The sequence below is a fragment of the Cydia strobilella genome, chromosome 10, assembly GCF_947568885.1.
Source record: "Cydia strobilella chromosome 10, ilCydStro3.1, whole genome shotgun sequence".
Taxonomy (NCBI): Eukaryota; Metazoa; Arthropoda; class Insecta; order Lepidoptera; family Tortricidae; genus Cydia; species Cydia strobilella.
Window position 1 is genome coordinate 3,903,538 of NC_086050.1, and position 251,215 is coordinate 4,154,752.

The window sequence follows — 251,215 nt, forward strand, 5'->3', positions numbered from 1 at the left end:
TACCTATCTATTTAGTCCTACCTTCATTGGTTTGACCAGCGCCTTTTCTCTCAGTATCTCAGTACTCAGTCAGTAGTCGCATCGTAATCAATGCTCTTTTCACATCCCAACCTATATGAAGCACGGATGTAATATTTAGGTAATATAGCAATAGCTACATACATGCTGACCACAATCACATGCATGCGACATGCCGTCATATATTATGCCGTAGAAACCTAGATCGCCTTCTAAACTACATTATAAAACAAATGAAGAGCGATCCGTTCCACGGATTTTCGGGTTCAACTCTTCAAGCCCCGGCTCGTACCAATGAGTTTTTCTCAAATGATGTACCATATAATTTGATTTTATTATTATTCACAACGACGGGACTTAATTGCCTAAAATAAGTTTTAAATTTACCTCCGACGAACTTATATTACGCGATTAAGTCCCGTCGTTGTAAATAACAATGAGTAGAAATCGTGAAAGTTTAAATCAGTGTTTTGTATAATTTGATTTTTACCAGTCGCTTTAACGATGAAGGATAACGTCGTGAGGAAACCGGACCAATCCCAATAAGGTCTAGTTTCTTCTCCGCGTTAGAAGGTCAGAGGGCAGTCGCTTTCGTTAAAAAAAAACTAGTGCGTCTGTCCACTGGAGCAGAGCGAGGCAAAAATCCACCAATATCGCAAAGAGGATCAGAGATTTTAATTATGCAATTAGATTGGTGGATTTTTAGGGTTCCGTACCTCAAAAGGAAAAAACGGAACCCTTATAGGATCACTCGTGCGTCTGTCTGTCTGTCCGTCTGTCACAGTCTATTTTCTCCGAAACTACTGGACCAATTAAGTTGAAATTTGGTATACATATGTAAGTTTGTGACCCAAACAAATGAACGTAAACAAATGAATTTTAAACACGGGGGGCACTTTTGGGGGGGGGGGTAAATGAGAAAAGTATTTAAAACTATATCGTGTTACATATCGAATGAAAGAGCTCATTGTGAGAATTTCAAATATATTTTTCTTATAATTTTAGGATAAACAATTTAGAAGTTATTCAAGAAAATAGGCAAAAAATGACCATTCCCCCCCCCCCCTTTATCTCCGAAAATGGATCTTTACTTAAAGATTACAGGAAAACCTATTAGAAATTGCAGTCAAGCGTGAGTCGGACTTAATTACTTAGTTTTTGATCCGACCCCTACGGGTTTTTTAAAGACATTTCACTCACGTTTCACATAAAAAATACATTGTTTAAATTTTGTAATGTACGGAACCCTTGGAACGCGAGTCCGACTCGCACTTGGCCGGTTTTATCCCGCTTCCCGCTCCGCTGCTTCGCTCCGCTCCAGGGGACGGCAGCCCAATTCTTAGGAATATTTGCAGTAGCAAGCAGACCCTTGGAAACATGAGCCGTGCAAAAAAAAGTCGGGACCGGGACAACGCAAGGCAGACTGAAGTTATATCACGATTCTAATAATCTACCCTTATTTACTAAATTTTTTTAATTTACCACCTGAAACGAATAGAGAGAAACGAGAAACAGAACCTAACGCAATAATTTTCCAGACATCCAGGAAAACACTTTACCCAAAGCGGCTGCTATATTCCAAAACGAATGTATAGTAAAACATTTCCGAGATAAGCTTATTTCTCCTACGTTAGGTAATGTCGACACAGAACAAGCTTATTTTTCTGTTCACAAAACATTGTGTCCATTATAGGCTCAACTGGTATAACTTGAACTCCCTTTCTGTACAAACTATGTATATAATCAAAGCTGAAACGTCCTGGTTTTCAGTGGTCGGCAGAACCTTGAAGAGGATTTAGATGTCAGTTTACGAGTGGATTTTGAAAGAGTATAAAATAAAGGCCCGTCTGTCTGATTTACGGGAAAAAGGTAGCATCAGCCTAGATTTAGGTAATGTGGTTACGTAAGAATCAGTGTTTTGTTACCAAAAACAAAGTTTAGTGTGGGGTAAACTGTGGAATTAGGAATCGGCGTAAAACTTTGCCACTATTATGTACAAATATGACGACTGCAGCAGTAATGCTGCAATATAAAGGTACCATGCGGCAGTAATGCAGCTGGCAGAATTAATGCTGCAGTATTGCAGCACAATATTACTGCCTACAATCCGGGTAGTGACATCGAGTTTGATATTTACCGTTTGTTCATTGCCGTTCGAATTACAAACACAGTCAGTCTCTCAAATACTCTGCACATGTAAACGAGGCATCGATACTGTTCAGGATGCTAAGTAGTTTAAGCGAAACTCATCCATTGGTCTTGCATACGTTACGCCAAACTACGTTTACTTATCTGATCTCATTTACATCCGAGCACTACACCGCTCGACCTAGCACTCGTTACACGTAAACAAAGCATGAATTTTGTAGTTTCTGTTAAGGATGGCACATAATTTAAAATCAAACTGTCATTGATTATTATTTGTATCTCGTATAAACTCACGGGTATAAACATCCCGGTCATTTGATAGGCGTGCGTGGGGATACAGATCCAACACGTAGAGGCCCTTTGGAGAAGTTTGCTGTTATGTAATACACCTGCTAGAACCCATTCACGGGTACAAATAGATACCCGTAAATCGGTCCCAACAGGCGTAGGGGCTATTATAAATACAGTGGAAAAGAGTGCCGGTTATGGTATTGAAGTTTGGCTGGTCAAAAAATTGGGCTATTGTTGAGAGGTCCGGACACCTGCCATAACAATGTCTGTACACGTTATCGAGGCAGGTGGTGACTCGCCGCCGACTAGATGGGCCCCTGAAACTGCCGTCGTGAAGACGACCAGGAGCAACACCGGTGTGAGCGGCTCAGGGGTGTCGAGAGGTGTGCGCCGCTTTCTACCCAGTGGCTGTTTCCAGCCACTGTGCCAACTCGCGTCTTATGCATCTTTCACTTCCACCCCTGGAGCATATAGCTCTAGCGACTCCTCTCTGGACGGCCAATGAAGGCAAGCCAGAGCTGAGAGTCCTGCAGGTCCCCTTGGGGTCCACTCCGACCGATGAAGACACGCCGGAGACGGAGACCCTGACCGACTCTCGGGAGCACTCGGGTCCGTGGGGTCGTTACTCCCCAACAGCTCGCCACAAGCTGCCCTGCGAGGATTATTATTATTATTGTATTATTATTGATGGGCAAGCTTCGTAAATCATCGGAAGCGATGAACAACTCCCAAAATTGCTACGAACAAGCATTCATTGAAAATGGCTGATGTTTTAGGACTTAGGACCCATATGCCTCGCACGATAACAATACGTTGTCAATACACGATGTTACGAGCAACCTGTTACAAGTTACAAAAGTCGCACCAAAAACATAATATTATATTAAATTTATGTCATTATCGGGTCGAACGCGATTAAATTTCATTATTTTACCTTTTTTCCGACGTTTCAACTAGGTTGCACTAGCTGTGGTCACGGAAGACTGAAAAAAGGTAAAATAATGAAATTTAATCGCGTTAGACCCGGTAATGATATTATTTAAGTGTATAAAACGCGAGAGTTTAAAGTGTTATGTAATATTATTACATATATTACTTTCGGCACAGTACCTTTAACTGCACCACTACTCAACCTAGCACTTGCCACAATAAAAAACAATTAATACTGTTTTTTTATTATTAAGGATGCCACATAGTTTAGAAAATGTCTATTGATCGCCTATACCTAAACAAAGACTGTAAACAATTCATCGTCTCCGATATAATGATTTATTTATCATATAATGATATGATAGTGATAACGTTGAAATTTCAACGAAACAGCGTTAATAGAAAATTATGGATGCTTTAGTATATAAATAATATACTCGTGTTTCTCATGTGATAATAATAATTAACCTAGTATTATTAAATTTAACATTTTGTACAAATAAAATGACATAGGTAACTTTTGGATATTGGGCAAATGAGCTTGGTGTTTATAACACAACGTGCCACAAATGTTGCACCACTCTACCGCTACTTGATCGAGTACTTATTAATATTATACATAAACGAGGCACGAAATGCTGTGTTATCTGTTAAGGTTGCCAAATAATTTTACGCGAAACCGTTGATCGTCAGTTAACAAAGACTGCAAACATTCATCGTCGATGAATAGATAACTCTGTAATTGCAACGAAAGCGCTTTAACAAGTTCGCTGCTTGTAAACTGTCACAATACCTAAAGATCCCATTAAACTTTAGCAATTTCTAACTTTTCCTATTAGGCGTTTGCACACATTTCGCCCTTAGTCTTGGGCTTGTTACGCTTGTTTGGGTATAGGGAATAGAACATCTGGCACGTTTTAAGTTTAAATAATGACGCTGATTATAATAATATTATGGGAGCTAAATACCTATACTCTAATAAGATTTTATTTGGCCTTCGCCATGTTGCGGATTTTCAGTGGTACTAATTTATGCTATTAGCAAGAAAACTCTTTAACATCATTACAAATGTTGAAACGTATCGAATGTCACAAATGTAAACAAGAAGAAAATTTTGCTCAGTTATAAATGATTTTACCACAATAATGCCAAAAAAGATTGTCAAAGATAAAGAGGTAAGTAATAATGGCGGCCTCTCGAAGAAAATGTTTCCGCACCTCAATCACTTTTTTTTACATAGTTTTTATTATTCGTGATCCTTATATTAATGTATTATTGTTAAACTTACCTGTTTAATTTTAAGTTATGTGTGTGTGTGTATTATTATTTATAATAGATATTGTTGTGATCTGTTTTTTTTAATTGTATTTGCATGCATTTTTATGTGCAAATAAATAAATGAAAATGAAATGAAATGAAGTTTATGCACTTCATTGCTACTGGCTAGAGTGGCTAGCTGCGGTTATTCTTCAGCTTAGTGACAGAAAAAATGCCGGACACCTCGCGGACACAATTTGTTTTCGACAGCTTGTCTATACATATGTTAGTGGTCAGATGCAAGAAAAAATATTTTAAATACAATAAAACATTTACATCAATAAAAGGACGCAGGATGGCATAACATTCCAATAAATAATGTTTTGAAATTAGCATTAACTTGACCGATACTGACATTTTAGTTGATAACAAGTACACACATTATTGCCATATATTTACGTATAATGCAATAACTTCCGCATATTTCGTGCAATTTCAAAATAGTTTTCTCATACCATGTTCTGGCTATAGAATGAACCCATCTCTACGCACAATCGGCACAATGCTAGGGTTTTCCCAACGGACTATAGTAACATAGTAACTAACTGTTCTTAAGTTCTTCAACAAAGGAGTGTAACATGTGACATCCCGGGAGTAACAAATGTCTATTGGCTATTTACTAACTTCGTGGTGGGAAAAATGACTAAAAAAATATTTTCACAAAGATTTTTTAAAACTGTTCATATTGTTATCTTATTATTTTAACATATGTTTGCGCTCGTGTATCAACGCTAAAGGGGCCTACTGACTATCAGTCCGCCGGACGATATCGGCCTGTCAGTTGTTCGGAACTGTAAAATTTTTGTTTTGTTTTGATAGTCACAGTGGGCCCCTTAAAGGAAAAAAAATATGTTACAGTCAAACGATTGTAGTTTTCATTTTTAATTACATTTTGTAAAAGACGTAGGTAATTAAGAAAAATATTCTAAAATATGTTTTGTTAACGTATTTTTTTTGCCTACTACCTACCCTGTGCGTCAACGCACAGGGTATATAACCATATCTTCCGTCGCAATTTTCGCGCGGCGCGCCATATCTCTTGTTTCCATTTAATTACCTGGCATAACGCCTCTTCTTAATGCTTAATATTGCTTGCTTGATGTTTAAAATTTCACCACTTTTATGCTACGTCAGTTACAACTGTTACAAGTAAGACGTGCTCTCATATTCTAACGTAATGGCATAATAATGTAAACAGTGATCATAACATAAATCAAAACCGGCCAAGTGCGAGTCAGACTCGCGCACTAAGGGTTCCGTACCATTGCGCAAAAAAAACAACGGCAAAAAAATCACGTTTGTTGTGTGGGAGCCCCACTTAAATATTTATTTTATTCTTTTTTTAGTATAGCGGCAACTGAAATACATCATCTATGAAAATTTTAACTGCCTAGCTATCACGGTTCATGACATACAGCTTGGTGACAGATGGACGGACAGACAGACAGACAGACAGACAGACAGATAGACGGACGGACAGCGGAGTCTTAGTACTAGGGTCCGGTTTTTACCCTTTGGGTACGGAACCCTAAAAATAATAGCCACAACCGAATACAGACGTTCTTAGTATTGATGTTGGTTATAATTGCAAACTGAGAGAATTTCTTCCACGTTACAATTCCAAAATCAAACTTATTACAAACTTTTTTATTTCTGAATCATAATGTAACAAGTAAATTGCGCAGAAAAAGGTCAGATTAACGTCCTTAAATTGTCATTTCATTCCTTGGCCTTATTACTGGCCAACCAGTCATAAAACGCATTTTATTCCCGCTAAAATTTAACTTGCTTTGTTACGCTACATTTTTTAATAATTTTGTCTCCTTGGATATTTTATAAGTATTAAGTACGACAAGCTTACTTCGTAGTAGAGTGACTTATTTGGGTCAAGCCTTAGAGGATCAAAGCTTCAAGTACTGTTCATTTTACCATAAAATTAAGCCTGTAATGCTCGGCGGGACGTAGTCCTAACTCACAACACTTAAAACATTATGTCTGAGCGCCTACAGAAAGCGTAAGAGCAATTAATTCGTTAATCATAGTAACTACTAAAATAAATCTAAGCGTTTATTACTTCTATAACGAAAATATACATAATATCCATACTAATATTATAAATGCGAAAGTCTGTCTGTCTGTCTGTCTGTGTGTTCCCTCTTCACGCTTAAACCGCTGAATCGATTTAGATGAAATTTGGCATAGAGATAGGTTGAGTCCCTGAAAAAGACATAGGATAGTTTTTATCCTGAAAATCATCCCTTAAGAAAGTAAAAAGCGGGGTGGAATTGAGATAATTAATGAAGTGCCTGCTGATTTGTGTGCATAATATGCTCAAATTTAGATTGCTATGAGAATTTTTCCAGGCGCTATTCTTACTCTAGCTGCGGTTACTAAGTCCACGCAGACGAAGTCACGGGCAAAAGCTAATACTTAATAACGATTCTTTGTAATTATATATTTTGTACTTCTATAAACAATTATACTAGAGATGTAAGGGATATTTGAAAGTTATTATATTGAATGCTGTATTTTAGTTATGTTATATTTTCTATCCGCCATGTCATACCAGTGAAACAGTAAAGCTAAAATAAAAGATTTTAATAAATCTTCTAAAGCTTTAATACCATCAATGATTATTTCAAATGAATGTTATCCCTTGATGGCAGTATAACAGCATAATAAATCTAAATTGAACAAGCTATATTTGACATCGGACTATTTATTGGGTGCAGAACTTAGGGCCATGATAATAAATTATTGCGTTCATTCTGGGTTAAGGAGTTTCTAATGGACTTAAGATATTTACTTAGTAAGGATTTCAATTACATTTAATGTTTTGGTTTTAAAATATAAAACGTAACTACGGAGCGGTCTCTAGTCTAGTCGATAGTGATTAGACGGAGGTCCTGAGTTCGATTCCCGCTAAGGGCATGTATATTTGCGTTTATCACATTTCTTCCTGAGTTACCGTTTTTTTCTATTTATTTATATTTAAGTATTTAATTTGAGCGAAGGAGGGTATACCTTGACAGTAAGCGAGATGTTCTAAAGGCCCGACCAACTATAGCCCTAACCTATCACTATGTTGACGGAGTCCTGACATGCCCTCGGTGTGGACGAGCATTGCAGACTTAGATTAGATACTGCAGTCACATGAGGGCGCACGAGCGGGCGGACCAGCTCAGTTCTCGCTCGTAGACATATAATGCAGTCGCTGTGGCCGAAATCGGTCAGGAGTGGAGAGAGAGATCTGTCTGAAAAGGTATATATCTAGTATCTCGTACACACAACGGCCACAACACAAGCCTTATAGAATGTTTACTACTGCAGGACTAGGCTGATTTGTGTAAAGTGGTCCCATTACATTATGGTAATCATATTTCGTTTATATCTCTCATCCCGACACATTTTTACTTTTCGATGATAAACAATAGCCGTCTTGTAAGAACGTATAATGATTTGGGTTATTTAAATATCCTCCATTAACGTGTTTACACCATAGACATATATAGTACTTCGTAAACCGGCCTTACGAGCACTACGAATGGGGCCGATACATTGGAGTCAAAATCGCATTTAGTTACACCAGCGCGCTCAGTCGTGTGGCACACGGTGTGGCGAATTGCGTAGTGGAAAGGCGTCACCATTAGTGTAAACAAAGTATGAGCGTATGCATACAATTCCGACCGAACACCGACGCCTTTCCATTGCGCAATTCGCCAGACGACTAAGCGCGCTGGTGTACTAAATGCGATTTTGACTCCAATGTTTCGGCCCCATTCGTAGTGCTTGTAAGGCCGGTCTTTACGAAGTAATATACATGTCTATGGTTTGCACTGTTCACAAGTTACCTGTGTGGCTGTGCTCGATAAATACTCCGCTCGGCTCGCCTCACAAATCACGTCACATTACCAACCGCTCGCTCTGACCGTATAATAACTGAAATCACTTGGCGAGCTAGTCGAGTTCATTAACAAACTAATTAAACATGACCTACATAGGTTAGTCAAAACTTTCATGCCTTCTACCGGCATCCACTTGGCCGTACAAACCCCCCTATCTGAATCCTCGTTTAATTTGAACCTGGCGTTTTTATTTTTTAGCTCTGTCAGCAATACGCATCTTAAGGCACAGCGTGGCGTTTCGTACGCAGTACGAAGATTCTGGGTGGAACTTTTACCATTTTTATAGCATTTTTGCTCTATATACCTACATAAATATAGGCTTGTGATCCTTGAAGCATAAGTGTTACAGACTCGTGTCTTAAGTATACTGATTCCCTAAGACTCATGTTTTCTAAGCAATGTGAATAATGGGTAACTAACGTCTCCCTAGACGCGCGTATGCGTGTAAACGGTTAATTTTATTTGTTTTTTAATGAGCAGTGAAGTATTTTATAATATGGTCAAGTATTTATTTTACTTGTGTGTCGTAGTATATACCTACCACAAAAATATCGGCTTCGCCATGCACATTTTGATGGTAAAAAGGTATCCTATAATAATTTTCACATCATAGATTGGCTAAGGTGATAGCAGCTGCAGAATTAGGGCCGATGCAGATGGACTGTAACCCGACTGCAATTTGTATGGGAACTGCACGCCAACTGCACGCCAACTGCAACGTCGGAGTGCAGTTCCCATACAAGTTGCAGTCGGGTTGCAGTCCGTCTTTACCGGCTCTTACCTAGGTCAAAATTCTTTTCGTTGTCTTGTTTCTGACCACTCTATCACGCTTCTATTTTTGACTTTTATCAAATCAATTAAAAAAGTTGAGTGCATATGATATTGCATGTCCTTCTAGCTGTATATTATAATTCTCTTGAGAAAAAATTAAAACTAAATTTCACCCCATAAGTACAAAAAGCCCATTAAAAAAAAAACAAGACAACTTAAAATATTTTGACCCACCTATGTATCACGAAGATGTTGTTTTTCGCCGGAAAACAAAGCATAATAATAACATAATATGACAGTAATAGTTTTTGTATGAAACAAAAACATCGTTGCGATTACACAAACATATCATAGCATCATAAGTTTTCTTCAAACGTCGTTCATAATCTCATCTCATTGGAATCGGACATTCGAAATTCGAATGACGGTAATCGCAAGACATTTTTTATACACATTCTATTTGAGGTTCCTGCATATTCAAAACTGAACTCTAATATTTACACAGCAAGGTTTATTTTTCTAGTACACATTTACTGTGACCCGCTCAGCCGTTATTGAATTACTAACCAACCACGTAGAGGCAATAGTCTAGGATTCAACTGGACCGGAACAAAATGTATGCAAATCTAGCTCATTGGTCATGCATCAGGGTGCAAAATAGCTGTATCTCTTACTGACTTCCAGGGTTGGGTTATTCATGTCCCAGTCAGGTCACCGGGTTTTATTACCTTCTGTCTCAATTACTCTGAACATACCTACACTTTTATTTAAAATGTTGCTCGTCTGATCCCTCGGCTATATCAGATGATATTGTATGCTAAAATGATACTGCTAAGGTATGGATTTCGTACAACTGAAAATAAATGAATGTTAGACATATTTCCTTCATTTTTTTCTGTTGAGCCTACTTTGATCTGTTAGGGTCTCCCTATATTTCGACGCGGAATCGGAAAAAGCCGATAGAAAAAACCTTTATGTCTGCGCAATAAGAGCGAAAGCAGCGTCGGCGCGTCAGCAGGCGTCGGACACTGCCCTTGTAAATATGGTACAGATAGGTATATGTAATATATGTATTTGCAATGGCTGAACTATGTAGTTTCCATGTGATTTTTGAGTTTTTTTTTGTGATTTTTCACGGCACGGCCCTTAAGTAAAACGTGTAAAAATTCAATATAAAAACTTAGTGTTAATAAAGTGACACCTCGCTTCACAGACACGAACGAAATAAACAAAATACAAATACAAAAATACAAAATATTTATTGCCATAAAACATTGTTAACAAATTTTTCACAGTGACTCTGACACTAGGCTGAGCCAGTCCTGCCGAGTCCCTTACAGGAATTTAACAGAAAGCAACACGCATGCAATAGGAAAAATAGTTAATAGTATTTTCAAGTATACATATTTATCCAGATGAGGTTTAATATTATATTATATTTGAATAATCGAAAGCAATTCAAAAATTATAGAATAAATTACACTATGTCAAGATATTATGAAGCAAATAAATTACATTATGTCAACATATTGGGTGGATTACAACATTTACAACTAGTTAGTTAATAAATAAATGTAAACTGTACCTATATCGAGTAAAACGACATAAAGTTTACAAATACATATAACAATTGTCAATTAAACGTTTTTATCGTCTTCAGAATCATTGCTTGTAGCTAAATAACTATAATATGTTTATGAAACAGGGTAATACTAAACCTCTTATATTTTAACTCGATCGGGCGCCTTATTGGATTCCTCCGTAAGATTCTCGCTCGCAATAAAGACATTCTTTGGCACGGTGCCATTCCCCGCCAACCCTGATACTAAGGGGAGAATTCTTTCATTTTAGCTATTATCTTTATGGGCAAGTTCTTGGTTTAATTTTAATTGCCAGCCTTAGGGTTGTTACTAAGTTGTATCTAGCTAGTACCTACAACAGTAACACTGTCCCAAAAAAAGTAAAATCCCCATTCATTTTTATCTGCTTTCTGTTACCCAGGTAGCAGTGACGTCAGCGACGTCATAATGACATAACTAATAATGACGTCATAATCACGTATAAATGCTACCTGGGTTAGGTTCTAAATCAATTTTGCCTGTAGCCCCGTCCTGCCCAATGTGATATATAAAGGACATATTCCATTTTGAGCAATTTATGAATGAAAACCCTGGATAGGTTCTGAAACTTCTTTGACACTGAAACTTCTTTGTTTTACTTAAAACGTGAATCAAAGGAAAATGAAGTATTTTTCAAATATGTTGCTTGAAATTTCAATGGCATAAGGGTGATTCTTAAATTGAGCCAGGATTTTTTTTATAAAAGTTTTTATTTTTCACATATTATTACATACTATATCAAAAGAACATACAGAAAGCAAATTGTTAATGCATAATGGTTAGGCTTAATACCCTCAGGAAAGGTAAATAAAATGAATACATAAACACGGCTGTGACAAAGTGTCCCTCAGTTGTGACATTTCAGCATTTTGGCGGCCAACTACACTATTTTGATATATATTATAATTTTCACATAGCCTAAATCACTCCTATGACTACGACAAACCTAATGACGGCTCATACGTTGAAATCCGTCAAACTATAAAGGCTGTAGCGCGTGATAAAGAATTGGATACACATCACACATACATACACGCGAAAATCATTTTTATGCTTTGGCAGTCGGGCAATAATAGCAAATGGTCAATAGCTAATAAAAATCCATTTCTGAAAAGCGCATCATGTTCCTCTAACTTAATTAAACGGATTAATAATATCACGACCATGTGTCTATATATCACGAACGTGGACCCAAAAGTCCGTGGCGGTGACAGATTTTTGAGGCCACGGTCGTGATAATTTGCAACATGTTCGGTATTACCTAAAAATTACCTTCGACTGCAAAATGAGGTATATCTTATGTAACAAATAATAACGTGAAACTGGTACTTAAATACTTTTAAAACTCAAACACGACGCGACGAGAGGTTGTGCATTTATTTAAATTAACACAAAGAAACGATTATCGACAAAACTTCTCCCTTCAGCCATTTGCAAATCTGACTACAACACATTGTTGCTATTCTAAACAAACTTTAAAAAGGCCATGCCAGTAGTAGCTTCTACCGAGTACCGTATATTAATATTACCATTACCACGCGCGCAAAACTGAGCACAAAATGTATGTCATTTTAAATTATGTAAATTCGTTATATATCCATACAATTTTTAAATAGTGTTGTAGAACAGGGATTAGTGTTTTATATTTGATATAAATTATTGCAAAATAACTTCACATTTTTTCAAAAAAAAATATTGTTTGTAATTGCGCTTGTAATTTTTTTAAATATATTTTTAATACTCTTAGGACAATACACTTAGGTTGACCTAAAACTAGAGTTTTCTTTAAAATAATATGCTATTCTTACGTGTAACACAAAATAAAACATAAGAATAAGAATTACCTATAAACTGAGTATGGTGGGCAGGACGAGGCTAGGGCACTAAAGACAGTAGCTGTATAAGTAAGTACCCGCGCGTCAGATTCTGTTATAACAATTTGATATGAAATAAAACTATGAAAACGAACTATGAACTATGAATTTGATATGGTTTAGTCTCATTTTGATAAGCGCCGCTGCACCAATCAACGTGAGTTACTAACGCCTATGGGTCCTCACGAAATGCAATCAGGATTCGTCTTATAAGGCATACTGCTCGCACTAAATTGGGATTTACATTACGAAATTAGTGTCATGCATGTTGAAATCAATTTCACGAAAGGAGTTTCACTAATGCCAAAATAATTTCGTGAAATAATATATGGTGTCGTGAAATTCACAGTATCGCAGTGACCATGGCCCCATCAGCATTGAAGGTACACGTCCGCACAGCGCAGGCAATTTCGCGGCACTAGTTTTTCACGTCGCATTTACACTAGGAAATTAGGTAGTTGCATGACACTAATTTCACCAAAATTTATTTGCTTTCATGTAATTAATGCATGCATTACGAAAATATTAAATTACACGTGAAACTGTTGGTATTAAAACTAATGTCACGAAATCAATTTCACGCCACCAATTTCATAGTGTAATTCCGGCTTATTTGGTGAGCGGGGACTCGCACGAGTGTGGTTTTATAAAACGAGCGAAAGCAAGTTTTATAGAAACATCACACGAATATTTAATTATGGAGCAGTTAAATAAACTACCATAAAAATGTATTTTTGTCTACTTAAACATATACATTTGTTATTTAGTGGAACATGTCCAAAAATGGGGGGGTAAGTGTTTTAAAAGTTGATTCGCCCAAATCAAAATCGGCCTCCGTGTAGCGTTGACTGCGGTTCCGTATGTTAAGCATCCCATCTGCATAATGAAATTGAATTTACATCAAGAGTACTCGGGTGTCGTGGCAAAGTCATTTTCTGCACCTAGTGCGGTAATTAATCTTTTTAAGCCGCGTACACATTTATTTGGGCTTGTAATTGAGAATTCACAGAGAAGAATCACATAAGTGAAAAATGTGGGTTTGTTATCAAGAAGCTAACTTTGCTTAAGCTCTTTCAAATTTAATTTGTTATCAGTTACTATGTTTGTATATTAATATATTTTAGGGGTTCCATAAACGGCCAGAACATTAAAATTATAATATGATTGACCAAAGCTGTCTGGTAATTATTTAAATTAAAATATCTTTTGATTTATTTATTTATTTAAGGATTAATTAAATAATGCCCATCTTCGGGCTAGACCTGAACCTGTGACCTTTTGCAGTATCGCTTGCAGACGCATCGGCTTAGTATAAAAAAATATGCTGCGTTGTCAATGACGATAACAAACGCGTATCAAATTATTGTCTGAAAAAAGGCGCTAAGGCAGTGGTTCCTAACCTATTTCAGTACTGTCACCCCTTTGACTAACTAGGGAACTCGATTTTACCCCTCCTCCATAATCATTAATATTCTTTCTTATAGATAGGTCTTTGTTATCTTTGATTTTGAACCCGTAAAATACCAGTTTTACCCCCGTAAAATGCCAGTTTTACCCCCGTAAAATGCCAGTTTTACCCCCGTAAAATGCCAGTTTTACCCCCGTAAAATGCCAGTTTTACCCCCGTAAAATGCCAGTTTTACCCCCGCGGGGGTAATTACCCCCAGGTTAGGAACCGCTGCGCTAAGGTTAACGCCAGGCTCCCACATTATTATTTTATCCATGTTTGATATTACTAATATTATTGTTTGTAAATTTCGTCAAACACGTGCCTAACTTTATCGCTGTAATACGTACTAGCTGACATCCACGACGCCTCCTAAACTCCTTAATTATGTAATGGTGTCGAGTGTACGTTTAAATATTTTTAATGAGTAATTTCACGGGTGAATAAATAAATGTATTATTTTACGCCCCGGGATGAAAGTAATAATGTAGGACGTCAAATGTCGTCACGTTTTATTTGCTTCGTGCATGGATAAATGTTACGCCTTACGCATGTTTAACGTGTTTGTTATAATTTTCAGTTGAGTTCATAATTAATATACCGTTATTAAAAATATAAATTAAATTAATTTTTAACAAGCAGAAACGTCTGCGATCGATGCTATTAAGCTTAGAATAAATTTAAAAGTGGAAAAATTACTGCCTTGGGTGAGACTTGAACTCACGGCCTCTGGATCGATACTCCAGCGCTCTGCCAACTGAGCCACCAAGACCTCATCCATAGTCAGCAAATCTTCAAGCAAGATTTTGTATTGTTTTCGAGCTCCATCTGACATTAAATGTCAATGCTATAAATTTTATAACATTGACATAGGTACATACTGCAAAGTATATTTTTACAACCAATAATATCAATGTCTGTTAGGAATACTTCAGTCTCAGGCCAATGATGGAGAACTATCTTTAGATCTCGTTCTTTAGAACGTTTGTGGTTCACTGAATCGTATAAATCTAAAAACACACCGATCACAGTAGCAGCACTCGCAGCAGCAGCACTGCTGCTGCAGCAGGCCTATAGAACTCTCCGCGCGGGCTCGGATTTGCCTACGAATCTCGTTCCGCCGGCGGTACAAAAGCCAACTAGTTGGTTGCCATCACGCACGCACGTCACCGCGCGCTACTTATGCCAAAGAAATGTCTTCGTCACGAACAAATAACACAGCTTAAGGATGACTCACGTTAGACCGGGCCGTGTCCGGACCGGAGCTCCCGGCGCTTCGTTTTCTATGGAAAGCATCACGTGATCACCTGTCATGTCATAGAAAAGTTAGCGCCGGAAGCTCTGGCCCGGACACGGCCCGGTCTAACGTGAGTCATACTTTATAGTGTGGAATCGTGGATGGATGCAGAAACAACAAAACACATAAAAAATATCGTCTTTTCCTCTTTCGAAAGATAAGGAAAAGTAAGTTTCCTAGAAACCAATACTAATGCCTCCCACGTTCGAATATTAGGTACCATTTAAAATGAAAAATGAAAATGAAAAATGATTTATTTATGTATCAAAATTTTGACACACATCGATTGATAATTTCACGCAACTATAGCGACTTTTTAAACATCTCTTCGCCCTATTATTCTGATTTCTTTGCAATTTTAGCCGTTTAATATATGAAAACTTTTCGCCTTATCACATCAGGATAAGGTCCAAAAGCGCATCTAACGAAAGAGAAGAGTGCACGTTGACATAATCCGCCTAGAAAATAGCTGGCACGTTAGCGTCCCCTTTGACCGCCCTGCACGTACGGTGCTGAACGTGGAAGGCAAAGACAGTAGCGGTGTTATGTTACTAAACTTTAACACCCGTTAACCACGAACGCTGTAAAGGGTTCGAAACGTCGGGATGTATTATAAATTCAATATACGCGATATAATCCGTTTTCATAGTTTTATTTCATTACTAAACTTTATTCTTTTTTAGGGTTAATCGTGTGTGGTGTAGACAACGTAGGGGTTGCCATATACAAAAATATAAATACAAAAATATACGCTGCTAGTCAGTGCATGACGACTACCTACGTTTTTTGTCTAGAATAAAGCCTCCATCATGTTTAGGGTTCCGTACCCAAAGGGTAAAAACGGGACCCTATTACTAAGATTCCTCTGTCCGTCTGTCCGTCTGTCTGTCACCAGGCTGTATCTCATCAACCGTGATATCTAGACAATTGAAATTTTCACAGATGATGTATTTCTGTAGCCGCTATAACAACAAATACTAAAAAGTACGGAACCCTCGGTGGGCGAGTCCGATTCGCACTTGGCCGGTTTTTTTTTACTATATAATATCTTTAAACCGTACTACCTACCGCCGTGACCGTACCACCTATATGTAACTAAGTACATTAGCAGTTATTTTTGTTTTTGATATTTACATTTATGTAAGTACCTAGGTATGGATTTTACATTAGTATCTTTTTTTTGCTATTTAGGTACCTAGGCTAGACTAATTAACCTAATTTATGTAGCATTACTTATAATTTTATTATGAACCTCCAGGTCTTTTTGATGTTTTCTTTTGTTGCGGTGTTATGTTTGTTAACCTTTTGGTTTCTAAATAAATAAATAAAATTTAATTCTTCATAATGTTCATTGTTTGACAACAATTAAAATTTTGCAAAAGTTTAAAATAAGTTTTGAATACCTAATTTAATCCTTACATCACTTTACGATAAATAATTCCATGTAACTATTCTTTAACATTGTATATGAGCCGAAAACGATACTCCTTCGGGTTGCAATCCAAAGTGCTTGACAAAAATGTCTCGATATAAAATTATCTGCCATGTCTAACCTTAACTAGTTAGGTAATAGGTACAATGCGTTTAAGAGGATAGCGGACGATCGATTCTCCATACAAAACTTATTTCACTTGCTATGCTAATGCTAGACATACTTAATTACATGAATGAAGTCAGTGATGGCCCTCACGCAAGATGGAGAAGGAATCTTAGTAGAAGTAGTAATCACTTTATTGTTCACAACACAGGTTTACATAACAATTACAGAAATAGAAGTACAAAGGCGAACTTATCCCTACAAGGGATCATTTCCATCCTTGCTTCGGCAGGCACCATACTGAGGCGGTACCATTTTTGTCCCTTCTTAATTGCGTGGTGTTGCATGCTATTTTCTTCTTTTTGTCAGTCCATCTATCAGTCCCTGCTTTGTGCCATTCGCCCGCAATTGCTCTAGTCCTTTGTCCGCATCGCGGCATTCCTCATCACCCAGACTCAAAGACAATGCCGTCTTGAGTCGAATTGCGCCGCTTTTTAAAGAACTGCATTGTGAGAAGGATATTGATGTCTGTCGCTGTAATGAAAAATCCTTACATTAGGACCTCAAAATAAGAGGGATATAGGAGGGTACCGTACAGGCAATAGTTCCTTATATTCAATCAAAAAGTACAACTTTGTCGCTTACCATAAAGAAGAACTGTGCTGCTGTCTGTATCATCAACTGTTGTTGTCCTATGGTAAGTTATCTATTTTTATCAATTTCTTCCCATTTTTATATAAGTACAATTAGCATCAAAAGTAGCGAATCAAACAATGCTTAAAAAATATCTACCGTTTTGTAACAACTTGGAAAGTTATGGTTCTACATGTAAAAGATATTATACTTTTGAACGTGAATTTTAGAAATTTATCTATATTTGGAAATCAGATACTTCCGGAATATCAAATATTTTAGGCGCATTGTTTCATCCGCTACTATTGATAATGACTGTAGCTACGTACAGTATAATTATTGACATTTCCTACTCCCTGCTATTCTTTCCACATTACGTTAAAAAAATTAAGTAGAAAAAACCGGCCAAGTGCGAGTCGGACTCGCGCACGAAGGGTTCTGTACCATTACGGAAAAAACAGCAAAAAAATCACGTTTGTTGTATGGGAGCCCCATTTAAATATTTATATTATTCTGTTTTTAGTATTTGTTGTTATAGCGGCAACAGAAATACATCAACTGTCTAGCTGTCACGGTTCATGAGATACAGCCTGGTGACAGACAGACAGACAGACGGACAGATGGACAGACGGACAGACGGACAGCGGAGTCTTAGTAATAGGGTCCCGTTTTTACCCTTTGGGTACGGAACCCTAAAAAGGTGTCGAAAAATATTTGATTTTCACAACGCCCTTAAGACTACACTTTAAGGGGCCCAATGATTATCAGTTCGCCGGACGATATCGGCTTGTCAGTTGTTCGGAACTGTAAAATTTTTGTTTTAAATGTGGAGTTTATCAGACGTCATATTCGATAATTCATTAAAAATAAACTAATGGCAAAATGGTAGCTATTGTTTTATTAATCGATCATTCGATTAATAATTTAATAAATTAAATTGTAAAATGGGTTTAAAATAAAATACATAAGACAAATATAATAAACTTTAAACAGTTTACAGTTTCTTACAATTTGTACTAAGGCTCACAAAAAAAAATATATAAAAAAACTAAACAATCAACAAATTCTAGTAAATTGAATAATTTTCCTACTTTTTAATATTGTATTTATAACTGAAAGAAAAATTGAGAAAAATTAAAGACGGAATAAGGCAATAATCAGTCCTGAAGTTGGTACTTATTTTAAAGGGTTTCCCTCGATCTACCATCTAAAATATAATTATTTATGTGGTTAGGTATCTCACACACTAGAAACATTAATATTTTTGTGAGGTGACGTCTGACCGATACTATACTAAAATTAATATTTTTGTGGTGACGTCTGATATACACTATTCACACTATGGACAAGTACATAATTTTATGAAGTGAGGTATGTCAGACCCAGGACTTATTGCTGTACTCACGTCTGTGGGACACCCTCACTCCACAGCTCATATCTCCCGGTGTGTACACCGCGTCGCCACTCGGGCATCACTGTCCGATGCCGCGAGTCGTTTTAGGAAGGTAATGAGCGAGACAGAGCTATATCGAGCCGTACGCCGACTGTGGTAACTAAACGCTGTCTGCTCCGCCCCTCCCTCTCTTGGGTTAAAGACGTTGAACTAGTAAGATGTGCTCTTATCATTTATTACAATAAATAATAGTTAAACAGTTAGTATTGGTATTAATTAATTACCGGATACAAATAAACCCATTCGAGCATCCCAACATCACACTGGCGACGAGAAGGTTACGAATCGACGTGAAACTGTATGTATTTTAACATCTTGCAATTAGAGGTTATCAACATAATTTCAATCCCCAAAACGTCACCACAGAGCAATTAATTGACAGTAAACTTGAAGGAAATCACAATCAGTCGGTAAAGCAGAGCATATATTCAAGCAATATCAAAACGCAAACGTCAAACGCCACTATACGGCAAGTGTCATAACTCTGTCGGTAAAACAGACATGGCAGCCGCCATCTTATTTGCTACTGCATACAACTGAAGTGAAGATCGACAACAAGGAACAATCGATAATGTCGCTTGAAGAATTTCAAAGTAAAATTGCAAGTGGTCAAACGTCGTGGATACAAGACGTACCAAAAGATACATTATCAGAACTCTTAACACAATTAGGATTAACGACAGGCCCAAATCCAAGTATCGACGACCTACGAAAAGCGCTTCGGGAACACGTAAAAACAAAAAAAATAAAAATGACGCACCAGTCAACGCTCCCTATTACAAGCTTAGAAAATTTCAGTGGTGGCAATTGGAGGAGCTACGAAGAACAACTCAATTGTTACATGTTATTGCATGACATCTCTGGAGACAAAAAGGTTCCGCTCTTGATTACGAAGTTAACAAGTAACGTGTATGACACATTGTCAGGGTTATGCGCCCCAAACATACCAATTAAAAGTACATACGAAGAATTATGTAAAAAGCTGCAAGAATTTTACCATCCCAAAATAAATCTAGCAGTGCACAGAGCGAGATTCATGGACAGAAAGCAAGAAGAAGGTGAAACGATAAAAGAATACCTGTTAGCGGTTCGCAAACTGGCTAAAGACTGCGATTTCAAGGATGTAGATGAACACTTAAAAGAAAGATTGTTGAATGGTGTCCACAACGAGACAATCAGATATGAAGTTTTGAAGATGGCTGATGCGACCCTGGCAAAGCTAACAGCAGTCGCGGAGACAGCAGAGATGGCTTTTAAACTATCAGCAAAGCCAGTTGATGTGTTCAAGCTCTCTACAGATCGTGGGAAGGCGAGTCTACAGCCTCAAAAAAGGCGTCAACAACAACAACAGTCAAAGTGCCTGTGCTGCGGCAAGACAGGACATTGGAAGGATCAGTGCACCTTGCGTTTTAAGTACTGTTCGGAATGTGGCAGGAAGGGACACATATTTAGGCTATGCCCCCTAAAGAAACCAAGCCTAAAAACGGTGGTTTGCTCTGAAGAAAAAGAAGAAGATGTTTGTGAAACGAATAATCTAGAAGACATGTACCAAACACTTAATTTGGGATGTAAGTTATTTAAAAAAGTACCATCTATGTTTTTAAAGCTAAAAATTGAAGGGATTCCATTTGATTTTGAGGTGGACACAGGTTCAGATATAACTACAATAAATAAAAGTGACAAAAATAAATTTTTCCCACAAATCAACATAGAAAACTCTACAATGACTATGATCAGCTTTGACCAGTCCATTTCAAAACCAATTGGATTATTAAAGAATTTGAATGTGATATTTAATGAATCAAAAGTTGAGGATATGACCCTCATAGTTGTAGAAGATGGGTTGCCAAGAGTAATAGGAAAAGATTGGTTAAAAAAATTACAGTTGTGGCCGTTCAAACTACAACAAAATATTAATGTATGTAGTAATGTTCCAACCAAACAGGCCTATCTAGATAAAATAAAAAAAGAGTTCCCTGTTGTATTCGAACCGGGGTGGGGTAATTTTAAAAAGGCAAATATAACCCTAAAATTAAAACCAAATGCTAAGCCAAAATTTTTGCCAGCAAGAAATGTGCCTTTTGCATTAAAATCCAAGGTCGAAACAGAAATAAATAGACTGTTAGCAAATGGTCGTATTGCTCCAATAGAGTTTAGCGAATGGGGTACACCAGTGGTACCAGTTATGAAGGGTGATGGCTCAGTGCGCCTCTGTGGGGACTACAAAGTAACTTTGAACCCTAACCTAGAAATAGACCATTTTCCTCTCCCGACAATAAATGACATACTGTCAAATTTTGAAGGAAATAGTTATTTTTGTGAGCTGGATTTGAAAGAAGCCTACCTTCAAGCACCACTTGATGCAGACTCACAAGAACTAACAACAATAGTGACTGAAAAGGGCATATATAAATACTTATATCTGCCCTATGGTGTCAGCACTGGGCCGGGATCTTTCCAACGCCTGATTGTTCAGTTGTTGTCGGGACTGGAGGGTGTGAAGGTTTATATAGATAATGTTTTCATTGCAGGAAAAACAATAGAAGAAGTAAATTCAAGATTAAAATCTGTATTGCAACGCTTCACAGAGGCAGAGTTAAAATTAAAAATATCAAAGTGCAAGTTTTTTGAAGAACACCTAACAGTATTTGGATATCATGTGTCAGGTGAAGGGATCAGCGTAATTAAAGAAAATATAGAGCCTTTATTGAAAGCACCCCAACCCGAAAATATAAAAATGTTACGTTCCTTTTTAGGAAAAGTAAATTATTATAATAGATTTTTAAAAGATATGGCCACAATACTACAGCCTTTGTATAATTGCCTTAGGAATGAAAACTTTTGTTGGACCCCTGAATGTAATAACGCCTTCTTAAAAATAAAAGGAGCTTTAACAAAAACAGCCACTTTATCTCATTACAGCAATGAACTGCCGATAATTTTAAGCTGTGATGCCTCAGACTGTGGGGTGGCCGCTGTTCTTTCTGTGAAATCTGAGGATGGTGTAGTGAAACCAGTAGCCTATGCCAGTAAAAAATTGAGTGATACTCAAATAAAGTATCCAACTATAGAAAAGGAAGCATATGCTATAATCTTTGGAATAACTAAATTTTATGAATATTTGTTTGGACGGACATTCGAGTTACAAACCGATAATGCGGCTCTAGTTACTATATTTGGCCCTAAAAAAGGTATACCAAAAATGGCATGTAAAAGATTACAGCACTGGGCTATATTCTTGTCAGGGTTTAACTACACTATCCAACATATAAAAACAGATTGCAACCCCGCAGACTATTTGTCTCGCAACCCCACGCCAGACAATAGTACTTTTAGCCATCCAATATTAGACAGTAGTGAATTAAGTGTGTTAAAATTCTTGTCATTATCAAATTTTGAAAATGTAAATTGGAAAATGGTGGAACAAGAAACAAAAAAATGTACTACCCTATCAACTGTAATGAGATATTGTACTGATGGTTGGCCTGATAAAGCAATGTTAAATGAAGAATTAAAATCTTTTTATGAAAAACAAAATGAAATAAGTATTGACCAGGGTTGCTTACTATGGGGCACACGAGTCATAATTCCAAAAAGTCTACAGAATCTAGTAATGAACGAATTACATGCAAGCCATTTTGGAATAAATAGAATGAAACAAATCGCTAGGTCATATTTTTGGTGGATAACTATAGATAAGGATATCACAGATATAACAAATGCATGCATGATTTGTTTAGAAAACAGAAAGGCCCCCGAAAAGGTACCCCTAACGCCCTGGCCACCGGCCCATACAGTTTGGGAGCGTTTACATGCGGATTTTCTTGGACCTTTCTGTGGTAAGATGTTTTTAGTGGTGATAGATAGTTTTTCAAAGTGGCCAGAAGCATATGTGATGTCTAATATAAAGGCTACTAATACACTAAAAGTTTTTAAGTCACTATTTGCTCGGTATGGTTACCCGCTCCATTTGGTGGTGGATAATGGGACAACGTGGACGAGTTCTGAATTTCAAGATTATTGTAAAAGTAAAAATATAAAAATAAGTTACACCCCACCTTATTATCCCGCAACGAATGGAGCCGCCGAACGTTTTGTACAAACCTTTAAAAGCCATGTAAAAAAATTTATAGCCAGTGGCAAGCCACTGGAAGACGCCATAAATTTATTTTTAGTCGATTATCGAACAAGTGTAAATAGAGCCACTGGTGTCAGCCCCTCGAAATTAATGTATCAGCGGGAGTTGAGAACTAGATTTTCTTTACTTAGACCACAGCCAGTAAGTGCTAGGTTGCAAATCAATAATGAAAAATTAGTAGAGTTCAGTAAGGGAAATCGAAACGTGACTTTTGATGTGGGGATGAAAGTCATGGTCAGAGATTATAGAGATAAAAAACGAAAGTGGATTGCGGGAGAGATCAAGGAGTGTCTGACACCAGGGGTTACATATTTGGTAAATGTGGAGGGGAGAGACATAAAACGCCATGTTAACCAAATGTTAGCTATAAGTAATTAGTGTAAGTTAATTTCTCGCTGTTCTTTTATAAATGTGCTGGGGGAGAGTTGTGGTAACTAAACGCTGTCTGCTCCGCCCCTCCCTCTCTTGGGTTAAAGACGTTGAACTAGTAAGATGTGCTCTTATCATTTATTACAATAAATAATAGTTAAACAGTTAGTATTGGTATTAATTAATTACCGGATACAAATAAACCCATTCGAGCATCCCAACATCACACCGACATATAGTTGGTCAAGCAAATCTTGTCAGTAGAAAAAGGCGCGAAATTCAATTTTTCTATGGGAAGATGTCCTTTCGCGCCTACATTTTTTAAATTTTCCGCCTTTTTCTACTGACAAGATTTGCTTGACCAGCTATATCAACAAAAAGTTTATTTGGCGGTGTCTGATATACCGCACATCAGTCGCAGAGGGTTAACTGACAGGCTGATATCGTCCGGCGGACTGAAATGAGTGGGCCTCTTTAGTGTTCTCGCAAAGTTTCTCACGATTTACTGAAAGTATACAATTTGCTGTCCTTGGGGATCAAAAGTGATAATCGTCTTTTGTTGATGACCTTCCATTTAAAATACCTGTTCCATAAAAAAAACTTGGAATAGGTACGCCGGGTGTCATTAAAGGAAACGAGCTGACGGTAGATCCATAGACTACCACTTCTAGATTCCGCTTTGAAGCCTGTATCACAGAATAAGTGATGAACTTCCGCTAAAGAAGAGACGCTATACACATAGATCTTCGAACATTGACCCGTCTGGTGTCAAGCTCGCCCAGTGACATTGACAACCGGCATTATGGGCGGGACAGCTATATAATTATGCACGTGCAATAGAGATAGCAACAGGTGGGCCATTGTACGAATATATATGTGGGAAGCGTCTCTTCTTTACCTAAATGTCATGAAGAGAACGATTTTAAGCTCCAAGACCGCCTGTTGTTTACTTCTACTTGAGTTACTGCATTCATTTTCTTCTATTGTGATGTGCAACCCTACTAACCCTATTTAAGCATAGATTAGATACAACTGAAATTACCTGTCGCGCTCTAAATTGGTGTGGGTGCGCCGTGCACGTGTCATTTGTTTTCAACGTGCCTACGAGAAACCTGTAGGAGTTCCACAGTCTTTCTAATTATAATTTTATTTAGAGCCCGATTGGTTTAGTTTCCATGTTGCCACTATGTCTGTAATTGTGTATCTATCAACAGTAATTTACCTGCTTTATTAAAATTTTGTTTTAAGCAATACGGTCGATACTTACTACAATTATCTTATAGACGAACATAGATTATTTTATCGTCTGTTCTTGAGTCGGGTTTAGCAGTTTAGCTCCGTAACCTCCGAAACACGACAGCCAGAAGTCAAACTACTCTATCTTATAGTTGTGATCTGTGCAGGTCGCAGGTTTATTGTTGAAAATTGAGGAAAATTTTTATTTGCCCGCTTTTTACTCCGCAAGGTTTTTTGGGTCGTTCCCTCTTATGCCTGCATTATTGTTTTAACATTCAGTTTATGCCACAGTAACGTTTGTTTACGGGATAATTCGGGTATTATCTGACGCCATTGTTTGGAATGGGATGTATAAATGCTTGAATGATAAGCAAAACGGTACAATAGTATATTGTGCAACGTGGGGGGTAAGTGAAATATTGTCGACAGCCCTAGGCTGGAGTGAATTAAAGACTCGAGTAACAATATTCTTACCCCCGGAGTTACACACAATGTTTTTCACACACTTGCGAAGAAAGGTCACATACGGTGACATTTCAAACATTCGTCGGCCATTTTGAAATTTTTTGGCAGTTTAGGCATCGGAGGCACATACCTATCGGCATTCAGCCACAATTTAAAAATGTGTAAAAATATTTGAAACGGCTATTAAATTAATCAAATTAAATATTTTAAAGCATAAACAAAAAAAATATTGTAAAAGTTAGTATTTTCAAAGTACTACTTGGTTCGTATGAATTAGTGGCATAATTTAAAAAAAAAGCTATAACACACTCGTGGCTTTTTTCATCAGAATCGATAACTCACGCGGGAACAATATAGGCCTTTGTCCTTCAGTACACCTGCATAAAATAAGATCTTTTATGAGCAAGTGTGATGAAAAAAAACCAACTAAAGACGAGTACTTTGCAATGAAGGTACGTTTATTTATTTAATCGTTGGCATAACATAGAGGTCCTGCGGGTTGCCTTGGAAACATCATCTTAAATAAATAGGTCGGTAATGTTTTCAAATCGGGAGGGATGACTCCCTAGAAAATTCCGGGTCCGAGCCGAGACGTCCGAGTCCGACACTTTATTTTCTATAGAAAGTATCACGTGATCTCCAATCATGCGTCATAAAAAACGAAGTGTAGGACGTAGGACGCCCCGTCCCCGATCCGGAACGTTCGCGTGAGTCATCCTTTAAATGTGACGTTTTCATCCAAAAGGTACCACATTATCGGTTGTCGATAAGGTTGATTTCTAATTGAAGCTATATGGAAATACCGCCTTACTGACAAGCGACAATAAGTACCCTTTTGGTTCAAAATGGCACAAATGCCTACTTTAGTACAACTAATATCAACCCTATTTTTGGTATATATTCTTTATTCAATTTACACTCAAATTACAATTCGACGCTGAAAGAAATGTCAAATTATGAACTCGCATCTAAGACTAATCTAAGACTAACATATATAGGTACTTAATATATTAATAGAACCAGTTAGTTCTCTATCTATAACGTACCTACGTAATATTGTTTTTGTTTTGCTCATCAAGATGTTTATTTCAGCAAAAAAGTTTCGGAACAAGGAAATTTGGTTATTTTATTTCTGGTTATCTTCAAGTTTAGAATAATTAGAATTCACGTGGCAGTTAGAAGGATTCAATAAATGTATCTAACAACTAAACATAACGCGGAATTTCCTATAATAATACCGCTCGATCTTCCATTTTCTTTGTCGTATTTTCTTGGCTGTCTCACTGTTAGTGAGAAATACGTGAAATTCCGATACAAAAATGCGTACAGGATGCACCAACAATGGAGGTCGTTATAGGTAGAGTCGAGAACGGCTGCAATTTGTGAGACTGCTCTAAAAGAAATTCTAAGTTACAGTGGAAACAAAGACAAGTGCGAGTCGGACTCGCGCATGAAGGGTTCCGTACCATTACTGAAAAAAGACCGGCCAAGTGCGAGTCGGACTCGCGCACCGAGGGTTCCGTACATTACATAATTTTAACAATGTATTTTTTATGTGAAACGTGAGTGAAAGGTAAATTGCGGTTTACGATTTATGACGTATTAAAAAAAACTACTTACTAGATCTCGTTCAAATCAATTTTCGGTGGAAGTTTGCATGGTAATGTACATCATATATTTTTTCAGTTTTATCATTCTCTTATTTTAGAAGTTACAGGGAGGGAGGGACACACATTTTACCACTTTGGAAGTGTCTCTCGCGCAAACTATTCACTTTAGAAAAAAATGTTATTAGAAACCTCAATATAATTTTTGAAGACCTATCCATATTTACCCCACACGTATGGGTTTGATGAAAAAAAAAATCCAAGTATTTATTGTTTTTTTTTTTCTATTTTTGTGTGAAAATCTTAATGCGGTTCACAGAATACATCTACTTACCAAGTTTCAACAGTATAGTTCTTATAGTTTCAGAGAAAAGTGGCTGTGACATACGGACGGACAGACAGACAGACAGACATGACGAATCTATAAGGGTTCCGTTTTTTGCCATTTGGCTACGGAACCCTAAAAAGGACAAAAAAATCACGTTTGTTGTACGGGAGCCCAACTTAAAAATTTATTTTATTCTGTTTTTAGTATTTGTTGTTATAGCGGCAACAGAAATACATCATATGTGAAAATTTGAACTGTCTAGCTATCACGGTTCATGAGATACAGCCTGGTGACAGATGGATAGTCAGGTGTCTGACTGTCTGTCCGTCTGTCTAGACGGACGGACAGCGGATTCTTAGTAATAGGAAGAAGAATTGTCAGTAAATAAGAACAAAAAAAACTATACTCATCCTTTTCTTTTGGGTGTTAGTACTAGTGTAAGAAAAAGGATAGTAGTATGATTTTCTCTGTCTATATTTGAAATGAGACTGTGCTTTGACAAACTATAGTAATATCATTATGTCCCGTCTACTGGGTAAATCATCTTTGGAAAATACAAAAGCTGGAGGCAAAATATGTTGACAGTCATCATGTGGAATGGTGTGACCATAATTTAAGACAAGTTTATTTATTGTGCCTTGTTCTGCTTCGCAGGCTAAATGGCTCTGTTTGGTGCTTTACAGTAAATTGTTGTGCGCTCAAACAGTTAAAAATGTCTTCTGTACAACAAGCAATATTTGACTAACCGTTGGTGACTACAGATTTGCACGGATCCATGCCAAATAAAACATCTATCCATCCATGTTGTTTTAAATGTCATGACGAAAGCGTTAACTTGCTGGATTCAAATTTTACATCAATCACGAATCAGTGTGTGTATGTGTGAATTAAGTATTTTAAATTTTAAATTTAGCAGTTAAAAGTAAGTTCACATAATGACTATTATGATGTGATGATTTATATGTTTGTTTGACTTGGAATATGTTGGTATTAGAGATGGAATGTTAAAATACAAACCTTTAAATTACAGATATGTTTTACAATGGCCCTCAAACTCCCGCAAGATGAAATAAAAAACAAATCAATAAAAGAGTATGATAACCCGGATGTATCACGGCAAGACAACACGGCGGAAAAAAGGAAAAAATTGCGGAAGAGAAATAGGTCCCAACAATTTTATGAACTTGACTCAGATTATTAACAATATAACATTGAATAAACCCGAAATGGGGAGCTACTACGATCCTAACTATGTTATACCAAATTACAGTGTCCCTTACACGTATCAATGGGATGTGATAACGCCTCAGATTAATCAGCTGTATACAGTTCCTGTGCCGACGGTACCGCTCGCCTTAATATCTCCTCCATTACCCATAATACCTACCCCTGTTCTGCCGTACACGGATGTCCTATACACACCTACATACCCAGCAGTCGTGCCATATGTAGCTGATAACATTTGCACGGCTTTGGATCACGTTTACGAACAAAACTCAAGTTTTGCGGCCCTAACACCGGTAACGTTAACAGATGAAGACAATAATGAAACAGTCGAAGAGCACGACGCTATTGAATCTTTAGAATACTATCTAACATTACCGAAAGATTTATTCCCGAAATCGAAGATGCTCACTTTAGATCCGAATCCGATAATTGATGAACTGTGCAAAATTAAACATATAAATAAGCATTCGCCTTGGATTTTGGATCTCGAGTTTGGCGTGCCAAGGACTCCTTTATCCAGACCTTTAGCTGTGTATGATATGCAGTTTAATAATATTCATTGTAAGAATACTCCAGGTACTGTCCATCCTTTATTTGAAGCTTGTAGTGAAGAGTTTAAGAGGCCGGTGTCGATTTTAGTCGCAAAAATGTAAAATTTATAGATTTAGTCCGTGAAGTTTTACACCTTTTGTTACCTAATTGAAATAACAATTACTGGTTTCTATTAGCACGTCTTCTTATCTTACCTTTAAACAGATCAGTTTTTTGAAAACAGACTCACTAAATTAGTAATGTTTGCTTTTCTGATGGACGTTTAGGTAAACGCGCGTAAAGCACTGATTTTGTCGCTCTTATTTTTAAATTTCGTAAAGTTTGGACTGCTAAACATGGTAATTTTGTATTACACATATCCTGTACTTGACGTTTATCAGACTACATTTTTATTATTATGACTTTAAAGTAGTGTAAATGAAAGTTAGACGAAATCAATTTTCTCCAGAAATTACTTCAAAACAAATGACAATTTCTCTGAAATCGACTTAATTTCAACGTAATTTTGATACTTAAACATTCTACAACATTTGCTGAAACTATATACATCAATTTGTATAATTTACCACCATGATTTTTTGACGAATTTTTAAAAACTGCCCCTTCTCTTCATGCATTACCGGTGACGCACGCTCGCGACCTCATTATTAAAAGGCAAGATGAGAAGACGTGCTAATAGAAATCAATACTTGCTATTTAGATATTACGTAACAAAACGTGTATAATTTCAACGACTAAATCTATCAATTTTACATTTTTTGCTCCAAAATCAATTACGGCCTCTTAAGAAAATATTCCTGTTTTATTATGTCTGTATTGTGTCTGTGTGGTATAGAGGTTATATTCATCTTACGAATGATGATTCAGTGATAAACTTTCAGAATTGGCTAATAGTGCCTATGCAAGCACTCGGCATGTGCTGGCCGTAGCATAATGCATGTTTTAGATAGGTAAGGAATTATTATTGTACATACATTTTATTATACTGAACTTAATGAATGATTGCTTGAATTAAATATATTTGCATTTTAATATTTTTTTATTTGTTAATTAATAATATTTTTATTGAGCATCTGGGTCGTACGTAGGTACGTAGGTAGAAAACAAAAGTTGTCTCACAATTAAATTAACTTTTGTATTTCCAATTATCATCCATGTTCTTTCAAAAGGAAAGTACGTTAGAAATTATAAATTTTATTAGCTGGATAGAGGTACGAGGGAAATGCCAGACGGTCAAATAGAATTTTTCAATCTCTCTTAATGCTAGTGTTATTTCCCTCCACACTGTTACTGCAATGAATAGAAAATTACAGCGAGTTTATTTTTTCAAATAACCGCTTTTGGGGTGGAGTGGTGTGATGACCTCCCCGAGCGGGAGACAGGGGGAAGTTTGGGTGGGCTTCGGCCCGCCCAAAGGTCCGTCTGTCTCCTCTGGTCCACCCTGGGCAACGTCACTAGCGACTGGCATTCGTGCCTCTTTCTAGTCACGGCTAACATCCACACTGGTGTTGTCAGCAGGAGTGGGTTACTGCTGACAACCTACACACAACCCACCTGTGCTAGGACCTGCACAGTTAAGCGCCGTAAGCAAGGATGACGGGATCCTGGCGATTGAGCCATTGCCAACCCGCGTGGCAACACGTCTGCTTCGGCCCGAATTTCGGGCGAAACGGTGGCCCGGGCTACTAGCCACAGTCCGGGAAATGGTCTAGAAGTGGGAGGGCCGCAGAGGTAGTTTCGGCTGCTGATGTGGTGGTGAAAGGCCATGCTGAGAGATTCGTTTAGGTGATTCTGGCGGAGGGCGTCTGACCTGGGCGACCCTACGTCCCACCTTCACAAATTTCCGATATCGCGCAACTAGCCAAATTCTCACTTCTATACCCGAGTCGGTGTCCTAACAACTTAAAGCACCTTTTATATGTGCCGGTAAGCGTTTCCAATGTTGTGGGCCCTTGTAGGGTGGGAGCCGATGAGGATGAAGTTAAAACGTACGAACTATGGATAACAGGTCGAACGAAAACCCCCAAGCTGATCCAGCAGCGTTCATCGCTAATGGTGAAGCCACACATGCGAGACAAGCTGTCCCAGAGACAGTGCGTCAAGCTAACCACCCGGCTGGTCAGCAACCTAGCTCATCTGGGGAGCAGACTGGCCCAAACACATTCCTAGACTGGTAGGTAGTGGACCGCAGGCCCAAGAAGCGACCCACTAGTGGGAAGCCTCACCCAGCCAGAGCCGGGAATACAGACACATTATTACCTGGTGAGTACACAGCAAAGTTTCACGACACGTATTAGAGAATTCAACGGAAATTCTATTGCGGTTATTACTTTTCTGTCATTATATATGGTATTTTACATCTCAATTTTCAAGCGCCTTGTGAATATACATGTTTTGATAAATTTTGTATACTAAAAATACTAGCCTAGTTTATTTTTTGTAAGTAAGTTAATTATAATCTTTAGTTTTGTGAATGGTTATACTAAACACACTAGATATTGTAATATCAGAACAAAATGACCTTAACAATTACTGCTTTATTACTAGATATTTCAAGCATTTTTGTGTTTGTTTGTAAACAAAATGGCGTAAATGATTATTCACACTTATGTCGTAGTTTATTAGAGCTTTTGGGCCTATTAAGGCTATATTTGATGTGGTATTCAACTTTAAACAACAATGTATCACGATAAACCATTAAAGGTTATAGAGAGAGGTATCTTATACCTGAAATACTTAAAAATAACTTTAAGCTGTAATAATGTTCGCACAAACACTCTTGAAGAGCTACGGTTCCATACTGCTGTTATAGCACTTCTAGCACTAAAAAACTACGTGATTTAACAGGGAAAATTATGTCGGTTGTATCACTATATTACTAAGAGCTATAAGAATTACTGTTGCCACTCTTAAATGGCTTAAGAGTATTTTTATGGCTGTTGTAACACTAAAGGCGGCATTAAGCACTAAAAGGTAAACATAACACGATTATAGAGCTATAGCGCGGGTAAGTTATAATGGGCACCCCAAAAGAACCTTCAGCGTTAAAATTTACTTAAAGTGGTAACCATAATATATAAAGAGGCAGCTAATACCACCTTATTACAGCCTTTATGCAATCATATGTCTATTATATCACCTTACTAGCGCCAGTGTATTAATAAGACCGTTTATTTCCATAGTATCACCTAAAACTATTATTATGGGTCTTATAAAACTACTATGTCACTCAGGACTCTAAATGAGTTGTTGTTATGGCTAATATGTTTGTTGGGTGCTGTTCCGACTGCAGTTTCACCCAAACGACGGCCAGGCAAGTTCGCACGAGCCACTGCTAAAAGGACGCGAGAAGAGTCCTTCTCCCCGCAAGGAGATAACAAAAAGCAGCGACTAGTGAGCCCCAGCCAACCGAATGCGTCGTACGCACAAGCAGCGGCATCTGACCTGACGATCGTCATTACTGACGCAAAGTCGGGTAAGATCTCCGCTGAAACATCCCACGCCATTCTCCGCGGGTTGCACCAAGCAATCGTGGTGGAGGCGAGGAAGAACATCGTGGGAGCCCGGCCACCTAAATTCAACCCTGTAGACCTGTAGGCTTGGATAGAGACGGGGCTGGCCGACATGTTGAAGGAGGGAGGGGAGATGCAAGACGGAGACCCCACCACCGACAGCATGGACACCGGCTAGTGTCCTACAAGCAAACCTCCAGCACAGCGTGGCCGCTACGGCCCAACTGAGACGCTGCCTGGTAGGTTTGCCATCAGCCGTTGCCCTCCTACAAGAACCATGGGTGGGCAACGGACACATACGCGGGCTCTCCGACACGAAAGGTAAGCTCTATTACTCCACGGTACACGCCGTCCCTAGGGCTTGTATCCTAACCACTAACAATATCATTGCACAACCGCTCACTGAGTTCTGTTCCAGAGACCTGTGCGATTAAACTACAAGTTCCACTGCCAACAGACTGTCGCGACCTAGTCCTCGCCTCGGCGTATATTCCCGAAGAGGACGAGCCGCCGCCTGCCGAAATACAACGATTGGTCAGCCACTGCGAGAGAGCGGGCCTCGCAATAATCATCGGGGCCGACTCCAATGCACACCACCCGCTGTGGGGAATGGAGACCAGTAACAACAGAGGTAAGACACTTGTTGAATATCTTGTGACTACTAATCTAAACATTTTAAATGTAGGTGCCGAACCAACATTCGTAAACAAACGATGCAGAACGATTATTGACCTGACTCTGGCTTCGGAGGAGGTCAGTGAACTAGTCATGGGATGGCACGTCTCCCAGGAGGCCTCTTGCTCAGACCATAGATGGATTCGCTTTAATCTACTAGCATCTAGTGACACACCAACCGCCCGAAGGAATCCCAGGAAAACGGACCGAGCCACTTTCAGGAAGGTCCTAGGTGAAAGCCTCGACCTGCTTCCTCCGAGGGACGACTTCAGGGAATCGACTGAGATAGAACAGCAGGTAAACATCTTAACCGATGCCCTCGTAGACAGCTACCACAAGGCGTGTCCCTTAAAACCACCGGCAAGGACTGCCATAACGGGACACAAGTGGTGGGGTCCAGAACTGGAGCGACTCCGACGGAAAACCAGGAGACTCTTCAACAGGGCCATGAACACAACGGCCGAGGTAGACTGGGACAACTACTATGAAGCCAAGGCCAATTACAAAAAAAGACTGCGGTACTGGAGATCCTTATCATGGAGGAACTTCTGCAGCAGCATCGAAACACTAGACCACGCCAACCGTGTAAGGAAAACATTAGCGTACAAGACCACATCACAATTGGGCTCACTCCGGAAACCCGATGGCACGTATACATCATCCCTTGCAGAGACCCAACGCCTTTTCCTGGAAACTCACTTTCCAGGATGCGTAAGTTTTGCCGATGAAGATCAGCACGATGAGGTATACAGTACAGCAGACAACAACTGGCAAATGGCGCACAGAGTCGTCACCGCTGAGAAACTCAGGTGGGCTATAGACAGTTTCCATCCCTTGAAGGCGGCTGGTCCGGATGGGATCTTCCCTGCTCTCCTACAGTGGGGTCTAGAGCTTATCCAGGAAACCCTGACCAACATCATTGCAGCATGCCTAGCCTGGGGGTACTTGCCCAGGAGATGGAGGGATGTGAACGTGATATTCATACCAAAACCAGGTAAGAATGACTACACGGCGGCTAAATCCTTCAGGCCCATCAGTTTCACATCATTCCTGCTGAAAACACTGGAAAAACTGTGCGACAGGGATCTGAGGGATCGAACGCTAAAGAACACACCGATGCACAACAACCAGCACGCGTACAGCTCAGGTAAATCCACAGAATCGGCACTACACATGGTCGTCAGCCGCATTGAGAGAGCCATCCATGCCAAAGAACTGTGCCTCGGCACCTTCATTGACATCGAGGGCGCTTTCGACAAGACCCACTTTACCAGCATAGGGAATGCCTTGGATAGCCACGGCGCGGAACCCGGACTCACAAAGTGGATTATGAACATGCTATACAAAAGAACTATAAGGTATGCAGGTGAACCGCAGGCCGTGGCGGCGGTGCGAGGATGCCCTCAAGGGGGAGTCCTGTCACCTCTGCTGTGGAACCTAGTAGTCAACAACCTTATAACCAAACTGAACGAGGAACACTTCTACACAATAGGCTACGCTGATGATCTGGCAATATTAATATCAGGTAAATTTGCCAGTACAGTCTGCGATCTCACCCAGGCTGCGCTTCGGATTGTAGAACGCTGGTGTAGAGAATTCGACCTATCAGTCAACCCCACCAAAACAGAAATGGTAATGTTCACCAATAAAAGGGCGCTTGGCAACTTTACCAGACCAACACTTTCCCGAACCGAGCTACAGCTGACCGATGAAGTTAAGTACTTAGGGCTAACTCTCGACAGTAAACTCAACTGGAACAATCACATCACCAAACGTATAGACAAGGCGGGAGTTGTCTTCTGGCAATGCAGAAGGATGATTGGTAAGAGGTGGGGACCCAACCCAAAAATTACTCTCTGGCTCTATAAGACAATAATCCGCCCCTTACTCTGTTACGGTGCTCTGGTTTGGTGGCCAAGAACAAACCTAGGCAACGTACGAGACAAGGTACAAAGACTCCAAAGGCTCGCAGCATGCGCGGCCACCACTGGCTGTACGAGGTCCACACCGACTGCAGCCATGGAGGTCATGTTAAGCCTTCCACCGCTGCACCTACACATACAACAAGAGGCCAGAGTCTCAGCGGTAAGGCTGCGAGCCCTTAATATATGGTCCAACATCATAGGAGCTCTTCACACAACTTGCCTGGATAAGGTATATGACGAATTTCCAGTGCTCAATTCGGGCACGGATCGGATTCATAAACAAGCTATCTTCGACAAAAGGTACAAAATACAGTTATACGAGGACGACAATTACGAAGGACTCAATCCTCGGGAGCTCAGAATCTTCACTGATGGGTCCAAAACAGACAGCGGATCGGGCTCTGGAACCTTCTCAGAAGACCTGAACATGTCAATCACCACTCCGCTAGGAGCCCATAACTCGGTATTCCAAGCTGAGTGCATGGGCATCATAAATCATCACTGCAAGGAAGGTAGTAGGATCCTCCATCCGCATACTCTCCGACAGTAGAGCAGTCTTGATGGCTCTAAAAAGCCATATAGTCACATCCAAACTTATACACGAATACCACGAACGACTAATGGAGGTATGTCATAACAATAAGATCACCCTACAATGGATCAAAGGACACAGCGGATCCCGGGGTAACGATGCCGCGGACGAGCTTGCCAGGCAAGGATCGAGTGCGGGAGCGATTGGCCCAGAACCGATCCTCCCGATACCGTTTAGCAAGGTACGCTCAATGCTGCTGGCACGTACAGGGAAACTACACACAGAACATTGGCTAAACCAGACTGGATGCAGACAGGCCAAACAAGCCATGGCTGGCATCAACGGAAAGCTCACAAGGGTGCTCCTTCAATTAGGAAAGACCCGACTGAGCATGGTAATCAGTGTCATAACAGGTCATGGACTATTTAACAAACATCTTTTTATAACAGCTGTCACAGACAGTCCCCTATGCAGAGGATGCATGGAGACAGAAGAAACAGCCTCTCACGTGGTGCTGGAGTGCAGCGGAGTGGCCGCATACAGGGAAAAACATCTCGGATCCCCGAGAGACCTCCCGAGGTCCTACTCAACATCAAAGGTTTCATAGGTTTCCTCGAGGAGCTGGGCTGGCAGGACTAGCCCACCCCCATGTCACGCAAAATAGGCGCCAGTCGTCGAGTTGCGAAAAATCGCCCGAACTACAATACAATATAATATAACCGCTTTTCCGCTAACTAGAAATAGTTGTCAATGCTATTATCACAGATTTAAGTGGCTATTATAATGTGTAGGAAAATAGTTACCCATGTAGCAATTAGTACTATGCACAATTTGTTCCTTCAGATAGAATAGCCTAGTTTGCATATACTTAAATATACTATAGAGTGTTATTGCTTGCGGTGAACCAATGTTGTCAATATAGGAAGTCTGCATAGATTGTAAGTGCTCACAGAAGAGTGCTATTTCTTGTTAAAGTCTCTTAGAGTAATCCAATCTTACTTAAACTTCCCGAATGTGCACTTCAAATGTGGTGATAGCTAGTAAACAAAGACCTACTTTACCTATTCAGTTTTCAAATGAATATAAGACCTTAAAGTATTTCAGCAATAGTAATATTGTTACGGCTGTCAGGCCTGATTTTCATAAGCTCACGAATCAAAATCCTTAATTTAGGTACTTGTATAGATCGCACGGTTACTTCGAGTTGGTAACCCATGCCGCAAGCAGAGCAGAAGGAAACAGGGCCAACCACCAATATAAAAAAGTTATAATCGTTATCTGCCTCTGTATCGCTCTTGCATATTCATGCGACAGAGGCAGATAAGGCTTCGATTTGCCTATGTTGGCGGTAGACCCTAAAGGGGTAAATATGTCACGTGTTAGAGACCAACTCGAAGTGAACCGCTTGTACGGTCGAGTTCACAAATATTTTAGAAGCCAACGTTTCAAAAATATATTTAAACGACCTTACTGTTTTAGAGGCGTGTAAATATATTTTTGGAATGTTGGCTTGTGTACTCGGCTATACATAAATCGATTGAGCGTGGAAAGAGGAGCATTCAAAATCAACGCAGCTGACCTAAGCTGTGCAGCTCGACTAAATTAAGGTCCCTAATGGTCTGCCGGAATTTGTGGGCATTGTGTTCAACTCTACATCCACACCTAATTCATTGACCAAGCAATTCAAACTATATTAATACGAGCTACACCTAAATTGCTATAATTATATGCATAAAGCGCGTTGCTGGAGATTCTGATCAATTCGAACAATATGAAAATATGAAACTTTCATACAATTTCGTAGCGAGCTAATTTTGCACTATCCATATTACAAATGAGAAATACTGATTTAAACTTTCACGATCCAAATGAGAAACAAATGAGAGATTACAAATGAGAAAACCGTGTACTGCATATATCTTTATTTAATGAAATATGCCGTGTAAAAGTTTATGCTCTGAAGATTGATATGGGCTACTTTATTTTGAAAAAATACAATACAAAATCTACTATACAAAATTTTGTGGTATTCAGACTTAAAAAAATACAAGGCGCAATCGATTGAAAAATAAAATAGCATCGTGTATTATTTCAATATTTAATCATTAACAAATTTACTGTGCAAATGAACAATATGAAGTCAACAACATCATAAACTATTTAAACAAAATTAATATAGTATCTTAAAAGGACATCACGTCTTAAGCATTCGTAACCTACTCCTCAAGCGTAGCGTAAAATTGTGTTTTGGTTAACTATTTTCACATTTAAGATCAAGAGAGGTAAACAAGCATGTACTTGTCTTTTATCTGAGAAAAAACAAATGTATTCCTGTTTACCCCACTTGACCTAAGTTTACTCATAAGAAAGACAATCAACTTTTTGCTGCCTCTGGCATTAGACAATCCAGCAAGTAAAATTGAACAAGTTACAACAAAAAGTCGATTAACTCATATTCAACAACATAAGTAAATAAGTTGCGTAAAACTACCTATACAATAAAAAGTACACTAATATTACATGCCAAGTATAAAAGTAAATCATACAAAAGTTTGTGTTCTATTTTTGAGTCATATTTACAAAAAGTAAAAACAATGTATAAAGTAATACTGCATTAAAAACAAAACTTAATGCAAACGAAGGCAAGAGTACAAAATCTTAATTTACGTATTTACATGTGGATAAAATAAATGCTTCTATTATTAGAATTTATTCAGCTTATAAATAAATTAATAAACATATTTACACAAAACTTAACAAAACGCTCGTGGTCCACTTTAGGAAAATTAATATTTTAGCAGAAATCTGGAATAAATCAAGATCAAAATATCTAATTTTGTAACTTTTAAGCTGGTTATAGCTAAGATAATTCAATTAATCTTCCTAATGAAGGCCAGGAATAAATACTAAAGCCTCGAAAACAAGCAGTAATAAGGGCGTTAATTATAGTCCAAAGCTTATTAATTTACTCTTAAGAGCTAAAGACGATGCTCGTCTTAAGTCCTTAGTTAAATATCGTCTGTAAAATATTTTTATTACAATTAACGAACCGACCGACAATTTCCCAATATGTCTTGAAGAAATCAATTTATTAACAAACGATACTAAATCAAAACAATAACGAAATAATATTGAAAGTAAGTACTAAAATAAACATTAAATTAATGCTCGCCTGTCTAGGACGAAATAACTTTGGTACCTAAAATACGAAAGTTCTTCATTTTGAACTTGACTAACATCAAGGTTAAATTAGAATAAGTCTTATTTTAATAAGTTTACTTGTATATAATCTATTAATGTGTTTCCAGACTTTCTAGTGACTTTACAGACTTTTTTTAAGTTTGGACTTAAGCAAGCAGTCTCAAACAGTATCGCAGAAACGATAACCGTCAGCTCTTTCCAATCTCAAGCTTCGAAAATGCAGAAGATCCTTTTACTTATTAAAATCTTGTGTATCTTCAAAAGTCGAGATCGATATATAGAAGACTATAAAACGCCTCACAAAACGTTGAATCAAATCAACATTTTTGAAGGTAACTTAGCACTGCACATTCGCTTTTCGTTTCGTCAATTCCTTTTGTATTTTTGCGTCAGGAAACGCTTTCAGCGTATTTCATCGTCATTTTGAGTAAGTTGTATTTCTTCCATGTTTTATTTCCTAAAATACCTGTTAAACATGAATTCTAGGCGTGTTTTTAATGTCTAATTTTACAATGGATACAATATTCTCATTTTGAAAATTTCTTTCAAAGTATCGTCAAATAACAGCAAAATCTCTTCTAAAGAGTTTTATCTCACTTCTTTCTACCCTGTTTCATTATTCTTCAAAAATTATTCACCTAAGTTCTGTTTCCATATCCGAGATACTTACTAAAGCCAGCTGTAGTTAAATACACGAAATATTTAGTACTGTTTATGAAATACAAGAAACATCAGGCAACACAACGCATCTGGGATATAGAAACAAACTTAACCTTTCGTATTCCGCTGTCAGAATTCGCTATTTAATCAGTGAACCTGGGTTTTCAAATTGAAGTCCAAACAACATACGTACCTAAGGTTTTTCAACAATTCCAATACCTACTATTAGGTAAATTCTTTTTAAAAGTCCGCTTCGCTTCAAACACCGCACCTGGCGAAGTTTTAATTGGTTCTCAAACTAACCCGGTTATCACACCGATACCTTGTGAGTCCCTCTCACAGCACGTGTATAGCGACGTCCCGTTCGCACCGGGCCTAAGAGTTCACGGTCTGAAGGATCCAGGGCACGAACTTGGAGATCCTGGTGCAGACCCCGGGGAGGTTCGCCTCGCCGCACCCGATGCCCCAACTTATTATGCCGGCTAGGAAGTACCGCTGGTCCTTGCCTTTCACCTGGACAAAGGAGTGTTAAATTCAACTTGGAAAAATTGTACAAAAAAATCATAATTTTATAGATTTAATTGTATACCGATGTGAATTTCGTGACATGTAATCATATCTAACGGGCTTATGACGGTCGCGGATAGGTATTAGATAATAAAAAAAATTCTTCTATTTTTATTTCGCTTGATAAAAAGATAAAATATTCTTGCGATACACACGTCCTTTCATACACGTGTTGGAAAAATGAATACCAGTTTGTGACAGGTAAGTAAAGGGACATACAATACGTTGAAATGTAAAATAAATAGACATATCGACCGGGATATAGACCGTGATTACCTTTTGTATTGTTTATGAGCTCCCGATAACACAAAACAATACAAAAGGTAATCACGGTCTATATCCCGTTCAATATAAGTCTAGTGAAACTAACCGTGAATCATTCAAAACTGTTATGTAAAATAACCTTCCCACTACCCCTCCCTTACTATAAATAAAGAAATATTGATACAGACTGTACGTCCGCCCACTAAGCCTGTAATATTTATCATGTACGGAGCGCACACAATCAAATGTCTTTATATACCCTTTATGCATGTGCAACAAGATGGAACATTAAAGGCTTGCATACAAGACAGGAACGTAAGACGAACATGCAATCTAGTCAAATGAAGGACCCGACAACATGTCTCCTGTGTGACTAATTAGTTTCAGAGCCGTATTATTGGTAGCGTACCTCTTCTAACCGCAATTACATGTCTAGTGTACGGGTTTTATGTATGTTTTATTTTATTTTATTGGTTAACCAGTAACTGTAACACTGACGTAAAATAAAATTGAGGTAAACACTGCATGCAAATTAAAATTACCAAACGAAATTTAATTAGGTACGACCTAATTACTAACTACAATTTTGTGAAGCTGACGTTTAGCAAAGAGGGATATAATAAGATAGAGAGGTACTGTCATAGTAAATTTTGTAACTACAGAATATTCACTGCCATCTATCGATACACTTTAAAACTAAAAATGAAGATTTATAAAAATACGATAAAATGTATTTAAATATGGATAAATGTTTTATTTTTATTTTCATTAATTATTTTTATATGATTTGACCCATGTCCTTTAACAGATATGCGTTAAAATTGTTAAATAACAAACGAAACCGTCAACGCCCTCTATACGAGAGTAGGCCAAAGGTAGTGGCGCCATCTGATCGAGAATAAATTTTTTGTGATTTTCGAGGCACGTTTTTTCCTTAGACTGTATCCATCTATTACGGTTTAAGTAAGCTTGTTTAGAGGAGTGCAAAACATATCAATTATGTTATAGTTGTTATGCAACTTACGTATTGTCTTGGGATGGGGGAATTAGAGCCTAGGACAGTTTCTCGGAGGATATCTAAAGGGGCCCACTGACTATCAGTCCGCCGGACTGTATCGGCCTGGCAGTTGTTCGGAACTGTCAAATTGTTGTTCTAACTGACAGGCCGATATCGTCCGGCGGACTGATAGTCAGTGGGCCCCTTAAAACGTACTCTAAATTTAAATTTTGACAAAAGCTCGGGGCAGTTTATAAAACCACAATGTTAAAGGATGTTACATTTAATTTTCGTATTTTTGCCTAAACCTCTGTAGTGACTTACTAATTCTAAGAGTTTGAAGGTTTGAAGGGTTTGAAGGTTTGAAGGAAGGAAGGTTTCAAATCCAGCGGTTGTAGCATGGTCGCATTTTGATCGCCTATCACCATGCCTGTCACGTTCTAACAAGTATGTAAGTGCGAAAGTGACAGGCATAGTAACAGGCAAAAAAAACCTATTGTTTGTGTATTCATTAGGGATTATTATTCTTAAGTCGCGGCAGTTGCTGCGACAAAATGGGTGTATTATTTTATATATTTATTAATACGTAATTGCGTATATTGTCTTCAAAAAGACACAATAGAATCTTCATTAATCGTCCCATAGTATTTATTTCGAAGTGCGCACATGGAAAATCCATGCCAGCAAAAATGCAAACGAGCTTAGATAAAAAAAAGTTGTTAGACGTATATACAAGTGTCCTCTCTTTGATAATATCAGCTTGTGTAATATGAAAACCCTCTAGGCATATACCAAAAATACCCTTCACCTATATATTTTTTAAATTGTGAAACGGTTGAGCGCACCGATATTTTTACAATCGATTGTAAATGCCCAGCCCAGCGTTCGCACATTCATCCGCGCATCCATCACGTCTACATGTTCGGAGCATTCAGTGCGTTTTTGATGACTTTTTCGATTCGCTTGCCAAAAAGCATTTCACGTCTTTTATTTTTAACTTGGAAAATTTCATTGCTGGTCGACACATGAGCTGCGAAATTTATGAAAGTATTTTTAGGTTAAATAGTAATTTTCAAAACACTTTCCACAACTGCTGTTTACTTATTTATTATTATTATTATTTTATTAAAGCCTTTATTATACGAACTGTTGACATTTTATGTAACAATTATTAATATTTATTGTATGTTTCTTCCATATGCATATTCGTAAGGTCTTTTTGACCTAGGCCTCTTCCGAATCGCCTTTTTCTATTATATTTAAGTATTTGTCCAACATTTTTTTCCATTTTTGTCTGTCTGTTGCCATTTCTTTCCAGTTTTTTCCTATTGTTTCTATTAGGTCTTTTTCCCGTCTTGTTTTTGGTTTGCCTTTTTTTCTCTTACCAATCTTTGGATTCCAATTTGTTGCTGTTTTTGTCCATCTGTTATTTTTCATCCTCGCTATGTGCCCTGCCCAATTGTATTTTTGTTTCAGTATATGTATCGCCGCATCTATAAATTTTGTTCTTCTTATAATCTCTGTTTCTAACTCTGTTTGATAACTTAATGTTAAGGACACTTCTCTCCATTGACGTTTTTGATGACTTTTTCGATTCGCTTGCCAAAAAGCATTTCATGTCTTTTATTTTTAACTTGGAAAATTTCATTGCTGGTCGACTCACATGAGCTGCTTATGAAAGTATTTTTAGGTTAAATAGTAATTTTCAAAACACTTTTCACAACTGCTGTTTAGTTAAGCCATAGGAAACAAACTGTTTCTCAAAATCTGAAATGAATTTGAATTTACAAGTCCCCATATTCCTTATGGCTGGTAATGTTTCCTATTTCACGTTTCCTTTGAGGACAAATATTCAGTGTCTATGTGGCTGTAATTTCGTCGCTTGTCTTATTCCTTCCTTTTAAGAGACGATTTGCAAGGGAATCAATTTACAACAAGCATACGCATTCCACTAGTTTACTACCAGCTGTCCCTAGCACAAAACTAACAACAATGCAGCAAAGCTATTAGTCTTGACTTGCTATAGTTATGACTTTTTCGTTTGTTTGTCGGCCTTTGTGTGCCATTGTGTGTCAGCGCGTGCCACGGCGGGTGCGGCGCTCACACACAATGGCACACAATGGCCAACCGGTCGCACAAAAGAGACAATGGCTTTTGTTTAACAGATTACCGTCTTAGACGAAAAAGCCATTTGAGATGACGCAGACTATACGTATCTACGACACTTAATGAGAGCGCTATATGTGTCGTTTTCAAGCAAAAGGTACCACATTGTCGCTTGCCATAAGGACGCTCTGACAGGTTTTTCGTATAAAGATACAAGCAATTTTCGTACTTATAGTAAGCGACAATGTGGTACCTTTTAATTGCAAACGTCACATATACTTTCGCAGGCCTGTCAAAAGAAGTTTGAGAATGGCCTTGACATCATCTTTATTTTTTTACAGCAAGGCTCTTGAATATATTATCAAAATAACTTGTTGAGCGCTGGTGGCCTAGCGGTAAGAGCGTGCGGCTTGCAATGCAGAGATCGCAGGTTCAAACCCCGGCTCGTACCAATGAGTTTTTCGGAACTTATTAACGAAATATCATATTTGATATTTACCAGTCTCTTTTCGGTGAAGGAAAACATCGTGAGGAAACCGGACTAATCCCAACAAGGCCTAGTTTCCCCTCTGGACTGGAAGGTCAGATGGCAGTCGCTTTGCTAAAAACTAGTGCCTACGCCAATTAGGCGTAGGCAAGCGGACCCCAGGCTCCCATGTGCCGTGGCAAAATGCCGGGACAACGCGAGAAAGATGATGATGAACTTGTATTACCACAGGGACAGGTATGAATAATATTATAGTCAGAATGTCACCTGTAGTGGTCCCCCTGAATCCCCCTGGCAGGAGTCGTGTCCCCCTCGCTCGTGACCGGCGCAGAGGAAGATGTCAGGAATAAACTCGTGTCTGCCAGCTCGCAGGAACATGGACTTGCAGCGGTCGTTCGATACTATTGGCACTTGGACCTGGAATTATTGAAGAGTAATATTAATAAATAAAAAATAAATAAAAAAAGTAATTTGTTGTCGCAATAAAAAAACAGTAATAGGTACAATAAGCTTAACTTATAGCAGTATTATACAAGTACATATACAAGTAGGAACTAACTATATATATGTATCTGACATTTAGATTTGTAGTTAACATATTATAAATGCTATTTGCGACAATAGGCTCGGTACTCAGCTTGTGCCGCGAGTCTGGCGCCTGCACAGCGCTGTTCTTCAGCCCGCACCTATCTCTTTGCTTTTTAAGAAAAATAAAAACCTAATAGCTAGCTATAGGGGGAATACATACCTTCATAGCCTGCATTAACATTTAGATTTATTTATTAGTCATTTTCACCAGTCTATATACGTCCCATAGCTATGACAAGGCGTAAGAGGTTATGAGGGTTTTTTTTTTCTACCACGACGGTGGCAAACAAGCATACGGCACGCCTGATGGTAAGCAGTCACCGTAGCCTATGGACGCCTGCAACACCAGAGATATTACATGCGCGTTGCCGACCCTTTAAAAACCTGTACACTCCTTTTTTTGAAGAACCCCATACTGTAGCCCCTCGGGAAAACCTCGGCAGGGAGCTCATTCTACAGCCGAAGCGTACGCGGGAGCAAATTCCTCTTAAACCGCACAGTACGCGACCATTTAGGTGCTAGGGTGTGAGGATGAACGCCCTGCCGATGGCGAGCGGTGCGGTGATAGAAAGCGGCCGTTGGCATCATGTCAAAAAATTCTTCAGAGCACAGCCCATTGTACAGGCGGTAGAACACACACAAGGAGGCAAAGTCTCTCGTTAGACTGAAAGGTTCAATACCGCTTGTGAGTTTGGGATCGTCGACAATTCGTACAGCGCGCCTTTGGACCGAGTCGAAGGGTCCAAGCTGGCATCCAGGTGCTCCTGCCCAAAGGTGACAGCAGTACTCCATATATGGGGTCTGACTTGCGATTTATATAGCAGCAGTCTTTGCCCCGGAGTAAAGTATCGCCTCGCTTTATTGAGCACACCGAGTTTTTCGGATGCCAGTGCAGCCTTCCCTTCCAGGTGGCTACGGAATTTGACGTCACTGGAGATGTCGACACCGAGGATCCCAATACTCTCCGACATGGTAAGGGCTGTGCCTTCGAACTGAGGGACCACAGTAAATGGGGTTTTTTAGCGGTAAACGCGCAAACTTGTGTCTTGGTGGGGTTGAATCGCACTAAATTGTCTCGGCCCCATACCGAAACTCTGGATAGAGTGCTCTCAATATCCGACACAAGCTTTTCACGACTCTCCAGCACCACAGAACAAGGGATGTTGGCACGGCCTGTGTAATAGGCATCCCCAGTACTGTCGTCTGCATAGCAATAAATGTCGTCGATAGACAACATGTCATTGATGTGCAGCAAAAACAGCGTTGGGGATAGCACAGAACCTTGCGGAACGCCAGCGTTAATGTCCATTCTATCGGAGCAGCTTCCGTCTACTACGGCTCGTATGAATCTGCCGGACAAAAAGCTAGCGATCCATTTGCATAGTCCCTCCGGCAATCCATAAGATGGTAACTTTGAGAGGTAACTTAAGAGGGTCTGGACTATAGTCCCAAAGATGTAAATTAAAGTATTAAGTAACTACAAAGTAATTTTTCTAAAGCATACTTAAAACAAAATATAACCGACACATTTGTCTGTTACAAGAATTATCCTAAAATATAAGTCTTATTACTGAAAACGTTTTCCTAATATTGTTTTCTTAACTGGAGTGGGCGAAAAGGATCAAAGGAGGATATTTATAAAAAGCGTACGGACAGGTGGTGGCATTCTGGACAAAAAGGGCAATGGAGTCGCCTAGATAAATTTTATGATTAAAGGAATGATTTCTGTATCTCTAAAACATACAATTTTTCATCGAGTAGTGCCAAAGTTTTAAAATGACAATATTTAATAATTTTTCATATTATTTCTCAATTATCAATTATCACTATAGACTACGAGGTACGAGTATAATAAACACAAAAGTACGTTCTAGATATATTATTATAAACACTAAAAAGTTGTCTAAATTGACAACATCAGATTATGTTGTCGTATCTATGAAGTAAATGAAAATTGTATATGGGTAGAAACTAGAAAATATTATCGATGAAGTGTGAGAATTGTAAACTAAATAAAATGGCATAATATATGTAACATCTCATTACCGATATACATAGCAATTGATTTTATAAAAAAATTATTCATTAAATCATAAAAAGTTTGTAAGATAATAACGACTCTATTTTCTTCTCTGTTCAGTTTGCCACTATAATAATTATTTCCGTACACTATTTATAAATCAAGGGAAGCTTTTATCGGATATACTTATGTAACACCTATTATTGGATCATCTTTTTTCGAAACGTAACGCAAATACCTATAATAAGAAAACATACGTCGGTCATGAAGAAATTAATAAGTATATAGATTTGTGATTTGTATAGTTCCTTTTTAAATATTGTAGTAGTAATTACAACTGCAATATACTGATCGGTAGTGAACTGAAATCCTGTATAACAGTACTCTTTAATTAAAGAGTACCGATCAGTAGATGAACCGAAGTTGTGTGTTGTGTTGATCATCCGGTGATGACCACGACCCTCAGTCTACGAGTCCGAAAGACAAAAAGAAACACCGTATGAAATAAATCAGCTTACCTCTTGCAAAATAGACGGCAGCACTCCACCCTCCGATAACCTTCCCCAGCCCGTCACCGTCGCATTCTCCCCCACCAGCAAATCATCAGTCGCCGGCAAACAAATTGGCGAGATATGCGGCGCGAACACCAACGTTGACTCCAGTTTGACCAGAGCCAGGTCATATTCGTAGGTGAAGAAGTTGTATTTTGGATGGACGGATTTCCGGGCCACGCCTTGCTCCACAAAGGGGAATTGCTCGGATACTGAGGAGAAGTCGTATTCGCCAACTCGTATTCGGATTTGGGACGTTAGGAGGCTGTGGAAAAATAAAAAGTAATATTAAGAAGGCAAAAAACCGGCCAGTGTGGAAAGCACTACAACATAAGGACTTATGGTAGCACAACTTCATATTTCATGTTTCGAAATTAAAGAAGAAACAAAAACTTACTCATCAACGCAATGGCCAGCAGTAGCAATCCAGCCCTCATTGATGATGGCTCCACCACATCTGTGCGTCGATGAGAAGCTGAAGAAGGACGTCCTCCGCACCGAGACCTGCCACGGCCACCGCCCGAAGTTGGAGTCCTTGCCGCCCATTATCCTCATCTCTGGGCGCGGCCACATTGCTGTGACGCCGCATTCTGGAAACACCAAGAGAATGTGGATATGAAATAGACACAAAATGATCTGAATGGTTTTTATGAATAGTAGTCGTATGTACAAGTCACTTTAGGCATACCTTTTTTTACCTGACTAAAAATTAATTCTGATTTACAGTGACTCAACGACCCTATTGGCAGTTAACATTTTTGTCAAATTAAAAAGAAAGGTAGGTACTTAATTTATTAACAGTCTCATGACTCCTCTACAAAATGGCCTAGCGCTGAACCAGCGAGAAGGTCATGCAATGGTTATGGCTCCTCTACACGATGGCCCAGCGATGGCCCAGCGCTGGACCAGCGAGATGGCAATACCTTTGATGTGTGGACGAAAAACCGACACCGTGGCCATCCCAATTATATTATTGGATTCATATGCTGACATTCGCGCGGACGTCTCGCTCGCACTAATACTTGTGCCGACATGTCTGGGCGAAATGAACGCATAAATGACAGCTTACTGCTATATATAAGTTATCTACGAATTCCTATAACATGCCTATAACATTGAATCTACCATCTACTATACACATATCCTATGACACATGACGTCACTTACCGTCCGCGAACGTGTTAAGTTCTTTTTACCTTATCGTAGATAACTTAGATTATTCTACTAGATTATCGATATCAATAGTGAAAACTTTTATTTTCATTCTTAGCCATGGGACATTATTAGACCAAATATAAAATTCCTATATGTTTTAGAAGAACACGGTTGAATTTGCGCTGCACGTTGATTGGATGTTGGTTGTTGGATTGGCAAAATCAGTAAAATGAATATTTAGACAAACATATATTATTATATATGCAGGTATTTATTGAGACAAACAGTATACGTTCCTATGGGAACAAATAAAATTATATTTTATTAAAATATTTTGATTTAAATTATAAATTATAGATGTCATATATTAAATATAAAACATATTTTTAATAAAATAATTTGATTTGTTCCCAAACTTGTTCATAGATGGCAGCACCAGTCTCTCTCGCTATATCGTAATTCCGTAAGGAATTCGTATAGGAGGTGGTAGCGCGCACTGCTTGCCCTTAGAGTTGGTCAAAGACGCCTAGTCTTACTAAGATGGCATATAGTCGAGAAATTGGGACGGGTACCGCCGTGGCGAGGTGGCCTAGGGGTTCATGGCGTTAGCCGCGATAGCTAAAGACGCCGGTTCGAATCCGGCCTTCACCACTGGAGGGCTTCGTCACTTTTTCTTTAATATATGACATCTATTACAGTTTATACATTCCTATAAAAAAATTTTTCATATTACACACTTTAAAAGCCTTCTTCCAGATTGCCAAAATAGTTTCAGCCAACAACAAATTTCTAAACCATTTAGTACATAATGTTCTCGTTCATGTAATAGGGTTCAGGTAATTCCTATTTCCGCCGAGCATGCAATACAGAGATTAGATCTCAAGCTCATTCCGTTAGCCTGCAAATTTTGTACTTAGTACACCAATAGGACTATTAGGAGGCATCAGCGCTCAAAGAGCTAGAACTATTTCCTAAATTAAAGCTTGAGATTCTTTAAACGGGGAGTTCATCCTAATAGGCTACCGTAACCACTTACTATGAGACATGAGACAGGTTGCTCTTTTTTACCAAAAATAGTATAAAGTAACAAAAACCTTTTCTGAAAAGTAGATATTTAATTTCGTTTCAAATTGGCAGCGATAGTACAGTCGAAGGCAAAAATATCGATCCGCATAAATGGCTCAAAAAATATGTGAACACGACTTTCTTGTCTAAGGTGTAAGCGTACACATATTTTTGAAACTTTGGGAATCGATATATATATTTATGCCCTTGACTGTACTTCTGTATTATACCTATATTTCCTGTTGCATGAGCATTCCCGCTAATGAGCTTGCCGAATATTAACGAGCATTGGGTTCCTTCGGGATTTGAGTTTTCATTCCAAAATGGAATGACGCCATCAACGGATTGATGATGTAATATTATTTCTGGTAAATTAATAATGCAGCTGCAGTTTAAAATAATATTTTCACTACTCATGCTCGTAAAGTTCGACTTTAAATCGTGCGTAGACGACATAAAATCGCTTTTAAAGCTCTAGTGCATAAATTAAAATCATCTATTTACGATCCGTATTGACTTACCAATAAAGTCTAAAAACTGCCATACAAACTGCCCGCCCGGCGTGCCCCGCGCCCCCGACCGCCCCAAGTACAATTTTCTTTAGTATAAAATAAATACGGTAAAAATAACCTAAAATATTGGATATTTTGTATATTTTACTCACAATCTAAGTAAATAGCAGTGTATAACTCAGGCATAAATGTCGATTTTTACCCTCGGCTACTTTAACAATGGATCGCGTTATGCCCTTGTTGTACAATCTACTATTTATTATTGGTGGGTTACTTAAGTAAATGGAATTTTGTTTTTAACGACAAAGACTGACCTAAGTATACAGTACCTAAGAGCTCCAAATTAAGTACCCATTTAATCTGTATGTGGATATTTACATCAAGGAATTGGTGCCTTAGAAGATGTTTAGAAAATTACCATTAGGTTAAATTGCTCATAGACCGCGGGCCAGGAACAGATTTCCATGACCAATCGCCTCCCGGGCGAAAACTCGTATAGTGGTTAACGGCTATGTATGATGAACCCTCGTGAACGTCAGCTGCCGCTCCGTTGGTGGGTTAAGGAATGGCAGCAAATAAAGTCTATAAAAAAAATTTAGTCATCGCCTCCCGCTTGATACTTTGTCAGATGATAGTTTAGATGCTATTGTGAGTAAACAAAATCGTCAGCCGATTGTATCGCTGTGGAAAGACCGTCAACTGGTCACATGAACATGTAAAAAAGAAAATTCTTTTCAGTCATCGGCGTCATCGCCTCCCGTTTGATACTTTGTCAGATGATAGTTTAGATGCTATTGTTAATAAAACAAATTGTCAGCCGGTCGTATTTCGGTGGAAAGACCGTGTTACGCGTTTCGGTAGGTGCCATTCCTCACCCCACCAACGGAGCGGCAGCTGACGTTCACGAGGGTTCATCATACATAGCCATTAACCACTATACGAGTTTTCGCCCGGGAGGCGATGACTGACGAAATTTGCGCCTGGCTCGCGGTCCATCAAGAGTGAGATAGGCATTAAAAGCCATTCAAAATCATATTTTTTTTAGATCGATACTCATTTTATTGTTATTTCATTTGTTTTAGTTACCTCGCTTTGTAATAAACAAGAACATTTGTTTCTTAGTTCATTAGGAGGTATGTAGGTATCATAAGTGTCTGCTTACCTACCAGCACTTTTCAAAACTGCGACATTCCAACAGAAAACAACCATGACTTGTGTCAGAAACCGTTCAGTCACAAACCGGACAATTCCAATGTTCAAAAGTACAAGAGAAAAGCATAAGTGCGTACTTACCTACCTGAACAATACTTCAAATTGCGACATTGCAACAGAAAACAACTATGACTTGTGTCAGTAACCGTTCAGTCTCAAACCGGACAATTCCAATGTTCAAATGTACCTACAAGAGAAAAGCAAACAGAACGTTTTATCCATAATTACTTGAGTTCAAATACCTGACTAGATACCTACACGAAATCCTCAAACATTGAAACAATCTGCTCAAAACCAACTGAAAACAAGTGACTACACGTTTGCTCCCCAAATTGTTTAAATTTTGTTCTAAAATGGTTCTTATTACTTCCTGTATAAAGGTCTATTTGGGTTAAATGAGTGTTGTGTGTGCAAAGAGCTAAGTTGGGAACAGCTCTTACAGTACGATGGTGCCATCACCGGGAGCGTTGGAATCGAAAACATATGCAAGCTTTTTGGCAAAGCGGCTACCTATACCTATACTTTTTGGGGTTCCTTGTCAGAAACCATACGGGTTTATACGGAATTGCAATATGTTGTCTATCGAAGAAACTAGCTTTTTAGATTCGGGAAAAGTGTTAAATCATCTTCATGTATACTGCAGTTAATCGCTTCTATACAAACTTAAATGAACTGACCGATGAAAGAATGACATAGAAATTTGACTTATACTTTAGTAAAGAAATTGACAGTGATATCAGTCAGTAGGTATCATCCTTTTTCTGCTGCTTCAACGCTGCAACAACATCACTGCAGTAGTAACTGCAACAACGTTAGTGTAAGGAGTCATGATTCATTACCTAAACGTCAGTAAACCCTGCCACACCTACAACCTACCTACCTGCGCCTGCCTGCCTGCCTGCCTGTAAGCTACAGACGCCAACTCTCACAAGAGGCTTTTTGTTATAGCCCCCACGATAGCCCAAAGCAGATAGTGAACTACCCACGTCTTTACCAAATGTTGTCCCAATGATCATTACCGATTTATTAAAAATATCAAGCAAGCCTTCACATGATTGCTTGATGCTTTCGGAGAATTTATGATTACATTTTTTACACTTATACTTTATTATTTAAGAGGCTTCGGATTATAGCCCCCACGATAGCCTAAAGCAGATAGTGAACTACCCACGTCTTTACCAAATATTGTCCCAATGCTCATTACCGATTGATTTATTGCTTGATACTTTCGGAGAACATAATTTTGTACACTTTTATACTTTATTAAATAACTTTCACGCGTCGATTCAACTGTTCCACCACCTAACAATAAAACAACTTCGGTACCTACACAATCGCCTGGAGTTTTCAAAAGTAACATAGCGCTGTTATGCGTGTTAGGGAACTACGGAACCCCGCATCGCAATCAGCACTGGCTTGCTCAAAGTTCGAGAGGTCTGTATTGCTGTTTCGTTAAAATAGTGTTGTTAGAACGTAGTCTTCTAGTCCTTGATTGTTCACAGAAGAACTGCGCAATTTGCACGAATATAAATTGCTAACTTTACAAAAGTCAAAGTTTTTACGCAAGATATTTTACAGTCTACCTGGGTGGCAAACAATTATTTATCCTTGTCAATCCAGACACCCTTGGATAAGTCCAAGCGCGTTGCCCAATACATACGGACATCTGTTGTAATTCTTACCAATGATCGTCTTTCACCCAATTAGGAATTGAGGCGTTAGGAAGGCAAAATATATGATTCGTTTTCCTTTTCTCTCCACTGTCAAACGTAGATTTTGTAGATATGGTCTCAGTAGCGCCCTGCTGGGTGTCTAGCTTCAAAAGGAACCTAAGACGCCGTAGTTTAAGGCCCCGTAGGTTCGTGTTCATCTCTTACTTTCACTGAGCGTAAGCGTGAGCAAGATGGATGCATGTGCGTGCTCTGGACCGCGGATATCACGTTAGAAGCGCTGCACTGCACGTCTCGGTCATGCGGCTCTCAGTGGTGAGTAACGAGATAGTAACTGGTAATACTAACCAGGGAGTGAGTTCTTGAGAATTCTGTATTAGTATTATCTCACTTAACAACACTATTAGTGGCCGCTGTAGTCGACGGCGCTTGAGTTGTCTCCGGTTTATTCTGGTACTTCTTCTTATGTGGTTTGGTTGTGGTCGTGGACTTCTTGGTCGGTTTCGGCTTGGCCGATTTCTCCCAAGATGGCCGCGGATAAGTCGGTTTTATAAGTATACAGTTTTAGGGGCGAGCGTCTAGCCAAGCGTCTGGCGAGGCGTGCGGCGTGGCGTTAAGCTTCCAAGGGATTTGAGCAGCGTGCACTGAGGCTAGTATACGGTCGAATTGAATTTGTTTAAGGAAGCGCTGCACATCCCGCTTAAGCGGCTCTTAGTGAGAGTGAGTAACGAGGGAGTGAGTGCTTGCTGAGAATTCTATATTATTTTACTTACCAAGACTGTTAGTGGCAGCCGTAGTCGACGGCGCCTGCGTTGTCTCTGGTTTATTCTGGTCCTTCTTCTTATGCGGCTTAGCTGTGGTCGTGAACTTCTTGGTCGGTTTCGGCTTGGCCGGCTTCTCCCAAGATGGCCGCGGTTTCGTCACGAACGAGGGTTGCGTTGTCGCCTGCCAGTGGACGGTGTTCGCGTTGCTTGGGCGCGACATGAATTGGGCTGGAAAATTAGACTTGGGTGACTTTTAAATATATTGACGTCCACTACCATAAGGTTGTCTGAAAGAGATCGCTCCTTAGCGAAAAGACTGCCTGTCTACCATAACTCTACCATAGTTTTAGTCATGTGCTTAATTTCTATGTCATGTTCATTTTCATATTGGTGAGTAATATTTGTATTGTATCTTATGTATCTTTGTCAAGCGTTTAATAAGACTATGAGATTGTCAGGTGACAACCTGACAACCAAAACTCACTAAATACCACCACAAGTACGAACTTAAGTTATGAAACCATAGTGAACAGTATTAGTAACAAAATAAAGTTAATATTTGTTTGTTAACGCCTGATGAGATGTAAAGTGGTTGCAATAGCACAGAATAACTAATAGTACTACCGTGCAATAGCTAAGATCAGCGAACAAGGTCTTAGACTACGAGTAGAGTTGAGAGTGTACTAGGGTATTAACTGTGTAGTGACCGAAAGTCGCTCCAATAAGTGCTCCTACATAATAAGATATTTTCCATCCATTCGAAGTAGGTAGTACCTATGAAATAAAACTATGAAAACGGATTATATCGCGTATATTGAATTTATAATACATCCCGACGTTTCGAACCCTTTACAGCGTTCGTGGTCAACGGGTGACTCCCGTCATGAGTGGGTGGTGTCCGTGATGTCACCCGTTGACCACGAACGCTGTAAAGGGTTCGAAACGTCGGGATGTATTATAAATTCAATATACGCGATATAATCCGTTTTTATATTTTATATTTAATTCGTACTTACATACTAAGAAAATTAATAGTTGCCTTTTTGGTCTGTCGGAACAAAAATTTGACAGTTCCGAACAACTGACAGGCCGATATCGTCCGGTGGACTGATAGTCAGTGGGCCCCTTTAATAAAAAATATTGGATCCTTATTTGGGCTGTATGTAAATTATGAGCATTTGTTTCACTAATTTTCTAGACTATTCAGAAATCAAGACAACTCATTAACTTCTCGTTTTAAGCCCCATTTTATTAACAAATTTTAATTACAACGCCATCTACAAACGAAACATAAAACTAACAAGTGACACTCACCTGCAGAGATGCTGTTCTCATTGTGTTGGTCGGACACGGCCATAGGGCGCGCGCCACTCAGTATATTACTAAGACTAGACGAAATCTTGTTGTGGGGACTAGTTTCCACTTCGCTCGGCCTATTTACATTTTGGTACTTATTTACACTGTTATAATTTATTTTATTAACTATATCACTATTTTGTTCGCTACTTGAATCTAAATTTCCTAATGAAGGGTGGATTTCTGGCGGCCGGTAGCTGTAGGAAGTTGGCGCGCCATCTATCGGTTTTGTCATGAACGACGGGCGCTGGGTCTGCCAGTTAGGCCGAGCCATCGTGTGCGTCGTCTCGGGGGGAAGCGTGGTCGTGCTTCGGCTGCTAGATGGCGTTGAATACGGTTTCTCCGTGACCGTAACTGGGCTCTGTGTATCTGAAAATGCAAGTTGTTTTATTATTTCGCCGGTCTGTTTGGCTAGTAAGTACGTGCCTTGAAATTTAGAGGTCACTAGGCTTCAATTTGCTTTTTGGGTGTTTAATAGACAAACCAAGCGTGACTCGGGGTCATTCATTGCAATGGGGTTCGATCCAGTCATGAATGTCATGCTGATTGAGCTTTTATTCTCGGTTTACTTTTTTATTTAAGTTATACAATAGGAATAATGTGAAGTACAAATTGTTTTAATCGTGTACCTACTAAATTCTTTGTCGCACAGTAAGTTATAAATTGTCCGAAGAAATACTGTAGATGGGTATCTACAGAACCCGGTGGTACGAGCAGCAGCAGTCAAAAGTGCGACGTACCGGTCATCTGCGATGTGGGGTTTAGTATCATACAAGAGATTCACGGTGCATTTGCAAGATCTGGATGGATTAGTGACTTGAGGAAGGTGTACACTTACCGACAACAGGCCGGTCTGGCAGCCTACAGCAGCTCCCGAACATAAAGCCGTCGACACACACACCCCCGCGTGCGAGCCGCCCGCTCTGTTACAACTCGGATTATTAAGGTAGGTGTAGACTCACCGACAACAGGCCTGTCCGGCAGCATACAGCAGCTCCCGAACATAAAGCCATCGACACACACCCCCGCGTGCGTGCCGCCCGCTCTGTTGCACTCCTGCACCCACATGCACGCGCCGCGCGCCCCGCCCGCTGTGCACACCTTGCGCGACATTTGGTAACCTGGGGACAAGATGGCGGCTTGTGAATTGTTAAGATTTTAAGAAAACCTGCACCCACATTCCAAATTCTTAATGTCAAAATTGTCAAATACCTACAGGTTTCTAGTTGAGGAAATTAACAGAGTTGGAAACGCTCGTAGTGAGATGATTAGGTATGGGAAATTATAAATGAGTAGGCAGAAGAACGTTCAATATAAATTATTTATTACCACAACTAGCTCAGATGGTAAAAAACGGGTAAATGTCGTGGTTCGCGCTAATACTTGTCAAAATCGGTTTTTTTTTCAAACGACAACATTTAAAAATATTTGATATTTGATTTCATAGAATACGCCAATCGAAACTCCTGTAACTTAACTACAAATGTGAGCAACTGTGTAAAGCGCGGAAAGTTGACAAAAAGTTGGAAATGATGACAAAAAAAAATGCTGGAAAATTACTCTCCAGTGAATAATTTCACAAAGTTTTGAATAAATTTAATGTTACCAATTTTGACTTCAAAAATGAAAGTTTCATGAGATAAAGCCACGGGAGATAGAAAAGTGAAGTAACAAAGAATAATTACGTGCATTATTGCACGTGCAACCAGCGAAAGAAACGAGAATACTAGAATCGAAGAAATAAGTAGGTAAATAAAAATGTATTATCTGTAAGTGTAGTGCATGCATTATTATAATTACCAATACCAAAATTGACACTAAAATACGATTCTTTTAATTGACAATCTTTGCAAATACAGAAAAATAGAAGTACCTACACACTAAGGTATAATATTTGTGCTAGGTCAGCTAGGTATTAAAACGTAGGAAGTATAAAGTAATATGAAATCAGTCGCTTGCTTTATACGCTTTCGCATTTTTCGCATTAAGAAAGAAAGCTATTAAGAAACTGGTAGTGAAAGAATCAATCACAATTAATCGAAGAAAACATATAATTTTCCAAATGAACGTCAATACCTCAATCAAGTTTCCGTAATGAAATTAACAAGTGCTCCTCAGGAACCAGGCTAATAGGCTATAACAACCACCGGCACAGGATATCCTAGATTATATCAGTTCTGGGCTATTAGGCTAAGTGTTTGCACTAATATCCCCGGGCCATGGCGGTGTTTATCAATAAATATAAGGTAAGGTACGGATCCAATACGCAATGTCGTCCGACTAGTATCGATGGGTTACTGGTTGAATTTCTTTGAAACTCAGTTAACCCTTAATAACCAGGTAGTGTATCAATTAGGTACCACTTAACAAAGTGTTTTTTTACGAGCAGAGTAGGTAAACACAATGACCACAAAATGTCATTGCCGTAAAGTCTATAAAGTGGGTGATTTCCGAAAAAAAATGGTGTCAAAAAAAAATTCTTTGACATTTTAGTGGTCAAGTTCAAATCAACAACAAATAGCAGTTTTTGTACGTTTCTCCCGTACTTGTGCGCCCTGGGACCCCATGGACCTAGTTTCAACTCCAAATAGTACAAAATGGTAGTCTCTACCGAGGCTCTTATATTTATTACGTTTTAAAATTTCGGCGCTTTTCGCCGCTTCGCCCGCTATTACATTAGTCCGTTGGAGGTGGGACGGTGCCAGTGTGTCTACGCAGGTAGCATCCCACAGTCCCACACCAGCATCCGTCACAAGCTCCAAGAAACTATGGACACCCCATCAGGCCTTTTGCCATCATCCCTAATAATGCCAGTCAGCTCAAGGAGAGCAGGCACATTGATTATATCATTAAGCGACGCATGACTTGAAAAACGGCCTGCACTTTTTTGACAAGATCCATGAAACCATGAATTCATGGTGTCCCGGTCGGTCCACGTCCACTTAATGTATCAGGTTTAAAATACCTGTACAAATATGGTATATGTATAAGCCTTTTTGATTACGTGTGTTACTATTTACTATAACAAATATCTACCTAAGTACATAATATTAGCTAAACATAAGCATTCTTTTGGCGTGTGAATCTTCAATCGGAAACTATACAAATGTAAAATAGTCGCAATTACTCAACTCACGGACATTAACTAGGTATATAAAATCTTACTTATATAAAACAAAACTAACCCAAACGCGAAGCTGAACCAAACCAAATGAGCCAGCACAAACACGCTCATTCCACAACTCATAAAAATGACGAAGACAGATGGCGCGCCTAACGGCCTTCGAGAACGTGGGACAGCCATTTTTCTAACAAATGAACCGAGATATATATATATTAGATACGCTAAAATGCCCACCCCATTCATTACACAGCGATATGAAATCGTCTGTTGCAAAACCTAAAATGTGAGGACGTGCTCACTAAGATACAAAAAGAGTAACTTTTTTTTAAATAAAATAAAGTAGTGTTTGACTTGATATTAGTGATGATCTGATGATCCTAACAAAGCAAAAAAGGTTTTACAATTTTGATTACAATTTTATTATGAGCTTTTCTTTAACTTGCCTCCCAAAAAAAAGCTGGGGCAATAGAAAAAAATGTACTTACACTAAAATGATCCCATGAGTATCCTTTTTACCTCGTGAAATTTCGAGACATGACTAAAAGTTACAAAGCTGGAAAAACAATGGCGACAGTTTTATACTTTCTCAAAAGTAGCAGTAAGTACTCGCTACATCTTAAAAAGAGTGAGGTAAGTAGTTACATTTCTTGAAGGAGCCCGGCTTCAAAATTGAGGGATTTTAGAGTTTTGAATGATTCACGGTTAGTTTCACTAGACTTATATTGACAAAAGACAAAACGAATACAAATAATACAAAAGGTTATCACGGTCTATATCCCGGTCAATATAAGTCTATTGAAGGATTTTATTCCCCAGTGAAATATTGCAGACAATCTAATCTACAAGTCACAAGCACGTTTCCACCTATTGTTAGGTATAAATCACAGGAATAAAAGGAGAGGGTAGGCACAATAAATTTCAAGTGGTAGTTTGTGCGCCTGGGGCTAGCTGATGCATCTAGGTAGTCTAGGTAAGTACCGTAAAGCAGCGCTAAAAAGGAGATTCGGATTGAGGCTGTAGAATAACTGCCTTGTACGTGAGATTGATAAACGTTGCCGACACGTGAAAATTGCGATATTAAAATGGATTGTGTTTAGAATAAAGTTCAATGAACTACATTTAGCACAAAAACTGTTCATGTTATGGTTGCATTTTTATTGCTAAGTTTGGTTGTTTTTTTCTCTAATTTAGTATCTCCAATAGATATTTTATCAATTAGGAGGATTGAACTAACAATCAAAGTTAAGTTGCAACTAGTGCTAATAAAAATCATATTTAACACAGTCGCTTAATACTAAGATCACATTAACAAAGATCATCAGAATAACACTGATCAAAATTAATTAAGTTTTAAAATTTGTGCTAAAAGAGTCACGTGCCTCAGTAACATTTATTTCCAATTTGAGAGCATTAGATACTTATGGGATAGGCCACAATTCGGTGTTACTCGTAGACATAAGTACTTAAAGGTTTAGTACTCACTAAATATCGTTAAAATGGTTTCATATTAAGACAAAGTATAATAAAACTGCGTGAACTATTACGCAAGTGCTTGTATAATCTGAATCAGAAACCATAAAATTAAATATTGTAAAACCCAATTACATCAAACTGCAGAGGCGCTTTTAGAACATTCAGTTAATGTGGAATTATGTCAGTAAGTTGTTCGTTGAAATTCGCACTGATTCATATTCGTAAACATGGTTGAAATTTGCGTTTCCCTCGGCTACCATTTAAAATGTATCTATAGAGGTATCAGGTGACTAACGGTTATTTTATGCCACCCATAATTTCGCGAACGCATGCCAAAAGTAATCCGGCAATGCAATGTTCCAATTTGGAACACTGTGGAACTTCCAAATAAATGAAGATCTAGATGACACATAAAGGAGATGTATTGGGTGCGAACGACGAGTTATCAGACAATGCGGAATTTTATGTTCCCTTAGAAATGTATGTCTTTGAGCAGAACCTGGGTCGTTTCTCATGTGTACTGGCATAACATATCTCTGTGAATACAAAGGAATAATAATTTATGTCCAATTAGAGGCATTGGGTATAATATACGTTTATAATGATAATAATGATTGATTTTCTTTTTAAGGAAGTCTATGAGGAAAAGTGTGTTCTTGATGACAGCCATTATGTAAATCACTTTACAGGCCATTAGACTCAGAAATTTAAAACGTAGATAATTTAGTTTCTTCGAGCTTAAAATATTTCCGCAAATATTTCAAGGCAGAAGCAAGCGAAAGTCTGCCCTTAATTCTTGAAGAGGCACTGAACCGCAATCAGCAAATTAAGAAGTTACAGAAATACCCGCCATCTTGATAGCAATAAGTTTAAAACCGACAGAACTCCGACCAATTCAAACCCAACGTTTACTTAGGACTGGAAACTTTTGGAGCGTTCCACAACTTTTGCGGCTTGGAATATTTTATGATTCGCTCACAGCTAGACGATTAGGGACGTGAAACGAAATGGCTTTAACACACAGGGGTGGTTTTAAATCATATACGTTTTGCAGCAATATTAGTACCCGTCCCGAACTCCGTACCACGAGTCACTGACAGTGACAGTCTACGTAATTTATTTTCTATACATCTCGCTCGCACTAATATGTCAGTACGAGCGAGAAGCATATTAGCATGCATAGTACCTATGACAGTGTTGACACTGTTAGTGATTCATGGTAAGGGTACTGTTATTTCGTCTGACCGTTGATAGTTAATACGGTGTTGTTGATTTTTAAATTGATTTAACTACAATGCAGTTTATAAGTTTAAAAATTATAAGATCAGCACTTAAAAAAAAAAACTCATGTCAGATATATGATGAGTACATACTCTAATATTACTTCGCTCAAAAGTTACGTTTCTTTTTTTATTTTTTTCTCTCAGTGCACCCACCTTGACGCTTTTCTGTTTAGCCCTATGGTTGACTGGTAGAGAATGCCTATAACGGCATTAAGTCCGCCTGTTGTACACTTTTTATGTGCAATAAAGTTTAAAATAAATAATAAATAAATAAATATTATTATTACGTATATTTCTAGTGCCTTTTTTGTCTGAGCTTCGACCTGCGAATGTATTTTTAAAGAACTTCGGTATTAAGAGTCCCCGGCAAGCTCGGCCGAATTTCACCTTCCCATACAAACGGAGTTTCGTTCTCATTTTAAAAACTGTGTTGGATTGTAATGAAACTTTGCACATACAATGACATGAGGTATATCTAGGCCTGTAATTAGTTTATATAGCTCTAGTATATAAAACAAACGAAATAAAGCAAAACCAAGTTTTGTATGAAAAACTTAAATTCACTGTATTTTTTTACTATTGTATCTGAAGCTACATACACTAATTACAGATCTAGATATATCATATCCTATTGTTAGTACAACGTTTCAGAGCAATCTAGCTAGTCATTTTAAAATGAGATGGTAACTACTTTTCTATGGAGAACCGAGCTTGCCGGGGACTCTTAAAGACACATTTGTTCTTGTTTCGGAATTATTGAGCAGGAACCACATACCTACTTAGAATAAAGTGTTCCCTATTTATTGAGAACACACTTAGGGCAGGACCAGCTATGTGAGTGAAAAACGCAAATTTTAAATCGTAGGGGAGACCTAGGTGAGTTGTGACAGAGGAGAGTTGTGACATTGTCGACTTTTTAGAACTTCGTAACTGTTAGCGAGCTCGCAACTCGCAACAGTGCGCGTTTGTTAGCTAGTAGCTTGAACTAACAAACGCGCGCTATTCTATTGCTAGCTCGTTATTAGTTAATAGATTCCAATAAATCGACAATGTCACTACTCTCCTCTGTCACAACTCACCTCGGTCTCCCCTACCACATCTTACATAAAAACTGGGACCAGTCACATCCCTATAGAAGATTCGTTAAGTACTTACAAAGTAGGTAAATACGCAAAGTAGCGGTCCATAACGATCCATCGTCTTTACGACTAGCGTCATGGTAAATAAAATCCAACCACCATAATAAATATCTTAGTTATCCTCGGCAATACGCAATCTGATTTGCTACTGATTCGCACTATCAAATACAATAACAATAAATACCAGCCATATCGCACAGTCTGTTTTACAATCTCATTTTCAATGGTAAGATGCACGGACGTCGTATTTTGTTCTGTTGGATTTTCATCGAGAAATTATTTCCAATAGCGATAAATTGTTCAGAATATATTGTGAGCGGGCCCGGCTACCGGTTTAAAAGGCCGCGGCGTAATTCATGAAAATAGTCATAAAATAACAATAAACTAAGAAATGTGAAATTTTATCGCACCTTTTTAGGGTATCGCCAACATTGAGGTCATGGCGGGGAATCTAAATCACTATGGAAATTGTGTTTCATGTTTATAAATTATTTTATGGCTATCTTCTATTTTTAGGCCTAAGGGATGACTAAGGAGAGCGTACATGGATCAAGTAAAGGAAAAACTCAACGTCGGCGTCGTGTCGTATACAGTCGCCATCAGATATATCTGAGCGGTCAAGGCTCTCATAAATATCTGAACACGCCTCTATTGTCAAGGCGTTAGAGTGCGTGTTCAGATATTGTGAACACCTCGGGCGCTCCGATATATCTGATGGTGACTGTACCTGATGGAACTCCTGTCAAGGAAAAGGCAGAGAGGACTGACATACGACGTGGAAATCGCTCCATCGACTAAATTAAAATATATGAAAATGATGATGATGTCAATCTCAACTTGTCAATTTCATTTTTAAATCTAAGTAATACGAGGAAACGTGTCTTCCCTAGTCCCTACCTACATGTTTCAAGTAACATACCCCCTTTATGTTCCAAGAACTACTTATAACAAAATCCAACTGGTTTTCCAGCACATTTGCGCGCTCCAACTAGTACAATTGGCTAATTGTGACCAGCCAAATTAGATAGAAATTTCCAATTAGCCCTCAGCCTGTGGCTTGCGTCCGCGGCTGCGTCGATGCGATCAGCGGTGCGCACGCGACGGGGAAAGTGTGCCCGCGATCATCTGCACTAACTGTTTGGTAAAATATAAGCATTGGCCTGCGTGTCGTTTATGAGAATACTCGGTCTAGCTTGTTCCGAGACGTGGGCATTCCTCCAACATCCTCCCATCACGGAACATGGGCATTGCTAGGGAATAGATTTTCTTTAACAATCTGTCGCCATCTCCCTCTATTCGTTACCGAACGCAAATCATCTTGGACCGATTACGGTCCAACATAACATTAGTTAAGATCTGAGGTAATTTGGACAGTCAAATGCATCAGGCCCATGCATATCCGCGATCAACTTCTGTCCGTGGGACATTACTTACCAAACGAAAATGGAGTTGGGAAGAACATGTTGCCAAGTAGAGTGATGGCAGTTGGACCAAAATATCAAAGGGATTCAGATGAAAGACCGGGACCAGTGGCGAATTCAAAGAACGGCTAATGCTCAGCAAAGGGTATCACCCTAACTAAAAAGCTAGATGCTAAAATGATGATGATGTATAAGAATAGTAGATAAGTGAGAACATATCCCAACGTATGGGATATAAAAGGATTTGTGCAAAAAAGTCTTGAGGTGCCATAATCATTCCTAGGATTGGGCTGGTTCTACCTTGTTTGAAACCTTCTAATACTGCGTCTCAGTTAATTTTAACAACCGAAAAACTGTATTTAAGAAAATGTTATTGAATACGTTACCATATTTATCAAAAGCGTTTTTTGTTTCAGTATCGCGAAGCACATTTCATGTTTAATTAAACGAACCCAAAAAGGAAGGGCTACGACAAAAGGAAAATAAAGGTTAATATAAACAGTGGAACCAACATAATGAATATTTACAATGAAAACATAAATATATGTAAATTTGGGTTTTCATCATGCTTTGTAGGCTATCTGTACATTTTATACGGCTTATGACAAAATGTAATGTTTTTGAATAATATTTTTATATAATTGTGGGTGTTTTCTATGTATTTAAGTATTTATATATCCCACCAAAAACATTTTCATGTAAAATGTTGCCAAGACGCAACCATAAAAGGCTCGCACTGTCAAAAAGTTATCAGATGTCATGTAGAACCAAGCTGCTAACTCTATACTACAAGCCCTAACTTCACAAACTCTACACCTTAGTCAAAATATGTGGCTTGGCCGTTTTTGGTGGGATTTTAGTTATTTTTGTAAGTTGCTTATGACAATCTTCCATCCCCTAAATTAAAGGATGGGAGGTGATTTACAAAAAAAAAATCCTGAAATATATATTTTATTATTAATAACAAGGAGTAACCGAGCTTGCCGGGGACTCTTAAGTATTTGGTATTGCGTGTTTCAGAATTAAGGACAATTAACACCTTTTTAGGGTTCCGTACCCAAAGCGTACAAAAAGGGACCCTATTACTAAGACTCCGCTGTCTGTCTGTCTGTCCGTCTGTCACCAGTTGAAATTTTCACAGATGATACCGCTACCGCTGTACCATCCATGTCCATCCATCATGTTCTGTTACCGCTATAACAACAAATACTAAAAACAGAATAAAATAAATATTTAAGTGGGGCTACCATATAACAAACGTGATTTTTTGCCGTTTTTTGCGTAATGGTACCGAACCCTTCGTGCGCGTCTGACTCGCACTTGGCCGGTTTTTTTATAAAAGAATACTGCGTTATTTGCAATGAAAAGAGGACATCCGATTAACGTGTTCACAATCTCCGGCGTAAATGAAGTTCGTCCTGCTTTCTTTCAGATATGATGGGACAATAGTCGTGATATATCGGCTGATACAGGCATAAAACGGGCGGAAAATAAATAAACTGGTGGTTCTCTGAGCTGTGGTTCTACCATTTGGAAAAAATCCAAAAAATAAATAGCAAAAAGAATAATATAATCGCACCTACTCAATAAATTTAATGTAAGTGTCCGTTGAAAAATGCGACCGTAAGTACCTAAAAGCATAGAGTAACTTATACTAGAGCGGTACTGTCATAGTAAATTTTGTAACCCCAGTAAATTCACTGCCACCTGTCGACACACTTTAAAACTAAAAATAAAGATTTGTAAAAATACGATAGAATGTATTTAAATATAGATAAATAATTTTTTTTATTTGCATTAATTATTTTTATGATTTTGACCCATGTTCTTTCACTGATATGCGTTAAAATTGTTAAATAACAAACGAAACCGTCAACGCCATCTATACGACTGTAGGCCAAAACTAGTAGCGCCCTCTGAACGAGAATCAAATTTTCTTGATTTTCGAGGCACGTTTTTTCCTTAGACTGTATCTATCTATTACGGAGTTATATCTATCTTTGCTAAAAGTAAACAGCGGAGAGAGACAAACAGACATTGCCTAAGTTGAAACAAAGACGCTGCGCTCGCGTATCGCTTTGCTTGGTTAATTATATAAAAAAATGACTGATTGGGACTGATGGGGACTCTTAATAATAATTTCATACCAACTGCCTCCATTAAACGGTAGACTAGAAATAGTCAACCTCCCTTATTTGTCAGTCGAGTAAACAAAACACACAGCATTCAAGCTAACAACTAACTAATATGCTCTGTGCAACTCTCATAAGGAATTATCCGATTATATAACAAATAGGCCTTATCGTTGAACAATAGAATGGTCATTTTCCTACCGACAATAGCTATAGGGAAGTGTTTACATGTTTACTTTGCATTGTTTTGGTCACGGTACCATAAGTTCTAAATTACTAAGAGTAAAGGCGATTATGGCATGGCAAGGGATAAAAGCATGTAATTGCGCTTTTGGATAGATAAGGAAAAGCTGTTATTTAACCAATGTAACCTGAAATAATTATAACGGTGTTTTATGCGGCTATCACATAGCAGCGCCCGGAAGCCGCATCAGTATGACAACCGCCTAACGTGTTACATTAGAATTAGATTCTAACGGCCAGCCGGCCTAGCCAAGGTGACAATCACTATCGCTTCGTTATTCGCCACCGAATCGCTTTGTGTCTCTCTACTCTCTCTATCACCCTTCCATATTAGTATGACAGTGACAGTTTCGTTTAGTTCGCTGCGGAGCGTTAGCGATTGGCATGTTGTCTACGGGGCCAGGCTACGACATTGAGCGACCGGCGCGGCGGCGGCGGCAGCGGTAACCATACGTTCATCAACAGTCTAGCTCTCACGATTCAGACGGACAGAGGAGTACTAGTAATAGGGTCCCGTTTTTACCCTTTGGGTACGGAACCCTAAATACATGGTAACAGAAGCCGCATCAGTATGGCAACTGCCTAACGTTACATTAGGATTAGATTTCTTACGGCATTGCGCGACCGGCGCGTCGGCGGCGGAGGTTCATCAACAGTCTAGCTATCACGGTTCAGACGGACAGAGGAGTATTAGTAATATTGTCCCGTTTTTACTCTTTGGGTCCGGAACCATAAACACATGGTAACGGCTCACACATTTAGTTTATTGTAACATTTGTAACTCGGTAAAACACCTTGTAAAAAAGAACGGCATCCTGACAAAAACCCTTGAATAAAATCAAAAAGGCAAGAAAACTAAGTAACGCTTTATGTTTCTTTTGTGATAAGTGTCAGAGGTTACCAACGTGAGTAAAAGCGGTTGAAGTTAGAGTTGAAATCACGCGACGAGGGTTCTGTAATTTCTGTATACCTAACCTCAATCACAATTAGTTGATATACCTTGATTTCTTCTTGATTGCTACTCGCTTCATCGACTACTTTTTATGATTTATTACGCAAATAATTATAAAATTATGTTGAATTATTAAAACAAAAACAATACCTAAATAACGTTATGATGCAATAAGATAACTGACATTGTACACTACCTAAACTACTTATATGGGCCTGTTTTGACCTGAAATAAATGGATTGAATTGATTGTTTTCATGATATGATATGAAATTCATATCTCATGCTCTGAAAGTGGGTCGTTGTTGTTCTAAAAAGTGCGCAGAAAGTAATACGTTTCTGCTCTAGTGCAGAAAAGTCGTGAACTCCTCTGCGTCCCCGTCGCACGAGCAACTGGGTGGAAACAAAATGGAAAAAATGTGTCTCTATTTCCCCGCCTGGAACAAATTGGTGATTGTTCTAATTTTACTAATCCCGTATTGAGTCACTAGTAGTAACGTGGCTTGCGCAAACAGCCAAATAAGTGTCATTGTGAAGGACGAGGAATTGGAATTGGTTGATAGTACAGTTTTTCTTGGTATAACTTTAGATTCTAAACTCCAATGGGGTCCCCATATTGATACTCTTTCGAATAGACTGAGTTCTGCAGCTTTTGCAGTGAGCAAAATCTGTCAGTTAACTGATGTGAAAACAGCTCGATTAGTATATTTTAGTTACTTCCATAGCGTTATGTCATATGGTATTTTACTGTGCTGTGCTTCAGAGATAAATACCATTTTTGTTCTGCAGAAGAGGGCTATTCGAGCAATATATAAAATGAACCATAGAGACTCACTTAGAGACAAATTTAAGGAAATTGACATAATGACAGTGCACTGTCAATATATTTATGAGAATATTCTGTATGTACATAAAAACATTGCCAGTTTTAAGAAAAACTGTGACATACATAACATTAATACTAGAAATAAGCATAAGCTTGCAGTACCCTTCACTCGGCTCCATAAAATTAAAAAATCATTCATGGGTAACTGAGTAAGATTTTATAATAAACTTCCAAATATCATCACTGAATTATCTGTTAATAAATTTAAAAAATATGTTAAACGTAAACTTATCTCTAAAACCTATTATAGCACACAAGACTACATGAATGATGAAACACCGAGGGATTGTGATTGAAAATAATTAATTATTTATTATTGTGTTAATAATGATGAAATTGATAATTCAATAAATACCTATATTAGGTAATCCGTATTTTTTGACATTTAGATTTTTATTCTAGAAAGTTTCTAGACTAGTATTTTTTATACAATTTTGGTGTTTGACGATCCTTTTGTGAATTCTTATTATTAAGTTTGACATCTATAATAATTCAATGTTTTTAAGAATAATAATAACTGCATCAATAAATTGCTCTGATATTTAGATTAAGGTAATATTTAAAACTTGACAATTTAAAAGTGCTTGTTGCTAGGCTTATTTGAATAAAAAATATATTGAATTGAATTGAATTGAGTCTTTTTTTATCAAAAATCATTTAAGTAAATTGTTAAAATAAATTATTCTTGATTTCTCTTGATTCATTGTATTTTTTATGTCAGACAAACTGTGAATGTTAGGTAAAGAACCCTAAAATCACCGCTGTTTTATGAATTATGAATCAATTCTAACAGGAATAGCGGCGTCTCCCAGTGGACCAAATACTTTCGCTTTCAAGCCACTTACCAAGCCAACGTGACGAGAATACACCGTTCGACTAAACGTTTACCATCGCATTGTTTCTAAGGGAGTTTAATAATGGTAAGTGTCATTACCAGCAATGTATAACGCGTTATGCAATAGTGCATAAATAATTTTTTTTAAAGATTCCAAATTCATGCGTTTGAATGAAACGATGCCTAATTTGTATACGTTTTATTTGAATAGTTGGTGTAATGAGCACAAGGTTTCTTGAAACTTTCTGGGTTTGTATATTATTCGTATTTCAAAATAAAGCTGAAAATAAAGCTGCTAACAGTATATTTTATTCCTTTGACACCCATTAAAAGTTTACGTGTACGTTTACGTGTTGAATTTATTACCTTGATCTTTTAGCCTTTGAACCTCAGCCCTTGAAACAACAGTTCATTTGGCAATTACTATTAAAATAAAACAATATTTTATAGTAGTTTTGACATGGTACCATTATTCTCATTATCATTAGTTAACTCCTAAATTTGGTTAGGCTTGAAATGAATTAATAAACATTATTGACATTTAAATAAACATACTGTAGTTACAACAAAATAAACTGTTAGAGTCAAACCAAGAAAAGTCTGCAGAGATTTTGACAGCACATGTATTGCAGGTGTTATTATAACGTCAATTTTCTATGAAATTATGACGTATAAATAACACTGGCACTGCGTGTGATGTCAAAATCTCTGCAGACTTTTCTTGGTCTAACTCTAGCAAACTCAAAATGTTCACGTATTTCAAAATACCTTTGTCTCAAAATAACACTTAATTAGGTACACGACCACAATGCTAGTACGAAATAAAAAAACCTTCAACGACACAAGAACAAAAACGGTATTTCATCACGTGAACAAAGAAAAGGGTTCGCAAAAACAAACGAAGGTAGTTAAATAAATACTTTCCGGACTGAAAACGCGGGACAAAGCGTTTCGAAATGTCGATCTTTGTGTTACACATTTGATAATGATGTTACGTTTATGTGACGTCAAGGTTACGTGGTTACCTTCGGTATGGTACGCATCCAATTGTTCCTTCTATTTTATTTCAACACTTGTTTGACACATTACGCAAAAAATGGCAAAGAAATCACGTTTGTTGTATGGGAGCCCCTTTATTCTGTTGTTAGTATTTATTGTTATAGTGGCAAGTGACATACATCATCTGTGAAAGTTTTAACTGTCAACAACTGGTGACAGTCAGACGGACAGCGGAGTCTTAGTAATAGGGTCCCTTTTTTACCCTTTGGGTACGGAAACCTAACTAGATGACTAATTTGTCGTATGGTTACCTTTGGCATGATTGCAGCCGATTGTCCCTACAGGTATTAGGTTTTAGGTATTTCAAAACTGATTTATTCAATGATATTTAATTGAGCAATGACTAATCATTGTAGAAAAGAGCTCATTCGAAAACGTAACTTCTCTTCTATTAGTTGTTATTGTTTTAACACAGATCTTAATTTCGAGAAATGTTATTAAATAAGAGAATAGACGTACCGACGAGTATCAATAAAATAACAATAAAAAATTAAAACTAAAAACTAAAACTAAGTCTGAAGATCGTCGCAAATCTTGTTTATCGTGATATTTTTTGCATTGCCACTTTCGACAAGGCTTTTTATCTAAGTACTGAAAACCAGATAGTAATTACTGACAAAACCGATAATCTCTAGAACGGCCATACATATCGAATGACTCAGCATGGGAACGCCCCTCAAGGTACAAGACGATCAGTCACAATAGCGCGATACACGGAAACAACCACGTAGTAAAACGTCGTTAGAACCATCTTGTAGGTTCAACTGATTATCGACTATCTGTGAACTACAGATTACAAGTCAAATAAAACCCCTGGCGTGTACCTGACTTCCTGAGAATGGTTATTTAGGTGTAGGCCCTTATATATACTCCAGTTTCAACTGCAATCATCGCGTAAAAAGCCTTACTACGTGACAGTAATGTTCTATTGCAAGTTTAATAACTAACATACAGTTAACCTAATCATAAGCCGGGTTATTAGGTTATTACCCATTAAACATTAAAGCCCTATAAGTAAATATATTATTTTCCTGTAATTTAAACCTTTCTAGGTTACATGTCAATGCAAAAGACCATATTTAAGGAGCGGTATAAATGTGACTTAATTGTACCAAAGTTGAACCATCCTCTAGGCTAGTAATGCTTCATAAACGTAGTCCAGTCATTTAAGAAGTCCAGTATAATATTGGCCTTTATTAATGTATGGCCTTTATTGATGGGAAGGTCTGGGTTGCTTTCAACGAGGTAGTGACGGGTGGTAGTTTTGTGATTAGTTGTGTTCTGTGTTATGCAGGATTTATGTAGTTTATATGTTAATGGTTACCAAGCGCATTTCCCGGTAGCCCGGTAGTAGCCGGTTATGGGCGTTGCTGGGTACCGATACTGCCTTGTTATGATTTAAAAGCTATGGAGTCTTTAATCTAAATCTAAAGCATATCGTCGGTTTAGCTTTCTTTGGGCCTTCCTTTTACCGCATCATATTTTTTAAAAGTTGTTAAAGAAAAGTTTTATCGTTTGAGGCGTACAATATATTTTTAGGGTTCCGTACCCAAAGGGTAAAAACGGGACCTAGACTCCACTGTCCGTCTGTACGTCTGTCTGTCACCAGGCTGTATCTTATGAACGGTGACAGTTGAAATATTCACTGATGATATATTTCTGTTGCCGCTATAACAAGAAATACTAAAAAGTACGGAACCCTCGATGGGCGAGTCCGACTCGCAGTTGGCCGGTTTTTTTTTAATTATTTGCTAGTGTTTTTGGGCTCACCCCATATGTCATCGCATTTGCTCACTCAGTCAGAAACGCCAGACAGAACTGATTGCCCCGTGTTTGTGTAATTACGCCTCTGTTTACCTCAATTTACGTAACGGGCTCACTCGTGTATTAATTATATCGGTTAGTTCGTTGGATCACATTACTCGCGTGGGTGAGATTGATGACAAGTAACACTTAACAATAGTTTTTTGATGTTAGGAGTAGGACACACAAGCTGGTGGTAATGGTAACTGAGAATCGTGACGCGCGGCGGTCGAACTTTTGGGTTGACGGTGTGGTTGACGGGGTGGTTGAGCCTTGGATTCATTATGGATGGAAACAAATATCTGCGTAAATGATAATATAACTTTTTTCTTACTAATTGCTTTGTGATATATCGGTCAAGACTTGAGAATGCTATTCGAAATTGGCTATTGGGGAGAGTTTACAAAACACTTTATAAGTTTTATGGAAATGTGACGTTCTCAATCAAAAGGTACCACTTTGTCGCTTGCCATAAGCTTGCTCTGACAGGTTATTTGTATATAGATACAAGCAAATTTCGTCTTTATGGTAAGCGGCAAAGTTCCTTTTGATTGAAAACGTCACAAATATTTTCTTAAAACTTTCAAGAGGCAAAAGCTCGGGTTCAAATTAATGCAGTATTGGTAAATTTGCAAACACTTGCAAAGCTCGATGAGTAAGTAAACGCGCGTCTGTATGGAGCGCTGGTAGCCTAGCGGTAACAGAGCCACTGCGTAGTACTACGTAGGCGAACAACACGCGAACGCGAAGCGGCGCGGCGCGGAGCAGGGTGAATCAATCCTTTGATACTTATAGAAGTGTCCTACGTGGGCGATCTCGTTGCGGACGCGAACGCCTTGGGCCCGCCGCACCGCGCCACGCAGCTTCGCTTCGCGTTCGCGAGTGTTTACCTACGTAAGACGCAGCGTTAGCTTACAATGTTAAACTCAGGACTATGGTATAAATTATCGCCTGTTAAACTTATTTATGACTGTAAAAGTGAGATTGATCTAGTATTACGCCCCAGGCACTTTAATGTAGAATTTGCATAACCCTACATTTTGCCTTTGCTTTACACCGCTGTCATAGAAAAGGAATACCATAGTGAATTATGATTTCTTAGTTTCCCCATTTGCTTATTTTGCAATTATTTGAAGCAAACTTATACATTTAATGGGATCTCATTGGTACGACCCATGCAGTATTTGAGCCCCTAATTTGAAAGACACGTACGCGCTTGAATTGCTGTGCTAATTTTGTTTTTATCTTCGGTCCTTCATAACATTTTGGTATTTTATTCACGCTATTTTGTTTTTAATTAGTTAATTACCTATTATTATGCGTTTCGACATGTATTCTTTCTTTTTGTATTTAGTAATTGAAGTTCTATATTTGAGTTTTCTGCGAGCAATGTGGCCCGCTCACTGCCACTTAAGTCTGGCAATCTGAGCTTTGTCGATAACTTTCGTTCTCCTGTGGATCTTCTCATTTCTTATTCGATCACGCAGGAAAACACTGAGCATAGCTCGCTCCATTGCTCTTTGAGTGACCTTGAGCCTTCAGAATAAGGCCCATTGTGAGCGACCACGTTTCTGTGCCGTACGTCATCACTGGCAACACACACTGGTTGAAGACTTTCGTCTTAAAACACTGCGGTATTTTGGACGCGTTGTTACGTAGCAGAACCGATTGCCGATGGGGCAGAAAGGTTCTCGAGTGGCGACCACGTACCGGAAGATGCAGCGTGGGAAGGCCCCAGACTAGATGGACTGACTATCTGGTTAAAGTCGCGGGAAACCGTTGGTTGAGGGCAGCGAATGACTGTTCGTTGTGGAGATCCTTGGGGGAGGCCTCTGTCCAGTGGACGTCTTTCGGCTAAGATGATGATGATGATGATGATTTTAGTTTTGACATAAGAAGGTTTATAATCAGGTAAATACAGTAATGTGCAAATGAGTACAGTTGGTCATCTCTATGCCAGTTATTTTTCAAAAGCACGCCTCGTCCTTGGAATCCAACGGTAATTGTGACCTAATAGCTACTGGTTTGATGCAAAAGCTAGCGGCTCCCGCTTAGATTTAGATTCACTCACTAGTTTATTGAAAGCCTTATTTTATATGGCGTTTCCGTGTACTTTAGGGATGCTTGGATTATTTGTGTTCGTTAAAGGACATCTATAGGCCAATTCGATTTTTTTTATTCGATATGTTTCCGATATGATACTGATCTGTCAGTGTCAAAACAAGAGTGACGTTTTTGGTTGAAGGAATGTCGCTTTTGATTTGACACTGAAAGATCAGTATCGTATTGGAAACAGATCTAATAATTAAAACTCGAATTGGCCTGCTAGTAAATGTTAGTTATATCAAAAGATTAATTGGTTGTTTAGTATGTGACAGCTAATATGGATGGCGTTGTACGGCTCTGTATATATATATATATAAGGTATAATGTATGTGTAGTGTATGTAATGTATATGCCTTGTATGTTTTCTAGAAAAAAACGGTGGATGACAAAACGGGTTCGAATCCTGGTAAGGGAATTTACTCGTATTTGTTTATCACAAATATTTATTTCTTATTTATGGATGTTCTCTATATATATATAACTATTTATATATTATATATATTCCCGCCGAGTTTGTTGCCGGTCCCATATTGGGATACCCTCCTCTAATTGAGGGGGGATTTAATTCTTCTCGAGGCAGAGGTGTAGGGTTAAAGCCGGCGTAGCTTTATTTGATGTTCATAAGCGCATTTGCTTATGCCTACTTAAATAATAAATTATCTTTATTTATACTTTATTGCACATAAAATAATAAGGACTTAATGCCTTAAGGCATTCTCTACCAGTCAGCCACTGGGCAAAAAGAGACGTTTATTACTGGTGTTGCCACAATTTTTCGCCTTTAGTACCATTTTATTTAATTTCTACAATTTCTTGTAGCACCTGTACTCTCTTCGTTACGCAGCGTACTACGTAGGCGAACAACACGAGAACGCAAAGCGAAGCGATGGGGCACGGGGTAAATAAATCCTTTGATACCTATAGAAGTGTCCTACGTGGGCGATCTCGTTGCGAACGCGAACGCCGTGGGCCCGCCGCGCTGCGCCGCTTCGTTTCGCGTTCGCTTACGTAATCGTTAAAAAGCGTTAATCGGTTAAAAATAGACACGCCAGCCAATCAGCGCTAACTGTGATCCAATCCAACTTTGCACAATGGAAGTAACTGGCGGCAGGCAAGAAAAAAAATATCAAAAGGAGTAATGCCAATATCGGCGAACAAAATAATGGGTAACGGCATAACTTGTTCCATTTTCTTTGAGCATCAATTAATTTTGACATAAAAAGTCAAGTGTGAGTTAGCCTGTCGTCTGTTGGGACACCTAGATGTAAAAACCTTGACATATCAATATTTAAGATTAGGTACTTACCTATTAACTTAAAATTTTAAATAATAATTTTGTTTTAGTGTTTAATTACATTTACAAAGAAATTTAATTACATTTGCTTACTTACGAGATTACTGATGGTGTTACCGATATTTTTACCGAAACCAATTTGTTGTGTGTGACTTAAGTGACGCACAGTAACACGGTTATCACACTAATGCAAATCGTGTGTAACGCTGCGTCTTACGTAGGCGAACACTCGCGTACGCGGACGCGAAGCGAAGCGGCGCGGCGCGGCGGGCCCAAGGCGTTCGCGTTCGCAACGAGATCGCCCACGTAGGACACTTTTATAGGTATAAAAGGATTGATTCAACCCGCTCCGCGCCGCGCCGCTTCGCGTTCGCGTGTTGTTCGCCTACGTAGTACGCTACGTAACGAAGAGAGTACAGTGCTACAATAATTCAATAAGATTTAAAACACACATATAACAATTAAAATACGGAACCCTAAAAAGTGATGTAGCATAATCGCAAAAAACTGAGACAGCACTTTCAATTAAACCCAAGTATTGTACAATGAAGGATGATCTCAAACTAAAGCCAACAATTAAGCCAAATCAATCTCCAACTAATTTAGACTTTATTGCTGTACTCGTAAAGGCTAAAGTTGAATGGATTTTTTGAAAGACAATGTAACTAAATTACTAACTGTACGCCATCCTTCTTGCAAATTAAAATAAATGCCGGTAGTGTAGCTTCTGTATTACATGGATGCTCTTAATATTAATAAATGTAATTCATATGCGTCTGAAATACCGTTCTCGAGAAGCGGCACGTTTTTTTCTTAGACCTCCATAATAATCAATAACTCTAGCTTAGAGCTTAGTTTGAGGCCTGTTCAATTATTGCCATCATAACTAAGTTTCCAGCGTTAGAAATAATTACCTAATGTTAGCTTAGACAGACTTAAAGTTCAAGTAAAAGTTTTGGCAAGTCAGGTTTAGATCCTTCTCCTTGCTTCGTTCTCCTCAGTGCTGAGCTGCTGAGGATCGTGACGTGGAGCACACATGACTCCGAATGGCAGATTTCCACTGTACCCAAAGGGTAAAAAAAAACCGGCCAAGTGCGAGTCGGACTTGCGCACTTTTTAGTATTTGTTGTTATAGCGGCAACAGAAATACATCATCTGTGAAATTTTCAACTGTCTAGCTATCACGGTTCACGAGATACAGCCTGATGACAGACAGACGGACAGACGGACAGCGAAGTCTTAGTAATAGGGTCCCGTTTCTACCCTTTGGGTACGGAACCCTAAAAACGGGACCCTATTACTAAGACTCCGCCGTCCGTCCGTCTGTCTGTCCGTCTGTCACCAGGCTATATCTCATTAACTGTGGTAGTTGACATTTTCACACATGATGTATTTCTGTTGCCGCCACAACAACAAATACTAAAAACAGAATAAAATTAATATTTAAGTATGGCTTCGATACAACAAACGTGATTTTTTTGCCGTTTTTTGCGTAATGGTACGGAACCCTTCGTGCGCGAGTCCGACTCTTTTTAATAACACATATTTCTGTAAGAAAAGAATCTCGTGCCTCGTTTACTAATTTAACACGTTCACTGTCCGTGCCCCGTATAAGGGTCACGGGCGTCACGGCAAGCATCTATTACAAAGGCGTAAGGTTAACAATTAAGATTGGGACAGTTAACGTGTTAATCTTTATTATATAATAACGTTTTATGGTATGTAGTTTTAATTTCCGAATGAAGCCGCTTTCATAAATTAACTGTATCAAAATGCATAAAATCAATATCGCATTCATTCAACTTTAAAGAAAACTATTGTTCCCAATATTAGTGAGTTTAAGACAATCTTAATCTAAATTCTGTTGCAAAATGAGCTATACGAATTTGGTAATAAAAGTGCAATTATTTTTATCCGAACACAAAAACAAATTTGTTTTGAAGTGAATTAATTGTAATGACGCTGCGGAAAAACAGAAAATCTGTGTGAGTCGACTGAATGTGTTTTTTTTTCGTTAATCTATGTCTACACTAGCGTGTATAGTGACTTATTATTTTATTAGAAATTGTGCCATACAAAACGTCATAATAACGATATATAATATTTTTTTAAGATAAAATAATGGGCTCAAACCCCTATACAAATGTTTCCTTACGGAAATCTGGCAAACGAATTTGAATGTTGTAATCATAATTTGCAGAAATCGTCAAATGAAACAACTTTTAATTGAAAAACTTGCAACAGGCGAAGCCAACTTTCATGCAAAAGTTCAAAAGCTAAAAATTGTAATCAGAAGATTTTGTTGGTCATACGGTGAAATAGCGTTTATATTTTATTATATCTGAAGAGAAAGGAACATCGAAAACAAATAAAACAATGGCCTAGGTACAACTTAAGCTGTCGGGTTCTATCGGTCATGTAGACACAGCTTTAAACTATGGTCGTCATTGCGGTATAGAAGAGTAACTAGACGAGACCGTTACTCTATGGTTTATAGGTGGTTGACACTATGTCATACGAGATAAAAAGTTTTTATGTCATTTTAGAGAATTGAGTGTGCGTCATGGCGTCATTTTTGCGGTAACGTAATTAAATAGTCATAGTCTAGAGACTACAGGCCAGAGGATTTGTTTTATAAAAGGTATGTATCGTGATTCTTAGGCGAACACTCGCGAACGAACGCAAAGCGAAGGGGCGCGGCGGCGGCGCGGCGGGGCGGGCACACGGCGTTCGCGTTCGCAACGAGATCGCCCACGTAGGACACTTTTATAGGTATCAAAGGATTGATTCATCCCGCGCCGCATCGCTTCGCTTCGCGTTCGCGTGTTGTTCGCCTATGTAGTACGCTGCGCATAACATGTAGACATTTAATAAACATGAATAATTTTCATGTATTTTCAATTGTATATCGTTACCTTGCATATAATAGCAGTATTCGTTTAGTATAAAATTGATAGTGATATAGCCGAGGGATTTGACTAGCAAGATTTTAAACAGAAGTATACTTTCAGTTATTGAAATGACACGTTAAAACCCGCGAAATCATTCTAATCTTCCGTGGCAAGTTAGTTACGCGTGGCGCCCCGTATCTTTTGTTCCTTTCTAATTTCCTGGCTTTACGTACCCTGTTAAATATAAAATAAGATGGTACATTAAGGTCCCCGGCAGGCTTGGTTCTCCATACAAAAATAGTTCCACTCTCATTTTAAAACGACTAGCTAGATTGCTCGGAAACTTTGTACTTACAATAGGATAAGGTATATCTATGTTTGTAATTAGTTTACCATCAGATACCATAGTTAAAAAATTCCAGCAAATTTAAGTTTTTCATACAAAGCTTGCTTTTGCTCTATTTGGTTTGTTTTATAAACTGGAGCTATATAAACGAATTACAATTAATATACCTCATGTCATTGTATGTGCAAAGTTTCATTACAATCCAATACGTACTTTTGAAATGAGAGCGGAACTACGTTTGTATATGGGAAGGTGCAATTCGGCCGAGCTTGCCGGGGACTCTTAAACTGCAACAGTAATAGGTCACTCGCCTTTTCACGACATTTTATAGGTCATATAAAAGCGAGATAGAACGTTACGAGCTACTTTTCTAGGCGCTCGAGCACATTGTTTGCGCGCAAACATAGTTGCGTTGCGATATCACACAGTTGCCAAGCAATAAAACCCTATTTGTGCGAATTGGACCGTATTCAGAAAAAAATATATCAAGTTGATATCAAGGGCTTCTTTTACGCTGTTATATTATACTAGCGACCCGCCCTGGCTCTGCACGGGTAGTTCAACTAATTTACACAAAACCTTTACAAATTATACATATATCATCATCATCATCATCATCATGTCAGCCGATAAACGTCCACTGCTGGACATAGGCCTCCCCAAAGCTCGCCACTCCGACCGATCCTGTGCCGCTCGCATCCACCGAATTCCAGCGACCTTCACCAGGTCGTCGCTCCACCTCGTTGGAGGCCTACCAGCAGTTCGTCTTCCGGTACGCGGACGCCACTTCAGAACCTTCCGGCCCCACCGGCCATCAGTTCTGCGAACAATGTGCCCCGCCCACTGCCACTTAAGGTTTGCAATAGATATGTCGGTGACCCTAGTTCTACTGCGGATATCATCATTTCTGATTCTATCACGCAGAGAAACCCCGAGCATAGCTCTCTCCATTGCCCTTTGCGTGACCTTGAGCCTTCTTATGAGGCCCATCGTTAGCGCCCACGTCTCAGATCCGTATGTCATCACTGGCAACACACACTGGTCAAAGACTTTTGACTTAAGACACTGCCATATACATATATGTACCTACCTAAACCTTCTTCTTTAACCGCATCAAAATCCGTTGCGTAGTTTTAAAGATCTAAGCATACGTAGGGACAGACGGACGGACAGACAGCGGAAAGCGACCTTGTTTTGAATTTTGCGTTGAATACCTTTTTGCTGGTTTTTAATAAAAGTAACAAAGTAATTTAACATTGTGTCAATTTGAATTTGACAATTCACCAAAAATGACGACAGTACAATTACTCTTTAAGCTGATCTCCCTGCAAGCCTGATTGGAAATAACATACCCAGTGATGCGAACACCGCGTATTATGTTTTTTTCTTATTATTTTCGGCATTATCCTTTATTGAGAAAAAGGCCGAAGCACGGAATGATACCTACAGGCCAAAAAGATACATTCCATTACGCGTGTTAAACCTTATGTACCGTTTCGTAATGAAGTTGAAAAGGGATTATTTTGTTAAAAAATAATCTCCACTTTTATTAACAAGTAACCAAGTAAGGACTTGTTAATTCTTTCTTACGTAACCAGCACAGCTACCACGAGTTAGCATTAGACATTTCAAATTCAAACTAAAAAAATATATTTGCAAATATAGGTAGGTATAGTCAAACCATGAAAAGTCTGCAGAGATTTTGACAGCACACGTAGTTCAGGTGTTATTTTAAACGTCAAACTTCTATGAAATTATGACGCATGAATAACACTTGCACTGCGTTGTGCTGTCAAAATCTCTGCAGGCTTTTCTTTGTCTAACTCTAGTACATACAGTGATGGTAATCTTACAACAGGTGGTGTCTCTATATTTGAAAAAAAAACATGCACCTACATATGTAGGAACGATTTTAATTTTAAACATATTTGTTTAAGATTAAAATCATTCCAAGATATAGGTTGACTTAAGTCTAAATTCAAATATTGTGTAAAAAATATGAACAAAAATCAATATCAAAGTATTAATGACAGTTACTATGAAATACCCGGATGTCAAAAAAAAATTATATAGTAAAATAAGAATATAAGTCGCAATGTCAATGTCAAATAATGAAAAAAAAATAATTAAATATTCAAATAATCCGAGAGACATTTATCTGTTAAGAATGTCATCAATGCTCGTTTATTTCTAATTGTGTCAGGTATTTACGTTAGCGATTGCGTGAACTCGATCGCATTCTCTTTCTATCGCACCAATGCATCAGTGCGAGCGAGATGGACTGCCGAATTTACGCAGTCGCTAACGTAAACGTCAAGTGTCAACTCGTGGTACGGCTACAGGAAAACTAAAATAAGGATATTAAAGTTTTCCTGGTTACGTACGAAAGGAAAGGAACCCTGGGTCTTCAAGATAGGTAGGTCGAGTGGTCCACAGAATTGTAATTATCACGTCTATCGTAAGACCTCCACCTTACATAAAACCGCAGCCAAATAACACTAGACCCTACTCATAGTGTTATGTTCCTGCCGCTGAGTAAAGTTGCCAGAGCTCAACGAGGGTGCGGAGTGTTAGGGTCGGCAACGCGCATGTAGCTCCTCTGGAGTTGCAGGCGTACATAGGCTACGGAGACTGCTTAATCGGGCGGGCCGTATGCTTATTTGCTACCGACGTGGTATAAAGAAAATACATCAAGTGCTAAATGATATAATGTTCTTACAATGTTCACTTTCAAGAGGGGTCTCTAAATTGCACTATAACCTTAAATGTTAATTTTAACCTTTTATAGTTTTAAGCAGAGCACTTGCAAATAAAGTTTAGTTTCCGTGTGAATTTTTTTCATGGAAAGTGGAGGACCCACGCGAATTCGCCTGTTTATAAAAACCTAGTCCTCATTTTCCTCTCTGGATATCAACATTATTGAATATATTTTGACACAATTTGTTGGATCCTGTCACTTACGGCCACATTTTGCCATATTGTTTTAGCCCCCTCTTAAACATGGGTCTTGTTAGGCAGTAGACTGTCTGTGTCTGTACGTTAGTTCTATTACCTATTCTAGGAATCTTAGCGTAGTAATACAGGCTATTAATCTAAGTAATATAATCACGAGATGTTAATAGTTCATAAAGGATATGAACCTTAATAACTAGAAGGATGGAAGGGCAGGTGGCTCTAATCCGGCACGATCTTAATTTGACAGGCCTATTTTGAGGAAATCGCCTGAATCGCAGTTTAATTTCACGCTATTAGCAGATTAGAGGTTACGCGTTCCCGTTGTTAGATGATTACATTATAAATCCATACTTATATACTTATATCCATACTATCCATACTAATATTATAAATGCGAAAGTCTGTCTGTCTGTCTGTCTGTGTGTTCCCTCTTCACGCTTAAACCGCTGAACCGATTTAGATGAAATTTGGCATAGAGATAGGTTGAAAAAAAAAGAGAAGGACATAGGATAGTTTTTATCCCGAAAATCATCCCTTAAGAAAGTAAAAAGCGGGGTGGAATTGAGATAATTAACGAAGTGCCTGCTAATTTGTGTGCATAATATGCTCAAACTTAGATTGCTATGAGAATTTTTCCAGGCGCTATTCTTACTCTAGCTGCGGTTACTAAGTCCACGCAGACAAAGTCGCGGGCAAAAGCTAGTAATATTATAAGTTTAATATTATAAATGCGAAAGTGTGTCTGTCTGTCTGTTGGCTCTTCACGCTTAAACCGCTGAACCGATTAGTTGAAATTAGGTATAGAGATAGTTTGAGTCCCGGGGAAGGACATAGGGTAGTTTTTATCCTAGAAATCATCCTTTAAGGGGGTGAAAAGGGGGGTGGAAGTTAGTAAGTAGAAAAGCCGATTGGATAAAAAATAAGCTACCCAAATTACTAACTCTACTCAGACGAAGTCGCGGGCAAAAGCTAATCTGTTAATAATTCTTCGTAACACAGTTGTACCTATTATTCAGGAACATTGTCATCACCATATTTTAACGGCCTCCTAGACTAGTCTGTAGTGAGGTACCGGGTTCAAATTCTGGTAAAGGCATTTATTTGTGCGTTTATTCACAGACATTTGTGCCATTTTCAACCAAAAGGGTACTTATTGTCGGTTGTCAATAAGGCGCTATTTCCATATAGCTGCAATTCGAAATCAACCTTATCGACAAGCGACAATGTGGTACCTTTTGGTTGAAAACGTCACATTTGTTCCCAAGTTAACAAACTAGTTTTCTCAGTGCCTCGGTGAAAACTAGTGATCACTAATTATTCAAAATTAATTTCAGTTAAAACAAAAAAATACACAGCCTTAAGACAACAATTGCACGTCATTCCGTCAAAACAACTCATCTCTGAAACAGTTTCACTTAACATGTTAAGTATTATTGTAAACTAACAAAGGCTGACGTAACTGACGCAACAATGGACACGGCGCAGACGGCGGTCAAGTGGAGTAAGCAAACGATAGATTTCACTTTCGTTGTACAGTTAGCTGCGCGAGAGCATGCGCGCAGAGGCGGCGCGGCGTCCGGGCTTAATAATAAAGATTTATGCCTATAAGCAGTTATTAACATCAAATTTATTATGTCAGGGTTAGCAGCTAGAATTAAGTTCTGTGTATTCACAGAGACATTATTTGTGAGATTACCTGTTAGATTTATATACCTGTAATAGGCTGAAAGTGTAAATACTGTCTATAGAATAAGATAGATTAAGTACACCCATTTCTTACAAACAAATATTTCGTTTCATTTCACTTCTAGTTCTTTAGTCTAGCGAGGTCTCCTAATTCCTACCATAATTTGACAAATTTCACAAAGTATGAATATTTTTAGCTTTTGATAGAGACTGGTAGACTTGAACTACTCAAAATAGATACGTAGGAATAAGGTAGTCGGCCTACTAGTTATGTTATAGGCGTTTATTCAAATAAAAAATAAAATATTTTAGTAAAATAAAAAAATAACCCATAACCCATTCAAACAGCGCCAAGTGGGACGTTTTGGTAACTCAAAATACCATACAAAATGAGACTTAACGCAAACGCGTGTACATCTCGTCACGCTATCGAATGAAATTTACACTACAGTACAGTACTTTTATAATAAACGATGTCGAACATTTCAACCAAATAGCTGCAAACAATATTTTACAGAACTTAAAGTATTAACCGTCCCTTCTATATATATACTGAAATCAGCAAAATTTGTGCGTAAAAACATGCATTTGTTTAGATACGATACAAACCCTCGTCGTAACCAAAACCTAGTCCTACCCGAACCAAAAATAGATATGTTAAAAAAAGGCCCGCACTATACATCCATCCAAATTTATAACCACTTACCAAATGATATAAAATCAGAAGAGAAATACGTTTCGTTTGTAAATAAATTGAAAAACATGCTAGTGAACAAAGTGTATTACGATTTAACAGTTCTTGAATGATAAGTGGCCCTAGTAATACAAAGCATATAATGTACATATAAATAGTAATGTTAAAACAATTAATTTTATTGTAAGTTAATTATTTTAGTTTTAAGTTTAGTTTGTAGTTTTTAGCATTAAGTACTTATGTTGCTACACCCTTCCAGGGTACATGTTCACAAAAATGGTGTAAATATTTAATATGTTGTCCATGTGTGCAAATAAATGAAATGAAATGAAATGAAACCTGGCGATTTGTCAACCTATCGGGTGTCGCTTCTGTGATTTATGTCTTACTCTTTCCCACGCTGGAACCTGTAGTAGTGGCATTGACACTTTAATCCGGGGAAGAGTGAAACGAAATGGGCATTGTATTTTAATTAACGGATTTCAATTAGACGCGGCTTCGCTGAATGTGGCTTCTTATTTTAATTTGTTTTCTTCTCTGTTCATTTTGTTAATGAAAATACGACAGGTAAACAAATTATGTATTGTCATTTACATTGTCGATAGATTCCACGATCCTTATCATACCTGATGAGGAACCCTGACTACGTTTTTGGTACTACACCGAAAACATCGTCTACTGTTCTTCAGTAGGAATATAATTATTAAAACATTATCGTATATAAATTATATCAATATTGTTGATAGGAGTCTACATTTGAAATGTCCTCCGAAATAACACGCTCGACCCGCACAGCTATACCGTTTTATATTCCCACTCATACAAAACGGGCATACTAAAAAGCCACGGACTAAACAAATCATGGATATGACCGCCATCCTTTTACTTGACAAGGCAACATTAATAAAGATAAAACCTTTGTTTGCTTCTAAAATGTTTGTCGAAATGCTCTTTTATTCAAGCTTTCAGTATTTTGCCGGCCATTTGAACAGGGGATTCGTTTTTTTGCCCATATATATTTTTTGGCCACATTCCCATATGAATCCCCAAAAAACTATGAAAAATATGTACCTGATAAGAAGCGGTCAATTTTACAACATATTACCAAAGATAGATATAACTCCGTAATAGATGGATACAGTCTAAGGAAAAAACGTGCCTCGAAAATCACGAAAATTTGATTCTCGATCAGATGGCGCCACTAGTTTTGGCCTACACTCGTATAGAGGGCGTTGACTGTTTCGTTTGTTATTTATAATTTTAACGCATACCAGTGAAAGAACATGGGTCAAAATCATATAAAAATAATTAATACAAATAAAAAAATCATTTATCCATATTTAAATACATTTTATCGTATTTTTATAAATATTTATTTTTAGTTTTAAAGTGTGTCGACAGATGGCAGTGAATTTACTGGGGTTACAAAATTTACAATGACAGTACCGCTCTAGTATAAGTTACTCTATGATATTACACAATTAATAGTAGGTACCTACAGTATTTCAAATCATCACACTATCTGTCTCAAGAATACTGTGGGTGCATGACAAAATCTTCACCATATTAAATCACATTTACAAACGGGTCTATCGCGAATTTATTTTGTTACCTTTATTTACCGACGTTTCGACACAGGTTTCACTGGTCGTGGTGAACCTATGTTGTGAAAACCTGTGTCGAAACGTCGGTAAATAAAGGTAACAAAATAAATTCGCGATAGACCCGTGTGTAAATGTGATTTAATATGTGTTCAAACCGCGAAAGTTTAAAATGTTATAAAATCTTCACCACACCAGCTGGTAAAGGCTCCCCTGATTGTTCAAAAACAGATAAGAAAGGTGCATTTTATTCACACGTAAGGCAAAGTAATCAAATGCAAATGATGATTTTGAATAAATATTTAAAAAGATTCATTTCGAATCGATTTGCTTTGATTTTGTTTGATATTTTACAGTTAGCATTTTCCTTGTGTTGGTGTGGTGAAAAATTTTGTGTTTCATTCGGTGGCAAATTTTGTTTAACGCAAGGCTTTAAAAATTCATCTAGCATTATGAGAATAGAAAGAATAGAAATCATTTATTCAGACAACACATCAATACAACACATATATAGCAAATACAAGGCAAAGATAAACGAAACAGTAGAAATAGAGATGTGAAGCCGAAATGGTCTCCACTCAGCAATGCAGCTGGCACGACTAGGCGCTGGTTGTCTGTGGAGCCAGCGGAGTGTGCGGGACAGCATAGTGCGGGACGGGACACGTTGTGGACGACTTAATGGGCATTATCTTAATGCCCTTTAAGACTGATTAAAGGAATAATCTAAATTAGGTACCTACTTTACTAAACAAATAAATTCCAAACCTCAATTTTATTCTTAGAAGAGTCGGGACGAAAGTTAGCAAGAGCTTTCCACGAAAGGAAGAAATGAATAGCCCTGCCGCAATCAGATTTCAAATATTTATTTTATGCTAAGTAGGAAGATAGAAAGCGACAAATGGTTTGGTTTAGCTCTGCGTGTGACGACCCTAATCCAGTATTGTTTAGATAACAAATTGATCGATTTGAATGGTATGAAGAAACGGGATTGTTTGGAGCTTAAGTTTTGTTTATAAACATTTCAAACAGCCATCAGGGGGAGCTAGCTAAGTTAACAATCGATGACAGAAAATGCCAATCGAAAATTAAATTCATAACATAATCCCGATATATTTTTTTTTTATCGTTTGGCGTTTGTCTATGTAAGATGATAATCTAAAGGGGACCTCTGACTATCAGTCCGCCGGACGATATCGGCCTGTCAGTTAGAACAAAAATTTGTCAGTTCCGAACAACTGACAGGCCGATATCGTCCGGCGGACTGATAGTCAGTGAGCCGCTTTACATAGAATCTTGGTTTGGCTTGGCCATTACATATGGAGTATAGAAGTAAAGGGAGGGAAATATCTATGTATGAAAAGTGTCCATCAAAAAACAGTAAATAGGCGGCGCCACCATACACCGAAGTACCTAGACCATACACTTAGTATTTTATAAGATGTGCGCCCATGCGACCGTGAGGGACAGAACATACGCAATGCGACAAAATTAAAAACATGTTAACATTCCTGACAACATACCAAAAACAACCTACGTAATTTGGTCGGGTTATTTGTAGCCCCCATTTCATCACATTATTATACCTCTATCCTTTTCCTATTATTTGCTCATTTGAACTGGCATTTTGCCAGAATTTCTAACACAAAAAAATCAAAACTGCATAAATACTAATATGTCTTGTTTAAAATTAATATCGAATGTATGTAAGATTATAAGGATCTCTAAAGTGCATAATTATTATTTAGTAGATGCGTGAAATCATTGTTGAATTAGCCACATAAAATACGGGCAAAACTGTTTTTTAAGTTGGTTAATCCGTGTCATAAATGCAAGAATCTTGAATCTAATGTAATTCTGTTTATTTCCAAAAGCATCAGATACCACGAAAGTTTGTTACTTATACAAACTTCGTTGCGAAAGACCAATAATAATGCTGCCTTTTTACATTATTTATTAACCATAAAACTAATTTTTACGAGAATTTTTAATAATTTGTCGACGAGCATTCCCGTAAAGCTCAACATAAACTTATATCAAACATGACGTGAAATTACTGTTTTAAATAATAGGTTCATAAATAATAGTTATAACCGAGATTTCGACTGCGCAATCGTAATAGGGTAGGTACCTATTAAAAGACGATACCGAGAAATCATGTTGCATTGTTTATTCAAGTTGTTTTACTTACGGTAAATATTTGCACGCGAACACTATTTTTATAAATAAACGGTTATTCATAACGTAATAAAATTTAATAAAAAAGATCTAACAATACATTCTTCGAGTAAAAAGAAGAAGAAGTTATATTCCTAGTGGTTTTTAATAGCTAGAAATATATACTCCCGATAAGGCTCGCTACACATTGATTTGTTTATAGAAAGGTTATAAAAAACTATCTGTTTGTTTACAGAAATAGAAGAAAAATAAACGAAAATGAAACATTAATGTGCGTGTGAAGCGAAGCGATTCAACGTAACGTTATAACGTTACGTTATAGAACTATACCCGTACCATGAGTCACTGACAGTGTCAAAACTGACATAATAATATACTCTAATGTCTACGTAATTTACTTTCTATACATCTTGCTCGCACTAATATGTTAGTACGAGCGAGATGCATAGAAAGTAAGTTACGTTTACCATAGAGTAACTTAGACTAGAGCGGTACTGTCATAGTAAATTTTGTAACCCCAGTAAATTCACTGCCATCTGTCGACATACTTTAAAACTAAAAATGAAGATTTATAAAAATACGATAAAATGTATTTAAATATGGATAAATGATTTGTTTTTATTTGCATTAATTATTTTTATGATTTTGACCCATGTTCTTTCACTGATATGCGTTAAAATTGTTAAATAACAAACGAAACCGTCAACGCCATCTATACGACAGTAGGCCCAAGCTAGTAGCGCCCTCTGATCGAGAATCAAATTTTCTTGATTTTCGAGGCACGTTTTTTCCTTAGACTGTATCCATCTATTACGGAGTTATATCTATCTTTGATAGAACTATACCCGTACCATGAGTCACGTCTAGAGTCTACGGTAGACGTTAGAGTATATTATTATGTCAGTTTTGACACTGTCAGTGACTCATGGTACGGGTATAGTTCTATCAAAGATAGATATAACTCCGTAATAGATGGATACGTAAACGTAACTTACTTTCTATGCATCTCGCTCGTACTAACATATTATAGTGCGAGCAAGATGTAAAGAAAGTAAATTACGTAGACGGTCTACGTAATTTACTTTCTATACATCTTGCTCGCACTAATATGTTAGTACGAGCGAGATGCATAGAAAGTAAGTTACGTTTACGTTAGCGTTTATGACGGCGCCGAACTGATGGTAGTCGTACTCAACGCGATTCAACGCAGCTGTTAGCTAGACGAACATCCCGGTGTTTCGATGTTTCAATAGCTTCGCTTTTCAATAGCGAACATTGATTAAAAGCTGAAAAGGAGTTACATAAAACATCACACGTGTTTTAATGCTTAATTATGTAGGTACATTCAATTGAATGACTTTTCTTTTTGACAGCAAGTTAAAATTTTAATTAATAGATTTTTGAGGGTTAGATCATTTGTCCTAAATTACGTCCAAACAATTGTAAAAACATATTTTTGTTTGTACAAACACGCCGCGGCATGCCGTGACAGACGAGAAAGCTGATGCAGATGAAACGCTGATAATGTGATTCCGCACTCGCCGTGCGTGTGGAGAAATGGGGAGGCTATTACTTTTTAACCTACTGGGGATACCATTGCAGATCAGTAGATAATTTAGTGGTTAAGTAGTAGTTTATGTGACTGCTACCAAAGAGGATATATAGGATAGAGGAGTACTGTCATAGTAAATTTTGTAGCCACATTAAATTCACTGCCATATATCGACACACGATTAAAACTAAAAATGATGGTGGTTAAAATAAACATAAAATGTATTTATATAACTATGGATAAATGATTGCGTTTATTGTTTTTATATGATTTTGACCCATGTTCTTTCACTGATATGCGTTAAAATTGTTAAATAACAAACGAAACCGTCAACGCCATCTAGTCGAGAATAGGCCAAAGGTGGTAAAACGCGGTGGAGCGATCTTTTCAAGAATCAAATTTTCTTGATTTCCGAGGTACGTTTTTTCCTTAGACTGTATCCATCTTTAATACGGAGTTATATAAATCTTCGCTGCTACATAATGAAAGGCATTAAAATACGAGTGTGGATTTATAAAACGAGCTGTAAGCGAGTTTCATAAAAACATCACACGAGTGTTTTAACGCCTAATAATTATTTTCTGTTATCATACACTGATTTATATACCAACAATATATAATAATAGTACATGTAACAATGTAAATTAACCTCTATCAATAATTTTAATAGATACATGTCATAATGTTGGACAACCTTACACAAACGAATTCCCCTGTATGTAAATCCGACAACATGTTTTGGGTATTAAATGGCGACATGAAACTATTAACTATATTTTATAATTTAATACGCTACCTATTCAGTATCCGAAACACAAAGCAAGTAATCCTCAAAAAAACGACGAGACTAAAGCTAAAATGTAACATAAAATATTTGCAAAGAAATTCTAGCAAAAACACGAACAACCCTTTGAAGTCATTTGCCGTAAAGGTTAACGCCGACCTAACACGAAGTGCACATTTCTCACACATCCTATTCAGCGGTTTTTTCCAACAAGCAAAACAGAAATTAGTTCAATCGCCCCGCCACGTGACTTCCCGTCGTAGATTACCCACTATAGAGTGCGCATTAAACTTATACGAAGACCCAAGACTGGTAGTCATCGTATATAAGGCGCTCTTGTCCTTATATTATAAACTGATAAGTTACATCATTCCTTACCATTTTATGCTCCAAGAGGGCCTATCGCGAAACATAAAACTCGAAATTTCGTTATAAGTCTCTCTATTGTTCGAAAATGTAAGACAGATAGAGAAGTATTTCGATTTTCGTGTTTTGCGATAGGCCCTCAGCTCTGCCTCTAGTAGTTCCCTCACGAATAAAATGTAGACTATTGTATTCCAGAGTGAATGATTTTTTACTCCAAGAGGGCCTATCGCGAAACATAAAAATCTAAATTTCGTTATAAGTCTCTCTATTGTTCGAATATGTAAGAGTGATAGAGAGGTATTTCGATTTTCGTGTTTCGCGATAGGCCCTCAGCTCTGCCTCTAGTAGTTCCCTCACGAATAAAATGTAGACTATTGTATTCCAGAGTGAATGATTTTTCTCCGTCGTCTAAGACTGCACCGCGTCTCTTACTAAATACTCTAACTAAGCAAAACGTAGGAAGTTGATTGAATCAACTGGAATCAATGATTCCTTCAATTCAGTGGTCCATCTAGTCGGAAAAGACTCGGCAGCCCCCAGCAGCCAGCGATGCTCCCTATGTACCTTATCTAAAAGTAAAAGAATTTGTTAGAAACTGTACATAAACGAGTTTTTAGGTGGTTTGGGTTGTGAAACTACCAAAAGCCCATAGGGGCAGTTATAGAACTGGAGTTCCTGGAGTTTTTTTTGTTGATATCTTTAAAAATGTATAATATGTAGAATAGAATTTTTTTTAGGGTGTGAGTAGCTCGCGATTGCCGAAACTGAAATGTGATTATGTGAGATTTTTAAATTATTACGATATATACATATATATTCCCATTAGTCCCCGCCCCACGAAACCACCGCCATACACGAGGTGGGGATACACTTATTACGAATACACAAATGGCGTGGGAAGGTTTCCTTACATGCTCCATCTACTGGATATGTGATCCATTCTTCCCGTCCAACTCGAAAAGGGTTTTCACAAACGGACAAGGTGCTCTAAAAACTCGCGAAACTGGTTCCGCCGTGAGAATCCGAGTTGTAGAAACGGCTAGACATCGCGTGTCAATTGCTGGATGCTAGGGTGTTGGTGGGTGAAAGGAATAGCGGGAGCTGAAGCGTTTAGAGCGTTTTTACATTGTCCGATCCGATATCGTATGTAGGATCCTACATCGCCGCAGTCAACCCGCGGGGGCGCGCCCGGGCGCCATCTTTAGCGGTCACGCACACTACAACAAGCATTATGCCTACACATACGCACACAAACAAATATTATCAGTCCGACAGCTGACAGGGGGCTCCGACATGGCTGAATTTATCGGAAGCGCCTTTCCGATATCGGATGTCGGAAGGCGCCTATGACAAAAACAGCTGCAGGAGAGTACTATTGGCATAAAGTCCGCCTTTTTGCGTTCTTTATCGTTTTTAGGGTTCCGTACCCAAAGGGTAAAAGCGGGACCCTATTACTAAGACTCCGCTGTCCGTCTGTCCGTCTGTCTGTCACCACCAGGCAACAGTTGAAATTTTCACAGATTATGTATTTCTGTTGCCGCTACAACAACAAATACTAAAAAGTACGGAACCCACGGTGGGCGAGTCCGACTCGCACTTTTTTTAGTAATAATGATTTATTAAATGCATAATATTCTAACAGAAACTAATAGAAACGTCCTCATTACTGAATACTGATAAGTGATGACGCACAATTCGGTGATGGAAAGCCACATTTAATTCTTTAAAATATTTATATAACTACATATATCGCTCCGCTCCCTCTCGTCACGCAGCCCTAGCTTCTCAAGACTTCCGGGCGTCATCGCCCGTCATAGCGGTATGACACATGTGATTGTACATAGTCGCATTCTTTTGCAATTTTGTACATTTGCCCGGCCAAATTAGCAAGCTTTCTTCAATGCCTAGGTGGGTATTATGTGCAAATTAGGGGAGTTTAGAAAACAGTTAGTTTTTAGGGTTCCGTACCCAAAGGGTAAAAACGGGACCCTATTACTAAGACTCCGCTGTCCGTCTGTCCGTCCGTCTGTCCGTCTGTCCGTCTGTCCGTCTGTCCGTCTGTCCGTCTGTCCGTCTGTCCGTCTGTCCGTCTGTCTGTCTGTCACCAGGCTGTATCTCATGAACCGTGATAGCTAGACAGTTGAAATTTTCACAGATGATGTATTTCTGATGCCGCTATAACAACAAATACTAAAAAGTACGGAACCCTCGGTGGGCGAGTCCGACTCGCACTTGGCCGTTCTTTTGAAATCGTGCGTATTTGCGTAATTATTTCATAGTTTTTAATAGTATTGTGTAATAAGTAATTCTGTTTATTTATTTGTAGTCAATAGGGAATATTACGCGAAACTGCGTAGGGGGCGCCAGTACCACAATCTGAGGGTCAATCGCGAAGAAAATCGAAATTTCGTTATCTAACATCTCTGTCACTTGCTTATTCGAGCGATAAAGAGGCAGATAGAGAAATTTCAGATTCGCCTTTCCCGATAGGTCCTCTGTAAACAAACCGCCTTGATGCATCAATGTCATATTTTACTATCTCTGAAAATTTGTCAAAAACCTGTTAAAGGTACATTATGTATAAGTTACTCTATGGTTTACTAAACGGGCTAGTGCTGCACTCTGGTGGCAGAACATTGCAGTAATACCCCCTATTAGTACTCATACACACGTCGTCACACTTGGTAATATTATAATGTTTGTAGAAATTGTTTATTTACTTGTACTTACAGGTGTTGTACAGCCACCTTTTGCTTATTCAGCATAAGGTTACGTAACCACTGGTTTACTTTTACTTTAGTTCAAAACATTCGATTTAAAATAAATTGTATGACTGTTATTTTAATTTCATGTTATTTTAGAATTTAAACCATAAAAAATAAAATGTTATAATACTCGTAGCAGAGGCAGACCCAAACGGAGATGGCGGGACGACCTCGATACATTCTGTGTGGAGTGGCGAAAATGTGCTTTGGATGCCCAGTGGCGGGAAAGAGGGGAGGCCTTTGCCCAGCAGCAGTGGCCTTTGCCTAACAGGCTAATAAAAATAAAAAAAACTCGTAGCTTGAACCCCACGACTAGTAAAAAATTGGGAAAATGTATTTTACGTCCTATCGTCATAGCTTTTAGGCTAAAGTTATATCTGTCACATTATTTCAAGTAATGTTCTCAAAACTATACCACACTATACTCAGTTTTCCACTTTCGGTAAACATAGTTATTTATACCTATGTACCTATAGTATTACATATCTCTTTATACCCAGTTCTCTTTATAATTAATCAGTAAACAAAAACAATACATCATTATTTTAATGTTACGCAACGCCCTCTATACAATAGAATCGTAAGTAAGTGAATTCAGACGTTCCATCGATTACCGTTGATCGATATTGTCATTTGTTTAGGCCAAGGGCCTGACTCTTTGATAGAGAAAGATAGTCTTGTTGCGAACGAACCGTCCTCCGTCACACGCCCCAACAAAAGTAATCAGTCTACATTTTTTTTTATTAGAATCATTTTTTTATTCGTTTAATAAGGTTATCTATTATTCTTGAGAAAACGCCGCATAACATCTTGCATAAAAAAACCGGCCAAATGCGAGTCGGACTCGCGCACGGTTGCGTACTTTTTAATATTTGTTGTTATAGCGGCAACAGAAATACATCATCTGTGAAAATTTCAACTGTCTAGCTATCACGGTTCATGAGATACAGCCTGGTGACAGACAGACAGACGGACAGACAGACTGACGGACAGCGGAGTCTTAGTAATAGGGTCCCGTTTTTACCCTTTGGGTACGGAACCCTAAAAACCACAGCTGAATGCTTGAGTAAAATTAAAATAAGCATAAAATATGATTACTAACAATAATCATGGCTATTCATGTCAAACATTATATTCGCAGCAATATGGATTTATATTAGAAAATATTGATAATTGCTTCAATAGTTCGTAATTATACCTATCAATCTTCGTACAGTCATAAAATAGTAAAATATGATGATAGGTAGACATCGCAACACGTCAAGTTTTCCCGTAATAAAAACGAACCTATAGAAAGTAGTTCGTATCTCGTCTAGTACTTATTTACGGCGTGGGGTGAGTTGTCCTATACAGAGACAGGTATGTACATACATACATACATACATATAACCACGCCTATTTCCCGGAGGCGGTAGGCAGAGACCACGGATTTCCACTTGCTAGGATCCTGACATACCTCTTTCGCTTCCTTCACTTTCATAACATTCCTCATACACGCTCGCCGATTTAGGGTGCTCTTGACCTGGCCTTTCTTCAGGATTTCCCCGATCTGATCAGAGAAAGTCCGCCGAGGTCTGCCCCTTCCAACTCCCGTTTCTACCTCAGACAGGTATGTAGACTCTAATAAAGAATAAACAATAATGACACCGGGCTGGCCTAGTGGGTAGTGACCCTGCCTGTGAAGCCGATGGTCCTGGGTTCGAATCCCAGTAAGGGCTTTTAGTTGTGTGATGAGCTCAGGTATTAGTTCCTGAGTCATGGGTGTTTTCTATGTATTTAAGTATTTCTTATACATTATATATATCGTTGTCTGAGTACCCATAACACAAGCCTCCTTGGGCTTACCGTGGAACTTAGTCAGTCTGTGTAAGAATCATCATCATCATCATCATCATCATGTCAGCCGATAGACGTCCACTGCTGGACATAGGCCTCCCCCAAGGCTCGCCACTCCGACCGATCCTGTGCCGCTCGCAACCACCGAATTCCCGCGACCTTCACCAGGTCGTCGCTCCATCTCGTTGGAGGCCTACCGGCAGTTCGTTTTCCGGTACGCGGACGCCACTCCAGAACCTTCCGGCCCCACCGGCCATCAGTTCTGCGAGCAATGTGCCCCGCCCACTGCCACTTAAGGTTTGCAATTCTGCGAGCTATGTCGGTGACCCTAGTTCTACTGCGGATATCATCATTTCTGACTCTATCACGCAGAGAAACCCCGAGCATAGCTCTCTCCATTGCCCTTTGCGTGACCTTGAGCCTTCTTATGAGGCCCATTGTTAGCGCCCACGTCTCAGATCCGTATGTCATCACTGGCAACACACACTGGTCAAAGACTTTTGACTTAAGACACTGCGGCAATTTGGACGAAAAGATACTGTGGAGCTTCCCGAACGCTGCCCAACCGAGTCGGATTCGACTAGTGACCTCTTTCTCGAAGTTGGACCTACCTAACTGGACTGTTTGTCCTAGGTATACATAATCGTCAACAACTTCGAGCGCAGAGCCTCCGATTAATACGGGAGTTGGCACAACATGGACGTTAGACATGATCTTCGTCTTGTCCATGTTCATTTTCAGACCAACTCGTTCAGATACTCTGCTGAGATCAGCGAGCAACGCACTGAGGTCCTCCATGGTCTCAGCCATGACTACGATATCATCGGCAAACCGAAGGTGAGTGATGTACTCGCCATTTACATTGATGCCTCGTCCTTTCCAGTCCAGAACCTCGAAGGCATCCTCCAATGCAGCGGTGAACAGCTTTGGGGAGATTACATCTCCTTGTCTGACTCCCCGCTGCAATGGAATAGGCTTCGAGCTCTGGCCCTGTAGTCGGACGGACATGGTGGCGTTTTCGTACAAACACTTCAGCACTTCGATATACCGGTAGTCAATTTGGCACCTTTGGAGAGACTGCAGCACAGCCCAAGTCTCGATCGAATCGAAGGCTTTCTCGTAGTCCACAAATGCAAGGCAAAGGGGGAGGTTATACTCCTCAGTCTTCTGTATAACCTGCCGCAACGCATGTATGTGGTCTACGGTACTATAGCCTTTACGGAAACCTGCTTGTTCGGGAGGCTGGAAGTCGTCAAACCTGCGTGCGAGACGGTTCGTGATGACTCTCGAAAACAGCTTGTAAACATGGCTTAGAAGTGAGATGGGTCTATAATTCTTCAGCAAGGTGTTATCACCTTTTTTGAAGAAGAGCACCACCACACTTCTGTTCCACGCTTGCGGCGTTTTTCCCTCGCGCATGACGGAACTAAACAGCGTCTGAAGGGCCTTAAGGACTGGTTTACCACCCGCCTTCAGGAGTTCGGCCGTAATTCCGTCATCACCTGGGGCTTTGCCATTCTTAAGCTGTTTGAGAGCCATAAGAAGTCCTATAATATTTATTTATTATTATTTATTTAATAATAAAATGTCTCACATAGTACAAAATAGTGCAATATTAAAAGATAGTAAATTACTCTTCCTAGTGTGTCCACTACCTCTGATTATTATAATCCAGAAATCCTTTATATTATAAATTCACGTATAATCAACAATATCAGGAATGAAAGCCAAGTTTGTATCAAGTTTGTATTCTAAATTCTCGTATAATCAACAATATCAGGAATGAAAACCATTAGATCTGACGACTGTATAATAGTGAGGCACAATAGGCACATTTACCCTATCACCAGTGACAGCCAGCTGAGTAATAAATTATTTTATTAAGTTGATTGATGAACAGGCTTGCCCGGACCGGCCCAAGTGGTTAATTGAATCTGAGATACATTATCATATTATAGTTGAGCGGGACACACGGACATTATGTTGTATAGTATGACTATTTTGGAAAAACATTTTGGGTCACCCAACTCAGTATAACGTTAGCTATGAAATGCATAATGTCAGCATGGTTGCATTTTTATCACCTGTCACTTTCGTACTTACATACTTGTTAGCGTGACAGGCATGGTGACAGGCGATAAAAATGCTACCGTGCTAAGCCCGTTCTCTTCCGTACGCCCATTCGGTGATGCCACGACATATTGCTTCGACGTATAATTGACTCGGACAAAATGGGTTAATTTATGCTCTTTTAATTTAAACTACTATTTTACTAAATAGGTTTAAACTTCATTATTGTATTTCTCTGACATATAAAACAGTGCTTCCATCGTGGTAAATAAATCACTTAACTTTACAGTGCGTGCCCATATCTATCGCACCGTGAAAAGCGGTCAGCCTACACAAACCGTAGTGTAAACCATGATAATATTCGATTTAATGCCTATCTAGCTAATAAGCGTTAATAAGGAGATCCAATCATTGTGCGCACGCGCAATTGTTTCGTTTAGCGGTGGAAAGGAGAAAATGACCGTTCCGGTTGCGTTTGTTATTGTGGGATACTTACTGTACCGAGTGATATATGATATTTTTATCACCTTTGAAAGAAATTATTTGCAATCAGCATTAGGATGAAATAGGGATGATGACACATGTTGAATTTTATAACAAAATCTAGTAAAATAGATAGCAAATGAGCAATTGATCACTAAAATGTGGATATTAAAATAATAAACATATGGAAATGATAAAAAAATGCAGGACTTGAAAGTTTCAAAATGTTAGTTTCTTTTTAACTTTAAAAAAGGTAAAAAGTAATGATACCATTCGATTCTTTACATTTTATCAAAAATAAGATTGTATGGCAACTATATACATAAACGCAATATTTCACCGGCAAAATCACAATTTTCTTGTTCTCCATACTAAGATGGGTTCTCAGTTGGACGATGTCGTCACATTTACTTATCGTTTTGTTAGGAGCGTTTTGCGAGTGAAGTACGGCTGTCGGACTTTGACTATCATTTCTGACTTTTGTGTTGCTTTAATGCGAGTCCCATATAGATATTTGATCCTAAAAACAAACCTGATCGAGCGGAATTATCAGTACTGCTACTCGACACTAGATGTCACTCCTTGTGTCGCGACTGACGAAAAGTGTATTACTCAACAATTTACAACTAATATTATAACCAAAAAGAGTTGAAAATAAAGTTTAAGCATTAGACTTCCCGATCGTCGCGACATCTATTGTCGAGTAGCAGTACTGATAATTCCGCTACTTGACGCTAGATGTCGACTACAAAAATAATAGTCATTTTGGTAAGTAAACTGAGCTGTATAGAGTGAGCACTCTATGTCTACGTAATTCTCTTTGGTCTAAGCTAACTTTGCACCGACTTGAAAAAAGCAAAGTGAGGCAGTGTCATTATAAACATATTATCATAGAAATTTGATAATTATGATGACATCGCCACACTTTTTCATTGCACAGTTAGCATGGTCGGACTCTGAAACTGCCCGTTTTCGGATGTTGTTCGTGCTCAAATGCTCACCAAGCGCTACGTCACTGTGTCCCACAACTAAAAGACGCACAATTGAAATCACGCCATTTCGCCAAATGAGATTAGATAAACTCTGCTCTCGACCGTTATGTTTATGTACCATTCAGCCATCTTGATCTGACTGTACACCTGTACCACCTGCGAGAGTATTGTCTGTATAAATAGTGGTACAATCCTCAAGTAGAGAAATTGTATTTGGCGAAATTGTTACAATCTTGTAGTGGTCCCAGTGTAAGTAGTACGAAATATGTGGTAGTTACAAAAGCAAAAATCGTCGTTCAATGAAACTCGGTATCTTTCAAAAAAGATCAAAGTCTTCAATCGTTTTCATCTTCATCTTCATCAAAGATTCTACACAAAAACGGCCAGCATATATGCGTCATGCTTTAAATCAAAACACATTTTTATAGACTTATACATATATAACAGGATGGTTAAAAACGAGTGCAAAGCTCGTATTTCATGGGTACTTGTTGCCGATCCTTACATCCAAAAGAGCTCAGATTATAGACTAGACTGGCTCCGTCATCTTTGTAGTAAGTCTTTTAGCTGAGACGACGATAAAACTTATATTCTTGAGTGCATTTCAATTTCCAATATAAAGTAATAATTAATAATAATCGCATGAAAATAATAATCTCCGGAACCAATGTTTTCCGTGTCTCAGATTTCTCTTAAGCTATAAAATTTAAGGCATTTTTATGCTAAAATTTAACATTTCATGAGCTGTTTACATCACATGTGGCATTAATGTTGTGGATTTCTCTTGCACATTGGATTTCTATTAATTTACATTTTGCAGCATTTAGAGCTAAAATTTGTATTGCGAAAATCTAAGCACGGCAAAACACAGGTGGATAAATACCCAAAGCAGTATTTATTACCCAAAGCTTTTTATTTATTTAAGCGATCCGTGGGCCTATTCTCACGCCGCACGTGCGAAGCGCTGCTGGTGCATATATTACTGTCGGTCAACGAAAGTGACATTTGACACGCTTTTCCGACGCTTTGTCGAAGTTTGCATAATACTCTATTGCTTAAAGTATTAAGTACTAGGTAACATAACTGGATAAATACAATGCCTTTAGGTATTGTATTTATTATAAGTTAGGTATTGTACCTTTAGGTGCTTAATGTTTACATTAACAGAATAGTCTTGGGAAGTAAATGATCTCTTTATCTCTTCTTCCTACTAGCGTTTTACCTGGCTTATTGCCACGGCTAATTAGCTCACTAATGTTTAATAGTTGACACCCCTTTTTAAACAGAGATCAACCCCCGTTTGGAAAACCAAAGGGTATACCACTCTCTTGAAATTCTAAATCTCATCTTTTAAAAATGTATTTAACTTCTTGCAATAAATATCACATGCATCATTTTTCACAAAGGATATATGAATTTTTATGCAGATCGTGCATGAATAAAAGTCGTTATCTCACGAAATGCATAGCTTTTTAAACGAGGTGGCCCGTGGCCGGTGGTCCGGAGCTGCCCAAATTTCTTGTGACTATAATTCAGGTTGCCCTACTTTGGCTTTAGTGTTCAGATTTATTTCAATCCTTTTTAGGGTTCCGTACCCAAAGGGTAAAAACGGGACACTATTACTATGACTCCGCTGTCCGTCTCTCTGTCTGTCCGTTTGTCTGTCACCAGGCTGTATCTCATGAACCGTGATAGCTAGACAGTTGAAATTTTCACAGATGGCGTATTTCTGTTGCCGCTATAACAACAAATACTAAAAAGTACGGAACCCACACTTGTCCGGTTTTTATAAAAATTTTAGTTGTTTTTTTTTTTCATATTTAGACAAAATGAAAGTTTCACATCTTCCACATCTGTACATAATTATATAGCTACGTAGTGGACGCCACAACAGCCTGGCAACCTGCACTCTGTTTTGGACACCTGATCAAAAATTACCTTCAATCAAAAGGGTTATAAGGTTAAAAGAAGGAAAATTTGTAAATACTAAAAAAATCACGAATTTACTCCCTTGTTTATCAAAACACTAAATTGGTTCTACTTGAGCACAAAGAAACAAGTGCATTTTGCACTGAAAAGTAAAATGGTCCAATTACATTTAGAAAATGAAATGGTCTAATAGCCTAGCGTTCTGCACCAATAAGTATTAGGTACCACATATCTAATTATAAAGAAACCGTTCACATTTTTGGGTAAGTGGCCATTTTACTTGCTTGTAAACTGCTTTATAAAACGAGGGATTAAACACTTTTCTCAAACATGCTCGGAAATGGTCGCATTCTGTTCGTAAATCTAAAACGCAAACTGCCTAATTTTTATCTCAGCGACGACAACGCACGGCAGCCACGCGCCCTGCGCGGAGACGGAGTGGGCAAAAATGAAATTCGTATGATTCATTTTATTCCGGAGTAAAATAACCGATACAAATGCCATCAAGCAAGCAAGCAAGCCAAACCAAGCCAACCAGCCATTTAGGTACCTCGTCAGAAAATGCCTTTCTTTCCATCCTTCGGCAACAATGTACTAATTTACAAATTAGATCACAGCTGATGAACAGGGAAATATTTCTAGTTAACGGCACCAATCATACTTAATTACGTACTAATTAATAATACTTTTAATTAATTAGTGGTGTCATCGGATGTCAAAACGTTATCTTGTCATTTTATGATAAACTTGACTATGACAACTTGTCACAGAATAGCGTGATATCCACTTTGATCAACGTCAGTTGATATTTATTCTCTTTCGGATATTTCGATTTAGCTTAAGATAGAACGATTAAAATACCGAGGAAGCTGCAGGTGAAGGATGTTCAGATATTCCGTTCGATTGTCGAGCAGAACTGGTCACATTGGTCTGAAGACTCTGAAGTAGATTTGGCTAACGAAGCACTTGATGCACTATGGGACCGAGCTAAGACGCTCATTACTAAAACTGTTACGAAATCCGCTCCACCAATTACAACTCACAAAAGACAGCACTGGATGACTGATGCCACCTATGATCTTGTAGAAAACGGCGGAAGATGAAAGCAGCGGGAGCTGATATTAAGGATCTTTAAATGTCTGCACATATTCAACTTAAACAAGATTACAACAACTGCCTGCGCAATATGTGTCAGGAAATTGAGGCACATCACATGCAGTCAGATATGAATAAAAAGACCTATATCATGATCCGCCTCATTACAAAAACGTTGCCGTCCAAAACCTGGGCTGTCGAAGATCAAAATGGCCGAGTAGTTACTGAACTGGATGTTAAAAAAATTCGTTAGTGGGAGCACTAGATAATCCACTAAATCAATGCGAAAGACATTTTCAGATACAATGAACAATATGCACTCTTCATCAGGGTGAATTATTACGCAGCTGAAAACTATTTACACTTCTTTTTAAACTTCTTTGGATATCATATCATTAATTTATGTCAACTACACAGAACAAACGTATTCCCTTAACTTTTGCATAAGCAAATAAGCACTTAAACATTTGGGTTTTCCTCAACTTTCCTTGAAGTGAAAATGTTTGCTCACGGAGTAACACTAATGTACTGACTTTGAGCATTAAAGTGGCATTATGTTTGTTGAGTCAGGGTCAGAAGCCATTGGTCACTTCGAGTTTTACTCTAAAACATAACATGTAAGGCACTTGTGCGGCTACCACCAGTTTGGCACTGATAATAAACGCTATCGAGAATGTAACTTACTTTCTATGCATCTCGCTCGTACTCGCATATTAGTGAACGAGATGTACAGAAAGTAAATTACGAAGACGTTAGCGTATATGTCAGTTTTGACACTGTCAGTGACACATGGTACGGGTACTAATTCGTGTACGTTTATAGTATAATTGCCCGTATACTTCATCTACCCTTTTTACTTTGGGACCGACCACAAAATCATAAAAAAAATTGTTCATGGCCCATGGGCAATCATCGACCTGTCATGACAGGTCGATGATTTCTATGGGGCATTCAAAATGATTTCGTGATTTCAGGATTTGTGCCAGGAACTGTTCAGTAGGCATCTACACTTTCATCTCGCAGACTCTGACTTAGAGTTTGGCTCTCAAAAATACTAGATGACTAATCACCAAAGGGAGGTGGGGAAGAAAATTCTGAGATGACCATGTCATGTGTCGAAAGACCCTGAGATACAAAATTGAAGTCAAATCTAACCGCTTTTGTTGTCCAGATCCACGGGGAGATATTAAACAGATGATGACCACCATTAATCTCATCAGAAATTTCACCAATAAAAACCAGCCCACCGTCAATCCCATAGACAGAAGTCAAGAAAACCATAAACTTTTACTTTCTCGTATAAGTACCGTACAAAGAAGGCTATATGTCCTATTAGATATATCACAGTTGACTTTTACTAATCGTCAACCTTATTGTAATGCCATAAAGTCTACCAAAGGTCAGTTAAAATATTACTCGAGCCCTTTCGATCTATGTACATGAATGTACATAAAGATTCTCGGACTGGATTGCTGGAGAAATCTCGGACGCAAAGGGCTATCGGAAGATCGGCGCGATGCTTGAACTTCCACTTTTTAGGGTTCCGCAGTTCAAGATGCTATCACTGCCACTTTAGATGGAGCATATGAAACGAGCACGATATGTCCTGATAAAGATCATGCCTCTTGCACTCTGGTTCCTGTTTCGCTTCACTACCCTGTCAGTTTTAACCTATTCCACCTTACATGGTTGAGCAACAAGGAAAAATTGATGCCGCGTGCTGTAATTACTTACTGATTCAGAAATTTACAGGAAAAATCATTGTCAAGTAGGTGAAATAGGCGTATACAGTAACGACGATGAAGGTGTACTTGTCCTTGTTACTCTACGAAAGCTATGGAAATCGTAGATCGTATGTGTCAGTTAAGATCGGATTCATTCAGAGTTGTGTAAATTGTTTTTGTGGTGAATCACATTACTTTTTTGACAGTTGACGAATGAAATGGTCAAATGAAATGAATTTAAACTATTGTGTCATAAACTACGCGAGCGGCTATCGTGGTGGCTGATCCGAAGCATGTCGTGTGTGACTAAAAATACGCGCGTTAAACAAAATTGATATAATGAAAGTGATTTTTATTAACACGGCAAGTATTCTTAAACTTTTGGTTTGGTTTTCCCAAACACGCACTTCTAAAGTGCTTATTACTTAAAATGTCTCGTGTATACGTTAACTGCTCATTACCACCTACTTAACATGTATACGTTAAGTAGTAGGTAATAACCACTGTTTATGATACATAGGACGGACTTCTTATACGCGATCTAGTCGGGGGCAATCTATGACTTGCCCTTGTCACAGCGGTTTAAATCACGGCACAGTTGCTCAAACAGTCGGATCTAATGCCGCCTACAGCTTTATCGCCAGATCAGAAAGTGACGAATGCCCTAAAAGGGCATTAGCGAAAATTAACGTTTATGCGACGGACATTAGGCCGTGATTAATGAAATAATGTATCCGTGAGAGGAAAATTTAATTAGGTTCTTCATAAATTTTCTAAGGTCATGGTCATGGAGGCTGATTTTTTTAGAATTTTAGTGGTCGCAAAAGCTTATCATAGATCTTCAATAAATGAAAAACTTATTTACAATTAATACATTTTGTGCTACTAACAAAATAAGGTATAGGTACTATCTTTTTTAATCCCTATGTGTACCGAAATATCGTGATTCTTTCAATCGTAAGACTCTACACTTAAAAGTTACCCATTAATGTAAATAGTACGATCCTAATATCATTTTTCTCTTTTACAAACTAAATTTGCATTAAAACTAACAAAAGACATATCGGAATACCCCACATAAGGCGCATAAGACATAAGTATAAAGACTATAAAGGAACGTATAGACGTGCGATGGCTTTGAACGGCACGAAGGCAGATACGTTCGCGTGCTCTTATCTTGAGCATTTCCTTCTATACCCAACGCTTCTGGATGAGGAATTCTAATATAAAGTTCTTTATTTTGGCAACCATCGCAAGCGCGAACTTCTAGCCGAAGCGTGGTATTTCGGCGGTTCCGTTGGAATTTGGTTCCTGCCAAATCCCACACCCGAACAGGTGACGCTTTAAAAAATCTGTTAAACGATTGTCATTTGTCTGGGCCCACAGTGTGAACCTGGAGTCGGACCAAGCTGATGCAGCGTACTGCGTAGGTGAACAACACGCGAAGCGAAGCGATACGGCGCGGGGTGAATCAATCGTTTAATACCTATAGAAATGTCCTATCGCGAACGCGAACATCGTAGGCCCGCCGCGCCGCTTCACGTTCGCGAGTTGGTCGCTTACGTAAGACGCTGCGTAAGAACGATGTGTCAAATATCATCATTTATGTCAAATTTCTATGGAAATATGATGTTTGCAGGAATACGACGTTGTGTACATAGCCTTATTAACCCCAGCGACAGGTGTAATGTAACGCGTGACTAGTAGATGGTGTTTAGATTAAGACCGGCAGCCATTTTGCCGAGCTCTCTATTTAATGCGCAACGCCAAATCATTTGTTTTCCGGTCCGTCAGGCGAATATGTGTCAATTGTTTTAGTAATAACATTTATTTTGACACACTAGCGAGATTAGTGTATGATGATAATGTGTCTTGAAACATGTTTCGGTACTTTAAACTGACTTTAAAGGATTAACGAACCTTTTGACTCATAATCAAAATGTCATGCATAGGTATACTAACGTCATTGGCAACTTGCAAACCTGGTTAAAAATTAACCATGTTAGAACCCTTTAACAACTTACGCCGAAACACTTATAGGTAGGTAACCAATCTTGATCTCGATTATGAGTTTATGCCAAATTAAATATGAATATGCATCTGGTAAAAATACTCTCGCTTTCTTTTCCTTTTTCAAATCAAGGATTCACTAAATGGTTAAGGCTCAAAACCGGAGTCCAAAATGTTATCCTATGGTACAATTCGCACTGTGCCAATTCTGAGTAGTTCACCGCATCAAATTATGTCATTTGCCTGGCATAATTTGATTCGCCGAGCGCAAAGGCGACCCCAGTGTAACTGCTCCTTTATATTATACAACATTGTAATGCTAAAATTTGTCACACGTAAATAAAGCCGGTGCTAGAATCATAATTTATCAGGAATAAGATCCGAGGTCACTCCAGTCTCGGCAAGTTTTCTAAAGAAACCATTACAAATTACCCTCACCCATGAAACATTACTTCCATCCTGCCGCGAGAAAACTGCGTTTAAGGCCAGGTTCTTCCACCACCAAGAGACAATTTGAGGTACTCAGAGCGACTTATCTACAAACTTAAGAGTTCATGTGATATGTAGATTATATAGATGATATACTGATTATATAGATTATATACTGATTATATAGATGATATACTGATTATATAGATTATATACTGATTATATAGATGATATACTGATTTTGCTCTGAATAATGGTAAATAGAATTTAGGTATATTAAATATATTAATAACGGGTCACTCACGTGTTTTAAGTCGAAAACGCTCGACATGTTTCACTCCGTACCGAGGAGCGTCCTCAGGAGCTTTTTTTAAGTTTTGTTATTAAAATTGCTAATCTCACGGAAGTTTTGTTATTAGAATTTAGGTAGGTATGGCTCGTGATTTCTTTTTCTTTCTGTTATTATTATGTATTTTAACATTATCATCATCATCTTTCTCGCGTTGTCCCGGCATTTTGCCACGGCTCATGGGAGCCTGGGGTCCGCTTGGCAACTAATCCCAGATATTGTTTACAGTTTTTACGAAAGCGACTGCATCTGACCTTCCAACCCAGAGGGGAAACTAGGCCTTATTGGGATTAGTCCGGTTTCCTTACGATGTTTTCCTACACCGAAAAGCTACTGGTAGTAAATATCAAATGATATTTCGTACATAAGTTTCGAAAAACACTGATTGGTACGAGCCGCGGTTTGAACCCGCGACCTCCGGATTGCAAGTCGCACGCCCTTACCTCTAGGCCACCAGTGTATTGCATTCGCCAACAAACTGTTTCGCGGTGGTGCGAAATTTTGTAATAGTTTTAAGTGTTATTTGTTTATTAGCAATAAAAAAAAACGGTAATCAGATCATGGAGCTAGTAAACAATAAAGGAAAAAAACAATTGAGATAAAGATAAGGCTATGCGGCCGTAGGTATACTAGTTTGCAACTTATGTGATATGAAAAAAATATATATGTCGTAAGTAATACCTAATAAAAAAAATATTTAAACAAAGATAAGTTTTTGACGTACGTAGCCTTAACATGTAAATTAGCGTATTTAATAATTCATAACTAATGGTAACAAAAGTGAGGGCGTCGGCCTCGAAACCTTTAGGGCCGTATGCACAGGTGGCTATGGTTTCACTATCGTTGGACTCACTCTCTCCTAAAACAACTACGAATTAGGCCAGTTCAATAGAAAGGTAATGTTTTTCTTTTGTTTATGAAGGTTTCATGAATAATGATTAATTTCAATTCACCGAATTTCAAAATAATTCATCATCATTCATAATCATTATTTTGGTTAGTCACAGCAAGTTATGCACTTTATTTTATCATACACATAAATGCAAGGAGTTAGGCCAGTTGATTAGAAATGTAGTGTTTTCTTCTCGGTTTTTGAAAATATTATGAATGATAATTGATTTCAATTCACCAAATTAAAAACAAAAACTGTAGGTAATTTTCGAATATTTTGGTTTAGGTCACCGAAGCATGTTTATTTTTAATGGACAAATATTTCACACAACAATTTTTAGTTATGCATTTTATCATTTAAATACAAATTTAAGTAGTTCTGTTGGCAAATCTTTTCTTTTATAGTATAAATTTTCATTAAATTATTCCTAAAATATAACAAAATTTTTGAAAAGTCAAGGGTATAAAATATAGGTACCTATGTAACGTGCAGGAATTTATTATTTAGACATCCAAGTGCCAATAATCTGGCATTACCGCTGCCATAAAATATTAGAAGGTAAATGTAGTCAACAATTTCGTGAACCTGCCAACGTATGAAAATCACCGTTAAAAAATACAAAAAACACCCCTTCCAACGCACTCAAAATATCGCAATAAATATTCAACACGATCCATCAAAAGCTAAAGCTCATGTAATATGCACAAATGATTTTATTACACTTCGGCACCTTTGTACTTCGAACCTACACCCTCATAACTTTGAGCCTTGTCCCTCTGCCCTTATATAAATTTCCTCCCGAATATGGATCTCGGGCACGTAACTTATTTTAGCATGTATGAGTCCTTGAAGCATATTCAGAAACAAAATAAATTCTAAGACCAATGCAATACTGTAATACCAGTTCAACGGAAATATCATTTGGTCACGTTTGCACACATCTCTTATTATTCATCTCTGATTGGTCTTAGAATCCTCTGTCACATACAATACGCAATATCGAATTCTTCACTCGGGACTAAACAAATAAAGAACCAAGTGAAGCCGTAACAAACATGTTATTTAGTTACAGTATACAGACATAGCATTGTATCCTTACATTTCACTCGTAATAATGAATGAGATGGAGATAATTGTTTTTTTGGCTTCACTTTGGAATAAATCAGATGTATTGAACTAAATTTCTGAGGCGCGGCGATAACCTTAGCCCTCGCATTTCATGCTCAGTACAGTGCTCAATCCAGCTAGTATCCCATAGTGCTAGCATGCTCAGCAGGTAATGCAGGTTCTTCCTGTAAAAGTGCTCACCGTTGCCCAATCAAATGACACAGTTAATTTTACCCTAATTTCTTGAAAAATAAAATAAAAACAATGATCATGGTGAAAAACGTAATGCCTTAAAATGTGCCTGTTTGTCTTTTCATGCCCTATTCAATACACGATTACGTGTAGTATGTAGTACTTATAGTGCTCAATCCCTGTGAATAGTAGTTATACTGCTCAATGCTCAACCGGTGAATAGTAGTTATAGTGCTCAATGCTCAACCGGTTAGTGCTAGCAATGCTCAGCAGGCAGTGCCCAAGATGCTTACTGTAAAATTGCTCACCGTTGCCCGCCCGGGGCGCGGGGCGGGCGGGCGGCGCCAGCGCCAACAGCGCGAGCGCCCACCACCATGTCATCACAAGCACACCTGTAACAAGCATAATATACAGAACATGTAAATAAAAAATACAAAAATGTATTCTGCAGATAGGCTGAGGCTTCACAAGCCAATACAACATTTATTGTAACATCAAATAGGACATGACAAATACATAATTATGTAGCAACTTTTTTATAATAGTTATTCGTTTTACAAGAGGACAAAGTTGTTGTTTAACCTTGCGTGCTAATATTGATACGCGAGCAAGTAAAATATTCCAAAAATTTTCAAAATCAAACAAAATCAAAGCAAATCGATTCAAAATTAATGTTATTAAATATTTATCATTTAAAAGTCAATTCTACCAGCAAACATAAGAAAACAACTCAAAATTTGCATTTGATTACTTTGCCTCACATGTGAATAAAATGCAACTTTCTCATCAGCTTTTGAACAATCAAGAGAGCCTTTACCAGCTGGTGTGATGAAAAATATATTATCATGATCTTTAAAATAAAACTACTACATTAAATATTAGAGAGATGTTTAGTCTGTATGATTAATAATGCATTCAAATTTGGACATGTATAATGTCCCAAATGTCAGAAATTTACACTAGGTACACCTTGGTAGTAAAATATCAACGTTCTTCATAAACGTAACTGTGTATTACACATAATATGTATTTATCTCATGGCTGTATATTAAGATACCCAGAGGTTATGATAGAGGCGAATACGCTTTTCATGAAAATATACTACAAGTTACTGTGAATAACCGCATAATAGTCCAATCAGATAAGTAGTACCATCGTCTCAGCTCAGTCTGCGCGGGAAAACTAAATCTCTCCGACTAAAAACTTAACTTTAAAAAAATCTGTCACCACATTTCTGAATTATTCTTTTATATTTCAGTCAGATGAGTGAGGGTCGGGATGCACATAGGTTAAATTGTAAAAGTAAAAGAAAATCTTCCTGTAGAAAAACTTGTACGTTTCTTTCACACTCTTTCTGATCTTCGCAATATTTTATTTGCAAATGACTAAGAGTACTGTGAATAACCGGATTGTAGTCCAGTCAGATAGGTCTGCACATAGTCAAATAGGCAATCGATCTGTCTAACTAAACTTGTAAAAGTAAAAGAACATCCTTAAATAGAAAAAAAAACTCGGACGTCCTTTCCGCCGCAACAATTTATTTGTAAATGACTAACAGTACTGTGAATGTGAATAACCGTATTGTAGTCCAGTCAGATAAGTGAGGACCACCGGCCCAGTTCAGCTTGCGCGGGAGCACTAAATCTCTGCGGCTATCAGCTGTCCGCGTTATGGGCATGCACAGCCTTTCTGACTCGGTAATGATTTAGTTACGATATTGTGGAAACGCTGCTTTGAAGCTGATATGATTTAAATTATTTCTAGGGAAATAAATATTATGTTAAATGGGCTACAGTTGAGAAACCGATAATTGAATAATAAACAAATCAATTCTGTTTGCTTAGTTTTTTTTAATGTTGCGCTTACCTATATAACCTTAATAGTAAGAACTAACTATAATTAACGCTATATAACTGACATATATCAGACTGAGAAAATATTATTGAGGTTTGTTTAGAAGCGTAAAATATTCTTCGGGGTTAGCTATCAAACACTTAACGGACGAAATTTATAATTTACACATTTTATCAAATTGCCAAATCCCATAGGCAAACTGGCTACTACTGCCTGACCAGCGGGCGTAGCACGGTTCCATTTTTATCGCCTGTCACTTTCGCACTTACATACTTGTTAGAACGTGACAGGCATTGTGACAAGCGATAAAAATGCGACCGTGCTAACGCCGCAGGTTGACGAAATGACGATATTACATAATTAATAGCTATTGATAATTTTTAAATTCCAACCTATAGGATTAAATCCTTAACCACGCGCTAGACACAGGTTTATTTCAAAATTGAGGGTATTCCCTGCAGTATTCTTCATAAATATTTATAAAATATCGTGCTCAATAAAAACATGTGAGACGTCACGTGACAGTCGTGACACATAGTAGATGAGAGTCATAAAGCAGTTTCACACGAATAAAGCAACACAGCAAGTTGTCCCAGATTTGAACGATGGCCGGACGTCGGGGGGCAGACGGCTTGGCGCCGTCATTTTTACATTTGCGATGTACGTTGGACGGTCGGCGTGCTGATTTAAAGTAAACAGTTTAAGAGGGAAGAAAAGCTTTGCGATGCTAACGAAATAATGGTACTTTTTCTATGAAATTTCCATTTCGGGAGAAAACAGTTTCCACTAACTAAATCTTAACAAATCACTGATTTTGATGTCGATTGCTTCAGCATAATATATTCTAGATTTATAGGTTTAGGTTAAAAAAAATTGTATTGCAAATTTAAAAAAAAGGAAAACCTATAAACCAAGTTGACCAAGAGACTAGTAGCGATCGCGATGGCACAATCGAACCAAGAATTTTATAAAGATTTAGAATCGGCAAAATCTGAATTAGACATACACAAAATTGCTAAAACTCGGCATAATAACACTAAAGATATAAGAACAGTTAAATATATAAATGACCAAAATTCAAAACTTTTAACACAAGATAGAGACATAAACAGTAGATGGACCGAGTACTATAAAGATTTATTAAATATATCACACCCCAGAAATAGAAATTACACACAACCTGAACCAGTGCTAGGTCCAATCCCTGATATAACACTAGAAGAAATAAGGAAAGCCATAAGACAAATGAAGAACAACAGGTCACCAGGGCCAGACGAAATACCAACTGAGGTCTGGAAGCATCTGGATATTCAGGGTCAGGCTTGGCTACATTAATTATTAAATAAGCTCATTCAAGGACAATCAATGCCCATCGCGTGGCGAAACAGTCACCTGATACCGTTCTACAAGGGCAAAGGAGACGTAAGAGACTTTAGTAACTATAGAGCTATAAAATTGATGCCACACACCTTAAAAATCTGGGAGCGGGTAATTAATAACAGACTGCAACACCTCATAAGTCTTACGTCAAACCAATGTGGCTTCGTGCCCGGAAGAGGCACATCAGATGCAATTCAAACTGTACGTATTCTGCTAGAAAAAGCAAAAGCAAACAAGTGAAACATGCATATGATATTCATAGACTTGGAAAAAGCGTTTGATCATGTCCCCGAGATCTCATATGGGAATCACTCAGGCAGCAAAAAGTACGAGAGTACTACATTTACCTGATACAGGACATGTACGATGCGATCACCACCCAAGTTGTTAGCCCAGCAGGCAAAGGCGACAGGTTTGAAATAGAAGTAGGAGTTCATCAAGGTTCTACACTGAGCCCAATACTCTTCAATACTACTATGGATTACTTGACGAGACACTGTCAAAAACCGCTACCGTGGAACTTACTTTATGCAGATGATGTGGTTTTAATCTCGGACAACGTCGACCACCTACAACAAGACTTAAACACCTGGGTAAAAGCGCTTGAAACCAACGGTTTGAAGATAAGTAGGAAGAAAACAGAACATATGTCCTGTATCTTTAACGGTTTAACAGACCCTAAAACTATCAACATCTCTTTAGGAGACACGCCAATATCCAGTGTCAGAATTTAAATATTTAGGTTCGATAGTGTCCAGTGACGGTAAAATTGATAGCGATGTTACTCACCGGACCACTACGGGCTGGATGAAGTGGAGACAGCTTACAAGAGTCATGTGTGATAAGAAAATGCCGCTCAAGACCAAAGGAATACTGTACAAAACAGCAATAAGACCCGCGGTTTTGTATGGATCGGAGTGCTGGGCTTCAAACAAATGCCACCTTAACAAGTTACACACTACCGAAATGCGTATGCTACGATGGTCAGCTGGCGTCACACTCTTGGACAAGATCCGGAATGAGTACATTAGGGGAAGTTTTAGAGTCGCACCAATAATCGACAAAGCCAAAGAAAAACGCCTTAGATGGTACGGCCACATCCAAAGACGCGAAGAAGACCATCCGGTAAAACTGGCCTTGAACCTACCTATACCCCAGCCACGCGGCCATGGAAGACCACCCGCCACTTGGCTGACGACGGTCGAAAGAGACCTTAAAGAAGCTCAAATTGATAAAAACGCCGCACGCAATCGTGCTCAGTGGAGGATGCGGACGAGGAGGGCCGACCCCAAGTAAATGGGACTACCGGTCTAGGGGAAAGAAGAAGAAGAAGAAGAAAACCTATAAACCAAGTTTTACATTTTGCCAATAACGTACTAAAAAATCATGAAGAATGGAAAATATTTAGATGTGGAAAAACATTCTCTCTTTTTGTATGTACGTACATAGTAAGTATACTTAGTAAGTATACGTAGTAAGTATACTTCCCTCTTAAGAATACTTTATTACATACCTAGGGGAATAAAGTAAAAAATTGTCTCGCTTCGCCTCGGCCGACCATTCCATGTGAGCTGAGGCGTTCTTATTTACTACTTATATACTATTTTTCTGTTCAACGGAGCCGGAAAACAACTTCGTTTAGCGCAGCGTGCCGAAAGTTGACGCTTTCCGCACGGAGGTCGGAGAACAGAGAAATCAATTTTTTTTAAATTTTATATTGATATCACATTAGTATTTAATGTGGTGCACGCGTGCACTATCAATGTAGAATTTTTGTTTGTTTATTGTTTTGTATTGTTGTCTACAAGACAAGTAGACAACAATACAAAACAATATAAACAATAAACGAATTTGAACATGTCGCGCGAGTGACTAAAATACGTGAGTGAAACCGCTAAGTTAATATAAACAATGTTTTTCTTTCGTTAATGTCAAATAAATATCATATGAAAATGAGATTTTTAAGCCTCAGATGCATGTTTTGATATAAGTATTTACAAATCGTGGTATTGCTTTTGAACTGTTCTGTCACTATTATTCACATTTAATTCCGAAATTCGTAACAAGTATGAGCAACCTTGCTGAAATTAACTATCTGTCTAAAAGCTTTTTCTAAGACTTTTTCTTTGTGTTGAATAATCTTTTGTTGGATTGACGTCATATCGTTCACGGAAGTACTCATCACCATGCTGACAAAGAAAATATTGTACTTTGTTGAATTGTTGAATAATATTACTTTAATACGAGAGTTTTACGTTACTCGAAAGTAAGTAAAATGTTTTACAGTTTTTTCTCTGTAAAAATCTCACAAATTTGTATAAGTTTTCAGAGAATTTGTAAGGAGCCTTTATTCACTCGACATTGTTATAAACCGGCTAAGATATTTGTCCATTAAACCACATTCACAATAACAGAAATTTATACATTTCTAATTACTGGAATTATGGTATTATATCATTCGGATGACGACTGACTGGCGTTGAAGAGGGTGATGTCCCTGTCACTCACTTTGGTAAAATGAGTGGCGTATTGAACACTGTAATCGGTACAGCAACGATACCAACGCAATTCATCAAGGAAATTGACAGTGACAACCGCGTTAACGCTGCAGCATTACTGTTGCAAGTGTTGCAACAGTAACGCTGCTGCCGTCGCCATCCGAAAGTATACTTCAGGGTGTGAATTTCCTTGATAAAATGAATGACGTTCGAAACCTTGTGTGAAATCATCTCTTCAATTTCAATATTCATCATCTTCCTTTCTTAAAAAACCTATTGTAAAAAAAACTTTCCTAAGTTTCCTAATATTTGTCAGGTGCGCCCAATAAAATGACAAATGAAACGCATACCATTGTAAATTATACGTACCTAAATGAACCCTAGCTCTGCGCTCTGTAAAGACCAGATTTAACCCATATTTTCCCAGTTTTCCTCAAGTTCTTTTACGATCCCCGATAAAATATGGCATCGTAAACGTTATACGTGTTTATGGGGGTACACGTTGTCAGTCAGATCGTGCTTTTAGAGAAGTTTCGTTCCACTTGGACAGGAGTCGAGTACAGGGGTTCGATTTATAGCCGTCCTATGATACGGTAGTAAGAGAAAACCTGCTGCTGTGTTATATCTACTTCTTAAAATTAGGTACTTCAGATTTAAAATGTCTGGCAGTGTGATCTTTGTAAATGTTGTCTGCATTAATTTTTATTCGTTAAAGACTAACCCCCTTATTTATTAATAAATAAATAATAATCTTACAAACTTCTGCTAAATTTTGTCTTAAGTACTAACTAACGGAAATGTCAAAATGACAGGGACAAGCGATTAGTCGATTATCAACGGTTTGCTAGATTTGACAGACGTGTAAATATGAATATTCAACGATTATTTAAACCATCGTTTTCTGACAATTTGGACTTGCAAATCATGCAACCCAGTCCGGGTTGGGTCCGGCTTCTGGCTGATACGAGAGACTTGACCAAGAACCATATTTTTTACGGTAGTCATGACTGTCATGAGTTTAAATACGCAGTGTCTAGCGATTATGGCCGCGTTATCATATTCATGGCCCTAAAAGGCTCTCTATAAATTAAAAAATCTTAGTATTTTGAACTTTTTTCAGACAAATCAAAGTTATTTGTCTTAGTAGGTTTTGATTTTTGAGCGGCTTGAGGTTAATATAATGGTACAAAGCATTGTTTGTCTATTGTTGAACCCCAGACCATTTGTTACATTCGACCCGCCGTTACTATTGTCCCTGGTCTCCCCTACGCTCGAGGCTGTGCTAACAAACGTCACGTTAACGTCACCCGATGTTCAACTGTTAAATTGTAAATCGTAACGGCCGCAAAAGGCGTTAAGCGGGATTTATTCTCATGAAAATTTTGCTGGCCCTGTTTCGAAGAGTACAGTCGGCAAACGCGATTATTTTATTCTGTACTTTATATAAATAATAGTTTAGCACCCAGCTTTGCTCGGTCAATGTACTTACTAATTTAAAAATATGTTAGTGCATTTCACGTTTTAAACGTAAAAACTCGGGAAACTTTATATAAAATAAATTGCTTGTATGAAATGTAGCGTATTTTTAGTAATTTAGAAATATACAAGTACCTAACTAATAATGATTCATGAGCAATTAAATGATTATGGTATTTTACAAACAGACTGGGTACGGTGATAGCTGCCATCTTCATACAATTTATAAACTTAAAACTAAAAATATGTATTGAGATAAGCTGTCATCATACGTACTGTTTGAAAAATATTATAGTTATTGGTAAAGCTTAAATTTTGATTGAACTTCCAAAAAAATATTAAAATATTTCTATAAGTCATTGTAAGGGTAAAAACTAAAATCTACTTATTGTAGCCGACTGTACGGTCGTGAGGCTATTGAGGCAATACGATAACGTCCTACCACTTAACCGGTATTTACGATGCAAAACGGAGAATTAATAAAATACTGATAATCGACACGTACTGGGATGACGGTAGTTTCAAAACTGACCTACATTGTTAACTGTTGGCACTGTTGGACCCAGTCTACCCATAGTGACTGAAGTAAATTTTATTTTACAGGCGATTATGGTACTAAATGTTTAAGGCATATGCCCTAAATTTGCGTAAACATTTCTGCGAGCATTGGTCAGTCTTGGTCTAAAGTTTTGTTTTATGCGACATTGAAGATCTCAAGAAACGAACCATTTAAAAGTACTTTATTTATTTACAAAATAAAGCGGGAATATCAACTTACTACTAGTATTTTTGACAGTATAGTTGGCTAATAAATATCGCCGCTATACTTGCTCAACCTCGTATCTGCAACACTCATTTGATGACAAAAACACCCGTATTTCGAATGAAAGAAAAGCGATATTTCCATCAAATGATTGTTGCAGATATGAGGTTGAATAAGTATAGCGACGATACAAGAATTTGGCTGTCGTGTTTCAATATACATATATATATATTTTATTTATCTTAGTAGGTAGAGAAAACCTACAAAGACATTATTTGAACTACCTTTCCCTGATACCGCATTTACGAAATTTCTCTTTAGACAGCACCGTTTTACTTTTAAAACACTATGCCACAGTATAAGTACCTTAAAAGTAAAGTACATTTTTGACGTATGATCTCAGTAGGAATTTAGTAGCAATAAACACAGTAAACTTCATAACACGCTTGTTTTAGTCACAATAGCCAAAATATAAGTCACATAAAAACACTGTCATCGCGAGAGCATTAAATTTTATCATGAAACCCAAAGGTCACAACACTCACAACCCCGTTTAAAAAGCCTATCAAAAAGCCATCAGCCAAGAATTTGAAGCCGTAATTAAGCCAGGCTTCTGATAAACGTTATCTTGAAGGGCTGACCTTGAATGTCATTCCTAACGCTTAGCAAGCTCGCGCGATGACTCAAATAATACTAGAATAAGAATAAGTTTATTTTACCGTGTCAAACATGATGTTAAAATGATACATAGTACATAGTACCAACGGCTACCCTTTTCGGGTATACAATATTTTACATAATTACAATATTATATACATCATCACTTATATTCATAAAAAACCGGCCAAGTGCGAGTTGGACTTGCGTTCCAAGGGTTCCGTACATTACACCGTATTTTTTTTTTAATTTTTGACCTAGTAGTTTCGGAGATAAAGGGGGGAATGGTCATTTTTTGCCTATTTTCTTGAATAACTTCTAAACTATTTATCTTAAAATTGTCTTCGGTTACCGCGATAGTTACTCATGAAATAAAACTATGAAAACGGATTATATCGCGTATATTGAATTTATAATTCATCCCGACGTTTCGAACTCTTTACAGCGTTCGTGGTCAACGGGTGACTGAGGAAAAATTACAAAATGCAAAAATACCCACATACTAAAATAATGAACAATCATAGACTACAAACTTTAAGGCTGGTTGTACATGCAAAATCGGTTCATAAGGCTAGTTATACACTATAATTATTTTTCAAGTAAAGATATATATTATATACGCGATAAAAACTATGCCGGCTCCAACCCTACACCACGGACCCGAGAAGATTTAATTCCCTCCTAAATTGTAGGAGGGTATCCCAATATGGGACCGGCAACAAACTCGGCGGGACACATCTTTTCAAAACATCAGAATGTCCAACCATGTGATTTTGCATGTACAACCAGCCTTAAAGTTTGTAGTCTATGATTGTTCATTATTTTAGTATGTGGGTATTTTTGCATTTTGTAATTTTTCCTCAGTCACCCGTTGACCACGAACGCTGTAAAGAGTTCGAAACGTCGGGATGAATTATAAATTCAATATACGCGATATAATCCGTTTTCATAGTATTTATCTTAAAATTAATTTGTTTACGTTTGATGTCCATCTTTGGGTCACAAACTTACATATGTGTACCAAATTTCAACTTAATTGGTCCAGTAGTATCGAAGAAAATAAGCTGTGACAGACGGACAGACAGACAGACAGACGGACAGACAGGCAGACAGACAGACGCACGAGTGATCCTATAAGGGTTCCGTTTTTTTCCTTTTGAGGTACGGAACCCTAATAAGTACATCTATAATTATACAGTTCAGTGAAAAATACAGGTTCAAATCATAAAAAAAAATGATCTATTAGCCACTGCTTTAGCTGTCGTTTAAATGACTGTCCGCTTAACATCTATCTATCTAGTCTCTGGCATTCAATGATATTATAAGTATTATAACTCCAGATAGGTTAAGGATAAGGTTAGATAACGATAATGTTCCAAAATTGAAGCGCTTAAATTGTACAGTTGTTTTTAGTCTCTCCTAGGCAAGCTACAGCTGTGTACCGAACACACCGAAAGAATAACGCAGCGTACTATGTAGGCGAACAACACGCGAACGCGAAGCGGCGCGACGCGGGGTGAATCAATCCTTTGATACTTATAGAAGTGTCCTACGTGGGCGATCTCGTTGCGAACGCGAAACGCACTCGCTTACGTAAGACGCACTGCGTAAGAAGCTAACTTATTTATGTTCAACAATGAGTAGACTAAAATGACATTTCATGTGGTACTAAGAAATGTCATCTCATACACATGAAACGTCATTTTAGTCTACGGAATAAAAAAACAGACCTAGTTTTACAAAAATGAATGGAATAACGAAATATAAGTTTGAATTATCTCTGTGTAAAATAGCGCTAGCATTCGCGCATTGACTGTCATCTCTCGGGATTGATTCTAAAACCAGTGTACAGTCGCCATCAGATATATCAGAGTGCCCGAGGTGCTCAAAATATCTGAACACGCTCTCCATAGAGTAACTTATACTAGAGCGGTACTGTCATAGTAAATTTTGTAACCCCAGTAAATTCACTGCCATCTGTCGACACACTTTAAAACTAAAAATGAGGATTTATAAAAATACGATAGAATGTATTTAAATATAGATAAATGTTTTTTTTTATTTGCATAAATTATTTTTATGATTTTGACCCATGTTCTTTCACTGATATGCGTTAAAATTGTTAAATAACAAACGAAACCGTCAACGCCATCTATACGACTGTAGGCCAAAACTAGTAGCGCCCTCTGAACGAGAATCAAATTTTCGTGATTTTTCGAGGCACGTTTTTTCCTTAGACTGTATCCATCTATTACGGAGTTATATCTATCTTTGCGCACTCTAACGCCTTGACAGTAGAGGCGTGTTCAGATATTTGTGAGCACCTCGGGCGCTCCGATATATCTGATGGCGACTGTACAAATATGATCAGATTATTTACAGCAACTATATGAATTCGAAAATGATACTTAAATTGGTTCGTCCGAAGAAAACGCTCGGACAACGATGAAAATAGCAGCCCTTGACACAGTAAGAACCTTTTAAGTGGGTTATGTTAATTTGTCGAGCTTAAGAGGCTTTGACAATTGTCTTCTAATGAGTGTACGTTAGAATAGGCATTATCTTGTTTACAATTATTCTCAGTATTTTAGACGTTAGAGGTTTCACAAAGTAAATAAAATGAAACCAATTTTTCAACACACTTGCTCAAAACGACGTTTTTATTCCACCGATTTTTGGCTCATAATCCTAGACATTAAACACGCGTGCTCTTTCAGTGTTTTATTCCACTTGTGCTTTTTCATTATATTATCCGACTGAGTTAAGAAGGTAACTGATTGCTAATAATATGCATGGAAAGGGAGCCCTCTTTAATTGGTCAGACTGGCGGGCACCGGCGTGCGCGGTGCGCAGCCCGGCCGGCCCGCCCCGCCGCGCCGCCCGCGGCCGGGGCGAGGGGCGGCCGGCAGTATGACAGATGCAACACACAATACTAACTGTTTTAACTATTAAAATTGTATTAATATGAGTTTCTTTTTTTTCTCGCAAGTGTGTTGAAAAACGTCGTATGAAACGCGTGTGCATTGGTCATTACACACATCGGCTTTCTTATTGCGCGCTCGCTTGTAGCTCGCGCGCACAATATCGCCTCGTGTGTAATGACCAACTTAGCACACTTGTATCATAATGTACTATTTAAATATCGTTGGCGTTTACATTTTTTAAAGGAACGGCCTTTTTTATGAATAAAATTTGTTTTTCAGACTATATTAGAATTAACTTATTTTATTAACAGAACTCAGAGGGACTTCTGACGCTACACTGTACTACACTACTCTTTAATATGTTCTACACTATCTGACAACTAACTTTACTATCTGACGCTGTTTTGCCTACTATTTTAATTAATTACGATAATTATTATAACTTAAATATTGGTCTGTAGAAACTCACAGGTAGCTCACATTATTGAACACACTACTTCTATCTAATTTCGTTACTTGAACTCAAACATATCGTTATTATGTTAAAAAACGAAAGTTAACGATGCGACACGATATAATGAGCAAGGTAAAGATGGCCAGTTTCATGTCTTTCACATTCAATAACCAGCCATTTTGTTTGGAATGCACCGCTTATTACAATAATTTTACACCACGAATCACTTACTCGCTAGATAGAGCATTATAAACCACAAACGCATTAACTAGAAAGGACGCCAAGCTAAGTCTGCAGCGATTTTGATAGTACAGGCTGTGCAAGTGTTATTTTAAACGTCATAATTACATAGAAGTTTTACGTTTAAGTGTGTGCTGGGAAAATCGCTGCAGAGTTGGCTTGGTCTGGCTCTACTAATTTAGTACGGAAGCGGGATTATATAAAATTCAGTTATTTTTACGTCTGTGCCCTGTGCGCGCGCAAAAATTATAGCAGAAAAGAGCCTCCTGGCAATAAAATGTCAAAGTTTAGCATTTTTTTATAGTCAGTATTTTTATATACACTTCTATGTACTTATACTATATTTGTTATGCAATTATCTTTAAAATTCGTCACAATAATTGAGCTTTTTGGTTTTTTTCCTCTCAAAGCTATCGAATCCCGAACACTCGGTGATTATATTTTCCAGGTTACATTTAATTATGTCAAATTTACGAAAAAATACAAAAAAATATTCGAGCAGTGAATGCAGCTCAGTACTTTTTAAATATAAAACAATTCCAGTGTGTAAAGTAAGGATGCTTGAGCACGATGAATTTTGTACAATAATAGGTATTCCTATTTCTATCACACGCGCATAATTATATAGCTGTCCGGACGATGATGCCAACGGTCAATGCCATTGATGTGCAAGCGGGCCTTACTGCAGTGGTAGAGAGTCTGCGCAAAATGCTTTAAAATGCGAAGTCTACGAGAGGTAGTCGACTTTTACACCAACACGTTTCTACGTGATCCAATCTTCCAGGTTTAGATTATCAAATATTAAAATTGTAGACGAGAAACCGTGGACAGTGGGTCAAACGGACCTTGTGTGAGAAATGTGCATTTAAATTCACTTCACTTGGCTAAACGCGTGGGGCTATTCGGAATTTTAAGGGTGACCGCGGCGCGGTTGCACGGAGCAGGTAAAAACAGAATAAACAACGTTAACAGACGCGGACGCGTGCGGCGGATCTTACCTACAACGGCAACCGCGCGCGTGCGCCCGCTCCGCACTAGCGGCTGTCCTTATACCCGGCCTACTCGACGAGTGGCATGGGAAGTAGCGAGGGAAGTAGGCAGAGACGTTGTGTGGCCGCGCTACTCGTCATCGGCCGCCATACTGTCCTACATCCTCACTACTTCCCATACCACTCGTCGAATATGTGGCCGAGGTATTAGAGTTATGGAGAGCTATTGCCCATATTTTATTGCTTAGATATTTTTAACCCCTGGAGCGCCCTAGTTTCACAGTAGTACGTAACTCTTATCTAACCACTGACACACGTGTGACAGTAGGGCGGGTTAAGAGTCACACAAACCTAGTTGCCGCAATTATACAATCGAAGTTACAAAGAAAAGTTTTCAATGTATGTATGTAAACCTTCTACTCGCTTTAATTTATTTGTATCACAATTTTCAGCAAACGAAAACTAGCCTACCAGACATAGATATATGTTACTTGAATTTACAAGTCAAATTTCATGTTTTTTGCATCGACGTTAGATGTAAAACGAGAATTGGGCAAGGAAAGACCTTTTAAGCCCTTCTACGTGTATACGTACAATACGGCCGGTCAACTAATGGTGTGAAAGAGTTTTTAAGAGCAAGTTTTGCCTGGCCGGCCACATAAGAGCTCATGAAAGGAAAAAGCCTTGATTGCTGAGGTCGAAATCGATGACGGCGAATCCACATAATATAATTATGTATATCGTTTGAAGATGAGAGCGATTTCGATAATTTCGATTGTACCGATTTTTTGGCGGTTTGTGAGACTCCTAATATTCCTATTTAATACCCACGACGTATAAATGCATGAAAACTAGTTTAAATTTAGTTTACCTATTACTAACTATTAATACTATTTAATTGAATAAGTTGTCTAATGGCTTTTATGCGTGCTGGGACAGTATATTAATATGAATACTATGAATTATGCCTATTTTTCTTCATATCTATACGCACTTCCACAATTTTGTCTATTATAACTACCTATATGCGATTTCAAAATAAAGTAAATCAACTTTTACAAGTAACTAAGAATACGTGGCTATATTTACTTCATTTACAAGGTGAAAGTCACACACAGCTCTACCACAACGTTTACGACTCTTTTTACAGTTCCTGGTTACGTAACAAGATTCATCGATACTTAAAATAAAGGCTTCGAGTTAATTACGCACTTCAATATCTTAAGGTGACTGTCCATTTGTAACTGCCGCTGCACTGCAGTTGCGACGTTACGCGGTGCCGCACTACTGTAGCAGCACGACTGCGGCTGTTGCGGCGTGCAGTCGCGACAGCGTTCGTTGATGGCTTGTCAATGTCAAGTCATATAATGTCAGACGTACAAATAAAATACTAATTTACTTTTGTATTTTTTACGTGAAGAAGCGAGTGACGATAATGCTACATGCTACATGAAAAAGAACACCAGTTTGCCTTTCTACAATAGTCAGAGTCCGACGAAGGCAGCTACGCAATATTAATAAAAAATCTGATATTTAATGGTGATCCTTTATTCAGATAATATTGCCGATTAAATGAAAAGCAATTCAACATTGAATGAGACTTAATAATTGACGAAATACAATCAAATTACTCAAATAAAATTAATGCAGAGGAAAAATTATTCTTAACATTAAGGTAAGTTCACAATGTGAAATTTTCTTCCCCATCCTCTTGCCTAAATGCGTGACCACCGCACACAGCAATCCGACGGAAACGGGACTCATGGAGTTCGTGATATATACGGGGGGAGTGCGCACTTGATCCACCTGCATCACGTATAGGTACTCGGCCGTCAGAAACGTGCGGCTGGATTTAGAAGTCTGTAATAAACGTCCCCTCAAAACCATGCCAGGTAGGCTCTTTTAGCAGGCCTTTTATTGATTTCTGCAAAGTGATTCGTGGGTTCTGGAGATGACGATGCGACACGTAAGAATAAAATTATCCAATGGTGGGCAGGCAGTCGTTCGGTGTTAGCAAAATATTACAGATTTATCTTTCTAAGTATCCATATTAAGCCAATTTTACTTTCTTTAGGTACCAAACAGTGAAGCATGATGAATAAAATAATTTGTAATTTACACTTCATATTGTCCAGTTGCAGGTGTGAATGGGCGACGGCACTCTATGATATGACCGCACCATCCATATAAAACTTGACGGGCGAGACAAGAAATCCTTTATGAAGAAAGATATTTCCCTCACCTTGGCCGTTAGAAAGAACTTTTAATAAATTAATTTGAATAATAAATGGTTTCCTCGTGTTGGTGTGAAGAATTACGTGTTGCACTGTAACACAGTTTGTTTAACCCTCATGCCTTGAGACCTCCGCAACTGTCAATATTCTAAATTTTAAACCATTCGCTTCTCTCGTGGTTCAATTTTGTATCGTTTCGTATGTTTGGATATCAATATGTTACCATGAGGTATTAAATAACATCTTTGCCCCTTGTAATAAAAATAAATGATTGCTTCTTTTATTTAGCTCAGGAATGGCTTTGCAATGACAAAATGAGAAATTGTCACCATAAACGACATTATATAATATGATATATTACAATACAATTACAGTTGCCAGGAATATTCGGCAACTATTCGGTATTTGGCCACTTTGCCGGATATTCGGTATTCTATTTGCCTCTCTATCGCTCGTGCCCTGTCGAGCTTATAGCTATCCTCGCAAAACTACGAAAAAATAAAAGAACAGTTTATTTAATGAATCTATAAATAATATCGTCGTATTATTTGAATCCCTAAATCAATAATCTCAAAATACGCTAAATTTGTGAAAGCTGATTCCACAAATCTGCCTTAAGTTATATACCTTAGTTTTATTGGATGTATATAATGTACAAATTTCTAGAGAAGGCGGAGAATGTAAAGTTATAGCAAGAATAGTGCCTGGGCGTGGGCATAGATTTAATAATAAACTATACAATTATTTTCTGGATCAACAAAGAGTAGAACCTAAATCAACTTCAACTGAATGCTACTAAACAAAGCCCTCAATGTCAACCTTACGTGCAGAACATGTTGAACATATAATGTATACACTTTTTTGGGAAACAGGTTTTTCGTAAATTAATAAAAAAGTAAAAAATAAGACATGTTTTATTTTTCACAACTCTTTATTAACTTTAGTTTTGTCCGCCATGATCGTGATATCAGCAGCTTGAGCCTTGAACTGCAACTTGTAGGTACCTGGAAATTAGAAATTATCTTTTCAGTTTCATGTTGTATTTTGAATATAACTATGTATTTTTGTATGTATATGATTTATTGCTTGCAAGATGGTTATAAGTTACATATATGTATGTCTGTTTGTTGAATTTAACTTCAAATCAGTAAAACGGAGCTAGTAGCGGACAAGCTGTGTTAAACGGTTTGTCTTTAGATATTCTGGCCACATCATCACAGAAAATAAATAGGTAATTGTGACCCGACCACCAAAATGGACTTTTAAATATTCGTAGTAAAATAATATTAATTTTATACTTACATCGACGTGATCCTCACAGCAATATTGTGTGTAACACTTGAAGTATTCCATTCCACATTTACTTCACGACAACACCGTCTTTCACGTAGGTCTTCGCGGACTATAATTTTTGTAAATCATTCCCACAAGTGGACACAAGGTTTTTGATATATTAAGCAATCAAAATCTACTGTTTAGGTATTAAAAATTATAAATCAAATCGTAAGAAACTAGCGGTTTAACTGAATTTTTTTATTATGACAATTGATGACAATGACATCTTTGACAATTACGTGACTGACGGATTTATTTACTATGGTTCGATAACTTTTACTATACGATGACATTATTGTATTCAGCCTCGCGAGAAGGTCAAACTAAGGTCATCAGTATATTTGTTGAAATATCTTCAATCCTCGATTATTATATCGCAGCAAATGTCGGAAACTGTTTAAAAACCTAATATCTCGAAATGGTTTTCGAAATAGAACATTTAAAAAAAATGAACAATCCTAATTAGAGATTGGATTTTGCAAGTAGTGAGTGAGAAAGCGACTGTGTGCACGTTTTCCCCCGCAAAAAATGGCAGAACGATTTGTACGGTAAGATATCGCTTGGGCTCCTCCCTTCCGACGTGTCGGAAGCCGGTGTTGCTCGAAGGGTTTGCCAGACTATAGTTAACTTCCGAATTTGACACTCTCTTTTTCGGACCTATCATTCTAGTTTCCTAACTGGCTCTGTGATACTCGTATGGCTCAATATATATTAGCAAAAAAGTTTACAGTAGTACTACAGTCGCCATCAGATATGTCGGAGCGACCGAGGTGCTAAATATATCTGAACATGCACTCTAGCGCCTTGACAATAAAGGCGTGTTCAGATATTTGTGAGCTCCTGGGCCGCCCCGATATATCTGCGATATATGGCGACGGTACCATCGGGGTTGTTTATCCGTGGGTGTAATAACTCCTTAGAACGTAGTGGTTATATCCTCTTTGCTTAAAACTACTAATATCTGTGATCAAAGACAATTCAGTGCAGGTGACAGATTTGACGTGCGGTCTGCAGCCGCAGTTGCAATAATACACCAATTACGCAAAAATGGCCATGCTACGTGCAGTCGGTCTTATCATTCATTTTACTATGGAAATTGACAATAACACCGACGTGTCGGAGCAGTAGTGCAGCTGCGGTCGGGAAAACGTTAAAATCACCATATTACGTGCAGTCGATATCGTCATTCATTTTACTATGGAAATTGACAATAACACCGACGCGTTCAGGCCGCTGCAGTAGTGTCGGAGCAGTAACGCAGCTGCGGTTGCAAATGGACTGTCACCTTTAAGCTGCAAGAAAGTCGGCTGAGGTGGTATGGGCATGTAAAAAGAAGGCCCCCTGAATACGTAGGCAACAGAGCCCTTAAAAATAAGAGCGAATCGCCTAGCGTGGTACGGACATGTAATGCGGAGGGGATGAAAGTCATGTGACGAGAAAGGTATTAGGAGTGAATGTGGAGGGAAGTATCGGGAGAGGAATACCGAGAAAAAGGTGGATGGACTGTGTGAAACGATGGCGCAATGATGAGATGACGGGCGAGAGAGAGGTATGGAAGAAAAATGAATGGGACCCCAAATGAATGGGATAAGGGCAAGCGAATGATGAGAGCCCTTAGCTTTGCCTTACCAGGCCTAAACAGGGGGGGGGTGGCAAACCAAAACAGCGGTGGCGCAATGTCAGCGCCAAAGATTTAAACGCCTGTGGGTTAGCTGAAGACGATGTTCGGAAAAGAGCGAAGTGGAAGGAGGAAGCAGGAAAACGGATCCTGTCACAGTACGGGACCAACGCTAGGAGGATGATGATGATTCCCATTTGTTCCTACCTCAAGTAGGCGGTCACGTGGGGCGGGGACAAATAGGAATACACCGAGTAATTCGAACAATTCCTCGGAACACTCCTCGTTACAAAATCTCTAAAATATATTTTGTCTTACAGTTCCATGGTTTAGGATTCTCCTCCACGTAATAACTCGTTATTGTTCAGTAACAACGACCCATAATCCTCCAAAACAAAACATGCATCTTACATATCAACTTAATCCTCCTTCGAAGCGTCACAGCATCTAATCTACGACTCTGCTGTCAAAATAGTCTTCGAGTTAGTTCTAATTAGGTCTTAGAAGGGCTTTAATGTACAGCACTCGACATACAGGAGGGTATATTTGATGTAGACCCCGGTCAAGAGAAATGATCGGAAATTTTAGCCGTATTTTCATAGATTGTTTTTTTAAGTGCACTACAAAGCAAATTCAGATCGATAGGCCAAATCTTGCTATTGGTGCAGTCGCTATTTATTTATTTAAATCCTTATTGCTTATTAATATTTATAACATGTAAAATTTGAAATTTTATTAATAAAGGAATATGAATGTTATTATTTGTATGATGTATTGAATGTATGTTATTATCTGGACTCGACTCTTTTATTTACAATTTAACTCTAAAGATAGGAATTTTGAGATTAAATTAGTCTTTCCTGGCTATAATTAAAAACACAGAAGGCCATTTAAAATAAACTCAATTTATTAAAGTGTAGTTGTTAAATAAAAATATGAATGTAATCGTATAACATTTCAGTAATCGACTATTTGAGTTTACATTCGTCTCAAAAGTTATGAACAGACGAGGTAAATACCCTAAGAGGACAAGTCTTTAAAGGGAACTTTTAAGACTACGCAAATTCCCTAGTTATAGGTTGAGCATAATAAGAATTTTGTTACATGATACGACAAGACAAATAACGGGGCTATGGGCAGAATAGTTCCCACATAGTCAAACTCTAACAAGGCAATGGGGTAGTGTCATCCCAAATCCTAATTCTGGTCATATTACAAAAATGCATGAATGTTTAAAAAAGTATGAGATTAGATAACCTCGTAACACTCAAAATCTACAAAATATCAAAAAATTGTCCGACCTGCTTTTATATCTCTGAAACACCTCTGAAATTAGGTAGTGTTCCGTTTTCGTCATAAATTACCTAAATTACTGGTCAAGTGAATTCAAACGACTGCCAAAGAAACATTATTGGATATAGAAGCATGTGAATGAAGATCATAAAATAATATTTTCAGGGATCGATATAATGTTTTGTAGGAGATTTGGAGCTAAAACCTAACTAAACGATTTACTATGTGGGTGGCATATCACCCTTTGCCTGGTACAGGCAAACACATTCCGAGAAATTTATTAGAAGCTCTTTTGTAATAAGACCCGGCGAGATTGACAAACACACGGCTTTATTGATTATTTTTTTAAGAGAAAATAACGAGAGTGAAAGTACCTCGGTATTTAAGTTGAAAGATAAAACTCCCGCTGTCTTTTTATTACGGAGTTCAGTAAAAGTGTGTGTTGCTTAACAAGGTGTAATCGTTGTAAATAATGAATTTCAACACCGCGGGTAATTTAAGTGTGGGTGTTGACTTTTTCTTAAATGGGTGTAGTAAATTTAGGCCCGATTTGGAAATGGGACTGTCATTTAACCGCATTCGTGTGTAGTTACTCATGATGGTTTCGCTTTTATTGTCTGTAGTCATAACCATCACTTTCAAACAAGTACTTATGTATACAGATTCATTTAGATTTCAGAGCTTTTTATGAGAAAAATAATCTCTCTTATCTGTATGACTAAAGTCATTGGACTAGAGTTATGGAAGACATTTTTATCATTATAAGTATTTAAGTAGATACAGTAAGCAGGTACATGTTTATCACCACAAATTAGGAATGATAAGTCACGCGTATTAAGCGAACGAAAACATTCAAATTATTACAAGATCAATACCTGATTGCTTCTAAAATCCAACTTATTCCAAATGTTGATTTTGCTAATGCCCCGAAAACCGTGTTCAAATTGACTTGGAATGCATGGATTACGGACCCAATTTCCAATAACAAAATAACCACTCAGGCCCTTATGGTTCAAGCCCGAATTATTCAAAGGCCGAGAACCGAACCCACGTCCAGCCAATTAGCCCGGCAGATTATTTTTAATAGCCCTTGGTATCCCAATTAAGTTGAGCCCTGTTATTCCAATAGGCTACTGAGCGCGGGCAAATGCTCAGGCGATGTCTCATTTTGATTATGTGCAATTTTCTATTACGTATTGTTATTATAGGTCTTCAGTATTTTCAAACGTGTTGCCATCGAAAACTCCATTTACGTTACTACAATTAATAGCGAATAAACGAGCTTTAAATAGTGTTACACCTAAACACACACACTGACATGACACAAATTTATTAATTTCCGCTACCTAAAGGTTGTCTAAGATCAATTTTTAGCGATAAAAGCGCCTGTTGTTTAACCTCTTCTGTTCTATATTCTTTTTTTTTTATGTAATGAGGCGTACAATAAAGAGTATTTGTATTGTATTGTATTGTTTTTTTTTTGTTTTTAATTTTATGTGATTAGTTGCACTAAACAGACATCGTAATTATCATGAACTCACAGGCATATTATAGCGAACTAGTACGAAATCCAAAAAAAAATGGTATACAGGATGTTTAATGTTTTTTTTTTACAAAATATGAAAATCGTGCTGCAATTACAGTGATAAATATCAATAAATAAATTGCACTATGTAAGTATTACATTACAAGTGAAACAAACTCAATAGAAAAATACAAATCTATGACAGATGCTACGAAAAGTGACGTGACGTGACGTGACGTGACGTATTATTTAAGTTTCTATTGGCGTTTTCTGTCAACGACAATCATCTTGCCTATCACTTTGTTAGTCCACAGGTCACAGCTAGCTGGTTCGCTGGAATGCTCTACTTTGCGCCCACTGGGAATAAATACCCCTTGTTCATTGAATATTCTGATAAGTACAGATTCTTATCGACAGGTTTAACAACAATGTAACTGACCCTTTAAGGTAAAATAAGATGTATGGGCTGTACTCTCATACTTTGCTCAAGCAAGGAATAAAATAACTTGTTAAGGGTTAAGCTCGCTTCTACATAGAAACGTTCCGCTCTCATTTTAAAACTACTATCTAGATTGCTCTGAAACTTTGTACTTACAAAAGGATAAGGTGTTTCTATGTCTGTAATTAGTTTACGTAGCTTCAGATATCATAGTAAAAAAAATACAGCGAATTTAAGTTTTTCATACAAAACTTGTTTTTGCTCTATTTCGTTTGTTACTACTGGAACTATATAAACTAATTACAGACCTAGATACCTCATATCATTGTATGTGCAAAGTTTTATTACAATCCAGCACGTAGTTTTAAAATGAGAGAACTACGTTTGTATGGGAAGGTGCAATTCGGCCGAGCTTGGCGGGGGCTCTTAACATAAAAATATAGATATAAATAAAAGAGCTTAGTAAAGGATATATATGGTCCACCGGTATCTATTGGAAGCAGTAACAGAGGTTTGTTGGAACCGGTCTATATTTTTGGGTACCAATTTCTTATTATTTTTATATACCATCTTATTTTTTAGTCACACGGGAACAAATTCTTACATTTCATATTTTAAACAGAAATGTGCAGACCCGCACTTCACAATACTCAAACGGAAGAGGAGATTCTTATCAAAGCAAATCCTTTGAACCCGAAGGCTTTGGAAGTGCTTTCAACATGTATTGTAATCGTGAAAAATATGTCCTAATGTAGTACAGGGTGCCGCTTCAAACTGGATCAGACGGAGGCCAATGATTGGATCTGATCGTTACCGACAGATTATACTCTCATGTATTAAAAAAAATTACAAGGTCAATGTGGATAAGACCAGATATATAAAATTTATTACAGAAAAGACCGTCATAAGGCAAGAACTCTCATTTGTATTCGTACGTCGCTCAGACACAGTCAGAAAGGCTTCTTTCTGCTCTGCCGACCTTCTGTAAGTGAAATTAAGAATTAAAAGCAACGAAAGAGCTTGTAGACGTTTCCTCTTATAGACGGTCTTAACAACGTTAACCTCATTTGGGTTAATATTTTATTTTTTTGATTTAGCATTAACAGTTTCGTTAAAAAAGTGAGATAGCTTGATTTGAATTAGGTTTTTTTATAAACCTCTCAATTTAAATATGTTCTTTAACTTTAAGTATAGGTACATAGCTGGATTTAAACAAAAATCATGTAAGCCATAGGTAATATCATCCGATTTTAATTTACTTAAGTCAACTTTACCAATCTACATTTAAAATTATTACTAAAACATGGCTTAATAATAACAAAGTTGAGAAGTTACAACTCGTCTCTGAGAAAATTGAAGCAAAATTCCGAGATCCTAGTAGTAAAACGTTATATGCCATTCAAAAGAGAAAAGACTTATCACTTTACTCTTTTTGAACTAAACATAGAAAATGAAGTTGAAATCTGTAGACGAAGAAAATCCTGAAGGAAAGAGGAAATTAATGAAAGCTTGCAATGCAGAAATGAGCTCAGATGGAAATAGTTTTGCTTTATGATCTGGCATTGTGCGATGCTCGATGTTATTGTATATGTTATTACAAAATGTGATGTGTGTGTTGTTGCCGGTCCCATATTGGGATACCCTCCTACAATTTAGGAGGGAATTAAATCTTCTCGGGTCCGTGGTGTAGGGTTGGAGCCGGCATAGTTTTTTATCGCGTATATATATATATCTTTACTTGAAAAATAATTATAGTGTATAACTAGCCTTATGAACCGATTTTGCATGTACAACCAGCCTTAAAGTTTGTAGTCTATGATTGTTCATTATTTTAGTATGTGGGTATTTTTGCATTTTGTAATTTTTCCTCAGTCACCCGTTGACCACGAACGCTGTAAAGAGTTCGAAACGTCGGGATGTATTATAAATTCAATATACGCGATATAATCCGTTTTCATAGTTTTATTTCATGAGTAACTATCGCGGTAACCGAAGACAATATTAAAATGTGATGTAATTTTAGAAAATGAAAAATGGTGCTTGAGAATTGAATACTCCAAAGTTATTGTGTATTGAGCCCAAACTCGATGTGTTTGTGTTTTCAGCTTATTATAAACTGAAAGTGCTCAAAATTCTGGAAACGGTTCAAATTTAAAATTCAAGATTTGAAGTATATATAGAGGAGTATATAAGAGGAAGCCTGAAAGTTGCACCGATAACAAAAAAAGTAAGGGCAAATCGCCTAGCGTGGTACGGGCATGTGATGCGGAGGGATGAAAGTCATGTGACGAGAAAGGTATTAAGAATGAATGTGGAGGGAGGTACGAGGAGAGAAAAACCGAGGAAAAGGTGGATGGACTGTGTGGGAGATGGCATGAAACGAACGCAAGTGAATGATGTGATAACGGGTGACAGAGAGGTATGGAAGAAAAAGACATGCTGCGCCGAACCCAAGTGAATGGGACAAGGGCAAGCGAATGCTGATGATGATATTATATACTCGTAATGTATAGATACCCAGTATGACAGATGCTACGAAAAGTCACGTGACTATTTCCATACATATTTTTATTCCGATTGGCGTTTTCTACCAACGTTTGTCGTAGGTATTGTATATGAAAAGTTGAAACAAATAAACAATAAACTAGCAAAAGATGCAGATGTAGTAATAAGTAGCACTAAGATGATGGAAGCTATTTAGTTTAACAGTAAAACCCAAGTTGTTTGCCTCAAGGCACTTAATGTTTCATTATTATTATAAGTTACATCTTAACTTAAGACTAACTTTGTATTTTAGGAGCCGAATGATATTTACGACGATTTTTTTTTCTTATCAAGTTTATGAATGTTAAGTCTACAAAAACACCCACGGGCATTAAGTATAGATAGACAAAGGCTGTCTTGTCTCGGGAGCAATAAGTTAATTTAACTAGACTTATATTGACCGGGATATAGACCGTGATTACCTTTTGTATTATTTATGAGCTCCCGATATAAGTCTAGTGAAACTAACCGTGAATCATTCATAACTTTAAGTTAATTTAAGTTTATAAAGCTTTATTAAAGCTTCTTTCGTGGTCATTAGGAGTCAATTACCTACTATTAAATGCCTACCATTGATTCCAGCTCTGGACACTGGAGGCTTTGGTCATAATTTTCCTTCGTATATGACATTTATTTCAGTTTACTCTTAAATGTTTCGAAATAAAACCACTTTCATACATATTTAGCAAATTATAATGTGGCCTATAGTAAACGAGTAGGTACAATGTCCATATTTCAAAATTTAGACATAAAATCTACGATAGTAATAATCAAGATGTTAAAAAATATCGACATAGACAAAGTGTCAAAAATATGAACACACTACCTTAATGTAAAGGCAATAAAATCGTGTAGGTAGTCATGTTTTAGATACTTTATCCGTGTCGATATTTAATACCTTGACTGTATACCTACAGCATATTGATACACGATAGTTGGTGGTATAAATAATATAGGTCATCTCATACGTTAACATTCCAAATCCGTAGCGCCTGAGCAAGAGTCATAAAATCATACAATGCATCACCATCATATCGGTCCTTTATCGCCCACTGCTGAGCATAGACCTCTCTTCTTGCATGCCATTTGCCCGGGTCCTGAGCTAATCTCATCCAGAAGTGACTTGCAATCTTCCGAATAATTATCGTCCACCCAGCGAGCCAATGGACGCCAGGCTCCTTTCATCCGAAAGCGGCCACCATTCCGTTAACATTTTGGTTCACCTGCCATTAGCATGCATTGGGTAATGAGTGACATTTTTGCGCAATCTTAATCGTTCCACATATTTAGCAAAATCTTAAAACGAGAGAAATCCCGTGCTCGTCCATCGGAAAGTCTCGTTATTTATAGTCTCGGACGCATTGCGTGCGTTACTAGCATCTCCCAACATAATTACCCACCAACTGCACAAGTGAAAATATACTTTCATTCTGTACCAACTGGAACATCTAAAAATCTTTCCAATGGCACTTACACCACAGATGACTGCAGTAACGTCATCGTTGTCACCATAATATTTATATTTAAGAGCCTCTTGTCGGTGGAATTTCTATGTATGTCTGTCTCACCCTGCCTTTTCCACGACAGCCCTTGAACAGTAAGTGCATACTTAATAATGGCACAGCGACCCAAAATGAGTCTCCGACAGTACACGCTAGTTGTCTCGATCCTACGCAATCTCCCGCCAGTTATCGGCTTGGAGATCGCGCAAGTCCGCTTCAACAGCATAGCCCTAAAGCTGCTAAATTGCATGAATACTTTACATTACACTTATTACAGCAGTAACTGCCCCAACTTAGGCACCCACGTCACCATACGACCTGTATAAATAAAGTGTTTTACAGGTGAAGGTCACGATGTATGCTTACTTGTTTGGCTCCTAACAGTTGTCAAATATGTGCGTCATAAATAGGAAGTTGCTTGCCCAGTTAGAGAACTCAATACACCGCACCCGAAAGGTAGTTAGCGCTCGGAACTGTTAACTGCTTGCCACGAGTGTCAAATACTGAAGAAGTGCCACACCATTGCTAGATACTACAATACAAAGGGTGCAAACCATTAGGATGCTTGAAAGGAGTCCGAAAGTTGAGCCCCTTGCATGATCGAAGGGAAATGCTACCAAACCCGACATTACCGGGGAAATTAGCCATCCACTGTCATTTGGAGTCATTGTGCATACACGTGTTCCGCTTTTATAGTTGCTAGTGTTTAAATTAATAATGCGATGTAATGAAAGTAAGTTTGAACGAGTAATTTAGCGGCGGACTAATGGTCGGACATTAGCAGCTAAGACTTGAAATGATGGGGTACTGGTGCGTTGAATACATACATAAATAGACTAGACATAATACGTTAAATTCCCTCTTCGCCTGTCTAGAGGCTGTCTATTTCGTTATGCTCTCTGCGTATTCAAATTTTAGTTAAACGAGTACTTATATTTTAAGAACAATTTCACAAATCGTAATAGGTAGGTACTAAACATCAAACTAAACAAGCAAAAGCATTTATATTTTTTCATCAAGCGGTGTCATAAGGTGACGTTCCGTCTATCATGTCGTTGTGTACGCCCGTTGCAGTCTTCATTAAGTCCATATGAATAAAATCTTAACGCTATCGATATGCTATCACAACTACATGAATATGCAAGTTTGCTCAATTTGTCTATATGTCTGTATATTATCTATGTACAACACGCGATATCTGCTTATATTAAAGATGGTACAAAAAATCAGATTTTATTTATTAAGCAAATAATGGGATGTTTGGTTACGTTTATAAGGATTATTTAATACAATTAAAAACTATATTTTCATTTTTTAAATACCTATGGGGGTGAGAGATCGAAAAGTCAACATTTTAAGCCCAGTATACCACTATTTCCACAGACGGAAAAATATTCCACGTGTTCTACTAGCTAGCTCAAGGAGGGTGCGGAGTGTTAGGGTAGGCAACGCGCATGTAACCCCTCTGTAGTTGCAGGCGTACATAGGCTACGGAGACTGCTTAACATCAGGCGGGCCGTATGTTTTCTTGTCACCGACGTAGTATTAGAAAAAAAAACTGGAAGACATTGCAGTAGGAACAGATGGAATGGAATAGGCGCTCAAAATTTACCTACTTAAAAGCGTTCTCATTCATTTATTTACCTACTTATATTTATTCTGCACAAAAATATAATTCACAACCTACCTCATATCCACAACGCAGGCTTCGTCATATCTGCTATGTGCAATATGTGCATCCAAACATAATATGTTACACAACAGTCTTGGTCAAAATATTATTTATTTCAATCCCTACTGAAGAACTGTTAAGCAAATTATATAAATATTCTAACTACAATAAATTACTCTTGTTCAGTGCCTTGTAAGCACACCGTTTGTGTACAAAGCTCGCATACCCAATACACTGCATACTTTATTAAGGCCAAACACGCGAAATGACCATATTTTAAATCGCCAACCTCGTCTACATCTGATATGATTTAAGTTTGTATAATATTTAGTTAGAATAGCAAATACGCATTTAAGGGAGAAAAGGCCGGTTATTTGTATTATTTAGTTACTTAGACAGTCATAGTCTAAAGATCCCGATACAATATATTTTTAACCTGGCGCTCTCTTCTGGGTCATATCCTCGAAGTTGGAAGGTGGCTAGAGTTAGGGCGATCCCGAAGGCGAGTGACACTTCCGTCGTTGAGAATTACAGACCCATAGCCGTTCTTCCCACCCTTGGCAAGCTGTTTGAGTCCATACTTCACCGGATTCTATCTTCACAGGTTCGGCCCTTCTTGTGTGACGCACAGCATGGCTTTCGGCCTAGTCGTTCGGTCAACACGAATCTGTTGATACTAACTGACAACCTTGCTCAGCATCTTGATAGAGGTATTCAAGTCGATGTCATCTATTTCGATTTCTCGAAGGCTTTCGATCGTGTGGATAATGATGTGCTGCTTAGAAAACTTGATGAAATTGGTTTCTCTCCCAAGTTAGTAATCTTTTTTGCCAACTATCTGCGCGATCGACAGCAATTCATCCGACATGGTTGTTTTGTCTCGACTCCTTACCATACCCGGTCTGGCGTCAGTCAAGGCTCCATCTTGGGGCCCTTGTTTTTCGGCATCATGATTAACGATCTCAAATCGGTTCTTCGGGCGGCTCAATGTCTCTTGTATGCTGATGATCTGAAGCTGGTATATAGGATAGAGCAAAGAACTGATTGTGAGACGTTACAAGAGGACATCGACTTGGTGTTTCGGTGGAGTATGCACAATAAACTTCATTTTAACCCAGTCAAGTGTTGTGTGTGTACATTTAGCCGCTCTCATTCCGCTATATATGGGCATTATATACTGGGGTCAGAGCCGATAAATCGTGTCTTTTCCGTCAAGGATCTGGGCGTAGTGTTCGATGCACGGCTAACTTTTCACGAACATATTATTTCTCTTGCCAAGAGTTCCTTTCAAAGGCTAGGTTTCGTAATCCGAAACCTCCGCGATTTTCATGACCCGGGGGCTATAAAAATGGTTTACAATGGTCTAGTAAGGACTTGTGGAGTGGAGACTTCGTCGGTCGTATGGAACCCCTACGAATCGACGTATGCTTTACTGCTTGAGAAGGTTCAGAAAGCGTTTTTAAGGTTCCTTTATAAAAAATATTTGGATACTATCCGTACCTGTACCCGACAAAGTATCTTCTCGGCTCCCTCGGGTACAATTCCTTGGAGGTCAGGCGAAATTACCAACTCCTAGTCACGGCATGCCGAGCCTTGCGTGGTGAGTCGGACTGTCCCGAAATTGTCTCTGGTCTCGTGCGTCTGTTTATCCCGGACGTCCCGAGAATGGCCCTTAGACCACGACAACGCGATCTATTGGCCGTGCCGCCGGGGCGCACCGTATCGCGCAGGAACTCGCCGCTGCCTCGCGCCCTTTCACTGCTCAATGCGCTCCTGGCATCGACGCCTGAGTGCGACCTATTTGCGTGGCGATGGACGGCAGTGTATAATGAATGCCTGAGATTCTGTGAGGCGATGGATGCTAGGTGCTCAACTGTTCCAACATAATTTGTCTGTCTGTCTATTTTAATGTTATGTGATATTATTGTTGTTATAATTGTTGCTGTTTTATGTATTATTATTGCTGTTAGTTTTAAGTTTCGTGACGCATTGGTTCAACTGTAATGTCATGTAAACATTCTTATCAATAAAATAAAATAAAATAAATAAAATAAATAATTCCTACCAGTAATAAATGCGAAAGTAGAAAATCTATCTGTTTTCGGTCTGTCTATTACCTTTTCACACTTAAACCTCTGAACCGATTTAGATGAAATTTGGTATGGAGATAGTTTGAGGCCCGGGAAAGGATATAACCTCCTGTCCCAGCTTTTTTTAAACGCCATAGTCCTAGAGGCCTCTTTTTCATTTTTTGCACATAATAAATATATGCTGTCAGTCCTGAACAGACTATTTACAACTGTATGGACTGTCAGAATACTCTGCGCGAGCATTCAAATTTGAAAGCGGGGGCATATAAACATTTTGTTCCGAAATATGTACTATCGGTATTAATTACTATAGTAATTTACTTAATGCTGGGACTGAAGGGTGACTTATTATGTACAGAATTTGGTACCGCAGGACTTAGGGTAGTTTTTATTAATCATCATCAACATTATTTTCGCAGACGAAATCGCGGGAAGAAGTTAGTTCACAATAATATACAACGCATTACGCCTCCCAAATTTCCGGAACACCGTGTATGGGAAAGTCATGACGCGTTATTTGCAAAATATTCAGAAAACTTTTAAACGGTTTCGTGATTTTGACAAACAAAAGGATTTTATGGCCAGTGTGAAAGTTAAACACAACAAGCGCCAGTGCATAGGCACAGATATTTAACTCGTAGAAATTCATATCTAATAAACTGAAAGTTTCATGCAACAATTACAACTCTCACACCCATAAAACTAACTATACGACTTAAGTAGGTATTTCATCCGATCCAAACGATCGCAAACAACAAAAGCAACGACTTAACACATTGAATGCGCGACCTCTACAGCCGCCACACAATGCTTCGCTTTCTTCAAATTTGTCATGTGTTTTGACAAGTAAATTTGCAAGATCGCGCTTTCTCGTCTCAGCTGATTGACAGTCGCATCAGTGTTGTTCATAACGCTACGTGTGCAAGAGAGATGATCGCATAGGATTCGAATTTGCTATGTGCGAATTATGCTTGTTGGGGTTAATAGAAGCCGTTCGGCGTGACAATGAAATGGGGCATTTTCTATGAAAAGGGACCTTATTGTCGATGGCGCTTACGCCGCACAGCGTCGCGCGGCATTGTATTTATTTCGGAGCATAGTTTATAATGGCGTAAGCGCCATCGGCAATAAGGTCCCTTTTTATAGAAAATACCACATATAATCTGGAGTCGCTAAAGAGGACTCAAACATCATATGCGATGTAATGATGCCTGCCTGGGTGTCGATTTAAATATTTGTTACTTACCATTAATTGTATTTGTAAGCAAGCAATTGGAATTACAATCAAGTAAAATTGATCTTGTCATCTCTAAGTACGGGATACTTTTATTACCTAGCAATTAGGCTAGTTGGTACGGATCTCAAGGACATTATTGATTCTGGAGGACTACCGGGTGCATCTAGAAGATCGTTTATATCTATACTGGATTGACAGAAATGGAAATACACAAATCAGTTGGTTGTCCAGAACGTTCGTCTCTAATGCGCTTGGTATGCAACGTGAACACTCAACTGCATAGATGTACTTGTGTATGTTAGCACGTCACTTTCACTCGCTTGTTAACACATGAAGGGCCTTTAGCATTAATTTGTTACGTAAAAAGTTTGACGGCTGAGAATTTACGATGTGTTTATGAGGTACAGTAAAGGTCGTAAACGTATATAGTTTTCTACATCTTGTTCTCTCTATATAACTATATAATAACGTTGTTTGAGTTCAGTAGTAAATCTGGAAGGACAGTTTCGGGAAAGAGTTTTAGAATGAAAATTTCTATAAGAGCAATATATGATGACCCCCAAGTCAAACTGTTGCAAGCCTTTTGTCAGGACCATTTGCTTGCCTTGTTCGTTAGGTGCTCGAAAACAGGGACCGGCCCGCAATCCTTTATCGGGGTTTTATAAGGGTATTGCATAAGGCTTAACTCACCATACCCTTTGCCAGACGAAACCCTTTGTTTTGGTTTTAAAAACACTTATATAAAGCTACCACATTTGAGTAATCGGTAGCCCAAATACCCTTACAAAACCCTTATCATCCGCTCACCAACACCTTGCATATTGCTTATAAGGGTTAGCCTTATAAAGGGCTTCCCTTTTAGCATATAAGCGTGCTAATTTAAGTCGTCTACCTTGTTCATAAAGCACACATTACTTCGAATACTCCGAAGCATTGCGCGCTTGCACCTCCTAAACGAACTCCTTACGGATTTACGTTGTAGCGAGAGACTGGTGCTGCCATCTATGAACAAGTTTGGGAACAAATTAAATTATTTTATTAAATATTTTGATTTGTTCCTTAGAGCTGGTCAAAGACGCCTAGTCTTACTAAGATGGCATATAGTCGAGAAATTCGGACGGGCACCGCCGTGGCGGGGTGGCCTAGGGGTTCATGGCGTTAGCCGCGATAGCTAAAGACGCCGGTTCGAAGCCGGCCTTCACCACTGGAGGGCTTCGTCACTTTTTCTTTAATATATGACATCTATTACAGTTTTTACTCCCAATACTTATTGAATTGATCTATTAATTTTCAGCCCTTAATTTTTCGGCACCATTCAATGAATATTCGCTTATTTCAAACAAACATTCAAGTCTTAAATTTTCACAATAGGCAGTCATAAAACACGAGCCTGTACTCCCAACAATCATATCAAGAAATCAGTATTTTTCCACCATTATCGCCCACCAGCAAATGGGTCACTAGACCTACGCCCGATAAGCTCTCACCCTAATAGCGACGTGTGCATTACCAGTTGCCGTATAAGTGAAACGACATGCGATCACCACTGTTGTTTCCGTTGACTTGCGACGTATACTGGAACCAGAGTTTGTTGATCTCCGCTTAGTATTGACAACATATGACCAATGTTTCATGTTGCATTTTTAGGGTTCCGTACCCAAAGGGTAAAAACGGGACCCTTACTAAGACTCCGTTGTCCGTCCGTCCGTCCGTCTGTCTCTTCGTCTGTCACCAGGATGTATCTCATGAACCGTGATAGTTAGATAATTGAAATTTACACAGATGATGTATTTCTGTTGCTAATATAACAACAAATACTAAAAACAGAACAAAATAAATACAATGAAAGTGATTTTTTTGCCGTTTTTTGCGTAATGGTACGGAACCCTTCGTGCGCGAGTCCGACTGGCACGACCGATTTTTTTTTTAATGTCAAGCAAAACGAACGCAGCCGCATATTTATTTGCGCAAATACAGTAGCTAGCCAAGCTTGTCACGCACATAAAAATTAAAAGGCAAGGCTTATGTGATTTGTTATTGACTTATTGTGATGAGTCGTTGCGCCAATATCCTTTATCATATAAAAGGATCGGCCACACCGGGCTCAAAATACGGTGACGGTACGGAATCGTAGTGACGTGCCGTAAGCGTCACGATTTTATCGCATGCCCTCCACAGTCTCCACACCAGTGCGCAAAATACGCTGACGCATCGTAGTTTCGCATAAGGCACGTCACGGCGTATACGATGCATCAGCGTATTTTGATGCAGCTATATACAAATATAATTAACTAGTTTTTTAACGAAAATTACGAATACCAAAACATACCGTCGAGACGTTACAATTTTTCATAACGTTATCTCCGACACGAAGTTGTTGAACTACCTATAAATATTCCTCAGGCGATGCTTTCAATATGCGATATGAATCACAGTCCTGGAAACCGGACGTTGAATTAGCGAAGTGGAAAGAGTTTTCAAAGAATCGCGACTTGCGTCGTATAGGGTTAAATACGCTTAAGTGTAACGTATTTGTATTGGCGGCATATTTACTGCCATACGAGTAGTGTTAGTATGTTAACTGGCGTTGTGAAACTATTAATTAGAAGAGCGAAGGTTTCCCTAAGTACTTAATAAAAAACGATGCAATTATTAAGTGGATTAAAAACTGTTTACATTTCTCACAGTCTGGGAACATTATTTTTTTATTTTAGAATTGTGTTATTTTAGTAGTTAGTGTGTTATTAAAGCTTTTGTGTTTATGCTACTTTACGCCCGTGGTCGGAAGCATAATTGTGATTGTAATAACTAATTTGTAAGTCTAATTTCATCTGGAATTCTGGGTACGTCTCGCCAATCAGAATAGGTTTCCCGGAGAAAGACAAAAATAATATAGTTAGGTAGGTATGGTATCACCTTTTATTATATTGTATATACATAACATATGTACCTATAAATTATTTTTCAACACTTGCTCAAAACGACGTTTTTATTCCACCGATTTTTGGCTCATAATCCTAGATATTAAACACGCGTGCTCTTTCAGTGTATTATTCCACTCGTGCTTTTTCATTATATTATCCGACTGAGTTAAGAAGCTAACTGATTGCTAATAATATGCATGGAAAGGGAGCCTTCTTTAATTGGTCGGACTGGCGGGCACGGGCGCGCCCGACCGCCTGCGCAGTGCGCGGCCCGGCCGGCCCGCCCGCCGCGCCGCCCGCGGCCGGGGCGAGCGAGGGCCGACCGGCACGAGTATGACAGATGAAACACACAATACTAACTGTTTTAACTATTACAATTTGATTAATATGAAAGTTTATTTTTTTCTCGCAAGTGTGTTGAAAAACGTCGTATGAAACGCGTGTGCATTGGTAATTACACACATCGGCTTTCTTATTGCGCGCTCGCTTACAGCTCGCGCGCACAATATCGCCTCGTGTGTAACGACCAAATTAGCACACTTGTATCATAATGTACTAATGAAAATCATGGTGAATGTTATTACAATAATAACTTTATGTACCTATAATATATGAAAATCATGGTTTATTTTATTACAATAATAAACCGGGCCGAAGCTTCCAACACTTCGTTTTCTATTGAAAGCATCACGTGATCACCGATCACCCATCATAGAAACGAAGTGTCGGACGCCTCGGCCTCGGCTCGTACCCGGACCGTACCGTACCGTACCGTGCTGGCGTAAGTCGATTTTTAGGGTTCAGTACCTCAAAGGGTAAAAACGGAGCCTGTTACTAAGACTCCACTGTCCGTCTGTCCGTCTGTCTGTTTGTCACCAGGCTGTATCTTATGAACCGTGATAACTACTACAGTTGAAATTTTCACAGATGATGTAGGTATTTCTGTTGCCGCTATAACAACAAATAAAAAGTACGGAACCCTCGGTGGGCGAGTCCGACTCGCATTTGTCTGGTTTTTTTAAGTCGAGGTAAAACTCCCCAAAGAAATGATTTCTGTCGCCACCTGATACTTGACGTGTACTTATGTACGTTTTGTTCTTGTACAAAATTAAATGCATAATATGATGTCACTTCCATTTCTTATGACATCACGAGTGCAATGACAGTGCAGGCGCAGCGGACTGGCATCTCTCATGCGACTTAATAAATAATCCATTAAATAAGCAAAAACATCCGCGGTGCTATAAAAAGCAAAAAAATTACTTGTGGGACAGTTTTACACAAATCAACCTAACACAGTAAGCTCAAGAAGGCTTGTATTGTGAATACTAGACGACGAAGACGACGTCTAACGCATCGTACTACGTAGGCGAACAACACGCGAATGCGAAGCGATGCGGCGCGGGGTGAATCAATATATTGATACCTATAGAAGTGTCCTATGTGGGCGATCTCGTTGCGAACGCGGACGCCGTGGGCCCGCCGCGCCGCGCCGTACCGCTTCGCTTCGCGATCGCGAGTCGCCAGTTGTTCGCTTACGTTAGTCGCAGCGTAATAGATAGATACAGATAATATTTTTTTTAATATCATGTCGGCCTGATGGTAAGCAGTTACCATAGCCTATGGACGCCTGCAACACCGGAGATATTACACGCGCGTTGCCGACCCTTTAAAAACCTGTACACTCCTTTTTTGAAGAACCCCATACTGTAGCCCCTCGGGGATACCTCGGCAGGGAGCTCCTTCCACAGCCGAAGCGTACGCGGGAGGAAACTCCTCTTAAACTGCACAGTACGCGACCATTTAGGTGCTAGGGTGTGGGGATGAACGCCCTGCCGATGGCGAACGGTGCGGTGATAGAAAGCGGCCGTTGGCATCATGGCAAACAATTCTTCAGAGCACAGCCCATTGTACAAGCGGTAGAACACGCATAAGGAGGCAAAATACTTAAATACATAAAAAAACATCTGTGATTTAAACACGGATATATTCTCTTGCCACCTCCTGCTTCATCTTCGTTACTAGCGACTGGGCTAGGAGGACGTTAATGAGGAAAGGGGACGGCCGTTTCTCAATACAAACGTAGTCCCCATTTTCCTCTCTGGATATTGTAAGTATGGGAAATATTTGTACATAATTTGATGTATATTAACCATGGCTATGCCGTTTGACTTTTTTCGATTATTTAATTATTGTAAAAATTTGAAGCGAAAAACAGATTTACTAAAATACTAAAAAAAACAACCGTAGGGGCTTATCTATTATTGATATACAACAAATTGTGTCAATATATTTTCAATAATGTTAATATCCAGAGGGAAATGAGGACAACGTTTGTATGAAAAGGCGATTTCGCGCGGGTCCTCCACTTTCGTCTTAATATGGTATAACAAAATCAAACCGAGAAGTCAGAATGCCGTTTTAAGTCTTTGTCGCAACCCGAGTTCAACGATACACGGCAGATTCATAGATGATAATGTTCAAACAGACATACAACTCATAAAGCCTGTGGGGGACACGCAAAATAGTCTATAAATCATCTTCTAATACTAGTTGCTTTGTAACCTGTTTTGAACACGGGTAAGTAAGACCACGCCCGACCGATGTACGGCGGTCTAACAAATAAAACTGAATATAAACTTAGAAACAGGGCCTGCGTTTAGGGACATTCGTTTTTTATACAGGTACACGATGGTGTCATACAGGTATATTCCGCCTGACAATAAGCGGACATCGTAGACTATGGACTTACGCAATAGGGAGGGCAAATGTAAAAGATTTCTATAGATTGTGCCAATTTTAAGTAGGTACTTACTAATTCAAATCTTTAATGAACACTTATTAATGAAACAAAAAAGACAACTCATTTCCAAACAACTATAATGACAGAGATTTTTCAATTTTTTTACGTTTGTGTAATATGTTCCACAGACGCGTCGAAACTATGAATTAGGCGTCAAAGAGTTCGTGCTTTAGTTTTAATTTGGAATTTTTAACTGGCTACCAAAAAAGTTTGAAACCACAACGGAACCACTACGGATTCCTGGTTCAAAAAAAAATACAAAAAGTATATTGTATATAGTTCTGCAAAGGCAGAAAGTTCAAATAAACACACATAATATATTTGACTTTAACCGTACACTTCCGGTCAGCATAATCCAGTACCTAACTAGAATAAATGCCTAGAATAACCCTTTGCAATTAAGCTAATATATCACATCATTAGTTCATAATTTATCCCCAGATAAACTAATCTCAAGACCGAAGTCAACATTCTCTACGTTTATTAACTAAACAAAGTGGTATCGATTACTTACTTAAAGCAAAATAGTAGAAAGTCCCCAACAAATTAATTAAAACGTCATTAAAATACTATCAGGAGCATGTTTATGGGGCTCGGTGCGGGACGGGTTAGGGCGCTTGTCACACCGAAGCTAAACCTAACTACAGGCCAATTCGAACGTACACTGACATCATGATATTTGAATCATGATATTTAGTTGCCGTGCGTTCCACCCGCACCAATACATGTACGGACAAGTACAAGCAATATGCACGATAACTGAATTACATCAGTTAGATGTCATTCTGATATCAATGTACCATCAGGCGTAAAAGTGCATAGCGACCTTATCAATGAATTCATTCATAATTTCTCCATGCAATTTCGCAGCTCAGTGTACCACCTCTGCATACAGATTTCTATGCAGGGGTGGTACCTCTTCTGCAGCTGACCGTACTTTCAAAATGTCTTGCTAGTTACCGCAGGTTTTCACAATTTACAGAAAAGCTAATGTAATATTAATTAATTCGTTCATTACTGTAGGTTTATTCAAGGTTCCGACGGAAGATCAGCGCTGCGGTCTCCGCAGTTTTTATGCTGAGTCAGCGCCTATTCTTTACCACAACACATGACCCTCTACTAATATAAAATACGTACATTGTTAATTCGTTATTACGGCTATTAGTGTCAAATTGTATGTTGCCTTTTCTTTTTTTTTCTCTTGTCAACTTTCTTTTTGTCTCTTGTTATTGTTTGTGTCACAAAAGTATGTAAATTATGGTTGAATAAAGTTTTATTTATCTATCTTATTACAGGATGGCACAAAAATTCGTTGACAAATATTTTTTATAAAAAAAATTCAAACACGTCTTTTACAAAATGTCAATAAAAATTAAATCAACAGTCATTTAAATAAAGCAAAGCTTATTATCTTCAAAATAGTATTTCTTATCTCTCTAAATTTTTGACCCATGACGCTTACACTTTATGTCACACTAGCGACCCGCCCCGGCTTCGCACGGGTGCAATGTTGATGTATTATACATATAAACCTTCCTCTTGAATCAGTCTATCTATTAAAAAAACCGCATTTAAATCCATTGCGTAGTTTTAAAGATCTAAGCATACATAGGGACAGACATAAATCCAGACAGCAGAAAGCGACTTTGTTTTATACTATGTAATCATTAGTGCTACTGACTCTTAGAGTAAAATAATAATATTCTAAAGCTCTATAACTCACACAAATTACGCGTAGGGTTAATTAAAGTTGCTTACCTGTAAAAAAACATTTTGTTAATACTAATAATTTTAAAACATACAAAACACATAAAAATGTATCTTATGAATTATCTCTAAGAGCCTGTTTCCAAATCTATTCAAAACTCTTACAATAGAACAGAACGATTATAATATGTAAATTCTGGTATATAATTAGTTCTGTATAATAAAGGCCAGGCTGAGCTAGAATATGATAGAGCCTCTTGCAAGGGCCAAGCTTGACCATGCCATGATAGATACGTCACCGCAATATCTCTCACTTATGGTTTAGCTTCAGTTTTATTAAAATTACGCTTTCTTTTATAAAGCGTTGGGCGCCAAATGTGATGTGCTGCCTGAGCAGGAGTCACATATCCTCCTGGCCTGAAGGGCTAGAGAGGTTTACCGAGCTAGACTCAGATTTGGGAGAAAGGGGACTCACGGGTATTAAATACAAACACTGAGAGTACACTAGGTATTGACGGGGCTTTATGCCGTTTATTGTACACACATGCTTAACTAAGTGCTTAGAACTAAATACACCCACGGGCCGGGCTTACGATAGCGGCTCGAGACGCGGGTTACCTAGGTCAGCTAGACGGGCTGAGCGCGGTCGACGGGATTGGTAAGGTGATCGGGAGACAGGGATGATGCTGGCCGGCGGTGACTGCTCCGGGCCTGCAACTGGAAGGGAACAACTCGTACCAAGAGCAAGGTGACGAGACACTAGAAACTCCACAGCAAGCTCTATAACTCACACAAATTACGCGTAGGGTTAATTAAAGTTGCTTACCTGTAAAAAAAACAATTTGGTAATAATAATAATATTAAAACATACAAAACACATAAAAATGTTTCTTATGAATTATCTCTAAGAGCCTGTTTCCAAATCTATTCAAAACTCTTACAATAGAACAGAACGATTATAATATGTAAATTCTGGTATATAATTAGTTCTGTATATAATATTGTCTTCGGTTACCGCGATAGTTACTCATGAAATAAAACTATGAAAACGGATTATATCGCGTATATTGAATTTATAATACATCCCGACGTTTCGAACTCTTTACAGCGTTCGTGGTCAACGGGTGACTGAGGAAAAATTACAAAGTGCAAAAATACCCACATAATAAAATAATGAACAATCATAGACTACAAACTTTAAGGCTGGTTGTACATGCAAAATCGGTTCATAAGTTCTGTATAATCAAGGCCAGGCTGAGCTAGAATATGATAGAGCCTCTTGCAAGGGCCAAGCTTGACCATGCCATGATAGATACATCACCGCAATATCTCTCACTTATGGTTTAGCTTCAGTTTTATTAAAATTACGCTTTCTTTTATAAAGCTGCCTTTCCACTGCGACGGAGATGTGCGTAGATGAAAGACGTGCGGAAATTAAACCATTTCATTGGTTGTCTTCTCCTTTCCTCTCGATTACATTTGCAACCTATGCTATTGGCTGAAGCACGTCTCTCATCTCCGCCTCAGTGGAAAGGAAGCCTAAATGCCTCTATATCCGCTTCGGTGTGACAGACTCCCTTGTAAGGGTCCGGCTCTGACCAGTGATACATCACGGCAATAGCTCTCGTTAACAGCTCGGCTAGGAGAAGCTAAATATTCATAAAGGGAAATTATATCATTTGGACGATCCTCGTAAATCTGATCTTTCCAATATGTTAGGAACAGAATGAGAAAAGAAGATACATCGTTTTTTTGTGTGAAATGAAAAAAATCTATTTATAATAGTTGAGAATAAAACATATGTCAAGTAGGTATGTTAATTGGACGTTGCCAGGTTCAGCATAATAAAAAGTCGTTATGTGAATAAGGTGTTGCAGGCGTCCATAGGCTACGGTAACTGCTTACCATCAGGCGGCCCGTATGCTTGAGTTTTATTAGTCAAATTCATGTCATTCATAATTTTTTTTTTTAAATATAAATAAACACTAAAATTGTTATCTATTTTAATATCACTTATTTATTGAATAAAACCTTTGACATTTGATGTGTAAACATAATTATCGGTCTGTAAACATAATTATCATTAGTCATAGTCTTAGATAATCAATTAACAATAGGCAACAAAAAGGCTTTATTTACATATAGAATAATTGCATTTTTTAATTAGAAATACACTTAAAATTTCAATTTATGTAATGAATTTAAGTATTATTACTACTATTTTTATATTTTTCTTGTCTCTACAATAATAACTTAATAGCGTAGGTGGTAACATTTTACCAGTCATTGACGTCATTATTTAACATTAAATCAAACTTAGCGAGCTATCGTAGGATGCAGTAACATAATGGTTTTTACAAGACTGCATGCGCTTTTATAATTTTTTCATAAGAAATTTCTCAATTAAAATCATGAACGAACAGGAAAAAACAATGCGGAATAAGCCTGAGCCTCGCAGGTCCGTTGAAAAATTCAGTTAGGCTTTTAGCGTGACAGCCTGGATACGAGTGACCTAAATTTAGATGGATGGTCGCGAAACGAAGTGAAAAATGCAACTGCAAGCAAAAAAGGCCGCAAGGAAAAACGGGTTAAGTTTTTCTACGTCTATTTTTAAAGCGATTTGTTAACAAAGAAGGTAAAAAAATTGAATTCATTCATAAGGGTTAATTGGTAGAGAATACCTTCTGGCATTAAGTTCACCTTTTATACAACTTTTACTGTGAAAACAGACAACTTTTACTGTGAGAACTCGACAGGAAACGAGATGAGCTTAAGGCTCGGCCGCCAACCTCGATTTGCTACAACTATGTAGGTGGTGCGCTGACGTGCCCAAAATGTGCTCGAGTATTTAGCAAGAAGATAGGGTACGTGAGCCGCCTAAGGGCGCACCAGAGAGCGGATCAGCTACACGCTAATAACGCGAATTAAAAATTGCCTACTTCAGAGCACACAGTCGCTGTGGCCGAAATCGGTCAGGAAAGCATCATCACTGTGAAAAAAGTTAAAAATAAAGTGACCATACACTTTTGCAGCTGGGTGTACATTGGTTCGGTAAGTAACGACACTCCATAGCTCCAATGTTTTCTTGTTGGACTAGAACTAGTACGGTAAAATTCCATTGTCAAATAACAATTGTTAACTTTCTGAAATAGGTCCATCAGTTAACTCTTCCGCTGCGTCATTGCTCTCAGCCGATCCCATAAACCCACATCGTCCACTTTATCCTCTTATCGTCTATTCAGGAAGTTTATTATTATCTAATTTGCATTTAGAGTGCTATTTAAATAGCTTGAGAATATTTTCGGAATCAAATCGCAATACGGAATAAGTTTGCGATTCAAAGAGGTTTTCAATTACTTAGCAAACTGACTTGACAATAACAGTGTTAAATAGTATATATGTTTGAGGTAATATGTGACTTGAAATATAATAACATAACATAAACAACTGTAACATACAACGCTCAATCTCAAGTGAGTGAATATAGGTAAGTTCATCTTATCAAATTAAAACAAAACTTCTTTCAACTAGGCAAAAAACTATAGAACAATAAAATAAAACTATGAAAACGGATTATATCGCGTATATTGAATTTATAATACATCCCGACGTTTCGAACTCTTTACAGCGTTCGTGGTCAACGGGTGACTGAGGAAAAATTACAAAATGCAAAAATACCCACATACTAAAATAATGAACAATCATAGACTACAAACTTTAAGGCTGGTTGTACATGCAAAATCGGTTCATAAGGCTAGTTATACACTATAATTATTTTTCAAGTAAAGATATATATATATACGCGATAAAAATAAACTATGCCGGCTCCAACCCTACACCACGGACCCGAGAAGATTTAATTCCCTCCTAAATTGTAGGAGGGTATCCCAATATGGGACCGGCAACAAACTCGGCGGGACACATCTTTTCAAAACATCAGAATGTCCAGCATCATCCAACACTACGGTCTCACAGTCTATGTCTCGCTTGCTCCTTTATCAGGTGGACTACAGGATCCCAAGCTGGTGGTAGAGAAAAGCCATCTTCCCTATTAAAGTTTGGATATTTCTTAATCTCAATATAGAACAATAAATGGATAACATACCATCGGATGTCGTGTGTTGTGTGTAGGCAAAGTGACAACCCTAGCGTACAAGTGAATAATCAAGATCAAGTGCGGGTAGTTCGCAAAACCCGCGCAGCAAGAAGATGTTGATACAATTCCTCGCCAGTCTGCCTGTGACCACAAACGTAACGTCACGTTCGAAACGTCTGGCCAAATATAAAAACGTAAGTTTACGCGATTAAGTCCCGTATTTCGTTTTAAAATTATGAGTGCATATCGTGTTGGTTTAAATCAACATAAAATAAATGAAATTAGGTATACATAAAAATATACATCCGCCTGTCGAGAAACGAACTAATAAGTTCGTTAAAAAATAAAATTTATAATGTTGATATGGTTACTGAGACTGATTGGGACCCACGGAGCACAATAGACGGTGCAGGCCGGGGTACAGGCAGACCGAAAAGGAGATTGCGGGACGACTTGGACATATTCTATCCCAAATGGTGGGAAAATGCCGATGACAGGGTCGGGTGGAAAAAACGAGGGGATGCCTTTGCCAAGCAGTGGGACACCAAAGTAGGCTAATAAAAAAAATGTTGATATAACTAATTATACTTACAACCCAAATAATCATTGATTGAAATCGTTATCCTTTTACCTACCCCTTTTATATACATATAAAACTTAGCAACATTTTATAAACCACAAAATTTTTATTTGTCCATTTCTAACAAACAGAATTAGTAAAATGACGGATGATTACCAACTGTTAGTTAGATTTGTTAGAAGTTTATTTACTTATAACATAACGCCATTAAATAATACGTATACAGGTAGGGGAAAATAATTTATAAGCGAATTATAATTTTCGCTCTCGGATTTCTAATTTACTAACTTTTCATAATTATTCTCGTTTTCGTTTCCAAACTTTTTAAATTATATTTACCGCCGCCGGCGATTTTTTGCGAGAACCTTCTAAATTATAATTGATCAGTGTTTTTTAATGCCGTAATTTTAAATTTAGAACGCAATTTGTGCAATGGAGTTCCATTTTATGAATCTACTAATTAATCTCGGTTTGTTTAAATGATACCACGTTAATGATAATTTACGGATCGAGATATGGTAAATTATAATTTTAGGGAATTTATTTTCAAAGTAATACAACATTTTGAATTCATTGATTTAATATTTATTGCACAAAAGAAAATACATCGTAAAAAAAGCGAACTTAATGTCATAAGGCATTCTGTGCCTGTCAACCTTTGGGCAAAACAGATAAATTGTAGGTGGTGCAAAATCATGTTGAATGTCTACCCTATTACCTTTTCTTAATACTAAAATCGCGGTTTCTGACAGATGGATTTACCCGAGTTTGAAGTTAAGCGACTCAAGTACAGTTTATGATAAAATCTTGTACCTACTTATTGAAAATGTAATTGTTTAACTATAAAACTCCCGTGAGACTCAAACATATTAGATTATTTTAAAACGGGTCACTCACGTATTATTAAGTCGAATAGCTCGACATGTTTCGGTCCTATTTACGAGGACCGTCTTCACGGAGCCACACATGAAACCAAACAGCTGCCGAAACATGTCGAGCTATTCGTGAGTGACCCGTTTTAAAATATTCTAATGTAATTCTTGTCAAAATTACTTACGAACGTATCATAATTAACCACACAGGCACCGTTGACCGATCGTAACGCAGTATGACAAGAACATAACGCATGAAACATGTCATTGCGCCTGCATCAAGTTCGTTGGTTCTTTAATATTAATTACCTACAGCTTAATTTGTTTGTTCGTTAAAACAAAGAAAATAATTCACTCAAGCATGCAAACAAATCTTTGAAGACGTTAACCCTTCCTCTTATTTATTGCCTCAAGCAAATCGGTGGCCTAAATATTTAACGTCCTTAATATTTTCTTTATAGTCCAACTCGAATTTTTACGAGTCGTTTCAATTGTGAGAACCGCGATCGGCAGCTCGAGAATGTTTCTCCGAAATTCGCGAAATGGCGACTTTCCGTCGTTAAATGTGATGTTTATAACTTACGGGAAATATCGGGTATGTAAGTGCGAATGTCTTATTGATGTCGGCTTAAACGAGAGCGAATGTGAGGACTTTTCAACTGTGTCGCATTAAGAACGCTAGTCTTTCAATATTTCTGAAAATACTAGAAGCTGTTATTTTCAGTGATATTCTTTTGCTTGGCTTGAAAACAAAACAACCTTTTTTTCAACCTAAAAAAAGTTGCGTCCAGATGCGAGACTATGCTGGTATGCTCATAATGAAACAAATACTTACAGATTACAAAATTATTAGTACAGTAAATTATCGCTAGCAGCAGTATGAAATTCTTTTTTGCTGAAGGCCCTTGGGCAAAGTCGCTTGCATTTAAATAATTGCATAGGTTAATTTTTGGAATTCTCATGCCATGAATTTTAAAAACCACCCAACCACCCAAGTGCGAGTCGGACTCGCGCACGAAGGGTTCCGTACCATTACGGAAAAAACAGCAAAAAAATCACGTTTGTGGAATGGGATTCATTTAAATAGTTATATTATTCTGATTTTAGTATTTTTTGTTATAGCGGCAACAGAAATACATCATCTGTGAAAATTTCAACTGTCTAGCTATCACGGTTTATGAGATACAGCCTGGTGACAACAAACAGACGGACAGACGGACAGCGGAGTCTTAGTAATAGGGTCCGATTTTTACCCTTTGGGTACGGAACCCTAAAAAGTAACGCAAGTATTTTCAACACGAGGCAATATTCAGAATCACAATATTTTAAGTGTCAATAAGTAAGAAAGAGATTAAGCATTTAATTTGTACTAAAAAATTTCTTAATAAACACAAAATTACTTGACTGTTTTATATTAAAATCTTATGAATATTTTTCACCTTTTACAGCTTAATAAGAGCTGTTAATTTAATGTATAGCTCTACATATCATAAATCAAAACAAATTATATAATATGTCAAAGAAACAAGAACATTGAAAGGACTTTGATGCGTAATCTAACTTTACAGTTGTTTGACATTAACCTAACCTTTCCAATACAATGACAATCCAACTTAATCAGAAATCTAACATTTCGTGTGTACTATGACAACATTAAAAATTATAGACAAAATATATCACAGATGTCACCAAACTAGGTCAGACTATCATTATTAATAACCTTACTACTTCCTAAATACAAAAACCTTCGTAAATACAAATAATTGGTTACTAAGCTTTCACTCCATTTAGACGAGGTTAAATTGGTTAAAAGGACACAATTCGTTAAAATTATATAAAAGAACACACACGCGTGCTAAATTAACCAATTTCAGAGACAAAAGAAATTTGAAACGAAAAATTCGCGCATTCGCACAAATTTATTTACCTTCCAATATTATTCCCGATTCGTTTTAATAAAAAAAGGTTCATTCATTCAGCCTTCTGTAATATTCCCGTTGCATACCAAGCAAGCAAAGACTAATGTAATTGAGATATCCTCCGATATATAGATACTTATAGTTATTACAACAAAACAGCCATGTATCGGAGAACGATACTGATTAACTTGAGTCTTGCCTCCGCTCGGTATTTTATCTTCTCTTATTATTTCGAGGGCCTTTGTCAAAACACTTAAACCCATCGGCATCTTTTGTCCAATCACCTTCTCAAAAGGAACTTTTTGCCTTTTCAAGAGCTTTTTCGACCATCTCCATGTAATGGATGATAGAGCTAAAGGACAGCGCTTTTCTTCCCTTTAATTCTAGATAGCTTGCTTAAAAGTTCTTCATTCTCTGTCTGGCGAGGGCGTGACATTCACACATTAGGTTTATTAACTGTCTCTTCTTGTTCGCCAAACATTCGACAATCGTATCGTCAGAGTGACTCATCTTGGCCAAAGTCTTGACCCCGGCCCCGTAATGACCTGTAAACAGAACACCCTCATTAGGGTGCGTTTCGACTTCGACCAGAAATGTTGCGAGTTGCGAGTAATGTGTTTTAAGAACCAATAGAATCACTGTACGCTGAGCGAGGAAAACAAATGAAGTAATCCTACTGGTTTTTAACAAACACAGCTCTCGCAACGCATCCTCTCACATATCTGATAGAAACACAGTCTTATTGTATTTTGCTAAGTTTCCAGAGCTTTTTGCTCCAGCCAGAGGCTCTGTATACTCTACTACTCTGTGCATAAAGAGCTTTGCCTCCGCTCGGTAAGTACATGGGAATAATGTACCAGGGTAATGAAACCATAGGGTAATAATTTGCGTTTTCGCTCAACAATGGACAGTGGGTGGAGGAATGAGAAAACCGAGATACACCGCGCCTTATTCTGATGATTTTTGAAGACTTTATGTAATGCAGCCGTAGCATAGCAATACAATTTGCTTGTATAAAATCACTTTTGTTTTTGTATTATATTCGAAAGTTAATTGTTGGTCTAGGTATATATATTTTATGTTCGGAATTTGTAACTTTGTCACTATTCTCTGCAGCTAACTGTACGTTGAGCATTAATTAACTACATTGTATAAAGTACTAGTCGTGTTTTGGAGACGATTTTAATGCGGTTACTGGCGAATTTGTCCGTTCCAATTGTTTTTAGAACAGTCGCAACAATGCGGCGAATTAGATCGGAATTTATTGAAATCGAGTGAAATTTTCCGAATAGCAATAGTATTAGGTGAAGTGTAAAAGATAACCGAAAGCGGGGTCGCCGTTTACAGTAGCCTTTACCTAGACCTAGACCTTTTGTGTCCTATGTCCAATATCTCCATCTTAAGTCATTTGGACTTACGAACTATTTACAGTTAGAAACTAATTGACAAAACACACCCTAAACCGTAGAAGGTAGGGCCTTGATATGTAGAAAAAATTAGTGTTCTACTAAGATTTTTGACCCGATTTGATTATATGATATAGGAGGCAAACGAGCAGACGAATCGCCGAATTAATAATATAAAAATGGAAGTAAAAATGCGGGGCTCAGTGTTAGTGTCAGCGAAAGTGTTAAACAAAAGAATGGGTAAGGCTAAGGGTATGGGGGAGATCGAGTTAACTAAACTATTTACCTGCTAAGCTCAATACAAAAATACCGAAGATTCCTTTAAATAAGGAATGTAAAACTTTAAAAAAGAAGAGTATAAAACAAAACCGCTCATCTCACCGCCAATCGCTCATCACTCGCCCCACGATCTTATCTCACCACGACGGTAAGGAATTTATTCCATTTCACCTCACGAAAGACCATCTGCCCATTGTTCAAGGAAACAGAATATTTGGCAATATCTCCCGATTCTCGATAACCGACGTCGTGACATCCGTCAACTTTCTCCCGCGAATCAGTAAAACATGATTTTGGCGAGAAAGCTCTCATTATCTTTGTTTAATCTGACAGATGTCGGGGAATCCGATTTTCGTTATTTTTCGAACTAGATTTCATTGATATGACTGTCGCAGAACAAAGTAATATTTTTATTTTAAATGCATTCACTGCAGAGAAACTAGAACAGATTGAAAGACAAACATAAGGGTTCCTTTTTATTTAAACGCTATGTACAACTTACGTGATTACCTATTTACACGGTATTCTATATTTATTATTATTATTTGGAGCCTTACGTGTCCCACTGCTGGGCAAAGGCCTCCCCCCAATTTCTCCACAGATCTCTGTCCAGTGATGTGTCTGGCCACTCCTTCAAAAATGAGTCTAGTTCATCCCGCCATCGCCGGCGGAGTCTGCCATGTCCCCGATTTGAGTTTTCGGGCTATATTTAAGCCAAAAAATACGGTTTCTCACGTAATTTTAGTCACTCGCACGATATGTTTCGGAGAGCCTAGGTCTCCATTATCAAGCTCTAACAGTGCATGTTTATATTCTATATTATGTCCCACTCCAGTCGGCCCTATATTATATAGTCACACTACTCGTATTCTCATCTTTCATAGTGACCGTTATTCCTAACAAGTAAGTATCTAAGTGTAAGATTAACATAATAGGTATTTAATTATAGGAGTCGCATGACGCGACAGACGCCAAAGTGCAAACAGCATATCGCAGCAAAAGGGCTATAAGCCCAATGGGAATAGGGAATTCAAAGTGCGTTAAGGTTATAAATGTCTAGTTAAATAAAATAAACCTCGATGTAAATTAATATTAAATACGTACATACGTCTTATTATTTCTAATACGCATTTAAATCAGCTGCTCGCATGAGCACGAGTGTAAATCTTTGCGTACACGTTTATTTTCATTTGAATAATCTACAGTACGCCAGTTAACGACTAACAAGACTGGTGCTTAAGACCTATTGGTCCGTATTGACATTAAATTAGTATAGAAGTAGTCAAGTAACGGCGTGAGCGCCAATACGCCAATACGGTAAGGTTGCTTTTCTAGGAGGTTATGATAATTTAACTGAATGATAAAGCGCTCAATTATGTCAATTATAAAAGGATTACACACGGATGCAAATATTTAATAAATGGGAATGCTTGATCGATAAATTTGTATATTAAATGTAAAATTTTGCAAACAAATCTTACTAAACGTACATTTCAATTTACTTGATATGGAGAAAGTACCCATGCTTACCTACGTACCTACCTAACACAAACCTAATAGGCCAATCAAATTACATGTTTTGAGGAATTAATTCCCAGCAAGCTGGAAATGGTTTTAATACCTCTAAATGCGTGTAATCAGAGTATCAGAATTTGCGCAATCCCAGGAGGTGTGCATAAATGATTGCTCTTTTTTAGTTTTCTGTTTGTAACTCGAAAAAGGTACGTCCGACGGAAAATTCGCTCTAATCATGATGAAAATTGATATCTGGTGTGGATCCGAAACGAACCTTAATATCTCTGTGAAAACGTGCATTTTTGAGTTTTTATATATCTCCCAGGTACTTTAGATTTAATGAAACCAAAGCGCCATAACATAATACATGCAAGCTCATCATGAAGCACAGCTCCGCATTAATGACGTACCTACTTATGTTATCGCCAGCCGCAGAGCCGACTGACACCTAATCAATATTCCCATGGACGATCCTCTCCTATATGTGATTCTATAGACGTAATTAGAATTCTATAAGAAATTTTACTTGCTTAAGGGCCACCCCACACTAACGTCCCTCGAGCGTCGGTCGTCGGTCAACTCTATAATGCTGCATGACGCAACGTTGGGGCAACTGCGCCGTGACGCCATTTTTCATAGCGCTGACTGGACGACGCCGACGCTCAAAAGACGCTAGTGTGGGGTGGCTTTTAGACTCGGTAAATTTGAGAACCAGGAAACTAAATAGTTGGCGGTAAACCCTCCCTTGTCAGCAATCTCGAACGCAGCTAATTAGTTTAGAGCATAAATTTATGCAAATTGTCACTATACATACCTCAGCTAGAATATATTTTTTAGTCTCTTAACAACCGTTCTCTTTGCAGCACAATTAACGTTATCCGACATTAAAAACCTCAACATAGGCATTACATCTCTGACATTAAAATAACGTCGTCAGCTGCAGTCTCTTGACACCTAATTAATATTTCACTTGGACAATCATTAGAATTCTAAGTATCAGTATTTCTAATTGTTTTAGACTCAGTAAATTTGAGACCCGGAAAACTTAAAAATACGGTATTTGACTGACCAGTCAAATCATTTTCTTTTTTCGATCTGTCAAAATGATTAGCCATGGAATCCTAGTATATAAAAGATAACCTACTCTTTACCTACATACTCTTTATAGTTCTTTCCGAGTTATTAAATATAAATTGTGAAAAATAAATGCTATAAGGTTTTATAATAATTTTTTGGTGCTTTTTATAAGCTGACTAATTGGCAACAATTTCCTAATAAGACCAAACTTCTGAGCGCAAATCGAGGCACCATAATACATGCAAGCTAAACACGGATCACGGCCATCACATCTCTGACATTAATAACGTATGTCATCGCCAGCAAGCCGACTGACACCTAATCAATATTCCACTTGGACGATCCTCTCTGGGATATGCGAATATTGAGATAGCTTTGGCTTTTGGGGTTAAATTAAAATCTGTTCTCTTGCGAAAAGATGTTTCCTGTTAATTCTAACATTTGTTTTTCGTAATATTTTAGAATTTCTCTTTATATTATACTTACCTTAAATTTTGGACATTTCTCCGACAAACTAAATTTTGAGATTCAGTCAAAGCAAAAACTGCTGCTAAAAATCTTGATATGTTTTGTACAGATGTTATGTGTTGCAGTGGCCCTCATCAAAGCAGTTCACAAAAGTTTTAATGCTATTTTCGCCATCAGTGGAGCCAAAGAACGGACTAATTAGCAACGACTCATCATCATCCGCAACTAAAAAAGTTAATTTATTCCAATTTGAATCCTTAAGTCTTTATTATATCTGAATATCCTAAAATAATCAAATAAAGTAGGTACAGTCGCCATCAGATACTCATATATCTAAACGGCCAAAAGTATCTGAACATGTACTTTATCGTCTTGAGAACAGAAGCTTTGTTTAAATATTTGTGAACACCTTGGCCTTGTTATCTGTTGGTGACTGTACTTCCACTAATAATAAAAATTGAGTACACCATGTAATGGTAAAAACAATTCCATACGTTCAGCAGGATGAAAATTCGTTTCCTTACCTATTTAAAATTTACCTAAAATAATAGATTTAGACATTAAAATTATTTAAACAAAAGGAATAAACGCGTCTTTGTACGCTAAAGGCATAACTCACAGTTGGAAGTGTCGGTGATACTAATCGGCAGCTAAGTACGTAAGTACAGTAAGAACAGTAAGCTTGTATAGCTATCGAGATCGTCTGATGGTGTCACACACGGGCCACAAGGACTGTGAATACACTGTCAAGTCAAGCACTCATAGATATATGAAAAGGTACAGGTACTAATCGGTAGGTACGTAAGAACAGTAAGCACAGTAAGCTGGCAAGCCGAGAGCTGTCAAGATCTACACATGGGGTAATAGGATGGTGGACATCCCTGCCTACAAGAATAGGGATCCCCAAAGAATCGGACCTGGTTACCTGTTTGCTACGCTAATGTTGAGTCTCGCCGTAGGCGGTTCAGCACTCATTACATGGGTCGCCCATTACTTCGCTTTAAGGACTGCGAAAAGCGACATGGTTGTGTTTAGCATCAACTGCAACTCATCGAATGACTGAGTAACAAACTGCATTGAGTGAAAAAAAACAGCCTTTTAAAAGGTCAAGACTTGGCCTAAAAACTGGTATACTTATATGACTAGGGTCGCCTTCTTGTGGACCCTCATTTTATTTGTCAAATATGTGGACGATTATGTCGTTCAAGAATTGGATTACGACGCCATGAGCGGCTGAGCGTTGTCCCTTCATCACAGATACTGCTTAAATCATCTGAAATGATGAACAAGGCCTGATGATGACAGGCTTGTACGAAAATTGGCTCAAACGCTAGGGCAGTGTCTCACGGCAAGCCGGTCCGGCACATTTGCTTACTTACCTTGTCGCCTACTCACAGGGTTGTCACCGATAGCCGCTGACGGCGCACGCGCGGCTTTAATGGATACTGCATTTTGTTAAAGCTGTATACGTACTAATCCTTCTATGTACAGTCAACCTTCAGAAATGCAGTAATGTACTTAAGTAGTTGTCTTATAATCGTACCCTGGTTTCACTTTTGTTTCGTACACGGTGCAATTTTGTTTAACGTTTAAAAATTGCGAGGACAAGTGATAGGTCAATCAAATTAAGTAGATCCATAAAAAGCGTTTTGAGGAATTAATTTTCAGTAAGCCGGAAATCGTTTTAATACACAATAATTTAAATTTATCTTCTAAGGCTCCCAAAATGTATGCACATCCTCCTAGGATTGCGCAAACTCGGATTACACGCATTTAGGACATAAGAAGGTATTAAAATGATTTCCAGCTTGCTGGAAATTACTTTTTCGAAAAAAAAATATATTACATTGGCCTAAAATTAGGACCTAGGATTGTATACTGGTATGTATTTTTTTAAATATAATACCTACTTAATCGTTTTTACAATGAGACTGAATTGTTATTCGATGTATTTTTAATTGTTTTCAGAACAGTTGCAATAAAAATAAATCAAAGAGGTTTGCAAATAGATAATAAAGGAACTAACACTGATGTTTTTTTACTTCAAAGATGAGTCGATAACATTTGAATGCCTCAAAAGTTGGTATCCGGTTAATATTACGCTTTAAAAAGTTAAAAATATCGCTTGCATTTATCTCTTCGTGCGTTTCGTTCCGAAACGAAACCGTAAAGAATACTATCTGATATAGCGTTCCCTCAGGACTGGACGCCAACGCCAGAATGTAACTAACGAAAATTTTACACCCTCCATGAAATAATGACTTATTTACTAAGCACTCCTATGGCACTTAATCCCTTTTGCTATGACTTCCCAAATGTCTTACAGCGACCGATTACATTGCTAATTACTAGACGCTTACAAAAAAGGTTTAGAAGTAGTATCAACAATTAAGAAAAGGAAAACAGCATATTTTGGACATATATATAGAAACAATAAATACAATTTACTGAAATTAATAATTGAAGGAAAAATTGAAGGGAATCGTGGTAGCGGTAAAAGGCGCACATCATGGACTGGAAATATAAGAGACTGGTTAAAAGTGAAGAGCATAGATAGACTAATTCGCATGACTGAACATAGAGAGACATATAGACATATGGTCGCCGACCTCCTGGACGGAGATGGCACGTAAAGAAGAAGAAGAAGAAGAGACGCTTACAGCTCAAATTTGAATAAGCATCCTTGGGCACTTACGTTTTATCAGATATCAGAATCTAGAATATTCGGGCACTTATATGTCGAGCATACTTGTATGTCGGGCAGATACGATTTCGGATCTTGTATGTCGAAGCTTTCCTTCCAGGGGTGTTATTTCCATTCCCTACTCGAGCACTTGTAACTATACAAAGAACCAGCATTAGACGGAATTAAAAAGGATTAAAAATTTATAGATCAACCAAACCCTGTTAATACTATCTTGATGTGGGATCATGGCTGATCATCAGTGCTCGGAGTGGCTGGCCAGCAAAATAAAAGATGTGCAATATAAAGAGCCCTAGGTAAATACATACCTAATAAATATGTTGACATAACGACTAGCCTAAAAAGTTATCAACTCCTAAGGCTGAGGATTTTTGAACTTTCAAAATCTTAACTTTTTACTGGCAACATATCCCGTCCACTCTTTAAGCTTGGTAATGACGTATTTAAGCTTGTCATGGGCCATGTTGCCAGGCAGACTGATGGCAGGTGGACTGAAATGTTAACGGATCGGTGGCCGCTTTCGGAAGAAAGAAGCTCCTGGCGTCCGTTACCTCGTTGGGTGGACGACGTTGGAAAGATCGCGGGCACTTCTGTGCGAACACGAAGAGAGGCCTATGCTCAGCAGTAGCGTTGATAAAACCGGGTAAATTTCGGGAAAATTTCAAAAGAGCTCGTTTTTTTCAAGTTTCTTTCGATAAAACAATGTATTTTTCAATATACTTACTCGCTTCCTGAACTCTGGTCACTTGCTCAGCAGCGGAGCGCTCGAGCCTTTAGTCCAAATCGTCTTGTGACAACTGTAGCAAAACTACGGATACTATTCCCCTGCAATGCTATTCCGGGAGTTTTTTTATAATTTCCATAAATAATCCCGACAGAAAGGGCGTTCCCGTATGCTGTGAACAAAGTGTCGCAGTGAGTGTGAATTACACTTTTATAACTAGGATTCTTCTATGAAGTTAATCAATAAAGTTAAATGATCAGCCGGTACACTTACCCCGTGACTATCTCTGGTTCCTATATCTATGTCTGGCATACACACAAAAATATCACAACAAACTCCAATCGATACTATTATGGCGTAATTGTCGTACCATGTCCGTAAAACTACGTATATTTTTATTAATCGCCGTCTTATTAACGGCGTATCATTTCTCCCGCCTGTTCTTTCTTTTCGCCGGTCGTCCGCGTTTTTTCGCGACACCCTCAATTTTCAGATTTAAATTATCGGTGTCACTTGTACACCAGTTGTCAACCCGCTGACCACTAGTCTAGTGCTTGTTGCGGAAAGATGGCGTTACTATGTAATACGTGATTTATGCCGCTATTACTTGCAGTGATTCGTATGCGTATATTGCGCATGCATCACAGAATTTAAACAGGTAGGTTAAGGTTGCATGTCTAATGTGTTTGTTTATGGCATTGACACTGTCATCACTCATCAGTGGCATTGTATGTGAAGTATTTAAGTTTTCTGGATAGAACTAGAGAAAAACCGAAAAATACATAACTTTGTAAAATTCCCGAAAAAAAATTTGATTTTTTCCGGAATTTTCATCCCTACTCAGCAGTGGGCGACAGGCGACAGGAGGCTAAACTGATGAAGTTTTAACTAATATTATACTCTAACTGGTTTTAGACAGATTCGTGGTCGTTAAGCGTTGAGAATCTACCCAGCACGTGTCCTCAGGGGCAGATACGATTTCGGATCTTGTATGTCGAAGTACCCGATATCGCAATATGTGTCGAGTTAATCGACTGACATGAAAGCAGAACATTGCGTCGAAACGAACAGTACTTATTATTCGAGATGAATTTGTTATTTCTTTAGCTTTGGTAAATGGGATTATTGGATGTAAAGGGAATGTTGTAACGATAAATGTATCGAGTTCGGGGAAAATGAGCTTTGGAAACGACATACAAATTCGATACATCGTGATATGTTAGGAAAGTCTCTTGAGTAGGTATGTATTTTATGTTTATTACCCGTGTTTTTTTTGTTCAAGAGTATTTTTTTCGTCAGTTTAATACAATTTGGTGGATAGATGGAAAGTTCAATATTCTGTACAATGTAAGCCCAATTTCGCCGTAACAAACCACTCTGTGGTTTGGCAGAAGAATATATAATAATAATAATAAAAGACATTTATTCAAAAAGTTTGAACATAGGTACATAATAAAAGTACACGATAATGCTTACAAACTAAATATGTATTTCGTTGTAAGCAAGATCTGGGATTAAAGGTTTTTTTTTCTTCTGGATTACGAAAAAGTATGTTATGTTCGTAACTCAACGAAAAATTAAGTACATTTTTTCCGGATCAGTTGTGATTTCGTATTTATTCCAGCTCTTCAAACTAGCCAAATTTTATCTACACCTAACGAAAATAAAATAGGAATTCTAGTTGGTTAAACACGGAAATTCAAATATATCAAATGGTTTCAGATGATTTCAATGAGTTAAATATTGGCACCAAAACTCCAATATCGATGGAGTTTGCTGGAGGAGGTTTCTGCGCCCTATCAGGGTCCACGTACTCCATGGCCACGGTAGAATTGTGGTCTAGGGATATCCCTAGGCCAAGGGTCTCCAAACTACGGCCTGAACCAGCCCGTGAGACCTTTGGCTCCCGAAAAGGAAACAGAAGAGCCAAAGGCCTCTATAGTCTATATTTTTGTTTGTATGTTGTTGTGTCTTATAAGGTATGCCTGAAAATAAATGATATTTGAATTGATGCCTTTTGCTTTGATTGTCGAAACTTCGACTTGAAAATCATTAATTACCATTCCACGGTAAAATACATACTTAACTCTAATCAGAATGGATGTAAGCTCTAATTTGCTGTAGATAAGCACGCGCTGGGTGGTAAATTATTTACATCGGGACGGTCGCAGATATCAATCCGCTTTCCAATAATTAAACTTAGGTTTTCAAATGAGGTTAGTCGTAGAACTAAGAACGCGCAGATACGAAACTGTTATGAAACATGGAAAAAGGCTGATTTTAATTTTGTAAATCACTTCAGAATAAAACTCATACTAATATAAGAATAAGTTACTCATAGTACGAGTTGTAGAAAATAGTATCTTATTCGTATTTTTATTGTAAATTGAATAATTATAATAAACGCGAACGGACACACATTCAAAAATATACGGTAAACACTAAGGGTCGGTTGCACCACATCGTCTCTCAAGGGGCCCACTGACTATCAGTCCGCCGGACGATATCGGCCTGCCAGTTGTTCGGAACTGTTAAATTTTTGTTCTAACTGACAGGCCAATATCGTCCGGCGAACTGATAGTCAGTGGGCCCCTTAAGTGTTCGCAAACTTTTATTGTACGGGGTAGTTTCATAGTTCGCTGCTGAGTGACGTTAATCAGTCCTTCAAATGTAGTTGGTGCAATCAGTTCTAAATCGATTGTAATTTCGAACAAATGGTATTACTTCGTTACAAGATGCATCGACTATGTGAGCGTGATCTCTACTTACTAAAGTTGCGAGAACTCTGCCTTTTTGCATATGTTAGCAAACGTAATGAATGAATGAATGTTTCTTTATTCAGGCAATAGACCCATTACATACAATACAATAAAACACAAAACATGAAATAGAATAATCATTAGTTTCCTACGCTTCATTGCACTTGCTGGTCCTATCTAACCTCAGCATCTAAGGGTTAGGCTACCCAATGGCTCGGATTAGTTTATGGCGATAGCTAAACAAGGCGGACTGGTCCGATTAAAACAAGAGTGAGAGCTCGTCCGAGCGCAATTACGATACATTTGCATTACAGATTTTATTATTCAGGAATTCACTGGAACACTGACTTCATTTCCTTTTAGACTAGCAGTAGACCTACGTTAAACATAGGAATTACTTAAACTTCGTGTCGTACGTAAGTATTAAGTCCGATAATCCTCAGTAAACACGAGTTTCCACTTTCGCGACTGATTTATGGGATCTTCTTAGCGTTTGATTGATTATCGCATATCACCATGCAGGCCGTTGGCTGGGGCGATAAATGAGATTATAATACATCGTCTCGTGATTACTTTACTTTCACTGACAGGATAGGACATCACAGATATAATGTGCTCTTGGACCTAGTACGTAGTGACGGTCGGCATCAAAAGTATCTCATGATACAACGCTTCAAAAGTATCTCATGATACAACGCTTCAAAAGTATCTCATGATACAAAGCTTCAAAAGTATCTCATGATACAACGCTTCAAAAGTATCTCATGATACAACGCTTCAAAAGTATCTCATGATACAACGCTTCAAAAGTATCTCATGATATAACGCTTCAAAAGTATCTCATGATATAACGCTTCAAAAGTATCTCATGATACAACGCTTCAAAAGTATCTCATGATACAACGCTTCAAAAGTATCTCATGATATAACGCTTCAAAAGTATCTCATGATACAACGCTTCAAAAGTATCTCATGATATAACGCTTCAAAAGTATCTCATGATACAACTCTTCAAAAGTCTCTGCTAGATTGTTTGCTTCAGACTGTGAGGCTGGGGCGATAAACGAGATTATCATACATCTCGTGATTACTTATTTTCACTGACAGGATAGGACACCAGAGATACCTATATGTGCTCCTGTACCTAATACCAGAGCCTAGTGTATATTTAGTAGACTCTATTAGGCACGTAGTGAAATGTGTGATTGATTATTACACCAGGCTGAGGGGCTGGGCCTGGGGCGATAAACAAGATTATCACACATATCATGATAACTTTACTTTCACTGACAGTTGGGAACATTAGAGATATCTCTTGTGCATAGTACAAAAAGCTCGGTGTGCTCAACAGATCGAGACAGTATTTCACGCCGGCCCACCGCCTACAGCTGTATAAAGCGCAGGTTCGCCCACACATGGAATACTGATCTCATCTATGGGCAGGGGCACCCCAATACCCGCTTCTCCCTCTGGACCGCATCCAGCGAAGAGCGACTCGAATTGTCGACTGCCAGCGTATTTCGGAACGGCTTGACTCCTTGGCGCTGCGTAGAGATGTGGCCTCGCTCTGCATTTTCTATCGCGTGTATAACGGGGAGTGCTCCGAGGAATTGTTCGGATTAATCCCTGCAGCTTATTTTCGCCATCGCCCTACGCGACAACATTACCATCCTCACCACTTAGATGGTTGGCAGTCCTCAACTGTGCGTTTCTCTAGAAACTTCCTGCCTCGCACAGCTAAACTGTGGAATGAACTGTTGCCTGCGGTATTTCCGGACCGATATGACCTTCAAACCTTCAAGAAAAGAGCGTATTCCCATCTTAAAGGCCGGCAACGCACTTACAACCCCTCTGGTGTTGCGGGTGTCCATGGGCGGCGGTAATCGCTCACCATCAGGTGATCCGTCTGCTCGTTTGCCTCCTATTTCATAAAAAAAAAAAAAAAGTAGTGTATGTTATGTTATACCTATACCTATAGATTGCAGCTTCTAATGTCCTTTTTTATGGTTGCTATTCTACCTATACAATCTATTTTGAACTTTTACTAAATAACTAAGGGTTCCAAATTCAGAGACATAGGTAAATGCTTCTGGGTCTCATGAGGATGTAGTGTGTGTGTTGCAAACAAGGATATTTCGCAGTACACGCATATTTGTTATGTCATACCTAGATGTTTCATTAGTTGAGTGCCGACTGACTGACGCATACGAGGATAATATCACCACAAACCGCAGTGTGCCAAATAAAACTTGTCTCCGTATCCGTGACTTCGGTCTTTTGTATGTCACGGTGAAATATCTCTGATTCTTTGTCTTTTCATTGTTTCGTAATTTTAGGGTTCAGTAGGCATAAGCAAAGGTATATATAACTCCGTAATGGATACAGTCTAAGGAAAAAACGTGCCTCGAAAATCAAGAAAATTTGATTCTCGTTCAGAGGGCGCTACTAGCATTGGCCTACTGTCGTATAGATGGCGTTGACGGTTTCGTTTGTTATTTAACAATTTTAACGCATATCAGTGAAAGAACATGGGTCAAAATCATAAAAATAATTAATGCAAATAAAAAAAATCATTTATCCATATTTAAATACATTTTATCGTATTTTTATAAATCTTCATTCTTAGTTTTTAAGTGTGTTGACAGATGGCAGTGAATTTACTGGGGTTACAAAATTTACTCTGACAGTACCGCTCTAGTATAAGTTACCCTATGGCATAAGGAAACAATAATGATTTACTGTGACACGTTTGTTTTACAAATGCTGTTAAAGGACGCAATGTCCAACTCTCTCATTGATAAAATAGTAATTTTTATATCATTTTGAACCGCAATAACCGTTGCGTTAATTTCATGAATATTCCGTCCGCGTCCAACTGACCGTAGTTGCCATATTTATAATTTATTAAAACCTTAATTGTATTGTATGTAAACCAAAAAAAGAGTACAAATAGCAGACCTACTCGTATAGTCTGCATCTTCTCAAATAATTTTTAGGCTTAGGATCTGTTAAACAAAAGCCATTGTTCCTTTTCTGCGAGCGGTCGCCCATTGTGTGCCATGGAGTCTGAGCGCGTGCTACGGCGCGTGCCATTGTCAGAGACATTGTCTGTTATAACGCTTTAGCATATATACTAATATTATAAATGCGAAAGTCTGTCTGTCTGGCATTTGGCATAGAGATAGTTTGTGCGGGGAAGGAAATAGGATAGTTTTAATGTCGAAAATCATCCCTAAAAAGAGAAAAGGGGGGTGGAATTGAGAAATTTAATGAATTGCCTAATAATTGATGTCAAAAGCAATTAAGCTTATGCTCAAATTGAATGATGGCACTATATCCAGGCGCTAAACTTATCTAGCTGCTGTTACTGATTGCAGACGAAGTCGCGGGCAAAAAATTTATATAGTGTTAACATAGATCGAGCAAGGGCCGCACATAAAAGGGGGCATTGGAGCAGCAAATTTTTTTTTAAACTACTAACAGCGGCGACGAATTTTCGGCCGCCCCAAACCAGGCGTGTCTCACTCCGCGATTTCGTCGCGTCGCTACAAGTACCTGCGGCCGCCTCAATTTTGAGGTTTCGCCATAGTAATTGCCGCACACCGCTATGGAACGGACGCCAGCACGCGCTTGCGCCGCCTTGCGCGTAGTAGTCGCGTTTTTTAGGGAGTGAATTTTCTGTACCTAGTACTATTATATATTCTGTGCCCAAGCAGCGAACCCCGAACGAAAAAGACGCCACTGATTGTTAACAATATACCATCGCCCACACTGTTAACTGACAGTTCGTAAACCTTATAACAAAAGGAATAAGGTCCACCGATGGACAGAGAGTGTTGCTGTTTGTACTTAAAAATAGAAACGAAAGCTTGTATTTAATTTCATAGAAACAACCGTTTTCACACGAATCAAAGAATCGCGATGAATTGATGACTGCGACCCAAAATGATAATGAAAAGAAACGTTCCATTTTTAATCATTCAAAAGTGAAATTCATCACGATGACCCCAAAACTTGGATTTTAAAACAATGGCTATAAAAAAACATGATTTATTGAAAATACAATCACCTTGATTGCATCTGGTCGCATTTTGGAATCAATTTGTGTTAATTTGTGATAATTATGTAAATAGTTAGACTAAACTATGATAAGTATAATATTAATGATGGACTTTATTGTGCAGAATCGCATGTTTATAAAGAGCTTGTTGATTTGTGTCGATTTTTAATTGATTTGTCCTTAATTGTGGGAGCTAATTTAATTTATTTTATAACATTTAAAACTTTCGCGTTTTAAACATATATTAAATCACATTTACAATGTGGTAGTCACACAAATCTCTGTTTTGACATTTTGCTGGGACGTCAGTTAGCCGTGACCACGACCAGTGAAACCTGTGTCGAAACGTCGGTAAATAAAGGTAACAAAATAAATTCGCGATAGACCCGTTTGTAAATGTGATTTAATAATTTATTTTAATTGGTATACATAAATAATAAATAAATAAATATTGTAGGACATTATTACACAAATTGACCAAGTCCCACGGTAAGCTCAATAAAGCTTGATTTGTGGGTACTTAGACAACGATATATATAATATATAAATACTTAAATACATAGAAAACATCCATGACTCAGAAACAAATATCCGTGTTCATCACTGAATAAATGCCCTTACCGGGATTTGAACCCAGGACCATCGGCTTCACAGGCAGGGTCATTACCCACTAGGCCAGACAGGTCGTCAAAGGTATCTTGGTCTTAACGCGCTAAAAAACAGCGCTGCAGTGTCTCATGCTGAGTTGATGCTGGCAGCATTATGCTGACGCCCAAACCATTTGTCACAGCAAATGTTTAGTTATTAAATTACAGTAGTCCGGTTAAGATTATAAATAGGTATAATCGAATTTAAACTGTTGTGAGATCATTTTACGGTTTAGACTCACTTGTTTTAGTCCGAAACATGTCGCGCGAGTGACTAAAACAAGTGAGTCTAAACCGTAAAATTATTTAATAGGTATAATGTTTATAGGTTAAGTAACTTTTTTTAATATTGTGTTTTTTGTATTTACTGTTGTGGCAATAAATACAAATTCTTTCTTCTTTCTTTCTTTCTTAATTAGTTAAATAAGAATTCGAACATTAGTTTTAAACTGATGACATAAAAACGTTAAGATAAAGATGGTCCATAAATCCTTTTAAAATGCTTGTTTGGTTAAAATGATACATAATATTAACAATAAAATATAGGTGATTGAACCATTTCCTTTTTAGGGTTCCGTACCCAAAGGGTAAAAACGGGACCCTATTACTAAGACTTCGCTGTCCGTCTGTCCGTCCGTCTGTCCGTCTGTCCGTCTGTCTGTCTGTCACCAGGGTGTATCTCATGAACCGTGATAGCTAGACAGTTGAAATTTTCACAGATGATGTATTTCTGTTGCCGCTATGACAACAAATACTAAAAACAGAATAATATAAATATTTAAATACAACAAACGTGATTTTTTGCTGTTTTTCCGTAATGGTACGGAACCCTTCGTGCGCGAGTCCTACTCGCACTTGGCCGGTTTTTTTACTCGTTGCCATGGTTACGGTCGCCTAGGTCACTCTTTAAATCCTGGTGTCATCGCATTTAAATTGGTTAACATGCATTTTTGAGGTATTTATAAGCCCTTTCCAAATGGGCCATATACGAAGCGCGATAATATAACGTGGTACAATCGGGGACATTCCCGGTGAACCACCTTAAGGGCAAAAATCGTTTGAACGTCTTGCAGACGGTCAGGCGATATCATAACAGTGATGACCAATAGCATGGCACTTAAAAATGTGTGTTGAAAAAAAGGTTAGCTCAGGTTAAGTTTATTGCCGTCCATTGTCTTCGTGACGGCCGGCATTTGCAAACTAAGATAACAAGAGTTCAAAGATACAAGAAATATGAATATGTGGTTTAATTTTAAAGCCCGAAATTTTAATTTTAGTTCGTTAACGCTGTTTTCTCATTTGAGGGTTAAATATGTTGATTGAAAAATTTATCTCTAAGCTTACCACAAAAGCAGGACAAACAAATCCTTAACTAGATGAGATTCTAGTCCAACCCCGCCAACTATTCCACTAATGCTGGCTCTACTTAATTGGCCGTACATCTACCAAACTAACTCTAAAAGGGCCTAACTACACAAAACTAACAAGGACAAACTACCTTTTTGTGTTTGGGTTAGTACGGATAGTTTCACAGGAAAAATGTCTCTCGCGTGACCCTATGGCCCAAATCTGAGAAGAATAGACCTATTAGATGTAATACGAAGATTGGGGACATGGGGTTACAGGCTAGTAACTATAATCGGAGATAAGGTTGGGACTGTTTTATGATTGGATTACGTTTGCGAAAGTTCAGAGAAATTTACAGAGTTAAACAAATGAAATTATTTTATAAGCCGCTATAACATTGGTTGCCAGTTTTTTGCGGGTACGGTTTTCTGCAGGATCCCGTTTTAGTGGTATACGTATGTATATAATGTACGTTTATATGAGAATTCTGTTTGCTGGACACTGCACCCATACTACTAAAAACGGGATCCTGCAGAAAACCGTACCCGCAAAAAACGACGTCAGTGGGAAAGAGCTGCTCTATGGCTGAAGACACCGGGTCGAATTAGACCTTCGACATTGAAGACTGTGGTCTTTGTTCCATACCTATATTCTTGTTATCTATATTGAAGAGCTTTACCTGTATTATTTTAGGCACGGCTGCGGGTTTTTTTTTGGGATAATTTTATAAAAAATGCCGCACAACAACAGTACCTATTAAACGAAAAATTTTACAGTACGCGTCTAAAGCAGAGGTCTTTTTTATACCTTAAATATTAATAATTGGTTGCTTGGCAATGATCATTTAAAACTAACAACTAACGTGCATTTTTTATATCCTTAAAAGTAGCCTAAAAAAACCTGATGTACGTCCAAATCTTAAGAAAATATTACCCTACCACTACCTACATAAAATAACACTAATCTCAAACAGCTCATACTATTCCAAGAATCCTTCAAACATATTACATAGCCGTACTTTTACCGCAACACTATACCATGGCGGTTGCACCACAAACAAACCGAAGAGCATCCGATTCCGATCCGATTCTCTAACGACGATAAACTTCGTAATAGTCCGTGAAACTAACCATTTGCGGGCGTATATTCAATATTTAAAACGGAACCTCAAAATCAAAGTTTTCTTCATAAGGTTAGGTGGGAGTTTTCAGAAAATAGTGTACCTACCCAATTAGCGTGAGTTGTTAAGAAAAGTTAATCACTGTCAGTTTTGTGACGATAATTAATCATTATATTTCAATAAAAACTTGGTGTTGGTGTTCATTTCATAAAATATAAGCGATATTACAATGTAAAAAAAACCGGCCAAGTGCGAGTCGGACTCGCGCACGAGGGGTTCCGTACCATTACGGAAAAAAAACAGCAAAAAAATCACGTTTGTTGTATGGGAGCCCCACTTAAATATTTATATTATTCTGTTTTTAGTATTTGTTGTTATAGCGGCAACGGGAATACATTATCTGTGAAAATTTTAACTGTCTAGCTATCACGGTTCATGAGATACAGCCTGGTGACAGACGGACAGCGGAGTCTTAGTAATAGGGTCCCGTTTTTACCCTTTGGGTACGGAACCCTAAAAAAGGCAAAAAGTTGATTCCCATAAAGATTTCATGCTTAATTGTTGTCACAAAACTGATAGCGATTAACTTTACTCACGCTAAATGGTTACACTATTTTCTGAAAACTCTCAGGTACACTGGCCCGTCTAATCATTCAACTCAACTACGCTCGCAAGCTACCAGAATACTCGACCAGAACAATTATTCCGTCGCTTTACGACTTTCCTCGCGCCTCTAAATTATTCGCGAAATTGCTTTGCTACGTGGGTGGGTCCATTTAGATTAGAGAAAAAAGTTAGGTGCGTAAATCTTGAGTGCTGCTTCGTAGGTAAATTAGAGGAACTTTTCGGTATTATTTATTTTGTCACAGATTCTAATGTATTGTGATTAAGGAAACGCTAGCTTTTTTTAATAGGTACCTAATGTTTTTTAACCGACAACAAAGATAAAGAATAATTTATTATTTAAGTAGGCATAATACAATGCGCTTATGAACGTCAAATAAAGCTACCCCGGCTCCGGTAAAATTTCAAATTCTAGTTACTAGGTCAAGTGCTATATTATTTGAAAGAGCTCAAATTGAACATTCCAAAACCTCCCCCAGTTTTTCCAACGAAAACGAAAGAGTTTACCGACGAAAACTTATCAAATTTTTACATAACATTAAAATTATCATAAATATTACAGGGACAATATAATCACACCTCTATCTTGATAACTTTTTTTTAAAAACTGTAATAGAAGTCATATATTAAAGAAAAAGTGCAGAAGCGCTGGTGGCCAAGCGGTAAGAGCGTGCGACTTTCAATCCGGAGGTCGCGGGTTCAAACCCCGGCTCGTACCAATGGGTTTTTCGGAACTTATGTACGAAATATCATTTGATATTTACCAGTCGCTTTTCGGTGAAGGAAAACATCGTGAGGAAACCGGACTGATCCTAACAAGGCCTAGTTCACCCTCTGGGTTGGAAGGTCAGATGGCAGTCGCTTTCGTAAAAACTAGTGCCTACGTCAATTCTTAGGCTTAGTTGTCAAGCGGACCCCAGGCTCCCAGGAGCCGTGGCAAAATGCCGGGATAACGCGAGGAAGAAGAAGATATTAAAGAAAAAGTGACGAAGCCCTCCAGTGGTGAAGGCCGGATTCGAACCGGCGTCTTTAGCTATCGCGGCTAACGCCATGAACCCCTAGGCCACCCCGCCACCCGCGCGCACAGTTTTTAATTTATATATAGTAGTGTGACTACTTTAAAAAACACAACTCAAAATATTTAACAAAATAATTGTATTTGTTCTCAAACTTGTTAACTTTTTTTTAATTATAAAAAGCTTTTTTTAATTTTATTTGCAATTTAACCTCCTTTACAGGTGTTTACTGTACTTGAATTGAAATTTCTATGAGATTATATTAAAAACACCTTTCAAATAGAATAAAAATTTATTGATTTGAACTAACACGATTTTCACTCATAATTTTAAAACTAACGGGACTTTGTCGCGTAAAAACTTACGTTTTTTTACGCGATTAAGTCCCGTGTTAGTTTTAAAATTAAAACAAAAATTGCTAAAAACGGTTCACATAAGGAAGAATTATCCCAAAAAATAAAAATAAACATACACACAGGCAAATTAATTAGCCAATTTACCGATAGATGGCGCAATACTATTATGCTTAGTATACTTCTGGTCAAAAGCCTTTCGTGTTTATTATTATTACATGAGATAAATGAAAGTTTGTACGGAACCCTCGGTGCGGGAGTTAAACGGACTCGCACTTGACCGGATTTTTTTAAGTAGGTAACACGTGCATTTGCTTTCCAAAAGATTTTTTAGTTAAATAGCTACATAGGAATATTCTGCTGATGCAGACCATAAAATTGAACTAAACTAAACCTTTTTAAACTGTGTAGTGAAGTCGGTACTTTTTTTTAAATGGGTTATTAGTAGTGCGTGTTAGTGTGTAGGTAAACTGCATACAAATTAGTGAGAGGAAACATTACCTACTTAAGAATTAATAATTTACAAATCAATAACCCACAACACGTAAATAGAGGTACGTACTTATTACGTAATGTAAAAAGTAGCGTGTAGATTTCTGATGTATCATTTTAAGGCCGTTCCATCTGTTTGCCGCTGTCTTTGTCGCATTTCGCAAGAAAGAACGGGAAAGAACATACGCGCCAAGTGTCAAAATTTTGAGGTAATTTTGTCGGTTTTTATTTATTTTAAAAACGTTACCTTACAATATCGAAATTCTAAAGCTATGGAATTACTATTTATGTTAAGATTGTTTTTTCTTCTTTTTTTGTTTATAGTATCACATAATAAATAACTGAGTAAAGTAGGATTAAAAGTCCGAGTTAGAGGTTACTTTGGGAATTAATTGTATCGAGCGAAGTGTCATAATTCGTATATCGGAAGCTATGTTGTTAAAGATAATATAGTCAAGAACAACATATATTTTTTCCACGTCTACGAATATCAACGCCTCTTAGAAAAACATGATCATATAAGGAGATTTTTCGCCTTCTGGCTCAGGGAACCGCCAGGGCATTCATTTTGTGCGTAGTTATGGATATACAATAAAATGAAATTCTTAACAGGGTACTGTGACTAAATAGTGCACATTGTTCGTTTAATTTAACATTAGACATCAGTTACCTACTTAAGAGAATACATTAATGGTAGTTTTTCCATACAAACGTTCTCGACATTTTTTTCTCTGGATTTAGGCCCTAGATGAATAATGTTTTTATATGAGTTCAATATTACCAGAATCTGTGTTTGCAAGTTTTGCTTTTTTGATATTCTTGTTTTTATAAGAACTATGTTACTTCAAACAGCGCTAAAATCGGCCAAATAAACAGAAATATACCATCTATGAAAATTTCAACTGTCTACCTATCACGGTTTATGAAATACAGCCTGGTGACAGACGGACGGACAGACGGACAGAGAAGTCTTAGTAATAGGGTCCCGTTTTTACCCTAAAAAACAAGAAATTAGTTTTCTTTTAACGTTATTATCTACCGGAAAGTGAAGAAGCCCTAACAGACTTTTTAATAGAATTACCTACTTGTTTTAAACTGAATATTACAAGATCTGTGTTGGCTACACGGTTGATATTACTGTAGCTTTTATATTTTAACTAGTATAATTGTGAACAATATTCCTTGTCTCAGAAGGCTCAGGCTGCCTTTCCACTGAGGCGGAGATGAGAAGAGACGTGCGGAAATAAAGCGGAGAAGATATGTGGATTACAACCAATGCTATATCAGTTGATTCCTGCACATCCTATGGACTCATGGTCACAGAATAAATAATAGTACTAAGTAGAGAAGGTTCACTCTCTAACAAAACGCGTCTATTACGACAGATATGACCGCAAGGTAGCGCAAGCGCGAGCAGGCGTCCGTTCCGTAGCGGTGCGCGGCAACTACTATGGCTAGACACCAAAATTGGTGTGAGCCGCATGTACTTGCAGCGACGCGACGAAATCGCGGAGTGAGCCACGCCTGTCATGTTTCAAAAGCTAGAGGGACGGGGGACGTATTTTTTTTCTTTCAAAAACCAAGTTTTTCGTGTCAAAAAAAAATTCTCCTACTTTTTCCTAATCAAAACATGATACTGAATATGTTTTTTTGTTTGTATTTTAGCACTTTGTCAGCATGATTGATTCATATATCCATGACAAATTGAAGCTTTTTACCCCTAACGATCACGGAGCAAAGCCGCGGACGGACAGACATACGGACATGGCGAAACTATACGGGTTTTTTAGTTGACTAAGGAACCCTAAGAAACGATGTAAATTGGATGCAGACGATTGTCAAATAAAGTCGTTTTCGGCACAATCGACGGATAGGCGATAACTCTATTTTGACAGACGCATAAAGCTAGGCATATTCCCTAAAGCGAATGCTCTGCCTGCATCGACAACAATCCGATATGAACAATAGACGCCGCTACCGCGAACCGATGCGATAGAAACGATACCATTCTATTGTAACCAGAACCGACGGTTTGTCGGGAATCGTCAATGGGTTAATCAAGTTGTCGAGCGTTTTCCCACGGACAGACTTGGAGGCTAATTTTGATGTAACAATTTGTTAAGATTTTCATCTTGTTTTGATACGACCGAGTTATGTCATCGATGTTCTCTGTAACATTTTTTATTTATTTAGCATCTCAAGCGCATCAGTAAGTGCAAGCGAAATGCGTATGATACGATACTGATTGCTCGCACTGATTGGTGTGCGAGTGGCATTATAGTCGGAGTAAGGTAAGAAGTAAATTTTGACAGTTGTGAATTGACCCTTATATATATGACACTAAGGCTATCAGTTAAACGGTAGGTCTTACCTTCGTAAATACAAAGGGTCAATTCATAACAGTCAAAATTTTCCGATTAGGTCATGGTTATTCTCACCCGCCGCCCGCGGGCGGGGGCCCGTCGCCCGCGGCGTCTGTAGGGTGTGCTCGTAAATGTTCGAGAGCGGTCGTTAACGGCATATCAATGTCATTTTTTTTTATCACAACCGGCGGCACGGTCGTAAGCGTAAAAAAGTATTAATTAAATCTTATTTTCAAGTAGCTATGTATGACAATGTTGGAAGTTTTTCTCACTTTATGTGTGTCACTGTTACGTTACTGATGTTACTATTATTAGACATCAGACTGTGTTAAACATAGATGTGTTTAATGAGGCGACGTTGTGATTCGTTTAACGGTCCATCGAATTTAACGCAAAACACAAAACTGTATTGAAAAGACAGCTGTCACCGTGCCCAAACTACTGTAACTCAAAAATCGACCTTTTTGCCATTTTTTTTAAATGCATAATAGCATATATCCATGTTAGATGCAATGTGACTACGCAATTGCTTTACACAGTAGCTGACACTGCATTTCCTATTCCTTTTACCAACAAAGCTACATACGGGCCGCAGGCCTCTGGAAATTTGCACGCCACAAATCCTAAGTCAGATTAGGTTACCTGTGTTAGATATGCACAATGTTCAAAGTTGGAAACAACATGTTTCGAAATTTAAGTTTACTGCCGTGTTACGCGCAACTCCGTTAACTTTAGTTACATGAGTTACGGATAACCAGTCTAAATCGTCTTCGGAAGATGTCAAAACAAAAGACAAAAGCCTCCATCGACTGTACATTTGCGCACGAAAGTGAAAACGGCCTTAAAACTTGTATTTAGGAATTTACTTACACATTATCTTATTTCCACTGAAGACTACATTCAAAAGTCATCTTTAACGCGTTGTTAATAAGGTTGTTTTTGAAATAAAGGATATAAATGAGATAAGAAGATAACAGTTGTACAAACCAGAGATGGGCATTAATCGATTAAACTTTTAGTTAACTAATCAATCGATTAAAAATATCAATCGTCATTTTTTAATCGCGATTAATTTAGTTGCGATTAAATTAGTTGTGAGAACGTTCGACTAACAACTAAATTAGTTTTAGTTTCAATCGACTAAATTTCACGATTAAATCTATATTAAAACTACGTAGGCGCCCGTTTTTGCATTTATTATCTTGCAATATGTAACTACAAGTACGTATGTATGTAACATACGGAGGTACTCGTATGTTGTAACTATGTTAGTTTGGGTAGAATTTTGCGACTTATTTTGAAGCAGATATCTTCATCCGATTGAGCTAAAATTATGTATACACGTTTAATTTGAAATGCTTGAATGACAATGCAAATAATGCCATAATATTATTATAACGATATATTGGTAATAACGACAAATAGCGAAAAACTGCATTGTTTACAAATCGCAAACAATAAAGTAGGTTGGTGCATTATTAATACTTTGAATTATACGATACTGAGTAAATCTTAGACATAGAAACTATTTTGCTGTCTCTGACAATAGTAAAACTCTTTTTAGTGTCACGCGGTGACAAAACAATGGGATAATCCTACTTACCTGGAACTGGAAGTTGTTTGTTGCATTTTGGTGCAAGTGCCGACGCATCTTCTAAAAATAACACGTTCTATTGAATGACACATCTGCATGTTGTTTATTATCTACGCGGTCTATTTTGTTTTCAACGTGTGGTCATTAAACTTATTTACTTTAGTAGCAAAATAATAGTGAGAACAGATATCACTCCTTAGAAACGGTCAAAATATCGTAAGTAATACATGACTAATATTGTCTTCGGTTACCGCGATAGTTACTCATGAAATAAAACTATGAAAACGGATTATATCGCGTATATTGAATTTATAATACATCCCGACGTTTCGAACCCTTTACAGCGTTCGTGGTCAACGGGTGACTGAGGAAAAATTACAAAGTGCAAAAATACCCACATACTAAAATAATGAACAATCATAGACTATAAACTTTAAGGCTGGTTTTGCATGTACAACCAGCTTTAAAGTTTATAGTCTATGATTGTTCATTATTTTAGTATGTGGGTACCACGAACGCTGTAAAGGGTTCGAAACGTCGGGATGTATTATAAATTCAATATACGCGATATAATCCGTTTTCATAGTTTTATTTCATAATACATGACTATTTTATTTTTAAACATCCGTTAAGATGTCCTAATCAGTCTGTCAACATAGTCATACCGAGGTATTCTATTCAATTTGCTTCTAACATTAGTCGCGAGAAAATAGTCTAACTAATTAGTCGATTACAAAATTTAGTTGTCCGAAATCAATCGGCAACTAATTTAGTTGCAACTAAATTAGTTGCACTCTATACAACTAAGATTGATCAATCGTCGTTTTCAATCGTCAGTCGCAATTAATTCTTGTAATCTTAATCGTTAATCGTTAGTCGATTACATTTTGCCCATCTCTGGTACAAACAAGCTGTCAGGTGCGGTTGACAAAAACAAACACCGGCGGCTACCGGCAAAAAGACGGACGCATAGAAAGTACCGCTTTTTCTGTACCGTTTGCCTTTTCTTTTGTGATTTCCACGCTTTTTTGTTCTATTTTGTTTAGTAATTTCTATTATGGAGATAGAAATTGGGTGATAATGGACCGCTTTGTCGAATTGTAACAGTTCTATGTGTTGATTATATTCGGTTATTTTAAGCATGAATACATGTCAAAGTTTGTATTCTTCACAGTATTCGTGAATGCTAGCCAAATCATCACACTTCACAATAATATTAATCAATTGAACATGTAATAATTATTAATGAAATTTTGTAATTTAGTGTAGTTTTAGGATATTTTTATAATTTTAGGATAGTTTTTGCTCGTTGTTATTTTTTCTTGCTGTGCATGCTTATTTTAGATATCATTCTTACATAATACCTACCACTTAAGTATATATTGTAATAATGTTGAATGTTGTCTGTTTAGTGAGCCTTTTAAAAAAATGGAAAATAAAACCTCAAATAAGTTTACGACAATTATACTCATATTTTTCATTGTGACATGATGATTAATGACGGCGACGGACAAAATTTGCTATTTATAAGATATATTATTACTTAATCTAATGACAAGATTTTGATATAATGGTTATGTCGGTGATTATTATAGCAAGACTTAATATGTTACGAGCGAGCTGCGAAATGGTGTGTTGGTTTAATAACATGTTTATTTATATACCAAGTTATAAATAACATTTGCCTAGACCCTAGAGCATCGATAATAAAAGTTTCTAAAGTTAAACCTTGTAAAAGGGTGCCAATATGGCGCCGCAACACGCGTCACAAGCCCGTAATATGTATGTATCTCGTAGAATGCTCGTTAGAGCAATATGTAGGAAAATGTGTTACAAAGGACCATCCTTCCAATTTGGCGGAGATTTTTTATGATTTTGTAACTTATGTTTAACGCATTTATGGTGAACCGTCGGGGTGTTACAGACATAAAAAATACGATTTTACCCGATAATTACCATGTTTTTATGCCCACGTGCATAATTTTTACTTGGCATGTTTTGGTCTCGTAGGCCATTTGTTTGTGCAGGCAGGGCTGAACTTACCTGAAAAGAAAACAACACTATATTAATGAAAGAACACACAGACAGAAACACAAAAGTTTTCCTTTCAGTGACTGTGATCTTGATCGAAATATTAGCTAAAACTATTTCCGACATAGATATCCTGTAGGTTTCAACACGATGTATGTTTGAATTGGCCTCAAGTACACAAGTGCGAAATGCACGTGAGAATGATAACTATAATACACGATGAAAAAAAAAAGATAACTGAACACGATCGGTGATCAGGAGTTGAAAAATATTAATTACCAACGGAAATATAATTCAATACGCGAGATCGCGTGCAATTTACTTCAAATTAATAACCACTGGATACATTGACACTAAGGGCGTAGCCAGCCAGTGAATTAGGGGGGGACAAGTTCATATCGCCGGAGGCCTAGGGGGGGGGGGGGGGGCTGGCTGTACCTGCCTACGCCTATGATTGACATCCTATTTTTATTGAAGGGGGGTGTACATCAAGTGAATTAGAAAAATTGGTTCCTGATCACCGATTAAATTTCATCGTGTAGATGTCATTTAGCTATAATTCTAGTAATAATTTAGTAGTGTAATTTGTAGTGTAGTAGTATAATTTTAGTAGTTATAGACATGAAACCGAGCGACCAGGGGTAAGAGAAAGACATATTCATGTATTGACAGGTTAATGTATGGCAGCATAATCCTTTTTCTCTTTCACTCTTATAAATTTCGGTATTTCGCCATCGCCTCCCCTACCTATGCTGCCATAACCCGACCATGAAAAAAACCCGGTCGGTGATAAGGACAAAGCATGGCACAATTTTCTCTTTCCTCTTATAGGAATCGCAATAAGACTATCTTTCTCTATCAAAGAGTGTCAGGCCCTTGATATAGATATCATTTTGATGTCAAACGTCCGAAGAAGAAGAATTTCCTTCTTGTCATTTTGTCGATTCATAACGCTCTCAGAAAATTTTGTAAACTGTATGAAACTGTAATAATACTTTGTTAGAGTTTAACTATGAAATTTTCCGTGTAATCTAACTATACTAAATTTTAACCTGCATACACATATATATATAATTCCTGGTGAAGTGGCTGGCGCAGCATATGCTGAGCCCGCTCCTTTTGTCGCGCATGCCAATTTTTATGTTATTCGTTTCCTGTAATTTCTCTTCTGTTGTGTGGCAATAAATGTTTTCTTATTCTTGTTCTTATTCTTAAAAACTTTCGTAATTCAAGTTGCCCTCATGAAAACCCTTTTCCAAATACAATATCTAATTCACACCCTTTATTAATATTCAGCGAACCCTTCATAAATTAGAACAACTCAATAAAGGCTCATATATTATATACCGCGATATTAATTCAACGTTCAACTAAATAAATCCTTGTCTGTGGTACGGTTGGGTAGGCTGATAGGGTTAATTAAAAACTGTAATAGATGTCATATATTAAAGAAAAAGTGACGAAGCCGAAAAAAAAAAAATATTTAATAAAATAGTTTGATTTGTTCCCAAACTTGTTAATATTGTGACCCCTGTCTATGATACGGTTCAGTAGCCTGATAGGGTTAATGGTGTACCACCCTTTGTGGGAATATTGCCAAGTTATCAATATTGTCCGATATCCCAATAATAGCTTAACTTCTAATCTAAATTAACTCTAGTATGTGATACGGGTGAGTAGGCTGATAGGGTTAGGGATGTACCGTTTGTAATAATATAGCCAAGTTGGTAATATTTTCTAAGACCGATAATAATGCCAAATTACTGATACGAAGTTATATCTGTGTAATGCCAGTGGTAGAGTTGTGTATATTACCGAGTTTTAATGCCTTTTTACCATGTAGATAATATTAATTGAACTCTACGAGTTACTAACTCTAGATGTACTTAAAATATCACGACAAAAGACAAATATGCCCTTTTATACATCATGGGTTTATAAAATACAAACTCATAATACCCTACCCTATACCCTATACGTTAGTTCAATATATAAAGAGTATTGTATTGTATTGTATTGTATATCATGAGTATTCATATTTAGAATATTAATTAGTTGAACAAGTTGTAAAATTTAGTGCTAACCACGAATTACGTGTTAACCTGTTGCTATTGGTGGGGACCTATAATTGGATCTTTGTTATTTACATATATTAACTATTGTAGAATTAATAACTGTTGGTTCCCGGAAAATAAATCAATAAATAAACATAGTTTTTCAAAAGACTATCTTATTTCAAATATAGATAGAGAGAATCATACTATATATTTTGTCTTACACTAGTACTAGCACCCAAAAAAAAGGACGAGTATAGTTTTTTTTTTTTTTTCACATACAAATAACTTTATTTTGCATGAAATATGGCACAAAAGGTGGTCAGACAATATTATACACAACACATATTTCACCAGCACATTTTATTCTTATTTACTGACAATTTTATTCATGTGGCAATTAAAGCCCATTCCAGTGGCAGTTAAAATGGTATCACTGTTGTATCCTGGCTGATTTTAAAGATAGATTATAATAGAAATAGTTGATCCTGACATTACCAACTAAACTGAAAAGTGTTCGTCATGTTCCAGCGGGTAGTATTAATTAAAATGCCAATGCAGGCTGCAGCAATGGCACACCGTATTACCACAGTAAGGAATACTGGTGTAGTCTAAATCCGAACGGTACCTTAAGAGTCACCGGCAAGCTCGACCAAATTTCACCTTCCCATACAAACGGAGTTTCGTTCTCGTTTTAAAACTACGTGTTGGATTGTAATGAAACTTTGCACATACAATAACATGAGGTATATGTACATCTGTAATTAGTTTATATAACTCTAGTATATAAAACAAAGGAAATAGAGCAAAAACAAGTTTTTTATGAAAACTTTTTTTTACTATTGTATCTGAAGGTACATATATACTTAGTACAAAGTTTCAGAGCAATCTAGCTAGTGGTTTTAAAATGAGAGCGTAACTACGTTTGTATGGAGAACCGAACTTGCCGGGGACTCTTAAGCCGAATAAAAGTGTTCGTCATGTTGCAATATTAATTAAAATGTCAACGCCACATCACTAGTTAAATAGCGTTCGTATATCACGTAAGTCCTAGCACGTACGGCGTTGTACGTTGATATATCGGTTATAATTATAATGGTTATATGATATCGTATCTTGGGATATTAGATGTCGTAATACGTCACGTTCGAGTGATAATGGTAATTAAAGGGCTTTTGACCAATGAAGATCATTGTTTTTTTTTAAGCATTTATTTGTTGAGATATTATTGTCAAATCTTCTGTATTATATGGACCAAATACAGGTCGTTTAATGCCCTTCATGTTCAGTGGTACAGTTGCATCAAAAATCTTAGCAATTAAAGAGTTAGACCCAGGTAACACTGCAACGATTTTGATAGCATGGACTGTGCAAGTGTTATTTATACGTCATAATTTCATAGAAGCTTAAAAATCACTGCACACTTATTTTGGTCTTACTCAAGCGGTATTTTTAGGGTTCCGTACCCAAAGGGTAAAAACGGGACCCTATTACTAAGACTCCACTGCCCGTCTGTCTGTCACCAGGCTGTATCTCATGAACCGTGATAGCTGGACAGTTGAAATTTTCGCAGATGATGTATTTTTGTTGCCGCTATAACAACAAATAGGTACAAAAAAGTACGGAACCCTCAGTGGGCGAGTCCGACTCGCACTTGTCCGGTTTTTGTTATTTCTTAGCCTGTTGTGTCCCACTGCTGGGCAAAGGCCTGCCTCTCTCTCTTCCATATACATATCATTCTATTCATTCTATTTTCATTTACATATTGCTTTGAGCCATGAGGCACGCAACAACGTGTGGCAACATTTATGAAAATGTTGTTATAACTATTTTGGATTTAAACATTTAAACATTGCAAGTATTTAATATATATCATCAGATTTGTTTTCTTAATAAAAAGAGACACCTGTTATTTACAATCGGTTGTCTTGTTTTTCAATTACCATAAAAATATACTCGATACTAAAAATAAACTAAAACACTATCTTGAAATATCCACTTTCACTTTAAAATAAAATTGAGGTGTGCTTCTTTTTATGACTTAGACTATATTATCCTTTCAAACGGTCAATAAAAATGTAAATAGAGATCTTTGGCGCTATTCCCCGATCACGAGAGGCAAATGCTGAGCCGAACCAGTAGATCTAATTAAAGCTACCATTCAGATTCAGACTGCAGCAGCGTCAGGTAACGCTGCAGTATTGCTGCGCGAGATTACTGCGACTACATTAAAAAGAAAGATAGAAAGAAAAGTCATTTTTTCCATAAAGCACACATACACAGGACTGGCAGGACAAGAAGATGAAACATAAAGAAATTTGCAGCCGTAAATGTCAAAATCAATGTTGACGCCTGGATTTTTGACAATTATATCAGCAATTCTAACGTATCATGTAGTTACAAATGTTACAATACAGTAACACCTTAAAGAGAGCGTGCATGAACTGAAGGGGGCAGCAAGGGCTCCCAGTTTATTAGCGCGAAATTTTAATGTCAAGCTTAAGTTTTAATTTACGCCACAAGATGACAGATCCTAAACGCGCAGTGCGTCGCGCACGGTCCTTATAACTCGACTCGCTTCGCATGCGCAGCCAACGGGAACACAGACGGCGCGATTAGGGAAATGAATTAGTGATTCACTAGATATAAAATAGTCAAGATATGTGACTTCCCACGGGTAAAGGTACCTTATGGCGGTTGGAGCTTACGCTATTATTAACGCCGCTCCAATGAATATTGGATGGCGCTTACGTCGCATAACGGCACAATAATTTGCGACGCTATGCGACGTAAGCGCCAACCGCCATAAGGTAACTTTTGCCGTGAAATGTCCCATATCTTGACTATTAATTCATATCTATTGAATCTCTTATTCGTTTCTCGAATCGCGCCGAGAGAATACCACTCGCCAAGCTCGTATTTCAATCGGAAAGTATCACGCAGGCGCACTGATCGATAAACGGCGTTATAAAAACTACTGATAGTGTGGGAAACGGGTAAAGCCTCGGGTGAGATATGTCACGTAATTATTACAACTATTATGTACCTAACTATTTTCTGTGACTTCATCCGCGTCATATAAATTAAATAATTGACCCCACCCCCTCCAACTTACGATGCGTCAAAGACTATGTAATTGCGTATTAGATGGATACATAACAGTCTAAGAAAAAAACTTGCCTCGAAAATAAGAAAATTTGATTCTCGAACAGATGACGCCACGTTTTACCACCTTTGGACTACTCTCGAATAGATGACGTTACGGTTACGTTTATTATTTAACAATTTTAACGCATATCAGTGAAAGGACATGGATCAAAACAAAATCATATAAAAATAGTTAATGCAAATAAAAAAACCGGCCAAGTGCGAGTTGGACTCGCGTTCCAAGGGTTCCGTACATTAGACAATTTTTAACAATGCATTTTTTATGTGAAACGTGAGTGAATTGTCTTTAAAAAACCCGTAGGAGTCGGATCAAAAACTTAGTAATGAGCACCTCGGCCGTTCCGATATGTCTGATGGCGACTGAACATAAAAAAGTCAAACGCGAATGTATTTTTACTCCAACCCTTAACCTTTAAAGGTGTTTGCCTTCCATCTAAACTAAAACTCTCATCAGCGTTTAGGTTAGCTAGCAGGAATGGTAAAGAGATGGCCTGAGGGCGTGCCTGTGAAGCAGCTTTGCGTGAAGCGTCGGTGCTCTTTGACACTCTTATTTTTAACTGAGCGCCAAAGACGCCAACTGACGCGCTCACAGAAAGGAATGATTGCATAAGAGTAACAAAATATTTTGTTAGTACTTATCCAAAAATAGCTACTATGCTACTTGCTACTTGCGTTTAGAGGCAAATTTTTTACTCGCAACAAACACAATGTGTATACAGGCCAAATTTGAAGGCCAGCCACAATTATCCGTATGCCACACTAACCCGTATTGACCTTATAAATAAATATTAAATAAATGTAAATATTATAGGACATTCTTACACAAATTGACCAAGTCCCACGGTAAGCTCAAGAAGGCTTGTTTTTTAGATACTCAGACAACGACATATATAATATAGAAATACATAATACAAATACTTAAATACATTGAAAATACCCATGACTCAGGAACAAATATCTGTGCTTATCACACAAATAAATACCGGGATTCGAACCAAGGACCATCGGCTTCACAGGCAGGGTCACTACCAACTAGGCCAGACCGGTCTTCCTTATGTTACTTTAAGGCACATAAACATATTTTACAAAAACGAACTTATCCCCATAAGTTCTTACCTAATTGTTCTCTTAATCTCAACTAACTCAACACGATGCAGTTATAGAGCTGAAAGGTTGTTTCTATAAAACCTATATGTTAACCGAGGCCTGACCAGATAACAATTCAAAGCGATTTATTACTTTGCAGTTAGTACCTACTTAATTACGGGTCCAAGATGCTCTGAAATATAAGGTGGGTAAATACAATATCAACATACCACTTTAAAATACTCTTATCTGTCCTGTTACGTCAAAATAAAACCGACCGTAATAGTTACGTTATAAGAATCACATTTGGAAAACCAGTTGATATTAAATATGAGCTTGTCAGTGTAAGCAATAAGCATTCGATGTAGCCCTACTTACGATTGCGGTGTCTCATCTTTTTTTCTTTCGTTATTTAAAATATAATTTTATGTATAAGATTATAAAGTTTATATTTCAATGAAATTAGAGAGTAAGATACGTTGTTTAGGAAGTGATTAATCGATATGTTCGTGTCAGTTTATAGTTTATCTCGCCCCCGCCTTCTCTAAAGCATTACACTACTAGTTCAGTGTATAAGTTTATTTCTTTTTTTTAAACCTGTTTCTTAAGTACCGAGGTACATAAAAGCCATCATTTTTTAATATAATGGGTCATTTGGTTTTAAAATGGTGGTTGTTTTTCATGTAAGTACAACGAGTATTAAATTTTGCGGAGTAACATGAGTTATTTGTATGTAAGGCTAAAGTAAGTATGTTCTAAAATTACAGGACTTAGGTTTTAGGTAGGTAAAACTCCATCATAGCGTAAGGTATATTGTATGTGATATTTTAATTTTGATGTCATCTAATCTTTAGACAAAGAAGAAGTTAAAACATCTAACGACCTACATATACATAGTCTATAACCATTGGCTAGATTTAGTCATATACTAGAATATCTACACGTGTAACACCATTGTACTGAAAACTTGAGTCCGCAGCAAGCTTCGCCGAATTTTACCTTCCCATACAAACGGACCACTACATACGTGTGGGATTGTAATGAAACTTTGCACACACAATGACATAAGGTTTATGTATGCCTGTAACATAGAGTAACTTATACTAGAGCGGTACTGTCATAGTAAATTTTGTAACCCCAGTAAATTCACTGCCATCTGTCGACACACTTTAAAACTAAAAATAAATATTTATAAAAATACGATAAAATGTATTTAAATAAATATGGATAAATGATTTTTTTATTTGCATTAATTATTTTTATATGATTTTGACCCATGTTCTTTCACTGGTATGCGTTAAAATTATAAATAACAAACGAAATAGTCAACGCCCTCTATACGAGTGTAGGCCAAAACTAGTGGCGCCATCTGATCGAAAATCAAATTTTCGTGATTTTCGAGGCACGTTTTTTCCTTAGACTGTATCCATCTATTACGGAGTTATATCTATCTTTGCCTGTAATTAGTTTATACTATATATTATTAGCTTATAAAACAAACGAAATAGAGCAAAAACAAGTTTTTTATGAAAAACATTTAAATTCGCTGTATTTTTTCACGATGGTATCTTAAGCTACACATAGATTAGATATACCTTATCCTATTGTAAGTAAAAAGTTTCAAAGCATTCTAGCTAGTCGTTTTAAAATGAGAGTAACTATTACGTTATATGGAGAACCGAGCTTGCGGCGGAGTGCGGACTCTAAATTTATATCGAACACCCCAAATCCCAACCGTTTATTTATCAATAAGCTCTGCTGTTAATCCGTTTAAGTAATTTTTGCTCGTTAAAATAAAGAAATCATCTACAAAACCATAATTGCACGGCAATCGCACTTGTTCACACTTTTTTATGCAACAAAACGTCACCGTCCGGTCCGAGCCGGTCCGAGCCGATGGCCGGAATGATTTAATCGATCCGGGTGTTAATGGTGCTAATGACATTTGAATGGTAATAACGAGTTACAGAGTTAAGCATCGGTTGGTTAAGAGTCTCCGGCAAGCTCGGTTCTCCATACAAACGTAGTTACGCTCTCATTTTAAAACGACTAGCTAGTTTGCTCTGAAACTTTGTACTTACAATAGGATAAGGTATACCTAGGTCTGTATTTAGTTTATGTAGCTTCAGATACTATAGTTTAAAAAATATAGCCAATTCAAGTTTTTCATACAAAACTTGCTTTTGCTCTATTTCGTTTGTTTAATTAACTGGAGCTACATATATAAGTATAACTTATCACAGACCTAGATATACCTCATGTCATTTTATATGCAGTTTCATTATAATCCAACACGTAGTTTTAAAATGAGAACGAAACTCCGTTTGTATGGGAAGGTAAAATTCGGCCGAGCTTGCCGGGGACTTAAATAAGTACTTGCATTAAGGCTCCATCCTGAGCCTTCTAATAGTAAGAAGAGATATTTCTTCGAGCCTTTATATTTTATGGGATATTAACAACAATTATTTTTTTGCTATTATCGCCGCTAAACGGTAAAATTTCTAGACAAGTATTTTTTTATAAAATTTTGGTGATTGACGATCCTTTTGTGAAATTCTTATTATAAAGTTTGACATATCTATAATAATTCAATGTTTGTAAGAACAATAATAACTGCATCAATAAATTGCTCTGATATTTAGGTAATATTTGTAAAACTTGGCAATTTATAAAAGTGCTTGTTGCTAGGCCTATTTGAATAAAGAATATATTGACTTTGACTTTGAAACCTGAGTAAATGTGATGAAACAGAATAGCAGACGAGGTGATCGTACAACTAAAGACGGCAGGAAAACGGAAACAGGAAAATTTAGGGTTTACTTATTTATTTAAAGATTCATTTTTATTTATTTTTATTTTTAGGTTTTTGTTATATTTTTACACGTGAACCTTACAATATTCTCTCAGCTGCTGCTGTCCATTATCTGCCTAATTATTCTGGTAGAGTCTGTTCGGAAAGAGAAGAGTTGTGGAATGTATGGGGCCCAATACATTCCGAACAGACTCATAATCATCTCTTTAAAACGAGATAAATTAAAAAAACCGGCCGAGTGCGAGTCAGACTCGCGCACGAAGGGTTCCGTACCATTACGCAAACAAAACGCAACAAAATCACGTTTGTTGTATGGGAGCTCCACAATATTTATTTTATTCTGTTTTTAGTGTTTGTTGTAATAGCGGCAATAGAAAAACATAATTTGTGAAAATTTCAACTGTCACGGTTCATGAGATACAGCCTGGTGACAGACGGACAGACGAACAGACAGACAGACGAGTCTTAGTAATACGGTCCCGTTTTTACCCTTTGGGTACGGAATACGGAACCCTAAAAAAGGCCCGCCTTTTTAACGTTCTGACACAGCCTTCTGTTTGTTTACGATAAAATATTTCTTTGTTCCATCTAATTAAACCAGAGCAGAGGCTTTCTGTTACAGCTGATAAATAGCTTAGTACTACTACTATCCCTTATTACGCTTTTCGTGTTTTTGGTCGAACAAAGATTTATCTTAGTCCTAGAAACTTACTGAGATACAACCTTGTTTCTCTAACGACACTTCATTAATTAAGCATCAGAGATTCGAATTGAAAGATAATTTTAACTAAAAAATCAATGTCCTCTCTCCTTATTAGCTTTCGTAAAAACTAAACTATACTCAGTAGTACTGAAGGTTGATTTTGAATTGAGATAATTTGCTCAAATACGACACTGTTTGAAGGTATTTAAAAGCTTCTCAGGCTGAAGGCTGCCTGGATTTTAAACTTTTCGTTATTATTCAATTTTGCCTATTTATTAAATATTAAGACTAGGTTATGCTTTTGGTCGGCATGGTAGTCTCCAAAGGGTTATACTAAGTAATAAAATAATTATAAACTCAATATTGTCTTCGGTTACCGCGATAGTTACTCATGAAATAAAACTATGAAACCACCCGTCACCCGTTGACCACGAACGCTGTAAAGAGTTCGAAACGTCGGGATGTATTATAAATTCAATATACGCGATATAATCCGTTTTCATAGTTTTTTTTTTTTTTTTTTCAATTATAAACTCAGTTTGAACCCTTACTTATGTAAACCAAATACAATGTAAAGCAATTGAAAATGTTGATACTTCTAAAACGACGTAATAAAGAAGCTTTAAAGCGCCATAAACCCACTTGACATGAATTCCGTACACTTAAATTGTCAGCACACCTGTTTAAAATTTAATATAAGGAAAAAATGAGAAATTTCGGCACGTCCTCGTAAAAAAGGCAATAAAAATAGCCAAGCCCGTTTAATTTAAGGTGTTAATAATTCAATTATGTCCCATTAAGTGGAGTTTAACACGTAATTGTGAATTCGTCGGCGTGTCACTTGTGAAAAATTTGTCATGCGATGTCGCCTCGGCTAAAACTACACTGTTGACCTTGAGATTCGTAACATAACAACTGTAGTGTATTTCGTTAGGTATTTTGTTATTTTTTCTCTAGTAATATCTGCAATCAGTCAGACTATAAGCAGATTGGTTGAATGCTTTATATCATGAAGAGCGAGTCCTCCAGGACTTCTACTCATTTAGCTTTGACATGGGAATATTTATGTCTTTTCTTTTTAGCCTTTTTTCATATCCTTTGTCTGTTAGTTTTGCTGCCAGGTCATTTGGGTGGTATCTTAATCTATGGTGATATGCTTTAGTTGCATGAAGAATTTCTTCCTTCACATTATTGATTTGCACCATTTTGTTAAATACCTAATAAATAGGGTGACTGCTAGTTATTGGCCAGTATAATTATTGTAATTGGCCACTCTTAAGAGGCCGGTGTCGATTTTAGTCGCAAAAATGTAAAATTGATAGATTTCGTCGATGAAATTGTACACCTTATGTTACCAAATTGAAATAACAAGTACTGGTTTCTATTAGCACGTCTTCTTATCTTGCCTTTTATCAGTTTTTTTTTTTTAAAACAGACTTACTAAATTAGTAATGATTTTTTTTCTGAAGGACGTTTAGGTAAACGCGCGTAAAGCACTGATTTTGTCGCTCTTATTTGTAAATTTCGTAAAGTTTGGACTGCTAAAAATGGTAAATTTGTATTACACATATTCTGTACTTGACCTTTATCAGATTACATTTTTGTTGTATGACTTGAAAGTTCGAGGAAATGAAAGTTAAAGGAATTCAATTTTCTCCAGAAATTACTTCAAAACAAGTTACAATTTCTCTGAAAATCGACTTAATTTTAACGTAATTTGGATACTTGAACAATCTTCAACATTTGCTGAAACTATTCTTATACATCAATTTGTATAATTTACCACCATAATTTTTTGATAAATTTTTAAAAACTGCCCCTTCTCTTCATATATTGCCGGTGACGCACGCTCGCGACCTCATTATTAAAAGGCAAGATGAGAAAACGTGCTAATGGAAACCAATACTTGTTATTTACATATTACGTAACAAAACGTGTATAATATCGACTACGGCCTCTTAACAATAAGGTTTCAAGTTTCAATTGACTTTTTTCTTTCTACATATTTTTTGGGCAAGAATAATCAAGTCAATTAATTTATCTCGATGTGAAAAAACTTACAAAAGTTTTACTGCGTAATAATATTATTTACTCATAAGCATTGATTAAGCTGCTATAATCGTGCTAATAGGTATATATCGGGATGATGATTAAATAATAGCTTGTTAATTCAGTTTTGTAATATTTACTATTACCTGCCCCTAGTAAAGAACCTAGAACGAGACGGATTCTTGAGATAATAATATTTGAGGCTAATGATTATGAATTTTTAATTTTAATTAATAAATGAATTTAATTTAATTCAATTGAATTTCTTCGGTTGGGTTGGAGGCAGCTTCTTCTACGGTCATTGAGCGATAACAATTTTGTGAGTAAAGTCACGTCAACACCGATTTGATCGGTTGATTGCAATTCCGATAGCAAACATGACTGACAGCTATTGCGTTAGAAACTTTTCCGAAAAGAGCCAGCATCTTTTCACTTTCATTAGTTTTAGTTTAATTGGTGGGGCCACAATTAAGGCCTTGCGCAGACGGCGGGACTGATGTACCTTTCAAACTTGTTTCGTATTGCGTAAATTTGTGATTTTAACCATTTGCAAAAAGGTGGTTTCCCGCTTTTAAACAAGTCTTACCTCTAAAACTAAACAGTAATTTGAACGGAGAGGGCATCTACACTGTTTTTTTGAGCGTTGGACTAGCCCGCGCTCAGATCTGCTAGCATGAGTGCGTTCTCGCGCGCGACTCCATACATCTAGCGCGACTTCAAGTATGGACTCGCACGCGAGAACGCAACTCATGCTAGACTGCCAGGTGCCAATTAGAATCACACGACCCTTTTTTGCAGGTAGTGGCACGTGCGGTTTAACTTAACAATAGACAAAGGATTAGCCGTTCAGGGCCAGCTACAAATTGAACGACTATAACAGTAATGGTCAAGTCTTATTAGTCTCCTTTCTCAACTGAGTTTTTCTGGTAACATTCTAAAAGAACCTGGTGTCCGCTTAGTAACAATATTATGTTTTTTACAATGCAACTCTCATTAAAAAAAGGGAGGTCATGTTAGAATAAGTCCGATTTTCTCGTAATAACAAGCATACAACAGTCTAGCGGATGGTTTATGGTTTGTTTACCGTTTCCCCAGAAGTCACCAAATTGCGTCCCACAAAAAAGTCGCAAAATAAGCGGAGGCCTAGCCGTGGCCCACGGGACAAAACGTTTGGGGACTCCTGCCGTAGACCATCGTGATGTTTTTTTGAAATGCTAAATAAAGGTCAATTCCGTACATATTAGTTCCATAAAACTTCGCGATACGAGCCCTGATTCGAAATCCATCATTTCGTCCATTTTGAAAGTGAAATACCCCAACCACACCTCCACTTCACTGATGAAGTGGACAGTAAACGTCTGTTATTAGTATCCATTAGTGGATGATGGCCAATATACTGTAATGATGAAGTTTAGTGCGCTCTTAAAATTTAATCTATAGAAATTTTGTCCCTAACTATAGGCTAACCTAGATAGAACTTGGTTTAAAACGCAAGTCTCTAATTAGGTAAAGAAGTACTTACAAACATATCGAAAATGAAATTAAAAGTCGTCAATAATACTATTAAACAACCACCAAGATATTAGTTAACTTCAATTGTTATCAAATTGGTAAGCAATATAATTAAAAGCATAATAATATATGTCCATATCTGATATGATGACGATGATGATATAATAATATATTCCCTTAGTTCCTTATACTTAGATCCCATCATCGTGACTAAATTTGACAAAAATGTGACCAACTTAGACCGTTACTTTTGAACAAAAAATACTTTTCCAAATCAATTCACACATGACGGAGTTCTGAGCTAACTAATAAACAAAAAAAGTGTGTGCGTGTAATCTTTACGCGCGATTGAAATAAAACTTATTTAACGTTTATCACTATGTTGGCACTTTGACGTGTGTTGTGTTACTTCCGTCAGAAAAAAAATCTGAGTTACCCTCTAGGCGCGCCTAAAGAAGTTTTACTTCAAAAATAACAATAATACGATCAAATTGATAACCTTCTTATTTTTATTGAGTCGGCCAAAAATAAGACTTCAATATAAACAAAATTAGTCACTCTTAATTATACTAATACAAAAAAAAACACTGAAAACTATCGTCGTTGCGTTGCCCATATGCGCCAAGCCTTACTACAACCTACCAGGTACTTATATTGTTCGTGTGTTTTCACTTTTTATTAGGGCTGTTCCGGAGCCGCTATCAGCCGTAGCCGTTATTATGTCTGTTACAATAATCATGTAACACACGTGCTGGCGTTGACAGGCGGCCGGAACGGAAAGTACTTATATTGTGGACGAATTTGCCCTTAAATACACTTTCTCTGTAACCTCAGGTGCGTCCAGACAGCAAATTTGTTTTAGATTGTGCTTCTTAAGAGCCCCGGCAAGTTCGGTTCTCCATACAAACATAGTTACGCTCTCATTTTAAAAAGACTAGCTAGATTGCTCTGGAACTTTGTATTTACAACAGGATAAGGTATATCTAGGTCTATAATTAGCTTATGTAGATTCAGACACAATAGTAAAAAAAAAATACCGAATTTATATTTTTCATACAAAACTTGTTTTTGCTCTATTTCGTTTGTTTTATATATTAAAGCTATATAACTAATGACGGACCTAGATATACCTCATGTTATTGTATTTACAAAGTTTCATTACAATCCAACACGTAGTTTTAAAATGAGAACGAAACTCCGTTTGTATGGGAAGATGAAATTCGGCCGAGCTTGCCGGGACCTATTCACTACATAGTATAAAACAAAGTCGCTTTCCGCTGCCTGTCCGTCTGTCCCTATGTACGCTTAGATCTTTAAAACTACGCAACGGATTTTGATGCGGTTTTTTTAATAGATAGTGATTCAAGAGGAAGGTTCATATGTATAATTTGTAAAGGTTTTGTGTAAATTTGTTGACCTACCCGTGCGAAGCCGGGGCGGGCCGCTAGTAAAAAACAAAACACAGTTCATGCAGACACATGTTAAAAAATTTAAACATTTGTGCAAAACATTCGTAGAAACTGTAATATTTTAACCTTTTCCAACATGTCAGAAGCAAACGCGGTTGAATCTCGTTATAAATGTAAGCTGAGAGTAAAATATTCCGTCATATTTCTCTTCCCTCGACGGACAGAAATCTACTAAAATGTACTTGTAATGCACAACTAGATCCCAACTTTTATACATTAAAAAACGTATGTAAATGTACAAAAGTTATTGTATGTATGTGCATAACTGAGGCCCCTGGTGGTTACTAAGAATACATTAGTTATTTTCAGTTGACTTCTGTTATTATATTTAGTATAAAATCATTTGTAGGTGCTAAGACGTTAAAAATAAAAATGTTGGTACTTGTATGCACTTGATCATAAAGCTCATTTTAACAACCTATATAGAGTATTCTAGAGTCTGGCTAATGAATGTTGAAACTGAAAAAACGCGGCAATTTCAAAAAGTCTGTAGCAGGCGGCTCTTTGATAATTTCTATACTTTTTATTATTTCTAGAATACGAAAATTATAAAACGTATAAAAGTTATGCAATCCTTGTAATCAGATTTTCTGAAATTGCCGCGTTTTTCCAGGTTCAACTTTCAATAGCCAGACTATAAAGACGAACTATCCGAGTACTTAATCCGAGCATAAAGTATTACCGGTGACAACTACAAGGTATATTGAGTTACCAAAAACGTGTTAGGATTATTAGGGCAGAAATGATTCTGTAACCGTATCCCTTAGATTTTTTGGGAAAAACACGCTGTTGAAGGGTGGGCATCACATCAGTGAGCAAATAAACTAAAATGCAGGTAAGTGTGAATATTCTCGTGGAAACACCTGAATGACTGACGTTTCAATCGATTCGTTTTAACAGGCTATTTTTAAAGGACTTATAATAACGAGGTAGTAAGGTCTGCCCGGGTAAGACCGGATGGAAGGTAAAATCACCCCATAATCGCCCCTAGGCCCACTGCACCATCCCACTAACCCGGGGTTAAGCGGTTAAACCGTTAACCCCGTGTCAAATTGTACTGGTAACCATGGTAACTCCAGGTTTAAGCGGTTAACCCGGGTTAGTGAAATGGTGCAAGTGGGCCTTAGTCGTAATCAGGTTTAAATTGATGCGTGGGAGCTTCACATACGACCTTTCATATTTGAGGTATTAAACTCTTCAAACCGAGGACCAAAATTAGACGTATTATAAATTAAAAAGCCTATAAACTTTCATCGAATAAAGCAAATCACTTTCACTACATGAATAATGTAAAGCGAAAAATGCAAATATTCGCGATGGCCGACTGCCCCGGTTACCAACCCGCATTTAATTACGCGTTACCCACCGCGCGGGAGTGAGTAATGCGTTTGTCCACAAGTGCTAATTAACTTGCTGTGGATGCTGCGTGGATTTTAAATTGCTGTAAAACACCGATCACTTGCCCAATAGATCACGTAGGCCCCTGGTTCGCTACATAACCAATTGGCGCCTGACATTCAAATTCACCGTACATTGCTGGTCCAGCAAACATTCACGCTGTCGTTACTTAGGTACCGACCCAGAAATGTACAGGAAATTGTCAATGTAAGTAAGGTGTAAATTGTCATGCTGGTGAAATAGGTTGGCAGGACGACAATTTATTGATTATCGACAAACGCCAGTCGAAAAGTAACAAAGTATTGGTATGATAATATGAGAATGAGAATGAAAAGTAGCTTGATCAAAATAATTTCTACATACCATTTTTACATAGGTACTTAATATTGAAGTTTCGAATGGCATTTTCTATACACGATTGTTACTCGACCCCTCGTGGTTTTTCGTGGACCACTGGCATACCAAGGTAGCCCAAAAATTCTTACTCATACGTCTTTTACAAGTTTATTATTACCTACTATCATTTATCTAAAACGAAACGTATCATCTTCAAATTGTTCTCTTTTAGCATTCATACACATAACGAATTGAAATTTGAATGTAGTAAAAGACCTACGTTCGGTCTTTGTGATAATGCTGTATGAAACGGAGTCTATGGATGGTACTCTATGGCGTAAAAGGGGATATCATTTTATTTTTAAGTGCGCGAGATGATAATCAATTTATTTTGTAAGTACAAAGTAAATAAGTGGTTTTCGTTATTAGTATGTATTAATTAAGGACCAGAAACAGTATAAAATTTATAGCTAATTTACTACCTAAGGTGTGCAAAACAATGTAGGATATGACAGAAACTTAAGCTTCGACAATGCCTTGTCTTCACTATCCAACGGTATACCATAGGTTAGTTAGTTAGTTAGTGCTTCTGGGCATTTTCCGCAACTCGAAAACTATTGTGCCTATTTTGCGTGAAACGAGGTAGCGCTACTCTAACCACCCCAGCTCCTCCATGAAGCCTAGCAATGTTTTCAGGTTGCTCAGGTTTTTAGTGTGCACGGAGTTCCTAGGTATTTGCTCCTGTATACCTGTTTGTAATGTAATGTGTTTTGTTGTTTCCTCTTCTTCCATGCACGCTCTGCACCATAGGTTAATTTGCATGCTTAATTTCTATGTCATGTTTCCTTTGATATTAGTGAGAAATGAAGAATTATACCTATTGAATTTTAATAAGAAAACTTCCGTGAGACACAGACATTAAATATATTAATAACGGGACGAAACGGAGTACGGAGTGAAACATGTCGAGCGTTTTTCGACTTAAAATACGTGAGTGACCCGTTATGAATATATTTAATTGTATTGAATTGTATTTGTATTCCGTGAACCGGGATTTCTTGGTTCCGGTACTGTTTTTATATAGAAAACTAATTGAGATCACTTGGTCGGTGTACAAACCTGGTGCGCGGGCATTCATGTGTCGGTCCCGGGCGCTCGCGGCGCATCACCGCACGCGGCGCGCCTGCTACACACGCACCCTGCAACAACAACATAAATTATATAAATAAGATAACATAACAAACACAACTTTAATAACTTTAACATGTAGGTACTACAAAGAAGACTAGGTTCATTAAAAGAATACTAAACTTTATAAGAGTACCGTAAACCTTCTAACTATAGTCACTGGCCTATAGTTATAGTGTAGTTAGGGTTGGCACGACGGATTTGAAATGTATGGGAAGATCCGCATATCCGGATAATTTCATACATCCAGATTGCAAACCCTAAGTATAGTCACTGGACTATGGTGTAGTACTGACTACAACTATAGTCCACAAATTCAATCCATAATAAAGTATTAATACTTTAATACCAATCTTGTTTTTAGGGTTCCGTACCACAAAAGGAAAATACGGAACCCTTATAGGATCACTCGTGCGTCTGTCTGTCTGTCTGTCCGTCAGTCACAGCCTATTTTCTCCGAAACTACTGGACCAATTACGTTGAAATTTGGTACACATATGTAAGTTTGTGACCCAAAGACGGACATGTAACGTAAACAAATGAATTTTAAACATGGGGGCCACTTTTGGGGGTAAATGAGAAAATTAAAAATAAAGTTTTTCAAACTATATCGTGTTATCAAATGAAAGAGCTCATTGTGTGAATCTCAAATATATATTTTTTTATAATTTTAGGATAAACAATTTAGAAGTTATTTAATAAGAAGATAGACAAAAAATGACCATTCCTCCCCCTTTATCTCCGAAACTACTGTGCCTAAAATTTTGAAAAAAATACCCAAAATAGATCTTTACCTATAGATTACAGGAAAACCTATGAGAAATTGCAGTCAAGCGTGAGTCGGACTTAATTACTTAGTTTTTGATCCGACCCTTACGGGTTTTTTAAAGACATTTCACTCACGTTTCACATAAAAAATACATTGTTTAAATTTTGTAATGTACGGAACCCTTGGAACGCGAGTCCGACTCGCACTTGGCCGGTTTTTTAATTTACGAGTCGCTTCTTCCACTTATGCAAATAACTTGCCTCAGAACTGCGACTTTTAAATAATAGTCACACCTGAACGAAGATATACGAGTTATTTTTAGACCGTAGGAGCTTTTGTACCATAAGTGGGTAGTTTTACGGTATTTTAACAAAGTGGATAACGTTATTCAGCAAAAAATCTACAACAGTTCTGATCAACAACATTAATCAAAATACTGCAGCCTTTCATGTATAACCACATCATTAATTCTAGGCCATTACAATACTGACTCTTCAACTATTTACAATAGGTTCTCGTCAATTACTATCATGTAACGTTACCTTTTATAAAAACGCGATTCAATACTTTTCAATGAAAGGACGCAAAAAAGTCATTCATCCTTGAACAGTCCAGTTAACAAGGAAGATATATTAGCATGTTATCGCCTTTAGATGTGCCAAGATCATTGCACCTTATACAATAGTAATAAGGCCATGTTTTAATGTTAATTTGGGCACACACTACATATTCATTATAACTACCTAGTGCCTATACAAAATTTATAAACCAATACAGTTGTCAATACTTTAAAATAAATCTTCTCGAGGCATAGGTGTAGGGTGAGAGCCGTCGTCGCTTTATTTGAAAAAGATTTCTAATAAATATGGCAAATATGGACAGTTTAAGTAACTTGAATGCTGCAAAAGTTTTTGTCATCTTTGTTTACATTAATTCCGTGAGTTAAAAAAATAGAATATACGCGTAGGCGTTAACTTACAAAAAAACTGAAATGTCATGAAAATTAATATTTTCTTTTCAGAAAATGAAGAGGGGATTTATGAAGTTGAATTAAGGGACTGGAAATTGGAAAAATTGCGCTTTCTTAAACAACTTACGCAGCGTCTTACAGCGAGCAACACGCGAACGCGAAGCGAAGCGATGCGGCGCGGGTAAATCAACCCTATGATACCTATTGAAGTGACCTACGTAGGCGATCTCGTTGCGAACGCGAACGCCGTGGGCCCGCCGCGCCGCTTTGCTTCGCGTTCGCGAGTTGTTCGCTGTAAGACGCTGCGTAAGTTATCGACGTCTTCAAATTCTTCGTCGTCTTTTAATTTTAAGAAAGCGCAATTTTTCCAAGGTCCAGTCCCTTAATTCAACTTCATAGATCCCCTCTTCATTTTTTGAAAAGAAAATGTTAATTTTCTTGACATTTCAGTTTTTTTGGAAGCTGAAAATTCACAGCTACAATGACAGTCAACAAGATTTCCTCAACTTTAAAATTACCACGAAGAAATCCTATTAAATCATTCAAAAATGAACCTTCTGTCGACGAGTTAAAGGCAAACCGTAAGCATTATATTCTTGGTATACTTATACATTGTAACAAGAAGGTATATCCAACTTACAGGTGCTCGCGAAGTTGTTCTATCACCGAAAAGGAATAATTTGTTAGACAAGTAAGTATCGGGTTGGAAGGGTCGTACAAATTCACTTTTTATCTTGATTGTGTAAGGGATTGCTATCGCAAACTCTATGGTTTTGATTACAAATACACATTAGTTGCGACATATTTCCAAAATTTTATAGAAAATAAAGGATTCTTTCAATTTTGGAAATGGGAATTTCGATCCCTAATTCCCTATACAAAATTTTTAAAATTATTCGAAAAATTTCGTTATCTTGGAAACTTCCGAACCGAACCGAAACCGAAGACGTCATAACAATATAACGGAGTATTCGATCTTTAGATTCGAAAGTATTGTATACCTAATAGTCCTAAGTGTTTTTTTGAAATAAATAAATAAATAAATAAAAACATTTATCAGGATAAACGATAATTGTATGTATATGCATATGCAGACATGTCGTGCGCAGATATACATTGCCAGGGAGGTTTTGGGATTATACTGAACAACTTTTACTATGGGACCAATCCCGAAATCGCGAAAAAAAAAATTCCCTCCCATAGAAAATGGACCAGCCAAAATGTATGAAACAGCCAAATTATTTTTTTTGCGATTTCGGGGTCGGTCTCATACTAAAAGTTGCTCAGTATAATCCCAAAATCTCCCTGGAAACGCGAATGCAGTTATTTTTTAGCCACAGCGTATAAGTACTCAAAACATTTCCGTACTCTGGCGTATCCGTCGTGTCCTAATGCATGCTCACTCAGAATAAAAGGAGATATGAAGATTATGAAGGCAATAATGATAGCAATATAAACACCATAATAAGGCAATTGCAGGGTGTCTCGAAACTACTAACTCAATCAGTCCCGTCCAATTGGAAATCACCCAAGTTGGGAATGTGTCGCTAATACGTTTGACTTCTATGGCTTCCAAGTTCTGTGTTACATACAGTCTCAATATGGCGTAAAACGAAATAAAATGTACTGACCAAATTGGGGTTGGCAACTGTCAATGGGTTCCGTACCATTACGCAAAAACGGAAAAAAATCACGTTTCATGTATGGGAGCCCCACTTAAATATGTATTTTATTCTGTTTTCACCATCTGTGAAAATTTTAACTCTCTAGCTATCATGAATTACAGCCTGTTGGCAGACAGACCGACAGACGGACAGAGGAGTCTTAATAATAGGTTCCCGTTTTTACCCTACGGCTACGGAACCCTAATAAAAACGTCACAGCACGAGTGATGTAATGCCTTAATCATGTACAGTTACATACACTATTGTGCACACATATTATATGTTCAGGAACTGCATGTTATCAATTTCATCGTTAGTTTTGTAAGTATATAGGTATGCTACCGAAAAACTCCGTCATTTCTGGACCGATTTAGAGAACTATTATTATTTTGCATGAAATCATAACAAAAAATAAAATCGCCAAAAAAAAAATGCCCCATTATTGACAGTGACGAGGTACAAAATGGTACAGAAATCAAATACCTTGTAATGTACGGTACATTACGTCTGCGTAACACACAGATATCACAAAGCCACCGATACACCACACAATTAGCGCGCGATAAGCATCTATGATTGCGGCCCACAATCCCGGCGATTTCAATTATTCCGGTACAGAGTGCGAGCGCGCGCTTAGATAACTGTACGTGACACTCATTAATACGAGCGCTGCCAGGGTTGCCACTCAACTATATTATTATAAAAGTATACAGGTGAAACCAAAATAGTGGGGATCCGTTTAACCCTTAAATGCATAGTGATGTATGTACATTATCTACACAACAAAAAACACATAATTTTAATAACAAAACTTTCGTGAGGCACTGACATATATTAAATATATTCAATCATCGACTTTATAAACGTGAGTGACCCGTGAGTGAACGTGAGTGAAAAGTACGGGAGGCTATCGAAATTAGTCGTCATCCGAATTTTAACCGTGATTGTGGTTGGTCAGTGCCTCCGAGCTGGAAAACTGTTTTGGGTACTACGTCGGTGAACAGTGTGGACGAACCATTAGCGAATGACGTAGTGAGTGTTGTTTGCAACCCATCATGTAACAGTAATGCCGTAAACGAGGGTAGTTTCTCGCCCCCCCCTGCCGCCACCGGCGCCCGCGCCGAGTCATCGGGTGCGGAGGGCTGCGGCCCGCAGTCTGCGCCGGCCCGTCACCGTCGACGCAAGCTCCTGATGACGCTCCTCGGTACGGAGTGGAACATGTCGAGCGTTTTCGACTTAAAATACGTGAGTGACCCGTTACTAATATGTTTAATGTGTTAGTGACCCGGTTTAATATATTTAATATAACATATAATTTTATGCATAATTAGATAACATTTATTTGGTCCTGTATAAATATTTTGATCATAATTTAATACACTTTCCATTGTTTTATTCAAATTTACAGTATTTAAGTTTAAAAAAATACATTTCTTATAAGACGAAATGGCGGAAAATTGGGAACATTTGGAAAAGTTGATGATTTTATATTTAGTATGTAATTTAGGCGGTTTTTTCGGGGTTTGCAATTATGTATTTAGATTTAAAATCTTTATTATAAATATATTACAAATAGTATACATTTCTTATGTTCGTAAGATTTTTTATACGAGTACTATATTTTTTACCAATAATTGTATAAATTTACATGTTATGATGGACCCTATGTAAATTCTAACACTGTTTTAGCAGTGAAAATCGATGTTTTAATTTTTTATTTAATTTTTCCCAGAATCAGTAAACAATTATGTAAGACATATATTATTTTCAGGCAAAAAGATAAAATCATGCATTTAAGGGCATCCGAAGAGTTACCGGCCCATAGACAATTTGAATTTCGCGCCTTTTTCTACTGACAAGATTTGCTTGACCAACTATAGATATATTTTGTCAGTGATGTATGGATGTTTTCTAAGAATCTAAGCATATATTTATCTATTTATGTATATTATGCTGTCCCCTAGTATCCATACAATCTAGTACAAGCTTTGTTTAATAGTTTGAGGCTAGGTTGATTTGCGTAATTGGACTTCAGAAGGGTTACCGCGAAAACCAAAATTCGCAAATTGCGGGGATCTTCCTCTTTTCCTTCAATGAAGGCGTAATTAGAATGACAGTGACAGCTGATCGAGTTAAACTGTTAGGTATCTACGGCATTATACGTGATTTAACTGTTTTTCCATTTTGTTTTGTTGTAAAACCGTAAAATATAGCTGCTTAATACAATATAATCATAATATAACTAATATTTATCTTTCCACTGATGAGCCATAATAATGTGTAATATGGAGTCTTGCAAGTTCGCGCTTCGCGCCTCCTTTGACGCGGGCGGATATTCGCGGTTATACTGCAGGCTTCGTAAGCCGTCACCGAGATAGTCGTAATGTATTAAATTAATCAAGTTTATTAATAATGCTCTAGATTCACAGAGCCCGTTTTTGTAGTACAATCGCCATCCGATATATCGGAACGGCGAAGCTGCTCAAAAATATCTAGACATTCACTTTAAGGTCTACAATCCTGCACTAACACAAGTTTCTGTTTGACCCAATGGTTGACTGGTAGAGAATGCCTTAAGGCATTAAGTCCGCCGTTTGTACAATTTTATATCGTGTAATAAAGTTTAAAAAAAAGGTCAACAATAGCGGCTTTGTTCAGATACTTGTGAACACCTTGACCGCTTCGATATATCTGGTGGCGACTGTAGGTACAACACGTAATATATTATGTACGATCAAGTTCAAAATTACCTGAGCAGGCTTCCGACCTTGACAATAAGTAGTTTAATTTTTTGTCCCTCTCCAAACAGATATTTTTGACCTTAACTGTGCACGTGTAGCACTCGTCTTATTGTCACGCCTCAACCACATTGTACTGCAAAAAAAGGCTATACGGGACATCTTTTAAACGAAAATGTAGGGTTGTCACAGCGACTTTAATATTCGAGCTTTATAATTAAGAGGCTGTACTAGAAAGCAAGCAAATCCAATTACAAGATGGAAAGATGACATTCGTCTGACTCTGGGGCCGTATACGAGGGTTGCTGCAGACAAAGCCCAATGGAGACAGTTGGTGGAGGCCTATGCCTTACGGCGCACCGAACTGAGAAATATGTTATAATATTTGTAATTATAAAATATTCAATTGTAATTTATACATATTGTTCAAAATAAATGGATTTATTACAAAAATAATTATATCATCCTTGATAAACTACTCATTTGTACCATAGAGTAACTTATACTAGAGCGGTACTGTCATAGTAAATTTTGTAACCCCAGTAAATTCACTGCCATCTGTCGACACACTTTAAAACTAAAAATAAATATTTATAAAAATACGATAAAATGTATTTAAATATGGATAAATGATTTTTTTTATTTGCATTAATTATTTTTATGATTTTGACCCATGTTCTTTCACTGATATGCGTTAAAATTATAAATAACAAACGAAACCGTCAACGCCCTCTATACGAGTGTAGGCCAAAACTAGTGGCGCCCTCTGATTGAGAATCAAATTTTCGTGATTTTCGAGGCACGTTTTTTCCTTAGACTGTATCCATCTATTACGGAGTCATATCTATCTTTGTTTGTACGTATGTTTTTATATATTCAAAATTTGAGTGTGCATTTGTTTTAAGTTTGTTTTTCTAGTATTTACATACATGTCAGGTAAAACAATAGCTACTATTTAGTACAGCTACATTATGTATTTGTAATAGACTGCCAATATTGTTAGACTAAATAATTTCACTATGATTGATGCCGATACGTTAAACGCGCCGTTTACACAAAAGCAGAATATATTTTTCACATCACCTGTTTGAAAAAGGCATTGTTCTTCCCCGCTAGGATGGATCAAAGTGGCACTTTTCTTCCCTGCTAGGAGGGATTAAATTGGCACTTTTCTGTTCTAGGTTCTTGATCACGATTTTTTTTCTTTTTTGCATACTAGTTATTTTTTGTTAAATAATATTTTGGAACATAATCATTTCATGATAAGTGATGTGAAAAACAGTATGTGTCATATGGTAGCAAAATTATTTCCAACTTAGGCGTTAACACTTGAATCCCTCACTATATAAGCTCAGGATTATATTTTAGAATCCCTCGCTTCGCTCAGGATCCAATTATAGTATCCTTCGCTTCGTTCAGGATTCAATGTACGCCCTCGCCGTAAATATGTCAATTTGCTCCCTTGTGAAACAATCTAATCTGTAATTCTCCACTGTGAGGGACTACATTCCCCTACTACAAGTCAGTGGTAGCTAAAATTTAATAGTTCGGCTACCACTGTAGGTATTATACCTATTTGTCAAATTGTAATGTGTTCAAGTGTTATATGTTGAATGTTTGTTGTTTTGTATTTATATGTGTTTAAATTACATGAAATAAATAATTTTGAATAATTTGAATAATTAACATTCATTCGGTCACTTCAAGCGCCACCATCGCCTTCAGTTCCTCACAGACTTAGTGCATAACCAACAAGACTCGTATAAAGTTGACATTCGGATGTCTGCAGCTGCATTATTGTTACGACATTTTGGCAGTGGAATTGATACCGCCGCTATACCTGTCAATTTCCTTGATAAAATTAGTGATGGATTGAACGTCATAATCGCGCCGGTAATGCGGCGGCGAAAGACATTTATTTTATCAAGGAATTTGACAGATACAGCGGCGACATCAACGCGGCAGCAGTAATCTCGCAACAGCAGTAGACATCCGAATGAATGCCTACACGCGCCAAACACGCGCGATAATACGCGCCAAATTTTGGTTGTCATCTTATCAGGTATATAGGTATTCATGATATGCAGTTGGCAGCCCTGAGCACACGTCATGATGGCGTCTACTAGCACTTTGTACGATGTGCTCGGCTAGCTTTTTGCCGGTATGTTTTGTAAATACGGTATTAAATAAGCGATTTTGGGTCATTGTCGACTTCGATCTCCGCAAACCTCCAACCAATGATCCGAGAGAAAGTCGAGGAAATCTTTAAAATAAAAGATAAATAACGTGCGCGCAGAAATTGTTCTGCAAAAAGCAATTTACATCAAATCAGAAGATGAAAATCCACTTAGCGCCGTAAAAAGTTCAATTCATGCAAGAAATTTACAAAGAGAGAGTAAAATTTCATTAGTCCGTAAGAAATGCTTCGTGGAAGCCGTTCTGGCCAAATGGATGGAAAGGAAAGAAAATAATCACGCTCTTTCGAGACAATACGTAGGCACTTTGCAATAATAGCGCGATCCGCGGTGCGAATTATGCTAGTTTTCTCGAGCGACTCACGGGCCGCGCGGACGGCAAATATTGAGGATAGTGGATGACCGATTCTCCATACAAACGTAGTCACCATTTTTCTCTCTGGATAATGACATTATGGAAAGTATTTTTACACGATTTGACGTGTTCGTCAAAGCTATGCCCCTTCGTTTAAATTTTTTGAATATTATAAACTTTACGAGTGATATTATAAATGCGAAAGTGTGTCTGTCTGTCTGACTGTTACCTCTCCACGCTTAGACCGCTTAATGCAAATAAATAATTTCTGATTTCTGAACCGATTTAGTTGAAATTTGGTATAGAAATAGTTTGAGCCCTGGGGAAGGACATAGGGTACTTTTTATCCCAGAAGTCATCCTTTAAGGGGATGAAAATAAGTTTGTACGGGGAATCGATAAAAAGCAGATTGGATAAAAAATAAGCTACCCAAATTACTAACTCCACGCAGACGAAGTCGCGAGCAAAAGCTAGTAACTAATAAACGAAAAAAAAACAAACAAAGGAGCATAGTAGTAGTACTTGTAGTTAATATAACTATGTACATTTTCTATAATATTAACATACACAGAGGAAAATGGGAACTACGTTTGTATGGAAAGGCGTTTTCGCGCGGACGGCAAACATTAAACATTGTCGACGTAAATGCTGTTTGCTTTGACGCTTATGAGATCGTGTATGTATGTCTAAACCTCTCTCGTGAAGTGCAAAGCAATTAGACGTTTATGAATATTTTCATAGATGAGTTGTTTAAAGCTTGGGCGGGGAAGTAAATTGTAAATTAACTTTTCGACGTCTAGAATAAATTTGTATGCTAATGTACTTTAATTAAACACAATGCTTTTATGCTATTGATGTGTGTTATGTTATACAATTCTTTTATGAAATGCATAATCCCAAGGGACGCAATCAACCAATTTCGATTGGTTGTAATTTGTAGTCCAGCGGAGCGGAAAAGAGAACCAATTGCTATTGGTTGCTCTAATCTTCGCCTCAGTGGAAAGACAGCCTTAATGTTTCTGTGTATGCCTCTTACGGGTTAGCAATAAGAATACTGATTTAAACATTCACGATTTTTACTCATTATTATTTACAACGACGGGACTTAATCGCGTAAAATAAGTATTAAACCCACCTCCGACGTTTCGAGGACGGCGTTGTCCCCGTGGTCTCGGAGAAGACTGGCTAAAGTTGACATCAACATCTTCTAGGCGCGCGAGTTTTTCGAACTAAACAAAACCAAGACCAAGTGCGGGTAGTTCGAAAAACTCGCGCGCCTAGAAGATGTTGATGTCAACTTTAGCCAGTCTTCTCCGAGACCACGGGGACAACGCCGTCCTCGAAACGTCGGAGGTGGGTCTTCACACGCTCTGTAACACGGTTGTACAATAAAGAAATATCTTATCTTATCTTATCTTAGGACCAATATTGATTGTGCAGTCGTGATAAGCAATACTAAAGGGACGTAAGTGAAAATATGTTCAAAATTAAGTTAGATCATAGCCAATTTTAGGTTAGGATCTGCACCAAAGCACCATGAAATACAATTAGCGCCATATACCTATAGTGCTAAGTCAGTCAAATTTAGGTCACAAAACAAGTTCACGATACCTTCAAACCTTCAAGAAAAGAGCGTACTCCCATCTTAAAGGCCGGCAACGCCATCGTCACCCCTCTGGTGTTGTAGACGTCCATGGGCAACGGTTATTACTTACCATCAGACGATTCGTCTCCTCGTTTGCCTCTAGGGCCACTTGCACCATCCACTAACCCGGAGTTACCAGTACAATTTAACACTGGGTTAACGGTTACCATGGTTACCAGTACAATTTGACACTGGGTTAACGGTTTAACCGGTTAACCCCGGGTTAGTGGGTTGGTGCAAGTGAAGCTTATACGATCAAAAAAATTGTTGGCTGTTCTTAAAATCAATACGTGAGAATAATAGTCGACCCGGTCAATTGGTCAGAAGCTCTCGCGGTCACAAGTTGTAATTTTCTCCCCTAGGGTTCTAATCAGCGATGCAAGTCAAACGCTATCTTCAATCAATTCTTACGACCTCAGATTACGAATAGTTGGGATCCGTTCAGACAGTGCACATTTTTGTTGAACTATGTAGTGGTTACTGATGTCATGATGTGTCCTCGGAAACTTTACAAAATTACAAAATTTCCACATGAAATTTTTTTAAGAATCAAAATTTTCAAATCTTTACGCGACTCACGTAGTATTGTCACAAAAACATATCTTCATAAAAAAACCGGCAAGTGCGAGTCGGACTCGCGCACCGAGGGTTCCGTACTTTTTAGTATTTGTTGTTATAGCGGAGAGAAATACATCATCTGTGAAAATTTCAACTGTCTAGCCATCACGGTTCATGAGATACAGCCTGGTGACAGACAGACAGACGGACAGCGGAGTCTTAGTAATAAGGTCCCGTTTTTACCCTTTGGGTACGGAACCCTAAAAAAAGAAATCTCATTTTGACGTTGAAATATATCTCTCAAGCTATATCCCACATGGTGATGGGGTCAGCTTTCCGTGTCTTTCTCTTGTCGTTGTCTTTGCATTCTATCATATCTTTTAGCACTACGTCCCTCCATCTTGAAATATCTAAGTACAATTTTACCTTCTTTCGTACCTCCTCTTAATTCCACTTTAAGTGGAACAATAAAAAACCCGGCCAAGTGCGAGTCAGACTCGCGCACCGAGGGTTCCGTACTTTTAGTATTTGTTGTTATAGCGGCAACAGAAATACATCATCTGTGAAATTTCAACTGTCTAGCTGTCACAGCCTATTTTCTCCGAAACTACTGGACCAATTAAGTTGAAATTTGGCTAACATATGTAAGTATGTGACCCAAAGATGGACATGTAACGTAAACATATTAATTTTAAACACGGGGGCCACTTTTGGGGGGTAAATGAGAAAATTAAAAAATAAAGTTTGTCAAACTATATTCGTGTTACATGTCAAATGAAAGAGCTCTTTATGAGAATCTCAAATATATATTTTTTTATAATTTTGAAGTAAATAGTTTAGAAGTTATTCAAGAAAATAGGCAAAAAATGACCATTCTCCCCCCTTTTATCTCCGTACCTAGTCAAAAATTTTGAAAAAAATACACAAAATAGATCTTTACCTATAGATCACCGGAAAACCTATTAGAAATGTGCAGTAACGTGAGTCGGACTTAATTACTTAGTTTTTGATCCGACCCCTACGGGTTTTTTAAAGACATTTTACATAAAATATACATTGTTTAAATTGTGTAATGTACGGAACCCTTGGAACGCGAGTCCGACTCGCACTTGGCCGGTTTTTTTGTAATCGGAGCGGAGAAGAGAACTAAGACTATTGGTTGATGCTGATGCTGCTGTTACTGCTCTTATCTACGCCTCATTGAAAAGGCAGCCTTAATTTGTTTGCCTCTTACCAGTTAGCAATAAGAATGCCATCAACTGCTCTAAATTTAGGTTCAGCACGATGTAGTAAGTTCTTAGAACCAACATTGATTGTGCAGTCGTGATAAGCAGTCGGTTATGGGCGTTATCGGCAACACACGAGCATGTGTAATGGTGGTGTTCAGATCTTTTTGCTTAACTGGTTATGTTCGTAAACTAGTACGCATTGAACCTCGCAGTAGGTACAATAGTGTAAAAAAAAATTGATCGCCCATAAATATATATAAATATTTACTTAACCTCAAAGACGAACATAGGTACCTCCTACAATTACATTGTGGTCATATTGCCACCCAAGAACACCAGGATCTGTGAGAATCAGGTTTTAAATATTTATTTTAGAAAACGCCCTTAAACTGCCCTTATAATCCGTTTGCGTGTGATAATTGCCTTATTGGCTAAACTACTGAACCAATTATAATTAGAATGACTATTAAAAGCAACAGGTTCCCCGATTACATCTCATAATTTGTAGTACTTCTAACCGACCAGGCACGCGAGGGGTTAAGAGGAAAGTGGGCGACCGCCTTAACGAAACCGGACTTAAAGTTATATTTATTTTTTGTCCTATTACTTCGAACTGAAATTTAACTTTTAATATATTTGTTCAGGCATTTGAAAATAGTTAAATTTGATTTAATAAGGCTTTTATCGCATAGAAAAGCGGAGGGGGTGGAGAGTTGAATGTTAAATTTGAAGACAACAGAAAGGAGAGGAAAATGGGGACAACGTTTGTTTGAAGAAACGGTCGTCCTTTAAGAGGCCGGTGTCGATTTTAGTCGCAAAAATGTAAAATTGATAGATTTAGTCCGTGAAATTTTACACCTTTTGTTACCTAATTCAAATAACAAGTACTGGTTTCTATTAGCACGTCTTCTTATCTTACCTTTTATCAGATCAATTTTTTGAAAACAGACTCACTAAATTAGTAATGTTTGCTTTTCTGATGGACGTTTAGGTAAACGCGCGTAAAGCACTGATTTTGTCGCTCTTATTTGTAAATTTCGTAATGTTTGGACGGCTAAACATGGTAATTTTGTATTACACATATCCTGTAATTGACGTTTATCAGACTACATTTTTATTATTATGACTTTGAAGTAGTGTAAATGAAAGTTAGACGAAATCAATTTTCTCCAGAAATTACTTCAAAACAAGTGACAATTTCTCTAAAAATCGACTTAATTTCAACGTAATTTTGATACTTAAACAATCTACAACATTTGCTGAAACTATTCTTATACATCAATTTGTATAATTTACCACCATGATTTTTTGATGAATTTTTAAAAACTGCCCCTTTTCTTCATGCATTACCGGTGACGCACGCTCGCGACCTCATTATTAAAAGGCAAGATGAGAAGACGTGCTAATAGAAATCAATACTTGTTATTTAGATATTACGTAACAAAACGTGTATAATTTCAACGACTAAATCTATCAATTTTACATTTTTGCTCCAAAATCGACTACGGCCTCTTAATTCAACTTCTCTATTTAATTGTTTTATTGTTGTTATCTAAATCCTACGTCCATTTATCAAACTAAATCGTTTGCTCATAAGATGACGCGTATTTTCATCACAGTTAAAATTCTTGACTATGGACAAACACCTTATTAATTTGCATCTATTAATAAAAACTCATTATGCAACTTACACCACTGGGATAAGGTCCAAATTCGCCTAACTTGTATTAGACTACGTACAACAGTATTCCGAATAGCGTCCGTTGCGCGGGAGCACTAATGGTTGCGCACGTCACGTACTTGCCATTCATAAAGCTTCACTAACCACTATACTACAAGAAGACCAGTATACAGTGTGCAAAAAATTTATAAGTCCTGGAGGGAAAGTGCCTTAAAACCTTAAGTTAGCTCATTTTACTTAAAGGAAACATTATTTTATTTTGAAAAAGAAAACTGCATTTAAAGATTTTTTTTTTATTCGTGTGGCTCGCCCGGGAATCGTACCGACTAAAATTCCAAAAAATAAACACTCGCTATTTTATTCTGCTAGTTGATACAGTTAATGTTAATGATAACATTTCTCCAAGAAACATTAGGTCTTACACTCGTCTGTCATACAAAATATCCATAAAATCCAATATTTAGTAATTAAGAATATTTTTAGACAAACGAAATAGAAGAAAAAAGAAAAATCTTTGAATGCAGTTTTGTTTCTTTTGAAAAATAATAGAATGTTTCCTTTAAGTAAAATGAGCAAACTTAAGGTTTTAAGGCACTTTCCCTCCAGGGCCCATTATTTATTTCCATTGTATATCCTATTGTTAAAGTATGTAGTTGTAAAGAGCTTAGAGCTCAGGTTACATTAGACAGCAGATCGCAGATGATTATAAAACAGTTTGTGAACAGTCAGACTGATAGTGCAACGGTACACTTGGCCACATGATCACGCAACCATATGATCTATTGTTTCGTACGTTTTGCTCGTTTGTGCATAAGGGAATGTGTGTAATTTTACAGATGGAGCATGTTGATGATAAATGTATCGGTTTGTGTAGTATTTCAAGAAGATTATGACTTGTCTTCGGTTACCGCGATAGTTACTCATGAAATAAAACTATGAAAACGGATTATATCGCGTATATTGAATTTATAATACATCCCGACGTTTCGAACTCTTTACAGCGTTCGTGGTCAACGGGTGACTGAGATTAAGAAATATCCAAACTTTAATAGGGAAGATGGCTTTTCTCTACCACCAGCTTGGGATCCTGTAGTCCACCTGATAAAGGAGCAAGCGAGACATAGACTGTGAGACCGTAGTGTTGGATGATGCTGGACATTCTGATGTTTTGAAAAGATGTGTCCCGCCGAGTTTGTTGCCGGTCCCATATTGGGATACCCTCCTACAATTTAGGAGGGAATTAAATCTTCTCGGGTCCGTGGTGTAGGGTTGGAGCCGGCATAGTTTATTTTTATCGCGTATATATATATATCTTTACTTGAAAAATAATTATAGTGTATAACTAGCCTTATGAACCGATTTTGCATGTACAACCAGCCTTAAAGTTTGTAGTCTATGATTGTTCATTATTTTAGTATGTGGGTATTTTTGCATTTTGTAATTTTTCCTCAGTCACCCGTTGACCACGAACGCTGTAAAGAGTTCGAATCGTCGGGATGTATTATAAATTCAATATACGCGATATAATCCGTTTTCATAGTTTTATTTCAAGATTATGACTGTTAGATCAAGATCAAAGGTTCAAGTAGGAAATGTGAATAGTGTTTGAAGTCAATAGCAGTATTATTCGGTTCTTGGATTGCCATTGTTTATAAAATGTACCTAATCATCACTTGTGTATGTCATAAAGATTATAGCTACATAATCCATCCATACTAAAATATGATCAATACGGGTCTCTATTGTTTCCCATATAGTTTTAAGTCATAATGTATTGTTTGACCACATTTTCGTTAGTCATAATTTGGTTTTTCTCAGAAACGCGTAACTTTTCAGGATTGCCATAAAACAAACCTAACCTAACCTCTCTATAGGATAACCTAAGGAAAATCCTGAAAAGTTAACGGTTTCAGAATTATGACTAATGATAATATGACAATCATTACATTATGACTTTCAATAATTATGTCAAACAAGGGGACCCCGATCAATACAACAGTAAATTCTGTCCTGTTTGTCCAAGCCGAAATACTAAACCGATTTCGGTGAAATTTAACAAAGAAAACGTATGCCCTGGTGATATTTGAGCTATCATCAGTATCATCACTTTACTTTTGGAAATCACTGAATGGAAACAAGAAAAATGACAGAGTTCGAATTTTATGTGGATAACGATAATGTTAAGTGATGATTTCTAGGGTAAAAACTATCCTATGTCCTTTTCCGGGACTCAAACTATCTCCATACCAAATTTCATCTTCTTCTTCTTTTCCTGTTACCCCCTGCTGGGGTGTAGGGCTCGAATCTTGTTTTTCCATTGACTACAGTCTTCTTCTTCTTCTTTTCCTGTTACCCCCTGCTGGGGTGTAGGGCTCGAATCTTGTTTTTCCATTGACTACGGTCTTGGGCAGCTTGGGTAACCTCCTCCCACCCCATCCCCAATACACCCAGCTCTTGCTCCACAGAACGACGCCAAGTGGATTTAGGGCGACCATGTTTCCGCTTGCCGGGCATCTTCCAGGTCAGGGCCACTTTCAAATCTCATCTATTTCTCATCACAAATTTCATCTACTTATACCTATAGGTTCAGCGGCTTGTATGAAGAGGCAACAGACAGACATACTATAACGAAATTAAAATATTAGTAGGAGTTTTAATGTAACATTTGCCTTAATTAACATTCGCAAATACAAACACGATCAGATACTTAAATCCGTTCCCATAAACTTAAATCCTCTTTAACTCTAATCTAACTTTGACGAAACTGAATGGATAATCAAATTTACGCACAAAACTTATTACTAACGGCCTGATAACTTTAAGATACGTCAATATTTCGCTAAAGACGACATGGAATTCTTCAAAGAAAAACGTCACACTTTTGACACTGACATATCCGATCCATATCGTATCTTTAGCAAATTTTTATAACCGCTATTGAATTTATTTGACATTTTGTTAGTATTCGTTAGACTAAATTATATGATCCGTAATTCAAAAACAAATGGATGAGCACTTAGCATAATAAAAGCCTAGATATGGGAACCTAGAACCCAGGCGGTTGGCAAAGTAGTAGGTTCTTAAAAGGGCAAAAAACGGGACTATTACTAAGACTCCGCTGTCCGTCTGTCTGTCACACGGCTGTATCTCATGAACCGTGATAGAACAGTTGAAATTTTTTAGAGATGATGTACGAGTATTTCTGTTGCCGCTATAACAACAAATACTAGAAAGTACGGAAACCTCGGTGGGCGAGTCCTACTCGCACTTGGCCGATTTTTTTTACCTATATGACCATCTGATAATAATAATCTTCACAAAGGCGATTTTCTAAGCGCTTAAATAAAAAAGATGTTAAAATAAGTACTTATATATTATCTGCTATTACCTACCTATCCTTGTTCGTACCGTAGTGTTTATTTCTTTAATGACACATTTTTTGCAAAATTACTTTAAAACAAAGCGTAATTCAACTAACCGAAAAGTAAATTACTCATTTGATTAATGAGATGCAGTCTCGTAATCTGAACTCGGGGTCACGGGTCAATGACCCCAGTAATTAAGCCGCAATTAAAGTATGCTCCCGAGGCTTTCGCAAGATGACCTGATGTAAGGTGCGCAAAAAACGAGTCAGCTGGTCGACTTTTTGTGCGGTAAGGGTTAAGTAGGTAAGTTTAGGTTTAAGATAAAGTTAAGTTGCATATCAACAGCACAAACGCAAAGGAGCCTCGTCTGCCAACAAACCACTGTGTGGTTTGGCAGAAGAAAATAGGTATTTAGTTGTAAGATCTTTGAATAAACGTTTATTTATTTATTTATTTATTTATTTATTTATTTATTTATTTATTTATTTATTTATTTATTTTTTAATTTGGCCGTGTAATGTTATGCCGCTTTGTATTGAGTGGAATTTTAAACTTGTACTTTTTATAATCGGCAAGCTCGGCCGAATTGCACATTTTCATACAAACGTAGTTCCGCTCTTATTTTAAAACGACGTGTTGGATTGTAATGAAACTTTGCACATACAACGAGATAAGGTATATCTAGGTCTGTAATTAGTTTATATAGCTCCAGTTTGTAAAACAAATGAAATAGAGCAAAAACAAGTTTTGTATGAAAAACTTGAATTCGCTGTATTTATTTAACTAATGGTATCTAAAGCTACATAAACTAATTACAGACATAGATATACCTTATCCTATTGTAGTACAAAGTTTCAGAGCAATCTCGCTAGTCGTTTTAAAACGTTTATATGGAGAACCGAGCTTGCCGGGGTCCCTTTATATGGGAGTTTTAAAGTAATATGGAAAGCCGTGGTGGCCGAGGATATGACGTACGACTTCAACGAAAAATAGTACCGGACATAGACACACGCCAACATACATATTATTTCAGACGTTTTATTAGGGTTCCGTACCCAAAGGGTAAAAACGGGATCCTATTACTAAGACTTCGCTGTCCGTCTGTCCGTCTGTCTGTCACCAGGCCCTATCTCATGAACCGTGTTAGCTAGACAGCTGAAATTTTCACAGATGATGTATTTCTGTTGCCGCTATAACAACAAATACTAAAAACAGAATAAACTAAATATTTAACTGGGGCTCCCATACAACAAACGTGTTTTTTTTTGCCGTTTTTGAGCGTAAAGGCACGGAACCCTTAGGGCGCGAGTCCGACTCGCACTTGGCCGATTTTTTAAAGAAAGCGTAATTTCAATTGTATGGCGACGGCTAGGTTCATGTGACTCTTAATGACTTGCAGAAATACGTATTTGGCGTACTTGCAAAATAAAAAAACCGGCCAAGTGCGAGTCGGACTCGCGCACGAAGGGTTCCGTACCATTACGTAATAAAAACGGCAAAAAAATACGTTTGTTGTAGCGGAGCCCCACTTAAATATTTATTTTATTCTGTTTTTAGGGTTCCGTACCCAAAGGGTAAAAACGGGACCCTATTACTAAGACTCCGCTGTCCGTCTGTCCGTCTGTCTGTCACCAGGCTGTATCTCATGAACCGTGATAGCTAGACAGTTGAAATTTTCACTGATGATATATTTCTGTTGCCGCTATAACAACAAATACTAAAAGGTGCGGAACCCTCGGTGCGCGAGTCCGACTCGCACTTGGCCGGTTTTTTATTATTTGTTGTAATAGCGGCAACAGAAATACATCATCTGTGAAAATTTCAACTGTCTCACGGTTTTGTATCATGGTTAATGAGATACAGCCTGGTGACAGACGGACAGTCAGACAGCGGAGTCTTAGTAATAGGGTCCCGTTCTTACCCTTTGGGTACGGAACCCCAAATGTATTTCACCACAGGGTGAAGTGAGAGGTAATGATACTGTATTTAATGAAACACCAGCTAATTGCTGTTTACCGTATCTTAGCGGCTGGATGAAAGGGCTATTTCAATTCATTACCTTTCCACTTTAACTACGAGCATTAAGTCGCAATACTCGCAATCGTAAATTCTCTTAATAGAATTAATAATTGGATATCACTTCCTATTAAGTTTCAAATTATTATTTACTAATATACAACCAAGTGCCGCACCCACGATCAGGCCAATTTCGAACGTACACTGATATCAGACTGATGTCATTCAAATGTTGTGCATTTCGTTCCTCCTCCTTGCGTCGTATTCCTCAATATTGAGGGTCGTGACCTCCCTTTTGTATCACACTCTCTCTTACGATCTTTTTCTCCATCTGTTTCTGTCTTTTGCGGTGTGGAGAGCATTTCGTTACTACTAGACATTTCTACACCTTTACTTTTTAACCCTTTATCACACTTTTTTCCGGTAATTATAGATACAAAGTTAATGAAATCTATAGGCACAAACAGCAACACTTACAGCTTGGCAAAAAAGAGTAGAAAATAATAGGGGCGCCACTGTCTATGTAAAACGTCTTGCATATGGCAACTATTGAGTCACTTTGACGTCTCTTTTGTATGAAAACAGTAAATGTTGCCATGATAAAAAAATGAGTTCCATTTCTACTCTTTTTTTGCCAATCGATGGTCATTATGCCTTTGATAATAAGGTTTACGAACTGGCATAAACAGTGTGGGCTGATTTTTTTCTTGACTTTAATTTACAACTAAAACACTTTTGCGAACTGTTCAGAATTAAGAGATAATCTAATCAGTTTGTATCTGTACATTTTTAAGGTGTCCAAGAAACTTGTAATCGTTAGCAAACTTGTTATATAAACATAAAAAGTTCACACATTAAATTTGTTGGATCGCCGTTTTTTAAACAAAAGAACAAATACACAGATAAGATCGCTCGGTCACTGGACCTTGCGTGTAACAGTTACAATTTTGCGACTTTTTATAAAACAATGTATAAGTGTTAGAGTGTAGAAAATTGGAATTTAGGGCTCGCCACTGTCCACTGTCTGTGTGGACAGGTTGGTTCAAAAATACATTGACAAACTTTCGTTAAAATTATAAAAATTATGCCGCATATTTTTTTTTATCATTGCAATTTGGAGCCCTGTATAAGTGTATATCACCGAAAACGACTATTTTCTACGATTTTAAGCATTTCTGAGCAAGTAACACCTTAGTACATCACTGATAGAGGAACTGAGAAACCAGTGAACAATTAGTCAATGTTGCCGTTGTCGTTTTCCTCTTAAACAATCACTATCTTCTCATTAAATCATTTTACGGTTTAGACTCACTTGTTTTAGTCACTCGCGCGACATGTTTCATGTTAAACCGTAAAATGATTTAATGTTAGTATGTCTCACAACTGTTTAAATTCGATTATCTTCTCATTACACAATTGTCAAATAGCTTCACATTAAAAAGGAAAGTGGCCATTATCTTGGTAAATGACTCAAACCTTTTTACATTAAATACTTTTTAAAGCGGGATCTATTTTTATCGGATAAATATTAAGAGAAATTTGATCTTTCTTATGTCAATAAAGAAGTTGGAAAGTGTTTTTTTAGGGAGCCATTTGAGTATTTATTTTCGGCTTTTTGAAAACTGAGCTTTGAGTTTGTGTCGGATACTTTCTATATTTACAAATAATGCATGCAGTGGACAGTGTTTTAACCTTTATTTTACATAGCATTTCTTTCACACATAATTCACAGATAAATTTCCGCTATGTAAGGAATGTAAAGATATCCATTTTTTATACGGACATGATGCCCTAAAAACTTTACATATTTTTTTCTCAAATTTTGACAGGACAGGACACATAGCGGAAATTACTAGCGCACCGACGTATGTTACGGGGTGCTAGTCAAGATGACAGACGTACATAGACAAAAATCAAACGAAAAGAAAAATGCTACGAAAAGTCACCGTGACTTTTTCCAGACATTTTAAAGTTTCGATTGTCGTTTTCTATCAACAATTGTCATCCTAGCTAGGCCCCCTGACATACTTGGGTTGAAAACAAACTTGTCAACCTACATGCTATCAGGTTTTGCATAGGTTTGTATCCTAAAATAACCTAGGAGTGATCTAGGAGCCTACGAAGCTCTTCCTCACTCTTATTAAGGCTAGACTATTAATGCCTGCGGCCGCGAAACCGGCCCTGCCGCTCGCGTTTTCATTTATTCCCCTTTGTAATCCTTTTTCCTTAACCGCCATCCCACATTGATTTGCGACCGATAATCTATGCAGTAAACTATTTGTGTACTGTCGAACACTAAATATGTAAGTAGATGTGGGTGCTAAAATGTGAAAAATATGTGCGCACTTTGACTTCGTTAAAGTGGAAATGCGGTATTTTTTAAGAGAAAATGGAGGTAGTTATGTGACTTCGTTTTATCAATAGTGCGTAATAAATGCCACCTAGTTTAGTTTTAAAAGAAATTTACTCATTTGATGTTACTTTGTGTTTAAAAGAAGTAAAGAAATAAACGATAATGAGTACGTAATTCGCGATGCGCCTTCAGGACAACATCTCCAAAGCTAGTAAAAAATGTCAGTCTACCCACACCTGGTTATTTATTATTATTTTATTGTTGATTACACTTTATTCAATTAGAAATTCCCTAAACATTATTTGCATAATAAAAGCCTATAAATTAAAGACACTAATAGTTATAACATTTGTATTGGCAAACAACAAAAAACGCAAGCGCCATTAAATTTTCAGTTAGTTACTTTATATGATCAAATACCTGATAACTGATAAATCGATTATTATAACCAAACATTTTTGTACTTTATATAATATGAAATAGGGTATTTGACTACTAGTCAAATCAGTTTTTTTTCGAACTGTCAAAACGATTCTACTATGGAATTTATATAAAACACTAGCACGTGGCGCCACAATCAAATTACCTACTCTTTATAGTTTTATACGGGTTTTAAAATAGAAATTGTCTAAAAATAATTGCTATCTACGTTTCTCTATCAATCTTCTGGTGCTTTATTTCATGCATGGTGTAAAATAATTTATTTTAAATACAGTCAAATACCCTATTATATGCATGTTACTTTTCTATGAATTGATTAGTGTCACAATAATCATGTTTGATATTCTCTTCAACTCGTCAGTGACCATGAGTGGCACGGTAGTGTCCAAGACGATCAAAGCGAAGCGCAAGGGCACTACCTACCTTTTCTCGAAGCGCTTCGTGGTTTTTTTGTACCTAACATTTTCCTAATTTTCATACAAGCTCTATAACATTTCACGACTATTCATTGAGACAGGTCAAATAGGTCCCTAGCACACTACCACCTCTCATGGTGATTGTACCATGTTAAAGTGGAATCATTGGTTGCATTAAAAAGATAGCGAGAGACGTTGAGAAGTTGAGCTGTCATTTGTTTATTTGTTAAGGGAAGTTAACGATTACGCGTGATGGTGACAATCTAATCTAAGCTTTAAAGTGAAAACCTTTTGAGCCATTTTCAATTCGTTAGTATTCGTGTATAGTTGCATTTTAAGGGCTAGTATTTTAAAGCACTTTAGGATAACGCTTTTCTTAAATGATAAGAAATTATTGATATCATCAACTTCTGGTCACGTACCCATTTCACCTATTAACCACCTAAGGCCCACCAACACCATACAAACAAAATCGTAGTTGAATTTTTAATCGTTAAATTATGGCAAAATTTATTTGGTCTTGAAGTCGAAAAAAAATAACTGTTCCTAAAAAAAATAGTTTTTTTAAGAAATGTTATTCAAATAGGTAACAAAAAATTTCCTTGTTGCAAAGTATTAATATCAAGTATTAAACGTTACGTATTTAAATTGTCATACGGTAAGTAACCAATTAAAATATCCAAGGTTTTATTCAAATTGCAAGACATCATTAATAATTAAGCAAGCATTTTAATACTTTTAATATAATGTCATTTAACATTGTTGGCGAGAGTTGCACTCCGAATAGAACGCATCTTCCGCAGTGCAACTAACAGGCCAATTCGAACGTACACTGACATCAGAATGATATTTGAATCATGTTATTTAGTTACCGTGCGTATCGCCCGTGTCAATACATGTACGTACAAGTGCGAGCGAAATGCACGATAACTGAATCAGTTAGATGCCATTTTGTACGTTCGAATTGACCTGTTAGTAACTAAACGGTAGTGATGTCTAAGCATTCTCATTAAGGTTCATACCGGTATCTTTATTAGAGAAACATTTTAGAAATGTACTAAGGATCCGTCTCGAAGGACCAACGTCAAAGAGGTAGTTAATTGTTTTAATTAAAATATTTGTACTTGTACTTGCACCAATGTCAATGAAAATAGGAAATACACACGGATACTAATATGTATTTATTTGTGTGATTCCTGAGTCATGGGTGTTTTCTATGTATTTAAGTATTTATATATTATATATATCGTTGGCTGAGTACGCATAACACACATACATAGATACATTATGAAATAATTTGCAGAAAAAAGGTTTTCCTACCGTCTAAATGGCGGCGCTTTAAGCCTACAAATATTACTGTGACATTTGCCAGGATTTTATGTTTGCGAAGCTGGACTATGTTTTTATTTCGTAACTTATTATTGCCATTATATTATTAACTAAACGACGACGGTACAACAGAATAGATATTTATCCAATTAATTATCTTGAGGCCCGGTGTCATCTTTTTAGACAAAGTAGGCATTTACCTTATGATATAAAACTATGAAAACGGATTATAACGCGTATATTGAATTTATAATACATGCCGACGTTTCGAACCCTCTACACCTCTACAGCGTTCGTTGTCAACGGGTGACTGAGGAAAAACTATGTAGTGCAAAAATACCCACATACAAAAATAATAAACCATCATAAACTATAAACTTTGAGGCTGGTTGTACATGCATAATCGATTCATAAGGCTAGTTATACAATACAACTATTTTCAAGTAAAGATATATACGCCGTCGGGATGTATTATAAATTCAATATACGCGATAATAACAGGTACCTATATTGAGATCAAATAAATGTGGATATACGCGATATAATCCGTTTTTATAGCTTTATTTCATGAGTAACCGAAGACAATTTTATATTTACCCTTTCTCGTAACAATGTTAACGGCCGGCTGACGGGTGCAAAAGTTACAATAATGTCAAAGTTTGGCATTATTATAACGTCATTTGCATCTGTCAGTCGCCCATTAACATCAAATGAAAGGCCTTGTCGGTACGGCCCATAGTAACTCAGGGCTTATATAAAATAGGTAATTGGGAAAACGGTTTAGATTAGGATACTTAAGTTAAGAAAAGATGAGGATACGAAATACCTAATGGAATTAGCGATGCACTTTGTTATAAATGTGAATAGATATAATTCTAAAATAGAACTCGTATACGCGAGACAAAACAGGGAAATCACCAAAGAAAAAAATCAAACACAAATTTCAAAAGCTGCATAAAAGATGTTTAAAAACTTCACCCGATAATAATTACCTTTTTATAACAAATTATAATCCAAAATATAAAACTGATTTGGATATAAGCCACTTTTTTCTTAAAGAAGTTTTTTTTATTTTTTGGGCAAGTAATAAATTTTCAGTTATTATTTAAAATTTCATAAATAGTTAATATTATACAGTCATTAACTTTTACACCATTAACTTCTTTGAGCACAAATATATCTGCCATAAAAAAATACATATCAAAAATAGGGTACCTATTTGTAATCATATATATTTTTTTAAATATATTGTTTTTACAGTTTTAATCAAAAATTTTGTGCATGTTTTAATTAAACATTGTCGCACTTTTGTGGACAATAGGCAATTGTTGTGTGATGAGCGCAAAAAACGCTTACTTACAGATACATGCTTTTCTCAGTTAGCCTTTGTCGATTACCTTTATTTACAATTTATTTCCTACCGTTCTTTTCAAAGTATCTATGTGCCAAGTTAAGCCGTTAATAATACGTATTAATGGCCAGTCGATACACATTCTAACTCTCACTCGCGCTACTAACATACTCGACGCGGACGGATTTATCATCGCTGGATGCGGCTGCGCGCGCGCGAGAGATAAATAGACCAAATATCACGTAAAACTAAATTTAATAATAGACAAAGATTTCTTACAGTTGCATATTGTTTATAATTTTAACAAACATGTGCGTTTGTGTATAAGCCCAAATTTAAAGATAATATATATGTTTCGGTTAAATGATTTCTGAAGCTGTTGTAAGAAAATTATTCCTCGAAAATTTTGACAGCATATGTTTGGTCTATTGTATACTAGATTTGACAGTTTTATTCACATAAATAGACAAGATGCGAAAGCGCATAAATAAAATTCAGAATAAGTCCAAGACAAACAACCGGCTACTATGTAAAAATAATAATTGCAATGAACTCATAACTGAAATAAAATTAAGATTTGTTTGTAAGATTAATTATTTGCTTAACGCGAAGACCAAGATTCTTAAAAAAATAATTGATTAATTTATTATATACAACACATTGTTCATGATCAGCAACGCCGGCTTCGTCAAGTGCTTACAACAATAAATCTGCTACAGGCTTTGCCACCTACTAACAAATGATATAATCCGCAACAGGCTTTGGCAGACAGGTAAAAAATAATTAATTTGTCAAAAGTCTTGTTAGTCATGGAATGACATATGAATATGTATTAAACATGACTACTCATTACACAAATAAGCAAAAATATCACAACTCACAAAACTTTACTGAAATCCCGATTGATGTGATGGTCACATATTATAATTAATTAATTACTAGTTACGTTAGTTTTTGATTCTAAATATTTATCAGTCATAATTCGGTCCGTATAATTTGTACTATTATTATTAAATTTATATCGTGAAATATTTGATACACTTTCTAACATAAAAAATCGTATTACTTGAATATTGAACGTAAAATGTAGTTATTTTTTTTATTAACAATACTGAAATCAACGTTGTATAACATTTATGTTTTATTTAACTAGAAAGACAAGATAAATACATTTAAAAAAACGTTTTATGTACTGCAGTTTCAGTTTTAGGTACATACAACTTAATCAACTATAGAATTAATCAATAACTAGCTTCCGTCTTGTTACCACTTCAAAAAAAAAATAGAATTACCCACATTTATGTGCGTGTTGTTAATGGAAACAAATTTTATAAGAAGTTGGCGTTATAAGTATATACTAATTTTATTTCTTTACACCTCCTTTGTATAAGTATACGATAGTTTCTTGATAATTAAATACATACTTAAAAACATCACTTAAACTACGCACTATTTTATTTGCATTAAGATTTAACGTTAACCCAATTATTTCCATCTCAAACCAACATTTTCCAATTCGCAGTTACATCGTCCGATGCAGTTAGTGGGGTACATAAAATCCTCATAAATTTGATTCTCTTAAGGGGCCCACTGACTATCAGTCCGCCGGACGATATCGGCCTGTCAGTTGTTCGGAAGTGTCAAATTTTTGTTTTAACTGACAGGCCGATATCGTCCGGCGGACTGATAGTCAGAGGTCCCCTTTAATACCGTAACACTCATACGCCAAATGGCAAAACCGGGTAAGTGCGTTTTCACACTTTCTCAGGCTCTTCCAGGCGGCGCGCATCTGCCGGCGCGCCGCTCCGCCGATTTCGTGCATTTTTTTGCAAGTGACGACTTGGATTTCTAAATAATTTAAATGCGCGCACGATACGCAGATACGGTATACAGAATCTTACTTAAGATCTTCTAACGTAAGACTTTTAGACTCGTAACATAGTTTCAAAAACTTTTTTTTGTGAATTTTAAAAAACACCATCCACAACCAATCTTAAATTACTACCTACTAAAAAAATAATTTAACTTACGTGTTAATAAAAACAACGTAACTAAATCCGTTCAAAGCACAAAACCATGTCACTGTCACAGGCCACTGATCGGGAGTACTGCGCGTGCGCGAACGAGGACGGCTGCAGCGAGACTGGCGGCGCTCGCGCCGGTGAAATGAACGCACCTTGCAGTTTTATGAGACGAGTTTACTAAAGCGCTTGATACACCTTACTTAATTCAATCGTGATAAGTAGCATCCTAACTAGGATAAATAGCATCCTAAAAATTTGTTCCTAGTTCTCTGTTCTCTTACTAGGCTACTTTTTTGGATGCTATACGCGGTTACACCTACCTAATTATTAAGCCATTTAGGATTCTGAATTTAGTATGATGTATTTAACATGCATGAATCACTTGAATTGCAGTCTGATTGATTTCTTGGAGTGCGCCTTTTAAAGATAATAGCTAATTTGCTTATAACAGTGATATTAATGGGTGTCGGCGTCGGAAACGGTGAAATGAACGCACATCGCAGTTTTATGAGACAATTTTACTAAAGGAGTTCTAATCATGATGCGGAAATTATTTGAATTGTTGGTTGTTTATTTTACAAGTTCCTTTCATAAGTTGACAGCTTAGGTACGCCAACACACGGAAAAGGAATTTTAAAATATTAAATTACGAAGAATATATACAAATATTGTTTTTTTTTTTCAATTATTTATTTATAAAGTACTTAATATGTTTACACGTCACGTCATCGAGATTACAATAAAATTATAATATTTATTATATATCAAACAATAATTTAGTTTTATTAATAGTTTCGTGTTATTCATAGTTCACATGCTCATATTTTTGTCGAGTTTGCGTCCGAGGTGAATGTATTGTAATTCGCCTTTGTACTAAACTTTTTTAAATCAACTATGTGCAATAAAGTGTTTATACTTTTTTTAATACTTACCAAATTGAAGGCAGGATGACGCTTTTTAACGATAACGCCGTATTTGCCTTAATCAAACAGTGATTTTAGACGTGTCGGCGTCAGAGACGATGCGTGCGTCGTATCGTATCAGCCGTGCTTTGTAAATTATCAGTAGTTCAAGTTGTGTAAGTGCATCTGGCATTATTCATCTAAATGAAACCAGAAAATCGTGGGAATATTTATTTTCAAACAGTTTTCCAGTAAAGTTGTCTTATAAGAACTGCCACGTAATTTACCCAATAGTAATTATTCCTCCAAATAAATTTATAGAGAGAATTATGTTTTTATCTTTCTCAACCTCAAACCTCACAATTAAAAATCGTGCAGATTTTTGGAGTTTTCCTACTCATGTGAGTACAAACCTTTAATAAAAAAGCTAGCAAAAGCCAAGCAAAAAAGCTAAAAAAAAGTTAGCAAAAGCTAAGCTAGTAAAAGGCTAGTTGCACCACTTTTCTAATTTACCACCATACCCCGATGTGACAGTGCAATTCAGACGGACGTTTAAAAAGTGCGAATTCAATTGTTTGATTAATTGAAATAAAATCCAAATTCCAAGAACTCAATTTTTTTTAAATATCTGTCATTAACTCTAGGCATTCTGACAATAATAAAGATTACATCGAATAATATATAAAAAAATACATACTACTACTAGAGTTTTGAATGATTCACGGTTAGTTTCACTAGACTTATATTGACCGGGATATAGACCGTGATTACCTTTTGTATTATTTGTGAGCTCCCGATATTTCGACGCAGTTACATGCATCATGTTCACGGGTGACGGGATACAAAAGGTAATCACGGTCTATATCCCGGTCAATATAAGTCTAGTCATACTACTACTTATGTCTTACCAAAGATAGATCCGTAATAGATGGATACAGTCTAAGGAAAAAACGTGCCTCGAAAATCACGAAAATTTGATTCTCGATCAGAGGGCGCCACTAGTTTTGGCCTACTCTCGTATAGAGGGCGTTGACGGTTTCGTTTGTTATTTATAATTTTAACGCATATCCGTTAAAAAACATTGGTCAAAATCATATAAAAATAATTAATGCAAATAAAAAAATCATTTATCCATATTTAAATACATTTTAACGTATTTTTATAAATCTTCATTTTTAGTGTCGATAGATGGCAGTGAATTTACAGTGGTTACAAAATTTACTATGACAGTACCGCTCTATCTTATTATATCCTCTTTGGTCTTACCTACGTCATCATTTTATAAGCATCGACTTATAGTAGGTTTTGAAATTAAATTAACGTAACTAACTCTTAATGAAAATAGTTTTCTTCAAAGATATTTGTTTTAACGATTTAGAAATTACTTGATATCGATATCGATGACACTTGAGTCGATATTTAATTAATCACTGGCATCAACAAAACGACTGACATCAAAAAAGGTCTGTGGTCCAGTACTCCAGTGCCTACGCTATAAACTAGTGGAATCGTAAACACTATAAAACGACGGTTAAACGCTGAATTTACGGAGGATTCACCGTTTCTGCGACTACGCACCATGCAGTTTTATGACGACGACTTGCTAAAAGCAATCCAATTTTGCCAAGCGTTTACCAGGAGGCGTATTCAGATTCTTAATATTATAGCCTAAATTGATTCCAATTACAGTAGGTATCACCGTACCTAAACTAATATAATATATTTTGAGAGTAAGTGCGTCACGGATTCGAACGTACCTATACACTGAACGTTTTATACTGTGGTCATATATGGATCAGAGGGTTGGGCCCTGAAAATGACGGATACAAAGAGATTAAGATGTGGTAGAGATGAATGTGTGGCGTGACGAGAATGGATAAAATAAGCAATGAATACGAGTATATAATAGTGATGTACCGACTATTGATTTGGCCGACTAGCCGACTAATCGGCGCTCCGATGGCCGATTAGTCGGCCGACTAGTCGGCTAGTCGGCCAAATTCATAAACCATTATTTCTCTTATACTATATATGTATATAAGGCAGCCTGAAAGTTGCACCCATAACAGAAAAACTTACATCAAATCGCCTAGCATGGTAACACGGGCATGTGATACGGAGGAGGGATGAGTCATGTGACGCATAGGTATTAGAAATGAATGTGGAGGGAATAGTAGGTAGAGGTAAGAGGCAAGGTTGGTAGAGGTAAGAGGCAATGCAAATTTGGTTGTAACCAAGGAAAAGGTGGACGGACTGTGTGAGAGAAGATAATATGAAAAGAAAGCAGGCAAATGATGAGATGACGAATGCCCGAGTTATGGAGGAAAAATACATTCTGCGCCGACCCCAAGTGATAGAAAAAGGGCGAGCGAATGATGGATTAGAATTAGAACGTACATGTGAGTCTGTTCGGAAAGAGAAGTGGAATGTATTGGGCCGCGAGTTCTCTTTCCGCACAAACTCAATCTAAATGGCGCCTTTTAGTTAATATCATTCGCGCGTGCATTTCGCTCGTATACTTGTCCGTACACGCATTGGTGCGAGAGAGACGCACGGGTAACAAAACGACATCAATTTGATGTCAAATTACAAGTTTGAATTGGCCTCATACTCAAATAAAACTGATATTAATAGCAACACTATAAACTTACCATCGATGGAAATTAGGTTTTTGCAAAAACGTTTAGGAATTATCAGTTCACAATGTGACCTCATTGTTATTCCTGTTTAGAAACATCATCATCATCGTATATATATTTGAAGTACTAGATCAATTAAGTGCAATGATCGATGGATCATTACGTGCTAAAGACATTGTGCGTGCGCTCATAGTGCATAATCGTGATTTGCCATAAATAAATATACAATGCACTGCACAGGATGGCTCAAAACTTGAACCAACATCGATTTAATGCATTTCTTTGTATGAATTATTTCTCACATTTCTACTGTAATATAATTCTTAAGTACCTTATACATTTTTATTATATATTGCACATCTTATGACATTTCACAATTAATTTCTTGTTTTTATTGAATTAGTTTTGTATTGGTTTGCAAGTTTGATTGTGATATTTGTAAGAATATTATTGACATCAATATATGCATGCGGCATGTTATTTTTTAGGCATGGCATTATATTATTCTGATTTATCTTCTTATTAACACCTTTACCCACCTTTCTTATTTGTGTAAGAATGTCCCTATAATATTTATTTATTTTATTTGCAAAATCTCAAAGCACTAGGTACCTACATATAAGATGAGTAAATTACAAAGTTATGTTAAGCGAGGCAATCACACAATTAAAAAAAATGTACCTAAATGTTTCATTAAGAAACATGACGTATTGATTTTGAGTCTCAACTCATACTTTAGAGATTAGATAAAATCAATGTTCTTTATATCTAAAAACTTTAGGTAGATACCTACATAAAATAATGCCAAAAAAATATGAATAGATCTGGCTGCCTTGACTACAGAATCGCACTAATTCGTAGAAAGTGAATCCCAAGAAATAACATAGTACCTAGCGATAAGGAAACGTAGTAATTAAAAAGAAAACTGAACAGGCAAGAAACGGAAGGTCGTCACAATTTCACATCATAAAGTTATTGTACAATTTTAAAACAACGCAAAAGAGAGTTGTAGGCTTTTCTCAGACATCCGGAAGGGTGCTCTTACTTCCCTGACGGCCAAGAATCTCGTGAGAAAATAATAAAAATAAGTGAGGAATCATTAACATTCCTAGCTAACATCGAAACTGTACTAAACGCGCAAAAAATGCCTCTTACCTACCGATTGACATATGAACGGCAAAAGAGGACATTGACTTCTGTGATTGGGCTATACAATAAATTGAGCTGTTACTTGAAAGAGCGTGTGAATTAATCTAACACAATCTTAATGAGCCGATTATTAAAATTTCCTACCGATTTAGCAAACTGGACTCATCAGATCACATTAAATGTTAGTGAAGAGTTGAAGACTTAATATCAACGTTGTAAAGATTATTTTCGAATGTATTTGACGTGTAAGTTTAAAATTTGGTATTGGGAGGAAATTTAGAGGAGGATAATGACACATGATTACTCATGGATGATTATGTATGTGTGGTTATGTGTGAAAATGATTTTTTAAATCTAGTAAATGTTCCGTTGTTTGCGAAATCATTGGGGTTCCTTCATTAATCCCATATAATTATATCAATGGGTTCATTAAGAAACTCGAAAACGTTAATAAAGTTTGATACTAAGTATACAAAAAAGAAGGTCTTTATTTAAATTTCGTGCATTGTGCAACTGCTAGATTTTTTTGGTCAAAAAATCTATACAATTATTGATGTTTCTTATCACAAGAACAATTCAGATCATGTTTTAAACTAAATGAAAGTTCTAAATTTCAGAGTACTGCTAAAATTTCCCTGGGTCTTACGGGGTACTTAAATTTAATATATTGAGTAGACTTTTCAGTTTGACAAACATTATCGGACATACCTCTACATACCTAGTCAACGAACGGATTTCAAACACCCAATTTTAGCAGGTCCATAACAGAAAAGCAAATAATGCTAAACGCTTATGAAACTACCTTTTCTCGAATGATAGAATCTATGAGTTATGTCACTTATGTCTATCATGGCGTCATGAATCCACACCCGCTAACCAAACTACTAACCATTCGCAAAATTTATTATTTTAAATTCATGCCAGTTGTGTTAAATGGAGAGTATATATATTAAAACCATTAATCATACGAAAATTTCGACTTTATGAAAGCCACAATTAACATGAAACTTTACTTTAGAATAAAGTCTTCATTTTCAAGTTTTTAAGTGATAATTATATGTTGTCAGAAAAATATGCTTTAACTTGACACACTTTGCGTTTTATTTATTAACATGTGGCAGGCTGTGGTTTTTATCTTGCGGAAATTTATCTTATTAATCAAAATTGTGAATTTTTATTAAAATCTGACGCAAAATTTGCAAATTCAATTATGGTTTTCAATATTCGGAAAGACCGAGGACTAAAATTAACGCGTATTTATTTATTATATTAATAATCTGGTGAAATTTATGGGCATAATTTATTTGTAATTATGAATTTTATTAAATATTTGCGTCTGTTTAAGTAAACAATATAATGATGAGAAGTACCTAAGGCGTTTTACGTTTTTATGGACTTAAATATTAGTTAATATTTTATTTACCAGATGCTTTTCGGTAAAGGAAGAGGAAACCTCCATACATCTGCGAAAAAAATCAAAGGTGTGTACCTATGTGTCAAGTCTCTCCATTCATAAATTGGGTATAAACTATAAACTTGTGCAGCTGTATGTACAAAGAGCTAAGAAACAAAACTTGTATTATATAAGAAGGAAGAACTAAGGCTATTAAGAGGCATACCACTCAATTAAACAGTACCAAAACATAATAAACTGTCACCTTATTTAACCATGACTATCATGAGATTATAGGTATAGGTGTGAGTCGTATGTTCTTTCAGTATGGACGTAAGTGACGTAAGCGACAGTGAGTGACAGCCCACCGCTTATTAGTGAGCGCGCCTACTGTCAACATACTGTCAGCGACACTAGGCAGAAAGTGCCGTGAAATTTTCTCACACAACTCCTTTTTAAGTAATGACATGAAAAAAGTTGTAGTGGTCAAAAATAATTACTACAAGGGTGTTTGCCGTGTATGGCATGTTTTCATCTGAACGATTGAGATACTAACTGACAGCTCAATAGCGCGCCTGTTAACATGCTGCTAACGACATTTTCGTGAACTCAGCAAGTACCTACCTACATATACTTTAGATTTGCCAGTCGTGCGCCCGGCAGGAACAAAACTTGCGCAATGCGACGAAATTCAAAACACGTTTTAAAGTTCCTGACAACAAAACAAAAACAAAAACGTAAATTAGCAGGGTTCTTTCATCTACCGTTTTGATGTGGCATTTAAAATTTTCTAGAAGTGAGCAGAAATGTAAAGTGAGATTATGACAAGGGATACTCGTAGTTTTCTCTAATACTCCTCCTGAAAGTTCCATAAACCCATTTCGTTTGGTCATCTTACCCCTCCCCTTTGTCAGCTCAATAGTATTGTTCTTCTAAAGGTCGTGACTATTTCCGTTTCCTTCTGAAATAACTGTTTTCGTCTCACTTAAGTATAAAATTAAAAAAGAAATGTTTTAGTACAGGAGCACCGCCCACAGAAACGCGAAGTTGCGTGAGTGACCCATTATAGAGGTAAATGCGTTTTAATGATTCTTGCAAGAATTCGCGCCCGGTTAACCAGCATCCTACGCACCCGCATTTTTTACACTTAATAGACGCGTAATTGGTCAGTTCCGATAATTGTCGTAAATCGACTTTATCAGGGGATCATTACTTGCCCAGTATGGCGGCACTAACAGATGTCTAGTGCTCGCGCCAGCACTTGACTTGTCTACTTAACGACTAGAGAATCAGGTCAATATGGGCCTGTTGTAGTCTACCTACTGTCTCGATTTGTTTTTCAGACACTAGGTATTTTTAGGAGTATTCCACAAAAAGGTCTACTTTGTCGGGGATGTGACGCGTATGGCAGCTACTAATAATCTGCAGAAATCTAATTTAAAGCTAATAATTTTATCAAACGTTACCATGCCTACTTCGGCTTCTTAGTTTTATCAGAAGTATTAAAAAATTGCGTCACGTACCTGACACTTTCTTGGATTACCCCAAAGAGTAGCGTTTGTAGTTTGTAAGTAAGTACATAATATAAATATAAGTGTTACTAATGCCATCGAGTTGTCGCGTCAAAAAAGCGTTATTTATAATGTATTTTTCAATATGCTTAATTAGGAATTTAAACAGGTAGGTTAAGGTTGCATGTCTAATGTGTTTGTTTATGGCATTGACACTCATCACTCATCAGTGGCATTGTGTGTAACGTATTTAATTTTTCTGAATAGAACTGGAAAAAAACCGAAAAAAACAAAATTTGGTAAAATTCCCGAATTTTTTTTTGTTTTTTTCCGGAATTTTCATCCCTCATCCCGCACCATTGCAACACTACTTTTATTAATTTTACTTGTGTACCTACTCATTTCTGTTTCAGTAATAATATGCCATTTTCTTTATAATTTAATTTTCTTTGCTAGTGTAATAATTATTATTATTATTTTTTTTGTTTTGGTGTTTGTAAATTTATATTATGTGTCATTGCAATGATTTATCTATCTATCTATTTGAATCTATTTTCTCACAAATCATAACAGCATTATAGAGAATAAAAGTAACTATAAAGAACAATTACTTTTATCTAAAGGCAAGTAGCCTATTGTAAAGTAAACTAAAGTAGTTTATGATGATTTCGCAAATGTCAAAGGTGTGCTCATCACAAGAGTATGAAGTTGTTCGGTAGTTACCTTAAATATATTTCACTCCGGACCACACATGATGTATTAAAATCTTCAATAAACTACCGCAACCAATAAAATAAATAGAAAACCTATTTTTTTTTTTCAAAAAAGCGCTTAGTGTATTTCTAATGGATGTCTTTTTACACGCTACAGGAGTTTTTTGAAGATAGAATGTTTAATTAATATATATATAATAAGCAATAATTTAATGTAAACTATTGTATACCTAGCTTTATTTTGTTATTTAATACTGGCTGCGCCCTTGCAGGTCCATATAATGTAATTATGTATTTAATATTTTCGCAATAAATGCTTTGTCTTGTCTTGTAAAGTGATAGCTGGGTTTTACAAATAGCCAGGATCTGTTCCCGGGTATTGAGTCAATACTATTGACTACAGAACTTTGACACCGTTAACTTAATTTCACATCACTTTCAAGCTAGCATTCTGAACTGACCGGCGAACGTTTGTAAACCCAAGGAAAAGTAAAAGAAATGCCTCGTACCATTAATCCATGCTCGTACTGTCATGAAAGTAGTTAGCTGACATTTCTTAATCTTTATTCCTTTGCAATAAGGATTAGAAATGGTCACTTAAATGTGTCGATGGTATAGGTGAAATTGAATTACTGACGACGCACTCTGATTGATGTAGTTTTTCCTTCAATTTGTACAAGTACTTGTACCGATCAAGGCTTTCACGGTCACATATAAAGAAAGTACATATTAGTGTGTGTTTGGGTGTGTCATGGCTTAGAAATCTTGCAATAAATGGTTTTATGTGTTGTTTAATCAGTTGAGTCCCTTTTAAGTAGAGAAATAATTTTATTAGCGCAGATAAATGGTACACATTTGTTCGGAAATAAAATCCGGGTGTCCTCAGGAAACCTGATAACCAGAAATTTAAAATAGTCGTGATCCGGTAAGCGAAAACATTTTCGTGGAGCAAGTACGTGTGGGAGGTGGTGTTGGTGCCGTTGCAGCAGCCGTTGGAAGTATACTAATATTATTACAGCTCTGGAGAATGTAAAGATGACATGTTTAAGAAATTGATGTTTTTAAACTTATTGCACACATAGTTCCCACGTTTTTTTTACCACCTTTTACCACCAATACCACATCGGTGGCAAACAAGCATACGGTCCACCTGACGGCAAGCAGTCATCGTAGCCTATAAATGCCTACAAATACAACAGAGAGAACTTCTTAATAGGAATATTCAAGTTTTCAGGAGTTACTAACGTGAGAAGCGTTATCATCGCCGTAGTTTATTATAAATGTAATTAGTATAGATTCTTTAAACCCTTTACATATTTCACTAACACTAATTATGTTACTTTAACGTCAACCTCTCTAATCTTCTTAAACCTCCTGTAGCAAGACGTGTGTCGTATTAAGCCAGTTCCCGCAGCGCGCGCCGTCTGCATCTCAAACAGGGCTTTGCAGAATTTAATGACTGCTGTCGAGCATTTTGCCTAAACAAGATTATCATCTACATATACTTACTTGCGCGAAAGTAATTTTGCTACATAGTTATCTATGTCCATAATCAAACCTGGGGTTTGACGGAGAGCGTTTTCACATTATCCGATCCGATATCGGATCTAGGCTGCGGGGGCGCGCCCGAGCGCCGTCTTTAGCGGTCAAACACACTACAACAAGCATTATACCTACACATACGCACACAAACAATATTATTGGTCCGACAGCTGACGGGGAGCTCCGGCATGGCTGAATTTATCGGAAGCGCCTTTCAGATATGATATCGGATGTCGGAAGGTGCAGCAGAAAGACCTCAGCGAACTCGGCGCCGTCGACTGGACAGAAAGGGCTTTAGACAGAGTACGAGTAGCATGGCGGTCTTAGGTGTCGGAGGCCAAGATTTACTTCGGGTTGTTGCGCCACAGCAGTAATACCGAAGTAAGTAAATAAGTACCAGTAGCATTTAGAGCCACACCAAGGCCTGTATTAACATTAGTATCGAATATTTAGCAAGAAGGGTACGTGAGCCACCTACGAGTAAGGGCGCACCAGAGAGCGGACCAGCTACACGCTAATAACGCGAATTAAAAATTGCCTACTCCAGAGCACACAGTCGCTGTGGCCGAAATCGGTCAGGAGAGCATCATCATCATCATCATAAGACAATATAGTCTCCCAAGTTACAAAGTTAGCTCACCTTAGGTGTAAGTTACCAACGGCGCCCGCCACTGAGCGGCATCGGCGTTTCAACTATACTGTATTAAACCAATCTTGATATTATATTTCTCTGAGTGAATATCTACATTAGTGCGAGTGAAATACATTGCGAGAAACATTCATCGTGTTATTAGCGGTTTCCTCAAGCATCACTCATCATAGAAATATTGTTGCGAGTTAAGTACACTTTTTTATGATAAAGGTGGCAAACGAGCAGATAAATCACCTGATAGAAAACAATTACCGTAGCCCATAGACTGAAATACCAGAGGGGTTGCAAGTGCGTTGCCGGCCTTTAAGATGGGAGTAGGTACGCTTTTCTTAAAGGCTTGAAGGTCGTAAGTAGGTATCAGTCCGGAAGTACCGCGAGCGACAGATCATTCCAGAGTTTAAGTGGTTTAAGTGTGCGAGGCAGGATGTTTCTGGAGAAACGTACGGCTGGAGACTGCCAACCGTCTAAGAGGTAAAGATGGAAATGTGAGTGTGAAACTGTGAGTAAAGTCGAATAAATATCAAATCAAGATTAAATTTTGCAAGTTCAAATGCCTCTCGCGGTTTGCGGTGCGTTAATTAACGATAATGAGGTCGCAGTGAGTGCCCTAGTTAGCACGTTATATACGTACACATATATATGTATGTGCGCCAATTATACCAAGGCAATAGGGATAAGTAGCTTGTTCACATAATGCTGGGCACACGGGCCCTTTAGCTAAGAGTCCCCGGCAAGCTCGGCCGAATTTCACCTTCTCATACAAACGGAGTTTCGTTCTCATTTTGAAACTACGTGTTGGATTGTAATGAAACTTTGCACATATAATAAGATGAGGTATATCTAGGTCTGTAATTAGTTTATATAGCTCTAGTATATAGATTAAACGAAATAGAGCAGATATACCTCATGTCATTCTATGTGCAAAGTTTCATTACAATCCAAAACGTAGTTTTAAAAATGAGAACGGAACTACGTTTGAATGGGAAGGTGAAATTCGGCCGAGCTTGCCGGAGACTCTCAATCCCTGAAACTTTACATGCACTACCGATAATAATATGCAGCTCTCATAATTAAGGTTGTTTCAAAATTTTATTCTTTGACCCCTCATGCCGCATATTTCTGTCAAGGCATTCACAGACTGACACCGCAAGTTTAGCTTTTTTTAAACCATTTTTTAGAAGCAAGTTTTAGAAGTTGGCTTTAGAAGCTCAATTTTCTAACAGGAGTAAAGATCCATAGTAACATCATAACCTACATCTCCATCTATGAAATAGGTTACCAGCTCAAAAGAAAGTAAACACACATTGTATTTAAAACGATTCTCAAGTCAACTGATAAGAAAATATCGTCCAACTATTGTTATGTTTCTTGTTCGCTATCGTAAGAGTTTCAGAATCATATGTGCGACTTGGAATGGAAATCGTATAAAATTTGCATCTAATGTTGCTGTGGAAAAAGGAAACACTACAAAGCAAAGGAAAACAGAATATGTTAGTCTTTTGAAGGCCTTTAACCTATGAGTTTTCGTATCCTGCATTACTGTAGTATTGCTACAGTAATGCTGGTGTAGTCGGAAGTGTCGGAACCCGAACGGTACCTTAAGGGTCCCCGGCAAGCTCGGTTCTCCATACAAACGTAGTTACGCTCTTATTTTAAAACGAGTAGCTAGTTTGCTCTGAAACTTTGTACTTACAATAGGATAAGGTATATCTATGCCTGTAATTAGTTTATGTGGCTTCAGAATCTTCAGATATGGCATAGTTAAAAAAAATACAGCTAATTTAAGTTTTTCATACAAAATTGTTTTTGCTCTATTTCGTTTGTTTTATAAACTGGAGCTATATAACATACCTCATGTCATTGTGTGTAAAGTTTTATTACAATCCAACACGTAGTTTTAAAATGAGAACGAAACTCCGTTTGTATGGGAAGGTGAAATTCGGCCTAGCTTGCCGGGGACTTAAATCATGGGCCGATATAAAGCCAGGCTTCAGTACCTACTTATCGTCAGCATGATCTGTCAAAACAACCTAACAGGCCAATTCGAACGTGCACCTGACATATTTAAATTATATTGGAATCATATCAGTTAGTGGTCTACAACTCTACAGATATGTATGAAACTGGAAAAGCCACACGAGGAGTTCAAATTATACTAAGAGCTCGCAAAAGAATAGAATTTTCCAAATAGCAAGCAGGAAAAGAACAGTGAAGTTTTATAAAAGTTGGACATGCATATTACATTTAGGCTTTTAGGTGTATAAGGAATTCAGACCCGTAATGTAACGTGTTTGTTGTTTGCAGTTTGTTTTATACAAGAGCCGTTTGTTATTGTATTTCATTTTGTAATTGTAGTAATATTCATAAAACAAAACAATGGAAACGGATTATATTGCGCATAATGAATTTATAGTAAATTCAGACGTGATTTTTATGCCGTTTTTTGCGTAATGGTACGGAACCCTAAGTGCGCGAGTCCGACTCGCACATGGCCAGTTTTTTAACTTATTTGAAATATAACAGCTAAGTACCGCAAACTGGGGTTACTTTGATTCGTGGGGTAATATTGATGATTGATTTTTAATAAGGACTTCGTTCCTGAACGCTTTTATCATCTATTTCTGTTAAGCATGCCAACCACATCATAAATTGTTTAAGTTCGCATTCAAAAATCAACTCCCTATTCCTCAAAAATCGATTGTAACTTGTAAGTAACATTGATCATGTTACCCCGTGAATCAAAGTAACTCCATTTTACGGTACATCAATTAAAAAATATAATAAATACTAAGAGTAGGTAGATCTTAATTCGTCAACATTGCTTTTAGCAAATAATCCATTTTATATTTGAGGTCGAGTATCGAGTAGTTTATCAGATTTTAATGACAAATGTAGTACCTATTTTATATGAAATCCTGTACGTTAAATTGTAAATTTTAATTAAACCCTTAAAAGCGGCCATTAAATATTAAATCGTATTCATTTACACAAGAATGTTTGTGGTTTAAGTACATCCTATTCCTAACATTGTTGTTCCCTTGATTCCCTTCTAATTCTAAGGCAGTTACGCCGTCACGCAATTTTGAACTCTAGCTTCATACTAATAAGATCTAACACCGATTGGTACGTCCATTGCCAGGAGAAATTAATATTTCCGTTGATATTTAACAATTAATATAATTAAATTTGCCTTTATCAAGATGAAAGGCTGACAAGTCGGTGTTAATTAAGTTTACTTTCGTTAGGAGAATGACAACCAAGCTGTTAAGAGATGGATGAAAATAAGATGGTTTTTTAGAATTAAGTATCTAACTAAATAGAAATAGATAAAAACTTTATTGCAAAATATATCATGACAAAAAAAAATACCTAATAAAGATACCTACAACTTAGATCTAATATACAAAACTAATTATTAACTCTGATTTAGCTTGGCTTGGCGTCGACTTCAAATGTTTTGAATCTAAAAAAATACATATTGAATATACGCTAATAATCCGTTTTCATAGTTTTATTTAACGAGTAACTATCGCGGTAACCAAAGACAATACTAAAAAAATACAAACTGAAATAAATATCATGTACGAAAGAAAAAGCGACCAAGGCCTCCAGTGCCCGAGGCTGGAAACGAACCAGCGTACTCTGCAATCGCCCCATGCTGCTGTGACCCGGGTGGCCGAGTGGTTTTAGGCATCTGCCGCGATTGTAGAGGACGCTGGTTCGTTTCCAGCTTCAGGCACTGGGGGCCTTGGTCACTTTTTATTTCATATATGACATTTATTTCATGTTATAATATTTTCATTAAAATAAACTGAAATAAATATCATATACGAAGGAAAATAATTCAATTTGTGTCTCATAGTAAGTACAATACCTTTGTTCGGCTGGCATTTAATGCTAAAAACTGGCCAACTGCGAGTCGGACTCGCCCACCGAGGGTTCCGTACTTTTTAGTATTTGTTGTTATAGCGGCAACAAAAATACATCACCTGTGAAAATTTCAACTGTCTAGCTATCACGGTTCATGAGATACAGCCTCGTGACAGACAGACAGACGGACACACGGACAGACGGACAGCGGAGTCTTAGTAATAATAGAGTCCCGGTTATACCCTTTGGGCACGGAACAATAAAGGTACTTTTTATTTCGCTCAGCTTTCAGAACCTAACCGTCTAGGTACTAGCTAGTATTTATTTACGAAGGCTTATAAAAGCCCTATAAAAGCTTCTACGAAAGGGCGCTAAAAGGCTCTCAATAGGAGGCAAATATTTTAATGTCTTTAAGGTATAGAATTTTATTGCGTCGTCGGCGAGTGTTTATTACAGAAGCCCTAAAATGGGGTTATTAAAGGTTTCTGGCGAATGAAGCCTGTGACATTTATTACAAGTTATAACAATGAAGTGAATGAGAATGGAGTTAGATTTGTGTTTTTTTTTTTTGCTACATTTATTTTGATATATCTTGAGGCTTACCAGGGCCAATTTGGAGAAAAGATTTATTAATATTGTCTTCGGTTACCGCGATAGTTACTCATGAAATGAAAACAGATTATATCGCGTATATTGATTTTATAATACATTCCGACGTTTCGAACCCTTTACAACGTTCGTGGTCAACGGGTGACTGAGGAAAAGCTACAATGAACCACGAACGCTGTGTAAAGGGGTTCGAAACGTCGGGATGTATTATAAATTCAGTATACGCGATATGTGGCATTTTATATGAAAAGGGACCTTATTGTCGATGGCGCTTACGCCGCACAGCGTCGCGCGGCATTGTATTTATATCAGAGCATCGGTAATAATAGCGTAAGCGCCATCGACAATAAGGTCCCGTTTTATAGAAAATACCACATATAATCCGTTTTCAGTTTTATTTCAAAAGATTTATTATTTATTTGTTAAGGGATGTGGGCCCATCTCATTTCATTTGTTATTTATACCATAGAGTAACTTATACTAGAGCGGTACTGTCATAGTAAATTTTGTAACCCCAGTAAATTCACTGCCATCTGACACACTTTAAAACTAAAAATAAATATTTATAAAAATACGATAAAATGTATTTAAATATGGATAAATGATTTTTTTTATTTGCATTAATTATTTTTATGATTTTGACCCATGTTCTTTCACTGATATGCGTTAAAATTGTTAAATAACAAACGAAACCGTCAACGCCATCTATACGACTGTAGGCCAAAACTAGTAGCGCCCTCTGAACAAGAATCAAATTTTCTTGATTTTCGAGGCACGTTTTTTCCTTAGACTGTATCCATCTATTACGGAGTTATATCTATCTTTGTTTATACATATTATTATAGTTTCCAAGCACAGAACCCTAATAATGAGTGAAGCAAATCTGCATAACAGTGTTAGTATTCTACGCTAGCCCTAGAAGCAGAGAACCAACATCTTTTTCAAACAAAACGACGTGTTTATAAGAGTATATCATGTCATTTACGACCTTTAAGCGTAAGAAGGGCAGAACATTAACCGTCTTATCTAGCTAACGAGTCCGTACGCGCAATCTGTCTCGCCGATACAATCGCGGGCCCTACTACTACGGGTTTCAGTTAAAAGTGAGTTTTTAAGTGAAAAATGCTAAGGTCATGTAGTCATAAAGATTAAAACAACTTATGCATATTTATTTTACTCATATTGAACCGGTATCAGCCAAGAGATTATCGATTACAGAAACAAATTACGACAAAACACAGTAATCTGTTTTGCATTTCAATTTACATACATAACATGCATGTCATTGATTTTTCATGCTTGAATGAGATTTTCAGCATTACCCTTTTTTTATAATTACTTATTATACGATATTGCCGTATTTAGGTCGCCGTCAAAGGCGGTTTTGTCAAAAATTCGGCCGTTTCAGGACCAGCGACATAGATAAGAAATGAATTTTTGTGCTCGCCGGATTATGTCGCTGCCGCAGCAAAATGTTGCATTTTACGAGCAAAGTGCTTCGGTCGCTCATGCTGCAGCATATTTTGCAGCAGTATTTTCGATACCATGGCGTCAACTGCATGAGTAAACTATAAACGGTGTTTGACGACCAGTCTGGCCTAGACAGTAGTGACCCTGCCTATGAAGCCGATGGTCCCGGGATCAAATCCTGGTAAGGGCATTTATTCATGTGATGAACCCGATATTTGTTCCTGAGTCATGGACGTTTTCTATGTATTTTAAGTATTTATAAATATTTATATATTATATATATTTCATGAACAAATATAAAGGAACGCAAAAAAAGGTGTAGGTAATTATTGTATTACAGCACCTAAAGTAATTTTAAAATTATAGTAATTAAACTTTTTTTTGGTTCCTCTAAATTTATCCATGTCTATCGTTTTCTAAGTACCTAGAACACAAGCCTTATTGAGCTTACTGTGTGACTTAGTTAATTTGTGTAATAAATATTTATTTTATTAACATTGCGACGCACTACGACTCGTGGTAGGGGCGTTATCTTTGTGCGTTTTCGAGCGCGTCACGCGCTACGAGTAGGCCCGCCGAAGGCTCACCATCCAAGCTTTAATTGCCACTAATCGAGAACACTATCTAGATTCTTTCACTGCTTGTTAGTGTTGGGCGAGATACGGTCGAGATTTATTTAATAACATAACAGTAGTACCGCCGCGAAACTTGGAGGAAATGCTGGTGGAAAATCTAGCTTAATGGTTTGTGAATCGTAAAGTCATATGTTACCTATGAGACTTTAAAGAACTATAGCTGTTATTTTGCTTTCCCTGGCTCTGACTGTTAACTATAAATGGAATAAATGGCAGCGACGGATTAGGAGACGAAGCTCTCAAAACTGTATAACAATATCTGACACATGTCACTGAAAGTTATCCCTTCGCCATTAATATAGCCCGCAGCCTTGATTATTACCCAAAACACAAATTTCCGCCCGTGTTTTTATTGAATTCCGTTAACTGGGTGAAAACTAAATGGGAGTTAATTTTCAAAAAAATTATTATTATTATTATTATTTAAAGTAATTAAATGTTGCATATAGCGTTGTTGTAACACGGGCATTACATTTAAACCAAACAAAACAATTGAAAACTGTGACATATCAATGTCATTACGAACATCGATCGTCCGAGATAGTACTTAAGTTTAGTAGCAAATGTATGAACTCGTACTAAACACTATTTAATCAATATGTTAACAGGCCCTAAGGCAAGTGTACAGGATTCCGTACCCAACGGGTAAAAACGGGACCCTATTACTAAGACTCCACTGTCCGTCTGTCCGTCTGTCCGTCTGTCTGTCTGTCAGTAGGCTGTATCTCATGAACCGTGATAGCTAGACAGTTGAAATTTTCACAGATGATGTGTTTATGTTGCCGCTATAACAACAAATACTAAAAAGTACGGAACCCTCGGTGCGCGAGTCCGACTCGCACCTGGCCGGGTTTTTTTTTCATTATCTTATCGAATTATATTTAACATTAACACAGAGAGTCTTGAATAGCTAAATTAAATATTAACTAGCTTAACTACCGTAGCAATATAAAAAAAAAACATTTAACAACCGAACTTAACCAACCATTTACAAGTAAAACAAACTAAGTGCCGCAGTCAAAATTAACAAGGTTTATAATTAGCGAAATTATCTCGCAAAACTAATAATGTTGCCAGTATCGCGTCTCAGATTGTTAATTCAGGCTCACGCTTTCTGCTTGTGGGAGAAAGTGTTTTCTTAAATTTACGAACGGGTTATGCTTTGTCCACACGTGCGTGACCTGATGTACCTACTGATGTACCTAGTTACAAATTAATGATGACGTTAGTAAGTACTAGCTTCTACCCGCGGCTTCATCTTCGTGGGATGATAATGGATGATTTATTAAAACTATCCTCTATCCACCCTCGGCCCTCAAACTATCTCCATACCAAATATCATCTAAATCAGTTCAATGGTCCTGCCCACAGAGCAAGCAAGCCAACATTCGCTTTAAATACCGATCATTTAAAAACCTGTACAGCGAGCTGCAGAATTTCATAGACACATTATGAATGGAATTCATTCATAAAGTGGCCACATTATGCATTCAACACTTTTCATTATTAATTAAAGCTATAAGCTATAATTAAAGTGATAGCGACCACGGAATATTTCTCTTTTCAGCGATTGCGTCCCTAGCAACCGATCCTATCATTCATACAGTGCTATTCTGGCGTGGACCCAGCATAACTATAGCGCCTGTGATAGCGACTACGGAATAATTCTCTTTTCAGCGATTGCGTCCCTAGCAACCGATCCTATCATTCATACAGTGCTGTTCTGGTGTGGACCCAGCATAACTATAGCGCCTGTGATAGCGACTACGCAATAATTCTCTTTTCAGCGATTGCGTCCCTAGCAACCGATCCTATCATTCATACAGTGCTGTTCTGGTGTGGACCCAGCATAACTATAGCGCCTGTGATAGCGACCACGGAATAATTCTCTTTTCAGCGATTGCGTCTCCACTCGCAACCGATGCTATCGTTCATACAGTGCTCTGTTCTGGTGTCAGTATCCGCGGGTGTTGTTCATATTACCTAACTATTCATTCGAGTCGAACGCTCAGGGGTATTCTACTTAATTCTTTGGGCGTAATCGGCTCATGACATGACTGCTCCGAGCAGTCATTAAAAGCACAGTGTACAGTGTACCTAATGAGCGAGAGACTACGTGATTCATAATCTTCCGTTGTCAAAAATCGGTTTTATTTGACCGTGAGAATTATATACGGTCGTCTGGAAGGACCTTTAAACCTTACATCATTATTATTGTACACTATTAACTTCCCTCATCTAACCTAAAGCATCTTGTTTACAAATTACAGTTGCTACAATAAAAAGTGCCTCTAAGTATTAGTTTAGTGGATATTATGCACTTTACAAAATACCCCGCTTTCGAATTATCCCAATGCACCTGTCCTCTCCTACATTAGTACTAATAATCTGGTTCATCTGATCGGTCAACTCACTATGGCTATACGAGTACTCGTCAAATGCTTACAACTTTAGCATTCTCTCATCTTTTCCTTCTCTGCCGATGCAAATTCGACCGTACCATTACATATATAAAGTTCAAATTACAAAAAAACTAGTTGCAAATCAGCTTAACTAGAGCTAAAACAGTTGTTGAGTCTGTTGTAGTTGTGATTAAAAAGTACGATATTCGCCAATTTAATGCGTTGCGAATTTATTAGAATGCTAGCTTATGCCCGCGATTTCGTCTGCGTGGAGTTAGTAATTTGGGTAGCTTAATTTTTATCCAATTTGCTTTTTATCGATTCCCCTTACAAACTTCCACCCCCTTTTCACCCCATTAAAGGATGACTTCTGGGATAAAAACTACCCTATGTCCTTCCCCGGGTCTCAAACTATTTCTATACCAAATTTCAACTAAATCGGTTTAGCGGTTTAAGCGTGAAGAGTTAACAGACAGACAGACAGACAGACACACTTTCGCATTTATAATATTAGTATGGATTTGTAAAAAAACAACAAACGTTTCACTTTTGCGTGTGTAATTTAATATAGATAATATGTAAATGTAAGTCCATTAATGGTATGTATGGTAATCCGCGTTTTATTAGCGTTTATGGGCGATCCTGTAGCGCTAACTTAATGATCGTTTGAATAGTTACATGTTTTCTTCTTTGAATTTGCCTATCGTGCGCGTCGCGTGATCGTGAACCTTATCAGAATGCACGAAGGTTGATATTGGGCTGCAGCCGCGCGCGTCAGTTGACGTCTTTGGCGGTCAAAGGGTAAAAGGATGTAATCAAATATGTTGAATATTGTTTTGGTTAAGGTTGTGCCCTTGTGCCACACCATCGTGGACACAGTTAACTGATCATACGCAAACCTTATTGCAACGAGTTAAGGTTCACAAATAAATACTGCAGCAGTAACGCTGGTACAATCTGAATCCGAACGGCACCTTTATCCTCATAGCAACAAATCATTTATTTTGCTGATTTGACTCGTTAGGACCTGTCCTGGTCCTACCTGTCTATCTAATATAGGTAAAGGAAAGTTTGCTCAGATGCTGTATTTTATCCCAACATATAAGCGTATAACATATATATGTATGGGAAGGCAAACAAATCGAGTCGATCGGCGTTTTCGTATGTTTGCGAGAGAAATTCGATGACACTTCATTACCATCAAGTATCGATTGGCCCCTACTACGGGTTCTCATGCTATTACTATTTATACTAAATATGTGTCATTCTTAATCAAAAGGGTACTTATTGTCGGTTGTCAATAAGGCGCTATTTTCATATAGCATTAATTTGAAATTAACCTTATCGACAAGCGACAATGTGGTACCTTTTGGTTGAAACGTCACAGTTTAGCTTTATTCATAACCATGCTACTAGCCTGAAATTAGCTATTGATAGTTTGTCTTAAACTGTCATAAGAAAGCGATTGAGTCCCGATGGGAACCGATTATCGTTTCAAATCGACATTTCGAACTCCTGGGGGATCACAAGCGCGTTGCCGACGTTTTAAAAACATATACTCTCCATTTTTAAACCGGTTTCCATATTAACATCATCGTGAGGAAACCGGACTAATCCCATCAACAAGGCCTAGTTTCCCCTCTATATTGGAAGGTCAGATTGCCCAATTCTCGGGATTAGTTACCAAGCGGACCCCAGGCTCCTATGAGCCGTGGAAAAGCCGGGATAACGCGAGGAAGATGATGATTAACTTCGTTCAGGTGTGACTATACTTCTAAGGCACAGTTCTAAGGCTAAATATTTTTATAAGTAGAAGAAAAAACTTCTCAGACAACATCAAAAATAAGATTAATGTCATTACCAGGTCTAACGCGATGAAATTTCATTATTTTACCTTTTTTCCGACGTTTCAGCTAGGTTTCACTAGCTGTGGTCACGAAAGACTGACGTCCCAGCAAAATGTCAATTGAGATTTTGGTATACAACACTAAACTACCCGACATTAGTTTGTATGAATGTTCGTGGTAGACAAATAAATTTATCTACCCGTTTCTGTTTAATTTAGACCCGGTAATTTAATGAGATAATGAGGTTATGTGTACAAAACGCAAGAGTTTAGTGTTAAAAATAAGATTTTCATTGGTTCACAATTAATTACTGATTGAATTTGTGAACCATAGTTGTGGGGGACTGTAGTTGAATGGTTTTACTGTACATCATTCACAAAATTTGTTCGAATCAGTCCAGGCCCATTATCTCGTTAATTCTGATGTAGTGAACCATTAGGAGAGAACTATGGCCATCAGTATCGCGGAGCGCGGGAACTTTTACTCAGCATTTGTGCTCGCGGGGCACGTACAACACAATTTACCTAGGATTTGGGGCATAATATTACACGTGAGGGGGTGAAAATTTGGGAGATTAGAGTGTTTGCATATGAAATGGAATAGAGTTTTGTCTAACTTAGAGACGCTTCGATAAGATATACAGATAAGATATACAGATAGATATAAGATATATATATGTTTAAGTTTATTTTTAGTTACCAACGTCCCTACTAGAAGAGATCTAGAAGCCAATTCACTTACATTGGGACATCAAAATGATATCTAAATTATGTCAGTCGCGCGCTCGCGCGTGTAATTCGCTCGCATACTTGTCCGTACATGTATTGGCACGAGCGAGACGCACAGGCGACTTCATTATTTAAATATCACTTGATGCCTCATTATAAGTGAATTGGCAGAATTGGCCTCACATTCAAGTTTTTTTATTTTTCTTCGAATATGTTGAGTTGTCTCCGAACTTTGTTAATATTACAAAAGAATGTTCTGCGTAACCAGCCAATCAGCGGCAATCAACTTGCCACAGAAACCACTTCAAATGAAAAAAAATATCAAAACAAAAATCCTATATATATACTCGCTACATACCTAAAACAAACGCTTTCGCGATGTATATTTCACTCCGCACGAAACAGCGGCATCTCCCGGACGATTGGGTAAACTATTCCCTCACGCGATTTTATAGTAAGGCCTATCTGTAATAACACTAACAACATAATGTAAGCGCTGATGGATGGTCTACGTAGGACGGTAATCAGCTTGTCAAAGTCGCGAATGTTGAACATGTTGTAAATGTTCAATGTGCTCAGTTAAGTGGCTTACCGCTTTGTCTATGCGATTAGTGTGAGAAAGCTGCAAATAATTGGCGTGGAAATGTAGGGAAATGGGGGTAACATTTAGTGTAGTGAGATATTCAAAAGCAGCGCTTCAAACGTTATAGTTAATGGTATAGTCGGCATCAAAGATATACGTATATTCGTATAATTTGAACCATAGCAGATTTAGTATGCTAGTTAATAAAATTAGAAGACGCTAAAAGTCAGTCTGACTTTCAAGGCTTCTATACATAATTAACTAGCCTATAATTTAGATGAATTATTTAGCAGACATCATGCAATAAGACCACTTTTTTATGTAAACTGCACTTTATTAGGTACTTGTTCTGATGGGCATTCCACAAAAAGGTGTAATTTGTCAAGGACGTGACGGGTATGACATCTACCTTAATTATTATTATTTGGAGACCTTACCTGTCCCACTGCTGGGCAAAGGCCTCCCCCAATTTCTCCACAGATCTCTTTCCAATACTGTGTCTGGCCACTCCTTCAAAAAGGGGTCTAGTTCATCCCGCCATCGCGTCTGCCAAGTCCCCGATTTGAGTTTTCGGGCTCCCACTCTGTGGCGATTTTGCACCACAACTCATTTGGCACTCCGGCAGATGTGACCAGCCCAGTCCCATTTTAGCTTGGCCGACTTCCGAGCTACATCGACGATTTGGGTTTTGGAGTGCAGCGTGGTGTTCCGGGCTCGATCCACCAATTTGACTTGATTTGAATTTGATTTGCTACGCTCTATGGCTCGTTAGCAAACCCCGAGTTTGGACTTCTGATAGTCCCAACTGGGAGTATGCACATGTCCATGAGCTTTCGTTTAAGTGACATCGGAAGGTTACCTTTCATCGGGTGATTCGGGTGTTTCATGGACCAGCAGCTCCTCTACCTTAATAACCTGCGGAAATCTGTATTATCTGTATCGTCGAGTTTAAACCTGAGATAGGTATCAAACATCATCATGCTAAATATTGACTTCTTAGCTTAATTAGGTATGAAAAAAATTGCATCACATACCCGACACTTTTCTGGAATGCCACTCAGCAGATCATGTTCGAAAAATGACTGTTATTAGGGATGACTCGTGTGTCTGCCTGTCTGCCCGTCTGTCACAGCCAATTTGCTCCGAAATTACTGAGCGAACTAAGTCGGTGACCCAAAGATAGACGAGTAACGTAAATGAATGAATGTCAAACTTGGCAGTCATTTTTGGGGGAGTAAATTTGAAAAAGAAAGAATATTAATAATTAGTGTTACAAACAGTACCTAATAGACATTTGAAGAAGCATATGTTTTAATAATTTACACGACATAGCACGTACCTACCAAAACATATTGTTTTCAAACAACCGGGGGAAGTTTTGAACAATTTGCCATGATTAATGACAGTTGTGTTATTATTGGCTGCGGCTTTTGTCATTTGTGCCTTTGAAATGTCACGTGTTATAAACTCATCAGGTATTGTTAGCGTTAGTGAAAGCAAAAGTGAAGAGTCATATAGACATTGGAATTTTGGAGGCGAAGTGATATGATAGGTAAGCAGTTCTTATATTGATAAACTAAATTTTCTACGTTTTTTGCTATTACTACTAATTGCGCTCAGCTTTCTTTAGAAGTGTTTTTTGTTATTGTTTACTGAAATTTGACACATATATTTTATAGTTATTTGTTTTACAAGGGGGCAAAGTTGTTGTTTAACCGCTCGTGCTAATATTGATACCCAAGCAAGTGACAGATTCTAAAATTTAATTCCACGAGCGTAGCGAGTAGTTCGAGAAGCTGAATCTTCAGCGTTGCTAGGGTTTCAATGCACGAGGGTTAAACAAACTTTACCAAATAAAAAATCCTAATAACAGAAACTACTTTCATAAATGTACAAATGTTTGCTACCAACATAGTTTCCATTTTAGTCAACACTATTAATAGTATTTAGAAAATTGTAAATATCCCGCATCTGACCTAGATATTATGATATTGATTAAAATTCCATAGCAGCCGCCTAAATAGTCTAAATACTTACTTACAAATTGTTTCAATTCCGCAACAACGAACTCATAAATATAATATTGGACATGGCACTTTCCTCAATCACATTTAATTTTGAAAACTCCAAGTAACTTTCATTGTCTAAAGCAAAATTAATCATAACCCAATCAGTTTAGTATCATATTTCAACAACACATTCAAGGATTATGCGACTTGCGAATAGCTTCTACTCGTTTATTGGCTGAAATAGCTCTGTTGCGTTTGTATTTCGAATGATTTGGAATCAGACTGTCATTTCGTTCGATAATTTCTCTAATTTCCGGCGAATTGTGGGAAAACAGTCCGATTAAATTCTAATTGTACGAGAAAATTATACGATGAATACATTATTTGGTTTGACATACCGACATACACACGACATACATTCATTATATGACTGATAAATTTCTACTAACTCGGTCCCGGGGCCCCCTACAGTAGGAGTAGGCTGTAGGTACAACTTGCTATGGGAAAATCCCCTTGACATAAGGTAAGGTACATGACAATACCATGTTTTTGTGTGCGTGACCTCAAACTAATAGTTCCGACACCTACAGGGATACTATCGAAAACGGGCCGGTTCTATCGCTTACCTTCTTCCTAATGCTGAAACGAAGTATAATGGCCACGATTCTTTCCCAAGGGGCTCGTTCCGAATCCGAATTGATGTTTCCTAGTCAAGGCAAAAAAATACGTTTTTGGCACTTTAACTAAATGAGCTCATTGAGTGAGAGCATGGAAGATTTTTAGCGGTAAACAATTCGTCAATTTTTAAGTGCCTGCAAAAAATAATCGTAAAAATATCACTTTTCCAGGCATGCGTCGACCACAGAATTTCTCGCGCCAATAGATTTTCAACTGATTGCACTCTCAAGAAATGTGAATTGTTTTCAAATGAATCATGAAAGCTAGATTAATTGGAATTATATTTGGATTTTTTGGGAAAACCATGTAGATTGGTGCAGCATGGAAAAGGGTAAAGTACCTAGGCAATTCTTACGCCACGGAGTTTGCTTTTGGGCGCATTATGAATGAAAAGGTAACATTATAATTACTGTTAGGTAATTGGTAAGGTAAGAAAGGACGAAGTACCTTTTCGGGTAGCTTCTACCAGAGAATAGTTCATTATCACATAATATAATACACGGATCGACAACACCTGCGCTTTTCTGTAAAGGCTTTATTATTAAACCAGCGATGGTTTTCATAGACAGGGTTTGACTCCCTAGATGGCGCTGCTATAATTTGTCACCAGTATGTAACCGAAAAACGTAAACGTAAACGTATTGTAATATTTGTATGTATTACAAATATTACAATGCATTCAATGACTATTTATTTTTTATGTTTTTTTATATATATATTTATATACATCTTATTAATATTTATATGTCACTCCCTAAGGCCTTGGCAGAATAACAGCGTTGGCATTTGCCTCGCTTGCAAATTGCAACAATATGCTGAGACAGGGCCTCTTCCCTACTGCACACATTGCTGGACCCGTGTGTAATTTTTATGTTTTTATGTTTTTAATGTGTAAATAATTAAATTTTTTGTTTTTTTTGTTTTTGCTATTATTTTTATATTCCCTTTTTTAAACATCTTTTTTCTTTCATTGTATTGTCCTGTGTATGTGTGCTTTATGGAATAAATGTCTTTCTTCTTCTTCTTCTTAAAAACGGCACAACAAACTCACAGGCTTTCAAACAAAGACCGCAAATGAAAGTGAGGCAGTCAATCAATCCGAACATAAACCACGAAGTAAATTCTGTCCAAATGTTAATCCCGATCCTAATT

At 37.5% G+C, this 251,215-nt stretch overlaps 3 protein-coding genes across 6 annotated transcripts; 2 read left to right on the forward strand and 1 right to left on the reverse strand.

Moving 5' to 3' along the window:
• The first annotated feature begins 19,334 nt into the window (after window positions 1-19,334).
• On the forward strand, window positions 19,335-23,964 carry LOC134744865 (uncharacterized protein K02A2.6-like). 2 transcript variants are annotated; one of them, XM_063678797.1, is made up of 2 exons: window positions 19,335-20,808; window positions 21,772-23,964. In XM_063678797.1, the coding sequence occupies exon 2, from the start codon at window positions 21,978-21,980 to the stop codon at window positions 23,754-23,756; it is 1,779 nt and encodes a 592-aa protein (XP_063534867.1). In that variant the 5' UTR covers window positions 19,335-20,808; window positions 21,772-21,977; the 3' UTR covers window positions 23,757-23,964. Both variants share the same exon structure in this region, with proteins under 2 accessions (XP_063534867.1, XP_063534869.1).
• A 4,588-nt stretch (window positions 23,965-28,552) lies between these two features.
• LOC134744748 (uncharacterized) lies at window positions 28,553-30,189 on the forward strand. The gene is made up of 2 exons (XM_063678664.1): window positions 28,553-29,236; window positions 29,951-30,189. Exons 1-2 carry the CDS (start codon window positions 28,562-28,564, stop codon window positions 30,089-30,091), a joined length of 816 nt encoding a protein of 271 aa, XP_063534734.1. The 5' UTR covers window positions 28,553-28,561; the 3' UTR covers window positions 30,092-30,189.
• Window positions 30,190-37,888: 7,699 nt separating this feature from the next.
• LOC134744582 (serine proteinase stubble-like) lies at window positions 37,889-224,928 on the reverse strand. Of its 3 annotated transcripts, none has more exons than XM_063678438.1 (10): window positions 224,738-224,928; window positions 197,564-197,643; window positions 107,962-108,045; window positions 55,944-56,102; window positions 54,940-55,350; window positions 53,635-53,853; window positions 47,645-47,837; window positions 47,215-47,512; window positions 44,356-44,505; window positions 37,889-40,180 (listed from the first exon to the last, which is right to left on the reverse strand). In XM_063678438.1, the coding sequence occupies exons 2-10, from the start codon at window positions 197,580-197,582 to the stop codon at window positions 40,043-40,045; spliced, it is 1,671 nt and encodes a 556-aa protein (XP_063534508.1). In that variant the 5' UTR covers window positions 197,583-197,643; window positions 224,738-224,928; the 3' UTR covers window positions 37,889-40,042. The 3 variants fall into 3 exon arrangements, with proteins under 3 accessions (XP_063534508.1, XP_063534507.1, XP_063534509.1); XM_063678437.1 differs by having other exon boundaries at window positions 107,947-108,045; XM_063678439.1 differs by lacking the exons at window positions 55,944-56,102; window positions 107,962-108,045; window positions 197,564-197,643; window positions 224,738-224,928 and adding an exon at window positions 55,820-55,901.
• Between the last annotated feature and the right edge of the window lie 26,287 nt (window positions 224,929-251,215).

What these genes read in the sequence shown, in the direction of transcription:
- LOC134744865 (XM_063678797.1), top strand. Translation starts at nt 21,978, where the DNA reads ATGTTACGTTCCTTTTTAGGAAAAGTAAATTATTATAATAGATTTTTA.
- LOC134744748 (XM_063678664.1), top strand. Translation starts at nt 28,562, where the DNA reads ATGAACTTGACTCAGATTATTAACAATATAACATTGAATAAACCCGAA. An exon ending in GTGAAGAGTTTAAGAGGCCG is followed by an intron (nt 29,237 to 29,950) that starts GTGTCGATTTTA and finishes CGGCCTCTTAAG; the next exon opens with AAAATATTCCTGTTTTATTA.
- LOC134744582 (XM_063678437.1), bottom strand. An exon ending in CAACGGTGAGCAATTTTACA is followed by an intron (nt 56,103 to 107,946) that starts GTAAGCATCTTG and finishes TCTTGTCCCCAG; the next exon opens with GTTACCAAATGTCGCGCAAG. An exon ending in GCTGGCCATTGCGTTGATGA is followed by an intron (nt 47,513 to 47,644) that starts GTAAGTTTTTGT and finishes ATTTTTCCACAG; the next exon opens with CCTCCTAACGTCCCAAATCC.